The sequence below is a fragment of the Melanostigma gelatinosum genome (genome assembly GCF_949748355.1).
Source record: "Melanostigma gelatinosum genome assembly, chromosome: 1".
In the NCBI taxonomy this organism is placed as follows: domain Eukaryota; kingdom Metazoa; phylum Chordata; class Actinopteri; order Perciformes; family Zoarcidae; genus Melanostigma; species Melanostigma gelatinosum.
Genome location: NC_136634.1, coordinates 9,471,993 through 9,707,786, shown reverse-complemented (window position 1 = coordinate 9,707,786; position 235,794 = coordinate 9,471,993). Strand labels below are relative to the sequence as shown.

Here is a 235,794-nt window from a genome sequence, read left to right as displayed (position 1 = left end):
AACAAGCCAAAACAGACTCATGTTGCTGGACTTTTGCAGGAAAAACGCACGAAAAATGAGGAGTAACTTTTCGTAAGATATCAATAAAATGGGGATGAATTTATATCATTGTATAAAGAGAGTGACATGAGAAGATCAATCTAATGTCTGTAAGTTAAATCAGCTGTAATCACTCTTTTAAAGTGATTTGTGACTCGTCTAAAATATTTAAAAAAGGAATAACTTCAATAGAATCATTCTATACACTGTAGCTTCTTTACATTATAATAGAATGTAAAGAAGTTACATTCTAATACAATTTAACTTCTTTACATTATAATAGAATGTAAAGAAGTTACATTCTAATACGATGTAACTTCTTTACGTTCTAATAGAATTGTCTTTTGAAGATGAACAGGACATTTTTCAGTTTCAAGTAATGACTGGGTTACTTTCGGTGCTGCTTTAGTATGGATCATGTTTTGATATTTGAGTCATGTTGTGGATGATCAGATGGAGTTATGATGGTAGCAGTCGCCCAATTGCAGATTCAGCTTGAGCAAAACCTTTGCCCATTGTGTTCAAATCAGGCCCATAGGAGTTTACAAGGCAGGTGTCCTTTCTCAAAACACTGACCTGATGCATCAAGTGGATATTTTTTGCTGAACATAATATTATGCATTGGTCCTCTACATCCTCTAGTCTAATGAGCATACTTATAAACGCACTGTTACAACTCCTTCATAGTGTCATATTGCTTTTCGGAGAATTATGATGATAAGTTCATAGTAGATGAAAAAGTATACTTATGTACAATATATTATGTTGAACATTGTTGCTCCCGAATGGATCACAGCCAACCCAATTATTTCCAACACAGCTCCATGTCCTTGGTCATGGTGGCCACAGCACTTAAAAGAATAAACTTCACAATTCTCAAAATTCTGACCCTTTGCTTTTTTATTAACAGCATTTACTTGTACTTTTACTTTCAATACTTAAGTACATTTAATATCAGAAAATTACTTTTGACACTTAAGTACAATAAATATCAGATACTTTAAGACTTTTACTCAATAGGTGACTTTTACTGCAGTCATTTTCCAGTAAGGTATCTTTACTTTTACTCAAATATGGCTTTTGGGTACTTTATACACCACTGTTAATGACTAATACTGAAGGAGTTCTTCAAAATCAGTTACTCTTCACATCGGGAGGAGGGGATGCTTTTGAGGTGAGAGTAGAGGCCATCATCAGTGGGGCCTACTTTCTTCCATCAGCTGTTGCATGTCTGTAGTCTTTTCACTGGCACCATGAAGACACCTGGTCAGGTACACAGGAAATCATGCTACACGCACCAGTATGCATCTGTTCGATGTTATGCCATGACCTGTCTCGATCATCTAGTGCAGGGGTGTCAAACTCATTTCCACTCTGGGCCACATCAGCATCACGGTTGCCCTCAAAGGGCCGGTTGTAACTGTAAGACTGTACAACTAACTTCTCCCGAACATATTGTTAAACAACTCTCTCTCTGCATTTGATTGTTGTTTATTCAAGTGTAAACATATTGTACATGCAGTTGTATAAATGAAAAATGATATTTAAACACATTTCTGTTATTAAAACATAAATCATTTTAATTGAGGGTTAAGAAACCCACATGACTCTATCAAAGATCAAACTATTAAAGAAAATAACAAAGACAAATATCAAACACAAGTTATGACATTAACTTTGTTCAAAGCTGTTTGTGTCACCTCTCTGCATCACTAATGTTCCTCCCTGTCGTCGTCCTGTGCATGGCAGCTTCATCCAAGAGCTGCTCACTGAGAGTCAGGTCTGATGAACATGGATAGATGATGTATCCGTGTTGTCTGTGCTTTCATCAACAGCTAATTAAAAACACAAGTACCTGCTCGTCTCTTAGCGAGCTGTGTTGTTAGATTGCTGCTAGTTCATGAACTCGGTCTGCGATGGTGTTTCTTCACAAACTGACATTTGTAAAAGTCTGTGTCTGGTCGGAGCTCTGCTCACATACCTTCAGCATGCACTGGGCTGTAGCTGTGTAAATATATTCTGCTGTGATTGCAGTCTGCCTTTTAATTCTTGGACAATTTGATGTTTTTCTTGGAGGCTAAATTTAGCTCCGTGTTTGGCGTCAAAATGCAGACGCGAATTGTATCCTTCATCACCGACACGCCTCATAACACAGAAGACAGACACGTTGTTCTCCTTGAAGCAAAAACATGTATTCGCTTTCCCATCTTTCATTACATTTTCTTCCCTCTGCATCAATTTTTCTCTTCGTGGACATTTTGGGATTATTTGTCGATCTTTTTCAATTGTTGGAAAACCGCTTTTCGGGCTGTTGCCTCTCCTGTCCACCTGTTGTGATAGTTTTAATGTCGGTACACAGCCAACATGCTATCACATAATTTCAACTTTCTATCTCATAATTTCGACCATGGGGATACTTTTATTTTCAAGTCTAACTTTTAATTATTTTTCCAAAAAAAAACAAAAAAAAATCTTTTTTTTATTTTAATTTCTTTTTTTGCTGGCGGATTCGCGGGCCACATAAAATGACGTGGCGGGCCGGATTCAGGCCGCGGGCCTTGAGTTTGACACATGTGATCTAGTGGAACAGAGAAGCTGTCAGGATCCAGGATCCCTGTCTGACCTGACGCCTCCCATGGCCACACCCTTGAGTGTGCACAGCTGAGGACACTCCAGCTGATCACCTCCTGCTGCCTGACACACCAGACTCAGGGCCCACTAATGAGTCTGCTGGCACTACATAAGCTCTGGCCCTGCAGTCTGGGGTTGTCAGGTCGTACCGTCTTTCACCCGCGTCAACCCCGTGGCGTCCTCTGCCCTCCTTGTGTGTACGGATTACACTCCGCCGCTCTGCCCTCCTTGTGTGACACGGACTACTCTCGCCGTCAAGCTGCCAGCCCTCCGGTGTCGAGCCACGGGCCTCACACCGTCGCTCTGCCACTCTGGTGTCGGACCACGGGCTCCACACCTTCACACATTCGAAATAAAACCTGTTCATAGTAACTTCTGTCTCCTGTGGTCTTGCGTTTGGGTCCTACCTGCGAACTTCCACATAACAGAAGCATGCAGTGTGAAAGCTTTTTCAGTTAGATTTACATGCAATCATTAAAAGATCCAAACAACAAGCAACCTTCTGCTGAAGTGTTATCAATTTAGTTTTGTTACTCTCCTTTCTGGATTGTATTACACTGTGGCTTCATACAGAATGTAAGATATGATATCGATGGCCGAAGAGCAAAACCTCCTATCTGAAAAATACCTGGATCATTTTGCAGATAGGATCTTTGCAATCTTTCCATCATTTGGTGCAAGTTGGAAGAGGTTCTACAACATGATGCTCTAAATTAAGTTTCAATAAAGGGCGGGATTATTTTAAAACAGACTGAATATGAACAGCCTTCCTTGTTCTCATCATCCAAAATGAAATCCGGCAATCAGAAAATTCTGCAGATAGGCGGTTTTGTGCTTTGGCCCTCGATATTACAGTTACAGTATCACACCCTGTAAAAATACAAATATAATATCAATATTTGCATTGATACATCAGATATACTCCTGACTGAGAGGCAAACATGGCTAAGCTCTTTAATCAACACTGATCAGAGGCTCTCTCATGCTGCCAAAGAATATGAAGCAAACAATGAAGGATGATTGTCAATCAGACCAGTTAATCAACACGCACCCTGTCACAAGGCAGACATCAAAGGCTTCTGTAAGCCTTAAAATATGAATAAATAAAAATGTCTATTGACTATGTAGTTTGTTCACCTTTTTTTCTAAACTAAGCAACTGCATCACCATTCAAATGCACTTCAGTGCATACATCAGTAAGCAAACACATCACAGTTGTCAAGAAGAGTTGAGCCCACAGAGCTGCCGCGAAAACATGCATACACGATCAAGGGAAGGTCAGGATATAAAAAGCATAAAGCATATACTCAGAAATCAATAGTTAAAGTGTAATCGAAAGATAAAGTGTATGATCGTTACATAACAAATGTTTAATACATAGAGTGATTTAACAAATGTAAACCTGATAATAATAATAAGTGTATCTGAGTATAGTGCAGTCTGAGTGTAGAAAGTACGGAGAAAGAGGAAGTAAGCAGGGTGTTTGCTTCAAGGGATGGGGAAATAATGATGGTTGAGAAGAAAAGACACAAAGCACAATAATGATGAAGGATGAGATCAATAATCATTTTATAAGCAAATGTGTACTAAGTAAACTGATTTAACAAATGTAAAAACTGATTAACAAATGTTCTGTGTGACCGGAGCCGAGATGTAGGGAAAGTGTTTTGTCAGGATGAGTTAGCAAAAAGAGTGAAATTAGGAACAGATGTTAATGGGTGTGGTTAGGAAAAGACTGTTGCAAGAGATGAGTCATAGAGGCATAATATAGGATAAGCCTGGACTTGCCTGGACTTGTCTGGACATGTCCAGGACCAAACGCCCACTCAAGTGGGTGGGGAGATGAGATCATGTGTTGGACAGGAGGGGGCAGAACACCAGCCCAAAAGTGTGATAAAAGAAGTAACTTGCAAACAGCAAGACGGGAATTCACGATGGGACGCCGACCGAGCCATCCGTGGAGAAACACTGGACCTCGTTCGACAGCCGCGTCCGAGGACTTCGTCTCTGTTCACGGAAAGAAGACCGCCGTTCGTGGACAAAAATTGAAAGATGGAGAATCACCTCTCCCCCCTGCTCGCCTTTACCAACTGGACAACGGAGAAGACGCAGCAGCCCGAGAAAGACTTTGTACTGAGTTTTGAGGACTGTTGAACGGACTCTGCTGCAGAGCAGGAGGACCGGGGGTCTGGCCAGACCTTCGCTCCTAACAACTCCAAAAGAACCGTTTCATCGCACCATTGGACATCCAGCTCCAACCAAGCCGTCTCGGCATCTAAAACTAATGAGTATAACCTGAGAAGAAAATTAAAGTAACGAATCAAGTGTAGTAACGTTTTATGTGAGCTATAGCTTAACCCTTGCTAACTAACTAAATATAACCTGCAATAAATATCTAATCTGCATTTAAAGTAAATTTCTCAAGTGCATTCATTTGCTCAAGTAGTAAAAAGTTCCTTGTGGCAGTAAAAAGTTAAAGCCATTGTATGTCTAACAACTGAGTTCTGTAAGGTTATCCTAGAGACCGAATCCACTTAACAACCCCTTACGGTTTTAGAAAGAAGTAATCCTAGCCGTTAAAACCTAACCTGGCATTTACCAAGAGCACGGATCCATAAGAGGGAAGCTGCCATAACCGACGCGACTGGTGGGAGCGCCCGGGGTCAGGGTGGCCCCTCGACCGAGTGCACTCAGACCGGAGGAAGCAGGGTAGACGTCGGGAGAACGTGCAGTAACCTTTACATTTTTTTAAACTTTTTTTCTAAAGGGAATCTGGTGCTCGGAAACACTAACAGGTGAGGTATTACAGCTCTACTGACAGACACTACTGGGCACCGGTTTCTGAAGATTGCTTTCAAAACAGTTTCATAAGAAAGGAAATGCATTCAATTTGTAAGGTTTCAAGAATACACACAATGTAATCTTTGAGAACTGAATAAACTTGATTTATTAAGCTTGATTACAAGGTAGCGGTGTGCAGCTCTCCCTTATAAGATGATCCAATATGTAAGGTCCTTCAGCCCTTTAATGCCTCCTGGCATGTACGGCAGCAACACAAGTCTTCCACTCCCGTCGAATATATAAGGTGTTCTTCTAATAATCATCAGCTTTGCTTTGTAAAACCATGAAATACGTTCATGCTGTTTTAGATTTTTATCTTTTACTATGTTGTGACAAGATGCTATAATGTTAACCTGGTATTACTACAGAATTCTGATATTAGTTTAAGATGAAGGGAGTGTTTGAATTTAACAAAACAATTGATTCATTGATTCATTGATGAATGCTTTCTAGAACTGTTGTAAAATGAACAAGATTTGATCTGACATTGAACATTGATCATCAGAGATATTAGGGTGAAGCTGAATTGTCATCCATTCATTTGTATATTTCTGAATATATCACAGGACACAATGAGATGTCCAAAGAGATGAATTATTATTTTTTCACCAAATGTTTTTTTGAAACCTAAACTTTCAGAAGAAGTCTGTGACATTTCAACTTTTGCAAAAGGAAAAGTGTCATTTGATTATGAAAAGGACAATAGCTGTAGAGCAATGTCAACCAACAATGTCCTATATTTACCTTCCCCAAGGAGGTTATGCGTACATGGGCCGAGGAAAAACCTATTCATTTTGGAGCGGATCCAAATCACAAGGTGGATAAAGAAATTATTTTTTCACGTTCATTAACTTTGCCAGATAGGATATGACCTCAATAGAGGTCTGCACCTTCTAGTTGAACTTTTAAATGTTTGTTTTAATTATCTAAATTACATCTGAGTCATAAATAACAGGATATGCAGCTGACCGTCCTACTACATCCTTGATTACAGTCAACCAAACTTGACATTTCAAGGTGCAAACTTTCCAACTGTCTGACCAACACGTAACAAACAGTAAGTTAGTGTTGGGACAGTACATTTGTTCACATCATTTAAAATTTGGAAACTCCTTTAGAGACAATATTACTCCACAACAGATAGAAGTTGGCACCAAGACAATAGAAGAGATGAGACATAAACAGTGTTGCATAATTTTATTTGATAAATTGATAAATATACTCTCTACAAAGGCAATTGCTTTGTGAAAGATGTAATGATTGTTTAGACAATTTGGGAAGACATTTTAACATCCCAAATTCATTAATGTGATGACAGATGTTTTATTATACCAGTGTGGAGCTTCGCCTCCTGCGAGCAGGTTGTACTGCAGCTCTGGTGCAGTCTGTGTGGCCACAGCCACACTCCTCCACATAGGTGTACGAGTAGGGGACCACATCTCCATTCAGACAGTGCAAGTCAACAGTGCGATTGGTGGAGCGTGTCTCCCTACAGCAGGCGCAAGAATGCTGCAAAGCAGATGCTGCTTCGGAGTACCTGAAGAAAGCAGAGGGAGGGTTCGTTAATAAACTCTAAATCTGTACAAACTACACATAAACCTTTTTAAGTTTCCACATCATAATAGGTTTGCCACTATTCAGAGGAATGACACATATTTGTGATATCCTTACCTGGTGAAAGTGTTGCAGGATCCTTCACAATATGGCATATCTACCTCCTGGTAAGACTGACAGCTGTTGTGCGTAATATGCATTTTCATCGATACTACCTTGCAGGCCTTCTCCCTCTCCATGCCTTTTCAAAAGAGACCCACAATTAGCTTGTTTTCATTGAAGTACCCTTTACCCAAAAGTAAAGAAAATGTCATACTCACAAATTTTACAACAGCCATTTGCTGCAGACTGAATTGTGCCCTGAGGAGGTAACACATATTTTTAACATTTGTTCTCACATACACAGACAATCCAGATCCATTTGTTAAAAGTGATAAGAGATACGTACTGGTTGGCAGTTGCTCAGCTGGAATGGCGGGCAGACAATGTGTGAATTAAACGTCGTTAAAGTGTCACCGACCTTAATACAGGTGTAATGCTGACACTTATTCTCCGGTGGTGACCAGGTATCTCCTGGCTGGAAAGCAGTGAGAAGGATGTACACACACACACACACACACACACACACACACACACACACACACACACACACACACACACACACACACACACACACACACACACACACACACACACACACACACACACACACACACACACACACACACACACACACACACACACACACACACACACACACACACACACACACACACACATACATACATACATACATACATACATACATACATACATACATACATACATACATACACAGATATCAAAATACAGTCCATACTGAGATACTTCGGGATATTTAATATTATCATGTAGATCACAGTCAACAGAGATGATCCAACTTACCTTCAAGAGGTTCTTGGTATCATTAACACTGACAACACAGTGTGTCTGTACACACTTCCCACAGCATTGAGCTGACTCTTTTTCCAGGTATTTATATCCCTGAAAGAAAATGGGGGATTAAGTTGCCAAGTGAATTTTTTCATCTTATCTTTCCTGGAAAACATATTCTGAGAACAACGACTTGTATTGCATTGTGTGTATGAGAATAATGGTTGGAAAATTCACTTACCATGTCACAGTTTTGTTGACATTTCTGAAACTCACAATTTATCTTGAAGAAACCAGTACCGGGGTCCACCTCATTCGTACAGGTACAATCCTGACATTGAGGCCCAGGAACGGAAGAGCCAGGCTAGCAGATAAAGAAGAAATGTATTCGTGTTTTTAGCCATACAGAACTTGTGCAGCAGAAATCATGAAAAACAAAAGTGTGATATTTCCATAAATTTCATATTTACCTGGTATTCAGTGTCTTTGTGGACACAAACTCTTTTAGGCTCTAGAAAACAGTGAAACATTGGGAATTATATAAACATGTCACTATCATTAGATTTTATATGAATTCAAACTATGAATTAATGAGCTCACCACATGTACGTTCTGGACAGCATTTTCCCTCAGGAACACTGACAACTGGCAAAAATCCTACCGGACAGTTCATGTCGTAGACTGGGCAAGTGTTGCTTTGACATTCTGTGGAGATAATATTAGGTTCATAGTAAATAATTAAGAGCATTCAACATCGTTATCAATGTATAACATTCTGAAGATTCTGGAGGACAATTGATACTACATGTCTTACGGCAAACAAAGGTAGAACAGCAGGAGTCTGACGGATTAGTTTGGTTGACGAGGACAAACCCAGGGCCAGCGCAGTTTGCTATTGGTGGTGTTGGGCATGTCTTGGGTTTGCAAGTCACAGTCTTGGTGGACTCCTCACAGATGCAGTTTTGGCATTTGTACTCAAATCTTTCATTAAACTAAAAGAATAAATCATAATTGTGACTCAATTGTCTCTTGCAGGTCAATAGCAAAGGTTAGGATTTTAACTGATCATGACTCACCTCACGGGGAATGCCCTCAGGATCAAGACATCCTGTTGGAAAATGAAAACTTCATGATTGATATGATATGTTCAGCTCAATGATAAGATTATTCAGAATATGCACCACACTTACCACACTTAGCAACACATACGCCAGACTCTTTGTTGAAGAGTTTCATTCCATCAGGACAAAAGCAGCCCTCAGTAGTGTAGGTCATGGTTGGTTCATTAGGACTGTAATATTGAATTGTCAAGAAATAACAGTTAGCTTATAGCTTTTCTTACAGATCTCTAAAACATAGCTAATTCAATACTATGTATTCTACTATTACTTATTGTTAACAAGAAACATCGATTGCCACTATCCATTATAATCTTTGTCTCAGGAAAAGCTAATGTGCACGATGAACTGAAAAATGTATACACCTCATCTTTGTTTAAACTTACTTGTCGTCACAGCTTGGTTGTTCTGCAGGACCACATGGCTTGTAAACTTTGTTTGACGGGCAGTTACTTACTGTAAGTGAAGCAAAGAACTCAATTAGTTATTTTGAAAATGCATACTTCTTACCTACCTACTGTATATAATAAAATGCACAGCAGCCTGTTTAATGTGTGCTAGATGTAACAAAAGTAAATTAAATGAGTTACCCCTTTTGATTCCACTGATCTCAGCATTTACAGTTACAAATAATGAGGGGTTACTTACCACACAGCCTTGTGTGGTTCCTCCAGTGCAGACAAACCCCAGCCTGAGCACAGGCAGCAGCATAAGTCTGCAAACTTGTGCATTCCACTGCTGGGTTGGAAACATGGCAGCTATCAAAAACACAACCTTGATAGAAATTGTCAGGAGAGACAAAGGGATGGCACGCCTCAAAAAGACTGTGAAAGGAAAACACAAACAAATATAAAAATTGTGTTTTTAATATGTCAAACTTATGGGGATAAATGTGTAATACTACAATCGATTATATCATTTCTACCTGCTCTTAAGCATGTGACAAATGGAGTCTGGATTGCATGGAGTAAAGGTTGGTGGAGGTCCAGGTATATTGGTGGGCAGTACAGATGGTATGGGACAGTTGGGTTGGTAAATGTGCTTTGCAGGCCAATAGTCAGCCATCACTGCACAATTTTCTACTAGCTCGCCTCCAGGCAGCATGCAGTCATTAGCCTGGTTATTATCGCATGTTCCTGATGGTAGTCACAAAGCAGTTTAAATTACAATCAACTTCAAATAAAGGATTTGCCAATATGGCCAAAGGTGAATTATATGTTCTTACCACAATGGCCCTGTGTGTTATCGCCAAAATATTGATTTGGAAGGGTGACACTAAAGCCAGTTATTCCAAATGTAATAACCACTTTTAGGCGAGGGATCTCCAAAACCAAGTTCATGCCAGAGTCCAAGATTTTAACACCTTGATGTGAATAAGGTAGTTTCAGACGGACTCCATTTTTCAGTGCCTACAAAGACAAAAGTAATACATTATGTGATAAGAAAAAATATTCCATACTATGACAAAAGGATTCATCAAACTATTCCATCAACATTGACAGTGATAATCTACTTAAATTAGCCGGTGAGATTTTCTGAACATACAATTAAACCTTATTATGATCATACATTGTCTTACCTCCAACTGTGCTGCTCCAAGAAGATTATGATTTATGAGTGCGAAAACTTCTGATTGGTACGATATGATTATTGATCGTGGACAAGAAACATCTTCAGTGGGATCACAATAGACATTTTCAATATAAATGTTCAAATTATGTTTTGGTACAATTTCTTCCATCAAGACATAAGTACAGTTTCCTTGATAACTGTAGTAGAATCCATCAAATGTGATGTAATGAGGATCTCCCCAGCCTTCACAAACACCTGGAAAGAAACAAAACAATCAGTTAAAAATGACCAATGCACTTATAAAGAAACGTAAAAGTGAATAAATATATCATACACCCTTTTATCCACAGAATGGCTTACAGTCACAAGCGTAATGCTGGCAGCAGTGGTACTCATCATAGACAAGAACTGGTTTCTTTCCATTGGTACAAGTGATGTTCTTAAGGGGTGGACACTCATATGGAATTATTTCAATTGTATTATTCTCAATGCATCTGGCCATGGTGCAGTTGCAGAATAAGAAGGTCTCATTTTGCTGATGTAAAGAGAAAAAAGGGGAAATATTTAAAGTATTTTGCAATAAATGTAATTATATATTTTAATGTACAAGATACAATAGCATTCTTACCACTACATCCCATTCAGGACAGACAACAGGAGCAGGAGTTGTGGGTATGGGTGTAGGAATGGTCGTGGTATCGCAAGGGCCAGTCTTGTTGTAAAACTCGCAAATATCAGAACATATCATTGTGAGACAAACACCTGATCCAATATGTTCCATGTCTAATATTACATCCCCTAAAGGTGAGATAAAGATGAAAAAAAAGATTAAACAGTGGTAAGCCGCAAAACAAAGACTGAAAACTGATTTAGCTTGTTACAATCAAATAAATTATTGTATTTTTTTCTTACCTGGATTATAATGCTTGCCATTAACTATGCAGAAGCATTCAGTAGTGGCAGAGATTTGGGGGCCACTTGATAGAGGCACTGATGTCGGCAACGTGGGACCAGTCACAGGTGATTCAAATGTTGTTAAAGTTGTCGAAACAGTAGTTAGCTCTTCAGTTGTAGTTGTAGGTTCTGTTGGTGGGGTTGTAGATTTTGTAGTTGTGGTTGGCTCTTCGGTTGTAGGAGGTTCAGTTGGTGAGATTGTAGATTTTGCTGTTGTGGTTGGCTCTTGGGTTGTAGGAGGTTCAGTTGGTGGGATTGTAGATGTTGTGGTTGGTTCTTGGGTTGTAGGAGGTTCAGTTGGTGAGATTGTAGATTTTGTGGTTGTGGTTGGTTCTTGGGTTGTAGGAGGTTCAGTTGGTGAGATTGTAGATTTTGCTGTTGTGGTTGGCTCTTGGGTTGTAGGAGGTTGAGTTGGTGGGATTGTAGATGTTGTGGTTGGTTCTTGGGTTGTAGGAGGTTCAGTTGGTGGGATTGTAGATTTTGTGGTTGTGGTTGGTTCTTGGGTTGTAGGAGGTTCAGTTGGTGAGATTGTAGATTTTGCTGTTGTGGTTGGCTCTTGGGTTGTAGGAGGTTGAGTTGGTGGGATTGTAGATGTTGTGGTTGGTTCTTGGGTTGTAGGAGGTTCAGTTTGTGGGATTGTAGATTTTGTGGTTGGTTCTTGGGTTGTAGGAGGTTCAGTTGGTGAGATTGTAGATTTTGCTGTTGTGGTTGGCTCTTGGGTTGTAGGAGGTTCAGTTGGTGGGATTGTAGATGTTGTGGTTGGTTCTTGGGTTGTAGGAGGTTCAGTTGGTGGGATTGTAGATTTTGTGGTTGTGGTTGGTTCTTGGGTTGTAGGAGATTCAGTTGGTGGGATTGTAGATTTTGTGGTTGTGGTTGGTTCTTGGGTTGTAGGAGGTTCAGTTGGTGAGATTGTAGATTTTGCTGTTGTGGTTGGCTCTTGGGTTGTAGGAGGTTGAGTTGGTGGGATTGTAGATGTTGTGGTTGGTTCTTGGGTTGTAGGAGGTTCAGTTGGTGGGATTGTAGATTTTGTGGTTGTGGTTGGTTCTTGGGTTGTAGGAGGTTCAGTTGGTGAGATTGTAGATTTTGCTGTTGTGGTTGGCTCTTGGGTTGTAGGAGGTTGAGTTGGTGGGATTGTAGATGTTGTGGTTGGTTCTTGGGTTGTAGGAGGTTCAGTTGGTGGGATTGTAGATTTTGTGGTTATGGTTGGTTCTTGGGTTGTAGGAGATTCAGTTGGTGGGATTGTAGATGTTGTGGTTGGTTCTTGGGTTGTAGGAGGTTCAGTTGGTGGGATTGTAGATTTTGTGGTTGTGGTTGGTTCTTGGGTTGTAGGAGCTACAGTTGGTGAGATTGTAGATTTTGCTGTTGTGGTTGGCTCTTGGGTTGTAGGAGGTTCAGTTGGTGGGATTGTAGATGTTGTGGTTGGTTCTTGGGTTGTAGGAGGTTCAGTTGGTGGGATTGTAGATGTTGTGGTTGGTTCTTGGGTTGTAGGAGGTTCAGTTGGTGGGATTGTAGATTTTGTGGTTGTGGTTGGCTCTTCAGTAGTAGTAGTAGGGGGTGTAGTTGATGGTGTTGAAAGCGTTGTGTTATCACATATCACTACCTCACAACATACTCTGATCTTATAGTTGAAACATTTTCGTGGAGGTAAGATCTGGTCCTCTCGTCTACATATTAAACCATACCCCACATCGCAAGAAACAACTTGGCCGGTCTCACTCACATAGTCATTGAAGTCTTTATCAGGATAATCTGTTGCTCTACAGTCAATTTCTTTGGGACTTTTGCATATTTGTTTGTCACTATTTATGATGTTCTCATATGTTTCCCAGTCACTTTTGTCCTCTCGTGGGTGATGCACATCATACCACTCTGACCACTCACACGTCGTAAAACAAGGTGTAGTAAGTTCAGTTGCTGGGGTCGTAAATTGTGTGGTTGTGGTTGGTTCTTGGGTTGTAGGAGGTTCAGTTGGTGGGATTGTAGATTTTGTGGTTGTGGTTGGTTCTTGGGTTGTAGGAGATTCAGTTGGTGGGATTGTAGATTTTGTGGTTGTGGTTGGTTCTTGGGTTGTAGGAGGTTCAGTTGGTGAGATTGTAGATTTTGCTGTTGTGGTTGGCTCTTGGGTTGTAGGAGGTTGAGTTGGTGGGATTGTAGATGTTGTGGTTGGTTCTTGGGTTGTAGGAGGTTCAGTTGGTGGGATTGTAGATTTTGTGGTTGTGGTTGGTTCTTGGGTTGTAGGAGGTTCAGTTGGTGAGATTGTAGATTTTGCTGTTGTGGTTGGCTCTTGGGTTGTAGGAGGTTGAGTTGGTGGGATTGTAGATGTTGTGGTTGGTTCTTGGGTTGTAGGAGGTTCAGTTGGTGGGATTGTAGATTTTGTGGTTGTGGTTGGTTCTTGGGTTGTAGGAGATTCAGTTGGTGGGATTGTAGATGTTGTGGTTGGTTCTTGGGTTGTAGGAGGTTCAGTTGGTGGGATTGTAGATTTTGTGGTTGTGGTTGGTTCTTGGGTTGTAGGAGGTTGAGTTGGTGAGATTGTAGATTTTGCTGTTGTGGTTGGCTCTTGGGTTGTAGGAGGTTGAGTTGGTGGGATTGTAGATGTTGTGGTTGGTTCTTGGGTTGTAGGAGGTTCAGTTGGTGGGATTGTAGATTTTGTGGTTGTGGTTGGCTCTTCAGTAGTAGTAGTAGGGGGTGTAGTTGATGGTGTTGAAAGCGTTGTGTTATCACATATCACTACCTCACAACATACTCTGATCTTATAGTTGAAACATTTTCGTGGAGGTAAGATCTGGTCCTCTCGTCTACATATTAAACCATACCCCACATCGCAAGAAACAACTTGGCCGGTCTCACTCACATAGTCATTGAAGTCTTTATCAGGATAATCTGTTGCTCTACAGTCAATTTCTTTGGGACTTTTGCATATTTGTTTGTCACTATTTATGATGTTCTCATATGTTTCCCAGTCACTTTTGTCCTCTCGTGGGTGATGCACATCATACCACTCTGACCACTCACACGTTGTAAAACAAGGTGTAGTAAGTTCAGTTGCTGGGGTCGTAAATTGTGTGGTTGTTGTTGGTTCTTGGGTTGTAGGAGGTTCAGTTGGTGGGATTGTAGATTTTGTGGTTGGTTCTTGGGTTGTAGGAGGTTCAGTTGCTGGGGTCGTAAATTGTGTGGTTGTGGTTGGCTCTGGAGTTGGGGTTGTTGGTGCAGTTGGTGGGGTTGTAGATTTTGTGGTTGTGGTTGGCTCTTGGGTTGTAGTTTCAATGGTTGGAGGGCAAGTTTCATTTTCAAATATCACTGTCATATTTTTGCATATTGCGTAGTAGCACATTCCTAAATTGTCAGTCACATTGTAAATAACTTCATCTTCCTTGTATCTAGTATTGTTGTAAAAGCAACCTGGACATTCCACCACACAAAACCCCGTCTCCTCATCAAATATGGGCTTATCTTCTGGGCATACAGGGTAACAACCTATACAAATCACAGCATAAAACAAAATGTATTATTATATTTATTGTTTTGAAATCTTGGAAACAGAAGCTGGGTAGGTGGTCTTGGGTCTCTTCTCATTTTGCCACATAAAGTATGCCAAATTGGATCCATTTAGCATTTAAGATTTTAACTAGCATATTAAAGAGAGGTAAAGTGAGACTTTGTGAGTTAACCTCTTACCTTCCAGGTTGGGTAAAGATTCGCTACAAATTTCTTCTGGATTCAAACAGGTCTTGTAGCAAGGTTTGTGGCAGGGGTTGTAGTGCCACTTGCATTCATCTGGGTTATTGTAGTAATCACAAAAGACAGCTAAAACGAAAAAAAGTACAAGGTATGTTATGTTGTATATAAAGGAAATGTTGATGTGTCATACATTGAAAGAGACCTCAAACTTTATGCACAGGATACAGGAAATTACTCGGCTAACGGGTTGCCCCTGCATTTAGTTTTATGTATTTATAGTAAGGATGTTATCACTCACTCTCTCAGAATGCACTGATGCCTATTTCAATTTGGTGTCCATTCACATATTACATATATAATAAAATATTAGATGCCCTGTCTATAATGAAAATAACATCAAACCATACTTGTATACAAACATCACAAATCTCTACATCTCTAAATGCTGCGGTCATGATAACTTTTGGGATCTAAAAACAGGTTCTAAGCAGCAGAAAAGGCTGAAAAAACAGTTTATTGTGAGGGTAATTTATTTTTTTTACTCACGACATATATCTGGTGTTCTCCATGCCACACAGACAGAAGCCTCATTACAAGCTTGAGCATAAGCTGCAACTGCTGAGCAGAGACACTCACAGTCTCCTCCAGTGTCGCAGGCACACGAGTCTTTCACACAGTTTTCATAATATGGGAGAGGATCTACCTGTTATCAAAATATATAATAGATTTTTAAAAATGTGTTTGTTGTTTTCAACTATCAAACTTTAAATAATTATAAATTAGAAACAAATGTGTTATTACCTTTTTGTGGCATTCTTTGAACGTATTTGCAGTTATAATGCTGCACATCATTTTTGCCCATTGATGTCGATTGGGTCGTATTCCACAAGGATCAGCATTCATATCTACATCTGGACACTGGCTTGACACTTTCCAGCTATTTGCAAATTCTAACAAATTGCTCACTTCCAGCTGACCCTGGGTGGTGTAGTCATTCTGTCCATCACCATTAAAATCTCCACACAGGCCACATACCTCTCCCTGTACAGCCAAACAAAAGGAGTCAATGACGTTTTTCACATAAAGATACTATTCCATATTAATACTCTTTGGCATTACAATAAACACATATTTTCCACGCATGAATATACTTGCTTTATGTTGACGGACAGAGTTTTTACTAATTTGTTTTGAATATTGTATATTGTACAGTAATAATGACTTTTCAGCAATAATATACTTTACATCAATACCATTGGCATACCAAAGCTTTATAAGTGGTGTGGGAAAATGATTCGCAAAGACAGCTACACCGCAGATGACAAAAAAATGGTAGGCTACATCATATCAAAACTCTAGCTCCAAACTCTTCCTTTAACAGATTTAAGTCATCATCATTTAAATAATTACTGTAACTTACGCTGTGCTGTGGTTCCAGTATGATGCGAACAGTTGTTTTGCCATCCCACATCACTACCAGACCAATGGCAGATTCTATCACCACATACAAGCCAACCTTCCTTATCTTGTACTGAATCTCAGCACCATGTCCCAGGTCGGTCTCTTCATATTTACCCTTTGACAGTTTGACTTCCATTCGCTGTAATGTAAAAGAGATATTTTGTTGCTTTCATTGTAATGTAAAAACAGCAGTTTGATATTTGACATCATTTATTTGAATATGTTGAATATTTTAGGCACATAATGCATATCATGTGTTGGTATGAGGTCTTACCCCCAGCTGGATTCTGACAGTTTTGGAGCAAGTGGTGCCTGTAGATCCACATGGTACGTTTTCTGTGATAACTCCAAAGTTGTCCTGTACTGTTTTATTGCCACATTTGTTCTTAAAAGAGAGAGAGATTTGTTAAACATTTTAGCTTGTTTCCTTTATCGTCAACAGAGACCAGTGATCAAATCCAACTGCAGCTTGGCTTTTACTCATCCACAATGCTTTAAGATCATTAAAGAAAAGCTAGAACATTAAATGACAGAAATTGATCCCCAGGAGAGGGAGATTATGTAGTTATCTGCATTGTTAATTTATATATTTTATTATGACAAGCAATCATCCTAAAATGAATGTAGGTAAACATACCAACTATTGTCTTTCATTGTGTGACTTTCACAGATGAAACCCTATACAACAGTATAAATTAAGCTCAGCTTGTCTGAAGTCACTTCGTAATTACTAAATAGTGCACTACATTTACTGTCAGCCATTTTCTTTGAGTGTCCAAATTCTGAATATGAAAATTGCAGTTGAATAACTCAACAGCTTTCATTGACAATGCAAAATAATGATAAGTGTACGAGATCCCAATTTACTGCTGGCTATTGAGTGTCCATTATGTAGGCATTATGAATGAGTGAGGAAGGGAGTGATTTCAGACACAGCCTGTCTTTTGGAAGATTTTGAGATTCTTTGTTTACCTTTACAGCAACATAGGCACAATGTCCGTGAAACCCATATGTTCGCTGATCAAATGTATTGTAGTGACCACTCCCATAAATAGTGCAAGTTCCTGGACATTTTTTCTCACTGCACTCCCATCTTCCACTTTTGCAGGTACTAGATCAGAAATGGTTAAATATAATACAGCCTTTTGAATATACAATCCAGCACAAAATAGAAGAAAATATGATCATATTTATGCAATATTATACATCTGATTAAGGTCATACCAGATATTGCACTGGTCAGGGATTTGTGATCCAGGGGCATAAATATGCCCATTGTGTTGACATGGACATTCATTTTCTTTCACACAGGAACCTTTGCCATCATCAAGGAGGCCACCTGGACACCGACAGCCAGATTCACACTCTGTGGAGTCCTGGGAAATTAAAAAGATGACAGTGATTGAAAATGAGAAAACATTACTGCTGTAGAAACTAGTGTAATTATACACAGTGTGTTACATCTTCCATATAAAACACTGTCCACCATTAAAATCAGGAAATAGACAGATCCAGATATTTAAGACTTAACACTCACACAATCATCGCTGTCCAGATTTAAACAAGTTCCAGCACAATGCAGTCCCAGCTCTTCCGTGCCCGCGGCGGAGCAGTTGAAGAACACTTTTTGAAAAGGGCATGCTGTAACAGAAGTAGAAACTAATTTAATAAACACATTAGTTATCAACAAGTACAGAATCAGTACCAAGTTCTTGTGGTAAGAAAACAAAAAAAAAAACATACTTGATGAGCGGGCTCTCCAAGAATGGCAATGAAGTATTCCATTGGTACACACACTGGAAAAAGACACCAAAAATACAAGATGAAATGCAACAAAAAGGCACTCAAAAACTAACAATGTAGTTATCTTAAATCTTAAATACTGCCGTCATTACAATCATGTGAGATCCTAGGATCATTTAAGCAACTGACTCACCAGTGCTCCTCTTTGATGCTGATGGACTTTCCTGACTTGACGTAGACTTCATTATGGTAGCAGGGACATTTTGCCATGGGAACGCAGATGCCATTTTCATTTAGGTAGAGCCCCTCAGAGCAAGAGCAGCCATCCACAGGCAAGAAGTCAGATGTGCAACTTTGCTGCATTGTGCCCAATGATCTGCAAGTCAACTGGCATCTCTGATGCTTGTAAGAGAAGGTCTGAGATGCTGGGCAGCTCCTTGTGTATTTATCTGTTTTGTGCACAATGGGAGGATGGTTACAGTGGTTACTTAATAGGTGTATGACTAACTAATGAAAGGGAAGATATTCATCAAACTCCAGATGTCAACAATCAACTTTAACACAAAATAATGAAAGAAATCCTTACCGCACACATTCTCTCTCCAGTCTGTCAAGAACACTCCCTTTGATGCACAAGCCCGAGCGTAGGACGAGAAGACGGCACACAAGCAGTCCTCGCTCTTCTCACAGTTACAGCTAGCATAAGTACATCGCTGCAGAAGATAGCAAACACTTTTAGAGAACTAAAGTAGATATCAAAATGTAATTCAGTGAAAGACCAACAGAAAGGTTTTGCATTACCTTGTAATACATCTCAGGATCCACCACTGAACGGCACTGTGCAAAATCGCTGTCTGGACTCAGTAGTAAGGCGCACCAGTGTTTAGCATACAACTCTGGAAAAACAATAACTTTTTATGTTAAATGTCTAAATTCCGACGAGGAGTAAGTGTTGAAAGCTGAGAATCCATCGAAGATATATAAGCAGACAAAAAACAAAACAGTTGAATAATAATCAAGCAGTGCTTTTTACCGTTTTCCACACTGAGGGAACAGGGGTCCTCAAGTCTTTCCTCTCTGTCTCGGCACATGAGGTTAGCCTTCCAGGAGTTACTAAACGTTACTGCTGTTCCCTCCACCATCCCCTGAGGAGTCTTCATGTCATCAGACAGGACCATGTTGTAGTTCCCACATAAACCTGAAGAAACCAAATATTTTAGAATTAAAGTAGAATTGTACTAGTATTCGTTAAATAGGAAAATGGAAAGTGTCAATGACTATAATGATATGATGACTCAACTAGGAATTTAGTTAATTTATTTGAATTAAAATGAAATGAGATAAAACAAACAAATATACACTGAGAGTTGAGGGTTTGCTGTGTTGTGTTACAATTAAGATTCCACCGTTTTTATTTATGTAGAGAGAGAAGAAGAGGGTAGGAGATACAAGGGGTGTATATTTGAAGCCAAACCACCGATTGCATTTTCTCATGTATTTTCACATTTCATGTGTATTGTTTTGGTTTGTTTATTTGGAGGGATTCAGGGGTGTTGGGAAGACAATGACAGTAACAGCCATGGATATTGAATTTCTCTTTTGTAATTACAGTAGTGAATAAAAACTATTAAATGATGCCAATGCTTCAAGGTAAAACAAATGCAAAACTTACCACGTGTCTTTGCTCTGTAGCTTTGTTCCAGGCTGACATAGATTTGCATAACAGGCACATGCTGGATCTGAATTTGCAACCCATAACTGGTCTGGAGCAAGATGTGAAAGGATGAAGCACGGAATATGTTGATGTCACCTTTGGATAAAGATAAATACAAAAACGGTCAGATCATTGATGCCATTGCATGAATGACAGATGACAAAATCATGTTTCATGTTTGTTGGTGAGTTTCCCATTGTCTGACCCACCTGAGTGGTACGGCAAACTGATGGTCTGCATGTTCTGCTTGACTGTGCCATCAGACGTGAACATTAATACCTGAATTAAAACAGAATCATTCATTTGAGTTGTATTTGCAGATATCAGTGTGAATCTATACATGACTACAGCCTTCTTTCCTGACAGACTTTAACTCACATTGTTTCTGTCATTGTTCAGCAGGATTTTAAGGCTCTTAATACAAGTGTCAAATTCTTGATTTGCACAAGGAACCAACTGAACCAGGATGGTAAACTTCGGACTTGCATGATCCTGAAATATACAGAGTGAGAGTGATTCAATATATTACATTTTTTTTTTTTACATCAGATCGATTACACGGTATATTTTCCGTCATTTAATTGGACAAAGCTATGGCTCATTCACCTTGCTTTCCACTTTGGCTAGAGTGTAGTAACAGTCTCCATGGAAGGTGTAGGTTTTCCCATCAAAGGTAGTTACGTGTGAACCCTCTTCAACTGCACATGTAGCAGGTGTTTGAAGGCTCTCGCAAGCCCATCTGCCCTCAACACATGTACTGAGACACACCAAACAATTTAAGTTAACAATAAAAAAACAAACGCTTAAGGCGACCACATGAAATGTTATGTTGATGACATATTTTACATACCATTCCTCTCTGTCCTGTCGGTAGACCTCACCAGAGTTATAGATTTTGTTGTGTTTGCACTGACATTCAGATTGAGCGATACACCCTCTCATGGAAATATCATCAAACACAGTTCCTGAAGAAGACACAAGTGACATGAACATGAACATTCACAGACTATGAAATTCAAATCTGAAAGAGTGAAGCGTGTGAAAGGCACTGACCAGGAGGACAGAAGCAGCCGTCGATTTTGTGTTCCTCACACAGTGAACCTGTATCTAGAAGTGCACATGTATCCATGCAAGGGGAACCGCTCTCTTCATAAATCATGTTGTGTGGGCACTGTTTAGCTGTGAAAATATGGTACAATTGAAATACATTGAGGAAGGTGTGAGTTTGTGAGAATTATTCAACAGTATATGAAGGGTAGAAGTAACTGAATAGACTTTTTTTTAAGGGTAACAAAATGTTTTTTGTGTACTTATTTTACTGACACTGTTTTAACGACATTAATGTGTTTTTGCTGCTTTTAAATGTCTTTTCTGATTTTTTCCTGTATAGAATACAAAACAATACATTTTCTCATGCCAGAGCAGCATGAGAAAATGTCATCATGTTCAGATAGAAACACAGTACCTTATCTTCAAAGGACAATTATGATGAGTTGCTTTTCACTGAGCTATTTTCATTGTCTCTCCATCCTGTACCATATGAAATGTAAAGATTGTAAAAAATAAAATAGAGCAAAACGTACCACAGAACTGAGGTGTCCTCCAGTTAGGAGGCTGCCCTCCTGCGTGGGAACACTGTCGAGAGAACTCAGACAGTGTGCTGCAGACACAAAAGTCATTTGTACTGTTGGCACAGCCACACATGTCCTGCACACAGGCCTGGATGTAAGGTTCAGGGTTAATCAGTTTGGTGCAGGAGCTCCAGGGCTCTGAACGCAGCATCTGGTTACAGGTGGTTTGCTAAAAAAGAAAAAGAAGAAAAAGTTACTCTGCAAATGCTAACTGAGTATAACTAAATATCACTATTGCTAACACTAGGTGGATAATGAACTCACAAACTCCTTGCATGAATCCAGCACCGCCTCCAGTGATTCATCTTCCTCCTCAAAGGGGTCCTCGCAATCATCGTTTGGACGATGGACTTTCTGTTTGTTTCCAAACTCAATGGGGCTGATTTTGCGACCTGTATTTAATTGTTATTACCATGTCAAATATCAAAGATACAGTCGATGGTTGTAGAAATGCATTCATACATAGAGTGAACAACCATATATACCATCATGAATGAACTCATCGTGGACAGAAACACCATTGAAGTCTCCACAAAGTCCACATGTACGATTCACATAATCAGCATCCAGTTCCACCTACAACATAGCAAGAGGTTATGTCAAGTCATTTTCATAATTCAAATAATACTTAAAATAAAGTAAACAAAACACCAGTGAAGTGTAATTGCCTCAGAAAGCAACATGATTAGGATACATATTATGATTGTGATTTGATAATTGATATAATTTCATTACCACGACTATATTTCTTATGTTGTCAAGTATAACTCAATAAAGAAAGAAAATTCACTGAAAGACAAGTCACTGTAATTAATGTATTCCCAAGAATCATAAGAATTCATTCAAATAAGATCCGTAAGAAAAATAATTAACATGATTGTATTTCTGGGAGGTCGGTCTGTTCCATCTTGATGAAAAGAAAAAAGTTATCCAACCACAGATTCAAAAAGAATCATCATAAAGGCGTCTTAACTGAATTGTTCATATGTTACAATAGACTCCTTTAGATCTATTAAGTAGCTCCATACAAGCTACTTTGAGGAGAGCTATGGAGATACATGTCTGCCTGGTATATCATACCATGACTGCATCGTCACCGTTCCACGTGACAGTGATGCCAACTTTGGATTGGAGCTTGATGTAAACAGCATTATTTTCCAATTGTACCCCTCCATTGTAGTATGGCGTTTTGACACTGGGAAAAAAAGGAGATTTCTTTCTTAACTATAATGAGTAAATACCAATAGAGAAGCACAGTCGTTGTCACAGCTGTATGGTGTTTTACTTACGGGACATCATTCACAGTGATCATGTCCTTGGTGAGGTAGAACAAAAGGTCATTGATGGTGACCACCACGTGACTGACTGTAGGGTATCCATCTTTGTCTTTCCTCTTCATGTGCACGGAGAACTCCTGGTAGGACTCGTGGCAATCGGAGACCAGGTTGTACTCACACATTCCTGGGAACTGGTACACATCGCCGTCAAACGTCTTGAAGTGCTCTCTGCCCCATGTGCTGCAGATGCTGCTGACATGGTTGCGAACTGAGGAAGATTTTTGAAGTTTAGAAAACAGTTTGAGTTACGAAATGTTCGACATGACTGATATTATTGACAATACATTATTCATGAGTTAGTATAAAGCTGAACGATCCATCCACTTAGTATTTAAAACAATCAGAGTTTTACCCAGTCTGGCTTGGACATCGATGACACTGGAAACAGACAGAGCAAGGAAACACAACCACACGCATCTCCACCTCATTTTTCCCACTGTTGGCTTGCTGTCACCAAAGAAGGTAATAGTTGGACTGCACTCGACAGCCCCTTATATTGAGAGCGCACTTTTTTTTCTCTCACGTCTTCTGCCTTAGTTTGAACTTAAGTTTTACTGCCGAGACATGGGAAACATGTGCTGAATGGATGTCTGACGCCTTTCACAAGTGCAATATAATCATTCCACATCCTCATCGCTTGATTGAACAAATATGCACATTGATTATGAATTTTTATTCCTAGACGAATGGGCTGCAATAAAAACTGTTTCGTTGACAGTGTGCTCCTTTTATTATATTAAACATGTTCTTTAATAAGTCGTTTCTTCTGGATGAAATTTGTAATAAATCAGCATCAGAGATGAGAACGCCATGCTGTGACATATTTCATTCAAATTTAACTTTTTAATTAAGTGATTAGAACTTAGCAGCCATGATACCTTGTTATGAGAATTGTGTTATGATATTGTTGAACAGGAAATAGATATGTTTTTTTATTATTGTCCAACCGTGCCACACCCAGTATCAGCTGAGATATGCTTGCGCACACAACACCGCACATGATGGACAGGTACTGTATGACTACAGCCCAGTCCCTGTCTAAACAATGAAAAATGATACAATTTAATTTTCAGGAAACATTACACTGCACTTTATGATCATTATGAACGCACCCCTGAAAGGATTTTAAGCATTGAACAAAGTTATTGTAATAACTTGTGTTTGATATTTGTCTTTGTTATTTTCTTTAATAGTTTGATCTTTGATAGAGTCATGTGGGTTTCTTAACCCTCAATTAAAAGGATTTAAGTTATAATAACAGAAATGTTCTTAAATATATGTTTACATTTATATAACTACATGTACAATATTTTTACACTTGAATAAACAATAATCAAATGCAGAGACAGTTATTTACCAATATGTTAGGAGTAGTTACATTTACACAGTCTTACATTTACAACCGGCCCTTTGAGGCCGACCGTGATGCTGATGTGGCCCGGAGTGAAAATGAGTTTGAGACCCCTGATTTAATGCCTCCTGGCATGTAGGGCAGCAACACAAGTCTTCCACTCCCGTCGAATATATAAGGTGTTCTTCTAATAATCATCATCTTTGCTTTGTAAAACCATGAAATACGTTCATGCTGTTTCAGATTTTTATCTTTTACTATGTTGTGACAAGATGCTATAATGTTAACCTGGTATTACTACAGAATTCTGCAGAATTCTGATATTAGTTTAAGATGAAGGGAGTGTTTGAATTTAACAAAACAATTGATTCATTGATTCATTGATGAATGCTTTCTAGAACTGTTGTAAAATGAACAAGATTTGATCTGACATTGAACATTGATCATCAGAGATATTAGGGTGAAGCTGAATTGTCATCCATTCATTTGTATATTTCTGAATATATCACAGGACACAATGAGATGTCCAAAGAGATGAATTATTATTTTTTCACCAAATGTTTTTTTGAAACCTAAACTTTCAGAAGAAGTCTGTGACATTTCAACTTTTGCAAAAGGAAAAGTGTCATTTGATTATGAAAAGGACAATAGCTGTAGAGCAATGTCAACCAACAATGTCCTATATTTACCTTCCCCAAGGAGGTTATGCGTACATGGGCCGAGGAAAAACCTATTCATTTTGGAGCGGATCCAAATCACAAGGTGGATAAAGAAATTATTTTTTCACGTTCATTAACTTTGCCAGATAGGATATGACCTCAATAGAGGTCTGCACCTTCTAGTTGAACTTTTAAATGTTTGTTTTAATTATCTAAATTACATCTGAGTCATAAATAACAGGATATGCAGCTGACCGTCCTACTACATCCTTGATTACCGGTACAGTCAATCAAACTTGACATTTCAAGGTGCAAACTTTCCAACTGTCTGGCAAACACGTAACAGTAAGTTAGTGTTGTGACAGTACATTTAAAAGTTGGAAACTCCTTTAGAGACAATATTACTCCACAACATATTATGATGACTCATCAACAGATGTTTGCACAGATTACTCAGAACTTTAGTGATACTTCAAGCTGCAGGGTTGATCTTTTACTTCTCATGCACATTCAGCCTCATCACAACTGTTTACGCAAGTGGCATTTGTCTTATATTTTTCTTGGAAACAAACAGTTATTAGTAAAGTTATATCGTATTCTCTCAATTACCTTTTCAGTCGAAGCTTATCCAAGTGCAAACAGGGCTTTGGGCCACTCCCACAAGGGGACAGCTGCATGATGAGTAAAGTGTATTATTCCTGTCTGACATACTGTGTTGATTCAGGGAGGACAAATTATCTCAAGGCAGTTTTGATTATGGGTGGGACACCATTCGACATGCTGCCATCCGTGACATAAATTAATTTAACATTCAACACTGTCATCATTTCTGGTAAAACAAACTGACACATAACGGTGTTTCCGAATACACAACCGGATTTAAGATGAGGGATATCAGGAATGTAAAAAAAAAGTGGTCAAATACAGTAATTTGCTGTACTATTTTTTACACATTCAATTACATTTTGAAATACATAGTTTTAAATTTGAGCAAGATTGATAGTTTTTCTATGGGCTAAAACTCACTCTAAAGTTTGATCAATATGACTTTTCCCACTGACTTTTCAAACAGGATTAGTATGCTGTCTCCAACTGTTTGGAGAAGGAAAGGTTCTGTTCTCTGCAAAGACAACACATTGTGTGTGGTGTGACAACACACAGCAATTACACAATGTCTACAGCAGGGGTGTCCAAACTTTTTCACTGAGGGCCACATACAGAAAAATATACCAAGGGCTGGGCCACTCAGGTCCGATCGCCTCACCCCTAGTGTGTTAAAGTGAGCAAAATCAATCAAATTTGGTTCTCAATGTGCTTTTGTTCAGATTTAACAGAGATGTTTGCTCACGTATGTTGAGCCGAACAGACTCATTATTCAAATAGAAGGGAGTTGAGAACAGCTCGATGTCTCTCTCAATGAGACAAATATTGAAAGTCATGGCAGCTGGTGGAACATGTTCTAGGTAGGGCTGTGCCACATCCAATCAATTTCAGCAAACATCCCAGTATGATTTAATGCTAAATAAATGAAGGTATCAAACACGTATTGCTACTTTGCAGTTAAATATTTAACATTTATTCCAACATGAAAAAAAGCAGAAAATAACACTTTGACAAACACGTCAGGACATCTTATTTACAGCTGGTAGCTTCGCATGTGCTGCTTCCCTTTCCTGCTAGTCTGCTGTCTGATTGTGAGGTCAGGCTGATCTGATATCAGCACTGCAGTTTCTCCTCAAAGTTCTCCTCTCAAACGGGTCATGGAGGAGTAGTGCTCGCGCTGGAGCTCGCGCCCGCCTGTAGAGACTCGTCCGGACGGGAACGCGCAGCTTGGGGCAGAACCGAGTCTGCTCCAAGCTGAATCTATTTGAGGGAGCTGATTGGCTAAATTGTATGTCACACATTCATATCTTTAATCAGCAATTGGCTAAACTGCTTCACTGCTCTTTTGGGCAGTTTCTCCAGCGCTGCTGAGACGTGCACACGCAGAGAGGACATGCAGGAAAAGCATATATTTACCGCAGATATCATATTTTACACATATTACTGGGTGATTCCATATTTCAAAAACACGAATATTGACAATTTGTATAGTTTATTATGATTATTATTCATTTTATTTCATTTGTTGTGGCTCAAGGTGGGGCGGCGCCCTATCGCCCTCTATTGACCAGCCGCCACGTGAGCACTGACTGAGTTCTGTCATGAGAGACGTTATCACGGACACGTATTTCCCCCTTTTAGCAGAAAGGTTGGCCTTTGGAAAAGCACATTTGACTTCGGACTGCGTGGGGAAGTGCGCAACATTGAAGTTGCGTAGAGTGCCCTCGTGCTCGAATTATGTTGACAGTTTTCACAACCGTGTTCATCACATCGCGGAGCTGGACTGTGTTAGCACAGAGGGCTTCTTGGTGGGTGATACGCTGCATTTGAAGAGCCTCACCTCCGCTCGCCTTTCATAGCTGGAGCCCCATCTGTTATAACTCCACACAGCTTGTCCCATCTTGTCAATTGCATCTGACACAGCTTCAAACATGTCCTTACCTGTTGTTGTGCTCTTTAGACTCCTAAAATCAAGCAGCTCCTAATGCAGAAATGATCGTCAACTCCCCGCAAACAAATTAACAGCTGTGCGGTGTCTGTGGCATCTGTGCTCTCATCATATGCAATGGAGTAAAACGCAAAAGCACGAGCTTTATCTGACACTTGATGGTTTAGGTTAGCTGACAAGTCTTCGATTCGCCGCACACGCTAACGTTGTTGAATTCCTGCATTTATTCCGGGCACTTGCGACTTTAGTGAGGCACTGTTTTATGAAGTCACCATCTGAGAAAGGTTTCCCGTGGCGGGCAATGAGTTGAGCTACCTCGTGGCTGCTATTGTGACTTTTTCTTGTGTTTTGTTTGCACGGAAAAAAATACTCTTATTGAGCTAACTGCCATTTAACTTTCTGTTCTCGCTCGGCACCAGTGTAGGACGTGTCATCATCCGGGGCTAAACGTTTCTTTGATTGCTCTTATTTTGTGGAGAAGCTGCCTTGTTCAACACAGTATCTCCACCTAGTGGTGAAACTAAGACGTACAATACAGTCAAGCGCAAGTTTCAAGTGTGGGCCATATGACATTATATTTTTTTTCAACCAAACCATCTCACAAAGATGCTGACTGTAGACTCTACAGTCAGCATCTTTGTGAGATGGTTTGGTTGAAAAAACATCTGTCCCGTATCAAATAAACCAATAAAATAAAACATAAATGATGCTATTACTATTGTCAAGGGATGCAACTAATAATTATTTTCATTGTGATATTTTGGTACATATTTTAACTTAACACAAACATGGTAAATTAATGACTAAAACTTCTGCCAGATTATTTGGAGGTTTATGGTGCCCCTAATTTATTTACCGCTAACATTCTCCATTCACCTCACCTCTGGAGGTGACAGTTGACATCTCAAAGACAGATGTCTCCACACCTGAGAATACAACATGAGAAATTGTGTGTGTGTGCGTGTGTGTGTGTGTGTGTGTGTGTGTGTGTGTGTGTGTGTGTGTATGTGTGTGAATCGGTAGGACACACAGATAGTAATCGTGGCCCTGGATTATGGCTCGTAAAAAAGATAAATATAGCCTACATCGGATGCTCCATCCTTTTCACAGGTGCGTCTGCTGAACCTATTTCCCTGTCGTCCCCGCTACGCACTGCAGGTGGCAGTATTCATTTTAACTGGAGGTGATCTACCACAGGAAGAAGATTGCGCAAAGTGTACACAATTCGCGCATGCGCACCCAGGTACTTGTTCTAAATGGAGGCTGTTTGAAATGCCGTCTGGAAACTCCGCCGTGACATGCTTTGTTTTCAGCAAAGTACAGTGAAGTTTTGCGTTTGATATTCACCAGTGAGTTACGTTTCCAGAGAGCGGTCACTATGGGTGAGTTGACTGTTTGAGTGTGAAAGCTAAACAGCAACAAAAGAGGAATTTGCATTGATGCTAAAACGAGCTTTACTCCGTGTGCCCCCCCCCCCCCAGACTGTAGAGGTGATGGTGCTGAAGAAGTGGAGAATGAGAGCTCCTCATCTCCAACTGGAATACAGAGTCCTGCAATGGACCGGAACCCATCACCGCCCCCAGAAGCAGGCGATGCAAAGAGCGGCGGAGATCTGGACGCGATTGGAGACACAGTTTACAGCAAGCACTGGCTTTTCAGCACCCTGACTCGTCTCATCCATGTCGGTCTGCTGTTATCGCTCGTGTCACATTTGCAATTAATGTTTCAATCACATGTGTACTGGAGACCAGGCGGTGACAACTGAATTTGATGTGCAATTATTTTCTTGACTTGACAATCGCCTTCCTGATCACCCACGATGAGATCAGAGACCTCAAATCAAGTCAGTGGTGATTAAACATCCAGTCATAGTTGGTCATGTGTTGGTCATGTGTTCCAGATGGTCACTGAGCATTCGGAGGTGAACTCTGAAGGTGTGATGCAGCTCCCCGATGATGACGAGGAAGACCTGTGCAGAGTCTGGGACATGGCCATGGATAAGGTCTTTATTTGTGTGCCATCAGCTTTACATTCTTTGACCGGTCTGGGTTTTATTTACCACCCTGTGTCTTCTGTCGGTATGACTTTAATGTTGCAGCGGGTTTAGGTGGGCTCATTTTAACTACTTTATATACTGCTTGGAGGCTTAATCTACAGTACCACATCATCTAATGAGTGTTTATTCACCACCGGTGTGCAGGATGTGGCTGGTTTTCTGCAGGAGTTCAAAGCTACGGATATCCTTCTCGGGGTGATCGCCAAATCTCGTTGTCCACGTCTCACAGTGAGTGAAATTATTTTCCGGTTCATATATTCTGTGTCAAAATATATCTATCTACATTATGTATTTCATTTTTGACGATATATTTGTGGGCTTTCATCATTCCCATCACCAGTTTGTTCTTTTGCTTCGCTAGGAAATTTGTGTGGGAGTCCTTGGAAACATTGCTTGCTTTCCTGACACTTGTCTGGCTCTGAGCCAAAATGAAGACTTAGGGTGGGCAGAAGTCATCATCTGTCATTTTTGTAATTGATTTCTGTTCACTGTTGTGTTTGTTTTCATTAATGCAACTCCCTGCGTGTCCACAGCGCTGTGCTGTTGCTTCTGCTTGGAGATGCAGATCCTCCAACCCTTCTGGAAACGAGCAGGTTTGCATTTGCTATTCTGCAGACGTGTGAGTGAGAGAGAGAGAGACTGAGAGACTGAGAGAGAGAAGTCTTCATCTTTTGTGATGATGTTTGCAGATTGCTGCTGACCTGCGTCTCTCAGAAAGACGTCTGTTCCCTGTGGCTTCAGCGAATACGCCAGCAGACGTCTGTGCGCTCCAACCTGTTATTCATCATGTGCAGTTCTACCAACAGTACCGTGCTTTTACTCAAAACTTTTGAATAAGCTGATAACGTGTTACTTGTGTCGAGAAAGGAAACCTCTGTTTGACATACCAAGATGACTTACATTAAGTCAAAGTCCCTGTAAGCTGTTTATCTTAGAGGCTCCCTGTGTGGAGGTTTTGACAAGGGAAATGCATTCAGCACATGTGTTAGAGCTCAAGGCTGCACTCTGTTGACTGATGCTGAATGTAACCGTACCTGTGGCTTGTTCACAACAAGAAAACCACCTTTAACTACTTTACTGTCGTCTGCTTTCTGAAATGGTTCTAATAAGTAACACCCTGTGTGTTTTACAGCTGACCTGCTTGAGAAGGTTGGCGAGTTGCTTGACAAACTGTTTGACCTCGACGAAGAGCTGATGAAGAGTTGGATCACAGCTCAACAAAGTGAGGAAGAGGAGGAGGAGGAGGACGGCCTAAGCCGTCCGGATGTGGCCTCATGTCTTCTCGAGGCAGCCAAGCAGCTCAGGTAAATATATGGTGCTTATGATGTTGATTTACTTATTTGATGCTCAGTATTCAACAGCAGCAAAGTGCTCTCACAGATCAGAGAGTCCGAACGGCTTAGAGGTTTACCTTCACGCCCTCCAGCTCCTCACCACCATAGATGAGGGCATTCAGACTTTAGGTAAGAGCGACCGACACTACAAATGTTGAGTTCAGCGACTAGCGCGTCGTTTCACAAGTTAAAGGTGGCCACCATAGTTCTTGGCTCAGTAAAATTACACGGTAGATTGAAGGAACCTCTCAACAGACGACGCGTTGTTCATGTGTGCCTTCCAGCTGCCCCTGATGGACCCGGCAAAGCCGTGTGGGACTTTGTCTGCGACGTTGTGTGCGAGGACCTCTGCCAGCCAACTGATCTTCCCGTTGTCCTGCAAGAGCAGAAGAGCATTTTGGTGCAGGCCTTCGTTGTGCTGCAGGCTCTGTATAGGTGCCAGGATCAGTGGTGCAGCAGAAGCGACACCAGTACGTTTTGTAACAGAGCGACATCAGCCCGGAGATGTGCCTTTTTGAATGCACGTCGCACAGTGAATGTTGATTTGGTGTTGTTGACTGTAGACAGGCCCCGCCCACAGAAATGTCTGGGCCCCTTGAAAAGGTCCAGTGTAAAGGGACCTCCCCAAAATCTGTTTCATTCACATCTACACATGAGCATGCTCTCCCTCTCCAACTGAACACATACATGGAAAGTGAGAGAGAGACTTACTCAGGCTTAGCATGGCAAGGACATTCACTCCAACCTCGGCTAATAGGTCACATGACCGAAGGTCAGCTTCGTACAAAAAAAAGACATTTTCAGCAGAGGGGTTTTCGTTATGAAACAGGCTACACTTTACTACGGCAACAATACATCCAATGCTTACCCTTTGTTGTTTTAACAAGTAGATGCAATTTTCTGACATACTAGTCATTTTCTCAGCTCATGACGGGCCAATCAAAGCATTTTAGATGTTGCATTATGCAGGGAAGAATCAGATAGAAATATAATGACGATATGAGTGTTTTGTGCAAATACGTTGTGTCTGTTGACTCCAGGTCTTCCCCTCATTGGAACTGTTTTGCGAGTGCTTCAGTACCACAGTGAGGACAAAGATGAGGGTCCCAGCAAAGACGGCACAAAAGATGAACAGCTACAGACTCTCGCAGAGATCACAGCTGAGTTTCTAGCTGACATCTGCATTCAAATTCCCACGGTAATAATACCAAAGTAACTGTTTGCTAACTGTCCTGTTGGATCAGATTGTTTCCCTGAGAGTGTTAAATTAAATCCTTCTTCTTCTTCGTAGGCCACCGTGTCAGATTTGGTGAAGAACGGTTACCTCACAGAGAAGACGGCTCTCACCGCTGCGGGCAGTTTACTTCCCAACTTTAAGACTTCAGTAAGTGCTTTCTCCAACACGGTTCAGGTTTAATCAGATATGTATCACACTCGCGTATGGAGCGACTACAATCATCCTGTCTGCTTTTTAATTTCATTGACTATTGTACAATCCTAACTGTTCCCACAGAAGTGTCAGAAAAACATCGTTTGAACCTGTTAATCTAGTATAAAATAATACATTATCGTTTCATGTTGATGTGATTAGTTGAAAAAAGTAAATCAACAGGAAATGTTATATTCTACGATAAGTCCTGTATTAGGTACAAATATCAGATGGTTGGTTGAAGCTTCTTTGAGTTCGATGTATTTAAAATATCAAACATGTTAAAGACTCATTGACAAATAGATTAATTGATTCAAGTTAATTACAACGTGACTTTTCTCTCATAGCCTAATCCTGTGCAAACTGCTGCCCGTGGTGCCATTGTTTCATAACAGCGTTTAGGATTTATCATCCGGTAAAGACGCGTGATGGACTGCCGGCTGCCATCGACCAGCAGCTCCAGTGGAAAATAAACATGATGTTTCCACCCCGCCCTTCTTCCTCCTGTACAGTTTCAGCACCTGCAGTCCATGCTGTCAGAGACAGATCCCCAAATGGCAGACTTGGTGAGGAACCGGTTTCCTGTCTGAGGCTCCCAGCATATCAGTGTTCAGCACTCATCCCGACTCTCATCACTGCTGTTTATAGCAGCCTCTATTTCCCCTCCAACGGTCCTGCTTCAAGTTGTATTTTTGGATTTCCATTGGAAAGTCTAAATGAGGATGACGGACAGAGTGACTGTTTATTCGAGCCACACTCGATTGTGTTTCTGTTTAAAGTGTTTTATTCTGAGTATGCTATTTTTGTATTAAACAATTTACAGTCTTTTGATAAAAACAAATCTTTCTTTCTCGTTCGTGATTAGTTGCTCTTACTGAAGTCCGCACTGACAAAAAGAAAGGGTTCGTACAAAACAGCGAGACACCTTTTATGTCATTTCTGGGAAATTAAATAAATTAAAATAAGTAGCACAGACAGATGAGAGTTTTAGTCCACAATAAAATAAAAAACATCTCAGGAATCTTTGGCTTTGCCTGAAATCTAAACAAACAAAAGAAACTCCATTGATCTTTACGTAGGCCCATAAAAGGCCACAGCAGGAAGTCCCATCTTCCAAAATACCTTTTAATCTACTGAGCAAAGACTCGGATACAATCTCTTCCATTCCATCTATCCAGCCTTTAACTTAAGCTGTTGTCCAATGACTCAAAATAATTCTGCAGACCAGTCATATCTCACTGAACATGTACATTTTGTTATAGTTAGTATTTGAGATCTGTCTCCTAATTGATGAAATATAAGTCGGAGGGATTGTTGAAACTGATCCAGCATTTCCATGACTTTGATGCAGAATGTTCTCACTAATGCACATTCCCAGATCAAATGTAGTCTTCCTGGTCTATGATAATATCTAAACTTAATCATTCTGTTTTGGCACTAAGATCATCAAAGTCAACTGGGTATCCACATCCAATGATCATTTACATGTAACTTTTTATTCATTCAAAGACATGAAACGGGAATATTTTACATTTTTGCATCAATAAATTATTATTAATAGAATAATTGTATACTATGTATTCATATATTTTTGATAGACAGTTGTTTGCTGTACCTTTCTTCTGTCCTTATCAATGTCTCCGTCAGACACACACCATATGTCAATGCAGTTCATGCTTTCATCATTTCATGCATCCATCACAATGAATATTATTATTTCTTCCTATTTTTTGTATGATACAAATGTACATCTCTACATCGGATGAAACTCCATTGACTGTGTATTGAGTCACCTTTCCAAGCATATGAGTAATGGTACCAATGCTGATGACAACATCAAGTGTTTACCAGAGGGTGACAGTCACTCGGTAACGACAATAAAATGAGATGAAAGGCTCGAGCCTGGCAACAACGATCTCATTTGGTTTCCAAATGCACCGTTTCGCCCACTCATGGAGAAGAGCGGGACAACCTGCATGCTTACGAAGGCTCTGTGAATATAGCAGCTTTTTAATTAAAGCTTGGATTGATATGTAGAACACTCTTTCTAATGGAAATCCCGAGACGGTCAGAGCATGAGAGAGATCACCCTATGGGGGAAAAAACAACCTGTCTTTAATCCTTCTTCTATCTCTGGACACGATGTGAACCTTGACTAGACCTGTGATGCACATAGTCAGGCCAGTGCCTTGATCTGAGAGCCATGTCCTGTTTGTGCTGTAAATGGTTAGAATGATGGAGATGTGATCATGCTTGGCCTTTCAAGATTGCTTGTGGCCAGTGACTTGCACTTTGTTGGGTGCTCTGTCTTCAGGCCGCGCTGCCAGGCGTGTTATGTTGAAGCCCAGATGTTTCCTGCTGCCCTGCCACACTTCATTGTCAGTCTGCCAGTCTTCACTGCGGCTTGATATGATCTGACTCCATGGACACGGGCTCGGTGCTCTGTACACTTCAAAAGGCGCTGAGTCATGTCACGCCTGTCTGACGCTGATGCTGGATGTCAGTTACTTCTTTTTCTGTTTACCTCCGCCCACACAACTCGCTGTTCTGTTGGGTGACCTGACATTTTGCCATTATGTGACATGCCTTCAATTTTTGTCTCACATTTGTGTGAAAACTCCTATTTGGCACACGTCGTTATGTAACTTGGAAATAATATATTACATAAATTGTCACATGACATACCCATGAATTGGATAAATGTATAATAGTTTGAACATTCGTCGAGGGATTTGGAGGTAAATAAACAACAAAGAAGAAAAAAATCTTGGAAAACCTTAACCTTTAACTTTTGATTCATTAAAAAGCAGTAAAAGTGATTGAACTGGAAGTCAGTTTGTCATTCAACATGAGCAGAATGTTTTCTCACGTATTCTTCTATCATGCCCCGGGACGGGGACTGACCTTCACATTCATGTATCATTTTGTCATGGCTGGGTCATCTAAATGAAGCCCGACACTGATGTAGTACCTGTTGCTGGGCGAGCAGGAGGGATAATGAAGGGATGAAGAATGCGCGTGCAGTGTCACGTTCGCTTTGATTCCAAGGCCCGGCCCATTCACAAGCACCTGGTCAAGTCATGTTAATAAAGACGCATGATGCTCTTGGGTGCAATCAAAGCCCCCTTCAGCTCATTTCCTGCAGTTCTCCGGCCTTTCTATCTCTTGTCAACAGAATCACAATGAAACTTTCCCCTTCGTGAAGCCTGAAAATCAAAAGACACTGACGTCTCCTGCTCGCAAAAGGTGACGTTGTGACGTTGGTGTTTGCGTTTGCCTTAACTACCCGTTCTACTTCTTCAACCGCCTTATCTGTCACGACGTTGTGATCATAAACTGGACAGCAAGGATGCTATGCAGTCTACGATCTTTGTCAATTGCTGTGAAACATTTCTTCTCACATTGTGACCACAGCAATCTCAGGTATGCCTGAGGTCGAAAGGTTGTTTATCACCAAATATCATAAAACATCCTGAAATCAATAAAAGTGTTGATTAAAAACTTGAATACTCTTCTTGAATTGTTGTTCATACACAAATAAAGAAGAGGTGCAATAAAGACTACTTAACTAATTATGCTACTCAGTGTGAAAGATGAATGGATGTGATCATATTTTTAAGTGAATGTACGTTTATGTCTGCATTGAAGGCCTTCAACTGCTTCCTTCAATGTGTAAGAAATTTTTAACAAAACTGCGTGACTTTTGATAAAAACTCGACTGCATTATTCATAAAAAAATGTTTGCGTTTCATAAAGATGCTTATAATATATTCTTAAATTGAGTTTTCAATTGCTTGTATTGAGGAAATCATGTGGTGATAAGATATAAATGCACTATAATAATATACCTCTTGAATGATCCCCTAACAACCTAATTCATAATCAAAAGACCAGATTCAATGTAAAGACTTTCAGTGCCCTTTTTTAAATCTCTATAAATTCTTTTTCGTTACTTATCAGGTTTCTATTTTAAATGTGGCAGGTGTTTATGGCCGCAGCTCTATCCTGTCCTGTCCTTGTGTACCGTTGACGCCTGTCACCAAGTGGCATATGCCGTTGTTTGTTCTGCAATGACAGAATTGAAGCTAATTAAAGAGACATAGTGTTGCCACAGGAAGTGTACGTAAGCAGACCATTCACTGCTCTGATTAGTTAGTTGATCAAACAAGGTTCAGGATCAGGTGACCGGCTGTAACTCTATTGATAAAGTGTTGTTAGAAGACCTTGAATTCCCTGGAAATTCAAATAACACCAGTTTTGGAATGGAAAGGAAGACAACGTCCCACTCAAGTAGAACCACTGAGACTTTTCTTCAGTAGAAATAAAATATGTTTAAACATTTTTTTTTAATTACTATCATAGATTAATTTGTGCATTAATGTTACAGTATGTTAACTGTAAAAATAGAGTGTGAATGTCGTTCATTACTTCAGCCCTTGGTTTCTAAACTAATGGGGCTTCACACAGACAACACAAGTACAACTAGTGTAGCATTTATGTATCTCCCAAATGCCCAGTGAGATGTCGTGCAGTTTTAATACATCCTAATGCTCATGTTGGGCAGTTTATTAGTACCAGGGGTGAGATTAGCCAGAGAGATCTCTTGCAGCTTGATGCTCAGACGCTGTGAGTAAATCCCTCTGATTGAATTGAACATAACTGGGACAGACTGGCAGACACGGTCTTACACGCAGCATCTACAAAAACCTACAGAGTGATTATAGAAATACGAGCTTGTGCAATGTTTTAAAAATATAAAAATAAAACGTGTTAGGAATTAATAATTGTAACTTATTCCTGTTCCTCCAGTTCGGATGCCTGGTCAGCCTGGCAGCCCTTCAACAGCCTTTCCAAGACTGGTTTTCCTAACTGACTGCAATAGATCATGTGAGCCTCAGTTACACTCAGGAGGAGCAGGAAAGCTTCTCCTGAGTGTAACTGAGTTCAGCTAAAGAGATTGTAAAGTTTACAGTACATGCACATGTATTTTAATAAATGTACAAATACAAGTGTTTTAAAGAACAGATTGACATACTGCCTAACCTTAAATCTTTTTGCAAAGTATGTTTTGCTCAATTTATAGAATAAAATATTAAAGTATATCTCTGCTATAGTATAGACGGACTACTGGTGTTTAGAATATTTTTTTTTTAAAGTTGAATAATGGCTGAGTTCAGTCTTATAACATCCTTGAAGCTAATTATTCGGAGAACATTATAAGGTCAGGCCAGGAGAGCGAACCACAATGAGCCATTATATGCATGTTGCACACTCTGACCCCTGTCAAGGTACTCGATGGGTTCAAGCATTTCAAAGCTTACCCTCTGAAAAGCGGAGCAGACACGTATCACGAGCCATATCACATAGAGTTTAATCTGTTTAAACATACCTTTATATAATAAAAAGCTAGTATTATAGTGAGTGTGCTGCAGAAAATATCAGTTAGCAGATCAAATGCATGATTTATTAACCTGTGTGCCTCTGACTCCGACATGAAATGAAGTAGATCTGATCCAGGAGCTGTCAAGACACAAGGAGATCAAAGACAGAGCTTGTGCAGCATAAAAGAGCTGTCTGTGAAAATGTGTTTATAAATGGATTTGGATGTGCTTGCTGTTGCTATGTAGAAGCTTAATGAAAGGAACCATTCATGACTGAATCATGAACAATACCATGGCCATACCATTCAGTTGGCTTTGTATCGTAAAGATGTTGTACTACACTGAATTTCACTGCTGTTGTGGCTTTCGTTAGATGCTGTTACCAATGCTGCCAAAGAAAGAGCAAATCTCCTTAGATCTGTCAGTTCGGTAGTCTTAATCAAAAGGCTTTTCTATCATCTTAATAGTCAATAATTCTACTGTTTTATACCATTTTAAGTTTCCTTTTGTAATATAATAATGATACAAGATGTGCTTTATATTTAAAGGTGTATTATCATTATCATTTGGGCTGTAATTAAGAATTACTTTCATTGTCAATTCATCAATTCATTTGTCTACAGTTTTTTAAATTGTTTTGCATATAAAAATGTCAGGAAAGCAAAAAAAGCGAAAAATCTTCACATTTGAGAAATTAAAACCAGAGAATGTTTGGACTTTTTACTTGAGTTTAAATGATTAATTGCTCATCAAAAATAATTGCCAATTGATTAGATTTCAATGGTCTGATCAATTAATAGACTAATAGTTTCATAATTGTATGATGCCAACAGAAACCAGCCGATATGTATTGAGATGTCTTTGGTTTCTAAAGGTGACTAACACTGCTCCTTATTCTTAGCAGAGGTAAAATGGAGACATCAAATATTTCAGCTGACCTTTCAACTGTACAAATTATACATTGTTCCTTTGTTGTGTTTTGTAGCTCAGGCAGTGTATATTTTGTTTGCACATTGAAGCAGACATGTTTGCCTTCTGTAGGTGGAGGTGATACAGAACAGTCAGTTCACTCACATTAACATTGGTAATGTTAAAGGGGGTTACCTTAATGAGCAATGCATACTGGTACATGTAGTTACTGTAAGACTGATGTGTATGTTACTATGAATGGTGCCTGCCAGGTGTGTTTAAATGGCCTAGACCAGTGTTTCCCAAACTTTTTTTCCACTTTTTCAAAATCGCAAATCAGCGCAACCAAATTCACAATCGACCTTATCTATAAATCGTGAGAAGAGGGTCATGAATTTTCATGACCATTTTTACTGCCAATTCCGCATCTCTTTAAATGGTCTGGAATAGGTAAACCAGCCATTTCAAAGAAATACTGTATACGTTTGAAAAATCACAACTTAGTTCTAAATGTGATAAAGATGTATGTCAAATACTGAATGAATGCATTACGCAGAGTAAACAAGCTATTTCCATTTCCTCTCACCAGTTAAACAAACAGAATGCATGCTCGCCTTTTATATTATATTCAATGTTATAAGTATAGGCTACAATTATCAGAACAATACGAGCATTAAAGCTCTCTCATGTGGCTGAAAGGTACTGATACATGTTGAATTAAAGAATAAGAAATGAAATCTCCTGCGACCCACCTGAGGGTCCGGACCACCAAAACAGACTGGATGGCCACATAACAGCACTTCACTATTCTGAAACATGGCTGCATTATGAAAGCTTGGCCATGGCTACAGCTCGAACACAACATCTGAGAGCAGATCTGGATTCAGTTTCAGAGAGGAGGAAGTTCCCTTCACTGCCTCCTTTGTTGTGTAAAGCATCTGTCGATGTCACGAGGGACACGGAGGACCACCTGAGACAAACAGCATGAGTCACAGCCACATGTATCACTGCACTATAGAGCCATGTGGAGCTAAAGGTACTGGCTGACAGACAAAGACATCTCACCTGGCCTACTTGTGAGGTGACTGAAGCTGAGAGAGAACAGTGGTGTTATCTGTTTAAAGTAATGAGGCCTCTTAAGTTCAGTGCTCCCTCATCTTGATTCTGCTTACAGAGACCTCCGAAGCTTTTCCCACCGATCGTCTTGATCTTATTAAAAGGCTCATGGTGTTAAAGCAGGAAAACATGCAGGTTATTTGTGTTGTGCGCACAAGAACCTATAGGCTTAGTGCAGAGGATTTTGAAAAGGAGGGCTTGAATCCTCTTAAACCTTGACATCTTCTTAGTGGTGGCCTTAGGTGTCAACAAACAGGGAGAATTAACTGCGTATGTCAACATGACAAGCAAATGTGTTCAGTGTCACTATGATGGCACATTTATCCATATTTGGTTCTCGTTTGTAAATGCTTGCAGTCTAACATAACACAATATAAAGATAAATCCTGCTTTTTATTATATTTGAATGAGGACTGCTGTGCTTTTTATCAAACACATTGAAATATCCAATAAAAAAACTGTTCAATCTGGTGTTTTATTCTTTCAGAAAAATCAGGATTCATGAGTCATCTCATTGAAGCTGTTTCAGGCATTTACTTGAAATAAAAGACCGGTAATGACGTGAGCCGTGCCGCTCTTTTTCCATTTGCTGCTCAGAGTGAGATTATTGCCCCCTCCTCTTGCTCCCCACAGTTAAATAGCAAAGCGCGCTGCTTCTCGGGGTAGACAGCCCACTTTACATAGCGGGGTTTATTTAGACCACTCACCTGTAAGCAGTACATAAAAAGGCAGATAGTCCAGCAGCTCTTTAACATGTACTCAAACAAAAACGAAGGACCACGTCGAGGAAGATCTTTTGACTCCATGAACATTGGCCTTGAAGAAAAACTGCCGAACAATGAGGTAAGACCTGATCTGCCCGGTGAGACAATGAGAAGAGGTTTGCTTGCATGTGATATTTCAAGACTACTTTTTTTAATCGGCCCGGTTTGTCTTAATAAATAAGCCTTCACTTTGTCGTCAGTGCAGATTAATTTAAGCTTTTTTGTTGTAGTGTAATTTGCATCACAGGGTTAACAGGGTTAAAGAGAGATACCACCAAATTTCATAATTTGTCATAAGAGTCTCATTATTGCTCAGTCTGTACATCATTCACTGATTTTCACAGTAAAAGACAGAAGAGATTAAAGATAAACCGATCAACCTGCATGTGCTGTGGTGTCTCCATTGCGCACAAAGGAGACTGACTGGAGACATGTTCTAAAGCAATGTTGAAAGAAGTCATTTATAAAAAAATGAATTGCCATAATAGCTGGCCTACGTACATTATTCTATTTTGTAATATTCGTTAGATGCTTGCCTCTTTCAACGTTGCAAAAATTAATCAACGACGAATTGTTGTCTAAGCTGTGACCAACCGTCTGTAGCTTCAGCAGGCAATCCGATTGTGTCTGTGACCTTCACCTGTAAGCTTGTATACATCTGAAACACAGCTGCTCTTTATGACTTCCGGGACTTTTCTGAAAAACAGTAATGCTGCTCGAATTTACTGAGAGAACGAAATATGTTGTCTCACAAAAATGGAGCAGCAACCAAAAGACAATTTAGAACAATCACACGAACTGTTATATGTATATTAAAACAAATGCAAAGCGGTGTCTAAGTTACATTTATACGTTTTGACATCAAGGAAGGGGAAATAAGTAGTTGAGGATGAACTCGCGTGTGCGTAAAACCATCGAACCTGCGCGCTGCAGTGATTAAACGCTGCCTAATGTCTGGTGAGATCTCAGCGCGGGGAGCTGATAGGCTTCCCCGCTGTCTAAATGAGATTGCAGTAAGGCGATTCTTTGAAACAGAGACGTGTTCATCTTCGTTAAACCGAGTCGCAAAGAGTTGCCCGTTCGTCCTGATCCAGTCTCCATACACGAACGCTTTCAGGGATGCTAACGACAGGGGTCCACCGAAAAGTGGTCTGCCGTGCTGTCTACACAATGCTCCAAGGGAGGAATATGGTAGGCAGCAACTTAATTAATTGAACAGATGTATTCCTCTCCCACAATCAGTTGAATCCATAAGACTGTACTATAATATTTCGAAAGTATTATTTACACGATTGGAATACAATATAGTGTCTGAATCAGATGTATCCGACCACTAAAGTCAAAGAGAAAAATGTACATCCGATCAAAAGAGATTCGCTTTTCCGTGCCGCTGGTGTGTTACAGTCCTGCTTCTAAAATATCATGCAGGATTACATGAATTTTCCGCATGTGCAGCGCGCACAGCCATGCGTCAACGTGAGAGCGCTGTTCAAGGTGCTGAAACACACGAGAGAGGTTGGTCCATGAGGTCACGAGTCTCAGCCCTGTCTCTATGCAACTAAACCATTACTGTTAGCTGTTTCATCAGCATGAATGTAAAGAAACTACCCATGTTTCTTTTTCAGGGGGACAGAAATATTCTGCAGCACTTTTCTGTGACTCTGACCCTACTTACTACTTGTTAAGGGTATTGCATGTTTAGTATAAGATGTTCTTTGGGATGGCTACAGACACTCTTAATGAATTAGAAGTTGTGCATTCACGTCATTACCTGCCCTGAGTTAGGGTTCAGTCACGGGGGAAATCCATTGTGTGCCATTGACTCAAGTTAACCAAACTAGGTGCCAGTGCATTGCTCTTTAATTGCAATAGTTACTAGCAGCACAGAATATGCTAATACAGTGCTGATTTCACATACTGTTGATGCTGGTGCCACATTTCTAATAGGAGTTCTCTGTTTGCAATTAGTTATTTACTTTTAGGGGCTAACACCAACTAAAAAAAGGGGAATTTCTATTCATTTTAGATGATATTAACTCATCACATGTACATATACACATGACCATCAGAGGAGGGCCACTATTGCTTGTTGAATGAGGAGGATTTATTGCGGTTACACAAATGACAATCTGTGTTTCATTACTGTTTTCAGATAAACAAATCAACGTTCACAAAAATTGAAGAAAACACTGAAAAGAAGAATACATCAGAGAAAGGGAGAGCAACCATCATATTTTCCCTCAAGAATGAAGTGGGAGGACTAGTTAAGGCGCTCAAACTCTTTCAGGTATGGACAACGTTTTTATAATCATGGTTCTTGTTCCTATCAATGTGTTTATTTGGAACACAGTGTCTTCAATATACAACATTGTTGGAAAAACTAAAGAATGTTCTGTGTCCCCGTAAGGTCTGTGTCCTCGTGTGAAACTTTGTGTGAACCTCTTTTCACACAGACTGTCTCAGCTGCGTTTTTGATTGTCACAGCTATCTTTCTGCAATGAGTATTTCAGCTGGTTGTCTGTTCCAACACACTTGTGTGTTATCCTCAGTATATCAGAGACTCAGAGACAGACCTTTGAGCAGCAACTTTATGCATAACCTGTTTGTGTTTCAACTCTGTTCCTTCTTGCAAGAATAAATGTCCTGTTTAATGATTTTTATACCCGGTGTTGGGTAATATTTTTCTAACAAACATGTTCATACCATATTTATGTCATCCACATGACACATATATGTCTATCAATACTTGTTTACCGTTGATAACTTAACCATGATTCTCCATGCAGGAAAACCATGTCAACCTTGTACATATTGAGTCAAGAAAATCCAAACGGCGCAACTCTGAGTTTGAAATTTTTGTGGACTGCGACAGCAACCACGAACAACTGAATGAAATAATCCAGCTGCTGAGAAAGCATGTGAACGTGGTGGATATGGAGCCTCCAGATAACTCCTGCCTAGATGAGGAAGGTAAATGAAATCCTGCAGGTACTTTATTAGAAATATATTAACTATATTTGACCGTATTATCAAAATACAACAAATTTCTCTCTCTCTCTCTCTCAGATATGTATAATGTACCTTGGTTCCCAAAGAAGATTTCAGACTTGGACAAGTGTGCCAACCGTGTCCTGATGTATGGCTCTGAGTTGGATGCTGATCACCCGGTATGTGTAATCACAATTCAGATAACTTGTTGACTTAAAAAATAGAAACTCATCAATTGAATGTTTCTCATTTCCTTCTATGCTCCTCTCCATCAGGGTTTCAAGGACAACGTCTACCGCAAAAGGCGAAAGTACTTTGCAGATCTCGCCATGGCCTTCAAACAGTGAGTGCTTGCTGTACATTTCACTGGTTCTTTTGGAGATTTGTGCTGTTTTTACTTGATATTCAGAATTAAATCTCTCTTGCTGCAGTGGGGATCTCATTCCTCGTATTGAGTTCACAGAGGAAGAAGTGAAGACTTGGGGAGTTGTGTACAGGGAGCTGAACAAGTTGTACCCCACCCACGCCTGCCGGGAATACTTGAAGAACCTGCCACTGCTGTCCAAATACTGTGCATTTCGGGAGGACAACATCCCTCAGCTGGAAGATGTGTCCCGCTTCCTCAGGGGTAGGTTTTTAAATGTTTGCTCCAAATACTCAATTGGAAATGTAATTTATATAAATATCTTCAGCTTTATAAATGTAGTCACTCACTCATCTGCCTTTTCAAATGTCTTATCAGAACGCACTGGATTCACCATCAGACCTGTGGCTGGTTATCTGTCCCCTCGTGACTTCCTCGCTGGTTTGGCCTTCCGGGTTTTCCATTGTACCCAGTATGTGCGGCACAGCTCCGACCCCTTATACACCCCAGAGCCGTGAGTGATATGCAGTGCTATAATTAGAAAAGGGACGTATATTCATATAAAGATATAGGTCCTAATATTTGGTGATCTTTCATAATCAAGGGACACATGCCATGAGTTGCTGGGTCACGTCCCACTGCTAGCAGAGCCCAGCTTCGCCCAGTTTTCTCAGGAGATCGGTCTTGCTTCACTCGGGGCCTCAGATGACTCAGTTCAGAAACTAGCCACAGTGAGTGACGCTGATCAAATCAAATTCATATTCTCAACTTTTGAATCTCGAGTCATTTTCTCAATTGTTTGTGTTTCATGGACTCTTATCTTGTTTCAGTGCTATTTCTTTACGGTGGAGTTTGGCCTATGCAAGCAAGAAGGGCAGCTGCGAGCATATGGAGCAGGACTGCTGTCGTCTATCAGTGAGCTTAAGGTAAAACATTTGGACCATACTGTGGACATGTTAACAGTCTTCCTCCTGATATTTTACAATTGTATTAATCATAAATGTACTTATCATATGGAAAGGTGCCAGCTGTATATTACCTATACACCATCCTTCTAACCAGCCAAACCCAGAATTATATTCAAAAAATGGAGATTTTTGGAGTCATTATATTATATAAGTTTGGCTATTCGAACATTTTAATCCTAAAGTGTCTCTTAGAATTTCGTCATAGATACTTGATAACAGACTACATTCTTTCTCTAATAGAACCACTCTTTCATTTGACACAGCTAAATACAGACTGATTTGCGTTCAATCAAATTACCCAAATGTGTGCTAGTGTTTACATGCAATGGTTGCAACATCTGAACGATGTTTCTCTATTACAGCATGATCCTCTGAACTATGTTTCTCTATTACAGCATGATCCTCTGAACTATGTTTCTCTATTACAGCATGATCCTCTGAACCATGTTTCTCTATTACAGCATGATCCTCTGAACCATGTTTCTCTATTACAGCATGATCCTCTGAACTATGTTTCTCTATTACAGCATGATCCTCTGAACCATGTTTCTCTATTACAGCATGATCCTCTGAACGATGTTTCTCTATTACAGCATGATCCTCTGAACCATGTTTCTCTATTACAGCATGATCCTCTGAACCATGTTTCTCTATTACAGCATGATCCTCTGAACCATGTTTCTCTATTACAGCATGATCCTCTGAACTATGTTTCTCTATTACAGCATGATCCTCTGAACTATGTTTCTCTATTACAGCATGATCCTCTGAACCATGTTTCTCTATTACAGCATGATCCTCTGAACCATGTTTCTCTATTACAGCATGATCCTCTGAACTATGTTTCTCTATTACAGCATGATCCTCTGAACCATGTTTCTCTATTACAGCATGATCCTCTGAACGATGTTTCTCTATTACAGCATGATCCTCTGAACCATGTTTCTCTATTACAGCATGATCCTCTGAACTATGTTTCTCTATTACAGCATGATCCTCTGAACCATGTTTCTCTATTACAGCATGACCCTCTGAACTATGTTTCTCTATTACAGCATGATCCTCTGAACTATGTTTCTCTATTACAGCATGATCCTCTGAACTATGTTTCTCTATTACAGCATGATCCTCTGAACCATGTTTCTCTATTACAGCATGATCCTCTGAACTATGTTTCTCTATTACAGCATGACCCTCTGAACTATGTTTCTCTATTACAGCATGATCCTCTGAACTATGTTTCTCTATTACAGCATGATCCTCTGAACTATGTTTCTCTATTACAGCATGACCCTCTGAACTATGTTTCTCTATTACAGCATGATCCTCTGAACCATGTTTCTCTATTACAGCATGATCCTCTGAACTATGTTTCTCTATTACAGCATGATCCTCTGAACTATGTTTCTCTATTACAGCATGATCCTCTGAACTATGTTTCTCTATTACAGCATGATCCTCTGAACTATGTTTCTCTATTACAGCATGATCCTCTGAACGATGTTTCTCTATTACAGCATGACCCTCTGAACTATGTTTCTCTATTACAGCATGATCCACTGAACTATGTTTCTCTATTACAGCATGATCCTCTGAACGATGTTTCTCTATTACAGCATGACCCTCTGAACTATGTTTCTCTATTACAGCATGATCCTCTGAACTATGTTTCTCTATTACAGCATGATCCTCTGAACTATGTTTCTCTATTACAGCATGATCCTCTGAACTATGTTTCTCTATTACAGCATGATCCTCTGAACGATGTTTCTCTATTACAGCATGATCCTCTGAACTATGTTTCTCTATTACAGCATGATCCTCTGAACGATGTTTCTCTATTACAGCATGATCCTCTGAACTATGTTTCTCTATTACAGCATGATCCTCTGAACTATGTTTCTCTATTACAGCATGATCCTCTGAACTATGTTTCTCTATTACAGCATGACCCTCTGAACTATGTTTCTCTATTACAGCATGCACTATCTGGCAAGGCAAGGATAATGCCTTTTGACCCCAAAGTCACATCCAAACAAGAATGCATCATCACAACATTTCAGGATGTCTACTTTGTGTCAGACAGCTTTGAGGAGGCCAAAGTCAAGATGAGGTGAGCTTAGAAATTTAACATGATATGTGCATAACGATATGAGTAGATGAAAACTATCTAAATACCCACTACAAATAATTCAATAATGATATTATGTCAATTTCAGGGAGTTTGCCAAGACCATCAAGCGTCCCTTCACAGTCCGATACAACCCTTACACCCAGAGTGTGGATGTGCTGAAAGACACTTCCAGCATCAACAGCGTGGTGGAGGAGCTTCGGCACGAGCTTGACATTGTCGGCGACGCCCTCAGCCGGCTGAACAAGCAGCTGGGTATCTGACTGCCCACGTTCCAGTTGAAGTTATCCACCTACGGTCCATCAATGCTCGCTGTGTCACACCCAAGCACCGCTGTAGAGATACTGCTTGAGTATCGCCCTTCGTCAGTACAATGAATGCGCACTTCTTTTGTTAAAACGCTCCATAGTCCCCCACTACAAGGTGTATTGCTTATACAATTTACAGAGCCGCATTTTATGTTTAGCCACTGGTATCCGTAAGTTGCACAAACCCAGAGGAGCTGCTGAGCCCGAGACAGTGTTTTGCTTTAGTTGTCTTTGGCCCGGTCGGCTTCTTAATTGCAAACAGTCAACGCGCTTTCATGGTACTTTGTTACCTTTAAAAAAAAAATCCCCAGCTGTTACAAACACAGATGTGGCTTCCCCATCCTATAGTTACCTTTGCTCTTGTATATTATCATGTAAATTGTTTTGAAATTGAATTCAATTCTTCTTCACATAGAATCACTTCAGTGGCATGTATACAATGTACCTTGTTTGTATTCTCTCGTGTATGTATTCCCTTTTGTGTGTTGAGGGTAATTGTAAAAGTGAAAATTGGTGTTATAAGAATGTTTCCTTGACATTGCCCACCCTGACCTATTTTATTTTGCAGTGATGATTTTGAATACCTCCTCTTGGAAGTGAAAATAATTGCAGTGCTCCTGAAATCAAAACGTTATTTTTCTACTGTAATGGAATGTATACACTATGAGTAGGCTATGTATGAAAACAATAAACAAATATTTAAAAAAAGAAAATGTATTCTGTCTTCACAGTGTGTCAAACAGTTTGTTACCTGTAGACTTAGTTACATAATGTCCTTGTTTGGTTATGGGTACTAGATGCTGAGGAAGAGGCTGATGATGATCATGGAGAAGCAGAACGACGACAGCGAGGACCCTGAAAGTGATGACGATATGTTCAGGCTGGAGTTTGTGTATCCAAGAATAATTATCCCGTTGACCCAAGGACCATGTAAAATCCATTCTGAATGGCACGAACTGAAATGTTTTGGTGTTGGTGTCTTGGACACTGAATGAGTGACTGGTTCTACAGGTTTGTTACGTTTTTATTTGGGATACATAACATCCCAAATAGAAAATCTCCACCTCCATGTCCATGTTATCACATAAGTATTTCTGTCCATCTAAAAAGGAGAAGCCTGATCCAATTAAGACATTAAAACAAGTAATGTTAAATATGTTACTCATACAACTTTATTTAATTCGACACCCAGTTGCCAGTTTATAGGTTACTGTTACACCTTGTTCAAACAAATGCAATCCAAATAACATAAAAGTGCTCGAAGAAGAGTTAGAGAGGTGTTAATTCAACATGATGGTCATTTGAGAGGCTGTTTGTGGTGTTGTTAAACTGTGCTGAGAGGTGTTCCTGAGAGGTGTTCCTAAAGCTATATCACTCTTCTATGTCGATAGCTAAACAGCCTGCTGCTACACAGCATGCTTCACGACAGTGTCGCAAAGCATGACGCAGCGCTACTCATGGAAACGAGCCGGCGGACGGAGTTTTGTTTACACTCTTGGGTAAGTTCTTTGTATTCCACATGTAAGTGTTACAGTTGTGTCTGTCTCCTGACTGATGAACTAGTAGTAACGTGATCAATGTCGTGTCCGTCAGGGAGCCAACAGCTACGGGCAGCTGGGACAGGGACACGTGGAGGACCTGACGGAGCCCCGGGACACCACGGCTCTAACAGACCGGGCTGTACGGGCTCTCAGCGGCGGCGGAGGCCACACCGTGGCTGTCACCGGTAGGTTCCTGTCTGCACCGAAACTGCACCTTTCCTCTAAAATGACAGCATGAAAACATCTCTTTCCGGCGATGTGAACCAAGTCTGACTAATGCTGCATTCACATGGAATCAGGCAGACTATAAACTGCAGACGGCATGGAGGAAACAAACAGCAGGACGGCCAAATATATATATAAATATATATATATATATATATAAATATATATATATATATATAAATATATATATATATACATACACAGACATCACACATATTCAGCAAGACATATTCATGCAACAGTCAAAAGAAAAGCACCATAACATGCATGTCTGCATCATTTCAGATTGCACGTTTCACACAAAAATCCAAATAAATGGTTCATTAACTAGAAGAAGAAGGAAGGAAATAGCTTTTACCAATTTATTCCGAATCTTAAAAGGAGTGTACTATATTCTCATCACGTGTAGGTGCAAGGCTAAGGGAAAACTAACAACAAATCCAATCTATTGCCTGTTTATATACAGTTGTATGTGGTTTCCAAATGTTTGTGGTGTGTTTTGTGTTGGACAGAAAATGGAGAGGTGTTTGTGTGCGGACAGAACCACAGAGGCCAGCTGGGACTTGGCCACAATGCAGACGTCTCAACTCTTCAACTCTGCCCCAGTCTGAATCAGAGGGTCACAAAAGTCGTCTGCGGTTGGGATTTCACTCTTCTTCTCAACGGTGGGAACCCTTTTACACCAGCATGTCGTGCTCTAGTGTCACACACGCACTAGATGGATACGTTTCATGAGCTATGAGTCAGCATTTACTCCTAAACAGGGATTATGGAGAGGATAGAATGACAGTTCATTTATCCTCGAGGGAAAATCTGGATGTCACAGCAGTCAATAATGAGAAAAGACAGAAATATATGTAAGAATATACAACAGAGTGCCAGTTCCACTTTTTAAGGTAATATAACCCACATCTTAAAAGATACAACATTGAGTTGTTAAAAACGTGAATGGCAGAGGACGCCTGGAACTTCCTTCCTCTCATCCAACTGAATATTGTGAAATAAATGTTTTATTTGAAGAGATTATCTTTTCTTTTTATGTCACACTGACAGATTGTGGTCGAGTTCTAGCATGTGGCTCCAATGCTTATGGACAACTAGGTGTTGGAGAAAACGTCACACACTCTGCACATCTACTGGTCATCGAGGTGAGCACACAAGCACGTTACGTACTTCAAAGACCACAATATAACCAATCTAATGTTTCTGATCTACCAATCTAATCAATCCTGAGTCATCAAAATTGCTGCAAACCGACTTCACCGTGTGATCGGTTTGATCAGTTCCTTTTTAAACTGTGCTGCTTGTTCTCAGAGTCTGGAGGAGCCAGTGGTGAGTGTAGCAGCAGGACTCAGACATGCACTAGCTGTTACTGGTAAGTTTGAAACAAAAACTTTATCAGTGTGTTTTCGTTTCGCGGTCATCTCGCACATCCTTATTGTCTCTTCTGACTTCAGACTCCGGCCGGGTATATCAGTGGGGTAGTGGTCTTTTCAGTCACGCTAAGAGAGCGCTCCGTCCACGTCCTGTGCCCCCACACCTCCGCTCTACGGTGCCCTCTCTGGTACCAGGTCAGTGAAACGAGAAAAAGTGACAGAAAAGGACGTTTTTAGGCATTCCGTGAATTTACAACAACACTGATGATCGATAAATGTTTTCAGATACTTGTGCATGTGTTGCAGGTCTGGACCAGAAGATCTCACACCAGGTAACTGCAGGCTCAGTGCACTGTGTGTGCCTTACAGGTATGATGCCTGCGTATACGACTATCTTTATGCTGTGTTCATGTCACATTTGGTTTATTTAGCATAATTACAAGCCTCTACTTACAGCCTTTAATCGTGCAAACAGACCAATGTTTCAACACATCAGTGGTCCTATCTGTTTATTGATCTTTTAGAAGTGTATATTTTCACTGAGTAGCTTGAAGAGCATCAAACAAACATAAGTGAGGCTCTAATCCAGCGGTTCCCAAACGTTTTAGGCCGCGCACCCCCTTCTACATCCCGACTGGGTTCGCGCACCCCCCCCCCCCCCTTAATAAAAAAAAAAAAAAAAGAAGCAACAGAGCCTTTTAAGCCTTCATAGCCGCATAAGAATCGGACCAATGAGAGAACAGTTTGCTCGCGCGCGGCATTTGTTTACAAGATTTAGTCCGCTGTTAAATATTGCAGTGTGAACACAAACCGAACAAAGGAGCAACTGCAACATTGTATCATATTAATCCCTGAATCAGAACAAAGCAAATGAACTGAAGGTGTGAAAACGCCCTGAAACACTGCAACAAAGTTTCAATAACTTTCAGTGACACAAGGCGTCACTTTTAAAGAGCAATACGGATGCGAGCACACACGCACAGGCTCAGAGGCAGATTATCACATTTCATTTACAATTAATGAGCGACTAATGCAGCCAGGATGTCTTCGGACAAAGCATCGATGCGGAGACACAGTGTTGTTGGACACCGGGATCATGTCCAACTTTTTTGCTTCTTTCTCCCCAATCATACATTCCACCATCTCTCTGGCAGCTGGCGAGCTCACGTCTTCGGCGATTGTGTGCGGTAGCCCCTTTCTCGCTATTCTGTAACCAGATATGAAGCCCGTAGTGCGTCATTTATAGACCCAACACATGAATGAGACTCCAGTTGTTTTTGGCTGTTTTGTAACTCCTCCAATTTCGATATAAACAATGTAAGGGGCTTTTGACTTGCACTGGCATGCTTGGTGTTCAGGTGGCGACGTAAATAAGAGCTTCAGACAGTTAGCCAGAACCTCACTGCACACCACGCACTGTGGCTTTGGGCAATCTGCGTTGCCAATCCAAGTGAAGCCCAGACACACATACTTTTCATCATATTTCCTCTTTTTTTCCCAGTCTGATGCTCTCTCTCGTTTCCTCTTTTTCACCATGACTCCGCGATGGGCCGATGTGCTCCCCATTTGTCTGTGCTGCACCTCTCCGTTCCCCTCGCCTCCGATTCCTCTCTCTCTCTCTGTCCCTCTCCTCTTTTACAACTGATAGCTTCAGATGTCCCACCTGACAGTTTTTAAATTAAAATTACATTTTTTTTTTATATTTAATATTATTACACCATCAGACCGGCATTACACTTTTCCTCTCGCGCACCCCCTAGAGGCAGCTCGCGCACCCCCAGGGGTGCGCGCACCCCACTTTGGGAATCCCTGCTCTAATCTAAAAGCAGATCTGTAAAGCATGTTGTGCTTTAGCATAGCGTACAGTTTCAGGTTCATGTTCATCCATCATGTCTGGCCTCCCTTCTGTCCTGTAATTAGTTGACCAGCAATGCCCCAGTTACTGCTCTGCCTTCTTTTCTGTTGCTGCCTCTGCTGAATGACGAGTAATGTCGATGCGGTCATGTTTTTAGGAGACGGTGACTTGTTTCTGTGGGGAAGCAACAAGCGCGGCCAGCTGACCGCTACAGAGCCCTTCCTGTCCTCGCCAACTCGTGTGAAGCGCTCACTGCTGGGTAATGAGAAAGTTCTCAACGTGTGCAGCGGCTGGACGCACGTTGTTGCTCAAACAGGTGAAACATAACCACGCAATATTACGTCTGTGATGCTCATTGGCTTTGACGGGATTTAAAGGACCGTTGTCGTGTCTGAACGCGGTCATCCTTCATTTCAGAGAGTGGGAGAGTGTTCACATGGGGCAGAGGAGATTATGGGCAGCTGGGCCGACAAGCACCGACCAGTCAGAACTCAAAGTGTCCGTCGACTGATCCTTCAGCAGAGGGTCCAAACCAGGAAGCTCGCCTCCCTGCCGAGGTTAAAGTCCTCCGTGGAGCGACACAGGTAGCTGTTTGACACCTACAGACTGAAACGTTTATACATGCAGTGTGCTTTAGATTAAGTGTTATCAATATTAATTATGTACTGTATTGTTGTGGCCGTCGCCCTCCGGTTTTAGCAGAAAATGTCAATGTGACACCAGCAGGGGGCAGCAGGCAACCATAAAGAAAACAGGGAGCAGAGGTTGTTTTTTCTGTGTGAGGTGAAACACAATGTGTGTGTGAGCCAAGCCCACTAAGAGTAGTAATGATGTGCATCACAACATCTATCACGTGGAGCGCACACATGCTGCCAGAGGACCACTTCCCTTTAGTGAAGGCAAAGATCTCTTCTCCCATCGGGGCATTTATGTGAGAGCGTTGTGGTTGCAGCAGTTAACCTGAAGCCTGAACGGCAGCTGTATTGTAGGAGATGGTTGCCAATAACGTGGATCAACTCCTCTGGTGTTTTCCTGCATTTGTGAATGAGTCTAATGTATTTACAGGCACAATGCTCACTCATGATCTTCTGTGTGCGGTGCACTCGTGTTGTGTGCAGTTTTGAATGAAAGTTTGGATGATTGCATCTTGACACATTGAACTTTATTTCAGTTTCAGAGAAGATTTGGGTACAAAGTATCTCAGTATCCATGTTGGCATAAAAACATGTGGATATTACAGCCTTTAGATTGTCTGTTTGCTTTCATCGCACATTTTAAACATACTTCAAATCTCTTTCTCGACAGATTGCATGCGGATCTGAACATAGCCTTGCCATTGTAGGTGAGTGTATTCTCTCAAAAATATCCTTACATTTTCTTCTCATTTTCTTTTTGTATGGTACTTTCAAAGAGTATCAGCAACGTAACGCACAACCGCGTCGGAAAGATTCATCGAGGAGCGTTTTCTAAAAATAGAATATTGGTTTCAATAAGTGCTGGTGCCTGAAACAAGAGGCTCCACTGTTGTCCTGACGTGACTCTGGCTCTCGCTAATAAATAAGAAATGGGAATACACAGTGAATGAAAGAACGAGCAAGGGAACTGTCGCATACATTACATTTTAACATGCGTGTGAAATATTAATCCTTCTGGTAATGCTGCCGAGGATTTCTGAGGTCGGCTCATTGCTCTGTGGCCTTTGCATCAGGAAGTAATTACAGCATGGATAGATGGGTATCATTGACAGGCAATTACCCCAACAGGCCTGCAAAAGAGCTGACTTTACCACACACGCACATGTACAAGCATGCTTCTCCAGTTCCACAGTGTTTGGCGAGCAGTCTCCCTTTGTCCACATAAGCACATTGCAGCTGCACACGTTGCTTAAATGATACTAAACAAACAGACATATTTGGGGTCCTCATCCGCGGTACAAAGAGATTAAATTCAATGTGCCGAGTGTCCGTCGTCATGGCAGTTTTCAACAAAGTTCGGTGATGCGATGAGAGAGCAGAACCAGTAAATAGAGAGCTCGCGTGAACCTCCTGCAGCTTTTGTTGCTGTGCCATGCTCTCCTCTCTTCCTCCTCCTGTCTGGAGCGCCGTGGCTGGAGCAGTGAAACAGCAAAACAGGATTGCAAGCAGAGACCTGAGTGCTGCTATTTCTGGTGCTCAAGTAGGTCAGGTGGAAAGGAACGGGGAGCATTGCATGCTGCTCAGGGTATCTGTTGCCCGCTCAGCCCTCTGCCCGTTTGCACCCGAGTGCGCTCCTCATGTATGAAACTCATCATCGTGGTCAGATGGGGGAGACAGGCCACAGCTCATCCAACCTGAGGACAGAGTTTTGTTAATGTGAACATTTTAAAGTGAACATGAATGTATTGGGGACAAACACCTGAGATCCCATCCTGTGTTATCCTGTTTGTGTCGTGTGATCTACGTCCTGCAGGTCACTGCGGTGTTGTTAATTAGGTGTGAGATTTTAAACTGTCCAATGCAAAACCAAATGACACAATCTGTTTACAAGGAAATGGCTTTTGGCTCGAGTGTCTCCATGTTTATCCTCTTTTGTTGTCTTGAATATTTTCCATGGCACTTTGTTGCCATGGAAACACTGTACTCTAGTCAGTGAGTACATGAACTAAGCACACCCCCCCACCCAGTGAAGGAACCACGTCAACACATCGAGCTCACTGTTAAATGAGAAGCAGGATGTTTACTGGATAACCTGAATCACAGATGGAGACACATGCAGTCCAGTTATAACTACATGATCATAAAGCGTGTTTGTGATGTCTAAGCCGTGTCTGGCAGAATGTCACACATGGCATAAACTGCTCGGTCTAAAAGCATATTATGTGTCACTCGGCGAATCCAAATCTTCAGCGCCACCGGGTTTTTTCAGGGCCGAGCTGAAAAGGCAGAAAGACAAAAGAAAGCCCCCCCCCGATGAAACCCAGGTGGCATGAAAGACACACACAACTGCAGGATGGGGAACGCTGGAAGATGTGTTACCCTTGAGAAGGCAAGCTCGCTTCTGTTGCCATGGCAGTGGAGCCTATTGGGTAACTGTGTTGCCATGGCACTTGTGTCCTCGGTGATGCAGACCTGACCACACCCACTACCAAGCTCACCAGCTGTGAAGGCTTTGCTGCTGGCTGAGTGGCAGTGTTTGGGGACACAGAGAGAGAGAGAAAGTGTGTGTGTGTGAGTGTGAGAGAGACACATGCCTGCTGGTGTTTTTGTGCCCAGCCTTTTTATTTCAGGCTACTAATTTCAGCGTACATTGTCGAGTGCTGCAGCCCCGTCCCTCTCTCCTGTCGGCTCCACTGACCCTTGACCCCTCTCCTTTTCAGGCGGCCGTCTCCTCTCCTGGGGCTGGAACGAACACGGGATGTGTGGCGACGGTTCACAGAGCGACGTCTGTCAGCCACAGCTCGTTTCTGGTCTCAGACCTCTTCTCATTGGCTGCGGCGCTGGACACTCTATGGCAACGTGCGCTGCGACGACTGACTTAAGACAAAACCCTGCGACGACTCCGCCTCACTAACCTCGGAGCAGGGACATTTAAGAAAAACAGAATGGCTTCGTGAATTAACAAACTTCTGACTGATTAGGCGGCTTATTGGTGCTCTGCAAAGCCCACATATGATCATTCTAAGTGCCTTACACTGTAACTGTCACCTTCTAATAATGAGCTCCTTGAAAAGATCAGGTTTCAAACTGCAGTTGTCATAAATACTGCGGTGTGGTCGCTTGGACACAGACTGAGTTATGTTTCATGTGGACGGAGGTCATCATGTCTCTGACCAGCCTGTTACTTTGATGAACGTGATTGGGGCCGATGGCTCTGCAGGACAGGGCCACGCCTATAGCTCCTGGTCCATTCTTGTCTTCCAGAAGGAAGCCGTCATGGATAACGTGAGGAATCGGCCACAGACTGTTGCTATCGCTCCATCTTGCCGTGTCAGCAGTTTTATTGCTGCGATCTCGAGTGTCAGAAAGCAGTCAATCGCTGCACTTCATCCTAAAGACCTCGCGGTCATCTCATGATTTACACGCTTACTCATTCAGGACAGTAAATGTTTCTTTGGCTGCTGTTTATCACTCCTTGATGTTCTTGGCAGTCGGTGTCATATTCTTTGTCTCATTGGCACCGCTTTCATACTGTATACTCCTTAATCCATCTTGGGGGAAGTTTGTCCGCTGCATTTGACCGAGCATACGTATTCATAAGCTGTGGGCGAGCGCAGTGCAGCACCCGGGGACCAAACTGCAGGTCTGAAGCCGGGGCTGTGGTCAAGGGCAATGGCAGAAATCAGAATGGCTCATTGATGCAATTTATTCACTTTTTTTTTTATTGAAAAGTTTTTATTTTATCCTTGTGATTTATGCAAATTATATATATATATATATGTAAAAAAAAAGACATGCATTAATGAAAGCTAATGTGCTTATACCTGGATTAGTTTGAAAAAATACATCAACACTCTTTGAAAAATGATAATTTCTGTGTTTTGGTTTTTATTTATTTATCACTATTTATTGTACAAGCCTGAACTGTATCGGTCAAAAAAAAGACACAAAAATCCCAAAACAACAAACTAATCAAAACGATCACTGAACATCTTACTGAGATAAGCAACCACAAAACGCACGGTCTCAAGTCTCACCAAACGGCACATTAGTTGCCTCTTAGTTGTGTTATTGATTCCTTTTAATAACGGAGGCTGCTGTTGTTATTTATTCTGTCTGACAATGACCAGCACACTGTCCCCCGTTTGTGCTCAGCTCTAATGGCAGATTCAATTCTGCTGTACCTGACGCCACACAGATCTCAGAAGGTTGTTGGCAGTGTGTTTGCAGTTGTTTGGTAACAAGTTGGTCCCCTTTCACTCACTTTTCTACACAAACAAGTAAGCTGTACTATGTGCTCAATGGCTGTCCTTCGTGTTTTTAATTAGGTATGCTCATTGCTCTTGTTTAGAAGCTGATCCTTGTGGGGGTCCTGATTGTATCTTTCTGCTTTTTGAGTACTGAACTGATGGCTGGTGACTGATTACTAATGTCAAGTGAAATGTACATTAATTCATCATGTTGGTGAAGCTGAATGGTAAGAATAATTTGCATAACAGAGGCACTTGTCCAGTATGTGTGTAATGTTTTGCATTAGTTAGTATTGCATATTATACTGCTTAATGCCAATTTGCATGTGTAATGAAAAACAACCCAATTCTACATGATTGTCGATTAAAATGTACTACAGAGTAATTATGAATGTCTGAGCTGTGATATGAGTAAATGTATCTGAGATCTAAGCTGTCTTTGTTCATCAAAATGGAGCTATGAAGATATATCAACATTCAATGAATGTTGATATATCTATTATTCCTTCCTGAACATAAGATTTGATGCAGTAAACAATTATTTACCGGTACACATTCTTAACAGCACACCTGCTAGTTTAATGCCTCCTTATTTCAAGGTAAGAGTGGTAAGTGTGACCTGATTCAGTCTTTTTGTTTTTTGTGGATGTTATCTCTTTGATGCCTGAAAACATATCAAAGGAATGTGAAAAGTTCACTGGTGCAAAACAGTGCAAAAGTCTACAAAAATGTGACGATGACAGTGCAAAGTTCACGGTTTGTTTTCAACTGTTAAGTCTGGCTGATGTGACAAGTGACAGTTTTTTTTTTGCTGGGTGATTTAAAATCGGAGCAACATTTTTTTTCTTTTTCTTTCAACAGAAGAAGCACACAGATATTTGATGAGCACTCAAAAACATTGGTACACACAACTTCAGCACACAAAAAAAAGCATATTTACAGCACTGGCACAAACCAAAAATAGGCAGACAAATTACAACACGGTAACCGTTGACAGATACTGAGCTACATAAGGCTTGACAACAAAACGTCCTCAGTGCTACATCTATGCTGAGCTTTGTGATGTACAGGCTGTCACTGTCACACCCATTTAAAAAGACTAATACACACAACAATGCTACTGCACTATCAGGTGGGTGATGGGCCGTTATGGGTCATACACATAGTGGTTGGGACACCATGGTTCATAACACAAACTGACTCTGTTGGTTGTCTGCTCCGGTGCTGTCGCTGGGTCTCTATAAACATATAAAATAACAAAAGCAAATTATTACACAAATGATGTATAATGGTGGAAATGATGGCGATGACGGATACCTCTGCGAGAGGTGAGACATGACACTCGCTTGGAGAGTAAAGAAAATGTGCTCCGTCAGTTCCTCATGGTAAACAACAGGTTTACCATGTGTTTCCCATGCGTAGCCGAGGCGTCAGACAACGAGGTTCTGTCTGAGGTTACACTCTGAGTCGGTTAATCAACATGCCCGGTCATGCTTCGTTGTACAGGTTGATGTACAGTAGTTCGGTCATTGTCATGCGTTTGTATCATTTGCGTCATGCTCTTGCAGTCACTTGGGTTTGTTTTTTTGTTAAGCTCTCTTTGACCCGGACACAGGTAAAGGGTCAAACAGCACTTCGAAGCACGAGCTGTAAGCTAGAAGGAAAGGAAAGATGTATGTATGCATGTGCTGTTGAAGAAAAACGGAGTCTAAATGCTCATTGTGTATAAAATTTATTTCATGCAAGGACTTATATTTACATATTTTTATTTGAATACTTTTCTGTTGCATAAATGGAAAATACATGCATTTACCTTTCCCCAAGTAGACCCACATCCCATGCTGTGTCGTGTTGTACTTTGTATTTTTTTTGTTCACTTATTCACCTGCATCTGTCCACATCAAATCTTCACAAGTTTTTTTTTTTCTTAAATATATAACGTCCATTAATTACCACAATAGACATGACTTGAAATGTGAAACTCTGCTCATTGAGAATAAAAACAAAAGTTAGATGAGTTGCTATATCTTCTTCTAGAAATGAACATTTCTGATTGGTCAACACCAAATTTGTTACAGTGCCCTGAAAAACTGTGCATAATTATTGGCACAGCATCAACACACGTAACGGTGTTGATGTTTTAAATCTATAAACAGACGTACTGCCGAAGTCATCGTGACATCTCTGGATATATTTCGGCTCTGTAGAGTTGCCTGGTCCCCGTTAATAATTTGTGCTTTATCATACAAAAACAATTCTTAAGATGGGGACTATAAAGTCAGTATTTTCAGCTGTTATTTTGTTCCTTCTTGGAGCTGTGTATTAAATACTAGTGTGTGTTTGATGGTGTAACAATACTAACCAATTTACTGTGATTAAGGGTACGAGTGTTGTACAAAAGGTACAAGATGCACCTTATAAAATAAAGCTTTCGTTACACTGTTATGAGCATGGTAAAGTGTACTGATGCCACACTGGTAACACTGACTACGTCTCTTTTACTTTGCCTCACCAGGTATGAAGGCACCATTGTTTTATAATTCTTGAGTCTTGCCTTAATTTAGGCAGACTACAGATACTGTTTAAAAACTAATAACTACCATTAAATATATTTGTATAAAAACTATTTATGCTCATAACAGCATTAGTTGGCTTTATTACAAATTGTTCAAGTCAAATCACGCTCTTTTAGTTGGAGGCATCTCCAGTCAAATAAATACAAGAAAATAAATCTATGAATTTGGGGAAAGGCAAAGAATGGCGGCTACATAAAAATCTCTGCTGTGACTGAGTCTCTTGTAAAGCTGTCTCAAGCTTCTTCTTTTTTTTTCTTACAGGTACTGTGATACAGTTAGCTTCTTGTTGAACATAATTTTTCATGCAGTTCATGCAAATGAACAAAACAGTTTTAGTTCTGTTGACATTAAATGTATTCATCACTAGTATCATAGAAGTTGTCATCATCTCCATATTGCATTGGACATCATGAACATCATGTTCCTTTTTTTTTCTATTGGCCTCTCAGATAACATTGAGCCTCGTCTGGATTGCGCTTTCAGAATAACGTCTCTACTTTGCAACGTACAAAGCACTTAATTAAGTGGACTTTCCTTAACAGCTGGCAATGGCACCTTTTGGATATGTTTCAGAGCCTTCTATTGTTAATGTCCAGCATATCTTTTGCAGGGTTTACATCTTATGAAAGTTTCTTTCACAAAATTGTAAAAAGCAGATGAGATAAAAGTTATTGGCAGAAGAGTATGTGAGATCAAAAGCAACAGAGCAACAGGCAATGATGTAAACACAGGGAAAGAGTGGGGTTAGCCTGCGGTAGAAGTAGAACAGTGCTTTGTCCGCAACTGAGGTGACCCATGCAGAGTGGCATGTGCCGATGTTTTTTTCTAGCCTAGCATATGATGACACACCCAAGGAGAACACTTGGGAAAGCTTGAGTATTAGACACAGTTAAGATACAGTTTTTCCAGAAAAAAAATGAAATCAAAATGAAAAAAAAACAAGAGTGAAGGCAACAGGTACGTGTGGACTGGCCTTCCAATGGCATTGTGTCTGCTACTCAACCATGCTACATAATGGATGGGATGGGGGAATGTGAGTGCTGCATTAGACAAGGTGGGCTGCAGGGTAGGGCAGACACTGAGGACACTCCAGAGGCATCCCCGCTCATGCCAGACATGCTGTTAAGGCTCCAAGGCTTTTCATAACCTTCATTTGAAAAACAGAGAACGTTCTGAGTACACTGCAGCACTGAATCCATTACAAATGGTTTGGTTGTTCCTCACTGGTAATACTACACCTGTTGCTTTCTTGTTTTTGTCACCAAAGAAACAAGTCAACACAGACTCGAGACAGATTATTTTTCTCCATGCATTGAGTGCATCAGGAGTAGAACAGCATGCACCGGGTGGTACTGGAATGGTTTGGAGTATAACACTACAAAAGATTCGGAAAGGTCGGCACCTCAGGTCGGGAATGGATTCTCAGCTACAGGTAGAATTTCAAACTGTACGCCATTTACTGTTGCTGTGCTGGCTTGATCACAGACTAACGCGACTTTCTCAGAGAAATGTTTTGTAGATGAATACTAAATGAATAAAACAAACACAAAGGGTTTAACCCTGGTAATAACGTGTAAACATCTGTGAATTAGAATTTGGCTCTGAATAACACCAATGGCAATATTTGACATTAGCCTTCCTCCGTTTGTGTAGTGCTCCTTCACCATACTGATAGCACCCATCAGCAAGACACTTCATGCACCGTTATGGTCAAGGGCAATGTAATCCTCGTAAGTCAGCATCCTGCATGATATTTATCATTAAAACACATATACATACATGGTACACAGAGAGCACATCAGTACTTTCTTAGGCATGTAAGACAACACATTCTAGATCGTATAAATCTTGAAAATGACTTTCTTGCTCGTAAATAAATAGGGGTATTACATTATGCATGGTATCAAAAAATATATGAAGTAGATGTGGATCATTATCATTGACATGGTGGTGATTGTGCTTGGCCTTAACAGATGTTGGTGTGACTTGGTATATATACAATATATATTCAATTCCCAAAGGGAGGAATGAGGAGAAGCAGCTGCTGTGAGAGTGTGTAATTAGAGGTTTGTTGTTGTTGTTGTTGTGTGTGTATGTGTGTGTGTGTGCCTGTGAAAACTGAGACGTAACACTCAGTAAAGAGGGGGAAAAAGAGTGTGTCCTGTCTACGGTCTACAGGGTGTCGGTGTCTGAGGGGCCTGTGATTGGCTGTTACTGTACGTACCCCTCCTCACTCTGCCCCCTGTGTGGTTGGGGCGTTCAGAAGTGGTGACCAGGAAGCAGGGCCGCTCTCTCTCGCTTGGGCTGAAGCTTTCCTCCGGAGATATGGCCTGGTCTATATGAGGGCAATCTTCGTTGGCCAGCGCTGCGTTAGCTGCCTCACCGTTCAACTTGGAATCTTTTAAGAAAACAATTAAGAAAGAATCTTGTTAAATATACCAGCATTTTATAGAATTTGACTTCCACACTTTTAAATGACTGATGCTGTTAGAACCCAGATATCTGTAGCCAACAATGCTATTTGCACCCGACCTCTCACTCTTTATACTACTCCTAAATCTTTCGCCTTTCGGCTCGCTAATTATTGTTAAATTAAGTAGCATGTTCAACTTGGCCGGGTGTAAATAGCTGAATAACTGCTGAGTGACTATTATCATCTGGGTTTAAATAGACCACATCTACTTACACGTTCTTAACATTACAAATACATGGTGATTACACTCTCAGTTAGTCTTAAGAGAGAGGAGGCGTGAGTCACTGCATTAAGAAGTGCAAACTCATAAGCGAGATTACTCACGGTCTGCCTCAATCTCTCTGTTCTCCTAGCCAGAGTAGAAGATGCTTTTCATCACATATTTTATTGATTGTTTTCGGTGTGAAAATAATTTGTTTAATCTCGTGCCTGAATCATCAGCTGATTGTGTGAAGTGTGGGAACAGACAAACAATGGAAAAGCTGAATAGTGATGTGGCTGCTTCAGGGAGGACAGAGGCGTGATGAGACACCAGTATATCAGCTTTGTTTCTTACCTTGAAACTTCACCTCGAAAACGTCGTCATGGGGTATGGGGCTTGGCTGTTGGGAGCTGATGCTTGTCTTACAGAAGTTTGGAGAACCTGGTTGGGGTGCCCGCGGGATATACCTATTCTTTTTCTTTGGTAGTTTCTGTTTCGCCATAGCCAGAGAGTAATACATTCCAAAGTTGTTGACAATCACAGGGACGGGCATGGCGATGGTCAGCACACCTGCCAGGGCGCACAGGGCTCCGACCAGCATACCGGAGGTCGTCTTAGGGTACATGTCTCCGTAGCCGAGGGTGGTCATGGTCACCACAGCCCACCAGAATCCGATCGGGATGTTCTTGAATTGCGTGTGCTCACTGGCTCGAGGGTCGTTGGGGTTCGCTCCAATCCTCTCAGCGTAGTAGATCATAGTAGCAAAGATGAGGACACCGAGGGCGAGGAAGATGATGAGGAGCAGGAACTCGTTGGTGCTGGCCCTCAACGTGTGGCCCAGCACCCTCAGCCCCACGAAGTGACGGGTCAGCTTGAAGATACGCAGGATCCGCACGAAGCGGACAACTCGCAGGAAGCCCAGCACATCCTTGGCCGCCTTGGAGGAGAGCGCGCTGAGGCCGACCTCAAGGTAGAAGGGCAGGATGGCCACAAAGTCGATGATGTTCAGGGCGTTCCGAATGAAGTCACATTTATTGGGGCAGAAAGTTATTCGCATTAGAAATTCAAAAGTGAACCACACCACACAAACGCCCTCGATGTAGGTGAGGTAGAGCGCAGTCTCGGTCTCCTGGTAGGTGTGCACCACTGTGACGTTGTTCACCACCTCCACCTCGGTGCGGTTGATGATCGGGTTGAAGGCCTCGTGGGTCTCCAGACAGAAAGTGGTGATGGACACCAGAATAAAGAAGAGCGAGGCGAGAGCCACCCACTGAGCGGGGGAGTACATATAGGGTGCAGAAGGAAGGGAGAGAGAAGGGAGAGGGAAGCAGGACAGAGAGGAGCACAGTAAGTCATGCAATATAATCAAACTCAACACCCAGCAGCACACAATGCAATTCAATATATTATCAGAGACAGTGCCGTCTGGTTTGACAGTGACAGTGGCATTGGCACTCTCTCACTCCCCCTTCCTCTATCTCTGCTCTCTATGTGTCTTGATTCAGGAGTCTATCTCATGGTCAAGGCATTTTCAGGAGCATGCTACATTAGAACTACTTAGAGTCCGCAGCAGACAGGACATTCTCCCACATGGCTAAAATCAGCTGGGGTTCTTCCCTTCAGCACCACCGCTAGGTTTTCCCTACGTAAGGTCATACTATCCAGATGATCAACTCTCGGGAATCGTAGTGAGCGGAGAGGCTTGCTGAGCTGATGACAAACTTGTAGGAGAAACCTATATTTCCCTGAAAGGCAATCGTGTACTTTCGCCTTCATTATGTATTGATTAGATGATCACATTTCATCACATTTAAGCTGTGTCTAATGCATACTACATGGGCGTAACCGATACAGTATTCTCTCCTGGGTATTGATTGCAGCCCTGTCCTCGTGTCAGCCTGCTCTGATCATCCTGTACTGGTTTGCAGTGTGTGTTCGCTGTAGTTGAAATGGACAAAACACTGCTTTATCTTCATGGGAGTGGGACGTCAATAGATCAGAATTTCTGGACAAAGATTCAGACAGGAAGAGCAGATATACTGAATCATCCGATGAATCACAAACAATTGGATCAATAGCAGTGTGTTCGTGCACGACGACGTCGTTATAAGAGTAAGTGAGGCTCGTTAGTGCTGCATAGACTAATGCGCGGCCTTGTTAAGTAGCTGGGAGGAGTAGTGAACAGCTTCAGGGAGGAGGTTAGTTGGAGGTGGACGTGTCTGGGTATGAGGACGTCTTACATATATATAGTCCGCTGCACAAAGAAGAGACAGCCTCTTAATCAGTTCCATTCGCTGTGCGTCTCTAGGGCAGGCACGCAGCACGAGATGGAAAACAGGCCCTCATCATGACATCTCATCACTGGCAATTCATCGCATTGTGCTGAGGAAATCACATGAATGTCTGCTTCCCATCCACGTTAGTACGACGGTCCGGAGGGAAACTGTGTGTTAGCAGAGACAACAGCACTGCTGACTGCTGTTCAGTCCTCTTTGTTCAGGGAGACGGCTCACGCTGAGCAAAGAAGACACACACCAGCTTTAATGAAGATGGAGACGACTTGCCATTTACAGTATGTGGCATGTGAATTGCTCTGTAAGTTTTTTAACTCTTTAAATTCAACGCGTACATTTTAACTCAATCAGATACAAAATTACTTAGAAATGAGCCGTTGTCAAGCTAATAGTGTCCAGCGTTTGTTGGTAAAGAGATTGTGTGTGAGTTTTTAAGGCAATATGTGGTGTTGTGTTGGATTGCATAATATTGTTTTGTCCACCCCCTCTACAGTATGCACTGTGCAAAGTACACCCAAGAATATAATACAAGTCAACCACACTGAAAATACGACCTCAAAAAATAACAGATTGGAATCAAAGGCTTGAATACCAACTAGCAAAGCGGGCAACTTCCCATCAGGAGCCTAAAGAGCCACAGATTTACTGTCTGCTGCTTTGTGCTTATTTAATTAATTGCAGATTTGTTTGAGAGCGTCTTGACTATACATGGTATATACTCCTGAATAAATTTAACCAATTACCTCAACCTGTGGGGCCATCCTAGTGAGTAACCAATACTTCACAGATGCAGTAAGAACAGATATTTTAGTTTTTTTTTTGACACTGGATTTGAAACAAGTAGTCAATTGAATAGTTGAACAGAAAATTAATCTACAACAATTTTGATAATCTAGTTATCGTTAAGGTAATTTATTTTGAGCACAAATGTATCAAAATGAACTGTCTCTGCCTCCTAAATTGAGGATGATTGCTTTCCTTTCTTCTCTCATGTCAACATTGGTTGAAGAAAGTTGTGATGGGCATGTTTCAATATTTCATTATTCAATTAATTGAGAAAATAATTGTCATATATGTGTTTGATTAAAATAATCCTAACTGACAGGTGCGCTTGTTATTTTGTCCAGCCATCAGTTATCAAATGGAGTTGGGGAATAAAGCATCCCCATTACTGCCAGCACACTTCAGTGTGATAAAAGCCACGTTGATGCCTCCTGATGCACCGGCTTGCTCAGACCTCTGAACATCCCACCCTGCAGACCGTTACACAAACGCTGCATCGTATTAGAACTCCTCTCACAGTAGATGATGTGTCTTTGTGACAGTTGGGAACAGTGTGGCTTGGAGGGAGGGTGACAGGCGAAGATTGTTTGCGCCTTGTGTTGGCCAATTCTCACTGTTACTGGCAAATCACAGGCCTGCAGTGATATGCAGCGACAATAGTTTCCCACTGACGTATCCGCTGTGAATAGAGACTGTAATTAATTTTGAGGCTCACTTCTAATTAATCTTCTTGCCGTTTTTAGTGGAGCTCTGTCAATCTTCGCTCCCAGCTTTGTCTTTCTCAATCTTAAATGTGGGACACATCCTCGTCGTTTTCCGCTTTGGGAAATGCCCCTGCATGCAGAGGGTGGAATTTGAAAGGAGACTGTGTGTGTGTGTGTGTGTGTGTGTGTGTGTGTGTGTGTGTGTGTGTGTGTGTGTGTGTGTGTGTGTGTGTGTGTGTGTGTGTGTGTGTGTGTTTGGTAAAACCACTTCCGGTGATGCTTGCTGTAAGAGCGAGAACATGTCAATACAGTTTACACTTGCTGGATGGGGCCTGGTAACTAATTACACCAATCAGTGCTGCAGCTGTTAAACCAGTGGGCTGCACAGCGGTCGTTCTAGGGGGCTGTGGTAAAACAAAACAAATCGGAAGGTGTAAAGTCATTTCATTGTCACCATCAAGAGGCATAACGCCCAGATGGAAAAATGCCCACAACAAAAAATGTCACCTCGAACAGCAACCCAATTCTTGTCTGGAGGTCTGCCACTGAAATCCTGGTGGTGCCAAAGATCTGGTTTCCTAACGTATAAATATCAATCCAGAGACCGGTGAGAGTCACAACCACCCTTTATCTTCTCCTGCGAGATGGAGCAGGGTGGGAGTGATCGTTTGCATGTAAACGATTCCGCCACTTCTTATCTGTACAGTCACATCCCTGCAGTGGCGACCCATGGGAGGGCAGTTTCAAGGTCATCAAAAGCTCCTTTACCTTCCAAGAGCCATCAATCATGTGTTACACCATCAAGCATGCAAAAACTAAACTCTTGTTCATGCAACTTTGACTGTTTCATACCAGAAGTTAAACACGTTGGTGTGTTTTACAGCTCAGAATGTGCCCGTGATAACTCAGGCCTCAGATCTTAAGTTCAATAAGAAGAACGAAACCATTGCAAGCATATTAAGAGTTAAAGGCAACTTACCCTTGCATATTTAGAGGAGTAAGGGTCCTCAAACAGAGCCCAAACATGTTTCTGCCACCGGCTCCACAAGCTTCCACTCCTGGCATCATGAGTGTCTCCCTGCGCCAGCCTCCTCGTCATCTCATCCACATCATCCTCGCCAGCGTGCTCCTGCTCGGGCTCCCCATCGTCGTTCCCCAGATCTAACAAGCCCCCCCCGCCGAAACTATCAAGGGCCTCCTCTGCCTCCCGGTGCTGGCGATAGGTCATCCAACAGCATGGCTCCACGTCTGTCTCATCGATGCCCCAGAAGGCCAGTTCCTCCTCGTAGAGAGGACCGCAGACATCGGCCGGGCAGTGCAGTTTGCCTGTCCTGTAGTAGTTAAGGATATGTGCAAACACGCCAGGGTGGCGGTCGAAGAAAAATTCCTCGATCTTGGCATCATAGTCAAAGTGGTTGGGTGCATCAGGCTCGGCCAACCAGGACAGGCGAGTGCCAGGTAGAGTGCGCAGGGTGCTGCGGTATGTCTGATGTCTGATCCCTCCCACGTTTATCACAATGCGATCCTTGTCGTCGCTCAGGCCCATTGCGTCCCTTAGGCATTTCTCCAAGAAGTTCCCTTCATCGCAAAGTTTAAGTCTCAGGCGACCCCGTGCAACCACGCACAGCAGTGATTACAGCGAGGAGAACAATTACATAAAGGAAGCAGCGCGCGGAACAACCTGTCGTTTCTCACAAAACTATGAAAGTAATGTGCTCGACGCGCATCAGGCTACACTCACTCTAAGCGCTGGAGGGGGGGGGGGGGGGGGGGGTTCGACAAGCACCTGTCGTGCAACTGGAGGATCGTAAACGTTTATAGCTGCCACACTCACTGGAGGGGATAAAAATCGAAATCCAAAATGATTGCAGCCAATGGCATCACATTAAGAATGGACGTCATATCGTCTGTAAATCCAAGATGTCGAGATAAAAAGGACAAACGCTGACAAATGTCCCTCCCGCCGGCAGACAACAAGTCCGGCTCATTGGACTCCCCAAGTTGCGGTAATTGATCAGATTGATCCTGAGCAGGTTTGTGACTTTCACAGCAAGGTGACTGCGGTGGTGCTGAGCGGACAGCGCCTGTCCGCCAGCGCCTGATGGAGGCTCGGCGCTGCTTCCAGTCTGCCTACAGACTCACCTCCTTCACACCGACGCGCTCAGCCCGCTCCCTCTTCTGCGCCTAACGACACACGGCAGCTCTTTGTCTCTGCACAGAGATGCTCTCCTGCTCAGGAACTTTACCTCGCCTTCACGCGTCGCTGGGTCGAAAACACCCGGTCTATTTGAAAGGGAGGGGAAATAGTGTTGTCTCTGCTGCGTGGTTGAACAAAACCAAGAGAATCGGAGATGAGAAGGCGTCAAACCCGCCCCCAAAGAAACGCCCAAACTGCCTGTTATTCACACCGTGCCCAGCTCTCCTCTCAGATCAGATGGAGCATGCCCAGTGGACTCTGCATTTGTAAGAACACGCTGTCAAGTTCTGCAATTAAAAACTGTTGAAATTGTCATCGCTGCCCAATTTTTCTCACTTAACGTCGTCACTCGGAGGGTTATTGGTCAGCGGCTGTGACTGTCAGGGGGGAGGGGGGGACTTGTCGTCTTCATGCACAGCTGGCTATAGAAGGTGTGACCCTGGAGCCATGCACGCGCACATCCGCCCATACCATCAAAGAGTCTGATCGTGTGCCTTCTCTATAGCTCAGTGATTTACGGATGTGAGAGTCAGTTAGTTAGTTGTGGATAGTCTGCACTATAATTAGCCCCCACCTGTGTGTGGTGTGCCACCAGGGGGCGTCATTGCTCACTGCAAAGACGTGCAATTTATTTTGTCTCCTTTATTTATGTCTGTTAATTATCGCGATATCTTAAATGATTGTCAACAGATTCAAAATAGGCATGTGAAAAAAATGGTCCATTGTTTGTGGTGCGGATTATTATTTCCTCATTGCTGAATTACAACAAATTAAACAATTTCATAAACATGCTTTTTTATGATTAAAATATTGGAAAGTGTAGGTCTACGTCCTTCCTTTCTGTCTTTCTACTTCTTGTCCTCGGGAAAGAAACGAGGATTTCTGTGCTCCACTTCATCTGACTAGAACCCATTTTTGAACTGGCAGAGGAACAAATAGTGCTCTTTATGTTCGCTCTTGCGGATGGGGAGCTTGTTGTTCCCTCAGCCTTCTCCTCCTCCTGTCCGCTTCACGTGGTGGGCAGTTCTCCGTCTCGGTTTTCACTCTTGATTATAAAGGAGGAGTTTGCAGCATCGAGGCGCTTATACTCCAACTGGCCTGAATAAACTCTGGCTGTGTGAACCGGGACAGTAGGCTGACCTCACTAGCTTTTGATTTGGGCAAAAGGACGAGCTGATAAAAAAAACTGGCAACATGGTTTTGGCGGGCTGCACGAAATGCATAAAATATATGTTATTTCTCTTTAATTTTATTTTCTGGGTGAGTTGAACATATTTTACTCGGAAATAGATTTTGACTTTGCGCCTTTGATGTTTGATTAACTTCTGCTTTTAAAAACAACTGCTTTTTCCTCTTCTTGTTGATTGATTAAGCGGCTGCACGTTTAGGCCACACGTCTGTGTAGCTCAAGGCTTAAAGTTAATAGATTACAAGTCCTGGACAGAGTTTCCCGCCCTGCTGTGGACTATTCATTATGCTGCTGTGTCTTTGAGAGGACAGCAGCATCAGTAGAAGAGGCAGAGCGCACTAAACCTTGTCCAGGAGTTGAAATGCTCTTCATCAACAGCTACTTTCTGCATGGCTCTGAGGAGCACTTCACACTGGGTGGGCTTCAGTCCTCTCACAGGGGTTAATACAGGTTTTCTCTCACATTTCCGCTGTTTTAGATCAAAAATTTCATTGATTCAACTCCTGTTCATAATATTCAAGTACTACTCCAGACCGGAAGGTCTGATTTCTGAAGTTGTTTCTGGTGTAAAAGTGAACCAAATTTCTGTCATTGTTGGATGGTTTCTTATTATTTCAAGGAGTCTGGTTCCCCCCAGATTAAACACACATAAAGAGGTAGACTGAACAGGGGTAATGGGCTTACTGGGGGAGGGGAGAGCTGTTTTCCCTGTTACATTTCCTTTGTTCCTACCTGCACCAGACTCCTTTGAACCTCTGAGGAGCTCAGGAAACACCTCATTTATTGTACATTCACCCTTCATGTTTTCTGAAAAGTTGTTTCAGTAATAAGAGCCACCATGCTGTTTACATTTTACACTTTCGTACATCGCGTCAGACGTCCTGCAGATGTGCCATCCACTTAATTTGTTCACTCTTGGCCTTGCACAGTCAGAATTGGTCACTGCTTGTTTGGGAATTTCCATTTGAGTTTCTCTCCACAGTCATCTTTTTTTAGATAAGCCAGCACATCCTGGACACGTCGCACTTGATGGAGTGTTTCCTCTGTTGGTGTTGTCATTGTAAAGTCCTCTCTTCCTCGTTTTGCTATTTTTCATGGAGAGGATTTAGTTTCCTGTTTCTTGGAGAACAACAGAGTGCATGGCACTAAATGTGCAGATATCCTGAAATAAACAGTGGCATAAAGAAAAAGAGCGTCAGCATGTGAACAATAAATTGCACTGATCCGTGAGTGTAGTTTACGCTCCATCAGCTTTCACATGATACCACTTTTATCAGGATACACAGAATAGAGGAGAGGTCAAGGGCGATAAAGTTGAATAACAAAGTTCTTGAGTTGGCTTTTAAACAATGTAGGGAGGACGTGGTCTGTGCCGTAGGTCACTGAGCTGTCAGGATGTCCTTTCGTCACTTCCCTGAAAGGACAGTGGACAGTTCACAGCCTCACGGCAGAGCTAAACACACAGAGAAACATTCGCCGAAAGGTTTTGAAACTGATTTGATCTTTGGAGAGTCAGGCTTTGTGAACTCTCTCTTGAATGATAGGATGTTTTAATATTGATGGTAACATCTCTCTGGAATGTCGAACATTTAAAAAAAGCTCTGATCCTCCCAGAGGTTTCACCAAAGTAAAGAAAATGAAAGGAAATAATGAAAACCATTTTCTCTTTGGGGACAGCTGGCCGGAGGTGTGATCTTAGGAGTGGCCCTGTGGCTCCGCCATGACAGTCAAACCAGCAAACTCCTCATACTCCAGTTTGAAGACCACCAGGCACCAGGCACCTTCTACACCAGTGAGTATACTCCATCAACAGAAGAGCTTCGCCATCACGTCATACACTGTTTGAAAGTGGACTTGGAAAGTAGTTTTTCCACATTTTTTAACGTTGGGAAAGCTGTTATCATTTCATTCATCAGTGCTAAATGTACACTGAGTGTAGCAGCCTCAGAGTGGACAAAATAACAAGGACATCTTACAATATAATACAGTCAACGACTACGACACAACAAATGATGGGCTCCAGAATTAACCATCAATGCCAACCCAACAGAGAATATAGTCTTCACAAAATAAACATTTATTTCAGGGCTACTATACCAATTTGTTCTTGATAATCGATTCACTTCCTGTAAGTTGCTTGGTCATCATTGCTTCCCTCCTATTTCTATAGTCTTCCTCTCGTACTCCTTATCCTCATTCATCGTTTTCCACTTGACAGGAAGCTCACTGTTAACAGAGTGATGCAATGTAACTATTTGACAGAAATACCTGTCTTTCACACTCAGCTAGACCCATGAGGGGCTATAAATAGTAGGAGTGGTGTGACCCCTGAGCAAAGACCAGGAAACAGGACCTGCGTATATCCGCAGCGTGACAGGCAGCGTATTCCCTCCAGTGTGTTTACCTGGCCGTCTCTCGAACGCTAATGACCACACGCTGAAGGTGATGTTTCTCTAACTCAAGACGTGTTTATGACTTCAGCCTCGAGGTTCTTTCAAGAGAGAGGCCAGATACCTCGGACAGATTTTGAGACACATGTGGACTCTGAGCATGGTGCACAAATAAAGCCATCATGTGCCTTCTGTCGCTCGCACTTTAAAGTGTTTGATCCTCAGGAATAGTCTGGAGCTTTGTATTCATGCAGTCCATCATGGCCTCTGGATGTCTTTGTAAAAGTTTTCCAAAGAATCAGGAACATGTGCCTGAGGTCTTTCACACTAACACGAACTACAGTCTTAAATCATGTCTGTTTCCCTGTTCTCAGCAATCCACAGATTGGCCCTGAAGCCTGCAATACATGATATGATTTAAACATTTCAAAGGTTAGTTCTTGGTTAGTTGTGGTGGTGAACTCCAGTGAGCCCATTAATTCACATTTGGGCTCCTGCTGCTGACCCATACTTACCCCTCAGTAAGTATACAGAGTGAATGCGAGCCCGTGCTTTTTATAGAGCCAAAGGCACACTCGTGATTTTAAAGGCAGGGCGGCAAGCGAGGCCCACCCTAGCAAGATCAAGGGAGCGTTTCTTTTCTTTATGTGACCCTCCCTTGAACATACGCCCTTGCATAATTCAAATAACCTCGTACATCTGCACATTACCCTTCAAATTAGAGTTTGGAGTGGATGTTTTTAGCATGTTGGCGCACCAACGTGGTATTTATGTCAGGCTGAGAATACACATTTCTCCTTCCTCTCAACCGGTGCCTGAAATCATAATTGGTGGCAGTTGTATGTAGTCTGGTGTGGTTCGGGCTCCAGCCTGCTGTGGGAGACACCCTACAGATGCTTCAGTTGCTTTGCCCAGTATGTATCATGCAGAAACCTCAGCCTGAATAACTGTTCTGCATTATTTCATAACTAAAATAAATAAAGAAGACGGTTGCATTGTGCAGGCTGTGAAGGAGGGATTTCATATACAATTGTGTCTATCAATGTACACAAAGACTATTCCCCTGAAGCCTCACAGCTGTTGATACTTTAACTGTTTTGTCGAACAGGAAAGGGCAATAAACAAAGACCTTTTGCGTTTTAAAGTCGTATTCATTGCAACTCTGTTTGCTCCGAGTCTCAGTAATAATGCTGTTTCTCAAAGTTCAAACCAGAGACGTACACAGGGGATACAGTAGCTCTGATTCTCTCTCACTTCAACGGAAAATCAAACTGCTTTCCCTTTCTGCACGTCAACTGACAATTCAACCAATTTCTACTCCCTGGTGAATAAAAAATGAAACTAATAGATATCGCCACTGAACTTCCCCACTTGATTACCTACATTAAGGCACACATGTTTTCTTTAAGTCTGAAGTTTTGTGTTTATGAAGTGGAGATTTCTGGCTCAGACTCATTTACAGAAAACAACCTTTACATACACGCTGCATGTGAAAGAAATAACCAACAGATAAGTTATCTGAGCTTTTCTGCTCAAATAGGCAATGAGGCATTATGGAGCGCTAACTTTTGGTGGATTTTGGAGAAATCTAAAGATGCAAATCGTCAAAGTGGTAAATTTAAACACCTGAATGTGTATTTGGGATCTTTTCTTTCCACAAGTCTGAAAGAACACATGTTATGGAAAGTAAATAGCACAAAATTGACTGTATCTCAATCTCACCTCAACTGATATTTAAAGGAACAGTTCAACAAATGATATGTATAATGTATATATATATATATGAATATGGATATTCCCTGCAGGAGGTCAGCTGTAAAATACACAATTCCTGTCTGCTCTGCCTCTTCTGTTCCAACTCTTTCTGTTAACAAGATGACAGGAGGAAATGTTTATATAGAGCCTTTTTAATAATTAATCCTCTTCTCATCATTTATCCATTGAGTCACAGTACGACTGGATTCATCTCAGTTTATTGATGTCATGCTCCGACCGTGTGAACATGACTTCACAGCTCTGTGTTCAATATTGCGAGATGAGAAAAGTCCAAGTGGGGCTTTTAGTTGGTCTTCACCTCCCCCTCTGGAGATAACACTGGGATACAAGAAATAAATGAACTTCCCTGGTGGTATGAAATTGCCTGTCTCCTTTAAAGTCTCAACAGCCTTCAAACCTCAAAGGGTGTTGTCATAGTAATGGAAGGCGGTGGAAATAATGCCTGCTTTGCCGCATTGCCGGGTTACTGGCCCTGTTTCTCACTGCAACAAAAACCTGAAAGAGCAAGGGGGGGGGGGGGGGGGGCATTGAGCTGAAACAGAGACAGAGTGTAGATGTGAGGACTATGCGTGGCATGTAAGGTACAGTGTGAGGTGTTTGAGACAGCTGTTTTTTAGATCGCACCATCAGGCTAGATGTTAAAGCCTGTCTGTGTTTTATTTGTGTGTGTGGAAGAATAGAAAAAAACTCCTACTGTCCTCCTAAAAGCAGTGGTGTAGCGTTGCACTGCTTTAAATACTGTCAGGTGGTTCATTTCAGCGGTTCAGACCCGACAGGTTGGCAATGAAAGTGCTGCGACACAAATGTTTTCTCGAATATTTGTTTTTTCCGTGACACATTTGATAATTTTCCCTTTTCTTGATTATTTTTAATTAAATCATTTCAGGGAAGAGAGGAAATCTCTTTTTGGTGGAATTGCTAACAATCTTGGCTACGTCTGAAACATGACAAGGCTTTTTTGGACAGGACAAATCTTTAATAATGTATCATGTAATTGTTTTCTATAAACTAATAATGCGTTGTATTATGTAAAAAGCCTAATCTCAAGAATAAGTCACTCCCTGTAATCACTCTGATAGAAAGATAAAGGACCCGATTGAAGGAATTAGTATCTTGGCCTGCTAATATAGCATCCACATTTATTGCTGAAAATTTAGTTTTAAAACAATTTAGGAGCTGTTTCAATATTTTCACATGGTCTCAATCAGCACAGAGTGCAAAAAGGCGAGAAAGTGCTCAGAAAAAATAGATAGTAATGAATGCCTTCAAATCACCAAGTACTTTTAATTAAACTCACCATACCGACAGTACAATAGATATTTGTTTTCACCTTTGTGTGCTGAACGTTGTCCTTTGAGCTACGTTAAACATAAGCCAGACCTCTGCTGTAATCGGAGCTTTATTGCTATTCATTTACGTTTTCCTGCAGCAGGGCTACCTGTTGCACGCCAATTCATCACTGTGGAAAATGGTCAAGTATATATATATATTTACATATATATATATACTTTTTAAAAGGTTAATACATTGCTCAAGCTCTCAGTAGATTTGTCTTTGTTGGACTCCTCTTTACATCAGTTTAATTACACAAAGATGTGTGTATATATATGGGTGTGTGTCTGTGTGTTCACATGTTTCCCTCTGTTTCTCGGGGAAGGGTAATGCTCGGGGTCAGGGCAGAGGGGGTGTTGTGGGGGGTTGGGGGTGCCTGGAAGCTATTTCCTGGCCTGACAGCTGAACAGAGTCAGCTCTGACTGCCTCTCGCTCTCAGGATCTGGGGGCTGTTTATCTCCAGGATGTCAATAATGTCATGTCATCCTACAGGGAAGGCGAGAGAAACATGCAGGCAGTCCATTACAACATGTGGATCAATGAATCAACACACTGCTCTGACACTGCTGCCCCCTAGTGGTGCTCAGGACACAACGCCGCCATGTTGAACTACTTGTCTTTGAATTCTCATGTGTGATTGACAGATTCCTGTTTGTCTCCGTGTTTACAGGTGTGTACATACTGATAGCTGTCGGGGCTGTGATGATGCTTGTGGGCTTCCTCGGTTGTTACGGTGCCATTCAAGAGTCTCAGTGCCTGTTGGGAACAGTGAGTCTCTTCTCTTTGAGTTAATTCATTTACGATCATTTGAGTCTGAATACATGAATCGTTCTTCCTTATTTTCTTTCTTCAGTTCTTCTTCTTCTTGGTGATCCTCTTTGCTTGTGAAGTGGCCGCAGCAATGTGGGGTTTCATGAACAGGGACAGAGTAAGCAACGCAAACACAAGCCTGCTACTGAATATTTGATGTGTACATTCATTTCCACCTCTGCTCCAGTAAACCTGCTCTGTTGTCTCTGAAACACAGATTTCCAAAGAACTGATCAACTTCTACGACTCCGCCTACATCAAAGCTGTGGACGTCTCAGGGTCTCCCAGCAAAGACTCTGCCATCAAGGTGCTGGATGCTTTCCACACTACGGTACGTCATGATCACTCAATATATGTATGAGCGATACAAATCTATTTGATCGTGTATGTTGTAGAGTGAGTGACCTCTTGTTTCTTTGTGTCCCCTTCAGCTCGACTGCTGTGGAAAAGGAGACGACACCGCTCTCTTCAAGCAGGTCGCCAGCACCTTGTGTCCCAGAAAGTCTCCAGTCGATTTTCTGGAATCTCAGGTATACATTCTTACTAAAACTCACAATGAACACAATACCTGGGAGAGAAATGTTCTTCATTGGAAATAGTCTGCCATCCTTAGAATACAGTGGTGAAGTTGCAGAATAGACATGAAATATGATTTATGTACGTATCATTTATTAGCATCTTTAGAAAGAGGGACAATTATACAATTCAGCTTTTATGAAATTTCAACTTGAACTCTGCAATCATTCTGCGGATTTATTGATCAGAACATCGAACCAAACGCTCAACGAATACAGCTGAACATGAAGCTGTAGTTTGATTAAACCAGCGTTGACGAGGTGTCAAAAAGGAATGGCCTGTTGAGACCCACTTTTAGTGTTGATTTTCTTCATAACTTTTGGGTTATGTGTTGTTAGTTGTCCAAAACTGTGCATTTGACACTCAAAACTGCAAAGGATGCACATATTATTAACAATCAGTAACACATAGTGACATTTGCATTCAAAGATGTTTGTGCGGTTTGAGGGGTGAAAACGTAATCACAGCGGCATGGTCAACGTCTGCACTTGTGCCTCCTTCCAGAGCTGTCACAGTAAAGTGATCGAGCTGTTCTCGGAGAAGCTCTACCTGATTGGTCTGGCTGCTTTAGTGGTTGCTGTCATCATGGTGAGTGAAAATGCAGATGGATATTTCACACGGCTGTAGTGTGATGTGGCTCAAGTCATGATAAAACGTATTGAATTAAGCCGCTCCGTCCTTTTTCCCCATTTAGATCTTCGAGATGATCTTCACCATGGTGCTCTGTTGTGGCATCCGTAACAGCCCTGGAGTATATTAGGAGACCAGCCAACAAACAACATCAACAAGACAAGATGGAGATCTTTCTTTTTACTCTAGATTAGAAAATGCAACTTGTTCTTGATATTGCTAATCCATAAACGCTCGTCGTTCGTACACAATGATTTAGACGTTCTTTATTTATCACTTCATATGAATCTTTTATACATGCGATATGTTGTGAAATATTTCTCTGAGGTCATAATGTTGTTTTTATGGATGTATAAATTGTATATATACTTGTCATGTGTTAATAACACTTAGGATAGTGCATTATATTCCCTGATTGATTGTTTGTGATGCATCTCGCTGCAGTGTTGGTGCTAAAATATAATTTAAGCAGCAGGGTGTCAGTGGTCTACGGTGATGTACTGTCTTACTCTAATGATCATCAGATGACGAGTTAGCCTGTGTGTTTGTTGGTCGACTGTGTCTCTTCTTTGTGCCTAATGGACCATCTTCATGCTCTCTTTCCTTTATTAACTCGTGAAACACCCATCCTTAAATATACAGGTATGTCTTCTTACTCAACCTGTTTTTTTTAGTTCAGTCAGAGAGGGATATTCACTCAATGAATTGAGAGAAGTCAGGAAAATAAAAGTATTTTGTGTATCCGAATGAGTTGGACTTTTTTGTTATTATTTCCTGCTGTTATTATTTCCTACCATCTCTTGACCTACGAGAATCATCCTGTGAGCCCCTGTAAGGGTCAAGACCCCCACTTTAGGAACCACTGCACTACACATGTTGTCTTTCTTTCGTTGACTGTGAGATTGTTTTAAATGTAGGACCTTGACACACAGACTGTATAACCTTTCTATTTGACAATACGCAATCTGTACGACAATCTGTCTTCCGCCTGACACTTGAACTTTCACTCAACAAGCCTAAAAGTATTTTTTCCCGTGAGTCACCACAGGGAGGCAGTGTGCTATCAACGCTCCTCTTGCTCAATCGCCACAATCTGTCCACCCTGCAGAACTTTGAACACAGTAAAAACTCATCTGACTTGTATTTCTGGCACTGTGCAGTGGACACACCCAGAACGCTCCGTGTTTGTTTCGCCAACAGGTTTAATTTCTCATCAGCGCACACGCTGATGTCATGATTTTTTGGAATCAAACCAAATTATTGATGAATGACGCAGTACCTAAAAAGTAGACATCCTCTTATTTTCTCTGTTTCTATGATATTCTTTCTCATGAGAAACACCTCTCGCCTCTCTGTAAAACGCATTGCAAGTCAACAGCAGCACAGAATCAAAAACCAACACCTTTCTAAAATATTTGAACTAATGTTAACATTATAACCTCAATGAAGACAAGTTATTGCAGGACAGCTAGATGTACTCATGTACCAAATGTCCCTGGTGATGCATAAGAGCAACGTCAAAATTTGAACATGAAGTTAATCTTATCCAAATATCAAGTTTGCATGTCAAAATGACTCATGAGGTTCTTTGCTCTTGAGCAAAGAAATTGCTGTTGAATGGAAAAGAGGTTGGAGGGCTGCGGGGTCCATGTCCAGGGCCAAGTGCCTGTTAATTTAATTTGAGACTTGCCTATATTATTATTTTAAATAAGTCTAGAATAATAGTTTATATGCTCATATGATTTGTGTGTAAATATGTAATGTGGAGAATTTGGGTCTGGTGAGGCAGTATTAGCGGGTGAGAGGAGAGCCAGGGCCCGCAAAGTGTGAGAGGCTCCACATCCAGGGGTGCGTGGACACTGGAGGACAGCCGACAGCGGGCACTCGGCCGTGGGCACCCCGCTGACCTCCCGCTGGCTAGCCGCGTGGCTATATCCCACACACCCTGTGCAGCCTCCAGCAAGCATCACTATGCCCTGCCCCCCCCCCCCCCCCCCCCCCCCCCCCCCACCGGAGAACCAGAGAGAGGTCGGCGGGTCCAAGGTCTTGTGGAGCGGCTTTACTCCGAAAACGTTCAAATACATTTTAAATTGGACATACATTTTCGTAAAACTACTAATATCAGAAGTGAATTCAATGATGAAATAGCAAATTAAAATTGTAAAATGTTCGGACCCGGTAGCCTACCTTCAGACTACGAGAACAAAAGCTCTCTTCCTCGGCCTGTTTACTTCGTGGCGCCGGTTAGCATTAAAATGAGGGTAACGTTAGCGTTTAGCAACGGCCTGGGGGGATACAGCCGAGCAGACGCAGGGTAGGGGCAGGTCGTAAGGGCGCCAAGCGAATTAGTTTAGACTCTGCCACATACAACCAATCGCCTGTAAATTCAAGACCCGAGTCAATCTGAGTGGCCGAGCACATCTGGTACCTATACAGGGGCATCTTCCCTGGGTTTGGGGGATGTCAGCGATGCCCTTTTACAAGATTTTACAATTATTTTTATGATAACAAAGTTCTAGTCAGTAGTATTTTATTACCTTATACATGTGTTTACTTGGGCATACTTGTATACATATTAATATCCAAATTACATTTACATTAAAACATCTATATGTGAAAGAACTCTTTGCAGCACTTTATATTTTGGCATCACTCGTCTGATGTTTACCCTCATGTTCTGATTTGGGCCATGAAGACTATAACAGCTCGAAAAACATGCTAAACATTTATTCATCCTCTTGATTATTTTATATTTTTCTTCTTTTACAAGAAATTTGGCACAGAAAAAGAACAGACTTACTTAATTTACAGCTGCAAAACATGGTCAAATACAGTGGGTTTTAAATGCTCTATACTGTGATTGGTGTTACTGTTCACAGTACCTTTTATGATACATACCTTAAACCTAAAGAAAAGTATATTGGGAGGTCTAACAAAGAGATAACTGACTCCAAACATAAGTAACAAAAAAATATACATTCTTTTATATTTAGGGCATAACTATAAAAAATTAGATATTTCCTTGGGTTTAATAACGATGCTTTATAAGTCGTGTATGCTGTCTTGTGTCTCTTTCAGCGGAGTTATTTTACATGTCTGTGCCCAGGGGCCTATTGTCTCATCATCCGTCTACTGAAACCACTGTTTGTGTCTCTTTCTACGTTTAAAAAATTCCTTTTACTTCATATTATTTTGTAGTAATATTTTTTATAGTGTAATGTTTGGGCGACCACCTACTTTACGTCCTGTAGTGTATCTTCAGACATTACCTCACAGAAAGACGGTTGGCTCATTAAGCTCGAAACAGAGCAAGGGTGTCACTCTCGCCCTCTGGTGCAATCACTTTCTCTGACGCACACACACACCCACACACACACACACACACTAACATTGACAGACACACTGATCTGAGTCAACCTTTAGGCTGATTTCTGTCACTCTGTGTGTCTCTGAACTGGGCTGGGAATCCAGTAAAACAGCTGCTCGGATGCTCTAAACTGTTTCGACGGAGTGAGTCATCAATGAAATGTTGCAATATGCAAAAAAAACAGCACTGATGTTGATTCACACGACATTAATAAAATGTATTGTTCAAAATTATAATACAAAACCCTCCCACAGTTACATTTTCATTAGAAAATAAATAGCTTTTTTTAGTAGAAAAGCAGAATCACAACTGAAATCGAACTTGTCTTTCTGACTCGTCCTTTTGGTCACAGTCTCACTGTCACAGTCTGACTGTCCTCTACACACCCTGGGGTGTCAACCTCTCCTTTGACTCTTCTCTTTGTTTTTGCATACCTGCAAAGGAAAGTGTTCATGTGAATTTGAGGGTGGTGACTGTGGCTCTATCTTTTGATACTTTCTAATATCCCACCAGATCAGATCACTCGGTGCACTTCATCACAGAGGAGAACATCTACAATCGATCACAGCAGCCATGGTAATGGTGAGTCAAAATATGTGATTTCATTTTTCACATTTATACAAGATTGATCTTTTTTTTTACATCTGTCATTGTCATTGTCATCTGTCGGCGCCTGTCATTGGCAGCCCACTGCTCCCTACATACAGGGATGGGTCAAATGCAGAGAAACATTTCCCCCTTAAAGGGATCAAGATAGTATAAATTCTATTATATTCTATTATAAACAAGGGAAATGATTGGCTGATTGAATAACCTTTAGAAAGGCAAGGCAAGTTCATTTGTATAGCACATTTCAACAACAAGGTAATTCAAAGTGCTTCACATGAAACCATTAAAAGCATAAAGGCAAAAGTAAAGGAGATTTAAAACATACATTGAAACAATAATCGATGTCTCCCTGAGACATTACGCTGCACGCAATCAACCATACACTGCCGCAATTCTGCAATTACTCGCACACAAACCACGTCTGGAAAAGATCTCTGCCGATCTGCGTTTTATAGTGTACGCCTTGCACGAACTCGGTCCCGGAGGAAATGGCGATATATTGTGCAGTCCTTTTAAAACCATTAAAAGCATCAAAACATAAGGCAAAAGAAAGACTGCGGTTCATCTTTTTCTGCTCAGATGCACCCAAACAAAGGAAGGCAGGCAGAAAATAATCATAGTCAGAATCAGCTCCTAATAAAGATTAGAAGAGATATTTATTCATACTTGAGTCCATTTAGAGGTGTTTAATCTGCTCCAATGGTGACTTGTTCTAGCCTCACAGGTAGATGCAGACATGCAGCATGTATCATGTACTCTTCCCACGGTTTCTATTGCTTTCATATTGGCGGCAGTGACTCACAGTTGCTAAGCTCAAATAAAACAAACCAGATAAAACAAAGGTGTGGCTCCACCTTAATAATAGAGTGAGACTGTGGCACACCTTGTTACAGTCCTCCATACCTAACATCAAGATTAAATCTATCAGGTACATGTGTTAAAACATTACTGACTAAACTCTCTAACTACATAAATCTCAAAGGCCTTTACTGCTGCATACTGAAGCATAGAGTGTATGCGATGTACCTGTATTTACCTAATTATTACAGATTCAAAAAGATAAGCAATTTCTTTGTTGGATAAACTAATATATAAAACTAAACAGCCAGTGGTGTAAGAAGTAGCAATACCACAGTGTAAAAAATACTCTAAAAGTGCTTGTAAAAGTAAGCATAACAATATACTTAATAGTAATACAAAGTTAAATACTCATTATGCAGAATGGCCCATTTCAGAATAAAACATGTCACTGGATCATAACGGGATTCAAACTCGCTGGGGTAAATGTAGAAGAGTATAAGTAGCCTATAAAGTAGCATAAAACGTAAATACTCAAGTAAACCTCAGAATTGAACTTACTTACAGTAGCTACTTGTATGTATGTTACATTCCACCACTGTAAACAGCAGAATTGTAACACTGGATGACATGTGTTATCAGTGTGTTAATGAATAAGCCCTGTCCCATTTAACTCCGTCATTCACTGTGACTCCACTGACCACAGGTATTTGACCTGGTTTATCCACACTGCCATTTCCTGTTGAACTCTGTTACATGATGGATCTTAATTTCTAATCTATTTTAATGGTGATGATACATTCATGTATTTAACTATTTTTTTACATTAAAAAAATCTACTTAATGTTCCATAAAAGTTTATTTTAACAATGTTTACATAACGCCATTGTTTTCAGGTCGTCTGTTAAATTTAAATATCGGTAATGCAAGGAGAAACAACTTAATTAATATTATTACTGTAGAACATTTTCAGGTATTTTCCAGTTGACTCACAAACATTTTGAAGTCCATTTTATAATTTCTAATTGAGCTATCTTTGGCAGTTGTAATCATATATGCTAAGCTACATTGTTTTTTGTTGTGTGTGTTTTTTTTTGTGGAGGACAGAAAATTGCTGTATGGTTTCATGAGAGGACGAATTATACAACTTAAAAAAAATTAAAACACAGAGAGACTAATTCCAGGAAGTTATGCAACGCTTAGGGACTGCCGTAAAACATCAAAAGAAGAAGAAAAAGAGCACCTGTGAGTCAGGTAGGTGCTGTGGTCAGGTTCCACTGACTCTGAGGCTCCACCTCCTGCTGATGTTCAGCTCTCTCTGAGCGCTGAGCGCCTCTCTCGTGCGCCTTTCAGAATTTCAGTCGCGCAATCAACCTGTCCGCACCACGGTTTCTTTCCTGGCGCCCTACTTGCGTCGTCTTCTTAACTTTACACCATGAGTGTTGTGGCCTCAGAGAACGTGTTTTTGTCCGCTATACAGCCGAACACCTCCGTCACCACTTATGGACTCCCGTCCGAGATCCAGCTCGGGAACGGGGGCACCATGTCGGACGAGATGGCCAGAGCGCGGCGCGTGCACCAGCAGGTCCAGATGAGAATGGCGGAGAAGTCCACACTTCCGCGTCAGAATGGATCGGCCTCGCAATACGCCACGTCAGGTAAACATCAAAAAGTTGTCTTTATTTTGTGTCACTTTCACGGGGAACTGTGCCGGCTGTATGTTCGGCTTCATGAAAGTATTTCCGCGTGAAGAGCGCAGCATGAGCTGACAAGTGATTTGAGCTCAGTCGGTAAAACCAGTCTGAGCTCCCACACAGTTTCAGGTGCAGGTGTCTGACATTATAGTGCTGGGTTTATAATGATAACATGTCACTTATCTGTTCGAGTTATATAGACGGAGAATTGAAACTCATATATCTTCAGTCAGACCTGTTCCCTTTGGCCAATACTCAAAATCACTGAAATAAAATGTTGGGTGGGTTTTTGGATTGGGCTCCAGTGAAGAACTGCGATATTAAGCATCAATCAATAGATACTCCATGTAGCAAAACGGTTATAGTGCTGTTTATAACCTGTTTACAAAACGTAAAGCCCCTCCTTTGTTCTCCCTTTTTGAATCACACCAGACAAGCATACCATGGAGAAAACTAACAAGTATTCAAATTTTTGAATACTTACTTAATAATTTTCTTCATTCATTTATAAATCAGTCGGTGCAATTTCCAGAGCAGCCTGCAGTCAGTTTAAAACCCAAAGATTCTCAGATCACTATCCTGGGAGACAAAGAAAACCAGAACATATTCAAGGGGCTGGAATAAAGTAATTCTTGCTTTAAACATTACCTACCAATTGTTGCCTGACAAATTGATGACTCAACTAATTTTTTCAACTAAGTTTATTTTACGACAACCATTTTCAGTATTCCCCAGAAGTGACTCATATCAGAGTAGTTTTTACCCGCGACGAGTGTGCATGCATCAATACACCAGGTGTGCGTGCTGTTTTTTTCTGCATGTTTGTCCCTGTTACATTCCTGTGGGCCTTGTCAGCTCATCTGGGAATTTGTCCACTCAGCTGCTCAGCAGAAGAAGCTGAAGCCGTCAGCGGTGATCTTACGGCGCGGTATGAGGTGAACGTGCACATGAGAAGGGGTTAATGTGTAACAGGCTCAAACAATGTCTGCTTTCATCAACTTCCCTGATAGCAGCAGGCCAAGGTGAAAGCCTCCCTCTGTGGGATTGGGTTTCAGGTCTTACTCAGCTTTAAGAGGTGAGGGTTGAAGAGATGGTGGTGTGGTGTTGTCTGTTCAAAGCAGACGCATTCTCAAAAGGTGTCTGTCTGAGTCGTCTTGGCACGCGGACAAAGTCAGCCAAGGTGGGATTGTTATGTAAGCAGCAGTGAGACTCCCTCAGATGAAATTAAAAGTTTCCAGTACCTTCTTGATGCATGATCACATTTCCTTCCCGTCTCATAATTGACTGCAGGGAACAGCTCAACATCAGCTTCTTGTGTTTATGGCCTTTGGCATTCTGGGTTGTGAGGAGGAATCTTGTTCTCACTTGTCTGGTTTGAGCATTTCAGTAGGCTAACTGTCTCAAAGGAAAAAAACATCCTGTTCGTGCCGCTTTAAATTGGGGAATGCAGAGGGACATCCATGTCTGCTAAATGAGTCACTGTCTGTTCTTTACCTCCATTATGTTTGTCAAAGACTTCAGCCAGACATGTATGAAAAACTAGGCTGCTTGATTTTGTGGACTGTTATCTCTGCCTGTCTTTTGCCCTGTCCTTTTGCCGGGAGTAAAACAAACAGTCACAAAATGCTGCCACGTCATATTCATCGTCTTTTGAAACCTGTACAACAGGCAGAGAAGAATTGCACAACAACACAACGGGGAATGCTGCCATTTCAGTGGTTTGTGGCTTCAGAAGAGCTCATTATGAATGAATGCACACATGAGGAGAGCACCCAGAGGATTCTGCAAGGAATGCCTCCTCTCCTGTATTTAAATGCTCGTCCATGTATGGACTAATTTGTGTTCACAAATGGGCAAGTCTTGTCAGAAGAGGAGAGCAGAGTTTTGACATTTTGGCTTCATGAACAAAGTAATTATTTCAAAAGACAACAGATGATAAAAAAAAGAAATCTGTTTTCAGGGTGTGTTTTCTGTGTGCTGCAAAGGTGTGTTGGGCGTTGGCGAGTTGGCTCTTAGTGTGTGTGTGTGTGTGTGTGTGTGTGTGTGTGTGTGTACGTGTACACTACACTCACACACTCGTGCGGTTAAAGTCACGCATATGAACCTGGTAATGTTTCCTCGTCATTATTTTGTTGTTTTTCCCGGCAGATCAGGTCGTCTGAGGCCGTTAGGTGTGCGCGCTCCATCGAGACAAAGGGCTTCGTCAGTCCGTTTTGAATCATTATCAGTGCACCCGGAGCATTGACTCGAGCCTCGTGTCAGAACATGTTACACATCTTCAAACACTGAACGCTAGCAGTGTGGCTGTAAAAATTGTAGTCAGTCTAGCACTAATCTATTGGATTGCAATGACATGCTGTACAGTGTTCATGGCAAAGAAATGTGTGTTTTTGTTTTGAAACACAAGACTAAAAGTCAACAGGGATACATTTGAACTGTTTCCGTGATTGTGTTGTTATGTGCAGTAACACCACCAAAGGTCAGGCTTGACTTGATGCTGTATTATTGATGTATGGGTTAGAACTTAATGATCACTTGACACAACTAACACCATCAAAGGTGTTCTTCTCCGGTATTATCAAAACAGCCAACGTTGTTCTGCTTCTACGTGATTACAAAATGACATTAATCAGTGTGTTGAGAAATGTAAAATGATGAAAAGTAGATGATGAATTTCAAATGGGAAAAATGCAACTTCCTACATTTGTCATTGCTGAAAGGTCACAACAAGTACAAAACAAAAATAGGCATTTGTCAGCTGAGTCTACTTCCAGAATAAAGACAAATGGAAACTCTTTACTTGCAAAAAGTGAAACCATTTATCACAACTTCTGATGCATATATTTCAGCAAACGTGCACACAGAACAAAATATGTACAGAGTAGCTCTCACACTGCATTCAGATGTATGGGCAACACATTTCAAGCACAACGAGACGGCACTTTTTCCAATCAAAGAGCTTCCATTTGTTTTTGCATCAACTGTGCCGTGACTTTCTCGCCATCAAATCCCCATAAAGTGATGATTTTTGAAGTAACTTTTTAGCTGGATGTCATTTAAAGAGGCGACAAATCGACTGCTTGTTCTTATAAGTGTTGTAATCATTGCTCCTGCTCATACTGCCGTAAAAAAAAAAATCTCTTTCTGTTGTTGTTTGAAGACTGACTTGAAAAACTGTGAAGCTATCCTTTAAGGCTTGACATGTTACTGTTCAAAAAAGCAAATACAAGTACAAAGACTTCACTGTATGTTGTAATTAAGTTGACCTTGTACTGTATTAAAGGTGGAAACCAGTTTTAGTCTTTCAGTAAAGCTTCATTTTATGTGATATTGTATGTGGTATTCATGTGTCATTCTGTCTCCCTGCCTCCTTCCAGAATACGGCGGTTCTTCTTCAGCTGTTAAATATCAAACCTACAACCCAAACTACAGCTCTAAATCCTCCTACATGTACTCGGGCTCCAGAACAATGGTGAGTGCTGCAGCATTATGTCACTGTTTCAGCGTCTATTCACACAGGTCATGGACATGTCCAGCTGATCATGTAATGTGCCATTTAAACACTCTCACTGACCCTCTGCTGGTGCCACAGTGGGTCCCCCAGGACACAGCATGTGTGGTATTTCACAGTACGCTGTGATGAGATCAGCTCAGGGTTTCAAGTCCCCCCTCTAGATTCCTCCATTTTAGTGATTCAACAGGAAGACATTGGCATTGTGCCACAGATGTTTGAGCTCTGAGCTTAAGATAAAGCTGAAGCTGCATTATGGAATTCATCCTGCTTTTCAATGTGTCCATATCTGATGTTTGAGTCAATAATAATGCCCTTATCTTCTAAACAAATGTATGTTTGTATGAGGAATGGAAATGAATAGGAAAACAATACGACCTTTACTTGTACCAATACTTACCTTTGTTTCACATCAAATTTAGAAAACATTTTCGGCAATATGCTGTGACTCACAACAAATTCACCCACTCACACACAGTTCATCTGAACTCAGGTTACACATTTAACAGTTACTCCTCTTCCAAATTCACAGGGTCCACGCGTATCCCAGAGGGCAGGCTTCAGCAGCCAGTCTACTGGCCCAAATATGGCCCAGATGCACACGATCAGTGTCGGGCGTGGCAATGTTGTTGGAAGTGTTGGAGGTGGTGGGGGTGGGGGCGGTTTTTACCGAGACGACATACGCATGGGCGGCTACCAAGGGGTCGCCAGGCAACAGAGCCGAATGGACCCAGAGACCCTCTCCCTGCATGCAGTGCGGCAGCATACAGCGCAGGTGAATCCCTGGATGATGGATGCCAGCGATGCCGGCAGTATGGTCTCCGACCGTGACGCCACTTTCAACCGCCAGTACGCTCAGAGCGCAGTCAACGGCTACGCTACCCAGACAAGGCAAGGAGGAGGCACCATGAACTTCCCGCCACCCATGAACCGATCTCTTAGTGGCACTCTTTCCCGCGGCGGAGGGATGATGGGCGACGGAGGGATGATGGGAGGAGAGGTGGAGTTCAACCAGCAACATTCCTTCAAAGGCCCAGCCCACCGCACTATCAGCAGGATTACAAACCGAAACCGAACAAGCATGGGCTCCATTTCTGGGCAGCAGATTATGGCAGGTGTGGGCTACGGTGGAGGGGGGGACAGAGTGGACGGAGGAGGGTTCATAGTGTCCTCTGGTTCCCAGGCCAACCTAATGCAGCGTAAAGGCACCATGTCCCGGGCCATGTCACTCAGAAGCGTGAAGAGTGTGGGCAGGGGCTACGACATCTACGATGGCCAGATGGAAATGGGAACCAGCATGGGCAACCTCAGCAGGTGAGTCACTCAAATGACAACAAAGTCACCCATTCTTTCTGCTCACATTCACAACAGAGATGTTTTCATTTGCACGTCCTCAAACAATCAAATCTTCAGTGTGTAATTTAGTGTAGACGTATTCCAACGGTACCATCATCAGAAAAGACGAAAACACAACAATTAATTGATTCTACTGAAGAGTATGGTTTGTGGAGGCAAAGCCTGATAAACAGACGCGTAATCCTCTGTGCTAAAGAGAGCCTCTGAAAACACAACGACGAGCCACCCTTTTGGACTGACATGTCCCTCCTTTACAAGTAAAATGGGCAGTTTATCTTGAGTCAGTCCCACATTCACCGTCCAGCTGCGGTAGATACTCACGAGCACACAACATGTGTAGTTAATCCGCTGCTGAAAATGTTTGAGTAACGCCTGCTAAAAAAACGACAAAATGAAACTTGATGTCTCTGTGTGTTTTTTAGGCTTCATGTCTTCAATAGGAACAAATGGGTTTGTGCTTGTGAAGCAAAGACAGGGTACAGAGACGCGAAAGTATTGAGAGACAGACAAAAACATCATTGCTTTGAGTCTTTTCATTGGATTTCTTGACAAAAAGAAAAATACGGGATCATGCCGTCCTTATCCTTTAATTAGTTTGAAATACACAATGACACAGATCAGTGATATTCTAGTGAATGTGACACACCAGTAAGATGGCGTCACTGCTTTCATGTGTCAGGAGGTTTTAGCGAGGGAGTGCGTGATATGAGCAGTGTATTTCATAAGAGCTGTGCATTGGGAGGTGGCTCCTTAAGTTGCAGGACTGGTTTTGGGTGTGGCAGCTCAGTCCCAGGCCTCACATTTCACACATCCCACAGCATGTGGTGAGCCAAGCAGATTCACAGAGCACTGTGTGTTAGGAAGAAATACAACAAACAAATCACCCATGAATAATTACTGTTGTTTTCATTCAAACATCCAAAAGACATATTTTATAACACCATACATGTCATCAGGGGTCCATCATTGAAGTGTTTTAGATTTGTTTTGGTTGAATTTGTTCATTTGCTCCTTCGCTAGGATCACCTCCTTGGACATGCCCACCGCAGTGCAAAACCTGAGAGAGCCCGACCATGAGCTGCAGGTCCTGGGTGCCGCTTACATTCAACATGAGTGTTACAATGACAGCGAGGCCAAAGACGAGGTAGCTCAAACGGATTCAACTGTGTGGTTAGATTTTCTTCTCTGCAATCCCTTATTGGGAAACTCAGCCGTGAAAATAGTTTTCCTTTAAACGATGGGTGTTTCTCCATTTCTGGTGTCATAGAGAAGCTGTTGTGTCTGCTCCACTTCTTCATTTTTATCATCACTGTTAACATACCTGGACTCTGCCCCGTACAGGTGTCGATTGGCAGACATACAATATAGAGATTACAACTCTTCTTTCATGTGACAGGCAGCTTATTCGCTCACAGTTTGGCCATGTGCTTTTAGCTTGTTGAGGTTATTTTTAGCTCTGAGGATGCATCTCTTGTGACGTTGTTTAGAGTCAGTATTTCAAGAGTTTAATGAAAAGAGATCCAGATGATTTAATAGTTTGATATTTGGGTAAATAAACACATTTGCTTCCTTGCTGAGAGGTAGATGAGAAGCTTGATACCACTGTTTGTGCAGCAAATCAGCCAGCAGCCGGTTAGCTCAGCTTAGCATAAAGACTGGAAACAGGGGGAAACAGCTGGAGTAACTGGAGTTACCAAAACAGTAAATGAATGTTTTTCCTGCCACTTTGTTTTCTAGGTGCGTTGCTTGAAGGGCATCGGTGAGCTGGTGAAGCTGTTCAACTGCGACAACCAGGAAGTGCAGCGTTATGCTACTGGTGCCACACGCAACCTCATCTATGAGAACATGGACAACAAGGTGGCCCTGATCGAGGAGGGCGGCATCCCACAGCTGGTCGAGGCACTCAAAGATTCTGATGACGAGCTCCACAAAAACATCACTGGTGGGAGTTGGTCTCAGACTGCATGTTTTGGACTTTTTCCTCGTGTAGAAATGAATGTAAATTAGTTGGTCACAATATTTGGATGCAACATAATCTAGTCAGCAGTGTCCTTGAAATTCTTTGGGCAAACAGTAGCCTTCGAGATTGATATTATTTAGCAGCAAGCAAACAGGAGGACGGTGGCAAGCTGGAGCTCGTCACTTATACAAGAATCCGCAGATTATGAGCATTTATTGTAACTGAATTAAAGTTTGAGATTGTTTCGTAATTTCAGCGGCGACGTGAGCGATGTTCTTGTGTTGTTGTTTTTCAGTACTCGACATTCATGTTAGTTGGTCATTCACAGTTGAAGTCGAAATAGGATTCCAGTTGACTCAGCCCCCTCACCCTTCAGCACTCACACATTCATACTCTGTCATTATTCACAAGTATGACATGTAGTGCGTCTGAGTACGCAGAGTCAAAGGTGGATGAGGTGGAGCTGCAGGCTTTTATATAGGGTGTGTGAGAAGGAGGGATAAAGGAGTGTCTGGGAGTTGTCTGGGCCTGTCAACAGTATATCCACTCCCTTTATGACTGATGGCCTTGCCACTCTCTCCTTTGAGCCGTTACATCTTGATTTGTATCAGCTGGGTCAAAGGGGGAATGACGACTGTAGTTGTGCACCTTTTTTTGGGTAGTTTGCCAAAATGTCTGGTATTGTTCCTGTCGGAGCAGGAGCAATACCAGACAGGGATGTCCAAGTTCAACATTTTGGGAAGTTGGATCAGAAGTCAGATCAGAAGATTGATACCACTCTGTGTGAGAGTGGTGTCAATCTTTTGATCGAACTCTCAGCAAGAACGTGACCAAGCCAACTTACCAAAATGTCTTCAAGGAACACGGTGTAGGATGTAGGGGGTTATAATAGCACAATTTTAAAATAATATCCATAACTGCGTTTTAATAAGTGTAATAATCACCTGAAACTAAGAATAATTGTGATTTTGTTACCGTAGAATGAGCTGTTATATCTACAAAGAGAGCAGGTCCTCTTCATGGAATCCTCCACGTTGCACTGCCGTGTTTCTACAGTAGCCCAGAACGGACAAACCAAACGCTGGCTCTCCAGAGAGTGCCTTTTGTGTTTTTACATGACCTAAAAAACACCGTAGCTCTCCGACACACTTGGGTTGTTCAGTTGGATACAATCTGCCACCTTACCACTAGATGCAACTAAATCCCACACACTGCTCCTTTAAAACTGAGGTTACTGTAAAATAACGGTATTCTCCAAGACTGAAGTTAAAATGTCCAATATTAAACATTAAATAAGCTACATACATATGCAAAATGAAGCATACATGTCAGTTTTGTTGACTGTCCACTGGTGTGTATGTGTGCAGGTATCCTGTGGAACCTTTCATCCAAAGACAACCTGAAGGAGAAACTGGCCAGGGAGACACTTCATGAGCTGACTGACAAGGTCCTCATCCCTCTGACAGGCAGTGGGGAATCTGAGAGCATCCAGCACCAGTCTCCCTCTGAGGCAGACATTTTCTACAACACCACAGGATGCCTCAGGTGCATCTCACATATCCATGTCTTCTCCCTGTGGTTGCAGCATGCTCCTTTGTTAAAACACATGTCTGCATCTGCTTTTTCTCCCATGATCACATTTGCATTTTGGGAACTTGCTCTGGCAGGACACACTAAGTCAAGCATCAGCCCACAGCCATTGGAGCTTTTAGCATACCCATCACTTTTTACTGTTGTTTACAAAAGCCTGCATCACTCCAGCCTCCAGGTACTTTGGCTCGGCCTTGTGTGTGTGCGCACTGGAGGGTGTTTATCTCCAAATGACTCACTACTGTTTTCTTGTTTTTTTTGCAATGCTCTCTGCATTATATTTATCATACAGCAAAGTGCAAGGAGTAGAAACTCACTCCGAAGCCAAACTGTACGCCATTCTCTAGTTGCACCCTCTGGTTGAAGTAAAAACATCTGTGATTCCTGACTGGATTTTACCTGAAATATCTCTCTGACCACACCCTTGCTCTGTGTGTGCTCAGGAATATGAGCTCTGTGAACGAAAAGACCCGTCAGCAGATGAGAGAAACACATGGACTGGTGGACTCTTTGGTGACCTACATCAAGGCCTCCCTTGATGAAAGCAAGACAGAAGACAAGGTGAGACAAGACCAGATGGAGCTGAATTCAAGCTGCTGTTTCACACCAAGGCTTGTGTATTTATTTGTCTGTGTGTGTGTGTTTTTCTTAGGGGCTGGAAAATTCAGTGTGTGTCTTGAGGAACCTCTCCTACCAGCTTTACAGTGAGATGCCTCCATCTGCTATGATGCGCCTGGAAGGACCAACCAGAGGTCAGGACTCAGGGAACGGCGAAGCCGTTGGTTGCTTTACACCTCAGAGTCGGAAAGCCAAAAATGTAAGCATACGTCAGATTTATCCCTCAGCTTTTTGTGTGTACAGACCAGGTTCATTCGTCTCAACAATGTCTCCTTGTCTCTTTCTTCCCCTGACAGAGAAAGGACCAGTCTCTCTCCACTTTCACCGAGGTTGCTCGGGTGCCAAAGGGCGTGGAGTGGCTGTGGCACCCACAGATAGTCGGGGTGTACAGACGTGTGCTGCATGATTGTGAGATCAACTCCACCACCCGCGAGGCAGCTGCCGGAGCGCTGCAGAACATCACAGCTGGAGACAAGAGGGTAAGCAGCAGATTGTTCAGTTTGCCTGTAAAAAGTATTCAAATGCAACGATCTTTTATAAGTTTGTCCAATATTGACTTTGTCCCTCTTTGTCCCTGCAGTGGGCTTCTGTGCTGAGCCGGGTGGCTCTGGAGCAGGAGCGCATACTGCCAGTGCTGCTGGACCTCCTGCGAACCAGCAATGATCTGGAGCTGCGTTCTCTCACAGGCCTCCTCCGAAATCTGTCCCGCCATGCCAAGGATAAGGGTGACATGGGTCAGTTCTTTTTTTTAATCCTTGTTAGATATAAATAACATGATGCTCTGAGCTACCCGTTAACAGAGTATACTTTTAATAACATGGTAAAATGTGCTGTTTTATCACATTTTAGACTAATTCCAGCAATGGTCTAACTTTTCTCACCACTGTTGCATCATGATATTAATGTTGAAACATAAATAGCACTGAATTTATAGCATTTAAATTTACTTTGAAAAGCATTTATCGGAATTTATGTGGTATTCCTTTTTTGAAAGTTAGTTCGTTTACGTGCAAATAATTTAAAAAAAAAACAGGACTCATAGAGTCAGATCAGTCAAATGTTGATTGAATAATTCAAGTCAAGTAAAAAAATACTTTTGGTAACAAACTCTGGTCAAATTCAGATATCAAAACCTAAGATACCCAGGTATACCCAGGGTAAACAAATAAAGCCAGAATGGAATCAAGCAATCATCTGTCTATAACATTCAATTTGAATAATTAAAAAGCGAAAAACAAAACAAATAGCAGAATATCTGTTTGAACTTTGGCGTAAATGTGTGTTCATGCAGGATCCCATTGCTAACGGGAATGATCTGATTGTAAATATGAATCTTAACCATGCTTCTTGGTTTATCCAGCTACAAAGGTGGTGAACAACCTGGTGACAAAGCTGCCTGATGATGGACACCAGAAGACGCCCTCCTCCGACGTGACGGTCAACATCTGTGGTGTTCTCAATAACTTGGTGACCAGCAGCTCTTTAGCTGCCAGAGACATCACCTACTTTGATGGCCTGAAAAAACTGAGCAGCATCAAGAACTCACATGACAGCAGGTGAGCGGTTAAAGTGGAATCGACTTAACATGGCGAACTAGTTAATTGTGTACTTACCCTGATACAGACATTTGCACATTTTCATGACATTTGATGTTAAATGTTCCATAGAATATTGCTGCCTATCTTCTGAAACAAGGTTATGTGTACCTTAACCTTGGATGAATCTGTTTTCACCAGCTCCGGGAACATAAGAGCGGCCAAAGCGGCAGCCACCGTTCTCAGCAACATGTTCCAGTACAAGAAACTGCACAAAGACTACAAAGGGGTAATAGACTGAAATCGAGCTCTGCATGATCAAAGAAAACTGAGATAATCAATCAATCAATAATACATCAAAGACAAAGCATCAGTTTTGAAAGTAGTTGTTTTCTATTGTGAGTTTCAGCAGTGTTTCTTAAGTGTTACTAATACCCCGAAACTTTAGAAGGGATCATAATTAAAGTTATTGTGTATTATCGAACCATCAAATAACACAGGAGCAGATTTTAAACATGAATAATTATGCTGAAAACACTGTTATAGAATCACTTTAACAATGTCTTGAAGCATTACCAGCTTATATCAATGCATGACTGTACTGCACTTTACATTGAGGGACTTAAAAGTGTTCTCCTCACACAGTATTATTACTATATTTAATTCAGTCGAAAAAACATATGTAAGACACACCACAATAAAACATGCAACTTTGCGCATATTTTTTAAACGACAGTTTACTCAGTTCAGTACAGAAATCTCTTTCTCAAGAGTCTCCCGGCCTCTAACAGGGCAAGAACAACAAGTTGGATTCTGTATGTCATCTGCCGATCACAAGTCACAGCTCAGTGGAAACGTTTTCTCTTCATGGAGCCCCACCCTCATTCTTATATCTGTGTGTTTGTGCCTGAGCGGGGAAAAGAGCGAGTGTGACAGAGATTGTGTGCGTGTGTGACGGATGGATGACATTCCTCTCTCTCCGCAATTCCCTCGTCAGTTGCTTGGCACAAGTTCAAAACCCATATACCTCTTGACAGTTCACACTGCTGCTCCTATAACACACACACGCACACACACAAAGGCGTGTCCACGTTTTGGGCAGGTGTTGTGTGCTTTCTGTCTTTTGCAGATCACGACTTGCCCCTACCACGGGTGTGGTGTTCTTCCTATTTTTTAACGTACAAGTCTCAACAGCACAACAAAAACGCCTTAAAACTTGTCTTGCATACACTTTTAAATTGAATTCCAAATTATCTGCACCACCAACTGTTACAAAAAAATATGTACAATCACAAAAGCTTCTAAATCAAGGGAGCTTTTGTTTACACCTCTGTGGTGTACATTATAATTAATGTTCGAATAAGAACACACTTTTTATGTGTTTTATGTCCATGCACTGTCATAACACTGTCTTTTTTGTTTCTTTGTGTTACAGAAAGGGTTTACAAGACCAGATTTTACGGATATGACGATGTAAAACAAAAATGAACGCCATACAAGTTCACTTCTGTAACAGTGATCAGGCCTGCACTCCAGCCGCCTGTGGGGTAAATCGACTTTTTATATTGTTCAAAGATAGCGTAGGTTCAGTTCTTATCTGCCGTACTTTACACATGGACACAAGTAATGGAGGATCCACCCGATGGAAAAGGACTTCTTGAGTATTTTTAACACTCGACGGACTGTTCAAGAAATGCGGATCTGGTACGCTGGACTATTGATGGACTCTGATACATGCAGAATGTGTGCACCTTAACCATTTACTCTTTTTGTTTGAACACTGTATGTTTTAGTTTGGAATCAGGGATGTCTTGTCTGTCAGAGCAACATGTATTCAGATGAAACTTTTAGTTTCTGCCTGTTGAGCAGCTGTTGATGGACACTGTGGTGGACACACTTGTGCCTTGTCTTCTCACTGTTGCACCTCAATCACGGCAGAAACGCCAACAAGTGTATTTTTGTAAATATTGCTTCTTATTTTACACAGAAATCAAATGTTTTATATATTGCATTGACGTGCTTTTGGAGGGAGACATATGTATAAATTAGTCAAAATTATAACTGTTATAGATATCGTTATAATTGAATGTAAACCACAGGAGATTTATATAAATGTGGATCTTTGATTCAGAAATCTGTTGACGATGATTATGCCTCTAAAGTCGAGTTTTGTACTAGTTATGTGCTTGTTAAACTTTTTTTAATCTTCTCAAACAAAATGCTGATGAGTAAAAATTGTAATCGGTTTGTCAAACAAAACTCCTGGAGTACCATGAGTTCACCAGGGGAGAAAAAGATACAATCCTAACTTTGATTTCATGATACAGTATTTGCTTTGTAACTGAGGTCTTATTGCTAGATCTATCTATGATTCATAATTATTACTGTCCTGAGGCATAAATGATGACCTTGTGCTTCTGTGTGGCTTCTCACTGTCTTGTATTTGAGTTGTGTACATGCAGATGCATCATCTGGATATTTTTCAGCGAATAAAAGTTACAGATTTGGATGTGAAATGTAATTTTTAAGTATTTCTCATGCGTGTGCGCTGCAGCGTATGCTGTGACTATAATAGAGTGACACTAAGGTGGTGAAATGTCGGCCACTCCTTGTTTGCATATTTGCTCCTGCTCCGACAGGAACAATACCGGCCGTTCCCTGCTGCACCCTTATTTAGGCTCTCATTTCATTGCAGGTACAGTAATCATTATTACGTGAGGACAAAGATCATCAACCCCTACAGAGAGAAATTACCGGGTATTTTGTCAAACTGCTTTATTAGCGTGATTGCTGTGATAACAGTCTGTTTACATTACACACAGAAATCGACCTGCACAGAAATGTCAAGAACTATGAGTTCTTGAGTCATGAGCGTTGTCCTGCTTCAGTTGACTGCTATACAAACAGATACCAGTGGTCTGGTCGAATCTGACTTCATGTTTCCCTTACATTTATTTTCCTGAACCTCTGTGTACTTTGTTTTAAAATTAAAAAGCAGAATTCCTTCATCTTATCTGAATCACTCCGCCCTCTGCTGGGGACTTCGTGAGAGATGTTGGCAGTGAAATGACCAAATCAAAAGTTACTTCTTTCCCTGATTAACACAAATATTTCAGACAATTTATTCTACAATTTCTCACAAAATATTTAACGCAACAGTAAAAACAAATACACAAAAACAATAAAAATCTGTCAGAAAAAGGTAACATTTTGATTTCAACAACACACTGTACATACAAAAAAAAACATATTTACTCGATAACTATAAAGCAATGCTAATCTCTGTAGGTGTAGAGATCAGGAGCAGTGAGGGGAGTGTGGATCACATGTCCTCAGCGACCAGGCAGTAAAAGTCTGAGCGGGCTCCATAGTTGCGTGATCCCAGGTCCGACACGTCGATGTCGCAGGATTTGGGCTCAGCTGCAGTGACGGGAGCAGCAGGGAGGACAGGAGCTTTGAAGGCCAGAGCCTTGTACACAGGGAGGCGCAGCCCTGCAGCAGAAAGAGCAAAGCTGAAACGTCTGTCCCAAATCAACGCAAATACATATATCATTCACTGCGAAAGTGTTGAGCTGTTTGGGCTGCATCATGATTTTTACGTAATTTAACAATAAACAAAATCGATTCACCATTACCTGTAAAGTTAACTCATAGTTCTTGTAAAACATCAGGTTGTGTTTTACATGGGGTTAGGTTCTGAACTGTTTGTTGCTTTTTAAAATGCTTTAGTCACCACGAGGCAACCTGTAGTCTGTACACGTCTGTATCTGAACTGATTACACAAACTATTATGTGTTAGCTGGTGAGCTCTAGAGGTGCTGATTGGTGGATTTTGTTACCTTTGGACAGAGTTAGGCATTGCCAGTTTCCAGTCTTAGTGCTTAAGCAAGATTAACTGTTGCTTCATATTTAGGTGACGCATATTACATTGGTATTGATCTAGTCATCTAACTTTCAGCAAGTAAGCAAATGCAGAGCTATTTCCTGAAAGCATTTGTTTCACATGTCTGCTTGGCAAGGACAATATGTGCAAGCTCATCATGTGACATGATTTCCTTGTATTGAAGTTAAAGATTAACTGGAGATGAACCCGTGTTTGTACATTCAAACTCATCTCAAACTACGTCAGTTTCAATGCACACTGTGTGTCGTCAAAGAGAGAAGAGTCTCTCTCAGGTTGAGACTTGCGTATTGGCCATAACTTTTTATATTCTCATTCTCATGCCACAAAAGTACATGAAACTTCAAACAGCTGACAAGCATTTACATCCCTGGAGTAGAGTCAGTACGAGACGGTTGTTAAACGTGAGTGTGCTTGCCTCAATATTAAAAAACCAAACAGTCGCACACGTCACATTCATTTTTGCAAGGTGCCGCAGATTTAATATGCATGTCTTTTATTTGCATATGCAAATAGAGTGAACGAAACATCAGCACTGGAGGACTTTTCTGGTCCTGTGGCTGTTGTTCTTACCCAGATCTCCAGCAGGGTCCGTGTCCGAGCGGCAGTCAAGGTAGTCTGAGTCGAGGGTCAGCATGGGGTCCTTGTCATCTTGCAGCAGAGTCTGAGGGTCGCCTGCAGACTCACTGCGGAAGACGACTCTGTGAGGCACCGCTAAGGCCATCTCCTTCCAGAAGACTGAGGAAGGAGTCTGTGGAAACCGAAAACACACAGGAACTGAACACTCCGCCGTGAAAGAGTCCAACTGAACTGAACTCTCAGCTGCAGAAGCCTTACGTGCATGCATCATCGTACATAGCATACACATGCAGTTCTAATTTGAAATGATATGTGTTTTTATTCATTTACATTGAAACACATTTCCACAGAGCGACAACTATTATTGCACCCTTTTTTTATATATAATACCTTTTTACAATATGGTCAGTTATAAATACTCAATTTGAATAAAAACTGATATTTAAGGATGTTTTTTTTTAACTGTTGCTCATTTTGGTTTTAATGATCTTCAGCGAAGTCTTTTCACAGGATTATTTCACTGTAATGCGAATGTGTAATGTTGCTTCAATGGAAACACAAGTCGAGTCCGGACACTAACTATACACATTAAAGATATTCTGCACATATGTACACAATAATATATTCATTCCGTGCAAGTCGGCTGAAATCCAGAGACACACACACTGGTGTTTTAAATGACTCATACTGTATTTTGTTTGTCATTGACGTGTGTTTGCTCAGAAAGCACGAGTGGGTATTATTGTGGATCTTACCACAGAGTTGTGCCTCCAGGTGAGTATGGTGAGGCAGTGCTGGTGCTCACTGAGCAGCTGCTTGATCTCAGGCCTCATGCGTTTGGACTGACCCTCCAACATGATGAGGATGGGCCGCTGACACAACTCCAACAAGTGCAGAAGGCCCTGTCTGAAAACACACACAGCTACAGTGTGATAGGACACACTGGAGAGACTGCTCTAAAGTGCAGCAACACTGACCTCAAGTGGTGCATTGTAATGGCGCCACAGTCATTTTACTAAGTTTTATGTATAAAGTGCTGTTTGAAAAAGAATCGTTGATCCATGAAATTCGTCTGACCTGAAGTTATTGGAGCACCAGTCCTGCTCAAGGTAAGCATGAGAGAGCAACACGATCAAACGGCGAGAGCGGCTCATGTTCATCAGCAGCTCTGCAGAAGGTTCTGGAGACAAATAATATTGTTGTGCACTGTTAAAAAATGGGCAACTTCATATTACACTTTTCTTTACCCAAGAGCCTGTTTCGCAAAAAGTGCTTACACACACACATCACAAATGGTCACACAAACGATATGCAAATTGGAGCTGCATTTGCAAACGTATAAGTCTGAGAGATTTGTTTTGATGAGAGAAACATCTCAAGATCTTCATGAGAGAAAACTAACCCGTGTTGCAAATTACAGATAACGGCAGTGTAAGTAGAATCAGAAAATCCTGGATTTTGAAGATGAATTAAAACGAACAGAAACTGCATAAAGAAATGGATTGACTGCTTTCCATTCTCCCTTTGCTTCCTATGAAGACCAACAGACAGACATCTTACCTGAGCCAGGTAGAATATCGTTGTCATTGAGGTGCACCTTGAGCGCATTTTTATTCTCCAGGTGAGGTTTGAGAAGAAAGTTGACAAACTTCCTGTCATGCTCATTGTTCACATAAGAGATGTAGGCGTCATATATTTTGCCATCTGAAGACACGAAGACACAAACATCCCAGCGGTGTTAACACCACTGCACAGTCTTATACATGACTACAGCAACCTTGTATCCCTTCAGAGGCCTCACCATTAAGTTCATGGTCTCCGTAGGAGTTCCTGTACCAGAGTTTGATGTTCAAGTGACACCTGGAGTACACAACAGCAGCTACAGCCAGGAGGAGGAGGAGAATGACGGCTGCAATAACAGCCGATGTGTGGTTGGGGCCGTATGAGCACACAAAAGTGTCTGCAGACCAAAAAGAAGCATAAAATAAACAATCAACACTTGGATTGAAATTGACAACCCTAAACTACGGAATATGGATTTTGACAGAAGAGTGATTCTTTACATCTGGGTCATTGCAACAGTTAAGTACTGTACACATTTTCAATGTGCAGTGAAATCAGGGAGAAGTAACATGAATCAGAATCAACTTGTGTTGTGAATCACAAGGCTGACTGATCACACGCTGGGCCAGGCTTCCTGCCGAAGCGCTGTAAAATGACACAGACTTCATGTATCTGTGCGTCTGTGGTATTAATAGCCGTGTGACAGTTGACAATGTGTGTGCAGCTGGCTGTCTTTCTACTGCTCCATAGCACACTCATCGTGTCTACAATACACTTTCATGTGGCTTTTGATGCAGATAATGTACATAACTGCGGCTCCTCTTTATTTACGGAGTCTGGCCTTTCACTGTTCTCTTTAATCTTCGTTGTCACATTTGTGTTTCTCTTTCATCTTCGGGTGGGTAATCTTTTACAAAATATAAAACAAGATGCAGGACATAATGTAAGAAACCTTGCATATATATATATATATATATTATATTATATTATATAGGTATCTTTAGTTGTCTCACGTGAGTACGGCAGGCTGAAGTCAGAGGAAATGTTCCTCACTGTGCAGCTGTAGAGCCCAAAAGCATCCAGCTCTGTGAGGTTGATCACCAGCAGACTGTTTACCATCAGCTGGCCGGCAACAGGTGACCTGACATGCAGGACAGAAAACTCACTTTGAAATACATTTTAAGTTCAGGTGCCATGTGACTGATATTTTACTAAAAAAAAGCTTCAATTCACCATGAGGAGGTATTCTGCGTGTGATTGGTGAGCGGATGGCCGTCTTTACTCCACTGCAGCGTGCTGTCACAGTGCTCTTCTGTTGGGTCCCATTGGAGGAGAGCAGTGCAGTTCAGTGTCACAGTGCATTCCACATTCATCCGGAGTCCGTTCGAGCCCCCATTCGGTTCAAATTGGGGGGCTTTGGAGCACTGAGACTCTGTGGAAAGTCATACCACTGTTATCTGTGTTCACTGCAGGAGCTCCAGACAATGGAGGCCTTCATGTGCACTGCCAGGTACAGCCTGAGACTGCAGCTGGAAGTCACGCTGAAATTACACGCGTCCTTGCAGGTGTAGTCCACGTTTACTTCAGGGACGGATACTAGCTTACTGCGAGAGCCACATAATCACAGTCTCAGGTTTGAAATCATTGCGTGTGGAAATAATACTTACCTTTAACTATGAGACGCACAGTGAACGAGGCTGTGCTGTTGCTCTGTTGCATACAGGTGTAATTCCCTTGATCTTGCAAGGTGAGTTTGTCAAACTCCAGGTAGGCCTTCCCTACCTGAGCAGGGAGCTGCTGACAGTCCTTCTGCCAGGTCAGCTGGGGCCGTAGGGAGCTCTGGGGCTCCAGAGGGCAGTTCAGCCGATATGGAGGCCCCTGCTGCCCCACGTAGAGCACCTGCTCCTTAAACCTGCTCTCATCCACACAAGACTGAGCTACAAATAGAGAGAAAGGGGGTTTACACAGTCGCCTTTACATTGCGGACACAACAAGCCAACAAGACTCTGATCTCGCAATTGAATTTGAATTGAAAAGTATGACATAAGAAACTGAATTAATCTTGTATCATCAAATAACTTCAGCAAGCAAATACCTAGAAGTGACTTCATTTCCTTTTGGGAAAACAGTTTTCCGACCGTATGTGGATGTTAACAGTTTGCACTCTGTGCTTCAGAAGACCTGTTCTTCAACATATTCTGCGCATGCGCACTAAATCAGGACTATGACTAAACCAGTACAACTGCCCGCTCTGGTTCCTCTCTGACTTCCCATTAGCTTTGTTGTTTATTTTGACAGTTTCTCAAACAAAGTGACACTCATCCGGGTCCGAAGGCCGGCTCATGCTGCAAGGCAACAGCATGTGACTGCGTGACAGATACTGTGACCCTGTACAAACTGACCACATGAGCACTGACCAGCATCCCGTAAACCTTACAGCTTTTAATGGTCAAATATACCAAAAACAATACGATGAATACTACAGCTGTCAACAAAATGCAGTTTATTTAAAACCGGACTTACCAATAAAGTGTAAACCTATGACATATGAGTAAATTCAAGTACATACTCATGTAATTGTCTACATCCTTACCCTCTGCAAGGACAGACTTGTCCCATTTCCCGGTAAACACCAATATAAAAGCGAATAAAATTAGAGCCATGAGCCGCAGTCTTCCTCTTCCTCCTTCCTCAGGTGACAAGTGAGCCGAGTGAAGAGTCTTTTGTAAACCTACATCACTCTATTAGATACTGATTATTACAGTTTCATTACATTGCGCGGAGCAGTACAGCCGATATGACTACGGAGACGTCAGCCTTCTGGTTGATCAAGTGCACCTGGAACTGAAACCTGAATACCTGAAACTCTGCCGGCTATTGGCTCCCCGTGGTCACGTGGCGTGCGCACCGGCTTTCACCTACACAAAAACTTGGGAGGAGACAGGAAAACTCGCTAAAATCTACATCTACGTCTTGTGCCTCCCTAATATAATATAATATAAAGTTTGTTTTGATTTCAGTGTTCAAAAGTATCTTAGGAGGCACATTTTATACAGGATGTATAACTGGTAAATAAATAATAAGTAGGTCTCGAGGTCGTTATCAATCTTTTTGGCTGCACGTTTTAAATGTATTCATAAAGGTTCATGCGTTTTTGACTTTGTAATACTCAGTATATAACATACTTTATAATAACCCATAATTTTTGAGGTTCAAATGTTTATACGTGAGAGATATATGTTTTATCATCAAATCTGCAGCTGTAACTGTAAAAAGATTGTTAATAAATGGATATTCAGCAGCCCTTTCCAGAAAGCACGTCCAATGACCTGACAATCCAAAAAAGTGTCCTTATAATACTACATTTTGTATTTATCATTAATAAAGTTAAAACTTTATAATCCCCTTATGGTGCATTGTGAGAGATTGGTATACTGTTGAACTATATTTTCTTTATATTTGATCTACATATATGACGTTCAAAATGCTGTTTCAATACATCTCAAGTGGATACATTATATATATTATAATATTTTTTTAGCATAGGATTCTTAAATGTAAAGATGCTGAGACTAAGAAATATTACCGTCAGCTCTTAAAAGGCACAATGTGTGACTTCTATTTACGTAGACTAATATAGAATGTAAAATGCCCTCGGGTCATTAAATCCCTGCATTTGCCATAAACAATGTATAGGGATGACATGAAGAAAATACTGACGTAAATGTAGCTATGACTTAAATATCGTAATGTTTATGCTCTTAAATCTGTAATTTGGAAAATCGAAAAAATCACCTTTGACACACCTTTCAACAGACAAGCTTAAATTCAAAAGACATTTCAGTATATGAGGTCAAAGTTTTCCTCTTTTATTCAATAATATAAAATATTATTTTGCAAAACATTCTTGTGTCTGATTTACAAAAGACACCTTCAGACTCTGTCTGCAGTTATGACAATCATCACAGCGCTTTTTTACACAATAAGGCAACATCGTAAAACACAATCAGTACTGTATGTGCAGTAGCAGTATAAATTATCTTTAGGCTTTCAATAAAAACACTCACATGCATCTCACAAGTGTAGAGATCAGTGCATTCTCACAATAGAATAAGAACAATCTCGTGGTCAGTAAAATCAGTGACTGTACACTTGTTTTGTCCAAGAAAGATTAGTCTGACTTCAAAGTCCGTTTCATAGACGAGTATCCAGATAGCCAGCAATTAACATTTGACTGCAAACAATAAAAGAGAGTGAGAGCCCACCGTCTGAACTCTTCAGAAACATGATGAAAGGCTTTGAAGCTGACTCAACACTGTAATAGTCTGGACACGTTAATGCACAAGGCAACACTGGGCTCAGGGGAAAATGTGTAAACTTTAAGTGTTTGAATGGGGTCACACTTCAGATGACCTGCAAGAAACAAAAACAAAGGTTGGTTAGTTGCAGCGTATGTCAAGGACACAGAGAGCTGCACAACAATGTAAAGCACATCTTAAAAACATATATCCTATCTGTTAATATATAATAAAAATGTATTAGAGCTACAAACTACAAATGTCACAGTTGTAGTTATAAATCATCCATTCAGCAATTAGGGTTCAGTAAATTCCAGTGTCATTTTGGGTGAAATATTAATTTGTTCAATGTATACTCTTGGAATTAATTCATGAAGATGAATTCTGGCTTTAGAACCGCTAAAGTAAACACAGCCACATGCAAGTGCTAATACAGTGGGATTAAATAGCAAGGTCAGGATGAAGTTTCTCAAAGGTATTAAATGCATTGATTTTCCAGGTCAGAATGACTGTTAAGTACCGTTAAATTCAAAATACCAAGGAGTCTGTCTTGCTCCTGAGATCATCGCAAATATCACGGGAGCACCTTGTGTCTTTGTGTGTTACAACTGGCAGTAATGGGTCTCCTCATGACCGATACCAGATCCACCTAATAAGCTCAGTATCAGCTCCAATACCGGGCCGGTGTATTTGCATAACAATTCAAAACCGAATGAGCAAGATTGAGGTTCATTTTGGATCCCGGCTGCCACAACAATGTAACCACATATTACTTGAGACTCACCTGAGTTCCTCTTTTAGCCTGTTGAGTTTATCAAAGAGTTTATCATTCTTGACCTGTATGGGAGCGCTCGGCACAAACCAGGCTGCAACAAACTTGCATATGACGACAACGTGCTGCAAGCAGAGAGGAACATGTTAGGTGTGTTATCATCGCCCTTTCTACGTGTGAAAATGTGGTTTCATGAAAGATAACAGTCCCTGATATTGTTATAGCCAAGCTCAACGTTGTGAAACAGAAACAGACAAACAGTTGGCATGGCGTTGTGCTCTATGTGGTGCTACTGTACAAAAACAGCTGCTCAAAGAAATCAGTGTAAGAAGATGTGGTTGGCGGTTTCGTATTTGGTCGTGATGAAGACTTACCTCAAACAGGATGACAAAGCCAAAACGCACAGCTAAAATGAGCCAGAATTGTGGGGTAAAACTGTAGTCCTCATTGCTCCTGTAGTCTTTATACCTGTGAAGAAACACAACGGGAATGCGGATGTTATCCCTCTCATCTGTCGTTTTTTTAATCACAGAGTTGATGATTCTGGTACCAGTTGCAGTGATGGTAACATTTAAGAAGAATGTAGAATGTGTTTATTTAAAGCACTTCTATCACCTGAGGTCCGGCTGTCCTTACAGCAACAATAACGGCACAATACCAAGATATCTGAGTGTACTGCGAATAGCAGTTATTAACACTAGTTGTGAGGAGGGTCAGTGCTTTTGACTCTGTTGTTACTCAAATTATGTGTTTTGACTTTGGTTTCTTCTGACCTCATAATAACTCCTGACCTAATAACCTTTCAGCCATAGAAGAGAAATAAGATTAAAGGCGAACACACCTGCAGTAAGAGACATTCAAGCCACTAGGCGTGATCATCTGACTCGCTGAAAACTCGTTGCCTATGTTCTGGTCATCCATTCGTGCAAATGAGAGAGTGTTGTTGATGTATCCAGTCATGCAGCTTGAAAAGAAGAAGAAGAAGAAGTTATTTTCTGTAAAGTGAGTGTTGCACATCACATGACAGATCATAAACATTTTCTAAATGGATTCTCACTCAATATCCGTCACTGTGCCGTTGGCACATGGGCCATAGTGGTAGCGGTACACCAATCGAGGGATGAAGTCCGACGACACACCGATGACCAGCCCGTTTGCAATGACAGCTAAGACACCGATAGCCTCCAACACGTCTGTCCACACGCCTGAGGAAAGGAGACGTTGCTGTGAGGAGAATGTTATCTACAATATAAACAGGCAGACAACATTTTTATTCCCAGTCCAAAGTGATGCTCACCAATGTCGTTGGTTTTCTTGGGAACCAGTCTGCGCTCCAGAGTGACCATTTTAATGGCATCCAGGCGTATCTCAATGACATTATTAATGAGGGCTAGCAGAGGAGCGAGAGGAAACGCTGCCACAAATATGGTGGTAAAGCTGAACTGGATCACTACGGAGAAAGAAAGAAATATATTATTTGCCAAAACCAGTCCAGCGTTTGTCTAGTGTCGACTGTTTTTGTTGTTGAAGCATTCAGCGGAGTACACACCCATCTCCAGGAACTCATGGAACAGGCTGAAGGAGTCAACATCATTGAGATGGTAGTTGCTGACCCAGTCTCGAAGCTTGCAGTTATCACACAGTTCAGCTCCTTTTTTGGCCTCTGAGTCATCTTTCAGGTAGCAGTGGGCACATTTCCTCTGCAGCTTCTGGGTTTTTCGTGTCTTCAGCCACCTGCAGAAACAGCTGATGCAACCAAGAGACAGCGTTCAAAACACTGTGAGCAAAGTGGATTTCACAGTGTTATACGGTATTTAATCGCAAATCTGATTTATACTCACGGCCCAGTGAACTCAAACACATTGCTGATGGTTTGCTTGAGTATCATTATAATGGCCATTTGGACGAACAGATCTGTGAGACATCCACTGGGATGACACTGCACAGGGGAGAGCATCATGTTTGAAATGCAATCAGATACAATATTTAAATGTCAAACCCACAATTGTTACTTAAAAATGGACATTCAGTGTTGCTAAATGAGATGCATGTTTATGTCACACACCTCTTCTAGCCTCCATTTCCCTGAAATTCGGACGTAACCACCAGGATGGCCATTTATCCTGTCATGAGTGTTACAAAAACACGTTATTAGTCAGGTCGGGACATTGGGCGTTAATAATTAAGGACAATGAGTTTCTTTCATTTGGACATTAACTTAGTGTCCTTTAGGTTATGACAATGTGTTGTATGGGTTTGGAGTCTAGAGCTGAATTTTGATATAACGATATACATTACATATGACACCACTAAAAGTCGAATGTGAATATTGATGTGAATAAAGTATCGGCTGATCCACTTGTTGTTACCTGCCAAGAAAAAAGGCCACATAGAAGAGGGAGGAGAAATAGGTGAAGAACTGGAAGGTGAACATCTTGACAGTGAAGCTTTTCTCTGTGGCAGCAAATGCTCTTGTTTCCTCTTGTGAAGACAGACTACATGTTAGTTTTCATGCAGTTCACTATTTCATCAGTGGATGGCACAATCTCACACACAAATACACCATGCACCCAGAACAAAGGACATGCAGAGCGGCTCACATGTACTCTACGTCACTGGGTCACAACTCTTTAAATGGAAGGCACGTTTACTCGAGTCATGACCCCTTGTCAAGTTGTTTGCAAACTGCAAAGTTGTGTATGGTGTCTATGTGGGTAGTTTTTAGAGGCCTCTCTACATGTCTTTAACATTTAAATCGCAAAAATGTGATATTTCTCCCCCTCTTGTTATTCAACTTGCAAAACTTCAGATTTCTCTTATGGCCGTTTGGGGTTCTGACCGTTTGGGGTTCTGACTTCGCTCATTGTGACAAGACTTTTAAAGCAGTTTTCTTCCTGTCGTGTCTCATCTTCCTTCTATTTTCCCTCAGTGAGTTTTTCTCCACTGAATATCTGACCTCTCACGCTTCTTTACAGCTGACATTTATTTCCCCGATCAGTGTACATGGTGGCCCAGTTCTAATCCACTCTGAGAGCTGTTCATGAACATGATAATGCCTTCATGTAATAAAGATATAGTGCTTGAATGATATATATCTGTAAACTTGTCCTTGGAAGTTCAAATTTTATATATTTTTTTAGGTTTCCCCTGACGCTCTTTTTTAACAAAGGAATACAGATGTGTCGGTAATTCTCCCTAGAAGATTGGGACAAAATGTGCAGGGTCTGTGAGTGGACATTGAATGTGGGCAGCTGCTGTCGTGCTCCAGACATTACTTGTTATCTGTCTGTCATCTGTGCGTCTGACCTGCTTCCTTTCTGATTACCTGCCTTCCTGCTTCAGCCCCCCTGCATTTGTTCTCATTACCCACCACACTGACAACTGTAAACCCGTTAATCTAACATTTAATTCTGCCTGGAAACTGGAAAAAAATAAAAAATAAAACAATAATAAAAAGAAATAAATATATACCGGTAAAGTAAACGCACCTATTTCACAGAGCTTCATGGCAACAATCCTGTTGATCTGCAAAGACGAAGACATCGTCATACGCATGGAGAATACCACCAAAAGGAGACGGAGATGCACATTCTGAGACCTGCATACCCGTGTCATGACAGTGATGATGAGGTAATGGAGGACGGCCCCCAGCATCATCGCTCCGCCGCTGGAGTGGTTGCTCAGGAACTCCCATGATCCCTCAGCCAAGAGCACTGCTGTGATCACCCTGAACACCACCAAGACGTGTGTCAGGCCAATGATCACCAATATCTGCATAAAAAATATAAAAAAACACTTGTATCACTGTATCTATACTCATGCCAACACCTGAACCTTATCAAACTTACATCAGATTCTTATTTCAACCGGAGCTCTAAAGACGTACAAGCTATTTAAAGTTGCAATGTATATACAGAATTCAGAGCAATAATATAGCTGCAAATAACTATTAGCTATGTAAAGATATAGTGAGGTAATGTCTCCCTGAGCAGAGAATTTACTCTCTGTGTATGTTGTTATCTGCGCTTCTCCGTTCCTTCTTAACATAGCCGGGTCGGCTGCGTGTTCTTTTAGGGCATGTTTGTGCATGTGCTCTGCACTGTTCTGCTCTCATATGACAGTAACAGCTGATGACGCCATCCCAACCGGTGGCATTGTTGTGGAAGAGTATCACCCACCCTCCAATTCCCCCTCAGGTAGTAACCACTGTTAGCTCTGTCAGCACCGTTGGCTGCGAGCTGCCGGCTCAGCCATCACCATGTTGAGAGCCATTGAGAGGCAATCAAAATGCACTTAATATCATACATAGCACCTTTAAAGAATATATATGAAGAGCGTAATAGGACAAGTCACCCACCATAGCTGTGACACAGATCAAAACCAGAGTGCTGCGCAGATAGGAGTGCTTGTATTGTTTTGGTTCGCAGTTAACGTCGTTCAAAATTTCCAGTATCAGTTCCTCCTACAGTTAGATAGAAAAATACGCACAGTCATCGTTCCAGTGAGCACTGACCAGGTATTACTGAAATGGGATGTCATGTATAAAACTGATCATACCTCCTCCTCACACCAATCTGACACTTTCCAGTCGCACACATAGGAAGCCCGATGTCTCTTCCAGAACTCCAAAAACAGTGTTGCTGTGAAGATCAAGGATTTTTATGAGTACATAAAACCTACTGGAACAACAATATGAAATATGAATGAAAACAAAGATCCACTGTGGTGGTAATACCGATTGCCACTTTTGGAACATTTGATATACGTTGTGCATTCATCTTTCTCTCAATGTATGAAAATATGTCTTTATCTGGTTTAACATCTGATGAAAAATCTTTTGATTTTGACATCTTCCCACAGTTGTGCTAAGACATTTAATTTAGCCTAAATCCAACAGATATTTAAAAATCCACAAAAAGCAAAAAGCTGAATAAGTCTGTGAAAGAGCATTTATGTTCTTATAGATGGCTGCTGGTCCACCCCCACGGCCAGATGGCCCGGGCTGATTGAGATGTGAGAAGCCAGGACGAGTAGGTTCTCTCGGTGATGTGGCATCTCTTTGGCAGCGTATATCTCAGTGATCATAAAATATCCAGGCAGTCGGATAAAATAAAAGAGAGGCATGTTTGTACCGCTTGTCCTGTAAAGCCAAACGTGTTCAGGCGAATAAACAGTATTGTAGAAGAGTTCTGCAATTTAAATGATCTTTTCATAAATCTGCATGGGTTTTAATGGCTATGAAGCAAAATTGAAATGCAGGACTCACTAATCTATCTTAAACAGGGAACTGAATATTGGAAATGCATGACTATGTCTGTCAACACAAGTGTAATTATGTCACATAGACACACAAAACTCACCCCACACTGCCATGAACATCGCAAAGAGCACTGTGCCATTATTATCAAACAGCAGGCTCACCTGTAGGTAGACCAGGAGACCATTGGTGAGCACAAACAGACAAATACCCCATTCAGCCGTCTCATGTAAATGCACTGATGTACCTTGGCGTATGTGCAGGTGTCGGAGAGCTGCCACACTTTGCATCTCTTGTCACAAAGGGGACACATGACCGTGTCAGCCTCACAAACCTCCTTTCTGCAACACAATGATCACTTTATCTATCGCAGTCTAAATGCTAGTTGATGATGACACAGATACTGCGGAGCTGTGGAATAACGTACATGAGGGGTGAGCTGTTGAAGAAGGCAAGGCCATAAAGGAAGACAATGACCCCGATGACAGCAGGCGGGATGAGCAGAAACGTGTACCAGCCCAACCAGAGGTAGTACAAGGCCACCTTCTCCCCAAAGTAGTTCCTGACATGAGAACACACACACAGAAAGAGAAAATGACAAAACGCATGAATAGTGCACAAACTATTTTGAATAATATGTCTATAATATGTTTCCTATGTGTCATACACATAATGTACTTATCATGCTGTTTGAGGCATACATTTAAGAACAGAATCCAAAATGATACTGTCAAAGTGTATAAAATCTATAAAATCTGCATGAAATGGACTCAATCAATTAGTAAGACATAAAAAGATGTTGTATTTCACAACATGAATTCAACTTATATTTATAACGTTCAAGCCTCTTGAGGACAACAAGCCCTCGACTGACAGCGATGATATTTATCTTGTCACTTGCTTGCTGAAAGGCCCAATGTGGGTGCTAAAATCTCACAGTTAACATGTTGACATGAAGCTTACACATATCCAATTCCTTCTTTCACTTACAAGTGGAGACATGATGCATGTTTGAATAGTGCTCTTCTGTTTGGACTCAGTAAACAAGTGGATCTAAAGACAACTGCTCTAACCTGTACCAGCAATAAGTACTGTACATGAGTTTAAGCAATGCCTGCTTCATGCGTGGGTGGCGACATGTTTGCTGTTGTCTTGTTGTCTGGGTATGACATGGAAAACAATAATGCTGCAATAACTGCTGCTGCAAAAATAGAGCATGAAAATGAATAGGCTGTTGTGTTGCAGTCCAAACCTGACGGCAGTGATGGGTTGCCCATGGAGACAGGCTGTCCATCGTGCCCAGCTCTCCTTCAGCTCCCTCTGTTTCTTTTTCTGAAAAATCAAATGAAATCACCAACACGAAGAACACACGACATACACTACAATGTAAAAACACTATCTACTGGCTTATAAATGCAATTACAAAACATCCACCAATAAAACTGCTTCATATTTTGAAGAAGCTTTAGAAATGTATTTACATTTAATCTCAACGTCTTCACCTCACACAGTGTTGAAGTAAACACGCATGTGCATGCTGTTGAAACGTGTGCGCACACTGTTTGTGTCGATGTATGTTCGCCCACATACTCCCAGCTCTGAATGACTCACTGCATTAGTATCCCTCCCATTGTGTCTCTGTGAACAAATACTTTCCTGGCAGCAATGTTTTGTTTTGGAAAGCTCCTGCCAAGTTTCACTTCATAATTTGAGATGCTCTTTGTGAAAAGTAAAACACTTTAGTGGCCACGTGAAGGGAAGAGATTTAACAGTGGAAAATAGAGTCACGATCTTGTGCATGAGGATATGTGGATCCACATGGAGAAAAGACACTGGTTAAATCGTATCATTCTGACCTTAAGAAAGTGTTGATTCAGTCTACTGTTTTCATTCTTTATTCATACAATCTGTATAATCTGCAGTTAACAATTATCGGGGGCTATATGGTGACTATCTTGCAATCTGAAATCGTGATGAATCATAGATGCCGTACAAGAACGAGGCTAATACTGTATGTTCGGATTTTTACCTCATGCAAGCAGAACTTTGCCTCAAAAACCTTCATCTTCATAAGATCCCGCAAACTCTCTGGGAAGAACAACAGGTGAGTGAATAACATGAAAGATTAGGTGACCGGTCACTATGGAGATTGTAAATACAGTTTGTCTTTCTCACCTCCTGAACATATAGGGGTGTGATTCAAGATGAAGTGGACAATCCTTATCCTGAAACAAGGACGAGTGTCACTTATAAAGCTGAACATGCAGCAAGAGACAGCAAAAACCTCATTAAGTCACATTTTCATGGAGCCAATATGGAAAAAAAAATATGTATTAAGACTATAGGGAGCAGACAAACAATCACAGACGCTTTAATTATCATTTGTGATTGTTTAAAATGACAAAAAATAGCGACTGTACAGCAGCATGTTTTACCTGGTGCTGAGTGGTACAATGTTCTGATCCGAGCTCCAGTTACAAGCATCGGACACTTTGAGCAGATACCTGTACTTCTCAAAAATTTCTTTCGGCGCTTGAATCCCATAGAAGACGAGATCATCATCTATAATTTTCTAAATAGGTTGAATTAGGACCAGATGAATGAAAATAAGCATGGAACCTTTCCAACAGAAACTTTTTTTGTTTTTCATTAAAGACTTACGGTAACTTTCAAGTTCTTCTTTTTCAGTTCTTCGATGTATTCAGTTTGCTTCTTGAAAGCCCCTCTCTCCTGTTTGTCAATTGTTTTGGCAACCAGGACGTAGTCGTATGATAGAGGCGTGTGCTGAGTGGCAATAATCATAAGGGAAAGTCAGACTTTCAGAATTAATATGGATAAATCATAATCTGGGAAGGAGGTGGCCTGGACGAGTTATCGTATTATTAAAGGGGACACATTCAAATCTTACCACAGGAGGGAGTGATGTCTGTTCATTGCCATTCTCTCTTACCACTCCCATGAATTCCAGTAGTTCAATACTGGGCTATACAACAAAATATTGAAAAATAATACAAGTCATTCACAAAGTTACGTTGAATTCCACACATCGTTAATAGATAATTGGGTTTCATCATTCCACTGGTATTTAAAGAGACAGTTCACCCCCAAATACAAATATATATATATATTTGTATTCACCTGTAGTTCTATGAATCAGTCTAGATTGTTTTGGTGTGAGTTTTTTTTGGAGATATCAGCCGTAGAAATGTCCACCTTCTCTTGAATATAATGGGGCTGTATCGCACTGTGCATCATGTCTCTTCAGAAATCATGACCCGGTACTAAAGACAATAGACAGACCTTGTTGTGAGCCTTTAGGAACTATCATTGCCGTTGAGTTCTTCAAATGTATTTTGGCCGCTCCCAGCACCACAAGCCAAGTGCCATATAGTCCCATTATATTGGAGAGAAGACAGGCTGATATCTCAAAAACTAGGACGCTCACACCAAAACAATCTAAATTGATAAATAGCACTACAGGTAAAAAGGAAAAATCTATCATTTTTCTATTTTAGTCTGAACTGTCCATTTAATAATAATAAAAAAGCTTGTGAAAATATGCAGAAAGGTCATCATCTACAACATATTCCTGTTTAACGATGACGTGAGGATGACGTGCCAGGGACAGTGAATGCCACTGTTGTGATCCTGACTCACCTGCAGTGGCTGTCAGAGAAGTGGGTTAGTTTAACCTGACTGAAGCGCATGGCATGTGGATATACTGACTCCCTCATGCCGATCCACGCTATTCACTTACACTGCCACCACAGTGAAGGTGTGGCAGACCGAGACTTACAAATATGAACAGCGCGATACCAGTGGAAGCGCATAAGCATCCCATTCAATCCTGAACATGGTGTAGTCCTGATGTATGCAAAGGCGGGCCTTGTCCAACACTGGAATAAGCCTCTGTTGGGGCTATTCAGTCTGACCAGTGCAGTCAACATAACATAACATAATGTCAGAGTAGCAGCTTTGCCTCAGAACAGCTTCATTCTGAATCAATATAATCCATGTGTTGTGTGTGAATAAGATCACCCACCTGCCTCCTGTGGACAGGCATGACGAGTAGGCGCTGAATGCAGATGCGACTTCCAGGATAAAAAACAAACAAAAAATGCTTCAGTCACCATTCAATGATCCCAGAGCCTCTCTGTCCGCTCTCCGATATGCCCAGCTATAAAATGACATGATTGCACGTGAACAGGCAGAAGGTAACTTCCGTACTTCCTCTGACAAACGTGTTGATTGTCTCATAGCTAAAGAATGTAAAAGCGACTCTACCTGTTGCTGGTGTCACAGCGTTTATTTGTATCGCCTCCGCCTTCTTTTCTCAGTTCAGTCAGTCCAGCGGTGCGTTCAATGGACACACAAACAAACAGGGTTTACCTTATGTTTCAGCAGCTACAGGCAGACAGAGATAATCTCCATACGGTTAGTCAGGTGCAATGGAATGGTATATTTTGTGTTGCCTCCTCCTCACCGATGTAACATGCATCCACCGCTAGGTGGAATCAGTGGCTTCAACAGCCTCCAGATCACAGGCTGGCACTGACTCTTCCTACACACACCGGTCAGCCGTGACATTTGTGAAAAAGACATCAGCGCCTCACCTCTACACGTTGAGTCACGAAATTAAGACAGTAAAAGCATCTCGAGGTCCATAATGAAGGCTGAGCAGGTCCACTACCATTCACAGCAGAAATATGCAATTCAGCCCTGATCAACCAAACCCACATACAAAACAAACAAAATGAATGAATATAACTTTATTTATTTATTTTACTTGATTAAATATGTAGCAAACGTAAAGCTTACTCATTCATCTCGTGTTTACAGTAGCTTTCCAAGTTGCTTCCTCAGCAGCTTTACTTCTACTGCAAATGTATGGAGCCAAATGAACAACACTTTTGACCTGGATTTAGCTCCATACAAGTCCCTCTTTTGACAACAAACACAACTTGTCCACATTTAGAGGAAGTAACAAAACAAAAGTCATAAAACAATAATAGTTAATCATTGAAAAATGCACTGACCCACTGCTACTTTAAGTGTTTAGCGGAGGAAAGCTGTACTGTAACTTGTGCTTCACTTGAGAATTTCAATTGTATACACTATATTGCACTATTATTACAGTATAGTACAAAATATGTGACCAACCTATTAAACAATGATGCAGTGTGACAGATTAAAACTATCAAACTTTACTCCACCTTTCCAATGCTGCTTGACACTGAATAGTAATAATCCTGTAATGTGATGTAAATAGTATTATGCTTTTAAAAGGTAAATTATCTTAATGAATAACTTCCATACTTAAAGTATATTTAATGTTCATTAGAGCTAAGTTAAACGACTGGCACAGTCGTTTTCTCTACATTTGTGTCTTGCTGTTTCAATGCTGTTTCCATATTTCTGAAAGATATTTCTAAAAATCTTTATCTGCTTTAAATTAGAGTGACATAGGAGTATTACGCAGTAGGCCTATTGATATTGGTGAGCGTATAATGAGCTTGTGTGTGTTTTTCTTACATGTGATTCCTATCGCACAGTCTTATGGACCTATTTCTGTTTCCCATCCTCTCTCTTTGACTATATAAAAACATAAAAACTAACATGTCGAACGGGTGGCCCTCTGTGGGTCCGTGCCTTGTTATTAAAGATGGTCTTCGCCATTAGTCTTGGAAAGCAGTGCACACCCAGGAAGAGCCACATGAGGAAGAGAGGCGATGTGAGGCTAAAGAAAAAGTGGTCGCGAAAATGAGAGGCTGTATTTCTGTACACGGCCACACCCCGCACAGGAGCACGACATAATTGCACCAGCAGGACTGTGTGAACCACTTGAAGGGCGACAGAGGGGACCACTGCGGCTAAACACGAGCGGAGTGGAAGAACAGGGTAGAGAGGTGGCTGGGCGGAGCAGGGGAGAGTTACTGGATCCTTTCCTGAACTCCCTGTTACAGAAGAAACAAACAGACGAGGTGAACTGCTGGGTAGATAAGCTAAACATCACGCTGACAAAACAGAACAAAACTATAGAATATATATATATGATTATATATGATTGCTGAACGATAGAGTTCACACAGTCCTGGAAAGTGCTCATCGGCAAAGAATATAACATGTCTGTTGTGTTTTATTTGAGCCTAAAAACATCACTGCGGGTTCACGCTCCAACTATGGGAACAGAACATTTTCTTTAACTGTTTTAGCATCTTCTCTGGTGAAAGACCTTTAGTTGTAGAGATCTTTAACATGAAACAGTTTTGGAAAAGGCACGAGTTAATAAGCTCATGTGGTTGGTTGTGAAGGAGTTCCTGGCTCTAACTCTGGACATTTTGCCTGACAAATGTAATTAATCCCTATAAGCAAATAGCTACATTATCTCAGGGAACAGAGTGACAACAGCATCACAATCCAAGAAACAAGTCCTTGTAACCTAGTCTGTATTTGCAACATCCTTAGTATAACAACAAAGTATGTGATTTTTATTGCAGATGATAATTGCTGATATGGTCGTGTTTACTTGGTTTCACTGACCACTTTTTCAACCACCACGTGACAAAAAAGACCCTGCATATCAAAACAGTGTCAAAAAGATAACCCACAGACTGAATATAGTCGACTTGTTTTTTCTATACATTGCCTTTAATTGATTTAATTTACATCATCATTTCATGATAACGTCTGCTGGAGAATACTCGTTCCTGATTGGCTGGCATGCGTCAGTAGTTTTAGACCCGTTACCCGTTAGCTTCTGTTGTTGTATTTGATCATGTCAGGCAGATAGATGTTATTTGAACGTTCCGTTTGTGTTCGTCCATTTGTACATGAGGCCAACCGAAAATAAGACGACTCGGCTGCAGTATCATTGGCTCATTGGCTCGTGGTGTGGAGCCACTCCCCGCACGGACCTCCCTCCACGCTGGGGTGATGCAGCAGTCGGCGGTCAGTGGGTGAAGGAGGGCAGCCTGGGCGACTATCCCGGTGTAGGAGCTGAAGAGGAGCACTGTGAAGGAGAACGGCTCGGAGTCTGACGCGTGGGAAGGCGGGACAGAAGTCGTCCGTCGGGGGATATCTTGGTGTACACGGGGACGGATAAGCGCGGCTCGCCAACACGAGAGACTCAACATGCACAGAATAACGGGGAAAACCGGAGGGGACAGTTTGATAGAGATGAGCCCAACTGACTCGTTCAATGGTGAGTAGCAAAACATGGCTGTGTTGTGCTCCATTAGTAGATACCGTCCTGCTGGGGAATCAATTAAGACTAAACTGAGGTTGGAATTCCCCAGTCTGTTATAATAACTTCAAACTAAGTTTTCATGGACTACTAAACAAATGTTACACTAAAACAACAGCCCTTTAAACACTACTGTGTTAGAATATTGTGGACAAATATATTACAAGAACTTAAACTTTTTAACGACCATAACAACATAACGAAAACATTTCACATTTGACAACAAAGTACAGCACACTTTAAATTAGTCTTCCTGGGGCAGCTGGCAAATTGCAGTGTATAACTGTACCACCTTCACCTATATACACAGGACATTTGTACAATTCATTTCAGTAACATTTGCTCAACTATTTTTCTGACGTATACCCACCCTGCACATTTCCTCTTTCCCCGCCACAACAAGCTCATAATCTGTGTTTCTATGCAAGCAGCAGTGACGTACAGCCAGCCATCCTCTGACAGCATGGCCTGCTTACTGGAAACTCTCTGTCACATACAGGCACCTCTTCATCCACCGGCACAAACCCCCAAACCCTCCTCTGCTTCTGGCCTCGTGTGAATTCCAAACAAACGCTTCGATGATTGGGCTTTTTTTTTTGCCTTTTATGGTGTTGCTGAGTGGAGGATGATTCACCCTCCAGTGTTGAGTTTCATCTGAAACATAGAGAGAATCGTATCATAGCCGATCACGACAGGATCGTGATCTATTGTTACGCTTACATTGGTGTTGTGTGTTTATGGTGTGTTGAGATAACACACTGCGGTATTCCAAATCGTGATTACTTTAATATATAGTTCATACAATGGTGACTGCTGCTGATGGGAAAACAGCCTATATATGGTGAACCATATTGTATGAGGTAGGGCCAACAACAATTAGTTGAAAGTCTTACTGTTACCTGGCATATCCCCAGACCGCCAGTATTTCCAGACAACACAATCGGAGTCTAAATTAATACATGTATAATGTGAGAGTCTTTAAATGTCATTTAATGGTAAATCAGACTGCATAAACACTGCAAAAAGTCAATTTTTTCAGATTTTTCAGATTTGTGAAAGTCTCACAGTTTTGTTTTATATACAAATAAAGCAGTTTGAAAACATGAGGCTGCTGAATTTACTTTAACACCCTGACTAGATGGCAGACGGTAACCCTGAAAAACTATGGGTACAACATTTGATACAGCTATATGCTAAAAAGTAGTCCATACCTCAGTTTTTTCAATAAACCAGCTCTATTTGTTGCATGATTTCCATTTTAGTATCGATGTAGCTGAGCTGTAAATGATAGATGTACGTGAGGTCTGGAGTCTGGTCGGTTGCTGTGGTAATAACAAGAGAGTCAGAAGCAGCCTTGTGGCATTTCCACTGTGATCAGCTGCTCTTGAACAAGGCCTTAACTGTGGAGGCGTCTGAGGTGGGAAAAGACTGTTGGCTTAGCCGAGAGACGCTTTATACCGAGCGCTGGAATACTGAGTCCAACTGTGCAACAATATGCTCAGCTGTGTGCTGTGCTGTGTTTTAAGGAAGATGAAACAAGAAGTTGGATTTAATGTTGTGGTTAAAGCACTATACAAGTCTGCCATAAAAGGGTGGCCATGTGACTTGTATTTTAAAGAAGTGATTCTTCAAGGGCCACTGCTGGTGTAACAATGCATTTCAGTTGTTCCATTGTTACTGTGGGAAATACTGTGATTTATTATAACAAATACAACAATAAAGGCCTGCGGTGGTGAATGCCAGTTCTGAAAAATGTAATTTGTTTTTGTTTCGAACCACTAACTTATACTTTGCTGACCTACTGTGTAATAATGTAGAGACAGAGACGGTTTACATATTGCAAGGTTTAAATGCTTGTTTCAGGTCTGTGTAAGCACATTTTGTGTGTTGAGTCCAGACTAAATATAACTCAGAGAGACCATCAATTAGGACGGTTGTTGCATTTCTATTTAAACACCGACACGGAGACTGAAACCTTGAGGTTTCTTGGCGAAAGTGTTGCTAACAGCACTTGATGTTTGTCTTGCTTTTCCATCTGCCCTGCTATTTGTTTTTGTAAATATTTGTACTCCGATTGAATGTACTCTAGAAGGTTGTTATTGCTTTTGTCGGCTACTGAATGGAGGGTGAGAGCAGAACTTCATCACACAAGCAGCTTTCATTTTCAATCACGTGGAGGGAGTTTACCGGACTTCTCAGTTTTGTTTCCTGCCGTCACTCCCGTAGCGGTAGCAACATGGCTGTTTGTATTCTTTCACAGTGATCCAGTTAAGTCACGCTATCTGGCCTTTTGGGAGCACTGCCACAAAATGCTGTACAAATATAGACCACAACATTGGCTATCTGTTAGTGCTCCTCTAATAACTGAGGCAGCTGTTCATATGCCTGAAACGTTACTGCCTCCAACATGCCTGTCTGAGATTTGATATGCTACTTATTATTATTCTACAATGAGAATGCTGTCCTGATTAGCAGTGGTAATTCTATTGCTGATTTAGTGTTTCGTATGTTACTGTCTTGCAGATAATATAAATGGCTACGACCAACATGCACAGGATCCATCCAGCACAGGATCCATCCAGCAGGGACAATCACCGGTATGTACCCATGTGTTAATTGTGTTCCACTGTCTGGCCAACCTCAACAGGCAGCTGGCTGACAAGTGAGGGTCGGCAGCTTGAGCAGGCTCGTCTGGGCCTTCCAGCCCATAAAAGCCAAGTGTTAACTCGGTCTCACCCTTCCTACAGCTGACAGCCACCCTGCATCACTGTCTTTTGGTTTCCCACCTTCAACATCTCCACAGCGCACATGCCACACATGCATGCACTATTTTCGTTTGCTGACATCGCTGAGCTACGCACTCCATTGTTCATTTGAGTTAACCGTGGCTTCCCAAGACAGATAAATGAAAGATTTCTGTCCGACAGTATCACATCTTCACCTCCTAAAAACATGGTAGCGGGAAGTTCATTGTGTACAAGTGAAGCGCTTTTAGATTTCCCCATCGGTCACACTGATTTTCTTATTGTGAATCATCCTCCAATCAACAGCCAACATGTGGTAGAAGGGTTAACTTGCCTATCTTGCCCACAATTTATCGTCTTAGTTTTGAGATTCCATCAATTTTTCCAGTAAACGTTTCCTAGTTTACAACCTGTACATGCCATGGGAAAGTCAGGGTTAATAACCCTTTTTCTCCTGTCTGTCCCCCCCCCCCCCCACCCCACCCTATCACACTGCACTTAAAGTCTCCTTTAAGACGCGATGTGTGTGTAGACACTTGTGAGTCTCTCAACACCAGCCTGGCCTCCCTGTCCCCCTCTGACGACAGCGACGGTCCACAGTCTGATCCTCAGACCTCAGAGCGAATCAGTGATTTGACTGGGGTAAGACACCAGTCGGGGGCACAGATGCATGCCGCTGTGTCCGTCTGCTTGTTTGTGTCATTTTACATCACCTCTGAACTCAAACCTGTAACTGAGCAAGATGTAATGATGCGTTAACGTAACACACGTGTTGAGTGTGTGACATTTTGATCGCCAAATAAACTGTAAAAATACAGTTTTCTGCTGTATTTTGTTGTGTTGTTAGGCTTTCCCTCACTATCCAATCGGTTCCTCCACAGCTCTCGAGAAAGCGGGCGCTATTCCTGAAGTTTCGCTCCAGGGTATGGCATGGTAAAACAGGCTTGTGACGTGATGCTTTGCAAATTTATGCATATTTCTGCCTGCCAGCCTTTATTTCCTTCATGAGAAATGTTTATTCAGTGTTGAGTTTCTCCACCGGCGTTAGTCAGAGAAAAACGCTTGGACATAAGAGATTAAATTAATACCCATCTCTTTGTAGAGAGCTGATGGTGGCTTCTCGAGAGCACGTTTTTGTTTTGTTTTTTTGGCTGCAAAGAGTAATGGAAACATACTGGCATGAGTGGTGGGTTGATGCATCATAAGAGTTCATTAAAAATGGAAACGTCCTGTTCCCTTGCTTTGTTCTCACCTGTGATAACCGCCCGCTTCACTGAAGAGAAATCAACAGCCTGGTGGTGTTACAGCTCAATTAAAAAGTGCCCATTTGCACACGCATCGCATTTGTCATTTGCCTAGCTGTTTCTGTCTGTGCGCATATATGTCTGCTTGTGTACTTTAAGTATATGCAGTCTATACTGTAATCATGGCCCTGCCCTGTGCTCATGACAGGACTGGACTCGGCTGTGGCTAACTAACCTTAATGTGTACCGTCGGCTTCTTCTTTTGAATCCTCTAACATGTGGTCTTGTTTAAACAGTGTTAAACCCATTTTGGTTGAAAGTGGAATCATTACCCCTTTTTAACGGCTGTTCATCTAAGAAAAAAACCCGGCCATAAGCATTTCTAATAATCAGGCTTGCTCCGACTAAATGCTGCATTTTAGCTGAGTGAAAGATCGCATGGAGGACTTTTAGAGGGAGGCAGCTGCACATCTATGAACTGCCTCTATTATGAAGAATGGAAACAAAAGCTGAGTGTAAAGTCCTCCTCTTACAAGAAGTTTCAGCTGCATGTGACCTTTCAGCAGGGTTTTTCATCGTGAACTCTTCGGGAGGCGCACTGAACCAGATACATTTTCCTGCATTCACATTTTCCCTTTTTTTAGCTCTGGAAAAAAAAACACAATCGTCTCTGTGTTTAGAGCAAGTCTCAGGATTGCACCGAGGAAACAACGCAGAGTTCTACAGGCAACCATAAACTAAATGTGTCTAACAATACAGAACTCTGTTCTGTTCTTCTGTTGAAATGATAGACCCCAAAAAAAAAGAGAAGAGAATTGGAACCTTGCCATTATGTTTTGTGGCACTTGTCACAGTGCATTACGTTACTAGTGTAGAAAAGGAAGCTAGACAGGAGTCATTGGATGGAGAGAAGATTCGAAATGATGATTGGGATTATGATATGTGACCAGTTCATTGAAGTTCTGTTTGAAGAACTGTTTCATCCTAAAACAGAAATGTTTTGACAGTGATATTTTGAAGAAACCCCTCCCTGAAATTAGAAGTCTATTCATCTTATGCATGTTCTGCATTCACCCTCCTTAATTAAGATAGAAGACACGCATGTGTAAACACCCAGTACTTAGAGGTTAGCTGGTAAATGTATAGAGCTGTGTGGCCTCTCCCAGCTTTACAGAGCAGAAGCAGGTCCCAGCAGACTCACTCATTCCATACGGTTGATCTGTAATTACAGCAAATTTGAGAGTTTTTGCAGCGACGTCCCAGTTAAAGAAAGCACCCACCCTGCCATGGTCAACATGGTCCAATCTAGTCTGGGAGGTGGTGCAGAGCAGACGTTACAACGTATTGGGATAAGAAAACAGTGAAAAAAGATTGTAGACGTAGACAGGAATTGTTTTATAAGTTGGTATAGTAGGAATCAGGGTGAAAGACCCAGCGGTTTAACAGCTGTCTCAATAACAGTATCACCACTTGTCTGAGGCATGCATTTACCACTGATAGTGTCCCATTTGCACTTTACACCATTGTGGTAAGGTCTCTAGATTGTTTGATTGATTAGTTTCAAACATTCAGCTCAGGCTGGGGACTGGGGAGAGTGATCTGTTGTGTTGTGACAGTAATTCGCTCTTGTCAGAGCAGATTTCCTCATGTGGTCAGTTAGCTTTTCAGCTAGCATTTTGCTTCTCTGAAATATTTGACGGCATGTTTGAGGGACTTTTGCTCCCCTGATGGTCAGTGCTGTACAGTACAGTATTACATTAGTTAGCTAGCTGGCAACCGCTATGCTGTCCCAGTGCTGATGTCATCTCTAGGAGTCTCCTCTACTTCTCTCCGAGTATCCCTCCTCGTGTCTCTCTCGCTCTCTCTTTGCTAGATGTCTGAGCAAGTGAGGGCTTGTTTAGGGAGGTGGGTGGACGAGATCTAACTCCTCTGGCCGGGGATCAGTGGAGTGAGAGTGAGAGAAACGGGGCTTTCAGGGCTGCATCGCGCTCCCTGGAGAAAGGCAATTTTGCCCTATCAGACAGCCAGCCTTTCTGCTGATGCATCATAGTCGTAAATGGAGTGGGTCATGGAGGTAAAGTGCTCTTCCTTTCCTCCCTACCCTCGCAGCTGATGGACGGGGCCAGCTCAGTCAGAACTACAGTATAGTGCAATGTTTTTTGTGATGCTAAACGTTGAGTGCTCTAAATTGTCTGCTACTGTAGTAATGACAGAAGTAACTGTTACTCGGTTATATTTAGCTCTCTGAACAGCTGAAGCAGAACTAGCAGCATGCCCTCCTTTCCTCTCTTAAAGCATTCTCTTCTGCCCTGTGGCTGCTGAAAGGCTGGCATTTACTAGCTCGCACATTTTTGGAATTTCTTTAGCCACCAATCCAGGTTTTAGACGCTACGGCTTGAAGGATTTACAGAAAAGCAAGTAAACTGCCACAGTGTTGGTGTGTTAAGCCCGATATGGATGCTGGATGTCCCTGCTGTGTGTAGAGAGCGGTAGTTGTGAATTTGTTGTCCTTTCCACATATCCTTTGCTATCACATGTAACCTGAGGTAGTGTTCAATGAGATCAGATGACCTGAAATCAAATCATTATACTTCATAGATTTCTTCATGTCGTACAACAAAGATTTATGTTGATGCCTATTCTCATCTTCAGTAAATCATATCAAAGGGACATGATCGGCATGAAGCATCTGAGCAGTTCCCCTTCATTTAGCATACTGTTTGTGTTTGGAGTGAAAATATAATAATCTGTATTTTTGTTTTTAAACCAGTCGAGTGTGAAGTGGTGTGTCGGCCTTGTTCTCTGGGTTTTGCTGTTAGCTACTGACACATAAATGGTCTCACTGTCTGCTCTGCTGTATGTGAATGCATCCAAATACTTGCTGAGCTGATGCTGTACGTGTGTGTTTAAATGCTGATGTCTCTGTTCCATCTCCTTTATAGATTGACAAACAACAACACAGCAAAGACTCTGTGTTCTTCCGGGATGGAGTGCGTATGATTGATTTTGTGCTGTCCTATGTAGACGATAAAGATGGTGAGAGAAAACAGGTAAGAAACAACTTCTAAGACTGTATGTCCAAAATATTAGCCTTCTTGTAATAACTGACGATTGTTCCTTGATGACTTGTTATTCAGTGTTATTGTTGTATTTATTCCAGAGTTGAGTATCTTGAAATTCTAAAATATCCCACAAAAGAACAGCTGATGCTGTTTCCACTTTTTGATTTACACACAGTGAGAGCTGTTTCTCACAGGATGGCCTCAAAGTTCACTGTGTGTGTCAGCAGCATGCCCCAAAAACCACAACACTGATAACGTTAGATAAACATTCTCAGTTTGTGTAAGTAATCCTCTCAAGGTCAAATCTAGAGATAGACTGGCAGACACTTTTTCTTTCAGTAAAACTGCATTCTAGTATTTCCAAACTGCAGCTGGCCAGATGTTTTTGTGTGCGGTCAGCTGTTGGGTGCAGAGAGACACTGGGCTGTTAGTCTTCACATCTCCGTGTTGCCACTCGGCTATGAGGCAGTGTGTCACAACCGACTCACATTTTTCCTCGCCAGTGAGTCAACACTCAGACCTCTGTGCTGGTCAGGAACTCTCTCATTTGTTCCACTGTATGAGGAAGGCCAGACAGGAAGCCACTTCCTGTGTAGAATCCACATGTGTTGTAAAATGTGATGGTAAATCTCAGCTCTAACAAGGAGGTACATTTCTTTGTTTGAATTATTGATGATATGGACAATTGTGCCCACCTCTGAAGACGTCAAACCTAATTCCAGGTGCCCTATGGAATCTGATCTTATGTCCTGTCTTGTCCACAACTGTTTTAATAGTAGTTGTGTAATTATTGTTGTACCATTTTCGCACCTGCTGCAATGACTGTGACTCCACGTTTACTTTTTGGCTTGATTTACATACATTGACACAATTGAACCTGATTTCAGTTGTATATTCTCAGTTGTGCGTCATACAATGTGATCCGCATCCTTCCATGCATTATCTTTACCCACTTATCCCGTTCAGCGTCACAGGGGGGCTGGAGCTGATCCCGGCTGACATTGGGTGAAGACGGGGTACACCCTGGACAGGTTGCCAGACTATCGCAGGGCTGACACATAGAGACAGACAACCATACGGGCAATTTAGAGATCTCACTGTTGTGCAATGGCAGTAAAGGAATCAAACGAATAAATACATGCATATGTGCTTTGTTTCCCTCTTAAGGAGAGGAGAAGGCTGTATGAGGCCGATCTAGTGAACGTCGGCCTGGAGCTGGAGACAGAAGATAAATCGGTAAGAGCATCCAATTATTTATTTGATTATGTCGAATGTAAAAGGAAATTAGGTGGCTCATATATGTGTATTTTATTTATTCATTGTTTTTAGAAAGACAATAATTGCGGTAAAACAATAAACCAGTACAAAAGTGTCTTTTACATATGACCTGTACTTATATTTTAGTTTATGAATCAGTTGCCCTACACGCCTTACACTGTGACACCTGTGTCACATCAGGAGTCAGACGATGGAAAGACTTACTTTCTGAAGATCCACGCTCCATGGGAAGTGTTGGCCACCTACGCAGACGTGCTGAAGGTTAAGGTCCCATTCAAGGCCAACGACATCCCGGACAACAGCGACACGCCGATGAACTGGCTGTCCACCCCTTTCCGTCTGCCGGAGCACATCATGCACCCCCAGCCAGACTATTTCACAGCTCCCTTTGACAAGAGCAAGTCTGACTTCTTCCTTATCGACAACAAAGATACGTTCTTCTCGCCTTCTACTCGCAACAGGATAGTAAGGATACTTTTTTATCTTGTTTGTGAATTATAAATTCAAAAATTTCCCTTGACATTCACATCCAATCTGAATTTCCAGTATTAAATACTACAGACGCTGCCTCCACGTGTGTTGCATTTTTAAAAGGCTTATTTTAACGACTGACCTATGAATTTAGTTATATCTGCTTTTCACTTCAGCTATTGTGAATACAGAAGCAACTTTATCATTCTGTTTGTATCTAACAAAGCTATACCCTTATACCCTATATCTCCCTGTGCCCAGCTCTACTACATCCTGTCCCGCTGTTCCTACTTCAGGGATGAATGTGGAGATAAAGACAAGAAGGGGATCAAGAGGTTGCTCAACAATGGCACCTACACTGCTGCCTTCCCCCTGCATGATGTGAGCCTCTTTTGGTGAACATTCACCTCTTGTTTTTTTTTTTGTCATTGGAAAAAGACAGAGACTTCAATGAAATTTGCACTCATTACTTTTCCACAGTAACCTCTTGTTGGAGGCAGTGTTGTGGCATTTGTGAGGATGAATAACTTTGCAATGTGACTGTGTTTCAATTGTGCGAGCAGTGTAGATACTGGTCAAGATCGAAGGATGCTAACTGCGAAAGTGACAGATACAATCTCCACAAACACTGGGCCAGATTCTTCTGTTTCTTCAAGGAGCAGCCCCTCAATCTTATACGGTAAGACTTTAAACCAGAGTACTCACATCTGAAGTTAAAGTTACAATCTCGAAGATTTCTGTTTCTTTCATTTTGGCAGTACCTATGGTGATAATTGGTAATTGTAGCTGTGTTTTTTGCTCCCACTTCCCTGATACACAGAGGCGCCTGTGATTTATTTTTGGTTATGTTGCCACAGACGTCCAGTTTGTTACACTGCAAATGCTTTCATCAGTTGGCCACATGCCCAATCCCTATTGTGCTACCTCATTCGGTATTGCATGTGACGTAGCAGAAATCGAAATCTTTCATATTATTTCTTTAATTAAATATTTACTGCAAACATGTTGTTTTTCCCTTCAACAGGAAGTATTATGGGGAGAAGATAGGTATTTATTTTGCGTGGCTGGGCTTCTACACTGAGATGCTGTTGTTTGCTGCAATAGTTGGAACGATGTGTTTCATCTATGGATTATTGACTTACGATGACAACGATTGGAGGTGATTTTTTTTTTAATAACCTGTTTTGTAGGTCTTCCAGATGCCATTGTTTGGTCATAAAATAATAGCTAACAAATCTCCTTGTTTGTCTCGTTGCCCTACAGTAAAGAAATATGTAGTGAGAAGGTCGGGGGGAATATTGTCATGTGCCCGTTGTGTGACAAGAAATGTGGCTACTGGAAACTCAACACAACATGCAACTCCTCATGGGTGAGACATCTTGGCTTTGTGACTGTTTTTGTTCATCATGAATTATGTTCTACCTACAATATGTGACATTTAAAGGGTGGTTGCAGCTAAATGTCAAGAAATCCGTGATTCATTATCTCATTATTTCTCCAACATGTTCTTCTTTCAGCAATCGCACCTATTTGACAATGTGGGAACAGTGTTTTTCGCCATATTTATGGGGATTTGGGGTGAGTAAAAATGTCTGCTCTCTGCATTTTGTAATTTCTAACCCATAGTGGGAGCTGATGAATTTAAATCGCAGTTACTCACTCTGTATTTAAATCACAAAAAAATATTTTCTCACTTAATTTTTGTCTGCTGAGGTGCTGATATCTGCTACTTTTGCAACCACACCAATAAGATGGAGGTCAATGGCGGTCAAAGCACTGAAAAATCACATTTTCGCGCCGTGTGCTCTACAGTGACGCTGTTTCTGGAGTTCTGGAAGAGGCGGCAGGCTCGTCTCGAGTACGAATGGGATCTGGTCGACTTTGAGGAGGAACAACAGCAGCTTCAGCTTCGGCCAGAGTACGAATCCAAGTGCACCAACCGAAAGCTGAACCGCATCACTCAGGTGTTTGTGTGCTTATTAAATACTCATATGCTGCTTAATACTTTTAGCTTTAGGTCTGCTTAGCTTCCACAAGGTGTTACCAGACACACATACTGATCGGTAGTCTCGGTCAGATTACAGTAACTGTTTTATTGATTTTAAAACTTTTCAGTTGGTTGTAGTCATTCACGAACTAAAAAACTCTTGTAAATGGAAACTTTGATTAAAAACAATATCACTGAAAATTCACCATCTGCGTTTTCGGGGGTCAGGAACACATAGTTGTGGATAGTGACAGACATGGATGTGTAAAATGAACAGAAGCAGGGAGCTATAATTTGCCTTGACCGCATCCCACCCACTTTTAGGAAACAGAGTGGGTTCTTCACAGGACTGCAACAGATTTAATGGGGAAGTTGTTGCTGTGCTGGGCCACAGTGACACTCTGGGTAAGGGTGGCACCTAACATGGAATGCCACATTGGTGAGGAATAGGTTTTGGTGTGGCGTAGTTTGTGTAGATAATAGACATTTCTGGAAAGACTCAGAGGCACAAGTTTCCTTTTGTACTGCATTTATTGTTTGTCTGGTGGATCAGCATCTTGAAAGGCTGGCTTCACCAGGAGACCGCCAGATGAAAGAATTGGACTTGGACCGAAACACCGACACACAAAGCTGTAATTGGGCGGCCGCGCTCTGCCTTGCATCTGCGGCCAGTTAGTGGTAATTAAAGGAGCCTGGCCTCTTTTAGAGCTGTCTTTTCAGGATATAACAAAGGGTGACTGACTCCTGTGTCCATGCTTTGCTTGCTTGTGATATAGGAAATGGAACCATACTTACCCATAACAAGCAAGTGTGCACGCTCATGTCTGTCTGGAGCCACGGTCCTGTTATGGGTGAGCATTGTACCTTTGGTGCACTTGATTACTCTAAACGACTTTCATCCTCTACCTGCTTCTTCACCCTGTGTCTTTTTGTCTTTCTCATCATACTGGTCATTATTATCATCATCATCATCACTAGTATCATGTGACCAGGGCCACTATGTATAAAACTCCTAAGAAATGGACCTCTCTGTAAAAATGTGGGCACTGAGACCAAGTCAGAATAGTTTATATTTCAGTCACTGACTTTAAATTTACAAATATGAGCAAAATGATGTAATTCTTAGAAATATGACCTATATAGACCAAAGTCTTGCAGTTTTAAACATTTTGGCCCAGAGCATTACTGTACTGACTCGAGTATAAATCTGTAACATGTGCATGAGCTAGGAAGATTATGGGATATTTCTTTTCGTGGGACATGTGTGCACACTTTAAGCATGACAGTTCCTCCTAACATGTATGTTTGCAAAAATTCACCTTCTTTTATTCATATGTCTTAAATTAATTTTGTTTTTTGCACTTGCGTCACAGTTTGTATGGTGTTCTCTGTGTGCTGTACTTTTGTCTTGTGCCATGTAGTTGTCTTTCATGTTGTTTCTGTTGTCTCTGTCCTGAAGATCTCATTGATCATTGCCTGCATCATTGGGGTGATTGCGTACCGCCTGGCGGTATACGCAGCCTTCGCCAGCATCATGAAGGACAGTGCCACCAGCCACCTACAGGTGGTTGGCCCTTACATCACGCCACAGCTGGCCACTTCTGTCACAGCCTCCTGCATCAACTTTGTTATCATCATGATCCTCAACCTCATGTATGAGAGAGTGGCTGTTTGGATCACTGACATGGGTGAGGGTCAGAGTGAGAGAGCGTGTCCAGGATTATTGAACTTCTGTGTCTTTATGTATCCATTATGCATTTCGCAAGTGTGAAATGTCTTCCCTGTTTCGTTTATGTATTCAAAATCGATACGTTGTCATCTTTTACAATGCGGCAGAGATTCCCAAGACCCACCTGGAGTATGAGAACAAACTGACGGTGAAGATGTTCCTCTTCCAGTTTGTAAACTACTACTCCTCCTGCTTCTACGTGGCTTTCTTTAAGGGAAAGTTTGTCGGCTTCCCTGGAGATTATGAGTACATGTTTGGCAGCAAACTGAGGAATGAAGAGGTAGAGATATAACTACATTACATTCTATAGGATCAGCCCCGGTTATTCGACTTGGATCTTTAATGTTTGTTTCGTTCCCATTTACCTGTCTACATCCAGTGTGACCCTGGGGGCTGTTTGATTGAGTTGACCACCCAGCTGGTGATAGTGATGACTGGTAAACAGGTGTGGGGCAACATCCAGGAGGCTCTGGTCCCGTGAGTAAAACTAAACCGACCATGCAAAGCACAGGGGGCTAAATTCACACACTCTTTACAGGCTTTGCAGCGACACCACATAACTCATAGATGCATCAACCATGGCTGGGCCTTTGTTTTATATTTTGATATCATTGATCTTTTTAGAAGTCAGCGTAAAAGTTTTTTCTTTTTAGACTTTCAAAATATTGTCAGTTCCTCCTGCAAGATGATTTGTAAAAGTACTCAAAGTAATGTAATAACGGCATCAGAGCCATCGTTAATGTTAATTACTTACATCTGTGCTTTTGCTACCATGAGAAGTCCAAATGTCTGCTTTCAAAAGTCCTGTTATCAGTGGCTGCATAATCTGTTTCCATTCCAAACGAATACAGAAATGAACCTAGACTGTTATGCTCAGTTCAGACAGACAGGTGCTATGTTTAGAAACTGAGTCATCTCTTCATAATGTTTATCAATATGGCTGAACTCTCACAGCTCTCTATCGCCCTCTTGTGTCCTTCAGGTGGCTGATGAACTGGTGGGGCAGCAGGAACGCACGAAACCACCCAGAGAGTCTGTACAGCCGCTGGGAGCAGGACCACGACCTGCAGAGCTTTGGACAGCTGGGCCTCTTCTACGAGTACCTGGAAATGGGTAAACATTCACTGCATAGTCGATCCATGACACAAAGAACAAGATATAAAGACACACTTGAAGGTTTTCAAGACGACTTTAGTGAAGTTCAGTTCAGACCAGGCCTACAACAAAACCAAGACAAACAGATAGATAGATAGACAGATAGATGGATAGATAGACAGATAGATGGACAGACTGATGGATAAATGGATGGATAGCTGCAGTGTCTGCTGAGATTCTGTCGATGGTGCTGTTTCCATTTTACTGTCTTTCACTAACCTCTCTCTTTGTGTCCCAGTGATCCAGTTTGGTTTCATCACACTGTTCGTCGCCTCCTTTCCACTGGCACCGCTGCTGGCACTTATCAACAACATCATCGAGGTTCGAGTGGATGCCTGGAAGCTCACCACTCAATTCAGACGTCCCGTGGCAGCAAAGGCTCACAGCATCGGAGCCTGGCAGGAAATCCTCAATGGGATGGCCGTACTCTCTGTGGTCACAAATGTGAGTGCTCGACAACATCTGTGTGTTTTGTGTCTGCACATTATCTACCTAGTTGTATCTCTAGTTTTCCTCACACCGTTTCTTTCCCTGCTTTCTAGGCGTTTATTGTGGCCTTTACCTCCGATATGATCCCTCGGCTCGTGTACATGTACGCCTACCAGCCAGACGGTGAGATGAATATGAAAGGCTACATAAACAACAGCCTGTCTGTGTTCAACATCTCTGCGATCCCACTGGCCAACAAGCCTGATGACGGGGAAAGCCCTTCCTGGTTCAACAGCTCCATCACTACCTGCAGGTTTGTGTGATTGTGAGGCTCTGTGCATAAGAAGGAAAGTATTTAAGTATTTAAGTTGTTCTTAAATACAGTATTTAAGTAATTGTGCTTTGTTACTTTTTACCACAAGTATATCATTTATAAAGTAAAGCCACATAGATACTGAACCACTATTCAACTTCAGATTTAAATATTGTGTTGTTAATATTGTATGTATTTTTAAAGTTGTGTTATTCCTTTTATAGGTATTATTAATGTATAATATAATAATACCAGAGTAATTATGACGTCCATTTCCTTTGCAGAATGGACTGAAGAATGTCATGAAACAGTCTTGAGTGAAAGCTTCTAAAACACGTTTCTTCTTCGCAGGTATCGTGATTACCGCTACCCTCCCGGCCATGAGAAGGAGTACTCCGTCACAATGCAGTTCTGGCATATTCTGGCTGCCAAGTTGGCTTTCATCATTATCGTGGAGGTAAGGCTGCAGTGCTTCCACCACCACCACATATTGATCACTGGAACTGAGCCTCACATTCTTACCTTGGACAGTAGTCAATTGTTACATTAATAGTAACCCTTCTTCTCCCACAAACACATTTTTCAGATAGAATATAAACCCATGCAGAGCTTTTTTTTCAGCAACTCTTGTTTACTCAAGCTTGAAGTAAAACGAACCTGTCGTGCCTTCTTCCTCCACAGCATGTTGTGTTCCTGGTCAAGTTCTTTGTGGCCTGGCTGATTCCTGATGTTCCCTCTGACGTGAGGGCTCGGGTAAAGCGAGAGCGCTACCTGGTCCAGGAGTATCTCCATAACTACGAAGTGGAGAAACTGAAGATCCAACTCAGCCAAAACGGCCACAGTGATTGTACCTGCACGCCCATGATCTATCCGTCTATACCCAAACATGAGGTGCTGTCCGAGTGTCTCTAGCCCAGCGAGCTGCTGGTCAATCAGCTGGACATGTTGGTGTAGATTACCCTGCTTGTGTATTGTGATACTGACCACCACTTTGCTGTAGTGCCTGTGGTGTTTGGTCCAGTACACACTCACACACACACTCACACAGACATTTGTTTTATTGAAGAGCTTGAGGTTTCCTTAATTCTCGGCCATCCCTCGTCTACTAATCTGCTGATAATATAAGTGCTCACGGCCCGAGTGAAAGACCAAGTCTCCACGCATGCTGAAACACATGCAATATTTATGGCTTTTCACTCGATGTCACCAAAGAGCTGATGATAATCAATATTTGCTGTAAGGAACGAAAAAGAAAATCTTATGCACTGTGTCTAAGCCAGACAATTTACTCGTATTGTAGTGTAAGTCTATTTATTTAATTGCCACTATGAGTAACAAAATACTTGATGCCTTACATACAATCTTATCATTGCTTCCATCTGTCATTAGAATAATAATTTCTATCATTTAGAAACTGAGAACTTGCTTACTATGGGGTTTTAAGTATTTCCCTTTGCTATAAGTTTGTTTCATTATATTTTTGTTGTTACAGCAGAAACATTCTGCCATTGTTTTTTGCATTGAGGTTACAGCACAGATGTAACACAATTTTACCAAATTATTTCCTTCACTCCACTGGCAGTTAATAGGGTTAGGGTTAGGGGTTAGGGTGCATTACGCTTTAATCTCGTAACAGCCCAGCCGTTTCTCAAGGCCAATGTCTGACATGTGAAGTAGCGTTTCATGACGACAAATCTGTGCAGCTCTTCGTACTGTGAGGAAGATGTTGTCCTGCAATGGCCAGTTGTTGAGCAGCAGCAGGTGCTGCATGTTGACTGTTGACAGCGAGTGAAGAGATCCCTTTTTAATGTGCCTCTGTTTACCAACACGTCGGAGCTAATGCAAGCCTGCCCCTACCCACTGAGCTATGTTTGCTCCATCACACAAAGCGCGTCAGCCATCGCCCAGTTCGTGTGCTTGGTTTCCTTAACTGTGTCTGTGTAGTGAAGGAAAGAAACGCGTTCTCATTTTTTTAAATTTTGCACCGAGCACTTAATGAAACGTAACTACCGAGACACAAGCACGTCAGTTTAATTGTTGTCATGACATTACATATTCATAATCGGTAGTTTGAAGCATAATGATATATATTGATATATATTGAAGCATGTGATAATCTGTTTTTATTTAAATGGAACAAGAGTTGAACTGCCTATTTGATATTTATATCAAGCTTAAATGGCAACACGGCGAAAGATGTAGCTTTTTATTTTTAAATGATATGAAGGACATTTTGCGTTTATTTGGCTGCCTATAGAAATATGTGAGAAGAATCTGTTTTTGAATTTTAGGTTGAATTTTATGTTCAATAGCTGGCTGCCACAAACTTGGACAACTAAATCTGTTTGTTTGAGATGCATGTCGATGTGACCGGCTGAGAGCAATGTTGGACTGGTCCAGTTTGCCTTTTTCATGCTCTGGGCTCAGCTGAACTGCCTGTTGATGCTTTAATACATCTAAAAACTTGTGTTTTCTATTTTATTTCCTTGTATACCTCTTCTCTTATGTCTTCTTCGTGTTATGCTCTCGTAATAATATTTCATTTTATACCATTACTATGCTCGTAAAAAAAGGTAAACCTGTTAACTGTGCTTAAAATTACAGTTCTGTTTTCAACCATTTTTTCTGTCATTTTTGTAATTGTCCTGTATCCAAATGTGTATGGTAAACAAAGACAAATCTCCAAAATAAAGTACCAGTTAATCTTGAGTAATTGTTGGACATGTTTGGATCAGTTTTAAATACTGTAGCCCACCTGCTCTCTCTCTCTGCTGAGAACATGAAAGTTGCTGTTCACATAACAGATGGCCCGAGAGAACACTGATAACTATTCAGTGTTTGTTAACACTGGTGGGTGTGTGTTACACCAAAATATGATGGTTGTTTCGCTTGGCACACAGTGAAGCCACTGTTATAAAGACATGGGCAACACGCAGGTTCAGGTAAGCTGGCACTGTTCACTGTGATTTTACACATGTTCTCAATCAGGTTAAATATCATGTTCCTATCTTTAATGTTTTGTGCAATCAAACCAAAGTGTTAACAATGAAATGCTGCTTTAGATGAAGAATAAGAGGACATACTGTAATACATCTGCATTGTAAACTCATCCAGCCTGCAGAGGAAGCCTTCTGCGACCTGGTCACACATCAAAGTCTACAGGTGGTCCAGCTCTACGTGATGCCGTCCTCCTTCCTGTTGGTGCTCATCCTTGGGCTACCCCTCAACCTGCTCTCCCTCTGGGTTTTCCTCCACCGCCTGCGGCGCTGGACCCGCAGCACGGTGTTCCTCTTCAACCTGACCCTGGCTGACACCTTGTGGCTGCTGGCCTTGCCGTACCTCATCAACTACCACCTGGACCAGCTGTACTGGAAGCTGGGTATCTTGCTCTGCATGGCTGTGAGGATGTTTTACCACAACTACTTCTACCTCAGCATCTTCTTTGTCACCTGCATCAGTGTGGACCGGTACCTGGCCATCGTGCACCCGCTGCGCTCTCTGGTGCTGCTGGGCCGGAGACGGACCTGGCTGCTGTGTGTGGCGGTCTGGGTGGCCTCTCTGGTCCTCAGCATACCTGTTGCTAGTATGAGTGTGATCCAGACTTGCCCCGGGAGCAACCGCACCATCTGCCCCCTGTACGTACTGCTGAGCGAGACCAGGGAGAGCCTGCCCTATTCCCTCTTTTGTTCCATCGTCGGCTTCCTCTTCCCACTGCTCTCCATCTGCTACTGCGGCCTGCGCAGCGTCAGAGAGCTGCGCCACCGCTCCTGCCGCCCCAACCCGCTCAACAAGCAGCTGCGGATCCGGCGGGTGCTGAGCGCAGCGCTGGTTTTCTTCGCCCTGTTTTACGTGCCCTACCACCTGAGCCGCAGCGCGGCCATTGTGATGCGGGTGGTCTATCCTCACAGCCCCGCCTCCTGGCGGCGCGCAGACCTGGCCTTCGCCCTGGAGATGTGCTTCTGCAGCCTCATTTCCTGCGTGAACCCTCTGTTCAGCTGCTTCATAGGCCGCCAATTCAGGAAGGAGTTTCACGGCCCTTTTGTTGCCATGTTTTCCCAGTGTCAAGGCACGCAGGTGGCCTCAATGATATCCAAGCGGACCCGGATGACGGTGAGGAAAAGGCCGCGGATGTCTACTGTCACACCTGCGTGCGCACTGTCTGCACCTGGATCCCAATGAGCTGTAGAAATAACTCAGTAAAGTTCTGTGCAACTGTATAGAAAACCTCTGTTTGATCAACTGCTTTCTTTGATTGGAGGAACAAGATAAATACACGATATGAAACAATGTCTCCCTTATCTCATTGAATCTCACATCAGTTTGGTCTCCTTAACTTCCTTACACAACACTGCCTCTCCGTGGTTGACTGCATACTGTACTTCACGGTCTGGTTCCACGTGTGTGAATACTGTTTCTGTCTTTCAGTGAAAACATTTTTTACAATCCTCAGTTTATTCAATTTAGTGAAAACGAATCTTTCTATAAATGGGTCCACGTAGGTTGAACAGTGTCTGTAAGCCCAGCAGGTCAACCTAAAACCAAGCAATAACCGGATGTAAGGGAGGGTAGTGGGGGGGGGATCAATGCTTTGTGCCTGCAGCAAGTGATTTATGAGTGGGGCGGAGCTCATCCTGAAATCCTTTTTATTCAGTTATATATAAATGACGGATAGAGGTTATGCAAGTGGCAAGTGTCGCCGTTCACACATGTATACGTAATTGAATTAGAGGAGAGGAGCGTCGGAAGCGGAGGGAGGAGGGGCGCTGCGCGGAGCTGCTGACAGGTAGATGAGCTGTGCGCTGTCCACGGTGCTGAAACCTCCTCCGGCTGCTGCCTCACCGGAGATCTTCACCTCAGATTAGACCGGAGCTCCGCTGACCTGCACCAGCTGAAGATTCTTACTTGCACCTCGATTTTTCCAAGAATTCTCAAAAAAAATAAAATCCCCAGCCCCCCTCCTAAACAAACAACTTTCTATTTTCTGTGATGCTGTTTTCTAATCGCTGCCTGGATCTTAAAATGGCACTGCATGGATTAACATTGCGCAAGGCAAAAGCGGAGTTACTTGACTGCTGTTTTGTGACTGTGAAACCAGCCCTTTCAGACTGAACGTGTTCCCTCTCTTCTCCATTTTTCTGGCTGATCTCTTCAGGACATCGAGGCGTTTTTCTGCTTAAAAGACAAGAGCGCGTTATTTGGATTAATATCTTAGCAATATGCTCATTAATGCAGCACTTCCATTTGTTATAGTATTGTAGAATTTCATAGCTCATTTGGATATGGAGCCGGGTGCGGAGAAAGCTGCCCCTACCACCAAGGAGGGTATAAAACAGATCGCAGGAAAGGCCCTCGGGAAAATTTACAGGTAAGTCAAAGAAATCCTCATTTCTGCACGTCTTTTGAGTACAGAATGATATCTGTTACGATAAATTAAAATAGGAACTATCCAGATGTCAAGATCACACATAAGAATAGCACACATAAAACATGCACTGGCTTTCAATGTGCTTATTACCGAATTACATTGAAATCAAGAGGAAAATCTCTTTTTTATGAGTTGGATCACGGACAGGATGCTGAAAGCAGAGTCGTGTGGCCCGAATATTTAAGGATCAGCTATTTCCCTGGAGGATGATCCCCTCTACCAGCTGCCGTGGGTGTTTTTTAATAATTAATGAAACAGAACGAGTCGTGACACAAGGTCGGAGGATATCTATTTCCTTATGTATCCATCTGTATTAATCCAAGATCGATGGACTTCATATCAATTGACTCCCTTTATTCTTTATACTGTCAGAAGGACCTACATGAAATGTAATGCAAAGGAAAACTGATAACTGACTTGAAAGCAAACAGCTCTTCAATGTAAAATCAGAGTAAGGGAGCAGGATGTATAAATCACATGTATGGAATTTAATTATGTGACAATTCCGCTTGTGAATGCGGATAAAATTGTCTTTGGTTAAAGAAAAACGATACTTACGCAAATCATCTGGAAACACGTAACGTTTATAAATTACACATGTTTTAAATGATTATTTGTTCAGGCACACAACATGTATTTTTTGTTGTTGAACTTGATTCCAAGCTGCAACACAGAAACGTGACTTCAGAAAAAAAATATGTTGGTTTCAATTAAACTGTCAGGCCTCTGGTTATTTTTCTGGATGAGGCCTACACATTTCAATTTGGTGTTGTTTTAAAATGAACTTCACATTTCTTTCTACAAATTGTAAGTGGAAGCCAAATCAAGATGCCAACCCCACATTTATGGAAGCTCATTAACAACTATAAGGGCAAAATGAACTCTTGACAACGATGATGCTGATATTGCTGCAATGCGGTATGAATATAATTCTTTCCTCGTTTGTCAACGAGTCTTTCTTTTACAGAAACATAGAGAATTTCAGCAGGGAACGGAAAAAAAGGAGGCAGCAGGATTTGAATGGCCTGAGCCGAATTAAAAGATGGAAATAAAGACATTGTCAAGGCCTGTCGCTGAAAGAACACGAAGTACTTAAGATGCCAGTATTTCATATGTAGCTGCAAACAGCTTGTGAGATGCATGTGAATAAATACATCAGTATAAAAGTGTCAATTTTGTTTTTGCAGACAATCAACGAAATCACACATTTTCCACTGATATTTCTCGCTCCTTTAAATGCAGCTAAACGTGCCTGGATGTTTGAATGCATACACCGGAGTGTCGACATTGAATTTAATCTAAAAAATAAATTAAAAATGAACATATAATTGGCTCGTGTCGTGCAGGAGGCTGGAAAAGCGGCAGCAGACAGGTGAGGCGATCGAGCTCACGGAGGATGGGAGACCCACGGCGGACCAAGAGCGGAAGACGCCCCTGTGTGACTGCACTTGCTTCGGGGCTCCGCGCAGATACATCATCGCTATGCTGAGCGGGATGGGCTTCTGCATCTCCTTCGGTATCCGGTGTAACTTGGGTGTGGCCATCGTCAGCATGGTCAATAACAGCACGATCCACCAAAACGGCAAGATCATCATCACAGAGGTGCGTGGTGACTCATCCCCGCACGAGCCCACCCCACGTGTTTAATAAGTGATGAGGGCCACAGCCAATAGACGGATCGATCGGCTTTAAAACACACCTGGAGAACATCAATTGAGCTCATATACGTACTTATAAATTGTATTTATTGTGCTGGGCCTTTATTATAGGTAGAAATGAACACATGTAGGTTTATTTATCTTTATTTGTAATTTTCCTTAAAACTCGTATTGTATGCTTTGATAAATTGATCGACTACGTTACGGTTTGAAGCATCAAATAAAATAGATCTGATATCTTTCTGACAATATTTTTCACAATGACACACCTAGAAGCATTTTGATTACACCTTTAACAATTTCACCATGTTTCACTTGTCTGGAAAAGTAATTCAAATGTGTTTTTTTTTCTGAAAGCAAGCGCAATTTAACTGGGGCCCAGAGACCGTGGGGATGATTCATGGCTCCTTCTTCTGGGGCTACATCGTGACTCAGATACCAGGAGGGTATATCTCCTCAAGACTGGCTGCAAACAGGTAACTGGAAATAATCTATGGATACTGTGGGTGGGGGCTAAATATCAGTTGTATGTTTCTATTCATAATTTACAATGGAAATGTAGGTGTAATATTTGGATGTCGGTGTCTTGGTTTGAAGAAAGGAGCCTGACCTTACAGCAGATATTGTGGATTTGGCTGATGCCCACCAGGCGTGCCTCCTCATGTTAATGAGCTCCCATGGGACCACCGTGTCTAATCCTTTATGTTCAACCACATCAGCCAAAGCCCTGCAGTGTGAAATGTGGCTCTAAGTAATGATTGTACTGTGATTTCAATGGCCATACCGCCTCTATAATCACATTATTTCACTATACCAACTGATTAGTCAGCTGCAATTAAACAAAATGATAGAGAAAAAGAACAACAAATATGTAAAAACTGTAGAACAGTAACAAATTATAACAATAACACATTAGAAAACCATGTAAATATAATCGTGAGGATGCTGTAAAAAGCAACCAAAGTAGGATAAGGTTGCAGTATAAGCCCTTATCCACATTATAATGTTGTTAGATTGCTCATGAGGGAAATGAAGCCTAAATAAGATGCAAATCTTTGAAGAGCTTCATCATGCCAAGTCAGCTGAGCCCACTGAGGCCTTCTCCTGCAAACACCTCCTGTCCCCGCTGATGAATAGTGTGTGTGTGTGTGTGTGTGTGTGTGTGTGTGTGTGTGTGTGTGTGTGACATCCAATTAGGATTTATTTATCTTCCTCATCAGTGATACTTCTCCCAGTTAAGAATCCCACAGTTTAACATTGTTTTGATGTGTTGTATTTCTTATCTGATGTTTTATGCTTGAACCAATATTGCTGCCGTGTACCTTCTTTGAATAAGATGATCTTGTTTTGATGATATTCTGACAAATAATCCCGACACATTGTTTATCCAGAGTTTTCGGTGCTGCCATTGTGCTGACATCCATCTTGAACATGTTCATTCCCTCTGCCGCCCGGACGCACTATGGATGTGTCATCTTTGTGAGGATATTACAAGGGCTGGTGGAGGTACGGATGCACAGTTTGCACATCAGATCCTGACCTTTAAAAGGCTCAAAAATGATGCCTCATTATCAAGCTGAAAGATAAACTCGACCCCAATGAAATTGTCCTGACATTCTGTTTTTGACTACGATTTACAGAAATCCTCTTGTTCTCACAGATCCCCAGGCTTTCTATTAGAATTTGCACTGAAAAATGAAGCCCCATTATGGAAGAGGTTCCATTTATTATACTGTACATAATTGTCCAATTAGTCCACAAGCATCATAAACCCCTGAATAGCAGGGTTTGTGTATGCTGGTTTACTTGTCCAGAACGGCTCCATGTTCACATAGAAACATACATAACAAAAGACATAAAAACCACTTGATGCGAGCGGCGCCGCAGCGCAACAGAAAAGATTTCAGAGCGAGAGATGCTATTATTAGACTGAAGGTTATACTCCTTTGTAATTTTGCTTTGCTGTATTTTCAATAGCAGCTCATGACCATTGAGAGAGCGAGCCGCCTGTGCTCAGCACCCATCGACTTATTACTGCAAATTAAACATTAGCATTTCAGGGTGTCTCCCACTGCAAGCCCCAGCAATTTGTGTCTATCAATAGTTGATTGTATGCCACTTAGTGTGTAATGAAGATTTAATCGAAACAATTCAGTTTTTTGTTCATGAAGTGGGTGGTCAGCCTGAATCTGCACTGACTTACACCTAGCCCATTAGTCTCTATTAGAAAAGGTCAGCTACAATGCATGTCAGTGTGTTTGTTATTAAATACAATTTGTCTTGTATGTCTTCGGCAAATGAGAACAGACTAGGTCAATCAGGTATCAGAATATGTAAATTCTATTGACTGAAAGTGGAAAAAGCGATGTAAAATGTATTGATGCAGGCAGGTTACTCTGATTAAGAAAAGCAAATGATCCACGTGTGTTCAGACTGTGACTGTAACGCCATTTGTCACCGTGCAGGGAGTGACCTATCCAGCCTGCCACGGGATCTGGAGTAAATGGGCTCCGCCGCTGGAAAGAAGTCGTCTGGCAACCATCTCCTTCTGTGGTACAAAATCTACACGTTTCTGTGACTCATTTGTGTCATATCGATTTTACAATCATACTACTTCATACACTGAAATGTAGCTTTAGAATGACAAAATATTGCTCCTGAAATGTGTGTAAACATGTACTGGACACTTCTGTCACTAGACACTGGGACAACACTGCAGTCTGAAGAAGCACCCGGGATCAAGTTCTGCTTGCTCACAATATTTTGTCTTGTTCAGGATCCTATGCTGGTGCAGTGATAGCCATGCCTCTGGCTGGGATCCTGGTCCAGTACTATGGATGGTCCTGTGTCTTCTATCTGTATGGTGAGTATCACTGTCGTGAGTAGATTTAAGGCCAGAAATAACATTTCTTTTTACAATCAACACTTGGAATGATGAAGGCACTTGCAAATTGTTTCTCATCATCGTCAATTTTGAAATTTTGTTTCCATAACATATCTTCTTTTTATTTTACTGTTTGCATCTGTAGTGTAGACTCTTCTAAAATCACCAAAATCTAGCTTGAATAGTGCCTCACTTGCATATTTAAACACAACATATCAGACTATAACAGATAAGTGTCCTAATGTAAGCAATCAACTGGGCAATTTCTTTACCCCATTCATCTACAAAATGTACGTGATTTACAATGCATATCTTTAAAGAGGTTTTTTTCATATATGAGCCAAAGAGCTCCACTTCAGTACCAAACTTTCCACTTATCATTAACAATCTGATTAATAGAACTTTTCATTCCTAAAATCATGGCTGCTCCGGACTTTGTGGGCATGTATTGAATGATTGAGTGACATCTTCCTAGCTAGGACCTGTTTGGGTGGGACAAATTACACCTCCTATCATTCTTATTGACTGATCCAGATTTGTGATCCAATAAATTCCCAACTAAACTCTGTTCACCTTCAACCCGAGCAGACTGCACTACACTTAGAACTTGCAGCCACAAGTGCAAACATGTCAGTTGCATCCTGCTGAACTTTCATTTAGAGTTCTCCCCTTTTAATTCATTGAAGTTCGAAAAAAACTTCTCATATATTGTATATACCAGTTTGTATTTGCTCCTCATTGAAGCTGTTATATGATATTGACACTGAGCGTGTTCACTGTTTGTTATGGCTGCACCATCTCATCAATTAGAAATATTCCAGATATGTTGTGCATCGTTTTATACAGATTTCCGCAAAATTCACACCGACATATTTGGTGTCTTTAAAAAACAGAAAATATTCTGTGGGTCTGAGCAATATTTGGCTGCACAGAGTTTGTAATGACGGACATGTTTGGCTCTTGACGCCATCACTGTAATGATCTGTTCAGGATGCTTTGGGATATTTTGGTACATGTTCTGGGTCTTGGTGTCCTACGAGAGCCCAGCGGAGCACCCGACCATCTCTGACGAGGAGCGCCGTTACATTGAGGAGAGCATCGGTGAAAGTGCCCAGCTGATGGGCGCAATGGAAGTGAGTTCTCAATCGGTATCCATTGATTTGTAACACCTCGACAGGTGCTGTACGTCCGGCTGATTCTCTGTTTGTCTTAACAGAAATACAAGACCCCCTGGAAGAAATTCTTCACCTCCATGCCCGTCTATGCAATCATCGTGGCCAACTTCTGCAGGAGCTGGACCTTTTATCTGCTCCTCATCAGCCAGCCTGCATACTTCGAGGAGGTGTTTGGCTTTGAAATCAGCAAGGTAAAGAAATCCCCCATGATGACTGATGTCAGCCAAAAAATGTTGACACCGTGTGATTTAATGTTCAAGATTACAAACTAAGATTTTCTCAGCCATAGATTGCTTAAATTGAGTGCAGTGACTGTTCATCATCTCAACTAGAAGGTGATGACATGTTAATGTATGTTCAAAACTTCAACTGCCCAAAAGTGCTCCATCAATCAGTTCAAATTTCAAAATGTTTTATTCGACTATTCGAATAGTTTGTATGAGTTTAGTGAGGAAACCTCCCAGCATGCACCAGGGCTGTCATGTCCAGATACCCTGAGACTTGTTTTCTGACACTGGGTTCCAAATTGCATACCTTTTCTTTTTTCTTGTGGTACATACTGCAGCTGCCCTTACAAAGTACATACTGTTGCATGCAGTATGCATTCAACTGGGACATACTACTACTTCCATATTCAACATAGAACCTTGAACTTGGACCCTCCTGTCCATATATCCGCTGTGCAGAGGGCTGTGGGTCAGAATAACCAGAAAGAAGCATGTTGGCTTGCAAGACATGACCGGAGTAGAACATCCTTGTATGTTTGACACACTGCACTGTGTATTGCGACATATTCAATCTCTTTCTGGCAAACTAAATAGTATGGCAGTATGGGTTTTGGAACGCACAGCCTGTTTTGTGTTTTCTGTGCTGTTTTTCCTCCTGTGTTCCCATACTGTCTTTCCCTTCTTTGCCCATCTACACACCTGGTCTGAATCAGCCTTGTTTGTTCTTCTCAGCCAATCAGCTCCTTCCTTGTTCTAAGATTCTTTTCCCCTGCCCGTTCTCCTGCCTAATGACCTCATTCCCCTCACCTGAGCTTCTCCGCCCATCTCTCCACCTGCACTTCATCCCCTCATTAGATTATTTTGTCTTTACGTCCTGGTTTTCAGTTCAGTCTTTGGTAGATCTGTGGGGTTTTTTTGTGATTATCAGTTTGCCTTTTCTGCACGAATCACAAAAGATTATTTTCTTTGAGTTCTCTTTGAATGTGCACCCTGCTTAACAAGGGTGTGTGAAACATAGAGGGCTGTGTGAAACATAGAGCTGGAGGAATACCCCCTACAACAAGAATGTTGCTCTTCTGCCTCCCTCGTCTTGAAGTCAATGGGTTTGTTTGAATACGTTTTCAGTTGAATGCCTGAAATAAGGTCTAAAGCGAAGGATATTTAAACATTTAGTTCTACGATATGAAATACGTCAATAAATAGCCCTCTCGTGAATCTTTAAGCTTTTAAGTATCTTAAAAAGGTGGCTGCTTACAAGTGGCTAAATGTGATTACAACACGTCATCACGCGTCGTTGTGTATTATGCGTCAATTTATAGCCTAATGATCACGTTTTACTTCTGCCAATCGCATTCACACTTCAAAAATCATAAAGTGGTGTTTATTGGTGAGGATTATTTTGCTGAACAAAATGTGCAAGTATCAGACACTTGTGTTTGCCATAGAGCTTATTTTCTGCAATAATCCAAAATCCAGTGAAAGATTCCCATTGGTTTTTTGTCGAGGGAACCAGTGCGACACCAGTCCTGCAGCACTCTGTTGTGCCCAACAATGTGTGCAATGTTTCCATTGTTGTTGTTGTTCGTGATCAAGAGCAAATGTCATTAGACTGAGAGTGCATATGCTGAAGTGGTTGACATTTTACAATTTAAATAGTTTGCCTAACTCTCTTGAATGCCTTTAAAATGTTCTGTTTCAGTCAGATAAATGTATTTATGCTAATTTAACCTGCAAAAGTACATTCAGTGAGCCCTTCCACACAACATTTAACTGGGATTATTTTACTTCTTTGTTATAATCTTTCGCTTCGTTTAAGAAAATAGATTCGAACACTAATTTAGAAACAAAATGTCTTGTTTGTGCAATGATAGCATTCTGAGAGTTTGGGTGCTGTGTTTTGGTACTTTTCTGATCATACTGTCCATGAGTGAATGTGTCAGACCACGAGTCCAGTTAATCTTAATATTTCATTATCTTTACCTTCCCCGGAGAGCGTGAAGCATGAATCGTTGGTTTGGCAGTTGTAATTCAGCTTCAGGATGGGCTGCTGTGATTGCTGCAGGTGAATTATTGCTCAGATGTGACACAGCCGTCAGGGGTTGAAACGGACACAAAGATTGGTTCTGAGAATAGAAGAAGAATCACTTTTGTTTTGACAGTTTATTTGTCGTTGTCACAACTGCTTCAGACAAGTGTTTGATGGTTCCTCAGGTTGGAATCGTGTCGGCGCTCCCTCACTTGGTCATGACCATCGTCGTGCCCTTAGGAGGCCAGCTAGCGGACTACCTGCGGACCCACAACATCATGTCCACCACCACGGTCCGGAAAATCATGAACTGTGGAGGTGAAGCTTTGATAATCAGCTCTCTGTCTGTTGCCATGATACTATAGAAGTATTCCTCATCAGGTAACTCTCTTGTTGTTTTTAGGGTTTGGTATGGAGGCCACTTTCTTGCTCGTGGTTGGTTATTCTCACAGTAAGGGGGTGGCCATCTCTTTCTTAGTTCTGGCCGTGGGTTTTAGCGGATTTGCAATATCAGGTGAGTCTCAGAGCAATGGATTCTAGTTCAAATTCCGTTGCGCTTACTCAAAAGAGCACCACACTCAGAATACTCACTCTTTGTTGCTGCAGGTTTCAATGTCAACCATCTAGACATCGCTCCTCGCTATGCCAGCATCCTCATGGGTATATCCAACGGGGTGGGTACCCTGTCAGGGATGGTCTGCCCTCTAATAGTGGGAGCAATGACAAAGAACAAGGTGAGTCATTTGTATTCATTCAGCGATGTGAATATTGATGCAGATAGATGTTGTCTCGTTTGTAACACGGTAGCGACGTGACGACAGAACTTTATTTTGAAAAGACACCATGCATGTAACAGGTAGAAACACACCGTCTCTAACAAGTCCAAAACTGACGCTAGATGTTACGTAGAGCGTCATATTTTGAAGCGTAAAGCCACTGACCAGGCGTCGATATTTGACGAGTTGGGAGTTAGAATGTGTTGACAACAGTTCAAGCATCTTTCGCGTTACTGTGATGTGTTTTCTGAGAGAGACAGAATGTGTGGACGGGGTTTAGTAACAAGAGGGATTTCAATCAAATCCTACATATTGTATTGGAACACTCAAACTTGGCAGTGGCACAGCAAATGCAGCGCAATACAGAGCTGTGGACTGTTCCCTTTTAGCTGCACTTCCTTCACCGTGTCATTAGATCAAAGGAGGATAACCACATTATGTAGAAATGTGAACCAAGTGATCGCCTGCTGAAATCAAAACACACCATGTTCTGCAGAACATTTAGGAGCACACTGCTCATGGTGAGAAGTCAGTTGAGAAAACACACGATCTGAGCCTTATTAAAGAAGTGACTTAGCCTGGCTGCAACTATTTTCTGTCTCTAGACGCGGGATGAGTGGCAGTACGTCTTCCTCATTGCTGCCCTGGTGCATTACGGGGGAGTGGTGTTTTATGGGATCTTTGCATCTGGGGAGAAACAGCCATGGGCCGACCCTGAAGAAACCAGCGAAGAGAAGTGTGGCATCATCGATGAGGATGAGCTGGCCGAAGAGACGGGAGACATCACGCAGAGTTACGGCGCCATGGCCGGTCCGGCTAAAAGCTACGGGGCCACTGCACAGCTCAACGGAGGTTGGGTTCAGGACTGGGATAAGACGGAGGAGTATGTACAGGAACCGGCCGGAAAGATGTATGCTGAGCGCGGCTATTCTTAAACCAGACTAGTCTGTTTACAGAAACAGACTCTCCATCATGGATTGCACAACGTTCATTGAGATATTAACATCCATTCTGTGTATTCAAGTAAAACGGTTACTAGTTTCAAAGAGCCAATGTAAACAAATAGTTTATTGCAATGCAGAACAATCCTCATTAGATTCTCACACGTCTCCCATCACATCGACCTATTGTAGGGCTTCACTATAAAGAGAGCAAAGAAAACTGCAGGCCTATGTTGTACTTCTTAGGCACTCAAACCTCATCAATCTACTTGAACAACATGAACCAGATGGCACTGCAGTTGACCATCGTATACGGTCTTTCTCTGAAATACCACTCTGATTGCACTGAAACTATAAGTATTCTAAAACAAGATTTTATTCTGTTTCTCAAACGTGTTTTATGTACTGTACATACCTGTATACTGTTTCTGTGAGACTATTGTGGATTGTTGGTCGTTGATCTGTGTTAACATTAATATAAAAGGCCATATTGTTCATGGAAATTACCTTTTCAGGGAGATGTCTGCTTGCAAAAAAAAAGGTCTCCTCGAGCGAGGCCTATAATACACTATAAGACAAAAATAGCGTGAGTGAAGTTGAACCGTAGAGTTTTTGTGTGTTTGTTGCATGAATTTGCTCAGATCAATGTTTCAGATGCAGCCGCCTCACAGTCATCGATAGTCCTCATTCGGCTCACTGCTTTGTTCTTAGGTAAGCGTCTTCTGCCATTATAAATAATAAGATGAACTTTCATAATCAGGTGCCAGTCGTGATGTGAGACAAATCAAAAAAAGTTTTGAAGGCGATTGCTCAGAAGACAGTTTATTGATGTTTGGTGTGCACTGCAATAAATTCTGTGTACCAGCCGCCACCCATCACATTCTGTTCTGTAATGTAACACTGGCTTGCTGTATCTAACTGTAATTGTTTTGGAGTCATGTGATGCTCAACATTAAGGTGTGTGTTTTAACAAATTACTAGTGTCTGGAGAATCCAGCTTTAGTGCTCATGATGCAGGACGTGTTGCATTTTGACAGCGAGGAATGCAGTAATGTACGTGAACAACCAGGTTGTTGTGATCTCTTGGTGTTTCTTGATTGTTCTCATTGTCACCAAAAGTACGTTGTTGATATTGTCACGTTTGAGTGGACTGCTTGAGTTAATAGATTGCTCTACAACCTGAATTTATTTGCTCTTTGAAAATTTTCTTCGTTTGCTGTATGAAATTTGCAAGGATGTTTAAAATATATGAATGTTCAAGAATGTTTAAGACGACCAAAAGATGCTATTACGGCTTTGTGCCTGAAGTTTATGTGAACAGATAAATGTGATTTTATGGCTTCTGATATTGTGTTTAATGAAGAGGTATGTTGATGTCAAAAGTGTTAAAGGTATAAAAAAAATACTATCATTTTATAAAAAAATACAACCGAAAGTAATACTTTTGTCATTGGTCATCTTTTCATCGCGTGTGTTGATGTACTGTCGCACTTTCAGCTGTTTATCTGAAGGTTAGTGGTCCTCGGAGACTGGAGCCAGACTACCTTACCAGTTAACCACCTTCTCCAATCAGTGTCGTGCATCACCAATTCTCTCCACGTTTCTCATTAGTAAATCAATGTCGGAGGTCTCTGGAGTCCGGGGAGAGTATTGGACCCTCTAGCTTGGTAATTGGTAGAAGGAAAACAGCAATGTTACGCTATTACTGGAGTTTACATCCCTACAAACCAGGATTATTGTCTGCCTTCCCTGAGAGTCCAGTCTTTAACATGCAGTGAGAATGAATATGTGTCATAGGTGCAGAAAAAAGTGTGATGAACACATTAAACCTCTCAGCGGCATCTCTGAGTTGTAGAGGGAAAGGAAAGATCTGAGGAATGACCGAAAAAGAAAACACTTTGTGAGAATGTGAAGTGGAACATGAACTGTCCTGTTTCCCCTACACAACTGAGGTCAACAGTGTTACATGCAACGTGTTCAACTATTGACCAGCTCCTGCATTAATTCCTGCCAAATCAATACTGTTTAATTCCAGAGCGTATTGGACTTTTAAAACAAAAATGCTTCTCATGAAAGTTTGAATTAAGAATTAATGTTGGTGGCAAGCACAGTCAGGTTACCTGTCAATCTTAACTGAAGAACGTCAATAGATAAGTTACTGTTACAAGTCCGAAACAAAATGAACCCCACGTTCAGGGAGTCGTGAGAGAACGTGAGGTCTTATGACTCACATTTAAATCTGGAATCAGAGGTGAACAGAGTGAACAACAAAGGGAATATTACCTTCTGTGATGCCTCTGTGCTGCTCTGCAGTGTGTCAAACACGCCGCTCTGGAGGCCGACGAACTGCAGCGCGTCAGCGATGTGGTAAATAATTCAGGAAAACATGGCGTCCGATCCCTCCACGTGCATCACTCAGAGCATCTCCTTAGAGCAGGAAGGGCTCGATGGTGCGAGTCTTTATGAATCAAAGACCGTGATTCTGACTGTGCCTTTCAGCGTCTGCAAGTGGGAATGAGTCATATGGAGCAGTCCATCATTAGAGGTCTGACCAGCTTCTTGAAGCTCCTCATTACACATGATGTCTGTGACCAACAGGTAGCCATTAACTGTGTTCCTCCTGAGGCCGGGGTGAATATAAGCAGGGAAAACCTCTGCAGCTCTGCTCTCCCTTTCAGATGAGATGATAGACAGGCATGACGTTTGTGAGGGTGGGGGTTAACATGTAGACCGTCAGCTTTATGCACATGATGGACACTCTGAAGCAACTGAATGTGCAGCAGCAGCACTGACTCTACAGTAGCCTTGCTCTGTGTTGACTGATGCTTCGATCACAGGAAGCAGCTCCATGTCCGAAACACTGCCAGTTGCAGCAGTGGCAGCAATTAGAGTAAATCTCAGCTTCTCCTCCGATTATCTGCCCGGCTGAGGAGGGAAACCATTAACGCTCACTACTGCCTGCTCCTCGGTGCACATGTTAATTTGACAGAAAACACAATTGTGTCACCAGCCACGCGGAACATGTTTTCTCATGCCTAACCAGCCGGGGTGGTCATGGCTGTTGCACTGGTGACGTGCCTGTTGGGGCGCGCGATAATTGGACAAAATCTGGCGATGCATATCATTTATCGGTGGGAATTTCCTCAGCATTCACCTGCCTCTAACCTCCACCCACTCTGTTGTTTTCGCAGCATTATAAAAACTCAAACAGTTTTTGAGATGTTGAGCTGTTTGTCTGGTTGTGTAATCTTGCAGGCAAGTGAAGGGGGATTGAGTAGTTGTCCGTGTGTGGGGCAGGTGCAGTGTGGCTCCTGGGGGACTGTAATGGGATGAGGCCCAGCCGGAATGAGTGTTTGATGACGGGGTTGCACTCCTCCCATGGGACTCAGCCAGCGTGCAATTATCCTCCCCATCGCTCTCTCTAGTCTGCAGTCCAAATCGTACACAGCGATCTCTCCAAACCGCTGCCTGAATATCCTTTAACTCACAATCACAAATTCAAATCCCTCACATGCAAAAAGAACAAGTAATTACAACCCCGAAATTCAAAGCAGTATTGCAGTAATTACCGTTTTATGGCACCCTCCAGCATGACATTACACTACCGCGGGGCAATTGAATTTATAAACGCCTCCTTCTCCTCCCTTGCCAATTGCTTTATTAATGATGAGCTCGGCAGCCCAAATCAGTCTGTGTCACCAGACATATTATGTCTCTGCTCTCCACCCACTGCCACACATCTGCAAACTGAAACCAATATATATTTTAAAAAATATTGCTGTTCAGAAATAAGATTACTGAATCTCCGCTACATGTTTTTTTTTTTTTAAATCTCTTGTTTTTGCAAAGAGCTTCTGCTTAAGATGTTCAACTTGGAAAGAAAAACAAACGCCCTCCCTTTTATGATATGCAAATATAATCCACTGTAAAAGATCTCCATCTTGTAAAGCTCCCCTGAAAGCAACACGAACTGTGTGCTATCATTATTGTCATCTGTGCACTGAAACATTTATTAGTACCAAACCACTGACACAGTACTGAGGCGGGGGCAACAGTGATGCCATTTAAGTGCAACATTTTCCGACCCGCAATATGAGTAGTGAGAATTGCATCTTCCACAATCCGAGGAACAGGAGGGGGCGTTGCAAATTCCAATTGTTTTTCCTCCACAAAACTGGTTTCCTACAGTTGCATGTGAGGTAATCTATCACAGGTCCTTCCAGTTCCCCTCCCCCATATCACATTACGTTGACAGCTTCATACCCTCCTCTCTACAGCATGCTCATATCAAGCTCGTATCACACTCCAGACAAAGGATGAGAGGCCGATACGATTCTACACGATGTTCTCAGTGCTTTGCTTTGAGATCTGGATGGAATGACGATGATGAATTTGCTGACAAGGGAACATATTTTACAGCTTGAATGGTGTTTTAATCTCCTGCATGTCGTGAAAAAAAGGGGCATTCCATGACCATAAAATAGCTACAATTTACAGTGTTTCTTTTATGGCAGCATCCAACGATTAATGTCATAATCGATTAATCGTTGCAGCTGTGCTTTTGTTTGTTGTGGCTCTTTTTGTTCAACTCAGTCCCCTCCCTGTCCTTATGTGCAAAACTAGTCATGTTTTTGCAACGGCAGCACCCCACTGGAGTGTCTGACAGCGCAGGTTTTATGGGATGTCCTGGAAAGGGCGACGTGAACCTCTTTCATTCTGTTCTTCACAAGCTGCACCAACATTTGATATGACTCAGTGGAAGCCTTACACTTCCATCCACCTCTTCCTCACAGCTTCACAGCGAAAAAAACCCCCAAATGAAAGCGACAATCCCTCTTCCTCGGCGCATGCCTGTCGGTGATGGCCACTGATCAGCGTCCTCTGAGTGGGACACAGGTGTGCGGAGGGGCCCCTCCTGCCTCTGGGAACAAGGGCCAGGCTGGAGCGGCTTAGGCACGTGCCGAGGGAGGGCTCTACACCCCTCCACCCCGCCCCTCTGAGGACTCCCTATTCACACCACCAGATGGGGGCTGGATCTGAGTTTTAATGAATGCTATCCTTCACGACCCTTTAGAAGCTGCAGAACCTCGCCCTCAGCGTGTCACACTGCAGTGTGTTACCCCACGCTGGCACAGAACAATAACACACTGGACAGAATCAAAAACAAGTCAAGGATAAGATGTGAGAGCAGGAAATGCTGTGCGTTTCATTTCTAATTTCACATCCTCACTTGGGGAAAGTGTTTTTTTTTTTAAATAAAAGACAGAAATGCGACATACTGTATTCCCACAAATACTAAATTCATTGTTCAAGGAATTAGTGGCTGCTTGAACAGATTTAAGAGACGTCTCGTGAACCTCACACATTTAAAGTGGGCTGCTGCAGTTATTATGGGGCTGTGTCGACCTCCTGCTGTTTGAAGTGATACAATAAGAAAACCTGTAATTTCACCTTGCAGGTTAAGAGCAGAGGGCAATTTCCTCCCATTTATGAGACAAACAAACTGGTTGGTAAATAGCTGCTTTATATTATTAGGGTTTTAATCCTGCGGAATGAAACGGTTATTGATATTAAAATATTGCAGCTCCCTGCCAAAGAAAACTAAAGATTCTTTGACATGAAGAGATTTGAAAATCACGGGCTTTCCTTGTTATCAGATGTCAGACATGGACATCATGTAAAACATGTTCTCCTTTCATGGAGATACAGGCAAAGGACTTAATTGTAGGCTTCTAATTTGGAGTGAGACGAACACATCTGAATCATCGCCGTGGCTGCTAAGACACTCTGCCAGATATGTGCAAGGCTGTGAAGAAGAGTGAGAAACAAAATCTAAAAATGAAAGTGTTCAATCCCAAAGTCTAAACGATACCAAAGTGCTGCTTGTTAACATGTCGGGGATGAAAACTCTTTGCTGAATAAACTCATTTAATTATTTCCTTTGAATACCCAAACCGGCTAAAACCTGATCGAACATGCTGAAAATCTCAATGAGCTTTATTTGCATACATCTATAACCGAGGAGCAGGTGAGATCCATTCAATCCTTGTTGGTTTCCATCCAGCCGGATGAATATGTTCTTCATTGGATGGAAATAAATTGGTTGTGTACATGCAACCCCTCACTCGGTGACCCGTGTCTGTCTCAACGTGAATTGCTTTTGTGGCGTGTTAAACGAGCCGTGGTCGTGTTGGTGTTTCCCTCCGCACGGCGGCCGGGTCTCTAATCCGCTGTCTGCCGCGGTTATGTCACACACACACACACACACACACACACACACACCAGCTATTGTGTGATTGACGACGCCTGATCTGACTAACTGATCCCTCGAGCGCAGAGGTGCTCCGACACATGGGCGAGGTCGGGGATGTGTGAATTGGCAGTCGAGTCACATCACTGGCATTAAGCCAATCAAAATGTTTGGATTCAGAAGGAGTGCAGCTTTGTTGCGAGGAGGCAATATTGACAGATGGTGTGTGAGAAAGTGAAAATGATTTTAGGGTGTGTACAGTTAGAAAAGGGTAAATTAGATGACACAACGTCTTTCGGCCATTTCTTTACAGCCCGTTGTCCTTTAAGACCATTTTCTAGGACCTCATAAATCAGCAGCTACAGAATGATTTTTAAACACTACATCTATAATATCATTTGGTAGTGAGGTGGGATTTATGGAGCCAAATAAAGCCTTGAATCTCCGGAGACTAATTAATGAAGTGTAAACTATTCACTGCCTGAAATCTCTACTTTCAATTGAATTGAGTCAGATGACGTGCTGCTACAAGGCAGCATGTGGTTCTACCATCTGTCCAAACCGTTTTTAACAAATATCCAATTGTATTGAGAAAAACAATGAATCCCATCACGACAAGGTGCATGGATAAAATATTACAAAGATATTACAAAATCCACTGAAGTGAGCATACTAAGCTTCATGAGCTTTTATGATACCTGTGTTTTGGTACCATTACCAAAATGCTACTTTTTTGACACCTTCCTCTGCTTGGGAATTTTTTTTTCCCCCATTAAAAAACCCAAAGTTATTTAATGTTGAATGTCAATGTGTCATGTGATGCCAGCATTGACGCAGTTTACAAAAATCTGTGCTCTGGATGTTTTCTTTGGTAACAAAACGTACTGAGGTTTATTATAGTCATACATTGCATAAAGATATAAACAGACTTAGACATTTGGGCATCTTTTTGTGACTGACAGTCACTTGTTTACAGCTGACAGGAGGTCTCCCCACACACTCAGACCTTCGACATCAAAGTCTCCATCGGACATTTTCAAAGCATTTAGCTCTTTTTCTACATCGTCTCTCAAAGAGGGACTGGTCTCAAACAAGCCCAGGAAGTGCTGGGTCAGTCTGTTGAAGGACACTGTTCGGTTCCTTCTGGGTTGAACCCATTCACCCTCACTTATGCTGTACTCCATATCGGATGCCCACTTTTTCAGCAAATCGCAGTATGCATGTCTAAATTTCAGGTGTTCTTTGGTCAGGTCTATAATAAGTGTAGCAGGCAAAGCAGAACACATGTGCTGCAGCACACTTTGTTCTTTCTGCAGCCAGTCCAAGAGAAAGTCATGTGAAGTGCTTTGTGCAGCAGAGTTTTTCTTTGTCAGCAGAGCTGCGGCGATGACAAGACAGAAATGTCCTGCTGCGCCTTCAAATCCCAGGAGGACAGAGTCTAAAATGTGCTCTGTGCGGCAGGCTTCACTGCCTTGGCTCAGCAGAGCATCCAACCTCTCCATCAGCATCGCAGCCTGCACCTCAGCATCAGCACCAACAGCTGACAGGTCTGTGAGAGGACTCAGGACTTTACAAGCAGATTTGCATTGAATGATGTGGCTGCAGAAGCCGGTGACGTCCTGGCACTCACTCTGCTGGGTGTTTACAGGACTCGCAGTGTCAAAGAGTATCTTCATGATGGAGATGGGCAGCTCGGGGTTTTTTAACAACCCAACAAGCAACAGGTGCTGACACCGGGAGAGGTCCGAGAAGGAGACTTCAATGTATCCCGCAAAGGCAGCTCGCAAACTTTGATTTGTGAGCTGCAGCTGCTTCTCCATAAGCATCCTTATCGCGGGGTTGTTGTGAAACCTGGAAAAGAGGTGTTCGCAGTACCGGGCCCACTGAACAGCTCTGGACAGAGTTTGTTTATCCCATCGCTGCACCTCACCGCTAAGCGCCGCCACCGCCAGCAGCTCCGTCGTGCTCGCCACGTTTTTCAGCACCGCCTCCATGTGGCGCTCTCCGCGTCCACAGGTCAGCCTCTGAGCGCTGCTGGTGGACGCTCACTGAGAGAAGCACACAGTTCAGATAAACATTCACCCAAAACCGTCTTCTGCCGCCGACACACTGCAAAACGTTATCGTTAATAGGCTAGCTAGCTGGTTAGAAACAGGTTAGCTAACAACAACAGTTAACATAACTTAGATTCGAGCAGCAGCACAGGGCTTCCGGTGACACGTTTCAAAACAAAAATGTTTGTAACGAATGCTGTTTCATATTATATCCAGCGTTGACAGTATGAACTATCAAAGGGATATTTAGTAGAAATTAACATACTTATGTTTTTCCTTTACTCGCGTACCCCGGCCGCTTTTGTAACGCTTGTACTACTGCGCATGCGTCCTTGAGTGCGAAGCCTTGGCAAATGTATTTCCTTCAAAGTAAAAGCCGCAGAGTAACACCAGCAACACGCACAGAAAGAGTGCAGAATTGAGTATACACTCAGTATACACACATTTGGATTTTGTTTCTATGGTTTACTTTCTGACAAACATATTCATGTAGTTCATTCCCTATATTACATCAATACTATTGTAAAAACAAAACCCATCTAATTAGAGAAAAAACGTAATTAATGCATGACAATAAAACAATTACCTATTTTATTTATTTAGGGTTGTGTCTGCTTCATTATGATTTATTTACAAAATTAACAAAACAGTGTCATTTGAATTTAATATTCATGACGAACAGATTTGATATAGTCAGGGTCTGTCAGTTGGATCAGATTACATGTGCACAAAGAAAAAAATGGAAATCCATTTAAGCAAAGTGTATCGAAGGATTGAATTTCTCGGGCTGACCTGCTGAATGCGGTCCAGAAATGTCATATTGAGGCAACACAAAGCGGAGCGAAAGAGGCACTGCCAGCAGGATCAAACTTCCCTCCCATCAGCAGCAGCAGCAGCGCGAGTTTATGTGTGTGTGTGTGTGTGTGTGTGTGTGAGTGCATTCAGATCCTTGTGCAAATGCGCAGCGGTCCACATTGGTTCAGTGTTTTGGAGCCTATAACCTGTGGGTCGGTGCACCGCGGTGAAAAGCATGAAAACTGGGATCCAGCAGTTCTCAGGACGAGTGAGAGGAAGGTGCGCACTAACGAGCTGAACCCTCAGGGCGAGCACAGGTAAGGAGCTTCTTAGGACTCATGCAAAGACATTTGCGCTTTTTGTTGCCAAATGAATGACAGATTTTTGAATGTCTTTATAATCTGTTTTAGGTTGGGGGTGTAACATTTATAGCCCCTTGCTCTTCTCACTGGGGGGTTGTGCCCTTTGCAAAATTTCATATTCAATTTTTATAAGTTGTGGCTCAGTTCAGTCTTACTTCTTGACAGTGAAGAAGCTGTTCATTTGACATTTCTCAAAAAATAATTTCAAGGCATCTTTAATTACACGGAATGACATTTTTTGTTCAGTTGCAGCATTCAGTCATTTCATTGGTTTTAATTAGTGGGTGCTCTGCTGGAGTTCAGTCATAACTCATCAGGCGTCCTCCCTTGATCCTATTTCCAGAGTGGTGAAATGTCTGTTGTGGCTGCTTTTATTTGTGACAGTTGTAAAGGAGGAGGCAGTGTTAAAACTGTATAACAGTTGTACATAAAATGCGCTGCAGTGTTTTAAGAGGCAAATGCAACAGTCTAAAACCAGTTTATTGCACTAAATTCAGACATAGCAACAAAAGATCTGTGTCATGCAAGAATAAGTGTGCTATGCAGACATGGTGTCTGTCTGAAGTGTAGTTTGCTTGTAATGAAAAGGGAAACAACACGGGGGTCTTCAAATGCAGGCCTATGCTGCCTGTTACATTTTGAAATGATTTGGTCGAGAATAAATCAATGCAAGATTACAGCTCAGGATTTATGACACCATGTGGTTCACGAAGACAATAACTGTTTTGTTGGAATGTGTGATATGATAATAAACAAGCTTTGTGCTGCAGGCTTATTGTATTGCTGAAGTTACCACACAAGTACAAACAAATCTACTGTTGTTGATATCTGCTGCAGATTTCGTACTTAACTAACCACAGTTGATGATACAATTGGATAGCTGAAAGCAATACTGACTCACAACACACACACAGTACTTCTCTGTAGTAGAAACATGCTGAGTTTCCTTGTTTAAATGGACAAATCAGTCTCCAGATCCGTTTACTGTTGTAGTGGAGAAAGGCGTGAAGGGCTGTGAGGGTTAGGAGGACAGAGCCACTCTTGTTTTTTTGTCTGTGATTCAGCAGTTGAAATTCCCATCCATATGCCTTCCTGGAGCAATCTGCAGCCAACTAGGTTATGACGGCGTTACTGAAGTCATGAGGCTTTTCAGACTGAGAAAAACAAATTGTATATCTCTAATCGAATATCTCTGGGCTATAAGATGTATTTTCTTCTGCTTCTGAACCATGGGTGTACTGTGAGATTCTGAGTCAGATTCTGAAAAATAGCATGAAGCAGCAAGTTCAGCAGATGATGCTACATGAAGCCTAGCAGAGTGGTGGAGTTGGCTGTGTTCTTGGCCTGCAGTGGAAGAGGTCAGGCTACAGTGTGGTGAGAGGAAACCAGGTATGTTTAACAACAGCTCGTTGTTTCTTTAGGAAACTTTCCTGGGAAAAAGAGAAGAAACCCGAGTATGAAGTTTCTTCATGGTCCCGTTGAGAACAATACAGCTTTTGATTTAAGTATGTTGTTCAATGACAGATGTTTAGAACTCCAATGCATTTTTCTGCATTTTAAAATGAGTTCTGTGGCTTAAGAATCACATGAGAAAGTTGAATACAATGTTTTTCATTAGCCAGTGAAGAAAATATACTGAATATCAAAAACAACGAGTGTAAAATATTTAAGATACTTCTTCACTGTGCTATGTTACCCATTGACAGATATGTCAAATACAAATATCTTTATAAACACCAGTTAATGGTGCTTGTGCTGTGAGACATGAGAAGTTGTCCCAGTGCCCTTATCCTGTCTGTCAGCCTGCATCACACTGGACCTGTGAATGTAGCACCAGCGTGTGAGTGCTGAGCTCCAGAGTTCAGTGAGCGTAAGAAACATGGAGCTCTTGTCTAAGATAAGATAAGATAAGACCACCTTGGTCGGACATCAAGGCCCAGATGTCCAGCGTAGCAACGCAGTGTGATTTGGTTACAGCCAACTGCAGAGGGACCTTGACATGTTACAGAGCTTTATAGCTCAGATTCCTCACATTGTGTGACACTCCCTCGGTATTCAGAGGACATTTTCAGCCGTCACAGACTATGAGCTAATTGTTCATGGACGCTTCCCTTCTTTGTTTGAATGAGCTCTTCTTCTAATTTGCATCAAATATCCTGTTGCCATTTGCCTGGCGTGTAAGATGTTCCTGCTGGTGTCCAAGCTGGAGGCACAACCTTTTTAGATGCCACAACTTGATTTCATTACAAGGAGGGGATTGTACTCAACCCACTTTCTGTTTCTTTGATGACGCCAGAAAGACGAATTTAGTGAAGACAAAAAAACAGAAACATATCAATCACACTCAGTCATCTATGTTGTTCAGTCATCTGTCACAATAGAATATTTAAGCTGTCCATTTCTTAATTCTTAAAACGATGTCCGCACATTGTCTCTTTCCATGTCAGCACTTACATCTGGTGCCCAGTTTTGTCAGTTACTTGCATCATCAGCAAATGCACTAATGGAGTGACACTGGATTGAAATGTGAAAAGATTTTTACATTATAGCTCAGACAGTGAACATCTGGCACACTGTAGCACCAGACAGTGAGAAATGTCTCATTTACTTATTGACTTCACTTTGCAGGCAGTGAGTAGTTGTTAAAATGTCGCTCTGAATATTGATGTCAAATCCAGTCTCTCCATCAGGCTGCAATGTAAGGCCTGCTGCAGTGTCGGCTCGATTGGATTGATTTAGACTCTATGATAGACTGGTTCTGCAACCTGAAGGAGCTCTTTGTCTGTGGCTGCTGTTTGTTGAATAGAGGTCCTACTGTATGTGTGTGGCTGGTATGAAAGTGTCTGTTGTTCAGTGAAGAGGTGGACAGGAACCTTACTGTCTCATATCATCAGGTGGACTGAAAACCAAACCGGGATTCGTGCCAAGAGGACAAAAGCACTCTGATCCCTCTTCTCTTGTATTCATTTGATCGTATCATTTGGATTTAGAAAGAAATGTTCAGAAGGGCTTCATTTCCATGAGTGATTCCTTCTATCATCATAATATACCATACGATGTATAACTTGATGGTTTCTGTTAGACTGTTGGTTGGTCAAAGCCTGAAAATGTTGAATCAACACCTATCACAGTTTCAACACAAAAAAGGACATTATGAGCTTCACACATGGGGTGTTGATTGAAGAGCTGCTCTATGGTAGCCTATTACACATATCCATGTTGATTTAGACAGCACACATGTTTGAAGTTCCCTTTGCAAACTCTCACTGACGTCTTTGTGATCATCGTCTTCGTGCGTCCTGTCCTCCTGTCCTTCCTCAGGCCGTCAAAAGGGAACCATGTGCAGCTTCCTGAGCCCCAAACAGCCCAGTGGCCCCGGCTTCACAGATATGCAGCAGTATCAGCACTGGCTGGCCAGTCGACATGAAGCCAGCCTGCTGCCCATGAAGGAAGACCTGGCCCTGTGGCTCACTAATATCCTCGGTAGGAAACACTCATAATCATCACATGACACTACTACGAATAATTCTGTATTTGTCGTAAACAAGTTGTATGGAAATCATTTCTTTCAATACATTTTAATTATATATTGTGCCTCAGTTATTTATTTCCCACAAATCTTGCTATTTTTGCAAACAAATACAAAGCACTGTCCTAGAAATAGCTTGGCTTTGAATTGACTAACCTTCAGCATGAATTGAACTGGTGTTGCTGATGCAAACACCTCTGCTGTGGACTGGAATCAATCTGAACCTCATTACAAACACTTTTAAAGTCACTGGAATGTGTGAACCAGTTCCCTGTTCACCCTCCCATAGATTGTCCTTAATTGAATAATGGCCGTCATTACGAGTTCTCGAATAATGCGCAGCCAGTGGTGGAACATCAGCAGAGGCTTTGTGCAAGGTTGTTATTGCATAATAAATCACCCTTTGTAGTGTACTTCTTCAACAGTGCAGTCACAAAACAAATGCATGGCGCACTCTGAGGATCTGATTTGAATTTAGAGACTCAAATCGAATTGGGTGTGTTTGCAGAAGGTTAAGTTTCATATTAACACATAATAGTCTCTGTGTGGTTTATGCAGTATGGTTTATAATGGTAAAAAGAGAATATTCAGGTTTAACTGTGACACCAGTGACCAACCAGTGTCTGCACAAAAATGTACTTGTTAGCAAAACCCAGATTCTTACAATTCCTCCTCCACCAGAGTTGGTGACAATGTAAGAATTCAGCAATTGTTGGCTGAATTTCTAAGAGGCTAACAGTCTGTTACCTATTATTTTATGTATCGGCATTTCAAGTTTTGTTAACGAGTGTATAGTCTTTAAGAAGTGAGGCAGTTCTGCTGATGCACCGCAGTATTTTAAGCTTTTCTTCCAAATTTCTTTTGAAATATTTGTAGCTGTACTTGACACGGTAAAAATGATTCACCTGATGTCTGGGAGTTACTCCATGGGACAACCTGCAGACTGTAAACAGTCCAACAATAATTTCTCAAATCAACTGGAAGCCGGTTAAGTTTCTGAAACTTACTCGTGTGTGTGTGTGTGTGTGTGTGTGTGTGTGTGAGAGCTACTTAAAACAACTTCAGTACCTCATTTGTTGTCTCTGGCAGTCTGTGTGTTTGCGCTGGAACCAGCGGAGCTAGAAACCTCTGGTGTACTGTTGGGATCAAAGACAAAAAAAGACTTCAGAGCATCCACATATTTGCAATAAATGTTGAACCAGTTTGTTGGTTTAAAGGTGTTCAGCACCTTAAAATTCTCAGAAAGAAGGCGCTGGTATGCTTAGCAGGGTTTATAGTTTCAGGTGGGAGGAGTGATGCGGCATAACGAGTCCACTGATTGAGTGGGAGGCCGGTGCTTGCTTATACTGATGAGTCATACTGCTGTTGTGATGGGGGGTTGAATGAACCAAGCAATTCATGCGAGTGAGTATTTGAGTTGAACTGTTTCTCTCAGAGCCCTCTGGAATATATTTTCCTCACACATGGATCGAGGGAGAGTCTGAGCATATAAGACGGGAGCTCACTGAGTATTTCTCAAGATTTCAATCTCTCTTTTCTGGGCTCAATTACAACATTTGGAACTCATTAAACGTCGAAACCCCCAAGACCCCTCCTCCTATAAGAAACAGAAAAGGGATTAAAAAAAATGAAAAAAATCTCCGGTTTCTTTCCACAGACACCCCCCTGCCACCACCTCCTATTTCACAATGATCTAACTATGAAGGAATGGTCCTCTGGAAGTCAGTCAACTGGACACCACATGTTGATCACCAAACTATCTCTGCAACTGTGCAGGATAAGGAGGCATATTGTGCACAATCAGATGCCCCCTTATCTTGTCTTTGCCACCCCACGGTAGAAAATCCCCCCCGCCCCCCGCCCCCCGCACCAGATTCCCCCGAGTCATGTTGTAATATGTGAACATTTGGCTTCTCCATAGCTGCCTAAACCCAGCAGCACAAGCCAAGCTCAATCAGCCAAGCAGTTTCTGGGAGTCAATAACATCGCATCAGGTTCAGCTTCAACTGGGAATGGATGGAGAATAAATTGTATTTCCTTATAGTGCACATATATTTTAAAATGAGCATTTGATTGTTGAATTTACTGCTGGGTTCTTTGCTCTCTTCATGTGTCCCCTGGTCAGGTCTGGAAATCACCGCTGAGAGTTTCATGGATCGCTTGGACAATGGCTTCCTGTTGTGCCAGCTGGCTGAGACACTGCAGGAGAAGTTCAGGCAAAATGACGGAGACATGTCTGCCTGTGGCAACAGCAAGGTATCAAGAAACCTGAGGATCACAGTAGTGTGGCATGATAGCGTTTACAGTGAAAACGCTAACCTGGGAGCAAACCCTTAAAGTGTTCAATGATTTGACAGAGAATCGATTCTAAAAACGTGTATGATCATTTTGACTGACAATCGCTGTGGTCCCAACTATATGAGCAATCCTCCTGCATGTTAAAAAAAGTGTGAAATCCAGACATACTAAGTCGTATTACATTTAATATCAGTTTTCTGCATTGCCACATAAATTATCCCTTCAAGTCCTGTTATTCCTGCAAAAGTAATTGTGACCAAACTGCCTAAAGACAACAGTATTGAAGTTGTATTGACTGTTCCTGAGACAGGAAACAGCTGGTATGAGGTTTCCATCAATTGGATCAATAAAAGCAACACGAATAGAGTTCCTCCCATCTCAAAGAAATATTTGACGTCATAACCTTTGAAAGGTAACACAGAGAGACCCTCTCGAATTATCCAACCCGTCCATAGATCTTACTTGTTGATTGGTTCTCTCGGCTCACCAGCGACCATAAATCCCAACTTCGCAAGGAGCTCCATAATTTCATAAAAGAGGTGCACAAAGGGTGGGATGGGGGATGGGGGATGGGGGATGGGGGCCTGCAGCCTTCGGCAGGGCAAAAAAGGAGAAAAAAAATAAGGCTGGCAAGGACACATTAACTGATGGGGCCCCACATCCCCTGTGAGAATTGGCAGAACTACATTAAATGTTCATTTCTTGTGAGCCTTGAGTCAGGCTTTAATGAATTTTAAAAGATGAAAGGGTGCCTTGCAAGTCGTAATCGTATATATTTTACTGGCTCACTGCTCCAGAAAACAAACCGATCTTTACATTGGATCTGCTTCAGAGCTACTGCAAGAAGGTTTGATGTCTTTAGCTGTATAAATGTTGTTCACGTATTTCCACTTGTGCCCAGTCTATAGACGTCCATAGAAACATCCTACAGTGTTGAGCAAAGTTGCATTTGTTGAACCTAAAATGTGGCTTCATGAGAGTTAAAAAAATGGTGCTGAATATGACAAAAGCCTTATCTTGGAGACATGAATACTATCTGTAGTTTATAGTGTCTGGTGCTCAGGGAAACACTGATTAGTTTCTGTTCAGAGGAAAGGAAGCCAAAGACTCCTGTGTTGGCTCTGGAGTGAGAGTTGTTGATGTTTGCATGACTGTGCTGATGACGGTGAGTCTCCTGATCTCAGTGTGAGTGTAGCAGCACAGATTTGAGGAAATACTTGAGGTCAGTGACCGCGGGACGGCAGAGGATCCACTGAAATGGTCTAATGATCATGTAGGCCAACATATAGAGAGAGTCTTCCTGAGGCGGAGTCCTGGAAAAGAGACAGAGCGTGGTCTACCCTGACCTACAACTCAGGCTTAAAATCAAACAAAGTTGCACCGTGATGTTTTATGTTAAACTTACAGCTCACATTGTGCACTTTCAGCATTCGCCTGATGCAATGTACGTCATCTTATGTCATTTCAAATTTATGACTCAAAGAATTGTTGCTTTGCTTATCATGGCACTTTGTAATAAGCTGAGATGTTTACTGTTTTTGACCACTTTAAAGAGAACGTCCATCTGCTTTAAAACTCATTATGAGTTGTGGGTGGAGTGGGACTAAATGATTCCAGCAGAGGGAAACAATAAATCCCTTTGTAGATGCTGTCTCTTGCACATCTTCCCACGTGTTTACGTCAATGTATACTGCGTATGACTGAAGATGATATTTCTTTCTCGTCATATTACTGTCATGTGCCAGATTCAATACCACCACCGTGTTAACTGTTACAATTATTCCCACATTAACACAATTTACAGGAACATTACGTATTTTAGGAAATACGCTCATTTACTAACCACTCCCATATCTGTCCATTAAATGTAAAGCCACAGTCAGCACCAGCAGAGACCCCAGGAAGTTACTGCGCTGGAAATAGTTTGACACACAACCCCCCAAGCTTCAGAGGAGCTGAAGGGGATTTTTAAACCGTTGAACAGAACCAAGCTGTTTCCCCCTGTTTCCAGTCTTCATGCTCAGCTAAAATAACTGGCTGCAGTGGTATATTCTCCACAACTAACTCTAAAGAAAAAAAGCCAATAAGCGTTGGCATATTTCCCAAAATGTAGAACTATTCCTTGAAAGTGTGCATGTACAGCCATGAAGGTAGAGATACATAAATCATTTATAATCTTCCTGGTTGAAAGAAGATTACGTGATTTTTATGAACTCAAAGTACTCCTTTATCCTTATTATTTGTTCCTATTCCTCTAAACATCATGTCTTCCAAAAGTTCTGCGCCTTCTGTGCAATTATTAGACACGTAAAGGTGCAGATCAGCACCACAGAAATAACAACATGTCATTCTGATTGTTGGATCAAACGAAGCTGGCAATGTGGTCGACATTATTTCTCCAGGAATGCAAAGTAATTCAACAACAGAAAGGATCCCAGAAAAAGTCGCAAGGAGAGCCTGGAAAGAAAAGAAAAATACCCACGAAAAGCCTGCATATTTCCAGCATGAGCTCATTGCACCTTTCTTATTGCACAGACGCACATGTCCTGCATAAAACCACAGCGAGGCGCATAAATCTCCCCGAACAGAACGTGTGGGGGCTGAAACCTTTAAGCATGTCATTTGATCCCAAATCATAGAAGGCCTGGTAAAGTAGACCCATTTTCTAACCCACCATCTAGCGTATTGATCTCTGTTGAAAAGGTCCTTGATCCTGAGCCGAAAGCAGCAGATGGAGAAGAAATCAGTGTAGATAAAAAAGTGTGTGACTCTATGTTATGGTGGAAACTCTGGGGGTTTTTCTGGACAAGGCACCCTCGTGGATTTTTGTTTTTGCTTTGTCAAACACAGAATAGAAGTTCATGTTCAATTCTGTGTCCAAGCATTCATCAATTAAAATGTTCTTCATCCCAGGTTCATTTGTGTGTAGCGTACATGAAGACATCGACTAACCTCTCAATGTCTCTAGCAGAGTATTCCCTATCGGAGGATACCATGTCGGCAGAGCGCTCCCTCCGGTTCCTTTTTTGCCCGAGACAACACCGCTAACTTCCTGGCCTGGTGTCGTAAGGTTGGAGTTGGAGAAACATGCCTGTTTGAGTCAGAGGATTTAGGTGAGAGTACTCTTTTTCTGCTATAAACATCAAAACACTAGAGAATCTAAATGTTGGACAAACAGGGGAGTCTGTAAACAGCCTTTAGATACAACACAGCCAGCATTTGGCTCTCACTGGCACCACCATTGGACTCAGGTTTCTATCTCCTGTGAATGGCGTGATTGTGCAGGTATAGGGTATCACACAGGTTGGACTGCTTCTCTCTCCTCCCCCCTGAAGCTCAGAGGACTCACTCCAGGCTTATCTTCAACTCCTTTCACATTCACACAAAGCTCAGCAGGGCGGCAGTCTGCTGGGAGAAGCTCTACCTGACGATGAGGACATGTGCATCTCGGATACAGTGCTCATGCACAAAACGTCTGTGTAAAACAAAGGCAGCACAGACAGAAGGGTGTGAGTTGGAGAGAAAGTAGGCCAACGCTATGCAAATGTTTTCCTCAGCCCAGAGTGGGGACATTCTCTTCCTCATTCACACACTCACTGTGTTATCTCCCTCTAATCTATTGCAAGGATTTTTTGCGCATTATGTCACCGGGAATATGTTCACAGTTAGGATATGCCTGGACTGAAATATTCTCCTTACAATTAGATATACCTTATGTGACCCTGCCAGCAACAGAAATACCGAGACTATTCGTACATTCCTGTAATTTCTGTCTCATGGCCGCTCGACCATCGCTACGCAATTTCAACTATGCAAATCATTTCTGAGGGCCAAGTCACGCACACTCATTTATCAACACTGCACCCTCACATGCAGTGGATTTCACTGACTTCTGTTATTTCTCTTTCTTCTGTTGTTTCTCTGGATGGATTTATCAGTTCAGCAGATGAAACAGGTTTGCTATCACGCAGTGGATATTTTGTCTTTAATGCATGATGTGGTGTGTCACATGTATCACACATCTTGTCTCACTGTCTGGTCATTTATTCGGAGAGGTTAGAATATATAACATAGAAAACCTCAAGTCTGAACAATATACTCATTTGGGACAATCCGGGTTGGAGAAGAGAGGAACATTTGACTGCATGAAGTTCACGAGTTCATTTTTATGTTCATCTTACCATCACACAGCCACTCATTCTCACTCAGTACCTGTTTCCAGATATAATGTCGACATATTGAATGCTGAAGCTTAATCTCTTCCTGTAGTTCTTCATAAGCAGCCGCGAGAAGTCTGCCTCTGTCTTTTAGAGTTGGGACGGATAGCTTCACGGTATGGACTTGCTTTTCCTGTAATCTGTATATTTTAGTTCACACATGACTATTTTTCAATATGCTTCTTCAGATTTTTCTATATCTTAATTCTACATTCATGGGATGACACGACTCTTTGTTTCCTTGGTCTAGATACAACGTGGAGCCTCCTGGCCTCATACAACTGGAGAAAGAGATTGAACAAGAAGAAAAATCCCCTCCACCACCTCCATCACCTGTATCCCCAGCTCAGCCCCTTCCTCCATCTCCATCTTTATCTCCCTCCCCGTCTCCTTCCCCATCTCCGACTCCTACCAAAGTCATTTCCGGCAAGAAAAGTACAGGGAAGCTGTTGGACGATACTGTAAGTTAGCAGTAATTAACCCCCGCTTCTACTTTTCATTAGTAGGAGGGAAATATCTTTAATATATTTGTGTGTTTTACAGGTAAGAGATATCGCTGATGATCCCCCCTGCAGATGTCTGAACAAATTCTGCGTAGAGAGACACTCACAGGGTCGATACCGTGTTGGAGAGAAGATGCTTTTTATCCGGGTACGTTTTTTCATAATAAGGACACATATCCAGCATCTGGTGTTGGAAAATGTTACAGTTTCCAAATCCTTTGCATCGTTAAACGTAAGAATAGCACATGGGAAGTTAAGATGAAAAGTCTTGGTTTCATATTATTGGTGTCATATTTGCTTAAGTTCGAGTACCTCAAAATTGTGCTTCTTGTACTTCACTGTTTTAGAGGCTAAATTCAGTTAATTCATCATTTAGCCGATTAATCTATCCAAGAGCATTCAAATAAATTCAAATGCAAATGCTGGATAAATGTAGTTGAGTCAAAGGTACAATCTTGCTTTCTGTGCTGGATAAATATAGTAAAGTAAAAGAAAAAAATACAAAGATGATGATAATCAAGCAAAGTGCTGTACACTGTACTGGACATTTTCTTTTCATGGTGTATTAGTCTGTGTGTTTTATTGGGTTGATATATATTTTAAAACGTAACACAAGGACAGAGAAAAACTCAAAAGCTAACAATCAAATTTCTGTTAATTTTTCAAATCAGTTTGGGGTGGATAACAATAAGGTCTCTCCCTGCAGTGCAAACCCCTCTCTGTGCACACAGCATATGGCAGTGTGTTGATATAGGGACTGGCTTTGGGATGAAAGTAAACCATTGTGTCTGGAGAGCCCGCCTCTGCTGTGAGGTCTCATTTACTGGTAGTGGTATTCCGACGATGTCCGTCTTCAGCCAAACATAATGTGGCTCACTGGCTATTAAGGGAAAATAACACCCACACATTTCCATATCTGAAGTTAATGCTTGGAAAATATTTGACTCAGCTTTATCGCCCGTTAATTGTGTCTTATAATCACACTGAATCTATCAGCCCAGGAAACGTTGCTGGACTCTCTCTGAGTGGAGGGATGCTGGATACTGGAGGAGGATCAATGGAGGCTAACACACATTAGAGAAGTAGCATTGGTCCCCTTGGGATTCTGGTTACTTGGCAACCTACAACCAGAATTCACACCTCTGAGAATGTGAGTCATGCCGACGGTATGTTTCAGAAGCGAAGACGTACAAAAGAGAGTTTACTCTTGGATGTCCTCTGCTGTCAGCCCGTTATACTGCAACTTATGTCAAATATCAAACAAGTCTCCGTCATTGTATAGGGTGTGGATGAACAAAGCTGCTTTTAAATATTAGTGAGGATCATAAGAATTTCCTGCTACAATAACATGAGGGAATCTGAATATTTATCATCATTTGATGCTTTTTAGATTTTTGCTTTTCAGTCTTCTTTGTGTTGCTGAGCAACCAAGGACAGATGGTGAGAAGCTCACAGTGTTGGTCTAATGCAGGATGCTGTCCAGTATTCAATCTGGACCACCATACGTGTCTGTTCAAGTCAATCTTATTCATTTAGACCAAAACCACAAATCACAAATTTGCATCGAAGGGCCATCTCTCTTCCTCATGAATATAATTCAGTTCTCCCCTTTTATTTATTCATTTACACACAGTACTTAGTTCTATTTGATTGCCTATTTTATTGTTTTATTCTATTCTAATTTAAAATATTTGAATATTTGTTTATATATATTCTGTGTGGGTAGGATGGACGGGGACCACAATGGCAATTCATTGTACAATCCTGCATTGTATGTTGAACAATAGAGCAAAACCTTGAGCTGAACCTTGAGCCTTTTCAATTGGTATCACATACCACTCTCTCTCTGTGCAGACCCTTGATATCCCCCCCAAAAAAAACTTTAATTGGGAAAAACCATAAAAAGCAAAAGAGGAGGGATCCTTCTTCCAGGACGGGCAGGCATGCACTAAATGTGCACAGAATAGTCAGAATTAACAAAACGAAAATGACACATGCTTATGATCATGCGTTATCGTGTGTACTCACAGTTACTGTATGTGAGATCCATTGTTTGATCAGACCAAAGCAAGTGTGAAACCTCTATTCCTTTGTCTCTCAGCCAGCACTCTTCACAGTCAAAATGCTTTAATTAAAATTCCTCAAATGGTTTTTACCCTGCAGCAGCTGCTTCCACTGAAAAAGGCATGAGGACCGTAAGACCAAGTCACTTTCTGTAGGCAGCAAGGACAACAGTGGCATGCAGCCCATATAAGAGTGTACACCACAATTATCTGTCCATGCCTGAGAGACTGACCTTCTCAGCTCCTGGAATAAATGAGGTTGTAGGCTCAACAAGGGGGCAGAGTAACATCACAGTGTTTGTGAGAAGTGCTGTCCAAGCTCTGCCCCGGGCCTCTGTCCTTCTCTGGGCTGCAGAGGGAATGGGCTTGAAACAAGGGTCTTGTCCCAAAGCAGCGTGATTGAAACCCCTCTGCATCACACAGGTCCATTAAAATCCACAGTCACAAAGCCTGAAGGCCTGGTGCTGGTGATTGGAGGCACTGCCCCACCGCTGCCCTCTTGATTGATTCTTTTAAGAGGCTTATAAATGTTGCATGTTATGCTGCCTAGAGGGCAGAAAGCCTCATATCTGGCCAGACCGAGGGGACAATCTCATGAGGTAGTTTACCCTTTTTATCAAACAACTTAGTTTGGCATTTGTCTGAATGATTCTCTTACTGTTTGTGTTTTTGAAGACAAACATCCAACAGCATCCTAATAGTCTTGATAGTAAGCTGTTCATGGACGAGTTCATCTTTCATCGGGAAACAAGCTTGTTTTACGAGCGGTGTAATGTCGTGTTAATGAGGTATAGGGGTGATAAGGCTCCATAGTGAGGCTGACATGTTTTATGAGCACAGCCTCTGGGGAATGTGAGTGTCTGAGCATCCAATACATCAAAGCCTTTCATCTTCTTCTCTCTGTTGTAATGGTCGATGTTGCCATGGTACCCAACCTTGAGAATGTGTGGCAGGTGGCATCATTTTGAAGCAAATGTTGTAGATTGAGCGATAAAAAACACACTCCATCTAATTTCTTGGTTAAGCAGAGTGTATACTGTCATTTTTAGGTTTTGTGCTTATCGGTGATGAAATAGCCATTGTGTGAATATTGTTTAGCCTGACTGTAAGGATGGCAATGTCAGTCCTCCATTTTGATCAAGACTAAAATATCTCAACTATGACATGGACTGCTATGAAATTTAGTTCAGACATTCATGGTCCCCAGAGGATGAACCATGCTGACTTTGGTGATCCTCTGACAACTATTTGATTGATTGCATCTATATTAGGTGTGGGTGTTCATGTTCCCCACAGGGTGAATCCTAACGACTTTGGTGACGCCTGACTCCTCGAGCGCCAGCAGCAGGTCAACGTTTTCACAGTGAAATATCTCAACATCTGCTCGATGGATTGGCAAACCTTTGTACAGATGTTCATGGTTCCTAATGACTAGATTCCCTGACTTTTGGTGTATTTCTAGTTTTTAGTATAACTACTGTGAACATGACATTTGTTCCGAAAGATGAATTGTAATAACTTTGGTGTATTCCTGCCTTTAATCGAGCGCGATTATCAGCACACACAAAAAAAGAAAAGAAAGAAAGAAAAAACAATTCTTACCTGCACAACTAATGACATTCCCATCAACCACAACCGTGTTTAGTGCTCGTTAGCAAATGTTAACATGGTAACAAAAGATAGCTTAGCTAGATAGCTTAGCATTAACTTGTTAGCATTTTTATTGTGAGCATGTCAGCATGCTGACATCCGCATTTAGCTTAAAACTTTGCTAGCAGTCTCACAGAGCCAGGCTTGGTCTTCTTTATCATGTATGTCCATAAATCAAACAGAGATGAATCGATCATTCTGTTCTGTTTCAACATGGCATTAGGCAGGTAAGAGATGGGGAGAGCTTCCCTCCAGGGACATCAACCAGTCTGAGGCCCCCCAGCATCAATCACCAACCTCTGACATCAAAGCCAAGCTTAACTGTTCGTTCAACTTCTGAACCGAAGCCTCAATCAGTGAAATGACATTAGTCCGATTGAAGGAAGGGCTCAGCAACCCGTTTTAAGCTCTCCTTTGACACGGTGTCATCAGACGTGACACTATCATGCTATTTATTTCTCTCTGCAGATGCTGCACAACAAGCATGTGATGGTGCGTGTTGGTGGAGGCTGGGAGACGTTTGAGAGCTACCTGCTGAAACACGACCCGTGTCGCATGCTCCAAGTCTCCCGGGTGGAGGGCAAGATGTCCCCCATCAGCTGCAAGTCCCCCAACATCAAGGACCTCGCCCCTGACAGCTACCTGGTGGTGGCAGCCCACTACCGCAGCAAAAAGTGAGGACATGAGACTGAAACGTGCCATTCATAACAGGGTGGCTTGTTGCCATTGTTTACTCCCTAATGAACGTGCGCATACAACATATCCCTGTTCTGTAAGAAGCTAGTCTTCTTTGGCAACCTGGCAGGTAGACATTTTCCACAAAGGCAATTCTCCCCCTTTTCTTAATTTGCCATTTGGCTGATATTTGTGATATTGTTAACCTGCCTTACATGGCAGACACGGTTGGCTTTAGTGGGCAGCAAACTCAAGTTGCAAATTGAACTTTAACTATGACATCAGAAGAATAAGTGGAAACTTCACTGTCCAAAGAAATGTAATTTACCAAATCTTTGCATGATTCACTGCATAATTTGCTTGTAGAAACTGCCAAATCTCCCCTAGAAACCAAACATTGGGCTTTTTTTTATTATTAGACGAAGAAATGAAAGCAATGCTTAGACTGTTAACATGTTTAATACCCATTCTATGAAATGCATTTTTATACTATAATCTTTTTTAAATTCTTCTATCATTATTAGGATAGCTGCTGTGTTATATCATTTCTAATGTAAGAATATGGACAATCACCTGTTCAAGACGCAGTATGTAGTTAAACAGAACCTCATTGATTTATGATTAATCAGTCAATTAAGATTTGATGTTCTGCAATTTTTCGATTTGTTGCATGTTACTCATTACTAGAGGTAGTGCAATAATTAAAACTTGATAATCTTTGTTTAGTTTTTTTTACAATTAGTAGATAAACTACATTATCGTTCAATATATTAATTTGTGCAACTTTTTCCCTGGAAAATGAATAAGTAGGTTTGACATGAGATCATGAGCTATGCAAACAGACTTGTATGTGAATATAATTGGTCCAATTTATGTTTTAGATGTACATTTTTAATAAATTCTCAACTTTAATCTTCACAATTTGAAATGTCTACTTTGTCTGTAAATCCTTTCAGCAGGATGAGCTCATTTCGCTGACTCAAAACACTAAGGAGCTTTTGGAATTTAAACCTTTTAAATATTTGTGAGACGACATAATATTGGTACATGTTCAACTGTCGACTTAAGTCAACAACTAAGTGTACATTTTTGAGCAAGTATATATCTCAACCACAGTATGCTGCAATTATATCACTGATCATTTCAACAAAATCTTACCAGAACTGAAATTGAATGAATTCCACAAGAGTAGCAGAAATCTGATTTATTGTAGCAAATAACATCGGTTAGATTTCCTGTTCTACAAAATGGCGAGAGCACCGGAAGCATTTTAGGATCAAGTGAAGGCTGTAAGAAATGCACTCAGTTAGGCAAGCCAAAGTAAATACTTCACTACGTACTGTACACACTTCACTTGTTCTTTTCCTTCCGTTTCTTTCTGTTTCCATTTTAGGCGACATGAATCTCTCCCAACTTAAGAGTGGGAGCGAGCATGTCTGCAAATAGATGTTTAACGAAAGCTTCCGTTTGCAAAATGGCAATTCAAACACATTTCAATTAAATTAAGCATCACATCAATGTTCTGCAAATACTAAAATCCAATGCAACAAACTCAAATTGTGCAGAGAAAAACAAAGCGGGCTCTATAAAGAAGTGAAGGCAAAGACCAGTGCACAGTGCAATAGGACTACTGCGCCTCCTTTTCATTTTGACTTGTTGGAAAATGTCTAAGTGTTGTTTCATATTATTCTGCAGTATTCTATTGCTGCTGCATATTTTGTCAAGTATGTAATTTGTACTTCGTGACTGAATCACCAAATCAGTGATTAAATGGCGTTGGACCGAGTACAAACATATTCTCATCACAATATACAACAAGGACACATCAGGGAGAGGCAAAGTGCACTAAAAGTTCAATAAATACCTATGAGTTATAGCACTGTCTGAAAGAATCTGTGTGTTGCCAAAAAATAGAGCCCGCAATAAAATAAGTGAAATGAGTGTTTCTGTATTCTAATCATAAGCACACTTACATGTTTTGTAAACATGAACTGTCTTTCACTTGTGAAATGTGTCATTTGCATAACTGACTTTTGGAGAAGTCATATAAAAGGTAATGTGGCCAAGGTGAATTTACAAATCCTCGACAATGAAAACCAAAAGCAGTGTAGTGAAAAATCTGAAAAGTGTTGGAGGACAGCTGTCACCAGATAAGAATAATCACACTCTTTGGCGTTATCTCGTGTTGTCTGATCAATGGTCAAATAAAACTAGTACAGTAGGACCTGTACTTACTGACACATGTTCCGTGTCCTCCCTGACTCGTCCAAAAGGTCCAAACGACTTGTATAACTTGGCAACAAGGGGGCAAGTCCTGCTGTTCTTTCAGTCATCCCTTCAGATAGTTTTGCATAAAGCAAGAAAGCTGTAGTCGTTTGTCTCATAACTAGGCAAAAAAAAAAATTTGAAAACTGGATAACAGTTCAAACATCTTTCAAGTCATCTTGCCGCAATACTTCATGTTGAGTCAAGACTGGAGCTGTTACCATCTTCATTGTCAGCCCACCTGCCACTAGAACACAAAGAGGGGAAAATCATCAGAACAAGCCTGAAACTCAGCCAAATATTACAAAACAGACTCAAACTTCTAACACCGTCACATATTTTTGTACCCGACGATTCATCATAACTTAACTGTATGTTGCATAACATCTCAAAATTCACCAGGAAAAAAAAGTGCTTAAAAGGTATGATTGAACCTCATGAATGACATTCAGGACCATCCTTCAAGACACAAAACTAACCCTCAACCCGCCGCCACCACCTGACACCGAGGTGGTCATCTCCTGTTTTTCAATCTCTTCCTGTTTTTTCTTTTTCCTTTCGACAGCTTCCGGATTTTTAACACCCCTGTATGTTGTCTGAAAAAGAGTGGAATATATCAAGCACCAACGGACACTGGCTTCATTAACAAAGTGTTTATATATAGAGGCAATAGTTTCATTAAAAAGTGTTTTTAGTTGTGTTTATATAAAAGGTCATATCTTCATTAAAGCTGTGTTTTTATCTTATGTTAAAAATACAGTCTTAAAAACATGCATGTTTTTGAAAAACATTTTTAATCAAACATTTTATCACAACCTTTTTTAAAAAGCACAAGGCACGTAGCAAAGGGGCATTCAGCTGCCAAATAAGGCAATTTAGATGACCGATGGAGCAGCTAACTGAAACGTGGCTGTGGGTTAGGGCTCAGTGCTTTAAAGTGTGAAATCCTCGGTGTGTCAAAAGATTTAAAGGTGAAAATAGTGATTTATAGCAGAAACATGTGGTAGGTGATCAGCCAATCCAAAAGATGTATCTGGCCGAGAAAAGTTCTCATTCTGGTCCATGTCGTCTTACCTTGATACAACTTTAGCATGGCTCTTACGGGTTTGCAAGTGGCTTTTCTGTATCATAAAAACACCACTCACCACACTGTCATGTGCATCTACCATTCTAATGGGGTGTAAATATGAAATCGAAGGCTACGAAGTTATAATACACTACCAGATTGTTGGGTACATCAAGCTCAAACCAATGCAGCCTGAACAACCCTACAACAAAGCCTATGTTTGTTCAGTTTTTTATTACACTGTTTTAGAGAACTGTTGACTTGTTTTGTATATTTTGGAGGGTGTGGTGTGCTTTGCTGTTCAATTGTAAAGTGTTGAACTGAGAAATGTTCATACAATTCAACGGCATTACAGCTTACAATGACCCTACTATCATAATATGATTTATAGCAAATATGTTGTATTGGAGTCACGTTTAGCTTGATATGACTAATAATATGACAACGAAGTGTATTAAAACCCTGTCTTGGTGGTGTAGACACACAGACAAACACTTGTAAGTTAACCCACCTCTTTTTGTCTCTTCTCAGCGGCCTCAGCTAACTGTCGTCTTCTTATCTCCTGTAAAAACAAATGGGTAACGTGTAAGCTACAACTTTCAGTAGTCAGTAGACCTTAGTATATAGCATTATATAGCTAGCTAGCTAACTAACGCAAGCTAACTCAGCTGGGCCTCGTGCATACTTGACATGCCAGTGTTTACAAAAGGCTAAACACGGTCGACGCCTCCTGAACATTACCACAGGGCCTTAACGAAGCGTTAAATTAAATGAATTTGCGTCACATGTCACGTTACAGGTGTGACATTCTGATTTACCTGTTGACACAGCTGGAAATACAAGTTTTGGTAAATTAACGCTAACTTACTGGATCTGGAGTGACAACAGCGTCGTCCGCCGCTCCACCAAGGCACGGTAAGCACATCCCCATCCTGGAGTTGTTATTGCAGGCAGTAAAAAAAGGCAACGTAGAAAAATAGTTATGACTGTGTCGGTTTAGCTTAAGCAGCTAACGCTACCTGACTTGCTGGTGAGCCAGTATCAGATTGCTGGGCTGATTGTTAAGGCAACTGAGGCAAAAGCGTCTACTCCAAGCGGCAGTTGTTGGGTTGTCCGGCATAATAACGTTACCGTTAGCTTGCGGCTTCTATTAGCTCACGGTAACGTTAGCTAATGGCTAGCATAAACTACCACTGCAAGCCCTGTTACTTCTCCAAGCCACCTAGTTAATTATGTCTCCTCACACCTCTTGTTTAATCGCATCGGCATTTGGAAAATATCTTGTTTGAAAGTCAGACGTCAAAGTCAAATATTTATCCCTGCGAGTGTTTTGGTCTCAGTTCAGCCGGCTGATGAATCTGCAACAAGGGTGTGTTCAAGAACTTCACTCGCACACAGTTTTCTGCTCACATGCTATGAACACACAAAGACAGCTAACCTATCGTTTACTTTCATGTCGGGCATTAGAACACAACAATACTTCTGTTTTTAATACTTAATGCATCGTAATCAGTTGTGCAGTGGTCAGATTTACAAAACGCATTAGTTAACCTTTTGCGTTAAAATGTGTTTTTTGAACGTAGCTCAGTGTGATCAGTGACGCCCAAAGCTGGTCCTCTGTTAGCTGGTCCAACAGCACCACCTGGTGGCGAAGGACAAATCCAACGTGATAATGACAATATAATCCATTACTAGCCTACTACATTCTGATGTTTGGTTTGTAATTTACTCACGAGTAGCACAATAAATGCAGAGGGGATCAGAATATAGCCGGTTCGAGACATTTCCTTGTTTCCCATAAATGCTATACTAGGCTAAATCAAAAGTAAGGAGAGAAAAGTGAATATGGGACTTCGACCCGACAACATCAGCTACAATACAAAAACAACTGATTCTGAAGTGTAGGCTAATTAAACTTCATGGTAGCAGATGTTTGCCAACGTAAGCAACGTCTCTCCGCTCTCCTGGTTATGTTCTCAATCACGTAGTGATGAGAGCTCCATGTGATGAATCAGCAGTTCCGGTCTACTCTACAATCAATAAACCTGAGAGTTTTAATGTTGTACCCCGCTTAACCCGTCAACATGTTAAACTCCACCCATCCATCTTCGCTGCTGCACCAGGGCTACTTCACAGCTCTAAGTGCTGCACTGTGGCAATGGCAGGTTCATGAGAACAGCTTTTTCATTCAGAAACTTTCTGATGAGGGACTTGCACTGAAGGCGCACGTACATGCAATGGAAGTCAAGGTGTCACCGGCTCTGGGAAGCTCCTCAGGTAGGTTTGACTCACTGAAGGAGACTCATTGAGTTGTAGTTAACAAAGGAATGACAGTAAGACTGCAGCTAGCTATTAAACTAAAATTAACAAATGACTTAATACAGAATTTGATTTGTTATTAGGGTGTACTTTTTTTCTGGCTACAATTTTTTGTTTAATGGTTTTTGATCAAGTGTGTATGCAGGCAACTTATTCAAAAGACAACAGAGATTGAAAGAGTACAGTCTTGTTGAGCAGTTGACCATTATGATTACAGGCCATTTATTATACTGTAAAATCTACATGTGTTCGTGATGAGTGCAGAAGAATTCACTACATCGACTTGATGAGAACTGATCATTTAGGTTTTATTTATTTATGTGTCAATTTCCATAAATGAGGAATACATTAATTGGTCATAATTACATTGCACTTTATGTGTCTTTTGGGTGTGTGGCTTTTATTTTATCATCGACAGGTCAGGAAAGTACATTGTATTCTTGTGCTGAAATATCTGTGGTCCGCCACAGACAGAAGGAATAAGAGCGTGACTGTTTTCAAGCAAAATCCAGCGTCATTCATTCCAATGAGCTATCTGATGGATGCTGTGGCTTTTATTAGCTGTTGTAAATCATCACTGCCCCCAAGCAAATATGTAAATGACAAAACTGTGGTTATGTCTGGTAGCTAATGGGAAAGTGTTGAGCCATCTGTGTAGAGCCATGTGGATACTGTTCAGTGGTGTGCAGAGACTCTGAGAGGGGGCATGGGAGCACATTGTGATGTGGTGGCTTTGCCAGAAGCTGCATGGTCAAGTGTTTACCGTATAAATCATCAGGTATTCTGGTCATCGGGTATAAACTGGTTGAGATCCTTTAGTTAGTGCCTCCTTACCCCATGTTTTTGGGTCAATCTTCAGTAGTGACTAATGTAAACAAAGCAGCGATGGCAAATATAGTCTTAAACCGAGTGCTTTCCCTTTGGACTCATGGCAGAGTTGTGTGGAACTCAGTGGCGGGCCGTGCATTCTATAGCTGGGCCTTCTGTGCTGTCCCACTGAGCTATGGTTATTGGTTTCTATAACTGCTCATCCGTAACGGGATGTGTGACCTTTTTAACCCGGAACAATGTCAAGTTGCACTACCTCTGCTCGCCAATTGTTTTTCCACTCAATGACATGAGTTCGAATCCCGTATATACTTATTTTTTTTGTAATTTTTTTTTAAACTGTGCTACAGAGTTCTTCTACGTAACACAATCATGTTTCCACAAAACAGGCTCCAAAGACGTTTATGTATTGTTTTTCCAACTATTATTTCAAAGGAAGGGGAATTTGCTGCCTTCCTGTTTCAACACAACAAGCAAGCGAGCAACGTTTCATACTCGAGTGGACTAGTTTCCTCAAAAGACTCTCCAACGTCGAATCCGGTATGTTTTGACCACAGACTGTAAATGAGAAGGTTTGACACTGTATTGCAAAACTAAACAATGCAGCATTCACAAGGACAGCTACATGTTCTCTACCCATTCTCAACAGCTGCCGTGACAACAACAGACGCATTCGGCTGAAAGTCGCCAGTTAACCCTTTGATACACAACATGGGTCAAAAGTGACCCGACGGAGTTTTAATTAAGTGTGAGATTAGGGGCGTGGCTTAAGTGTGTGATTAGGGGGCGTGGCTTTATTGTAAAGTGTGTGTGTGTGAACACACATTGATTATATTGTTCCATCTCCTATGGTTATTCATCAGTATTTGTATGTTGTACATGCTCTGATATCGGTTATACATTGTAAATGCAGTCACACTTTCCTCAACATCTCATCATACATCCAAGATTATTTGAGAGGGGAAATAAGTGAACCATGGCTTTGAAATATGTTTGTTTGAATATATAATCGATGTGTCAGGAAGTTCATGCAGGAAGCACCTGCTCATCAATCGATCGACCTCGTGTCTCCATAATTGTGAAGTCCTCTGGACAGTATATTACTGCACTCAGACTACACGTCTGTAATGGACTAAGCACTTCTAAGTTGTTTTTTTCTGACCAGCTGTTCAGAGCTCTTGTAACCTAAACACAGAGGTTTCGATGTCACTATTGACGTCTAATAATCGCTGTTAATGGTCTTTTCAACTGTTACACGCTCCATGCTTGTGTTACACAGTCCTCTGGTGGTATGTCACAAAGTAAACCGTGCACATTGAAAATCAAGCATTTCAATAACTTTCCATGACTGTACACACCAGATTGTTTTTTTAATGGGCTCCATTGAGAAGTGATGCTGAAGAGAGATGTTGCTGTTGAACCTGTGGCATAATAATCCTTTCTGAGATGTAAAGTACTTCTGAATGTTGGTGAGTCATGTTGTTTGGACTCTGTGCAGCCCGCGTCCCTTCCTCTCCGTCTTAATGGTACCTCATGCATACAATGAGGGAGGGAGCGCAGACTGACTGTAGATGCTATTTTTCCATTGTAAACTAATTTAAAATGCATTATTGTACGCTACCTTGGTTAACCTAGGCAGTGACCTATTTAAGATTCACAATGGTAGCCTCCACATTATATAATAATGCAATTACTGCGAAACAATGGCTCAATGCTTAATGCAAAAAGAGTAAATATGAATCTGTAATGTGCATTTAGCCATTTTTTTCTTACTGTGCTGATTATTTCCTTTCTAAACTTTCACATTGTTAGAGAAGCATTTCCAGCTGTGTAGGTTGACAGTTTGCTGTGTTTTGAAAATGAGATAAAATGCACTGTATTTATTCATATCTGTTCACCGTTTCACTTCGGCTAAAAAAATAAAAGGGAAAAAAAAATCAGTCTACTTTTTTTGCTCAAATTTTCTGAATCTGGAAAATAAACTTCATGTTTATAAAACTGCAATTTAGATAATTGTTTACTCCTGAAATCCTTAAAAGGTATCCCTCAACAGTTTAATTGATTAAGTTCATGTGTCTGGTTCGTCTGTACTTATCTCATCACACATTTCTGTCAGTTTAACTTTTAACTGTTTTTTACTGTTTTTTATAAAAACAAAATCTAACCTGATCAGATGAGTTACACAGTTGGCTAAAGCCAGAGGCCTTATTGTTCCCCATTGGTGTCAAGTGTCAGACGGTAAAAGAGAATTTTCAAGATGTGTTAAAAATGTATGAGTGCAGTAACACGAGAGGGCTTAATAGGGAGCTGGTCTGCTGTGATCAGCCCCGCATTTTACTGAAACAAGCTGATTAATTTTCCCTCTGATAACTTGAGAAACTGGTATAACGGTGTGAGTTTATAACAGGATGCCCTTCAAGATAACAGCAACAATAAAGATACTTTAATGACATGAGCACTGTAGACTCACTTTGATCACGCTGTGTGTGTCTGTGTGTGTGTGTGTGTGTGGGGGGGGGGGGGTGTGTGTGTGTGTGTGTGTTTTGCAGGATCATGTCACCAGGACAACTGTATGTTCATGCCTCTGCTGGAGAGGCATGTTCCTGTCAATCCCACCACCATCAGCCACTCGGTGTCCTGGAGCTCCTCGCTGGCCAACAGCTTCCCCTCTGGAGACACCGAGACGGACAGCGACCAACTCTCCGGTGAGTTTGCCAGCTGCACTGCATTAAGGCTTTTAAATGCATTACATCCATCTGAGATCTGCCCACACTTGTTACGGATATTTCTGCACACCTAATGTGCATATAACGTTTGAGTGTTTAAACTGATTCCTTAATGAATATGGACCATTTGAATTTAGGATCAATCCATTAGTTAAATTAAATTGGCAAAGATTTTGGCCATCTATTCATCATTAAGGCCATTTGTCGAGCAAAAACACCAAATGTTCTCAAATTGTTGCAGCACCGATTTAGCAGATTTTACATATTTTGACTGTTCAAAATTATTGTTTAGCTTTTGATGTAAAGATGTTGTGAAAGCCATTTTGTTTGGAGGCTGGAAGACCTGGATCTTGTCAAAAGTAGTTCCTGATTTTAGATTTGCATGCATTGGTTGAGGTGAATAATACACAAACAGTATGTGGTTCTTGGAGCAGAGTGCTGACTACTCAGTCAATCATGTTTATACCCACAAGGTGGCAGTATTTCATCTCTCTAGAAACCTTGGTTTCTCTGCAGCGCTGTCATCTGACCTACATCTTTAAACTAACAGGCAGGAATAGAGGAGATCAAATTTAAACGGACCGACCTTATAAGAGCTGCTTACTTATTTATTTGTCGGCCCAGTGGAACACGCGCATTTGCCTTGCAGTTCAATGGCATGTTGTGGGGGTTGGCATGCACAGCCCTGCCACCAGCCCTCGATAAACATCAGAGCAGTGGGAGGAGAGGCGTGCTGAGCGGCAAGGAAGCAGATGGTATTTGCATCTATGACAGATGCCAGACTACTCCCCAGAATACCAGCGCAAACAGAGATTGTTACACAAAAGTAGGACAACAGACCAAACTGCAACCTGTGTTATTGTGACCCTTTGAAGACTGACCAGATCACTGCGGTCGCTTCGGTGTCTGCTCACATGGCAACAACACGAGCAGCACACAGGGAATCCCTCTCGTGGGTTGCAGAGCACGGATGAATGAATGAATTAATTTCATTTCTATAGCCCTTTTCACAGACAGTAGTATCACAAAGTGCTTAACAGAGCAGCCATTTAAAAGCATAAAAAACACAATGTGACCCTAGGGTCAATAAATTATCTACACAGAGAAAATTAAAAAAGTTAAAGAATAAAATAAAAAATAAAATAAAAATGTAAAACATATTTTAAGAGCAGGTCTAGGACATGGGTTTACTTTTACACAAACGCCAGCCTAAACAGGTGGGTTTTGAGCTGGCTTTTAAAAGTATCCACAGTATCTGCGAGGCGTAGAGTTGCAGGCAGAGCATTCCAGAGCCTCGGGGCCACTGCCTCAAAGGCTCGGTCACCACGGCTCTTAAATCGTGTGCGTGGGACTGACCGAAGACCTAGAGCGTTTGACCTGAGAGTGCGGGCGGGTGAATAGCGGCGAAGTAGATCAGCTACATAAGCCGGAGCCTGACCGTGAAGTGCTCTGTAAGTGATGGTGAGAATTTTAAAGTGTATCCGAGATGCTACAGGAAGCCAGTGGAGAGATCGGAGTACGGGGGTGATGTGAGACCGTCGATTTGTCCTGGTGAGTAATCTGGCGGCAGCATTTTGGATGACCTGCAGACGGTAAAGAGCAGATACACTGAGTGATGTGAAAAGTGAGTTGCAGCAGTCAATGCGTGAAGAGATAAATGTGTGTATGATCATTTCTAATTCAGGTGTTGATAATACAGATCTCAGTTTACTGATATTTCTTAGATGGAAGAAAGATGACCTGGACAGCTGCTTAACATGAGGGTCAAACGACATGGATCGATCAAAGAAAATCCCAAGATTGCGCAGGTTGCAATGGGCAGCAGAGGAGAGTGGACTAATAATCTGCCTGATCATGGGGACAAACTCCTGGAGAAATAACTAGGACCTCAGTCTTAGAGTCGTTGAGTTGCAGGCAGTTTTCTGCCGTCAAGTCTCTGATGGCATTGACACAGTCCAGGAGCCTAGTTAATGTGAATGCCTCGCTGGGTTTAAATGACAGATGAAGTTGGATATCGTCTGCATATAAGTGATAGGACATATTATAGCTTTTTATGATCAGTCCCAAAGGTAACAGATAAAGGGAAAATAACAGAGGCCCCAGAACCGAGCCCTGCGGTACACCACAAGACAGTGGAGAGGTAACAGACACAAAATCACCCACAGAGACATTGAAACTTCTGTCATTGAGGTAAGATGTAAACCAGTCTAACGCTATGCCAGTTATGGAGGTCTGCTGGTCTGTAACTCTGTGTGGTTGACATTGACATGAGAGCGTGGCCTTGCAGATAAACCACGATAAGATCTCTGTTTGGTTGATACTGTGCAATTGAAGACCCAAGGCAAAGTGATAAGAAGACTATATTGTATGAAGGGCTTCCTATTGGTGCAGGTTTACCACATAAACGTATACATGATTAACAATATCATGATTCCTGTTCAATTTTTTTCTCCATATTGCATATAATAGTTAGAAGCAGTCAAAAACAACAGTACAATGATGCAGGTGATGACTGGTGCACATCAGGGCCCCGTTTCACGTACGTGTCTAACTTAGTTAGCCGGATACTTTATATACTGGGGGTTATACGGGAGTTCATGAAATGCATGTAAAGTGAGACACACGGTGATCCTTAAAACCAGCTGAGCAAACTAAGAAGCCTCTATTGCATTAATGTACAGCTCCCTTCCTCAGAGATCCCATTGATGAAGGAGGATATTAGTTAGATGAGCGTTTTATAGGGAGAGAGTTCTTCCACATCGCCAAGATCCATTATCACATCATGATGACTTCCTATACGAGCGCTATCGATTCTGCCGACAAGGAATCATTTATTTAGACCTTCTCGAGCCACACATTGAACACCACACGCTGCAGCCGCGCACTGACTGTCCCACAGACTGGATGCAGCCTTGCGCTGTTCTGCGAGTGCTACATTTTAGTCCAGTGTCGGCGATGCGGAGAACATGGGGAAAGCCGCTGCATGCCGTGCTGTTCCTAAAGTTCATTTGGCGCTTAATAAACTTATGGATGTGTTCATTCCATCACCATGGCACATATTGTACTGACTCACCATTCTGAATTGTGTGTGTGCTTACTTAGTGTTTACTTGCTCTCATGTCCTCTTGATGGCTGGTTGCATAATGGAGGTTAAAGCACTCATAATGATATGACAGTGTTATTAGTACACCAGCACATCATTGTTGTAGAACATGATGAAGGTGGACTCATGATAAGAATAGAGAGAATCACACACTTTCTTTTCACGGCTTCAATTGATTGAATGTCTGATTATGAATAATACACATACTGATCCGCCCATAAACAGATTCTCACACACATATTCAAACTAGTTCTATATGGTAATCTACACATACATGTATATACACATATAGTAGGCTACATGATACATAAGGGCACACAGTACATATATCCTCATATTAATTCGTATCAGTTAGATACTCTTTGGGCTTGTTTTTATCTACTTATTCTGAAAGAGTTGAGATCATTATTGTCCATAAGATCTCATTCGATGATGCATTCATGAAGTCTACTGCCAGCAGGCACATTTAAAGACATATAATCTGATTGGTTGGGGTGATGAGGCATTACAATTAGCTGATACATTTCCAACACTTGCGCATTGAACTCGTCTGTGATATGTTGCCGTGCTTCCTGTCTCGCCCTCGCAGCGGTGGCGGTGTTATATTTTGCCGTGATTACGGTCTTGACATCCTCATATGCGTTCATGATCATCTCCTGCTCGTCAGCGGAGTAAAAAGCGGCTCTTTCTTTGACTTTATTTGACATTGTACTGTTAGAAAATCATGGTTTCGGTGATCGACGCTTCCCCCTTTTGAAGTGGGACGAGCACGCGCAATCATCCTGATCCCGATCGTCTGGTTCGAATTAACGAGACTGTTTGAGAGCGGATCAGCCTTTCAGGAACCGAGATAGCCTGACATCAATCATCTCGTTCATGTAGGCTGGCTAACAGGACATTTGATCGACTTTGCTGAACCACTTACGTGGCACGGGGCCCTGGGCTCTTGAGTTAACATCACCAAAGTAAATAAAGAAACCACGAATTCAAATTAATAAATGAAAACAAGGTGACAAGGGAGAGAAATGCAGAGAAAAATATTTTATTGTAAGAAATTGTTGTTTTTTCAAAACTAATGTGTTCTGTATATTGTGTATATTGCAATATCGAATTTCCTCCCGAAATGTCCTGTTTGTGCAATAAAGCCAGCATGACAAACGTTATGCTATCAAACTACTGCAGCCATTTTAACGCCCTGCTCATGACTGATAGGCTATAACGTTGGTTCTGTTAGGGATGCCCCTGATGCTACGCAGCAATGTGTCAGCACAGCTGAGCTCTGCAGTAAACTATTGCTTGTTCAGAGTTTGTCTCACAGCCTCACAGTATTTAATTGCTGCCAAAGCAAATGCTTCAGCCTTTGAATGGTCCATATTGCCTCTGTTGCTGTTTTCTTTTTTGTTTGCTTACAGGTACACTACACTCGACAATGCCATATGCGTTTTATGTGTATGTCTTATAAGAAAACACCTCATGGACTCCTGTGTTGTTTATGTCTTGTTTACATGATGTTCAATGGGTTTACAAAATCTGAAGGCCTTTGTTTCAGTGAGGGTTCCGGGACAGAGGATGTTGAATGTCTATTGTAAAGCCCTCTGAGGCAAATTTGTGATTTTGGGCCATACAAAAATAAATTTAATTGAATGTGAAATCCGTTTGATTTGATTTTTTAAAGAATATTTGAATACATTTTAAAATGTTGACATTTCAGGCAGGAGCAAAATGGCCTGATGAAAATATCCCAAAGGGGCTTGTGTTGCGGAATGTGAACACATGATCTTCCTTTTTGAACCAGCACTGACTGCATTATATGTTGGTGATAGCTCTGTATTGATGCTGCAGGCTCCAGCACAGGTAAAACACCGATGATTGATGACTCAATGAATACATGCCCTTGTCGGTGCGTTTGAGATGCGCTGCCCCTGGTAATTTCCCGCAGTTTATTTGGAGTCAGTGAATCAGAACGGCGGGGGGGGGGGGGGTGTCCGTCTCAGGACCTCCCCTACCGCCCGTCACCATGACAACTGCCGTGGATGGAGGAGAAGGAGGAGGAGGGGGGGGGGGGGCATGCGGAGCTTAGACAGGTGTTGCTGGGGTTTGCGCATCGGCCGCGAGATCGTTTGGCAGGATGGGAGCTGCGAGAACAGCGACGCTTCCCCACCACAGTTTCCCACGCGTTCTGCAATTGTTCTCTTTGTAATACGGAATTCAATTAACGCCGGAGACCAACTGAACGTCGCAATGGTGCACCACTCGGGCTCCATCCAGTCCTTCAAGCAGCAGAAAGGTTGGTCGCTAAATGGGATAATTACGCGTTTTTACGATTCATGTTTTGAGCTGAGTGTGTCGGGTGTTGACTTTTTCTTCTTCAGTTAGTTTGTGATGTTAAATGGCACTCGGAGGCATCGGACTCTCCACTTGCTGTGCGCGTGACGCAGAGTTGGAGGTCTTGCCGCGTCCTCCTCCTGTTTATGAACCGTGTGCCCTCTCATAGTCTATCCACTAGTTTATGTAACGTTGACTTAGGTCGTTATTTGTCAGTCTGGAGGCTTCATAGATCCAATTAAAGTGCATATAATTACCTTAAAATGTTTTACATTGATCAGTTTTTACTATTTAAGCCATGTTTGTCACAGTGGGTGATTGCCGTTGATGCTGCACCAAGACGAGACTAGACGAGACTTTTCACAAAGAAGCAATGCAGATCTCTGAAAGGTGTTTTTGTTTTGAAGTTGCAGTGATTAGAACTGCACTCAGTCGTGTCCTTATGCATCAGCTCAGCGGGGCGTACAAGTGGGCTGTAAGCACTGATTGCATTATGTTGCAATGGTGCATGCTTTAGAGAAAATATACAAACTGTTCCATACAAACCTGTTCAGGAGCAAGCAGGATAGTTTGTGCTAAAGGAGAAGTAGCTTGCCAAGAATAGCTGGACTCAGGCTTTGACAGTAATAGAAAAAAATGACTTGCTGCTGTTAGAAGTTCCTGTCAATCAGCAACTTGTGAAAAGCACCAGACTCCAGTTCATGTTGGTGTTCATTTGACACATTCACATTTTTTGACTGGCAATAACATTTAGTATCAAGTGAATGAAAGATAACAAATTTCTTTCGATCTATAAATAAACCGCTCTCATGTCATCAATCTGTGTCTTTCATTCAGCTTGATCACACTGCAGCGGCAGTATTGATTTTGAACCATAAGTAGGGCTTCTTTACTTTGCATTAATATTTAATGCGGTGGCTGTCTAAATTTAGAGAAATGGTGGACAATCTTCTTGTTTTCATGCCGACACAGGCTCATAAACGGGGAGCGATGACCTCTTTTTGTTGAGGCACCTGGCTGAGGAGGATGAAAGGATCCATCCTCTGGCTTCTGATGAGGCTATAATCTCAAGAGTGAGGGGATGCCCTGCGGAAGAAGGTGTTAGTTTATCTGCTGGAGCTCATGTCTCTTTGATGGTTTTGAGTGTGAAAACAAACTGAGTTTTTACAAAAAAAGAGAGGGGAAAGCAGATTATGTACACCGACAACAAACTTTATTGTCTTCTGCCATTACATTCAAAAATGGACTGAGCCACACATTTTGTGGTCATCTGAACTGATTTTTATTGTTTTTATGTTTATTTCTATAGAGCTTAAACATTATACTGTACCTGATGGAGTGATCCACTTTCCTGGCTTCAGGAAACGCATTGCACAACATGACATCAGAGCGATGTACAAACCTGACTTCGGGCCTGAAGACCCACTCAATATTTCAGTGACTGCTAAGTGCACCATTAAATTGAAGGCAAAGAGGGTGTTGGCTCACAATGTCCTGCAAAAGCAAACATTTTGAAATAATATGGCCCGTCCTCAAACACAATCAGCTGCACACTGTGAGAGCATTTGTGTTTCTGTACCCACGAGGTGAAAAGCTTTCTTAGTGTTGCTGGAGCCGAGACCTTTATTGCTTTATTGGTAATCGATAAAATCTGAAAATTGACTCTAAATCAACTGCAAGTCAAGATTGATCAGTTTCTATGGGAGTTAAATCTCTTCGCTTCAAGCTCTTCTCTGAGTTGAAGGTGAGGAAATATTTTTGATTGAAGAAAGAGCGGAGAGTTAGAAAAAGGATTAATTCAAATAAACAAGTCACTCAGTTGGTTAAAACTAAAATGCAGCTCCGGTAAGTACCGGTATATCGACATTTAAATATAACCATGGTTTAACAATTGAATACTTCAGTCTTAAACAAAGCTGTGCTCATCTTTGACATGTATTATTCTAGCGCTGCAACGATTATTGGATTTATCAATTGGTCGATTTGAATAAATAAATCTAATAAACTATTTTGATAATCATTAAAATCATTTTTCCTTTTTTTTTCAGGTTCTCAAATGTGACAAAAAGATGCTGCTCTTCTTGGTTTAGTAAATTGAATAATAGGGGTCATTAGACTGTTGCTTTGACAAAACAAGACATTTAATGATGTCATCTTGTGCTGCAGGATATTGTGACGGACATTTTTCACTGTTTTCTGGTAGAAGTTCAATTGGCAGATTGATCGCCCTATAGTATGTTTATATCCAGCACTGTCATCAGCGGTATTTACAATACAACCAACCAACTTCTCTTATAGTTTCTAAAGAATCAATATTTAGTATGAAACAACATCTGGCCCATAATCCTCATGGAAACACTTAATGGATTAGTGATTTATTTCTTGATTTGAATAAAAGTGTGTGTGTGTTTTGTTTGTCTGTAGGTTGGTTCACTGGTGGCAGCAGGACTGAGAGTGCTGTCCTCTCTACACTTTTTAACTTTGTGTGCAAATACAGCGCGTGTGTGTGTGTGTGTGTGTGTTTATGTGTAAACCTATGGTTGCACAGTCCTAAGCAGGCCACCTGTCCTCTTATGCAAGCAGGCAGATGGTTTCATAGATACAGACATTCATTTCAGTGCAGATTTGGGGAGAGCACATATACAGTATCAGCTGTGATTTAAACAGTCTGCTCTAGAATATTAGGCAGACGTCCGTTTTATGGAAGTTGATCCAGTCTGAGTAAATTGTAGCTTGCCATGTAGACAAAGAGTTTACAAAAAGACAGAACAAAGAGGCTGTTTTGTTCTGCATGTGTGTGTCTTACAGTTACCAGCTTCAACACTTTCACGGCCTTTAAATAGTCAGCGGTTGTTTCGTTGCTAGGTTATAAGAACAATACAGGCAGAAGTTCTGCTGGAGCCCAAAAGTTATCGTTCAGTTCAATCACGTCTGCAAAACACACATTGACTTTGGCCATTCTCGGTGGAAATAAAGTGTTCTGCTGTGGCCTTTTTATGCTTGCTACTGAAGACGGTATAGTTGATATGCAGTCCCTGGTGAGGTGTGTACACAGGGACACAGAAGAGGCTTTGCGGAAAATCCTGTGACGTAGTAGGAATCGCAAGCAATCAGGGGACATAAGAAGATAGTGTGACGTTAAAGGGGCGGGGGTAATGAAGAGATAGAGAGAGAGAAGGAAGATGTTTAATCTGCTCAAATGATGCAACGAGAGGTAGTGCCAGCATTGTATAATACGGTCCTGAACCGTTTAAACTGAGGTTAAAGGTGCCTGCTGCTCGGAGGTGTGTTCACGGTCAGGCTGTTGGCCTCGGCTGCTCATCATAGACAGACAACGGTGTCTGTGGAGCAAATTATTAGCTTTTTTTATAGACGGTCTATAAAATCTGTATAGTTTTTCTTCGAAGTTTTGTTGTCTGTTGATCAGTGTCCAAAAATCATAATTACATCCACTGTGATTCAATGTTGTAAAAAATAAAAGGTGAAAATGCTTCCCTGAATCTCGTCCAACTCCCCCCTCGGATGAGCCTGAGTGGGCATTCGTGCGAGCACACACAGGGATGGCCGCCATGTCCCCGTGTCATGCTGATGACGGAGGTGTTTTTTCCCTCACCACCTCACAGCGGGCGTCCACTCCCTCTTGATCCGTCAGTTTTTTATTCTTTTATTGCTTTCCTGCATCCCTCCTCTCTATGGATGCTCTCTGTGCAGGACTCCATATCAGCCCACAGAGTAACATACCAACTGGCACACACACACATGCACATGCAGGCCATGCACACACACTCACACACACACAGGATTAACTTTCTCCTGATGAAGTTTAGCCAGAGCACAGCAAACACAGGATTTGACATTAGATGAACCCTTTATATATTTTTATATACACACACACAATGTACAGCACAGCTGCTCTGACTGTAGGACAAAGTTCAGGGTCTACCAGCATCAGAAAACTAAGCTAAAGCTTTGCAACAGGGCAATGATTGTCAGATAACCATTATTATATCCTTAATATCCATTGAGGCTGAGAGATTTGACCAGGAAATGTACTTGTAGTATTCACCTGCTCTGAAATTTCCATGGAAGCAATTTCACACAACCCCAACTCCGTCCAATTTGTGGGTTTATTTTAAAGTCAGAGTCCTTTGGGACCACCGAGCCTCACCCCTACAGGCCCATTAGCTGGCTCTGCTCCTATGCATCATCTCAGACATGTTGAGCCTTGCCGATGTCTGTTGGGATTCTCTAGACCGGCTAGCGTCCAGTAAATGTACCTTTTTTGATACGCAGCAGCCATTCTCCATGTATCGATCAGCATAATGGGGAGAAAGTAGGCAGGTATATTAAATAAGCATGTGAATTGGTCTGAGGAGACTATGCAGAGGCTGTGAAATGATGCCACTTTAGGCTTCTGGCCTCTTGAGTGGAAGCTCGCTTGGATTTTCCAGCCAGTCATAAAGCATGTTGCTGGGAGAAACTAAGCTTGCTCACCGGACCATGAGATCTATGGTTTTTAAGATGTCGTTGCAGATGTAATTGGCCCAATATGACTCTCTGATAGCTTGACAACCTGCAGCTCAGTATTGATTGGAAGTACGGTATTCAATGGCATTGATTGAGTTATGAAAAGCAATGAAGGGAGACTGAATGCTTGTGAGTAGAAATAATTAAAGCACTGGGAAATCAAGCTTTGTTATTGGCCTGAGGAGAAATTGACTTTCATACATGGAGAGATTGCTTCTTTTAAAGTTTACTCTTGTCTTCATTTGTGCTGAGTAATCGTACTTTTATATTTAAAAGACTTTTATTCCAAACTTTTTTTCTGAATCCGTCTCCTGATTAGAGTGAAATCCAACTGCAGGTTGAATGTAGTTTAGACATCAAGATTTCTACAGTTTTCCTCAATAATTCGTTGTATAGCTGTTAGCTGGAGCTCACCACTTTCATTCATTTCATATCTGTGGAGCCGCACAGGGAATAAACAGCGCGATCAGTGGTTCCCCTGAGCCTTCCAGCTCCCTTCTCACCCAACAGCGCTGGGATGTCTCAATGTCATGAGACTGAGTCATTGCACAGCTTGCGGCGCGGACCCTCAGGATGCGGAGAGTGAATTATCAGTGCAGCTGAACGTTTCAGGAAGGTCACTGGGAGAATTCCTCACTGGAGGTGAAACTAAGTCACGTTACCATTTCATGAATAAACGTGAGGAGCTGCTGTGACGGTTTGCTTCAATGACCTGCTTCAAGCACTGGACGTTCATTATCGTTGTTAACCTCAGAGTTTCTCGTTACAATACATCATGACAGCATTGTTAAATGAGTCATTCAGCAATCAGTCAGCCCCACTATCACCATATTGTTTTTACTGCTGAAATAACCTTGATGTAACCTGCTGGTATTGATACAAAATGACTTGCGAATAAGAAAGCTAGCAGCGTGCATGAATGCTGTTATGCATCTTTGTGAAATTGGTTGCAGCATCATGCAGCTTTTCTTGGGATATTGAGCCGTGTGATGATGGAGTGCTGCTGGTTTTAATGCACATTATCACCACTAGCCCATAAAAGGATGGACCAGTTGCTGACTGAAGTGATTTCTCCCTCCCTTTTTTCCACTCGCTCTCTTCTTATCAGTTCATGCATTAGATCGTAAAAAGGTCTTCTTACAATTAATTTTTCTCCCTTCTGCTGACGATTCAGTCATTTTTCTGTTTTCAATTTTTTAGTTTGTTATATTTTGCAAGATAAGTTAAAATATATATATAGCATATAAAAAGTATTTCTCGTCAAGAAATACTTTTTGCTTTTGCAGCTTCAACAAGCAAAGCATAACTTATGTAGACATTTGTCTAAAGAAATTGATTCACATTTTAAATTCATAAACTATTTTCATTAAATGTATTGAGTATTTATAATATGTAACTTCTGTATAAGTGCATACATATTGGAGCCTTGCATTAAAGTGCTGTCGCACCTGCATTAGCTTATTAGCATCAGCTGCTTCAAGTGGTACTCCAGTGATTTAGTGTTTCACTTCCATGAAGTTGGCTCACGAGCAAGCTCTTTAAAAGAACGGTCAAAATGAATGCAGCAGAGGCTGAGACATCCTGACTGTCGGCCTCGTAAGGAACACGATTCAAAATGCCTCAGTTTGTTTGGGTGTTCTGTTCTGAATGTGTTGTCGGAGACGAGCTTGTAGACGGCTTGAAGTCTGCTGATACCTTCACGGCATCGATGCCATTTGCTGCCGTAGGTCGCAGCGCTACCCCAACCTCCACCTTGTGCAATAAATGTTTTTATATTGCTGACTTCAGCGGAGTTTGACCAAAGAGCAGAGCCCAATCCAATCCATCCCTCAGTGCAAGTGCCTCTGACTAAATTATATTTTTACGTGTTTTATTTTTCAGTGAAAGCACGTAGACATATAAACATAATATAAATATGTCAAAAATGTGTACCGTATATATTTTTTTCACAGGATTTTATTTTCCTCTAAAGATTTTTTAAATGACCTTCCTCCGTCCCTGTCGTCCTCAGGCATGCACACCAGCATCAGCGAGATCCTGAAGGAGAAGAGCCCGAAGCCGTCTCGCCGCAGCCTCCCCTGCCTGGCCCAGAGTCAGACTCATCCAACCAACCTCAACCACTTCCTGTCTGTGCCGCTGAGCCCGGAGCCCAAACCAGCAGTCCAGGGCCTGAGTCAGAGCATCAGCACCTCCTGCAGCCTCCTGCACCCGCAGACAGGTCAGTGTGAGAGGAACCTACTGACGTCTTTCTAAATCTGTTCGTGGATAAGATGCTTCAGTCGTGAGTTTGCATCACTGAAAAACTTATTTATGAATCAGCTTTGTACGCGGCAGTAATGTGGTCATTCCAAAGTTGAAGTTCTTTTCCATGATGTGTTTTTCATGATGTGTTTTCTACTCTGTTTACCTACAAGGACGCCTTCAGGAAATAAACATCATGTCTGTGATGCAAACTGTTTGTTCTGTCTGTACGCCGTGTTTCATCATTCGCTCCATACTCTGCACAAACTGTTTTGTTGATACGCTCAACAGGAACAGAGTTGGTTGCAACACAGATTGCCATGATGTTTGTGACATTTATGGCACGTGCACAGTACTGATTTAGCAGATTGTGATAATGCTGCAGAGGATTTATAAAACACAGTCACGTGCGTGTGATGCACTTTCAGAGGCAGTGAGAAAGTGTGGGGTAAAAGCAAGGAAACAACCTCACAGTGTGGACTACAAAACCCAAATGCCTGTTGGAGAGGGAAGATTATTCAGTCGTATTAATATCTTCAAGACTATTCAAAGGCCATTGATAGTGAGGGCTCTAGCGCATGCAACCCTTCCACACGTTGGTATTTTCATCACCTTGAGACAGCCTTTGCCCAACCCTTTGGTATTTCCCTGCTGAGTGTGGTGTGCAGAAGTGAGAATGGAGATGCAGTTTCATGCAGATTAGGTAGCACAAGGTGAAGTGTTGCTATTTTGGTGAAGCGTGGCTCTTTGTCACCGTGCTGAGAATAGACATCTGAGGAACAGGTTTTCTCTTGGCCTGAAAAAGAGGTGCAGACAGAAGAAGAGAGTGAAGACAGACCAACCAGCTTCTCACCTGTCTGCACCGATAGATGTGTTTTGATTGGTTTAACTAAGCTGGATACACTTCTGCTGGAGAGTTAACCCAAAATGTGACACAAGTTTAGTTTTACTATTATTGTACTCGATTAACTGTAGCCTATGTTATTACGCACTGTAAACTGAAAATGCTTCAATAAATTCACATTGCATGGCTCCTTACTGTGTGAAAATGCAGCACGATCCAGCAGGCTAGACTCAGACTGCTTTTGGGTTCTTTACTGCGCCTCATGTTGCCAAAAGTTCTTTGACACTTTTATTACCAAATACAAATGGATTGCGTTGGCTTTCAGTGTGGAGGAAATTCACATTGATGTCTGAAAACAAGACACGTCACTGCAGTTGCTCACAACTCCCTGGACCAAAGCTGTGCACTTTTCATATTAGTTGCACGGAATTAAATGGTTTTCCATCGTTATTTCTGATAGTCTGGATTATTTGTGGTGATTAATAGATATTGTCTTCGACTTTATTGTATTGACATTAAAAGCAAGCTGTTATTGTGACTTTTCACTATTCTGTGGCGATTTAGCTCTTGTGAAGATTGTCAGTGGTGATCTCCAGATAGACAGACGATAGGACAGCATTCTCTTAATCCCAGCCTGGATCAGGGAAAATGCTGATTAAAATAAAACTAAAGAAAGAATGGGGGGAAAAAAACAAAAAAAACATCACAGTTAGTGATTTTGCATTAAAACTTTCTGTCCAAGGCCCAATAATGTTCTAACAGGTACTATAACACATTGTTATCTAGAGGCTCGAAATCAACTTCAGTGACTAAATGAAGCTGTTAAGTCTTGGTGCTTCCGTGGTTTAAATGAAGTGCTAAGAAAAAAGCGACTAAATCTTTTTTTCCACACATGTGCACATCAGTGGGATGAATAAAGATTCAGGAAGGAAGGAAACAGGATTGGCCCTCTTTCAAAATCGGTGCATGGATCTGTTGAATTGCATCAAGGTGTCGCTCTCAAGCTGGCGCCCACATTTAACTAACTTTGATTTAGTTTATTTCAATGTTGGCAATTGGATTTAGGAAAATATTGACTTGACCAGCAACCGAAGACTCGATGCAGATAGGATCCTTTTTTTGGTGCGTTACCAGTTCAATAAACGTCTCATTGTTTTTGCCGTGTCTGTGTGCAGCAGAGGATGGAAAGGATCAGTACGTGGAGGAGTCGGAGGTGACTACCTGCGAAACAAGGGCAGACGAGTCAGTCCCGCTCCAAAAGCCTGTCACCCGGGCTAAATTAGAGGCGCGCACAGATTCATTTCAGGTAACACGCTCCCACTAATCCACAATTATTACCACGACTGTTCATACTGTTACACTGCAGTTATTGTATCACTGAGAAGCTTCAAACATTAGCAGGCCTGTGTTCATCATCCCTACATCTCAAATTCAAGTATGAAACATTGTGTACAGGGAAAGAATCGAGCTGGGTCCTCTGGACTGTTTTTCCAAGATGGGAAAAAGCGTATTGACTACATTCTGGTTTACAAGAAGTCCAGTCTACAGGTGGAAAAGAGGTGCACCTTCGAGAAGAATCTACGTGCTGAGGGGCTAATGCTGGAGAAGGAGGTCAAAAACATGTTTGGTTTTCGAGGACTTACATTTCCTTGATTCCGCAATTCAGTTCTCAAACCCCTGTTTTTCTTTTTGATCTGAAAGCCCTCGTTGACGAACAGCGACATCATGTTTGTGAAGGTCCACGCTCCTTGGGATACGCTTTGCAAATACGCAGAGCAGATGAACATCCGAATGCCTTTCAGGTAAGCTGGAGAAAAAGATTGAGGCTTTAAATCTCGGTTCTCTTTCAGTGGCTGGCGACTTCAACCAGTCTCTCTAACGTGTCTTTTTTTTTTTATTCTTCAAGGAAAAAATGTTACATTACGGACTGGAAGAGCAAAACCTTGGTCAGGTAAGTAGATTTGGGGTGGATTGTTTTTCTCTGTTGCTCTGTGGGGGCAGGAAGCTGGATGCTTCAGTGCCTCTAATGAAATACGTGAGTGGCAAAGCGGCGAGGCTTGAATCGTGATGTGAGCTGTGGATGGTGTTTCAATACTTAAGTTGTCACCTCAGAAGAGAATGTTTAAATGAAACAGTCGTTGTCCTTTTGAACCCAACCGCTGAATGAGCATTAATTAATCCAGGATTGATCAGACCGTGAGTAAATAAATGGCATGTATAAAGTCTTGGATTATATTTTAAAATTAAAAAGTCACCCCCCGTGTGCACCACTGAAAAGTAGCAATAACTGAAATGGTTGGAAATTCGTCAAAAAAATCAGTAATCAAGTGCAGTTCACTGTTACACTGTTTGTTTAAATGTACTTGATTAATTAAACTCCATCCGTTTAAAAAAAGCACAGCATCCTGCAAGTCAGGCACATTGTTAAGAGTACAATACTGTAGCAATGACAGTGCTTTTCTATGAAAACCCTGTAATCTTTCAGTCAAATAAATGGAGCTGCACAGGCTGATTAGCATACTATTTTTAGAGAGACGCACTTGCGCTTTGATGTGATATTCAGGAGTTTACCAACCTCTGCACAGGACTCCAAATTTCCATCTCTTAATCTCACTGGAATGCAGATGGAAACAGTCTAACAACAAACCAAGGAAATAAGTTTATATCAGCATGTTTTGTTTGAAAGACCTTTCATTAACATACTGCGTATGTATTTCAATTCTCTTTTGCTTTAAAGGCCCGAAAACAAATGTCGTAACATTGACTCAATTAAGATCTTACTGTGGGTGATGCTACATGAACGCAGCATTTTCTGTCAAATTTAGAGCAGGTTTTGGATATCATTCAGATTCTTTTGCTTTGCTTGTGCTCCTCTCAATGGTTCATCTGAGGACAGTTGTTTCTTTAGTCCACTGTCAATCAAATCTGGTCAAAACACACACAGTTTATGACTGCAAAACTCTTAATACAAAACATCCAAGAATGCGTTGCTTATTTAGTCATCAGTATTTACTATTATAGATAAATATATTTGACATAAACCATGATTTGAGGGGCTCTAAACCTGTAGTTGATGAATTTCCCAGCATTATTCCAGTAATGAGAGGTAATGGAGATGATTATTAAGCCACAGCCATGACGTTAATGTGTAAACTTGAGCCCTTGTGAAGCTTTGAAAACATGGTGTGACTCATATTGCTTCCAGCCTTTGCTTATTGATGATAATAACCATGATAGGTGGGACTTGACAAAGTAACTACAATAAATGTGTCATTGTGTTTTATGATACTTAACCATGCAGATTAATATACTCTTATCAATAAACTATTTATCACAAATGCATCATGGAGTAGACAAGTTGAAGAGGTTGACAACATGGATAATATTAAATATTGGTAATATTGTTATTTCACCTTGACATACCATCATACGCACATTTTAATGGCCGTGCTTGGATGACACACACACCTACACACACAGAGCAGACGAAAGTCACACAAACAAGAATCACTCGCCCACCTGTCCAACTGAGAACAAATCACTTTGGTGACAGTGATCTTAGTCATTGTGAACAATGAGGAGCATTATGGTTTCCTCCGAGCTCCTGCAGTCACGAAGCTGTTGCTCTAAAATGAAAAATAAGCTTTAAGTGTTTGCTAATGGTCCGTCACTAACTCACGGTCCCTGTGAAGCTGAACGAATGCACCGTGCGCAGGTAGTGACAGCTTGCTGGGTTGATATCATTACTTTCTGTAGTACCTGTCCCCTTCACAACAACATTCATAAAATGCTCTCTGTTTGCACCCAGAATTCCCATTTATATTTATTTAATCCATATCAGAGCACAGCCTGACAAATTAGACCTCAAATTAGACCTCTCGAGAAGCAGTGGGAAAATATGACCCAGTCAAGTGATGTTTAGCTCCAGGGATGTTAATGTTGGTCTGTTGGTTGGTGCAACAGACTCCACAACCAATAGATGGTTTGCCATGACACTTTGTACACACAATAATGGTTCCCAGAGGATGGATCCTACTGACCTTTGTGATCCCCTGACTTGTTGGACTAGTGTGTTCTTTGAAATTTTTTTATTATAGACATTCATGTTCAGGATGAATTGTAATAACTTTGGTGATCTCTTATATTTTCAATTTGTACAACACTTTGGTTTGTGACCAAACTCCTGCAAATTAATGACATTCCCATCAGCCCCCGCTGTACTTAGTGTTTAGTGCTAATAAGCAAACGTTGGCAGGCTAGCATGCTAAAGTATGATGATGAACATGGTAAACATTATACCTGCTTAACATCAACATGTTAGCATTGACATCGTGGGCATGTTCGCATGCAGATGTTAGCATTTAGCTCAAAGCACCGCTGTGCCTGTGAATGCCTAAATGTAAACTTTTAAGATTTAAGTTTCGAAATTGTCATTTATTATTATTACTTCCTTACAAACTTACTTACACTTAGGTTAGTTGACTTAAATATTTTGACGTAATCAGTTTCCACGAAAAGTTTTGAGTATTGTGAACTTGTTTGGTTTTACAGTGTAATTAAAGCCTCACGTGGCTGCAGACTCAATCATGACTGGAGTATCAAAAAAAGTGTATCATCCTTTAAATTTAATTTAAGCTATTATCCTGGATCAGTGACTCCCAGGCTCATGAGTCACGAGCTAAGTGAAAATAAAAAACGAGTCTGCAGCGTGATCTGCTTTCAATACGTGCGTGTACATGTGCATTTTAGTGGGTGTGAGGCGGTGCAAGCTTGTCAGCGTTGTGTTGGGGGGGGGGGGGAGGTTAGGAGCCACTGTTCCACATCAAAGAAAACAATCTTCATGTTAATCTGTGCTGTTAATCCTGTTTTCGCTGTACATCCGTGCAGCAGATTTCATCTGAGATGTCGTCAGATAAAAAGCTGGCTTCCCAGAAATCCCATGAAGTTGGACAAAGAGGCCTTGCCTGACCTGGAGGAAACCGACTGCTACACAGCCCCCTTCAGCAGAGTTCGCATGCATCAGTAAGGAGGACATGCACTCAGTCATTCATGCCATCACAGAAACCTTCGCACATGATCAGAGTGTCGCATAAGGACAGCATCTGTACCAGTAGTGTTAGATGATATTTCTCCTGCTCTGTATCCGTAGTCCCCTTCTTATCCATTACATCCATTCATGTCCTGAGCTCGGGATGTGGAATTTAGAAACCGTCTGTCTTGTATATTTTATAGCTTTGAGTCAGAACTCGGAACGATAAAGAGAAGCTGATCATAAATAACAAATCGAAATCCAGCAGCAGATTCTCATGAAATTGTTTTTCTCTTGTTCCTGTTTTTCTCTTTTTCATTTTGATGAAACTTTAATGGAAGGCCTCATCTAATCTCATTTGCCAGTGAATCATTTCCCCTTTTCCTTTGCTTGTCTGCCTTGCGTTTTTTTTTTAAATAACGATGCTGGAATGAACACAAACCTCACACCACAGATTAAGTTTTAATGAGCTTTGCATGGTTATGGGCTCAGCTCTCATTACCAGCTGTGACTGGATGATATCGATTGTTACATGATGAATAACTGAAGGAGTGTGCCGTTAATTTCCAGCTTCACGATCAACAATACAGGGACCTTCTTCTCCAATTCCACCAGAAGCAGGATAGTTCATCATGTGCTACAGCGCACCAAGTATGAGGATGGAAAACCAAAGATGGGTAAGGCACCACGCTAGCTGCTTTCTCCTCTTGATCCTCACGTACTAAACAATATGTCTGGTCGTATCCCGTTATAGTGTCTGGGGGTATTATGCCTTTGTTTTTGTTTTTTCTGTGGGATAATTAAATTGTGAGCTGCCGCTGAGCTGTTGGGTGTCGTCCAACTTGTGGCTGATCCCTCCTATCCTTTCTGGCTGTTGTTTTTCTTACCAAACTGCCCGTCCACTACCACATCTACTGTCTTGTCTGACTGCCACAGACATGTTTTGCTGATTAAAGTTTGGCCTTTGAAGGGCTGGAACGGATTCCACATTAATATTTCATAAGATCAGCTCCGCCACAAGAGTGGAAAATCTTTTTCAGATCCACCTCCTGTCGAGGCTGAAACTCACACCCCACAGAGAGAAGGCCGGAGCACGTGTGTCCGGCTGCTTTGTACAGTCGACACGCTCCAATAAGAAATCTACCAAGACTGGTTTACAATTATAAGGAATTTAATTCCACTGATGAAAGTACGATTACAGTTAAACATTGGAGCACATACTCCTACGAAATATTACAATATTAACCCACTTTGGAAAAAAACTACCTCTGGTCCCATGAGACACAGCCGTCCCAGGAAACCGCATGCTAGTAAAGAGGCAGAAAAACACTTCTAACTCCGCCCACATATTCGTTCGCGACTCCTCCCCTTCCGTCTATCTCAATTTCTATTGGCTACCTCCTCTCACACCTCAGTAAACGCCTGCCTCCACATCTCTCTCTCCCTGAGCAGCTAACACATTCAAATTCTCAGTCATTGCTTAATTCCTTCTATGATAATCCTTCAGTATATAAACTAGACTTCTGCAACCTTGGCAGAAGCTTCATTTCTTTTAGCTACTAATCCTACATCACTTTATGTTTATCTTAATTATGCATTCCCAAAACCCTTATGTTTATGACTAATTATGAATTCTTAATTATGAATTATTAAACACTTTTATTATATCTACTAACTACAGTTTTTTGCTCAAATTTCTTACACTCCTCCCTGCTTGTGCTCTCACTATCTATAGTTTCAGTCAGGGGATGACATTGCAAATGAATGCGCTATTGTCCTGTGATACACAACATTTCAGTCACCACTGCCTCATACAGTGAAGTAGCTGCAGTCAATTCAGTCAGTTTATGGCATTGAGTCATCTTACACTAAGCAATTATGGTCCAGCAAAAATGTTTGCAGCTATTTGAGATTCTAACCTGAGTGTTGTAAGCCTCTAATGGGCTCGTCTAATGCAGCTTGTCAGTTACATAATGCAGTAAATTGTTATGACTGTGGAAAAGTGGGTTGAAATGAATATCTCATTGGACCCCTCTCTCAGTCATGACTGCTGCTGAATTTTGAATGTGGCGTCCTTGTGCTTTACTGGCTGCATCCTTTAACGTGACGCGGTTTATTCTGCCGTAGGTATCAACCGGTTGTTGGGCAACAACACATATGAGGCTGCGTTTCCTCCTCATGAGGTGAGAAGATGTTTTGTTGTTTTGAAAAACTGTATCGGGATTTACAAATTGTCAAACTGTAAAATTCCTTCTGCAATGAAGAGTTTCCTTCTCTTCATCTCATCAGGGTGGTTACAAGAGCAGACACCCGATTAAGACGCACGGTGCCCAGAACCACAGGCATCTTCTGTATGAGCGCTGGGCCCGCTGGGGAATGTGGTACAAATACCAGCCTCTGGACCTCATCAGGTAATCAATACAGCATCATGAGCTGGACACTGACATGAGCTCTCGTGTCCTGGTGATGACCTTTGTTCTGTCTTGCTTGAATAGTCTCAGTTGATTATAAAGGTATCTGATCACAGGCTTGTGTATCGTTCCCCGACACCCTGGTATGTCTGGACTGAAGGATATACGACATTTAGAGCATTACTATAGCAACAAACTGCTATTTGTTGTGTAAATATATTGTGAAGTAAAGTCTACCTGAGCAGATAATGAAGTCAAGTCTGTGTGTTGTTATCCGAGCTTCCAGCCCGGCCGTGCATGCTTTTAAGTGCATGCGAGCGTGTCCCACTGGGTAGCACATGGCCACAGCTCTGCACTGCTCTTATATGGTGGTTACAGCTGACAACACCATCCCAACCGACGGCGCCGTCGTGGAAGGGTAGCACCCACCCTTCGTTTTTACTTCAGGTAAACACTGTTAGCACTGTCAGCCCTTTTGCCGTAGTTTCACTTTAAGCGCTGTTGCCACCGTTAGCTGTGAGCCGCGTCACCAAGTTGAGAGCCAATAGAAATGCTCTCAATCTCGTAACATGCACCTTTAACTTCAACTGATTGGCTTTATTTGCGCACCTGTGTTTTAATCTTCCCATTAGAGTGACAAGGAATAATTTGACATTTTGGGAAATACAGTTATTCACGTTCTCGTCAAGAGTTGGATGAGAAAATTGATACCACCTGTGCATTGCTGAATCCAACTCGTATGCTAAGCTAGGCTAATATGCCTCCTGATATGATATGAATTTGTCAACCATCAGAGATGGAACTGTTCACACCAAGGTAGCGATCCCTTTAAAAGTGGCTGTAATCAATATTTTTACAACGACAGTCTATGAAAGGACAATGTGAAAACAGTGTGAAAGAGCTCGCTCGTGGTGATAAACCAAGTGTATATCGGCCCTGATCCTTAAAACCAGGAACCACTGGAACACTAGTGTGCATCTAAACATACTCTATTTTCCTCAACCATGTCCTTGAATGTTGATAGAAAATGGAATAAACACTTGGGAGTTGCCTGATCCAGCTAATTGCCACTGAGCTGCTTTACTGGAGCAGTTGTGGAATAAGTGTCTTGCTCAAGGGCACCCTGACAGCTGTGGTTTAGGAGGCAGAGAGTTATAATTGATTCATTTCCCACCACAGCATTATAGCGTGTAATTATATGTGTGCCTTGTCAGCCCAGCAGCCTCTCTCTCCATTAGGCTACGACAACCACCTCACAGTACGCTAACTACACACACAAGTATGTATGGTCGGGTTCAATTAACAGTCAACACAGTTCATTGGTGAATATTGACCGCACTGTCTCTCCGTCTCTTTCCCAGGCGGTACTTTGGTGAGAAAATCGGTCTTTACTTTGCGTGGTTGGGCTGGTACACCGGCATGTTGATCCCTGCCGCCCTGGTCGGCGTTTTTGTCTTCCTTTATGGTCTCTTCACGATGGACTCCAGCCAAGTCAGGTCAGTTCACACAATCGGCTGCGTACCATACACGATGCAGATGCTCCTTTGAATTGATAGAATGCAGAATGTGTATTTTAAAACATGTATATTCTTGATTGTTGCTTTCCTGATTCGTTCTCTCACCAGTAAAGAGATTTGTGAAGCCAACACCACCATCATGTGTTCTATACAGGACTCCTGTGATCCGTGGAAGCTTAGTGAAAGTTGTGTCCACGCAAAGGTCAGTGCAGTTCTGGTATTCATGTTGGAGTGTTTAATTAATAAACTGTGTTTAAGTGACTGGGATCATTCTTTCATGTGTAAGGCAGCATCATTCTTGATTTAACATTGCTTTCCTGACTTTTTAAAAGAAAATGTAACGAATAAATACATAGATATAGATTTAGTGAATGATTATTCATTATTAAATAATATATCGTACACCAGTAAATTGGTAGAAAAAATCTTAAATTCACAAAAATTTATAATGCAAGTGCAAACCTTTGAAATGCAGCAACATATTGGTAAAAACGTTGAAACATTGGCTATCCAGATAGTAATCGTAGAACTTGTAGCAAGCGAGAGATACCTCCAAACAGTTGACATGTTTCTTGGTTGCTCCTTCAGCTGTGCGGTCCACTGGCGTGCTGCTGACACATGACGTAATGCGCACATGTGTAATCACACGCAAACATAGAATTTAATTGAACAGACTACTTGAGTTAGTATCCCCTCAATATCGGTATGGGATCAATTCATCCCTCCTGAACTACGTTAGGTGCAGCCAGCAGCTGGTTAGTTTAGCCTGCAGCACACAGACTGGAAACACCAGCTTGCTTGCTCTGTCTCAGGGTAAAACCCCATTTTTTATATTATTTATCATTTTTACACGACAACATTTTTATATTGTTACATTTTTTGTACAGATGAAATAAACCAGATCCAACGTGGTAATTAGTGCGCTTTAGAGGCGCTATTAGCCAGATGTAAACTATTCCTGTTAGAAATGTCTCAAGTGAGGCACCAAACTCAAGCTGTTGAAATAAAAAATAAATCATGTCATAATTCACTTTCATCTGTGAAGCTGCTATTTAATGAAGCACTTCTTCAGAGCAGCCCGTCTTGTGCTTGTGTTTCTAGGTGACCCATCTGTTTGATAATGGCGGCACTGTGTTCTTTGCCATCTTCATGGCTATTTGGGGTAGGTAGAGGCTGTTTTTTTTTGTTTTTTTGTCCCTTTTTGTGAAGCTATGTGCTTCACTTGATACAAACCCTTCTGGAATTCAAATGTATTTATACAATAGTGTGTCAGTGCTCATGCTTCCACTCTCCACTCAACTCCTCCAAACACATTGGTCTTTTCAACCGACACTTCCATACAGTAAACACACTGCAGTGCAAATACAGAAGATCTTCACTCTGTAATACATTGGTCATCGAATAAATCGTGGGCAGGTTTTACTGTTTGAGTGTCTGCACGTACACTCCCAGTGTCGTCCCGATGTAATTAGTCAGGTAATTAAACATTTCACCAGGGGAGACGGTGTCATTCGGCTGTCAGCGTTGCAGAATTGCACCATGATAGCGGTATCATAATATTGTAGCTATGGTTCCCACAGCTATAATATCTAAAGTAGAGTGTGAGCAACGTCTGGAAAAGGTTCATCTATGTGCCAGCATGGTAAATAATCACCTACGCCCAGAGGGAACATTTGGCACATTGTGTTCTGAGTCTGGGCTAAATGAAGGCCAAGGAGAGCCGTAGAGCCGGGGGAGGTCCAGCCAGCCTCGCAGAATGAGGTCTGTAATCTGCATCTGGTGCTATGTTAATGTAAAGTAGAAATCAAGATGGTAGTCATGAGGCTTTTGGCAATGTGGACCAACGTAACTGTACTGCGCCACTGAGCGAGTTCACGCCAGGTCTGCTGTGTCTGAGCGTGTGTGTGCAAGATAAAGATGAAACATTGGTTAGCCCAGGGGAGCGAGTGTAGACATCTGAGAAGGCTGCTTTTCTCTCTCTTAAAACAAAAGTGGGTCGAGCTATATTAAACGTCAACATCTTTAACAGCAGTCGAAGTTGTTCTGATTGAGTGTTCATATACTGGTGCTTTTTATGACCACAATTCTGCCAGTTCTCATAACTAATTGGAGCTGAGGATTTTTTGTCAGGTTTTTCTCTTTTTTTTTTTTTTTTTAAATGACTCAATTATTAAAACAGTTTATTTTCTGTTCATTGATGAATCAACTAATTGTTTTAGCGCAAACGTATTTAATATGTTCAGATGTATAAAAGAGCCGTGTGAAGGCTGCACAGCACTGTTCGAATACTCGTGTCAGTTTTCATTATACATTCTTCCCTCTGCTGCAAAATCACACGTGTGTATAATATGTACATCTAATGAGAGCTGACAAAAGCACTGAGTCAGTAGTATTATGTTACAGTGTGCTGTCCATCACAGATCATACACGATTGCACGGGTCTTTCCCACTGAGGTCCGCCTGTTTGCACTGATGCTACAAAGACACATTGTTCTACATATATTGGACCACTGAAGCCATTCAGCCTTTATAGAAGCGTTATGCATGCATCATTTTAAAAAGCGACGGTGTAGTGGGCCGCTGAAGTCACAATAGAGTCAGACACAAAGGAAACACTGCCTCCAGAGTGAATTCTGCCCACAGAAAGTTTCACTTTTGAAGTCTTTTAACACAAAATGGAGCTTGCCTGCCGAAGAAGACATGACTTTGGGTTGATGCATTGAACAAGTAAAGCCTATTTACTGTTGCTACTTCCTTAACTAAGCAGTCTGTGAACTGATGGCTGTAATGAGTTTCAATAATGGGCCACGCACGTCACTGCAGCCCGTGTTTCATTCAGAATATCTGGCCGCAATGTGGTGTTTGGTTCCGCACCGTGCCCACAGCGAATGGCCCTCTGCAGTCACATGATTATCAATCATACGGTGTGATACATATCAACGTTGATCAATAATGTGATTGATTCCTGATCCCCTCTGCAGCCACAGTATTCCTGGAGTTCTGGAAAAGGAGGAGGGCAGAACTGACTTATGACTGGGATCTCATCGATTGGGAGGAGGAGGAGGTACGTCAGCAATATCCTCAAATAGATCCGACATCATTTCATTACCACTCAATTTTGGTTCTTGCAGCACGTCTTTTAAACTCTTGTTACCTGAAAAGAAGAAGAATGCACAGCTCATTTGCTCCGACTGGATTGTGTGTTGTGATTCAGGAGGAGCTGAGGCCTCAGTTTGAAGCCAAGTACTCCAGGGTGGAGAGAGTTAACCCCATCAATGGCAAGCCCGAGCCGTTCCAGCCCTTGTCAGACAAACTCAGCCGGCTCATGGTGTCTGTGTCCGGAATATTCTTCATGGTAAACCCTTTGATCTTTGAATAATCTCCCCTTTTGGGATTCAGTGTCTGAAGTGCCAGGCAGTGGCTTGACATCTCCCCCTGCTGGATGAAAACAGTATTGAGAGGAAATACTAGATTTGGCGTTTCTGATGGTGTAATTTCTCCTGTTGACTGATTACATTGAAATGAGTGTTTTGTTGACCTGAATAGTTAATAGGTCGCATCGTAGTTCATTATAAGATAAAAACCTCTGCACACGCATATGACATCCTGTACTTTATGCTTCCTTCTGTCCATCATCTCTGCTTAGATTTCCCTCGTTCTGACCGCAGTGTTTGCCGTGGTGGTTTTCCGTCTCATCGCGATGGAGCAGTTTGCTTCCGTCACCTGGTATTTTGTGAAGAAGAACTGGCAGTTTGCCACCTCTCTCACTGGCGTCTGCATCAACTTTATGATCATCATGTCTCTCAACATGGTGGGTGTCTGGACAAGCATCATCTGGCACGTTTACATATTCTGTCCAATAAATGTTTCATGAAACATTTACTGAGAACTTTGTTCCAGGACATTTCATATCCACAGCCAGAAAGACTTGTTGTGGGTTTTTTTTTGCTGAGATTCCTGTTTTCATGATCATTATCTTCCTCAACCTTTTCCCTGTTGATGCTTACGAGTACTATCATCTTGCCAGGTGTATGAAAAGGTGGCCTATCTGCTGACAAATTTAGGTGAGCGCTGTCCACATGCTGCATGCATCTATACCTTCATTATTTCTTGGCTCCCAAGCATTTATTTTGTCCCTTGTCCACCCCAAACAACCCCTGTTTGTCCTCGTTCAGAGCACCCACGGACGGACTCCGAGTGGGAGAACAGCTTTTCTCTGAAGATGTTCCTGTTCCAGTTTGTAAATTTGAACAGCTCCACCTTTTACATCGCTTTCTTTCTCGGAAGGTAGGCTGCCTGCCATCAACTCTGAAGTTCCTGTTTACAGTTCATTTCATGAGCGATTGTGGAAAGATGTTTTGTTTTCAAACTCCCATGTCATGACATCTGCCAAGACTCTTTTCCTTTCCCTCCTCACTGTACGGTTATTTTTTGGACCTCATGTTTCAGCTCCTTGACTTGAAATGGAACCACGCTGTTGTTTATCGGACATAATTAGCACCTTAAGTGTCTTTTTCTTTCCAGATTCCAGATTTATTTGTTTTTCTCTGGTTGAATTTTGCAGCTAATAATGTCAATCCGTTCAGGTTTGCTGGCAGGCCTGGAAAATACAATAAACTCTTTAATCGATGGAGACTGGAGGAGGTGAGTACAATTAGGCATCGTCATAAGTGGGCTGATTATTGCCTTCTGTTTTAGGATATATTTTAAATTGTCATCTAATTCATCTTTTACATGATTGCCTGTATGTGAACCATTAATCTCCCACATAACTAGTGGGATTTTGAATTTAATGATCATTAAAACACAATTGGATGTTACACTTTTGTTATTTAAACATTTTTCTCAGTGTCACCCGAGTGGCTGTTTGATTGATCTCTGCCTGCAAATGGGAGTCATCATGTTCTTCAAACAAATCTGGAACAACTTCATGGAGCTCGGTTATCCGTGAGCAACATTTTATTATGATCATTCTTTGACCATGAACTATTAGAAATGCCACATTCATTACTTAATGCTGTAAACTGATGTGATTGGCATTTTACAAACCTTATGTAATTTCTGTATTTTTGGTCCTTCAGCTGATTAGCAGATGAAAACGCTTTTCTCCTGCAGAAACACATCAAATCTTCTCGTGTGGGGCTTAGTGAAAGGCTTCCTGCAGGGCTGCAGTGAATTGTCAGAAATAATTGCTTTGAGTTGACAGTTAGCGACTCGCTACGTTTTCAGTTTGCTGCAGAACTGGTGGTCTCGTAGGAAGATGAAAAAAGGAGGTGGTGGAGGGCAGAATGTAGAGAATAAAGCCCAGCTTCCACAGTGGGACAAAGACTGGAATCTGCAGCCGATGAACGCCCATGGACTGGTGGACGAATACCTTGAAATGGGTGAAACATTACATTATTTTTTAGTATTATATTTGATTTATTTATCTTCCCTCTTCAGACAAACTATGTACATTATTTGAGCCAAAGTTGAGCCATATTTCCACTGCAGTTCTCCAGTTTGGCTTCACTACCATCTTTGTAGCAGCCTTCCCGCTGGCTCCTCTCCTGGCTCTCCTCAACAACATTATCGAGATCCGTCTTGACGCCTACAAGTTTGTTACTCAGTGGAGGAGACCCATGCCTGCCCGAGCCACTGACATAGGTCAGTGTGATCTTTGACTGCCCCCACACCTCCCCTGTGTCTTTCACACTGTGACTGTTGTGTTGTTAGATCACAGCTTTTCCAACAGTAATGCATTATGGGAAACAAACACTTTCCATTATCCATCCTATGGAGAGAGATCTGTTCCCATATCCTCCGCGTACCACCATATGCTGCACCTCGCCAGCCCGTCTCCCCATATGATCACAGCGCCCTCCAACCGACATATGATGTATGACCAACTGCTGCTTCTGGCATGTTGCCCTGTAATTAAAGGAACAATCCACCCTGAATCATTTTCAGCTGTAATGAACACATTATGTTTCTTCTTCTTCTTCTTCTTCTTCTTCTTCTTCTTCTTCTTCTTCTTCTTCTTCTTCTTCTTCTTCTTCTTCTTCTTCTTCTTCTTCTTCTTCTTCTTCTTCTTCTTCTTCTTCTTCTTCTTCTTCTTCTTCTTCTTCTTCTTCTTCTTCTTCTTCTTCTTCTTCTTCTTCTTCTTCTTCTTCTTCTTCTTCTTCTTCTTCTTCTTCTTCTTCTTCTTCTTCTTCTTCTTCTTCTTCTTCTTCTTCTTCTTCTTCTTCTTCTTCTTCTTCTTCTTCTTCTTCTTCTTCTTCTTCTTCTTCTTCTTCTTCTTCTTCTTCTTCTTCTTCTTCTTCTTCTTCTTCTTCTTCTTCTTCTTCTTCTTCTTCTTCTTCGCTGACATTAACGGATCATACAGAGATTAATATAATGCAAAAAAGGCAGAGGGATGATTTTTCTTCTCCGACAGTACAGAAGCCTTCATCGACTTTATTGTAACGCAGCGAAAAAACATGCGGCATTTACACAGTGACACAGTTCACAAACCCCTTGCTTACATGGCTGTATATGTGTCTATATATATTTGTGTGTGTATATATATATATATATATATGTATATATATATATATATATATATATATATATATATATATATATATATATATATATATATATATATATATATATATATATATATATACAATATGTCCTTTCACAATCTCTGGAGGCTGTTGAAACTTATTTAAGTAAATGAAGCACGATGAAGGAAAGTTAACAAATCAAGAAAGGCAAAACAATTACAGCTTTCCACTTTATAAAGTAGACAAATCATAATTCTCCTGTGGTTTGTCTGTCAGGTATCTGGCATGGAATTCTCGAGGGTATCGGCGTGCTTGCAGTCATCACCAACGCCTTCGTCATCGCCATCACCTCAGACTACATTCCCGCTTTGTTTACGCCTTCAAATATGGCCCGTGTGTGGACAAGGGACGCCACCATGAGGATGAGTAAGCACTTAATATAACGTGTAAGCTGTAGATACTTCCGGCAGAGTGGCTGGTGTTACAGTCTTAAATATTCTCCTTTCCTCCCGCAGGTGTTTGCGAGGCTACATGAACAGCAGCCTGTCTGTGTTTGACATGAGGGAGATAAAGAACAACAGCAGCCAGCACAGGTACTGCAGGTACAGAGACTACAGAGCGCCGCCCTGGAGCCCAGTGCCGTACGAATTCACCCTGCAGTTCTGGCACGTCTTGGCTGCCAGACTGGCCTTCATCATCGTCTTTGAGGTAAATTCTTTTGTTGTGTGTTTACCAGCAAGGCAAACTGCGCAAACTAAATCCCCTATGTCTCCAAAAGTCTGTGACACTACAGGATGTTTTGAAGATTCTTTTCTTTCTTTTTTTTTTACTTTTAATGATTTATATGCTGTCCTTGGGAAGTGAAAACCTCACAAGCTTGATTTAGGTGATTTTAATGGTTTAATTGAATCTTGCTGCTATACAGAAGGTTGAAGAATTTCACAAAAAACTAAAAATCCCAAATAGCATGGTGGTCCAGCCAAAAAACAGGCACCGTTTCTTCTTCTTTCCATAAAAAGTTAACAAGATTTTCCCCTGACAACGCTACCGTCTTCAATCATTTGTATAGTGAGGAAAAACTGGCATACCATGCCCTATAAAACATGACAGGGCACATAATGTTCTTTATTGTGGTGCACACAGTGTTAACCTTTGCATTTTTATTGAATGGTGCAGCAAATACTGGCAACTAAAGCGTAGTTCTGTGGAAGGTAACTCACAAATGATTTACGCTTCCCTCAGCACCTGGTGTATGGGATCAAGTCCTTCATAGCGTACCTCATTCCCGACATGCCTAAGGATCTCTGTGATCGTATGAGGAGGGAAAAGTACCTGATGCAGGAGATGATGTACAAAGCAGAACTGGAGCACCTGCAGAAGGAGAGGAAGAAGAACGGACGGCACTATCACCATGAGTGGCCTTAGCTTTTACCCCGTGTCTCCACCTCATGTTGCACAGCCCTCAACTCACAGGCACAACCTCCCCCGGCCTGCTTATTGATGTATTTCTTCGCTTTGAGAATCTAGCTTCACTCGGCTGATACTGAACACCAAAGACACCCTCTTCTGTAAGCAGATCCTCCCCCAAACCTGTCTGGCTTCAGGCTCTGAACTTGACCACTCCCTCGCCATCTGTTTCACGTCCAGCTGTTTCATGGCTTCACTGGGGGAAACCTGTGCAATTGGAATGTTTACTATGCAGATCACCACTGTTCACTCTTGGCACCCATCCTGCACTCTCTCTGTGTGGCAGCTACAGCACTCCTGCTTTGACTCTGTTTGGTGCAGCTCGCAGCATGGCCGTGTTTTTCTCACGTGAGCGTCAGCAGAGTCACCGTTCTGCCGATTATATGTGACGGAGCTACTGGCACGAAGCGTTTCTTGTTGCAAAAGAGATCCTGGTGATGTGGCTACAAAATACAATGGACACTGTTCTTGCAAAGCGACTGTATATTGCTCCTGAAGCATGCTGACTAATATTTGCAGCATGAAAAAAAACCACTAAAATAAAAACAACAGTATTCATTGTATTCAGTGCATTTGACAAAGAAAGCTCTACGACGTTATATAAAGTGCATGGTGATATTGTTTTGTACCTTTTGATAGACGAAGCCCCCGTCTTGATGCCTGGTTCACGTGTGTCTGTACTCGCTGTGTGTTAATCTCGGTTTGTGCTACTGCTGAGCTTGGCTGTCTTGAGTTGAGGAAATGTGAACTCAGTGAGATTTGATTGTGCCTACAGTTGTGTCACCAACATCACGTGTGCCTGTTTGTGCTGCACGTGCTCTTTCAAGTGCGAGAAATATTCTCTCTCGTCGTTTTTCTGTGTGATCTTCTGTGAACTCTCTGAACTCTCCGGTAAGGATTTGTTTTGGATGCGAGTCACACCACACTATACCTCCTCGGGTCTCTGCTAATGGCTCTGAAACACGGTATACGTTGTAATGTGACTCCCTTCATGAACAATGTATACACTCGCATGCAGGAGCCGCAAATCTGCTCTTCCGTTCTGCGCTTGCGGCCTGTTTTTCATTTGTTGTTGGAAGCCGTGCCGCGTGGTTGAAACTTGGATGACTTGGACATACCTGTGGCTTGGATGTTCAGCTTGCAAGAAACATCGCTCCACTGCTCCTCAGTCACAAGGAACACCAACATACTACAAAAGAAGTTGGGTTTTGTTGAACGCAGAGTCGGGACCTTTTATTGCGGTCAGTTATGATGTCATGGAGCAGCATGTTTTTGAGGAAAACAGGCAGCATGATCCAAATAGTTTCCTGTTTCATTCATGTTGAGATGGAGAGTTGCAGAATGAACAGCATTAATGGGGATAGTAAATAAGATTTAGTATACATGAGAGTTACAGCAATCTAACAACTGAAGATAGAGAACATTGCTAACCTGACTGCATTGCAGACCACTGAAGAAAAATGTTACATTTATGTGTTTATTTATTTATTTTTCTGTTCTCTGTATGTATATTTCATGATGTTTTTATACTTTTAATTGTGTGCTACCAGTATGAGTTCACCTGTTTTCACCCTCAGATATTCAAAGTAACATTTCTCAGGTGTCCTCTGAATGTTTTATATTTTCTAAGATGCAATCGAAGGTGTCCTGCTTTTTCAGATATATATTTTTGCACTGCAGTGCATTTGCATGACTGATGCAGAATCACAGTTTAAAGCATGTTTCAACTTTTCTTTGCATAATCACAGTAAGTGTATTAGAGCGGATCAGAAATCACTCAGTTCATTATGGAGGCGTATGATGCAGGTCGTTGGTGAAGGAGTAATGATGCTTTCAGGTCATATTGTTCAATCCATTGATCACAACTATTTCATTTACATGAGAGAGATATTTGTTGCAGGTTTTTCTGAATATCTTCCCTGCTATGTGAACATTGAAAATCTATGCATGTTGTTGTCCTTGAGTTTTGAACAATTGCAGATGTTAATGTCCTGGTACATTTGTACTGTAGAGTACTGCATGACCCAACACCTGCTTTGAGCAGAGCCAACTCCTGTAAAGTTCTTAACAGCGTCTTAAACACACATCACCTCCCCTTTTTCAGTGTTTATCCTTTTCGGAGGTCCAGACAAGACCTGCTGTTTCTTGATGTGACAGAATTTTAAACTGTAAGAGTATTTTCTAAGTAAGAGCTTGTACTCCAGACTGATTGATATGATCTGGCCTGGAGTGAATTTCAAGGAGAGTCTGATAAAACTGAACACGTTAATCCTCAGATTTGCCGTTTAAACACTTAACTGAGAATCCGAGTTCTGTTTCACCTAATGGGATAGGGGTCATTTATTTTATGAATGAATAAGACCTTGGATGTTATACGTAACCAGCTACTAATCTTTTTCCTGTCTTCTCTCTGAGAGCAATGGTTCATCTTCTCACCCGCACAAATGCTGCACAGTTTAAAAAGCTGCCTTCATGCCGTCTGCTGTTGGCGATAGCACAATATGGGTTCTGCATAATGAGTAATAATGGCATGACCTTGCACATCTCTGAAAATATAGCAGTCTAGGGGATTAAGCTTTCTGTTCTATGCTATGCCTCCTAATAGGATTGTGCTTGAGCAAGTGGTGTACTTGCCGTTGAAGCACAGTGACGGTAGACCATATATTTAACTGTACAATAGGGTGGTATCAGTCGTGACATGAAGTGTATCAATAACATTGTTTACTTCGTTCCTGTTTACATGTAAAAACATATTGAAATGTATGAAAATAATGTGACATCAAATAATTTGGATATCACTCTTTTCTGTATTAAATCATGGATTGTGTCTTTTAAATGCTCTCCTCATTTGTGTTACTCTTCTGATATAAACAACAGACAAACAGCCTCTGGGTCTGGCTGATATCGTCTTCATGACTATTCAAGTTGAACTAAACCTGCAGACGGAACAAACCGGAGCACAGAGGAGTGCAGAGAGGGTTTTCTTTCTTTCCCTCGCTATTATCACAAACCACAAATCTTCTTGCCGAAGAGCGTTCATGTAACATTGTTAAAAAGATTGGGTTTCTATCGCAAACCCACTATTTGAGTAATGTAGGATTTTCCCACTGCGTTATGACTGTCTACTGCCACTACTGCTCAGCTTTCACTTCTAATGTTTAATACTTTCATTATTTCCTGTGTTCTGTCTTTCTGTTGGATACCAACACCAAGATATTTCCTTTAACCTCCATACGTAACATACTGGCATAAAAAGCTATCTATCTATTGCATTTCTATCTTGTAGTGCTGCCGTTTCATATTAAGGGAAGTACTTGTTGTGTGATACTGGAAAACTATGAAGGGGATGTGCAAAAGATGGAACTTAAAAACAAAAATAATTAAATGAAGGCAAAAAGCAACACAAAAAGCTGATATCTGCAATATTACAACAAGCTGCCGCTTCCTGGTGGAAAAAGTACTCGGACCGTTTCTTTAAGTGAATGTAGGAACGCAGCAGTCGGGGGGGCTTTCTGCAGGGCACCAAAGTTCAAGTTTGTCTACCAATAAATCAGAAGCAGTGTTGTTTATATTTTAAACAGAGCAGTTTTCCAGAGACATTATTCCGACCACAGCCTCATTTATCAGTATTGTTAACCACTCTCCCTCTCGTACATATTGCAGACATTAGTTCTTGGTCTCTAGGAGCACCTCCAGCTGACTGATGTTATTCATATAGCGCAGCGTAGATTTATAGTGCAGGTTGGGAAGGTAATCGGTGGGCCTGCTGAGACTGTGGCCATAAATCCAACGGCACCAAGGTGTAAACAAGACAGCAAGCAAATGATGACCAACAGAGGACAAAGGAGTCACAACACAGATGTCCACACAATAAGCATCCAGCTTAGTGCAAGAAACGGTTTCCAAAGAAATTACAGAATTACAGAAGCAGAACATTCATGACAAAACCTGTTTAAAGAAAATGGCAGAGTGGCTCGAGTGCTGGCATTGCAGGTCTGTTGGTCGGTCCACTACTTTGGTTCGGACTGAACCATCTCAGCAACTATGGACCGCCCTGACGTTTTGTGCAGACATTTTCTTACAATATCAAAACTTTATCAAAACGAAAACAAGAAGTTTGAGCTCTCTGGGTGCTTTTTAAATTGATTGGTGATTAGGACTGTGTTTTAATGAAGGGCTACGGGAATAAACCTTACTTCACTGCTAATAACTGACTAAAAACTTGTCTGAAATGAAGTTGGGTCATTAAAGTTCACTGTGAGACTATGAGTCAGCTTCTCGTCTCTGCAGCCTCCCACACAGCCTGCAGGGCCTCGACCCTCCTGCTCCCTCCGATCAGCATTGTGAAGAAACACATTACCACCATCTGAAAGGCATCTGACCAAACTACAGCCTCCAGGCCTCCGTACAAACGCATACAAACAGACACAACATTATACGGTCCAGGATCGACAACAACATCCCTCCCAACTCCGCTAAATTATATTAAACACTTAACTGAGAATCCGAGTTCTGTTTCACCTAATGGGATAGCTTTTCCCTGCAGTTCCCCGCTCTGCTTTGGCGAGCCGGTCAGTTTACTCTCTCTGTGTTTATGTTGAGAGAGGCGCTGTGTTTATTCAGGTGTGTTGCTGAAGAAGAAACAGAGAAAGGCTGCATGCCGGGAAAGGTGTCTCTTTGCTTGCATTCTTCATTCAACAGCAGTACAACAGAGGTTTTCACTTGACACATCTCTCAGCTCATTGTTTTGGTTCTCTGATCTGCAACTTTTTGTTTTGGTTCAGTCTTGCTGCTCTGATTGGCTTCATATACATCCAGCCACAGCAGCAGCTGTTCTCAGTGGAAAAAGCCCACTGTAAAACTGTACACTACCCGCTCAACACCAAACCGCAGGCAGGCAGAGTTAGTGACTGACTGGTGAACATTTAGCAGCTATTTATTATGACGATCTGATTAATCACCCTCTTTCCACAAAAGTCTGCTGTCACAGGCCTTCTTGTGGCATGCTGTCATTAATGATATCATAAGGCCTGTACTCTATTTAGTGAAGCCCAACCACTGTGTATGCTCTCTCAAAGACACACTCAAAAGAAGCAGAGCCATTGTTAATGGTATTAATTACACCTGCTGTGACACTGAAAATATCCGCTCTGAAAACTAACCATTTCCTCCGTCGGCTAACCTCCACACCTGCCTCCAATTCCCTCATCAGCTCCCAGTATTCATCTGAATCCGCCCTTTAGCACTTGTTTCCTGACAGATTGTGCCTTGAGGCCATCGTGTTCCAGCTTTCTTGTCTTGTATCTGGCTTCCTGTTTTCTGAGTCTTTGATCCCAGCAAGTGTTTTGGACTTCTGCTGCATCGTCTCTTTGGTTCTGTTCGCTGCCGAGTGCAAACCTGTTGCCGACCTTCATCCTCCCTTTTGACAAGGTAAATCCTGCGTTTATCCTTCTGCTGCTGAGGAGTCTGCCGCGGCTCTCAATCCACAACTGTTAGAGGGAAGAAACATGCAGCAACTCCTGAACATCAACACACAATGAAACATATTTGATTTTCCATTCTATGAATAAATCAGATGTTACACGATTGCCAAAACGTTTGTTTCTTTATATCGTGTCTACCATGGTGTGTACTAACAACATACTCAACCCCCTGCTGCACCAAACACTGAATATGGAACATGAATGGCTGGAGCAGAGGACAAAACCAGCCATATCCAGTCTTGTGTTTACAGCTTTCCATATGTTTCCAGTTTGTGTGAGTTTTGCAAACATGCTGAGAGACGTATCTGAGACCACCCTGTGATGATGTAATTACCCAAGAGAGGATGTAGCCCAGGGGACTCCCTCCGTGCAGTAGTGCAATCACCTGAGTGAATAATCAGAGCTCACTCTCACAGAATAGAAACGCATCGCCCCTGTCATTACATCACATATTGTTCAAAGATCTTTGAAAACCTATTCCTCATATCCCTGTGTACTGTTTAAAAGAAGAAACAGCAGGCTGGCTGTTCTTTTATTGCATGTAGTTATTTTTGGCTTGCAACATTTTTAGCAACTAAAATAACTGATCTGTTTTTTGTTTGGAACTGTAGTTTATTTAATGGCAACATTCTTGAAATATTAAATATGAGGGATGTTTGATTAATGTGTTGTAATATGTGATCAGTTTTATAGTCGGCAGTGAGTCAGAATGATGGAACAAAAACTAGCCATGAACTTCACTGCTGTGTGACGTAGATGGATTGCATTCAGGCAGGCCTTGGATACTTATTTATTGAAAGAACTTGGTTAAACATATCTAAATGGTATATAAAGGAAATGTTCAAATGTCATGTTAGCGTTTGGTGATCTTGAAGAACTGTGATCGTGACTTGCAATTTGTTTATGAAGACGAGCCCTGGCTTTAGTGTCATAATATGAGATCTAAATCGTCTTGTTTGTTTGCACCAAATAACAGAATAATCTCATTCAAAAGTTCAGAGACGGGTTCGGGTAATGTAATATGCCAGTTGAGCTCCTGATTATCTGCACAAACTACTGCTAACATGATTTACAGATATTTTAATAAGGACTATAAAAACAACTATGTGGTTGTAAGTTAATGATAACTTACAATCCATAAAATCCATAAAGTGCTGTCTGTTTTGATACTAAATTGGATGAGAGACAAATATATACAAAGTTTGCTCTTATGAGCCAAAATTTACAAAACGTTGTGAATCCTGCTTTCACTGAACTCATGTTTAAATAATATCAGGCTGTAAGAAACCTAAGTTTGTATTGTTGCGTTCGACTTTTGCTGGAAAGTGTGGCTACAGTAGGCAGGGGCCACCGGGGGCCCTCCAGACTAAAAACAAGCGGTCTGCCCCTTTTATGTGACGGGGGACTGTGTAACTTGAGTCGGGATGAAAACTGTGCGCCGGATCCGGCTGCCAGTGCAGATGCTGTTGGTCAGAGAGAGAAAGAGAGAGGAGGTGCATGATGGATCCCGTCCCACTGCTGCTCATCATAGTCGCATCTTTGCCGTTGTGCTCGGCCGTCTACACCGGGCCCCTCCAACCGGAGATCTCCAATGGCACCTTCCATCACTTCTTTGTCCCGGACGGGGATTACGATGAGACTGAAGACCCGGAGGACTGCCAGATGCTGTTTAAATTCTCGGATGTGTATCCATGTGGGGCCTCCGAAGAGAGGGACTCCGTTGTGATGGACGACTTCATCATCACCAAGCTGCAGGCGGAGGACGCGGCGCGGCTGCTGGAAGGCATCGGCCGGACTGTGGCGCAGGACCTGGACGGAGAGGACAGCTACGGCAAGTTCCTCCAGCGGGAGATCTCACAGATCGGCGAGGCTTTCTCAAGCGTGGAAAAATCTCTGCTGGAGCTGGAAGTGAAGTTTAAACAAAGTCAAGAAACTGAGCTGAGAGAGGAGCAACAGCTGAACGGCCATGTGATGAAGCAAGTGAGCGACATCCGGGGAACTCTGAGGGCAACTAAAGACATCTCTCTGGGACTGAAAGATAAACACGAGCTGCTGTCTCTCATCATTCGCAGTCATGGCAGCAGACTGAGCCGCCTGAAGACAGAGTATCTTAATGTTGGCTCATAGGGGGCTAGAGAGAGAGAGAGAGAGTGCGTGTGACCCTCCAGTTCAAGAAACAACTGGAAAGTTAGTTGTGGCTTATGAATATCTTTCTTTGAATATACCTGACCTACAGCTATCTCCATTCTTTGGATGTGTCATTAAAGCTCAAACACAAACATCCAGACATTCCTCTGAGTCAGGGGGGGAAAGGAAACATGAATTATGTCTGTGTGGAGCCCTCTTTGCCACGTCCGAAGAAGAGTGTGAAAATGAAAGCTTTCAGCTTCTGAATCAATATGATGGCTATATATTTTTTGTCTGTTTAAATGATGTTGTTTATAAAATTGTAGGTTATTGCTGATTCAATAAATGCTTATTATTCATCACATAAGGCATGTTTCATGTCATATTCACATGTTTTTTACTGCATATTTGAATCATTTGTCCTGAGGAACACATACTGCTATAGTAGTGTATTTTGCAAACCATCTCCCTTCTTTGAAGCTTGAGGTTTACATACGTAGTAAAAACCTTTTTAAAATCTGAACTTGTGATTCATCGGCAGTCGTGTTGTTACGTCACGTTTTGTTGTTGGCTCATGGCAGACTCAACCATCCCGTCAAGTCGCACTGGTTAATTGGCGTCTGAAGTCTGTCATTGCCTCCCATTTCCATCTGGAAGTCATCTATTCAAGTATGAAGCATGTTCGTCTAAAAGTGGCCACTGTTGTCATTATCTACTCTTTTGTCTTTCATGATCTATAAAATGTGTGGTTTGTTTGAAAAGTATGGATTTTGGAAAATGTTTACTAAAATACACTTATAAATGATATACAGCTTGTTTAAATTTCTAAGAAATAAATTCTCTCTTGCTCTTCTGCTGTGTCGACATCTAACATCTTATTTGTTTCGACTTCCTGAAGGCATTAATCTCTACCCTGCAGGGTCACACACACACAGGGGCGTTTTTAATTTGCAGTGCCTTTTAATTTAACATTGTGAATGCCTTTAATGTCTGTATTTTCTGTCTTTAACTGCCGTTTAAAACTCTCTTGTTTCAGCTAAAGTCTGCAACAACCGCAATGTTACTGCCATAAGTGTGCCCACTTTTTACAGAGATCATGTCTGTGCAGATGTGAGGGAGCCAGATGGGCTGCATGGGTGCAACTGGGTGTGATTTCCTCTGTCTGGTTTTCCTCACAGTCCAGCTTCCCCTGAGGGACCCCCTTTTAAAAAAAAATAGCTCTCTGCAGCTCAGCACTGGAGGAGCTCTGTGTGCATGGAAACCCTATATGTCTGTATGGCTCTTAATTTCCATGAGGTACAGAGCAGGGTTCACAAGATTTGGTTAAAATGTCCACTGTGTAAGTAAAAGGAGCGGCTCACGAAGACTCGCTAACAATCCCACCATATTACTGAATTTGTCTCTTTTGGCTCTAATCATTAATTCCACCTATAGAAAATATTTTTTCTGCAGATTGGTTTCAGGTCCCTGATGCGTATGAGGAGGCCTGAGTGTCAAGCACGCAGTTAGAAGAACGTATTCTCCGCTCTGACATATTTGAAGGACAAACAAAGACTTCAGGAATGCAGAGCTGACTTGAGAACACACTGATCCCTCTCTGTGCAGAGCTCAAAGCCCCAAAACCACATGCCTCAGAGTGTTGTTATTAGAAAGATGAGCGCTATTTGAATACTGCAGCTGCTACTAGTCCTACCATTATTATTACTGCAATGGATACTGTCTTTTACTACAAATACCAATGGTATTAACGTCCTTCAGCTACACCGGCACTACATGTTTTTATAAGACTCCTTGTTTGAAAGAAAGACAAACTGGTCACTGCTCACACTTAAATGAGAATCATTTTAACTTAAGGTCCACTTCCTGGCTTTTTCAGTATGTTCAGCAGTGGGCACATATGTGAGCTTCATCAGGAGCTTTCAAATGCTTCTCAGTGGGCCAACCCCATGACAACTGAGAAAACTCCCACTCAGCAAATTCCATTTTCTGATGACAATGAGATGTGGTTGACGGCCGGAGACAATGCTAGCAAGTTGACCTTGAGTTAAGATTAGTTTGTTAAACTTTTCTATCTTTAGTATAATATTTACTCCGACACTGTGGCAGAGAAGTACTCAGATATTTTACTGATGTAAAAAGCTGTAATCAGTGTATAAATATTCTGTTACAAATAAAAGTCCTGTATTCAAAATGTTACTTAAGTAAAGGTATTAGCATGAGAATATACTCAAAGTATCAAAAGTAAAAGTACTCATTCTGTAGAATGACCCATTCCACAATAATATTTATTTATATTACTTCAATTTTTTGTATGTTATTGGACAATAATGAGGGATGCATTATTGCGTATATCACGTTTAATGTTGCAGCTAATGAAGGTGGAGCTAATTGTAACATTAAATACTGCATGGTGGCTAAAATCTATTAAAAATATTTTATTTGTTGATTATATTTTCTATTAATCTGAATGAGTAAATAACTTGTAACCAAAGTTATTGGATAAATGTGAAAAAGTGAAAAGGGCTAATAAAATAATATTTGCCTCTAAAATGTAGTGAAGTAGAAGAACAAAGTTGCGTTAAATGGAAATACTCAAGTTAAGTACAAGTACTCAAAACTGTAATCAAGTGCAATACTTGAGAAAATGTACTTGGTTATGTTCCACCTGCTGTCTGTTCCCTTTTGAAGCACTGGCCTTTTTACGTCATACTTACATCTGACAGCTGCAGTTATTATGGTCTTTGCTGAGTGAAACGTTCAACCCAGTGAATCGAATGCATTGTTAGATTCAAACTAGCAGGGAGTATGTGGAGAAATTAGATGGTCGACTATATTAAATTACTTTTTAATGCTGTGGGCACATATGGGACATGCAGGATTTTCTCCTCATTATTAAGTCAAATATCACCCTGTAATAATCCAATCAAATTAGCTTTTTCAAATGTAATATGTAAATAAAATGAAGTATTTGGTGTAACATGTATTTACAGAGCAAAGCTCATTGTAATGGTTTCTTTTGCAGTGTTGCATCGTTGTTACAGTGACACAGTGAAGAAGGACTTGTTCCCACCGTGCACTTCGGTCAAGTCATTCATGAGCAGTAAGCCAGAGGGGATTAGTGCTGCTCTATGCTAAAACAATTCACATCATGGTTTAATTCCAACACTGTTCATCTTTCAGCTTGTCACAAAGTGCAGATCATTTTATCAGATTCTTTCTTTTGTGTTTATGAAATACTGCACATCATATATTCATTATATCATGAACGTATAATTACTTACAAAATCAGTCTCCAGTGGCCAATGTGGTTCTAACCAACAAGGATTTCTTTAAATGCTGCAGCAGCACAATACCTCCATGGGGATAATGCATCATTTGAGAAACACAATAGTAAAGAGGAGTTGCTAAAGAGCAGAGAAACTTCAAGAAGTAAATGAAGCCAGTAATTGGATGTCGTAAAATGTTTATTTCTCATAAAAGTTGTGGGCAAGTAATTACAGCTTACAGTGGCTGGTATGTATGTAGTCAATGGACAATAATTATTAATAGTAATCAATGATATGTTTGTGCTGTTGTCAGAATAAAGTGATGAGAAAGTTAAATGGAGTTATCTGGATTTCATTTCTTATTTTTATAAGTGATGTTTAATAAAGGAGCTCTTATTTCACCGTAATGCACAGCAGACAATTACTTCACTTTTTCTGTTCTATTCTTATTGTTGGATTGTTTTATTTTTGTCAGTTTTGTTACTCAGCCTTGGCTACTGACTCAAGTTTTGGTCGCTGACATCGTCTCATTACGTTTTCAGAAGTGGCTAAATAAAACAGACTGCTTGTAACAAACATAAATATAAAGAGCTGCTGTTGAGAAGTAATGCTGTTGAAGTTTTGACTCCATTAGCATGCCTCTCTGCTTACATACCAGTGATCTCATGGCGTCTGTTCCGTGTGTCACGCAGGAAGAAGAAATTGTTCTGCAAGGCTGCTTTATTTTTCAAAAATATTTTTGATGGGGGTAAGACCTCAAGAACAACAAAACATTTCCCTCAAACACAGTTTGGTCTTAATCTTCATATTTTTCCTTGAATAAACACAAATGCATCTGCATACATACAATTCAAAAAGTACATGTACATATCTTGTTTTGAATGGGTACATAATGATACACAGTTGCCCTTTGAAATGTGACAGTACACGTCCATAGTTTGATCTTCAATACATATTTCAAAGTTGTGCTGTTGATTGTCTGCCAGTGATTATTTTTCTCTTCTTTTTGTTTCTTCTCATACTAGCAGATTTTACAGGAAGAAAATTTGTATAACTATTCTCCTCTTGAAGAGCAAGCAATTAACACTGAACAGTTCATTCATAAAGAGGGATAGGAAAAAAAGCACCAGAGGGACTGAAGTCGTCTTCAGTCAAATGTCACCTCTCTTTCGTTGTCATGTGAGCGAGAGCCAGTGTCCTGTGCTTTCTCTGTGTGAAGGCTCTCTCTGCTCTGAGTCCCTGGATATAACTGTCTGTGCAGCAGGGCTCGTCACTGTTTTAGGAGGAGACGGGTGTCTGTTAAATGTGCGGCGGCCTGTCACACACAGCCGTTCTCCTGCCTGGGCTTGTGCACCACAGGGGTGTGTGGAGGGTAGAGGGAAGGAGCGAGTGTACACAGGAAGCCAGCCAGCAACGTCAGGCCCAGTCCACCCCAAGCACAAAACATGGACCAGCCGTAACCGTGACTGATGTCCTCTGGTATTCCAAACATGTAGCGAGGATAGCGGGACAGTTCAAAGTTGATCCCAGCCACACATGTGCAGAGGGAGATAATGCAGCATGTCCCTGCCAGAGAGGAAGAAAAACAAGTCACACGACAGCAGTCCATTTGCATCTCCTCTGATGCATCATTTCATCGCTCTCTCATTAACAAAGATATCACTGCCCCTCTGTGGTGATTCGAGGTAGTGCTCTTTATGCATATCACATCTTACCTCCCATGAGGAAGAGAAGTCCAGCCACATACTGCATCAAATCATGCTGCTTGCAGCAGCCCAGCACGCCAATGATCCAGCCGAACAGGATGATGGATATGGCCATGCCTACGAAACTTGCAGTCATCCTCTGGAGGTCTGCAAAGCGCACAAGGGAAGTGTCAGTGATATTAGTCGGGGCGCTGAACAAGTTTCTCTACATTTATTCATCAGATTATCAGATTATAGAAGGGGGTTTTGGGAACTCACGGAGCGCGTGCCACTCATCCTGCCTTATTGTCTTCGTCAGATTGATTGGCAGATTTCTGGGCACCGCTGATGATGAGTAGTAGTACTTTATTGGTGTGCAGCGCGGAACCAATCCTGTGGATGTAAACAACACAAAGAGGATGTCACAAAAGCACTGAGATCAGATGAAGAGCATGTCACAAGACTCTCTGCTGCCACCCCCATTCCTAAAAAAAATATCACCAACCCCCTTCCACCACCACCCACCCACCCATCCACCCACACCATTGTAGAGTAGCTTATTGTACGCATCTCGAGGCTTCTGTTACTACAGCTTGCCCTTTTATGCTGAAAACAACACAGCACGTCGAATTGTAACTGTACTCCGCGTTATACTGCGTACAGGCCTTGAGGGTCTGTTCGCAGCATCAGCACCTTGGATAGCGCATTCGTGCACAAAGTATGCGCGATAGCGCCTCGCACACAACACAAATGCCCAACACAAACGCATTACAGCACAAAATATGACACCGGAAAACCAAACCTTTAAAGATCAAATCCTCTATCTCCAAGTCAAATCCCCCACGGTGGCACTTTTTCCACAGTCCGGTGATGGTGGAGTTGAATTGCCGACTGCAGAGGGACTCCATGGCCGGGGCAGGAGGCAAGAAGTGCCGCTTAGCCCGCAGCAGCATTTCGCCGCTCATCTTCTCCAAATGTCGCTCCTTTGGCAACATGCGAAGTGGAAGGTTGTTGTTGGAGATGTAAATGTAGCCGGGGTCGTTTCTTTTGTTTGAATAATTCTTGCAGCGTTCCCGGTGCCTCCTCGCGTCTGTCTCGTACCAGTTGTCAGTGCTGATAGCCACTGCTATCAGTCCCAAAGCGCAAAATGCCAAAAAGAGACCTGCCACGGTTAAAGTCCTCATAGCAGCCATGTTCCATGCGTATCTCGCCTCGGTGCAGTGGTAATTCCACGGGACAGCAGGACTCTGCTGCTGGCTGCTGCTGGCAGTGTTTGAAGTGGGAAGGAAATTCAACAATACATGGACATCTGAAAAGCAGGTAAAATCCCTAAGACGCTCATGTCTTAAATGTGGTAACCACCGCCGAAATAAGCCAAATTCCGAGGAGCAGGATCAATAAGGGCCTCGGTGAGCTATTTTGGCTGTCTCCTCGCTGCCTCTGAACTCAGTCCAGCCGATACTGGTCAGTCCAACATTTCTTTCCAGTAGATGGAGACAGAGCAAATATTTGAAAGCACAACAAGCCCCACAGGCCTGCAGTTACAGTAACTCATGATCTGAAAGAATGGCCGAAGTTTGACACAGTCATACTAGAGGAAGTACCCTCGGGTTTTGACATTTTGTATCACCTCGGCTGCTGTTGTCTGTAGCGTCCACTTATGAAACACCGTCCATGTTAAACAGACCATGTTAAACCCCTTAGAGGGCCTCGCTTTTTCTGTCTGGTGTACAGGAAGCTGTTTCATCACATCCAACAGATTGCCTCTGGTAACTTTCCATCTCAGCATGGCCAAACGCATTACACACATCAAACAGTCCAACAACAAAACAATGGAATATCTTTTGGTTCATTGTAATATTCTGAGAGAAGCTATACAAAATCATACTTTTCGAAAATAATACAAATAAAAATAGTTTAGCCACAGCATATGTTTCCAGTATTATCTCTTTAGCTAATAACGTCTATAGCAGGAATACAAACGCGTTTCAGGGACACAGTGGCTCCAAACATTTCCGTCATGTTTTCACTGGTTTCATTCTCATGGTCAATACTTCCTCAATTGAAACCATAATGCCAAACTAAAGAGGAACAAGCTTGATTCCAAACTCATTTTTGGTTTCGGCTCCTTTGTGCAGCAACTCTTAAAGAAATTCCTATCGGTACATTTGCCCGGGGATTTGTTGTGATTGATGGTAAGGAAACAAGTAAATCACATTTTCCTGCACAGCAAGTGTAGGGAAGCCTGATATATGTCAAATCAATATCATTCTATTTAGCTTTTTTTAAGGGCACATGACTGCAGCACTTAGACTGACAAAGGGGGAAGTTAAAGCATACAAGTGCAGGCCATTATATGTGTGATAACAAATGTCTATTTTAACAGTGCGACGGTTTCTACAAATGTCTTTAGAGGATTCATACATGCATCTATTTTCACTATTGTTATGGTTTTGGGATAAAAAAACTTTTTAGACAGCACCATACTACTATTACTTTTACTCTGGACCAATACTAAAATGTTTTAAACATATATAGTGTAGATATAGCTGCTTATTAAAACAGGTATCATTGTGAATCCTTGTACGAACATACCTCTTAAATATGCAAGAAATGTATGTACATATGATTGGCTCATACGTGACACTCAGCCATCAGGAACTAGCTGATCGTATGCATTTGACAATTGGATGATATGAACGCAGGCTCTGTAGAGTCCAGTTTGTTACTCACTTTCAGTTCCCATTTGTCTGCTGAAGTCAGCTCAGCGAGGTTGCGCATTTCAGTGAAGCAATAAGAAAAAGTTAACGTCCAACACGAGCTTCAAGAACAACGTTTCTCATGCTGCCTTGTTTACATGATGGACGGATATAGCATATCATCTGTAAGTGCTGCTCTTTTATTGTTTCATGTCTGATCTTTGTTCAGAGTTTGTGACATCCAGATCATATTTTCCTGTTTGTCGTGCTGTTTATTCTGTTTCTTTAGCTGTTTTAAAAAAAAGAGGTTTTCTAGAAAGTAATTCTAGTGACCAAGGTGGAACTTAGACGTTCTCACTGCTGATTAATTATCTGAGAAGAAGATGAGGGCTGGCCGTTGTGTTTGTGTTTAACCAGGACATGTGTATTTGTTTTTGCTGTGAGAATTGGGAGAGTAACCTACACTAAACACAACTTTGTGTATGAACTTGTGTATTTCCTCTGGTGATCAGCTGCTCTGTTAATTGAATCTATTAATTCCCTGTCTTTATCTTCTATTCAAGCAATGAAGATCAAATAAATGATATGAATAAAAGTACTTCTAGAAGAACACAATGGACATTTTTGACTTAATGTTGTCAGGAAAAAGAGACTCAAACATTTTTACTTTCTCTGCGACAAAATGAATTGTCCCCCTCCAAAGGCATCAGAGGAACTTGTTCCAAATGAACCAGATAATTATCGGCCACCTGCAGAGCTGTACCCGTATCTCACTACTGTGGGAGAGATTTATGAAGGTGAGACTGGATTTAACAATTGAAATGAACACGAATCACTGCACGACTGAGTGCCTGACAGTACTTTCTGTCACTTTTCAGACCATAGATGGACCTTCCACTCAGAGCGTGTCCAGCCGACGGACTTTGAGAATTCTCCAGTGAATCACCTCATTGAGCTTCAGTCCGTGTCTCCTCAACAACTGGTACAACCAACATACCGCTACAGCAGCGAGTCCATGCCCCTTCACCTGGAGCCACCGCTCATACCTCTCTCTGTGTCACCACAAGTAAGTCCATGTGTAGAAATGGATGACGGCTCTAGTGTGAAGAGACATAATCTATACATAAGTGACCTGAAATTTTGAAATGAAAGCACATTGATGTTCTGCAGTAAAAAGCTGCCTAAATAAGGATATACCAGGTCAGTTTCGAACTTGATCTTATTGAAAAGACAGGAGCTAAAGCACAAAGACAAACTTGGGTTTTGTTCATTTTTTCTACTTTGTTTTTCAGTTGAGTTTGGTACTAATTTAAGCATGTTCCCCTTTCAAGTGACATTATTGCAACTCAAGATGTTAACAAGGCCACTAACAATTCTGCTTTTAGTCCATAAAATGTCAAAAAACTGTATAAAATGCCCATCACTATTTTTCAGAGCCCAAGTTTACTCATTCAAACGGCTGAACTTATCCAACCAACAGTCTAAAACACAAAGTTATTCAATTTAAAACAGAGCAAATCAGTAAACGTTTATAGTTAAGAAGCTGCAGGAGAAGGGAATTTGGGAGATTTCTGCTTGAAAAATGACCAACAATCAATGAACAACACTGTTGCTGTTATACATTTATATACATGTTGAATACAGGTCAAACAGAAAGGTTTTTGTTTTTTTCTTCATTTATTGCTGCCAACATAATAACAACACAATACATATTTTAGGAAATACTTTGAAGAAAACAGCATGGATTTAGATACAATGAAATCTAAAAATAAAAGAGGAATTTCACCTCTACAAATACATGATGTGGACAGTCAGGGATATTTTCTCTGAAATGTTGTCTCCATCACATGGTCTTGCAGAGCATTGAATTCTATTTTGGCAGAGTTACTTCCTCTTTTAGCACAATGACTGAATGTTAAAGCAAAATGTCAGATGGTAGATAATTGCAAAACAAAAGGAAATTGCAGCTCTATCACTCCTCTGTGTAAACTTGAACCATGACGTGCTTTAAATTTCACGTACAGATCCCATATTACACCCCATCCCTATGCTACCAGTACCAACCCTCTGCCTCGCCTGGACATTACTACTCAGAAGAGGAACAAAGAGGAATCAGTCCTCCGCTCGAGGTATCAGACGGGGAGGAACTTGAAGACCACAACCACTCCTTCAGGAAAGACATTAGTGAGTATTTCCAATGCATAAATCTACTGCAAGGCACATACATATAAAGCCTGAGGAAACTGCCAAACTAAATTGCTTGACTGAGTCTCATATTTTCAAATCCAGGCAACAAGAAGAAAATCCGCTTGTACCAGTTCCTCTTGGACTTGCTAAGAAACGGTGACATGACTGATAGTATCTGGTGGGTGGACCAGGACAAGGGTATCTTTCAGTTCTCCACAAAACACAAAGAAGTCCTGGCCAGCCACTGGGGTACTCAGAAAGGAAACCGCAAAAAAATGACCTACCAAAAAATGGCTCGAGCTCTGAGGAACTATGGTAAATCTGGAGAGATTAAAAAAGTGAAGAAAAAGCTTACCTACCAGTTCAGTGAGGAGGTGCTGAGGAACCTCTACTTACGCCAGCATCCTCACTGATGAGGGAACACAGGCTGTCTTTCATTACGCTGAAATCACTAAACTAGCCAAGATTGTGTTTTTCCTGTATGCAATTTCACTTCGTTTTTCTACCAAGTTTTCTTACATAATTTATTTTTGATGACGGTGTAAATCCTCTCCTACGCCATTTGTCTCTATAAACTTCTTCATTTCAGACTCAAATGGAGTTTGTGCATTCAAATGTAAGTGTTTGTGTACAAGGATTAAAGGATTATTAAACATCAGGGACAACTAAAAACAACACTGTTTTTATATAATCTTTTGTCGTGAATGTCTGTTTTGTCAAATGAACTGAATCCATCTTTAAACGCCCACAACTGATGTTCTGGCCTACAGTGGATATGTGTCTAGTCCAGAGCATGATGTGGCCTATTTCTAATTCAGCGAAATTTGAGTGGCAGAGCTGAGCAACATGGCTGCAAATGAATGTCACTTTTTTTAACCCTGGTCCAAATGGGAAAAGGGGGGAGAGCAAAAGACAGATGTGTAGATGGTACAAAGCTGTGGGAAATAGTCGTGAAAAGACAGATAACTGAAGCATTCAAACAAGAAAGACAAAGTATCAGAGACGTGTGTGCAAGATAAATAGAAAAACTTCAAATGCAGTTGCAAGCAGATTGTAGCTTTGTGGATGGAGTCTGTAGCTACGAAAAAGGCATTTGGCTGCTGGAAAAAGCCTGGAAAAAAACACACTACAGATAAACACAAAGTATGCCATTCACACCAGAGGAGTGACCATATGATATATATCCATAGACCTCACCTTTAGCAAAAACCGATATAAGAAACTAAACAGCACAAACAAGGGCTGAGACAGACCCAGATTGAAATAGACTGGGAAGCAATGACCGGAGCCATGGTCTGAAACCAAGAGTTAGACCTGAGAAAAATAAAGGAGTTAGATCTGTCTACAGTTAAGTCTTTGTTGTTAAACTTTAGCATATGAACTTAACAAAGGCCCATTCATTTGAACGACCTCCCAAAATAAAGGGGAACCAATGGCATTGTGATAGACTCCCTAACATCAGTAGAAACCTTGAGAAGAATTTTACTTTTTTTACTTTTATAAATGATTTATTCCTTTTTACCTAATATCAAGCATTCGATTATGTGGAACACGGTATTAAATATTGTTTGTGTCTGAGTAGTAAAATATCCCAAATAAAACAATAACAAATAGATGACAATACATGTAAGTGCATACATTGTAAATAATGAAAATAAACAATATACATAACTACAAATGGTCTTCCATTAAAGGTTGGTACATTCCAGGTCTAATGATTTGTACAATCTCATGCCTTTTAGCAGTTATTTTTCAGATGTCGTACATACAGGCCTATATTTCAGGGATTTACAATATAGTTGAAATGCATTACAAAAAGCAATACAAATGGATGGAGTTTTCATCAATTTGACTTTGTTTATATAATATTTTGCCATCCACACATAACATCTAAATGTGGTTGAAGTTCGACAGGTTGTTTTTTTCTATTCTTTCATTTGTTTCCAACACAGCAACAGGAAAATAAAATATGCTCCGTGGTTTCAATATACCGGACATCACTTTTAAAACGGATTCATTTAAACGATAAAGTACCGCCCCCCAGAACAGCTTCCGCCAACGTCTTCCGTCAAAGCAGCCAATCGGAGCCCAGGCGTTGTTTCGGTGCAGATTTCAAATCCGTCGAGTCGACAAGCGAGCTGGTGTCCCGTCAACCGTAGCCACACCGACGTTGATTTGTTTTTAATATATATGTTTTAAGTTTGAAGAGCAATATGAGAGTAAGGTTAGTAACGTAACATTTTAATTATGGAACAATGGAAATCAGTTAGCAAACATATTTCCCGACTAGCCTGTCGATAGCTTAGCTTAAGCTAGCCATCTTTAGACGCACACAGCTCGTGTCGCTTTGGGACAGATGTTCTGTCTTCGTGCGCTGCAATGACACATTTTGTGGTAATCACTCATGCTCGATCTGGTATTTTATTAAGCGTTACAACGAACGCGAATGCGCGTGGAAGCTAGCTAACATTACCGTTGAGGCATTTACCGTTAGTAACTTTAGCAGAGAGCTAACAGTCTGATACCTGATTTTAACTGACTCGCTCGCGCTAATGTTAATATTGGTCTGGTTTTACTGGTAACAGGTGTTGAACCTACAGGACACTGACTCACTCGCACCAATGCTTTTCATTCCAGTGAAGTCCACGCAGCAGAGTGTGGTGCATACCTTAACCGGGCCCAGATCAGGCTGCAGGACATTTGGGATGAGATTGGGATTCCAGAGGAACAGCGCGTCCAGAGAACAAATGATGTTCACAAGCACATTAAAGTGAGTCTCCTATCAATTTAAATTAGATTTAAAGTCTCGCAGAGCTAGCACATTGACCCGTATTATTGTTATCTCTTGTCCCGCAGGCTCTGCTGGACCTAATGATTACGGAAGAGGAGGATCTCAAGAAGAGATTAATGAGAAGCATAGAGTTATGTATTAAGAAACTCAATCTCTTGTGCACTGAACTTCAGCTGCCCCCATTTAAGGTACAGTCTTTTATTTTATTTGTTTAATATGTGGTTTTCATAAATCTATCAGGGAAAATTACTAATATGTTTGGACTAACTCTGGATTTCTGCAAAGGAGGAAGATGGCTGCTCCATGTTGCAAATGGAGAATAATAGCCGCACACGTCTGGAGCTGATGATGGAGCAGAAGAAGAAGAGAATGGAAGAGCTCAAGGGCCTCATTGCCAAAGACCGCGAGCTGTGTGTTATTTTGTGCACTACCCCATTTGGCATTGACCATGACAGCGTCCCCTCACTGAAGCAACTTGAGACATATCATGCCTACCTGGATGATCTCACCAAGGAGAAGGTATAACTGACATTCTGGTTGTCTTAATTATTAGTGCCTTTTCTTATTAGGGTTGTAAGTTAACCTGGCTCGTTTTTTCAGGAGCGACGTCATGATGAATTTGTAGGCGTCAAAAGGGAGATAGTCGTATTCATGGATGATCTGGAGCGACACCCAGAGACGAGCTTTGAGACGGATGTGATGTGTGAGGATGAGGAGGCATTTTGTCTGTCAAATGACAACATTGCTGCTCTCAAACTTCTCCTCAGTCAGGTAATTCTGTAATATTTGCCATTAGATGTTTGTTATTCTGACCCTATGATTTAAGTCTACGATATCATGTATTATAATTTATGTATTATTTTTATGCCTCCTTCCAGTTAAAAGAATGCAAGGCTAAGAACGAGGACCGTTGTGCAGCTCTCCGGTCTAAGATCCAGGAGCTGTGGGAAAGACTTCGGACTCCCCAAGAGGAGAGGGAAGCCCTCTCTGAGCACATGCTCATGTCAAAGAAGAGAAACATCGAGGCAGTAAGAAATCTACCTCATCTGGTTCAGATTAACCCATTTCAGGCAATGCATTGGTGTGTTGTTTCACCAAACATTTACACAACACATTTGAATGAGTATTCTGTCTTTCCAGCTCCAGGCTGAGGCCCAGCATCTAGAGGAGCTGAAAATGCAGAGCATGAAGTCTGTCATCGAGGCCATCAGAGCTGAGATCGCTCTTTTCTGGGAACAATGCTTCTACAGCCAAGAACAGCAGCAAGCTTTCGTTCCATATCATGATGGTGAATATTTGTTGTATAATGACAATGCCCTTGCACTGAATATATGCCGTTGATAATCGCAGAGAGTGTATTCTCAATGCGTGTTTTATTTCCCCAGATGATTTTACTGAAGAGCTTCTCAACCTGCACGAGGCAGAAGTCAAGACCCTGAAGACGTGTTTCGAGGGCCACAGGGAACTCTTTGAGGGAGTCACAAAATGGCAGGAGAACTGGACCTTGTACTTGGAGCTTGACGTAAGTACTATCCTCATGAGTTTACTGGGGACGCATTTAAAACAAACATATCTTGGTGTGGTTACGTGTGGTTGTATGTACCTATCTCAGAAAAAGGCGAATGACCCCTCGAGGTTCAACAATAGAGGTGGGAACCTTCTGAAGGAGGAGAAGCGGAGAGCTGACCTGCAGAAAAGTTTGCCTAAGGTGAGGAAGGTTTAAATATTATTATATTCTATTCTTGAGATGTTCTGTTTATACAAAAACAGGATTGCAATTCAATAAATGTCACGCTTGTAAAGGAAGCTGTCAGTGGGGATAAAGGGACAAATTAGATTAATTGGCAATAAAACAAATGAGCTCAAGGGAACTGCGTGTGAGGAGAGGGGGAACAGCTCTACAGTTGGTGCATTACTGATTTTGGCCAACAGGTGGGATGTTCAAACTAGCATAATCTCGCTCTGTAGTTCCTGTGCAAAATTGTAGCCACCAGATTTGGGCAAATAAGGCATTTTAAAAATTGTGACTGTTGTAATGTAGTCTGCTGTCAATGTGAACATGTACTTGAGGTAAAATCAGTGTTTCCCTTTTTGTTGCAGCTGGAAAAGAGTCTTAAAGCTCAAATTGATGCTTGGGAGGAGGAGCATGGCAAAGAATTCCAGGTCAACGGACAGCAATTTCTAGAGTACGTGCAGCAGCAGTGGGATCACCACCAAGCTGAGAAGGAGAAGGAGAAACTGGAGAGGGTGTGTTCTTACTAAGATTTAAAAAATGTATTTCTGTTGGTCTGAATTGTCCCCATCTCAAAAGGATTGTCAATATGACTACATTCTTCTTTTTGTGTCAATTAGCAAATGAAGAAAACCAAACAGACACAGGAGGACATGTTGTATGGAACTTCAATGAGAACGCCATCCAAAAGGCGGCTGGCGGGGACTCTCACACCTGGAAAAGTGAGAAAGGTAAGATGGCGCTGCACTTTTGTTGGATTTGTTGTTTCACTATTACATGTGCAGAGTGACACTAACTGACTGACGGTACCGTGGTGACTGAATAGTTTCAAACAACATTTCCTTTGGTCCTCTCAGCTCAACGGCACCTCAACCTTCTCCACTCCTACCAGCTTCCTTAGTTCAGGCCTCGGTGGAACCATGTGCCTGCCCTCCATCCAGAAACCACCTCTGTCTGCCAGCAAGGTATATTCAGTCCTTTTGACTCATGTCATGGACAACATTCATATTCACATTATGACGGACCCTGTAGGTTAGATTGCTACGCTCCATCTCTGGCTGGTTGCACAAAAATATCTCGTCATTTAAGATTTCCCTTAGTCAGAGTTAAGGATTTCTTCATGGTCTTGTTGTAGGGTTTTGGCCTGCGACCCCCTGGACAAGGAAAGACTCCCCGTGCACTAGACAGAAACAAGGAAAACCTCTCCCATCTAAGAAACACTCCAAGTGGCACACCAAGGTCTCAGGATACTCAAGATCACACCTTCACCTCCAACTCTGTTGCTGACTTCTATCCCGAATTTTCGGTAAATGTAGTTTGTTTAGTTCATCCCTCACCATAAAAAGTCCGCTAACATACAATCTTATACTGATTTTTATTGGATTACAATCGTACCATGAAGTACCACAAATGGCAATATCCTATCTGTAGGATTATATAGTTAGTTTGGCATCATTAAGCTAAAACAGAGTTTCTGTTAACAGCTGTTGGACCTGTAAATGCCAGAAAATATATTGAGTAAATCTGAAGATATTTCCTTTTATGTTTGTTTTTTAATTGTTATTTAAGCTGTTCAGTAGAAATGTGGGTATTTATGAAATGAAGCAAATGTTTGCCAATGCTGCATAAAGTTTGGAAAGGGATAATCTCATAGTGGTAGACCATGGATACAACACGTACACATATCGGATTGTTTTTATGAGCAGTGAATCGTGTGAAAAAGTTCCAATCCTTAACTGTAAATGCTTAAAACAACTGACATACCAAAGACTCAACCACTTGTTTCCTGGGCGACAGTTTAACTCCACTAAATATTAGCATTTAGCACTTCACGTTACCGTGCCGCAACATTTTGATTCCTTCAATATGAACAAAGATCCTGACCGGTCATTTTCACTTTTCTCCACAGAGGCACCTCTCGACGGCGTCTAAATCAAATGCGAAGTCCGGACTGCTGAACTCTACTGTCGGCCATCAGTGATTGCTGTGAAGTCATCCCGCGCTGATGTAGTATGGTGGACAAGCGGGAACATTGATGTAAACTACTTACAAAACATGTAAATATTTCGAGTCTCTAGCAATTCTCTTTTCCTTAAACTTTATTCCAAGGTGAGCTCTACTGTGTGTGTATTTGTGGCAAGTTACTGATAATTGTACCAAGTCAGATATGGCTTTTTATTTCACATTTTTTATTTTAAGGCTACAGCTTTTTAAACTTTAACCATATCTTGAGCACTACTTTGTTTTAGTGCTGTAGCAGCTAGCCAGAGCACCATGGCTTTATTCCTCCAGCTGGGATGATGGCTATGTTTGCTCTTCATAGTGCTTTTTTTTTGTTTTTCAAAGATCAAGCTGTAAATAAACGTTGACACCTACTTATGATTTTGTCATTTCTAATTGTACATGACTGTTTTCATTCTAGCCTGTATTCATATTGCACAACATTTGAGTCCCAGTCAGAAGGCTTATCTGTCAAGTGAAATGTTTTGACCACATACTGATCATAGTACATATCAAAGTAAATTAGAAAGTAACTTTTTTTCAAAGTAACTTAAAAAAGTAACTTTTTTTCAAAGTAACTTAGAAAGTAACTTTTTCGAAGTAACTTTAAAAAGTAACTTTTTTTCAAAGTAACTTTTTTTCAAAGTAACTTAAAAAAGTAACTTTTTTTCAAAGTAACTTAAAAAAGTAACTTTTTTTCGAAGTAACTTAGAAAGTAACTTTTTTTCAAAGTAACTTAAAAAAAGTAA

The 235,794-nt window shown here is 41.6% G+C and overlaps 20 protein-coding genes across 26 annotated transcripts; 13 read left to right on the top strand and 7 right to left on the bottom strand.

Moving 5' to 3' along the window:
* Positions 1-6,837: 6,837 nt before the first annotated feature.
* Positions 6,838-23,613, bottom strand: muc2.1 (mucin 2.1; the record flags this gene model as incomplete). The annotated part of the gene is made up of 44 exons (XM_079277689.1): positions 6,838-7,048; positions 7,183-7,306; positions 7,386-7,425; positions 7,514-7,642; positions 7,990-8,088; positions 8,219-8,341; positions 8,448-8,488; positions 8,578-8,682; positions 8,792-8,969; positions 9,054-9,085; positions 9,168-9,268; positions 9,482-9,551; positions 9,744-9,919; positions 10,021-10,231; positions 10,321-10,504; positions 10,675-10,922; positions 11,028-11,202; positions 11,296-11,465; positions 14,358-15,095; positions 15,297-15,425; positions 15,846-16,002; positions 16,101-16,340; positions 16,720-16,899; positions 17,035-17,145; positions 17,733-17,871; positions 17,985-18,136; positions 18,298-18,401; positions 18,504-18,556; positions 18,697-18,952; positions 19,090-19,216; positions 19,305-19,399; positions 19,537-19,701; positions 20,176-20,313; positions 20,427-20,496; positions 20,596-20,709; positions 20,824-20,974; positions 21,068-21,182; positions 21,271-21,396; positions 21,801-22,017; positions 22,113-22,240; positions 22,334-22,424; positions 22,929-23,043; positions 23,138-23,393; positions 23,538-23,613. 44 exons carry the CDS (start codon positions 23,611-23,613, stop codon positions 6,838-6,840), a joined length of 6,660 nt encoding a protein of 2,219 aa, XP_079133815.1.
* Positions 23,614-28,986: 5,373 nt separating this feature from the next.
* saal1 (serum amyloid A-like 1) lies at positions 28,987-33,389 on the top strand. Its single transcript, XM_079279893.1, has 13 exons — positions 28,987-29,128; positions 29,228-29,427; positions 29,647-29,748; positions 29,947-30,030; positions 30,164-30,243; positions 30,336-30,395; positions 30,492-30,607; positions 30,935-31,106; positions 31,183-31,265; positions 31,421-31,606; positions 32,177-32,334; positions 32,428-32,520; positions 33,078-33,389. The coding sequence occupies exons 1-13, from the start codon at positions 29,125-29,127 to the stop codon at positions 33,153-33,155; spliced, it is 1,416 nt and encodes a 471-aa protein (XP_079136019.1). The 5' UTR covers positions 28,987-29,124; the 3' UTR covers positions 33,156-33,389.
* Positions 33,390-40,724: 7,335 nt separating this feature from the next.
* Positions 40,725-47,449, top strand: tph1a (tryptophan hydroxylase 1 (tryptophan 5-monooxygenase) a; the record flags this gene model as incomplete). Its single annotated transcript, XM_079276459.1, has 11 exons — positions 40,725-40,814; positions 42,888-43,022; positions 43,522-43,705; positions 43,802-43,902; positions 43,999-44,066; positions 44,155-44,351; positions 44,466-44,601; positions 44,692-44,818; positions 44,918-45,013; positions 47,035-47,168; positions 47,275-47,449. 11 exons carry the CDS (start codon positions 40,725-40,727, stop codon positions 47,447-47,449), a joined length of 1,443 nt encoding a protein of 480 aa, XP_079132585.1.
* Positions 47,450-48,909: 1,460 nt separating this feature from the next.
* On the top strand, positions 48,910-57,827 carry sergef (secretion regulating guanine nucleotide exchange factor; the record flags this gene model as incomplete). The annotated part of the gene is made up of 11 exons (XM_079274821.1): positions 48,910-48,993; positions 49,088-49,220; positions 49,773-49,925; positions 50,314-50,408; positions 50,575-50,635; positions 50,718-50,831; positions 50,943-51,005; positions 52,649-52,807; positions 52,909-53,075; positions 53,797-53,833; positions 55,847-57,827. 11 exons carry the CDS (start codon positions 48,910-48,912, stop codon positions 56,038-56,040), a joined length of 1,260 nt encoding a protein of 419 aa, XP_079130947.1. The 3' UTR covers positions 56,041-57,827.
* Positions 57,828-60,959: 3,132 nt separating this feature from the next.
* Positions 60,960-67,954, bottom strand: kcnc1b (potassium voltage-gated channel, Shaw-related subfamily, member 1b; the record flags this gene model as incomplete). The annotated part of the gene is made up of 4 exons (XM_079274810.1): positions 60,960-61,099; positions 62,177-62,350; positions 62,982-63,897; positions 67,388-67,954. 4 exons carry the CDS (start codon positions 67,952-67,954, stop codon positions 60,960-60,962), a joined length of 1,797 nt encoding a protein of 598 aa, XP_079130936.1.
* A 1,764-nt stretch (positions 67,955-69,718) lies between these two features.
* Positions 69,719-78,055, top strand: LOC306781808 (CD81 antigen-like). Its single transcript, XM_079274834.1, has 8 exons — positions 69,719-69,865; positions 71,472-71,586; positions 75,963-76,060; positions 76,146-76,220; positions 76,320-76,433; positions 76,534-76,632; positions 77,183-77,266; positions 77,373-78,055. Exons 1-8 carry the CDS (start codon positions 69,800-69,802, stop codon positions 77,436-77,438), a joined length of 717 nt encoding a protein of 238 aa, XP_079130960.1. The 5' UTR covers positions 69,719-69,799; the 3' UTR covers positions 77,439-78,055.
* A 3,067-nt stretch (positions 78,056-81,122) lies between these two features.
* On the top strand, positions 81,123-96,855 carry pkp3a (plakophilin 3a). 2 transcript variants are annotated; one of them, XM_079276149.1, is made up of 14 exons: positions 81,123-81,257; positions 83,563-83,740; positions 87,154-87,248; positions 87,820-88,601; positions 89,664-89,787; positions 90,381-90,585; positions 91,971-92,148; positions 92,637-92,754; positions 92,846-93,010; positions 93,108-93,290; positions 93,392-93,545; positions 94,172-94,367; positions 94,548-94,635; positions 95,782-96,855. In XM_079276149.1, the coding sequence occupies exons 1-14, from the start codon at positions 81,249-81,251 to the stop codon at positions 95,821-95,823; spliced, it is 2,517 nt and encodes an 838-aa protein (XP_079132275.1). In that variant the 5' UTR covers positions 81,123-81,248; the 3' UTR covers positions 95,824-96,855. The 2 variants fall into 2 exon arrangements, with proteins under 2 accessions (XP_079132275.1, XP_079132274.1); XM_079276148.1 differs by lacking the exon at positions 81,123-81,257 and having other exon boundaries at positions 83,442-83,740.
* Positions 96,856-97,182: 327 nt separating this feature from the next.
* Positions 97,183-103,173, bottom strand: sigirr (single immunoglobulin and toll-interleukin 1 receptor (TIR) domain). Its single transcript, XM_079273112.1, has 10 exons — positions 102,983-103,173; positions 102,057-102,326; positions 101,623-101,821; positions 101,403-101,530; positions 100,628-100,786; positions 100,387-100,530; positions 99,904-100,006; positions 99,582-99,732; positions 98,821-98,998; positions 97,183-97,838 (listed from the first exon to the last, which is right to left on the bottom strand). The coding sequence occupies exons 1-10, from the start codon at positions 103,050-103,052 to the stop codon at positions 97,669-97,671; spliced, it is 1,572 nt and encodes a 523-aa protein (XP_079129238.1). The 5' UTR covers positions 103,053-103,173; the 3' UTR covers positions 97,183-97,668.
* Positions 103,174-104,413: 1,240 nt separating this feature from the next.
* On the bottom strand, positions 104,414-114,779 carry LOC306782328 (anoctamin-9; the record flags this gene model as incomplete). Its single annotated transcript, XM_079275642.1, has 24 exons — positions 104,414-104,802; positions 105,472-105,584; positions 105,834-105,927; positions 106,301-106,423; positions 106,517-106,664; positions 106,757-106,909; positions 107,009-107,205; positions 107,301-107,398; positions 107,525-107,582; positions 107,829-107,940; positions 108,948-108,984; positions 109,066-109,230; positions 109,817-109,921; positions 110,017-110,099; positions 110,820-110,880; positions 110,964-111,057; positions 111,144-111,278; positions 111,969-112,048; positions 112,746-112,804; positions 112,892-112,941; positions 113,152-113,288; positions 113,378-113,500; positions 113,625-113,699; positions 114,759-114,779. The coding sequence occupies 24 exons, from the start codon at positions 114,777-114,779 to the stop codon at positions 104,787-104,789; spliced, it is 2,337 nt and encodes a 778-aa protein (XP_079131768.1). The 3' UTR covers positions 104,414-104,786.
* A 2,907-nt stretch (positions 114,780-117,686) lies between these two features.
* On the top strand, positions 117,687-135,080 carry ano5a (anoctamin 5a). Of its 5 annotated transcripts, none has more exons than XM_079265639.1 (22): positions 117,687-117,917; positions 120,483-120,556; positions 121,208-121,345; positions 121,585-121,626; positions 124,890-124,997; positions 126,177-126,245; positions 126,468-126,752; positions 127,020-127,139; positions 127,322-127,437; positions 127,783-127,917; positions 128,022-128,127; positions 128,276-128,336; positions 128,571-128,722; positions 129,522-129,596; positions 130,205-130,433; positions 130,582-130,754; positions 130,854-130,951; positions 131,457-131,587; positions 131,868-132,073; positions 132,172-132,371; positions 132,723-132,828; positions 133,053-135,080. In XM_079265639.1, the coding sequence occupies exons 1-22, from the start codon at positions 117,848-117,850 to the stop codon at positions 133,281-133,283; spliced, it is 2,925 nt and encodes a 974-aa protein (XP_079121765.1). In that variant the 5' UTR covers positions 117,687-117,847; the 3' UTR covers positions 133,284-135,080. The 5 variants fall into 5 exon arrangements, with proteins under 5 accessions (XP_079121765.1, XP_079121764.1, XP_079121767.1 ...); XM_079265638.1 differs by lacking the exon at positions 129,522-129,596 and adding an exon at positions 129,070-129,150; XM_079265641.1 differs by lacking the exons at positions 121,208-121,345; positions 121,585-121,626.
* Positions 135,081-135,488: 408 nt separating this feature from the next.
* Positions 135,489-136,550, top strand: LOC306783848 (P2Y purinoceptor 4-like; the record flags this gene model as incomplete). The annotated part of the gene is made up of 1 exon (XM_079277666.1): positions 135,489-136,550. The coding sequence occupies exon 1, from the start codon at positions 135,552-135,554 to the stop codon at positions 136,548-136,550; it is 999 nt and encodes a 332-aa protein (XP_079133792.1). The 5' UTR covers positions 135,489-135,551.
* Positions 136,551-137,650: 1,100 nt separating this feature from the next.
* Positions 137,651-147,823, top strand: slc17a6a (solute carrier family 17 member 6a; the record flags this gene model as incomplete). Its single annotated transcript, XM_079265701.1, has 12 exons — positions 137,651-137,736; positions 139,143-139,398; positions 139,812-139,930; positions 140,846-140,960; positions 141,920-142,007; positions 142,231-142,317; positions 143,329-143,471; positions 143,555-143,704; positions 145,952-146,084; positions 146,170-146,280; positions 146,373-146,500; positions 147,148-147,823. 12 exons carry the CDS (start codon positions 137,651-137,653, stop codon positions 147,475-147,477), a joined length of 1,746 nt encoding a protein of 581 aa, XP_079121827.1. The 3' UTR covers positions 147,478-147,823.
* A 6,872-nt stretch (positions 147,824-154,695) lies between these two features.
* On the bottom strand, positions 154,696-155,954 carry fancf (FA complementation group F; the record flags this gene model as incomplete). The annotated part of the gene is made up of 1 exon (XM_079265712.1): positions 154,696-155,954. Exon 1 carries the CDS (start codon positions 155,725-155,727, stop codon positions 154,696-154,698), a length of 1,032 nt encoding a protein of 343 aa, XP_079121838.1. The 5' UTR covers positions 155,728-155,954.
* Positions 155,955-156,611: 657 nt separating this feature from the next.
* Positions 156,612-172,598, top strand: gas2a (growth arrest-specific 2a). 2 transcript variants are annotated; one of them, XM_079265723.1, is made up of 8 exons: positions 156,612-156,899; positions 160,266-160,427; positions 162,599-162,729; positions 165,740-165,884; positions 167,041-167,104; positions 167,239-167,449; positions 167,532-167,639; positions 171,673-172,598. In XM_079265723.1, the coding sequence occupies exons 2-8, from the start codon at positions 160,283-160,285 to the stop codon at positions 171,880-171,882; spliced, it is 1,014 nt and encodes a 337-aa protein (XP_079121849.1). In that variant the 5' UTR covers positions 156,612-156,899; positions 160,266-160,282; the 3' UTR covers positions 171,883-172,598. The 2 variants fall into 2 exon arrangements, with proteins under 2 accessions (XP_079121849.1, XP_079121850.1); XM_079265724.1 differs by having other exon boundaries at positions 156,613-156,899; positions 165,743-165,884.
* A 470-nt stretch (positions 172,599-173,068) lies between these two features.
* svip (small VCP interacting protein) lies at positions 173,069-176,563 on the bottom strand. The gene is made up of 4 exons (XM_079265747.1): positions 176,079-176,563; positions 175,722-175,772; positions 174,624-174,740; positions 173,069-174,391 (listed from the first exon to the last, which is right to left on the bottom strand). The coding sequence occupies exons 1-4, from the start codon at positions 176,139-176,141 to the stop codon at positions 174,377-174,379; spliced, it is 246 nt and encodes an 81-aa protein (XP_079121873.1). The 5' UTR covers positions 176,142-176,563; the 3' UTR covers positions 173,069-174,376.
* Positions 176,564-178,877: 2,314 nt separating this feature from the next.
* Positions 178,878-211,032, top strand: ano3 (anoctamin 3; the record flags this gene model as incomplete). Its single annotated transcript, XM_079265686.1, is given in 27 exon segments — positions 178,878-178,897; positions 180,907-181,062; positions 193,050-193,256; positions 195,299-195,429; positions 195,579-195,734; positions 195,825-195,925; positions 196,030-196,074; positions 199,011-199,145; positions 199,723-199,829; positions 201,280-201,335; positions 201,442-201,563; positions 202,925-203,059; positions 203,189-203,282; positions 204,182-204,242; positions 206,062-206,144; positions 206,295-206,435; positions 206,727-206,891; positions 207,108-207,144; positions 207,256-207,367; positions 207,667-207,724; positions 207,930-208,027; positions 208,310-208,464; positions 208,574-208,726; positions 209,884-209,970; positions 209,973-210,033; positions 210,123-210,315; positions 210,850-211,032. Coding segments are annotated over 26 exon segments (3,009 nt in total). The 5' UTR covers positions 178,878-178,897; positions 180,907-180,929.
* Positions 211,033-218,028: 6,996 nt separating this feature from the next.
* Positions 218,029-219,537, top strand: fibina (fin bud initiation factor a). Its single transcript, XM_079277237.1, has one exon. The coding sequence runs from the start codon at positions 218,055-218,057 to the stop codon at positions 218,682-218,684; it is 630 nt and encodes a 209-aa protein (XP_079133363.1). The 5' UTR covers positions 218,029-218,054; the 3' UTR covers positions 218,685-219,537.
* Positions 219,538-223,268: 3,731 nt separating this feature from the next.
* tmem276a (transmembrane protein 276a) lies at positions 223,269-224,828 on the bottom strand (the record flags this gene model as incomplete). The annotated part of the gene is made up of 4 exons (XM_079272899.1): positions 223,269-223,516; positions 223,666-223,803; positions 223,915-224,028; positions 224,438-224,828. The coding sequence occupies 4 exons, from the start codon at positions 224,826-224,828 to the stop codon at positions 223,269-223,271; spliced, it is 891 nt and encodes a 296-aa protein (XP_079129025.1).
* A 1,564-nt stretch (positions 224,829-226,392) lies between these two features.
* Positions 226,393-229,175, top strand: spi1a (Spi-1 proto-oncogene a). Its single transcript, XM_079267114.1, has 5 exons — positions 226,393-226,519; positions 227,038-227,131; positions 227,213-227,400; positions 228,359-228,518; positions 228,624-229,175. The coding sequence occupies exons 1-5, from the start codon at positions 226,493-226,495 to the stop codon at positions 228,932-228,934; spliced, it is 780 nt and encodes a 259-aa protein (XP_079123240.1). The 5' UTR covers positions 226,393-226,492; the 3' UTR covers positions 228,935-229,175.
* Positions 229,176-230,626: 1,451 nt separating this feature from the next.
* On the top strand, positions 230,627-235,402 carry LOC306784587 (protein regulator of cytokinesis 1-like). The gene is made up of 14 exons (XM_079278618.1): positions 230,627-230,745; positions 231,159-231,291; positions 231,378-231,500; positions 231,598-231,831; positions 231,913-232,083; positions 232,191-232,340; positions 232,453-232,600; positions 232,698-232,834; positions 232,925-233,020; positions 233,413-233,559; positions 233,665-233,775; positions 233,902-234,009; positions 234,180-234,350; positions 234,954-235,402. Exons 1-14 carry the CDS (start codon positions 230,735-230,737, stop codon positions 235,023-235,025), a joined length of 1,812 nt encoding a protein of 603 aa, XP_079134744.1. The 5' UTR covers positions 230,627-230,734; the 3' UTR covers positions 235,026-235,402.
* Positions 235,403-235,794: the final 392 nt, after the last annotated feature.

Coding starts and splice junctions, on each gene's coding strand:
- saal1 (XM_079279893.1), top strand. Junction 29,428..29,646: donor CCCTGACTCGTCTCATCCAT/GTCGGTCTGCTG, acceptor CATGTGTTCCAG/ATGGTCACTGAGCATTCGGA. Junction 30,244..30,335: donor AGCCAAAATGAAGACTTAGG/GTGGGCAGAAGT, acceptor GCGTGTCCACAG/CGCTGTGCTGTTGCTTCTGC.
- LOC306781808 (XM_079274834.1), top strand. CDS start 69,800: ATGGTTTTGGCGGGCTGCACGAAATGCATAAAATATATGTTATTTCTC. Junction 76,061..76,145: donor CTCAGTGCCTGTTGGGAACA/GTGAGTCTCTTC, acceptor TTCTTTCTTCAG/TTCTTCTTCTTCTTGGTGAT. Junction 77,267..77,372: donor TAGTGGTTGCTGTCATCATG/GTGAGTGAAAAT, acceptor TTCCCCATTTAG/ATCTTCGAGATGATCTTCAC.
- pkp3a (XM_079276148.1), top strand. CDS start 83,518: ATGAGTGTTGTGGCCTCAGAGAACGTGTTTTTGTCCGCTATACAGCCG. Junction 92,755..92,845: donor AAAGCAAGACAGAAGACAAG/GTGAGACAAGAC, acceptor TGTTTTTCTTAG/GGGCTGGAAAATTCAGTGTG. Junction 94,368..94,547: donor AAGAACTCACATGACAGCAG/GTGAGCGGTTAA, acceptor TGTTTTCACCAG/CTCCGGGAACATAAGAGCGG.
- sigirr (XM_079273112.1), bottom strand. CDS start 103,052: ATGGCTCTAATTTTATTCGCTTTTATATTGGTGTTTACCGGGAAATGG. Junction 100,007..100,386: donor CGATATTCTACCTGGCTCAG/GTAAGATGTCTG, acceptor ATTTGTCTCCAG/AACCTTCTGCAGAGCTGCTG. Junction 98,999..99,581: donor CCTGGAGGCACAACTCTGTG/GTAAGATCCACA, acceptor CGGTTTCCACAG/ACTCCTTCCTCAGTCTTCTG.
- ano5a (XM_079265638.1), top strand. CDS start 117,848: ATGCACAGAATAACGGGGAAAACCGGAGGGGACAGTTTGATAGAGATG. Junction 117,918..120,482: donor CCCAACTGACTCGTTCAATG/GTGAGTAGCAAA, acceptor ACTGTCTTGCAG/ATAATATAAATGGCTACGAC. Junction 130,755..130,853: donor GCAAACTGAGGAATGAAGAG/GTAGAGATATAA, acceptor GTCTACATCCAG/TGTGACCCTGGGGGCTGTTT.
- gas2a (XM_079265723.1), top strand. CDS start 160,283: ATGTGCAGCTTCCTGAGCCCCAAACAGCCCAGTGGCCCCGGCTTCACA. Junction 165,885..167,040: donor GTTTGAGTCAGAGGATTTAG/GTGAGAGTACTC, acceptor CTCTTCCTGTAG/TTCTTCATAAGCAGCCGCGA. Junction 167,450..167,531: donor GGAAGCTGTTGGACGATACT/GTAAGTTAGCAG, acceptor TGTGTTTTACAG/GTAAGAGATATCGCTGATGA.
- svip (XM_079265747.1), bottom strand. CDS start 176,141: ATGGGGATGTGCTTACCGTGCCTTGGTGGAGCGGCGGACGACGCTGTT. Junction 175,773..176,078: donor CTGTTGTCACTCCAGATCCA/GTAAGTTAGCGT, acceptor TTGTTTTTACAG/GAGATAAGAAGACGACAGTT. Junction 174,741..175,721: donor CTGAGAAGAGACAAAAAGAG/GTGGGTTAACTT, acceptor ACTCTTTTTCAG/ACAACATACAGGGGTGTTAA.
- fibina (XM_079277237.1), top strand. CDS start 218,055: ATGATGGATCCCGTCCCACTGCTGCTCATCATAGTCGCATCTTTGCCG.
- spi1a (XM_079267114.1), top strand. CDS start 226,493: ATGATGGACGGATATAGCATATCATCT. Junction 227,132..227,212: donor TGTGGGAGAGATTTATGAAG/GTGAGACTGGAT, acceptor GTCACTTTTCAG/ACCATAGATGGACCTTCCAC. Junction 227,401..228,358: donor CTCTCTCTGTGTCACCACAA/GTAAGTCCATGT, acceptor TTTCACGTACAG/ATCCCATATTACACCCCATC.
- LOC306784587 (XM_079278618.1), top strand. Junction 231,292..231,377: donor ATGTTCACAAGCACATTAAA/GTGAGTCTCCTA, acceptor CTTGTCCCGCAG/GCTCTGCTGGACCTAATGAT. Junction 232,601..232,697: donor TTTCGTTCCATATCATGATG/GTGAATATTTGT, acceptor TTATTTCCCCAG/ATGATTTTACTGAAGAGCTT.